Source organism: Nuphar pumila, chromosome 11, assembly GCF_984573655.1.
Source record: "Nuphar pumila chromosome 11, dmNupPumi1.hap1.1, whole genome shotgun sequence".
NCBI classification, from domain to species: Eukaryota; Viridiplantae; Streptophyta; class Magnoliopsida; order Nymphaeales; family Nymphaeaceae; genus Nuphar; species Nuphar pumila.
The window spans coordinates 118,739,152-119,027,509 of NC_143259.1; the positions used below are offsets into that span (position 1 = coordinate 118,739,152).

At 37.4% G+C, this 288,358-nt stretch overlaps 3 protein-coding genes and 1 pseudogene across 3 annotated transcripts; all 4 read right to left on the reverse strand.

Moving 5' to 3' along the window:
• Positions 1-18,478: 18,478 nt before the first annotated feature.
• Positions 18,479-31,676, reverse strand: LOC149823121 (taxadiene 5-alpha-hydroxylase-like; annotated as a pseudogene).
• Positions 31,677-44,660: 12,984 nt separating this feature from the next.
• LOC149823122 (purple acid phosphatase 18-like) lies at positions 44,661-55,551 on the reverse strand. Its single transcript, XM_089980568.1, has 5 exons — positions 55,212-55,551; positions 53,006-53,674; positions 52,455-52,643; positions 52,278-52,366; positions 44,661-45,031 (listed from the first exon to the last, which is right to left on the reverse strand). Exons 1-5 carry the CDS (start codon positions 55,419-55,421, stop codon positions 44,815-44,817), a joined length of 1,374 nt encoding a protein of 457 aa, XP_089836694.1. The 5' UTR covers positions 55,422-55,551; the 3' UTR covers positions 44,661-44,814.
• A 1,329-nt stretch (positions 55,552-56,880) lies between these two features.
• LOC149823123 (protein EXPORTIN 1A-like) lies at positions 56,881-116,573 on the reverse strand. The gene is made up of 32 exons (XM_089980569.1): positions 116,142-116,573; positions 114,050-114,166; positions 102,532-102,624; positions 102,298-102,369; positions 101,961-102,068; positions 101,713-101,795; positions 101,384-101,522; positions 101,209-101,277; positions 100,990-101,067; positions 100,740-100,802; positions 100,569-100,613; positions 100,212-100,316; positions 100,011-100,109; positions 97,457-97,660; positions 96,680-96,739; positions 66,107-66,217; positions 64,772-64,869; positions 64,471-64,579; positions 63,557-63,622; positions 62,852-62,950; positions 62,680-62,760; positions 62,438-62,527; positions 61,801-61,886; positions 61,569-61,649; positions 61,265-61,447; positions 60,961-61,027; positions 60,770-60,880; positions 59,029-59,136; positions 58,803-58,940; positions 58,584-58,721; positions 58,384-58,488; positions 56,881-57,579 (listed from the first exon to the last, which is right to left on the reverse strand). The coding sequence occupies exons 1-32, from the start codon at positions 116,235-116,237 to the stop codon at positions 57,457-57,459; spliced, it is 3,225 nt and encodes a 1,074-aa protein (XP_089836695.1). The 5' UTR covers positions 116,238-116,573; the 3' UTR covers positions 56,881-57,456.
• Positions 116,574-124,396: 7,823 nt separating this feature from the next.
• LOC149823124 (protein EXPORTIN 1A-like) lies at positions 124,397-219,139 on the reverse strand. The gene is made up of 32 exons (XM_089981441.1): positions 218,814-219,139; positions 216,743-216,871; positions 216,179-216,370; positions 215,949-216,020; positions 215,573-215,680; positions 215,325-215,407; positions 215,022-215,160; positions 214,844-214,912; positions 214,645-214,722; positions 214,372-214,434; positions 214,177-214,221; positions 213,797-213,904; positions 213,586-213,684; positions 199,320-199,523; positions 198,987-199,046; positions 191,605-191,715; positions 190,773-190,870; positions 190,468-190,576; positions 157,990-158,055; positions 156,079-156,177; positions 155,903-155,983; positions 155,706-155,795; positions 155,002-155,087; positions 154,728-154,808; positions 154,433-154,615; positions 154,139-154,205; positions 153,940-154,050; positions 152,336-152,443; positions 152,113-152,250; positions 151,891-152,028; positions 151,702-151,806; positions 124,397-125,081 (listed from the first exon to the last, which is right to left on the reverse strand). Exons 1-32 carry the CDS (start codon positions 218,907-218,909, stop codon positions 124,959-124,961), a joined length of 3,339 nt encoding a protein of 1,112 aa, XP_089837567.1. The 5' UTR covers positions 218,910-219,139; the 3' UTR covers positions 124,397-124,958.
• Between the last annotated feature and the right edge of the window lie 69,219 nt (positions 219,140-288,358).

The following is a 288,358-nucleotide window of genomic DNA, read 5'->3' on the forward strand; positions in this document are numbered from 1 at the left end:
TTTCAAAGATGTGACACTTGCCAATGCTCACATAGCAACGGATTGGCGTGACGATGTATATATTCGAATAAAATATATGAGGATAATTGATTTTAATTACATTGACTAAATGATAAAAATATTCAAATGCTTAGGAGAAATCACGAAATTATCGCATCAAATTATGAATTAAATATGCTGGGAATTCGTATTATTCCATGGCAAGATAATTCGAGACAATTTTTTTAATTATTAAAAAACTTAGTGATGTAAATAGGAACACGGATTCTGACGTAAACCAATAGATAAACGTTTGATGAAAACCCTAGTCTCCACAGACAACCAAATGAAAACGAGATGCCATCTAATCTGCCTGCTGCACAAATCCAAAAAAAGGAATTTTTTGTTATCTGACCTCTACTTCTCTTTAAATATTTATCTTCTAAATGTTAATTTGTATACGTGGACATTAGTGTTCGTCCGAAACAACTAAATTGGCAGATAGATGATCAATTGATTTAATAAGAATTTTAATTGTGGTAACCATATGCTCCTTTTCCTTGAGATCCACAAGCTTTTGTGATAGATTTGTCAAGGACAACCTTTTGATATTTACACAAAGCTAGAAATGGCTCCCAATATCAGAGACCTAACCCAGTTGGCTTTACCTGCCATACTTACTGTCATTGTCTTAACAGCGTAAAACTCTGTAGGCTTACCCCTTGCCTAAAGAGAGTCGCCATACTCTGGCTTGCATAAGGGGTGATGCCCATGGGATTTGAACCTAGACCGTCTACCTAGCAGCCTAGGTCATATCCCACTGCCACTACAACAAAGCAGTGGATTAGCGATGACCTAATTCTGTCGCTAATCCATCGCTAACCGGCTTAGCGACGGATTAGCGACAGATATCTTACATCGCGAATTTTTTGACGTTAACTGGCAACAACATAAATTCGGCGCCCGTTCCGTCGCTAATTGTGACAGAATAACGAACGACGGATTCCGTCGCAAATCCGTCGGTACTAAACGGTGACCTCGGCTTGACGATGGATTTACAACCGTCGCTAATCCGTCTCTAAATTATATGTATAGCGACGGATATATCCATCGCTAATCTGTCGCAAACAAGAAAAAAAATAATAAAAAAATATTTGAAAATTAAATATCGAGAATGCTATAATTTATATTTCCTGTACAATTTATATTTTATGTAAATAAAAAACAAAGTACACATAAAATTACATATAAAAAGAAACTAAAACAATTAATCGTTCTACTTTAAAATTCACAAGTTTAATTATTTACAATTCAACAATTACATTTTCAAAACAAAAAAAATAGAACAAATTCAACACATTAATCTAATCATCTCCAATATTTTGTGCGTCTTCTTTTTCATTGCCTTGATCTGTCGCTTCAGCTCCGCTACGCTGATTATCGCCAGCAACCTACACAAGAAAAGAACAATCAATATTGATAAACAAAATATATTGAAATAAATTATACACTATATGTGATTCTATCATGTGCTCATATGTGTTTTAAGGCAGTAAAAAAACTCTATATGTGATTCTATCATGCTCATATGTGCTCTAAGGCAGGCAAAAAACTCTATATGTGATTCTATCATGAATGCTATGTGTTCTAAGGCAGTAAAAAAACTCTAGATGTGATTATATCATGCTCATATGTGTTCTAAGGCAACCAGAAAAACTCTATATGTGATTCTACCATGCTCATATGTGTTCTAAGGCAGGCAAAAAGCTATATATGTGATTCGATCATGCTCATATGTGTTTTAAGGCAGTAAAAAAACTAAATATGTGATTATAGCATGCTCATATGTGTTCTAAGGCAGTCAAAAAAACTTTATATGTGATTTTATCATGCTCATATGTGCTTTAAGGCAGGCAAAACAAAAAACTTTATATGTGATTCTATCATGAATGATATGTGTTCTAAGGCAGTAAAAAAACTCTATATGTGATTCTAGCATGCTCATATGTGTTTTAAGGCAGTCAAAAAACTGAATATGTGATTATAGCATGCTCATATGTGTTCTAATGCAGTCAAAAAACTGAATATGTGATTATAGCATGCTCATATGTATTTTAAGGTAGTCAAAAAAACTTTATATGTGATTCTATCATGCTCATATGTGCTCTAAGCCAGGAAAAAAACTTTATATATGATTATAGCATGCTCATATGTGCTCTAAGGCAGGCAAAAAGCTATATATGTGATTTGATCATGCTCATATGTGTTCTAAGGCAGTCAAAAAACTGAATATGTAATTATAGCATGCTCATATGTGTTCTAAGGCAGTCAAAAAAACTTTATATGTGATTCTACCATGCTCATATGTGATCTAAGGCAGACAAAAAGTTGTATATGTGATTCTAGCATGCTCATATGTGTTCTACGACAGTAAAAAAACTTAATATGTGATTATAGCATGCTCATATGTGTTCTAAGGCAGTAAAAAAAACTGAATATGTTAAGGCAATCAAAGTTACATGAAATCTAACGACATGTAATATATTGCATGAAACTTTCATACCTGAGCGAGACCTGCAATCGAAGTTCCCCTGTTCAGCAAAAAACTGTTGAACTCAGCTCGGAGAACGTCGACGACGATTTAATGGAAGTAGTCACACATTGTGTCCTTCACGATCTGGCGTACATCATCACCGAAAAGAATAGGATGCTGCTTGGAGCTTATGTCGACGAAAGAAGTCTGTGAGCCGTAACTGAAAGAAGCAATAACAGGTGAAGTGTTCATATTACTCCCAAACTCGAACACACGACCCTTTTTGGATTCACCTGCTGCAGTCACCCATGCTCTAGGATCAAATGATGGATGCTGAGTAGCGTCATCGCCATATCGCTCTACCATATGTTGCTCATATGCCTCCTACAAATAATGTTCAGAGTATGCATTAATAATTAATAATAACATTATGATAACTTGCATATTGGAATGATTATTAATAGAATAAATACATACCGTTGTCGTTCTCGCCTTCTCTGATACGAAGTCTTCAGTGGTCTTCCGTTTATGTATTTCAACAAACACATCCTTATATGGTACAATGTCTCCTTTTTCTGCTTACTGCGAAGTTAAATGATAAAAGATTTAGTTAACAAGTTTGCAATAATACTTATAAAATTGATATTATATATTGATGAGTTACCATTTTCTTCAGGTGGCTCCCAAAAGTCTTAGATCTACCTGTGTGTAGATGGGCTTCAGGCATTTTCGCTCAATTTTGTGCAGCCTTCGCAGAGCGATTTCAAAATGCATCCCCCGCCCACTTGTCGCACATTCCCTCCCAATAATCTCTCCTAATAGTAATAGGGCCATGACCCTTCCACTGTAGTGGATCATCTATTATGCCAGATACTTTTTTTACTGCAGTCTTCATATTGTGCAACATGTCTGCAAATTGATTGACAACCACCCTCTGCCACACCTTCCTTGCATCATGTTCCTCCACCGTAGTCGCGAAGCGATTCGAAGCCTATATATATTTTCAAAAAGTTAGTAGACATGATTATAAAAAATAAATAAATATGAAACACATTAACTATGACAAACAACTATATAACATGAATGAGGACCACAATCTGTTTATCACCTCTTTTGGATACTCTTTCCATTGAGCGTCTGGTCTTGATAGACATTGAAGAAGTGAATTCTTACTCTCGCGTACTACTTCTGTGGCTCAAACCTCGTGCTGTATATGAATTGGTACACAGTAAATATCAATATAAAATATTTATAAGATATGCAGTAATTGAAAACGAAATACTTACGGTCGATTACCGATATACACTATTCGAATGAATCTTCTTGTACCAGACTGAGAAGACCCTGCATCCTATGTTGGCTCCTGACTTGTGTGATCAACTGGTGTAGGTGGGTCGTGTACAGGCGAAACATCATTTGTAAAAAAATACATTAGAAATTCTCAGAATGCGCATTTCAACTAATCAAGCATCCAATTAGTTAAATGATATACCTATCACAGGAACCCGTGAAGATGAAGGCTGAGCCTGGTTACTACTGGATGAACGACCACTATAACCTCCACGAACCATATTTTAACAAATAACAAATGTCATACAATACATTAAAATAATTTGCATCAAGTATTATAATACATTCAAATCATTCGCATCAAGTATTGCAATACATTTAAATGATTCACAACAAGTATTACAATATATTCAAATAATTCAAATCATTCACATCAAGTACAATACAACCCATTCATTCGTATCAAGTATTACAATACATTCAAGTCATTCACATCAAGTATTACAATACATTCAAGTCATTCACATCAAGTATTACAATACATTCAAGTCATTCACATCAAGTATTATAATACATTCAAGTCATTCACATCAAGTATTGCAATGCATTCAAATCATTCACATCAAGTATTGCAATGCATTCAAATCATTCGCATCAAGTATTACAATACATTCAAATAATTCGCATCAAGTATTACAATATATTCAAATAATTCAAATCATTCACATCAAGTATTGCAATACAACTCATTCATTCACATCAAGTATTACAATACATTCAAATAATTTAAATCATTCACATTAAGTATTGCAATACAACTCATTCATTCGCATCAAATATGACAATACATTTAAATAATTCAAATCATTCATATCAAGTATTGCAATGCATTCAAATAGATGTTTGTATTACAAGATTTTGCTCACTAGCTTGAAAATTCTTTCTCGTCACTTGTTTGACTTTCATATTCTTCCTTTTCTTCATTGTTTACCCATCCACTTGATATATCATTTGGATCACATTCTTCTATGAATGTTTCATCGGCCAATTGAGATATGACATGCATATCATGCGCAACATCGTGACCATAAGAGAAGTCATAGATATCATCTAATTGATAGTAATCACTGCCTTCAGCTAACTTGTCTTCCTGTAACTGATTATACTCAGGGTATAGTTTGGACTTCACCTTGCAAACTACCCATCATTCATTTCTATCTGACTTTTTTATACTCGGATATGAAGTATAATAAACTTGTTGAGCTTACGAAGCAAATATGAATGGTTCATATGTTCCAAACCTTGATTTATGATTCACTTCCACAATGCCTGAGGCTTTGTCGAGTCTTGTTGCAGTTGGATCAAACCAATGACACTTGAATAAAGTTACCTTATTATTTATGCCTAAGTAAGTCAACTCCATTATTTCCTCTATAACACCGTAGTAATCATGTTCATTTTCACCGTAGTTGCTACCCATGACACACACGCCACTATTCATCGTTGATTTGTTTATATCGTAATCTTTTGTATGAAATCAATAACCATTTACAATGTACCCGTTATAGCATTGCACAACTTTGGTCAGACCATTTTCTAAATCACATATTCCTTTATCTTTAACATCACCACGACGGACCTACGCGCAGACATAAACAATGATTGTGATCACAACCAATTAAGTAACTTAATATTGTTTACAAGTACAAAATTTATGTTAGCATCCTTACCAACTATTTCAACCACTCCACAAACTTAGTTTCACATTTTTTTTTGTACTTCTGCATCAGTGAGATATGAAACTTCTCTTCGCAACTCTAGATCAAATAGTCTGCAAACCACAAATACTTATATTACCGAACCATGTATGCACGTATAGAACATAAAAGAACCATTTTCTAAATCAATATTCATGTGTTTAGCTGTCCTTGAAGACATATACAATCGTTGCAATCTAGGAGTGATAAGAAAGTAGCAGAGCGACTTGTATGAAACTTCTTTTGATCTCGTGCTACCATTGCCTATTGTCTTTGGCTTGAACCGATGATGCCCACATGACGGGAATGATATATTGTTTTTCAGATTCTTGAAATACAACATGCAGTGATTTAGACAAGCATTAATCTTTTTATACCCCATACCTAGAGCGTTGACCATAACTTTTGCACGATAAAAATTTTGTGGCAATTTCTCATCTTTGGGCAACATACTCTTCACAATTATGCACAAACGGTCAAAACATGATTGACTCAAATTATACTCGGACTTCAAATTCATTAGTTGAAGAACTGCAGACAAGATAGTGTGACTCTCGCAACCGTTCCAAAGTGGCTGATCAACATCTTTAAGTAAATCATAAAATCTACTAGCTTCATCGTTTGATGATTCTTCATCTACTGCAGTTCTTACATCACTAGGACTCATAGCAGAACCCAGTTCTGTTCCTGCAACATCAAATATCAAATCCATATATGGATTATCATGCACCATATTCACCCGTGCATCAAAATTATTTCTAAATTCTTCTCCATGAAATGACCAATTCTGATAATCACTCACAAAACCCTTCTTGTATAGGTGATGTCTAATGCCATGATGTTCTACAAATCGATTATTCTTACAAATCTTGCAGGGACACCTAATTCGACCTGTGGGATCCACTGTACTGACACTTGCCATTGCAAATTCAATAAAACTTTCACTACAACAAAGCAATAGATTAGCAACAACCACATTCCGTCGCTAATCCATCGCTAACATGGTTAGCGACGAATTAGCGACAACGAGGCAACAGTATGCTTACGTCGCGAATATTTCGACGCTAACTGGCGACGAAATTATTCCGTCGCCAGGTCCGTCGCTAATTGCGACGGAATAACGAGCGCTATATTCCGTCGCCAATCCGCCGGTACTAAACGGCGACCACGACTTGGCGACGGATTTACTTCCGTCGCTAGATTAATATAAATAGCGACGGATGGTTCCGTCGCTAATCCGTCGCAAACACGAAAAAAAATTAAAAAAAAATTATTTGAAAATTAAATACCGAGCAATTTCTATTTCCTGTACAATTTATATTTCCTGTAAATAAAAAACAAACCACACAAAAAATTTCATATAACAAGAATCTACAACAATTAATCGTTCCACCTTAAAATTAAGAAGTTTAATTATTTACAATTCAACAATTACAATTAGGAAACATAAAAAAAATATAACTTCTTCAACACAGTCCTCTAATCATCGCCAAGATTTTGTGCGTCTTCTTGTTCATTGTTTTTATCTGTCCCTTCAGCTCCACTACGTTGATTATCGCTAGCAGCCTACACAAGAAAAGAACAGTCTGTATTGATAAACAAAATATAATGAAATAAATTACACACTATATGTGATTCTATCATGTGCTCATGTGTGATCTAAGGCAATAAAAAAACTATATGTGATTCTATCATGCTCATATGTGCTCTAAGGCAGACAAAAAGTTATATATATATATATATATATATATATATATATATATATATATATATATATATATATATATATATATATATATATGATTCTATCATGCTCATATGTGTGCTAAGGCAGTCAAAAAATTGAATATGTGATTATAGCATGTTCATATGTGTTCTAAGGCATCTAGAAAAACTCTATATGTGATTCTACCATGCTCAGATGTGCTTTAAGGCAGGCAAAAAACTATATATGTGATTCGATCATGCTCGTATGTGTGCTAAGGCAGTCAAAAAATTGAATATGTGATTATAGCATGTTCATATGTGTTCTAAGGCATCTAGAAAAACTCTATATGTGATTCTACCATGCTCATATGTGCTTTAAGGCAGGCAAAAACCTATATATGTGATTCGATCATGCTCGTATGTGTGCTAAGGCAATAAAAAAATTGAATATGTGATTATAGCATGCTCATATGTGCTCTAAGGCAGGCAAAGCAAAAAAATTTATATGTGATTCTATCATAAATGATATATAGCATGTTCATATGTGTTCTAAGGCAGTAAAAAAACTCTATATGTTATTATAGCATGCTCATATGTGTGCTAAGGCAGTCAAAAAAACTGAAAATGTGATTATAATATTCTCATATGTGTTCTTAGGCAGTCAAAAACTATATATGTGATTCTAGCATGCTCATATGTGTTCTAATGCAGTAAAAAAAACTTTATATGTGATTCTATCATGCTCATATATGTTCTTAGGCAGGCAAAAAAACTTTATATGTGATTATAGCATGCTCATATGTGCTCTAATGCAACAAAAAAACTCTATATGTTATTATAGCATGCTCATATGTGCTCTAAGGCAGTCAAAAAACTGAATATGTGATTATAACATGCTCATATGTGTTTTTAGGCAGGCAAAAAGTTATATATGTGATTCGATTATGCTCATATGTGTTCTAAGGCAGACAAAAAACTGAATATGTGATTATACCTGAGAGGGACCTGGAATCGAAGATCCCCTATCCTGAACAACGGCCTTGATCTCATTTCGGAGAAAGGGGGCGACGGTGTATTGGAAGTAGTTATTCAGTGATTCATTAATGATCTCGCGTACATCATCACTGGAAAGAATAGTCGGCTGCTTGGAGCTTATGTCGGCGCAAGAAGTCGGTGAGCCGTAACTGGAAGAACCAATAACTGGTGAAGTGTTCATATTACTCCCAAACCCGAACACGCGACCTTTTTTGAGTTCACCTGCTGCAGTCACTAATGCTGTAGGATCAAATGATGGATGTTGAGTAGCGTCATCGCCATATCGCTCTACCATTTGTTGTTCATATGCCTCCTACAAAATAATGTTTAAAGTATTCATTAATAATTAATGATAACATTATGATAACTTGCATATATATTGCAATGATTATTAATAGAATTAATACATACCGTTGTCGTTCTCGCCTTCTCTGATACGAAGACTCCCGTGGTCTTCCGTTTATGTGTTTCTACAAACACATCTTTATATGGTACACTGCCTCCTTTTTCTGCTTCCTGCGAAGTTAAATTACAAAAGATTTAGTACACAAGTTTGCAACAATACTTATAAAATTAATATTATATATTGATGAGTTACCATTTTCTTTAAGTGGCGCCCAAATGTCTTAGATCCACCTGTGTGTAGATGGGCTTCGGGCATCTTCGATCGATTTTGTGCAGCCTTCGCAGAGCGATTTCTAAATGCATCTCCCGCCCACTTATCGCACATTTCATCCCAGTAATCTCTCCTGATAGTAATACGACCATGGCCCTTCCACAGTAATGGATCATCTACTACGCCAAATACTTTTTTTGCTGCAGTCTTCATAGTGTGCAGCATGTCTGCAAATCGATTGGCAGCCACCTTCTGCCACACCTTGCATCATTTTCTTCCACCGTAGTTGCGAAGCGATTCGAAGCCTGCAAATATTTTCAGTCATTCTGTAGACATTGCTTAAATAAATTAACTATGAAACACATTAACTATGAGGAACAACTGTATACCATGAATGAGGACCACAATCTGTCTAACACCTCCTTTGGGTACTCTTTCTATTAAGCAACTGGTCCTGGTAGATGTTGAAGAAGTGAATTCCTAATCTCTCGTACTACTTCTTGTGGCTCAAACCTTGTGCTGCACATGAATTGTTACACAGTAAATATCAATATAAAATATTTAAAAGATATGCAATAATTGAAAACAAAATACTTACGGTCGATTATCGATATACACTATTCGAATGAGTCTTCTTGTGCCAGCCTGAGAAGACCCTGTTTCCTGTGTTGGCTCTTGACTTGTGTGATCAACTGGTGTAGGTGGGTCGTGTACACGCGCAACATCATCTGTAAAAAAATACATTAGAAATTCTCAGAATGCGCATTTAAACTAATCAAGCATCCAATTAGTTATATGATATACCTATCACAGGAGCCCGTGAAGATGAAGGCTGAGCCTGGCTACTACTGGATGAGCGACCACTATAACCTCCACAAACCATATTCTAACAAATAACATATGTCATACAATACATTCAAATAATTCACATCAAGTATTACAATGCATTCAAGTCATTCACATCAAGCATTGCAATGCATTCAAATAATTCAAATTATTCACATCAAGTATTGCACTAATTCAAATCATTCGTTGCATAAATTATAATACATTCAGATAATTGAAATCATTCACATCAAGTATTACAATGCATTCGAATCATTCGTATGAAGTATTACAATACATTGAAATAAAATTTTTAATCATTCACACCAAGTATTGCAATACAACTCACATCAAGTATTACAATGCATTTAAATAGAGGTTTGTAGTATAAGATTTTGCTCACTAGTTTGAGAATTCTTCTTTGTCACTAGTTTGACTTTCTTCTTCTTCTTCTTCATTGTTTGCCCATCCACTTGGTACATCATTTGGATCACATTCCTCTATGAATGTTTTATCGGCCAATGGAGATATGACATGCATATCATGCGCAACATCGTGACCATAAGCGAAGTCATAGACATCATCTGATTGATAGTAATCACTGTCTTCAGCTAACTCATCTTCCTGTAACTGATCATACTCGGGGTATAGTTTGGATTTCACCTTGCAAACTGCCCACCATTCATTTCTATCTGACTTTTTTATACTCAGATATGAAGTATAATAAACTTGTTGAGCTTGCGAGGCTAATATGAATGGTTCATATGTTCCAAACCTGGATTTATGATTCACTTCCACAATGCCTGAAGCTTTGTCGAGTCTTGTTGCAGTTGGATCAAACCAATGACACTTGAATATCGTAACCCTGTTATTCATGCCTAAGTAAGTCAACTCCATTATTTCCTCTATAACACCGTAGTAATCATGTTCATTTTCACCGTAGCTGCTACCCTTGACACACACGCCACTATTTATCGTTGATTTGTTTATACCGTAGTCTTTTGTATGGAATCGATAACCATTTACGATATACCCGTTGTAGCATTGCACAACTTTGGTCGAACCATTTTCTAAATCACATATTCCTTAATCTTTAACATCACCATGGCGAACCTACGCACAGACATAAACAATGATTGTGATCACGATCAATTAAGTAACTTAGTGTTGTTTATAAGTACAAAATTTATGTTAGCTTCTTTACCAACTGTTTCAACCACTCCACAAACTTAGTTTCACGTTCTTTTTGTACTTCTGCATCAGTGAGATGTGAAACTTCGCTTTGCAACTGCAGATCAAATCGTCTGCAAACCACAAATACTTATATTACCGAGCCATGTATCCACATATAGAACATAAAAGGATTTATAATTGAGTTGCATATACATATACTTACTCGATGTATGGGTCGATCGCTGAGCAATTAAAAAAAATATAGATGTGTGCTGCATCTTGCTCTCGATCTGTCAATAGCCTTGATCGGCAACTACCAAATGCATGCCCAAGTGGTTGAAATATCGACAGCTTGTCAGCTACAGTTACTTGTTCTCCATCATCGTTACGGGGCGGGCATGTGTAACGTGTTGGAATATGAGGTTCGAAGTACATAGATGAGAAATTTGAAATCTCTTCTAAAGTGTACGCCTCACAAATAGAGTCTTCTACTCTTGCTTTATTACGAACCTTTTTTTTAGGTCGAACATGCATCTGACAAGAATATACATTTCAAATTTTAAATATCTGTCATTAAAGAGACAAATATAAAAAAACATATACCTTTCAAATGGGTACATCCATCGATATTGCACAGGGCCACCAACCCTTAGTTCATATGGCAGATGTATGATCAAATGTTCCATAACATCGAAAAATGCTGGCGGAAATATCTTTTCTAACAGACAAACAGTGGTGATGACAGAGTCTTCGAGATTCTTTACATCTGATACAACGACCTCCGATGCGCACAATGTTCTGAAAAATCTACTCAACTCAGACAATACCCCCATATAGGTTTGTCTAACATATCATGGAATGCTAGGGGTATCAATCGTTGCATAAAGATATGACAATCATGGCTCTTCAACCCATATAACTGTCCATCGTCAATCTTCACAGCCCGAGCAATGTTAGAGACATATCCATCTGGAAATCTCAGTTGTCTCAACCATTGACATACATGTTTTATTTGATCAGGTCCGAGCACGTACTTCGCCTTTGGTTTCAGTACTTTGCCATTATACTCTTTGAGTTCCAATTCTGGTCTTTTACATATTAATTTTAAATCCATACGGGCCTTCGGATTATCCTTCGTTTTTCCTTTAATATTGATTACTGTATTGAACACATTATCAAACACATTTTTCTCTACATGCATCACATCCAAATTATGTCGTATCAATAGGGTCGGCCAATACGGTAGTTCCCAAAAAATAGTTTTTTTGGTCCAATTGTGATCCTTCCCAAATCCATGGAAGAGTGTAGGACTGCGGGCATCTGTTAATACATCTGGAAAGTATCGCAATCTTCTTAGAATCTCTATGCCGGACAATCTTGAGGATGGACCTTCCGTTTCAGTTGTGCCTGCTTTAAATGCATTCTTTTGACGTCGGAACGGATGATCGCTGGGTAGAAATCGACGATGGCAATCAAACCAGCAAGGCTTCCTTCCATGCCTCAATCTAAAAGCTTTGGAATCCTCCATGCAGTACGAACAAGCCAACCTCCCATGTGTGCTCCAACCAGATAACATACCATATGCAGGGAAGTCACTGATTGTCCACAGAATAACGACCTTCATGTTGAAATTTTGTTTTTTGTGGGCATCATACGTGGTAACACCGTCATCCTACAGTACTTTTAATTCATTAATCAATGGCCTTAGATATACATCAAGATTTTGGCCAGGTGAGGTCGGACCAGGGATCAACAGAGACAAGAAAAAATTTGGACGTTTCATACACAAGCTTGGTGGAAGGTTGTATGGAGTTACAAATACTGGCCAGCATGAGTATGGAGTTGATCTACCCCCAAATGGATTAAATCCATCTGTACATAGACCGAGTCTAACATTTCGCACTTCCATTGCGAAGTTCTGATGAGTACGATCAAAGTGCTTCCAAGCTTCAGCGTCAAAAGGATGCGTGATCTTGTTTTCATCGTGTCGAACTTTATTTGCATGCCATCTCATGTGTTTAGCTGTCCTTGAAGACATATACAATCGCTGCAATCTAGGAGTAATAGGAAAGTAGCGGAGCGACTTGTATGAAACTTCCTTTAATCTCGTGCTACCATTGCCTCTTGTCTTTGGCTTGAACCGAGGATGCCCACATGACGGGCATGATATGTCATTTTCCTGCTCCTTGAAATACAACATGCAGTGATTTGGACAAACATCAATCTTTTTGTAACCCATACCTAGAGCGTTGACCATAACTTTCGCACGATAGAAATTTTGTGGCAATTTCTCATCTTTAGGCAACATACTCTTCACAATCATGCACAAACGGTCAAAACATGATTGACTCAAATTATACTCGGACTTCAAATTCATTAGTTGAAGAACTGCAGACAAGATAGTGTGACTCTCACAACCGTTCCAAAGTGGCTCATCAGCATCTCTAAGTAAATCATAAAATCTACTAGCTGCATCGTTTGGTGATTCTTCATCTATGGCAGTTCTTACATCACTAGAACTCATAGCAGAACTCAGTTCTGTTCCTGCGGCATCAAATATCAAATTCGTATATGGATTATCGTGCACCACATTCACCCGTGCATCAAAATCGTTTCTAAATTCTTCTCCATGAAACGTCCAGTTCTGATAATCACTCACAAAACCCTTCCTGTATAGGTGATGTCTAACGCCATGATGTTCTACAAATCGATTATTCTTACAAATTTTGCAGGGACACCTAATCCGACCTGTGGGATCTACTGTACTAACACTTGCCGTTGCAAATTCAATAAAATTGTCAACACCATCCATATATTCATGCGATAACTCATTGTCCACTATCCTACGGTACATCCATTCACGGTTTGCAGTCATTTTGTCGTATGATGTTGCGAATAGTATCCTAACCAGTTAAAAGAGAACCATCAGAATGCTATGATGAAGAAAATATCAAATTTATCATGCAATATATGATGTCATACAATCACAAGAATTATGATGCATGCATTGATAACTTAATATTTTCATGTGCAAACTATTCATGACACGATACATTCATTTGAAGCATGCTTTCAGTATACAATTTCACATGGTAGATATAATCAAATTGAAAGTAACTACATGTAAGCATGGATACAATCACATCAAACATTGCAATACATCGAAATAATTCATATCAAACAAATCTCAAACATTTACCTGCAACAAACACACTTCAATATCCCACTAACTACTACCATGCCTAGCATGAACTCCGTACTCCAAAAATAAGAACACTTCCATATTCATACTTTAAAATCATGCTCAGCATGATCTCCAAACTCCAACAAAGCAGTCCTAGATATCAACAACTAAGTGAGTGTGTGAACAATAAAGTGTTACATTCAATAATTTAAATAACATGTGATGCGCTTGCATCACTTACTCACCACGGGTATTTACCCGATTTGCATTGTTTTTGTGACTTACTTACCACGGGTGGCGGGGCACAAGCGAGTTCCGTTGAGAAATCTGCACAAAAAAAATGATGTTTTAAAATGAAGTCACCATGAAAAAAAACTCACTCTAAACAAATGATTTATAAAGGTAACTATTTAGTTACAGGAGGTGAATCAAATACCATGAAAAAAAAATGGTATTTTTCTTTATGAATTAAAATACATTCATTATGTCGAAATTTTAATCCATTTATATCATAGTATATAGAAGGTTCTGTAAAAAATTTTAAATAAAATTTATAATTTTTATACTAAAATAAGGTAGGTTTTATTAAAAATTTTAAAATAATTTTTGGGTTTTTCATAAAAAATAAGGTAGAGATACTATTCAAATTTTTATAAAAATTTTAAATACTATGATCTAATATAGGGTAAATAATGACGAAACTATAAGATCGATTTTAATTTAAAGTACTCAATTTAATTAAAAATTTTATAATTATTTTTAAGAAATTTAAATTACATATTATTTGTTAAGGATTAAATTTTAGTATTTAATTTGATATACTAGCAAATGTTTTCTAAAGATTTTTTAAAAATAGGATTAGTATATCATTAGTTCTAGCAAAATTCTTTTAAAGTTTTTTTAGAAATAAAACTATTATAGTAGTAATTTTGGCAAAAAAATTATTAATATTTTTGAATTATTATAACCAAAATTCTGGCAAACATTTTACACATATTTCAGAAATTTTGAATTATTTTAATAGAAATTATGTTAAAAAATTTATAGATATTTCATAAAATTTGATTTTTTATAAAGGGGATTCTATAAAAAACTTTTAAATTATACAACTCGGGCCGGACACGGCAGGGGGTCGACCCCCTGCCGGACATCAAAAGGGGTTGACCCCCTGCCGGACAAGGCAGGGGGTTGACCCCTGGCCGGACACGGCAGGGGGTCGACCCCCTGCCGGACATCAAAAGGGGTTGACCCCCTGCCGGACATGGCGGGGGTTCGACCCCCGGCCGGACATGGCGGGGGGTCGACCCCCCCCCCCCCGGCCGGACACGGCAGGGGGTCGACCCCCTACCAGGGTTGACCCCCGGCCGGACACGACAGGGGGTCGACCCCCTACCGGGGTCGACCGCCTGGCGGAGTCGTCCCCCTGCCGGAAAATGCAGGGGGTCGACCCCCAATCCATTTAACGGTGAAATACCTGCGGTTGCTCCGGGCAGCGGCGGCGGCAGCGGAAGGTTGACGGAGATCGAGTTCCGGCGAACGGTGGGGGCCGGCAGAGAGGTCGACGGGATGTATAGGGCGGCCGAAGGAAGAGGGCGGCAGGAGGGAGAGGGCGGCGGGCGGGAGCAGCGAAAGGAAAAAGAGGGCTGGGATTAGGGGTAATGCGACATTTAGCGACAGATTAATTCCGTCGCTAAGCCATCGTAATTCAAAAAATGAAAAGGCGACAGAAAATATTCCGTCGCCTAGGCCGTCGCTATGTTACGACGGAATTTTAAACGTCGCAATTCCGTCGCTAACTACCGTATTTATTGCGACAAAATATTCTCTCGCACAATCCGTCGCTACTTAGCGACGGATTTTGCGAGGGAAAATAATCTGTCGCTAGTTTCGTAAAATTCTACAAATATAGCGACGGATTCATTTCTCTCGTTAATCCGTCGCTAAGTAGCGACGATATAACTCCGTCGCTAAATTCCGTCGCTAATCAACTGTTTTTTTGTAGTGTTTCAACACCATCCATATATTCACGCGATAACTCATTGTCCTCTATCCTACAGTACATCTATTCACGGTTTGCAGTCATTTTTGTATGAAGTTACGAATAATAACCTAACCAGTTAAAAGAGAAACATCAGAATGCTATGATGAAGAAAATATCAAATTTGTCATGCAATATGTGATGTCATACAATAACAAGAATTATGATGCATGCATTGATAACTTAATATTTTCATGTGTAAACTATTAATGACACGATACATTCATTTGAAACATGCTTTCATTATACAATTTCACATGGAAGGCATAATCAAATTGAAAGTAACTACATGCAAGCATGAATACAATTACATCAAACATTGCAATACATCGAAATCATTCATATCAAATAAATGTCAAACATGTACTTGCAACAAACACACTTCAATATTCCACTAACTACTACCATGCCTAGCATGGAATCCGTACTCCAAAAATAAGGATGCTTCTATTCTCATACATTAAAATCATGCTCAGCATGATCTCCAAACTCCAACAAAGCAGCCCTAGATATCAACAACTAAATGAGTGTGTGAACAATAAAGTGTTACATCCAATAAATTAAATAACATGTGATGCGCTTGCATCACTTACTCACCACGGGTATTTACCCGATTTACATTGTTTTTGTCACTTACTTACCACGGGTGACTGAGAACAAGCGAATTTCGTTGAGAAATCTGCAAAAAACACTATTTTAAAATGAAGTCATCAAAAAAAAAAAAACAGAGGCAAATGAAAACATCTTGCATAGGCCTTGAGAAGCCCAACGCCCAATGACCTACCAAAACACATGGGGTCGACCCCCTGCCAAAAAACGCATGGGGTCGACCCTCTGCCTAAAAATGCATGAGGTCGACCCCCTGTCGGAAAATGCATGGGGTCGACTCCCTGCCGGAAATGCATGGGGTCGACCCCCTGCCGGAAACACATGGGGTTGACCCCCTGCAGGAAAACGCAGGGGGTCGACCCCCTACCGAAAACCGCAGGGGGTCGACTCCCTGCCAGAATAGCAGGGGGTCGACCCCCTGCCGGAAACACAGGGGGTCGACCCTCTGCCGGAAAACGTAGGGGGTCGACCCCCTGCCAGAATTTTACAATTTACCTGTCTTCGGGCTATGGCAGAAGGTTGACGGGGATCGACATTCGGCGAACAGTGTAGGCCAAAGAGAGGCCGACGGGACAGATAGGGTGGCGGGCGGGAGCATGAGCAGCGAAAGAAGAAAAGAAAAAGAGGGTTGGGATTAGGGTTATGCGACATTTAGCGATGGCTTAGCGACAGATTAATTCTGTCGCTAAGCCGCCGTAAATCAAAACACGAAAATGGCGACATAATATATTCCATCGCTAAATAGCGACAAAATATTTTCCATCGCAAAAAATGTCGCTAAATGGTGCATCCATTACAACAAAATATTCTCTCGCAAAATCCGTCGCTAATTAGCGACACATTTTGCGATGAGATATATTCCCTGGCTATTTTCGTAAATTTCATTGTTTATAGCGACGAATGTGTTTCTCTCGTTAATCCATCGCTAACTAGCGACATAATTATTCCGTCACTAATAACCTATTTTCTTGTAGTTTGCGCCAAAGCCCCAAACCCCTCTGGGCTTTTAAAATGGATGCAACATGAAGACTTTTCACGAGGTCATCAATCATAGTACTACTCTGACCCAAACGAACACGCTTAACTTCATAGTTCTGATGGAATCAGGCAAGTTAGGGGTGGTATAATCACATCTTAATCCAGGTGACCTTGATTAACAAAAACAAGAAAAAAATGAGGGGCAATGATTTAGAGCCTTCTCATTATTTGTCTGTCAAATATTTATATTTATGCTGTTGCTAATAGATGGGATGATGAGAGAAAGATGAGGGCAATGATGGAGAGCAGGGAGGTTAAAAAAGTTGCATTGAAGTGGATGGTTGTCTTCATAGATTTATTGCTCAAGACAAGACACATCATTAGTCAGCAGAAATACATGTAATACTAGAGGATCTATCAAACCAAATAATGTTGAAGGTAGATCAGTTTGGAGACGATGATATACAGCTCAAAATATAATGGTGTGCATAAGCATTAGATCATGCATGCTTGAGATCAATGGATGAGGATTCATGTCACTCTTGAAACCTGGCATTGAGTGTCCATGATAATGGAATATGTAAATAGCCAAACAAGTGAAAACTTTTAATCTGGATATTTTTTCTAAAATTTCAAGTGCATCCAAACACTTGACATTTAAAAATATGAAGAAAATTCAAAAAGTAGACATTTGAATTTCTGGATTTACAACCAATCAGGCCCTAAAACATCCGACTTTCTTAATGATTTTCCATTACATAACGGAGAAGAAAGCAACCTGAAGATTTCCCACAATCATTATCAGCAGATATAGAGGGCTGTCTATAGTCTATACTGTATACACGACACTGAATCAGGTCAGTTTTGGCTGTATGTAGATCGGTAGGCCTAGTGAAAGAGAGAGAGAGAGAGCGTTGGATCCCTTGTTACAACTTCTTGATCAGGACAAGATAGCCTCCAAGTGAATCTGGTGACCAAGCGGTGAATAGCAACCAAAGTTGCTATCCTTGCAAACTCGATACCGAGGCACATCCTTGATCCGCCCCCAAACGCTACGAAGCTGTAGGGAACCACCGAAGACTGGCCCTCAAAGAGCTTGCGTTAGAACTTTTCTGGGTTGGAGTAGACACTAGGATCCATATGCGTTGCATAGGCTGCCCAAATCACCTATATATGAAAAAAAAAAAGAAAAAGAAAGGAAAAAGTTGAACATATATGAAGGACCACGTTAATGAAGATGAAATTGGAGGTGCTTGTTCTTAACTAGCGGTCTAGAAAAGGGTTTAATCCAGAAATCATGCTCACTTTCCATCCTTGAGGAATGAGGTAGCCGTCATAGTCGATGTCCTTGAGCATTGTCCTGAAGGTACCAAACGCTGGCGGGTTCACCCTCGCAACCCTCCATGTGTATTTCATCCTAATCAGGTCATCCCAGTTGAGCACATCGCCAAGGGATTTGGTTTTCGCTACCTCATTTTGTTCTTTCATCATAATCAACACAAAAATCATGTGGACTTAGCGTGCAATATTGAAAAACATATATGCTTGGTAGCTAGTATCTCTAAATACTCGAGGTGATATAAGAGCTGTGTTGTTCTTACCATTGACAACATTGGCACAGACGTCAGGCTCTGTTGCTAGAGTTGTTATGATGGATGATATAAGGGTGGACGATACATCGTAGCCAACTGACATGACAAACAGTGCATTGTCTATGATCTCCTCCTCGGTCATGCCATCCTCATCATCTTTTATGCTTAGCAAATAAGTGATGAGGTCTTGGTTCGAAGATGCTAGGCCTTGCATTTGAGCTGTCCGCTTGGACCTGATGAGATGGGTGGGGGTTCTCTGGGTCCTGGCAATGGCCCTGAGTGCACGGCTAAAGCTTGTGAAAGGTACGTTGAGTGGCATCGACCATGCATATGCAGTCCATCATGGACTCGAAGTCATTAACAAGCGAATCTCGTATGGCCCCCTTTTCCAGTCCAAAGATGAGCGAGTATATCGTGTTGAAAACGAGTGCCTTCAACAGTGGCATCACCTGTTGTTCACACCATTAATGCCCTTTTAATTATAATTAGACATTCACCAGCAGGGCAAAACCATAATGAGTAGAATAAATATATATCCTGTTTAGGATTGCTTTAGGAAACATTGTTCCTCAACGCGACCTTCAACCATGAATAAACACTCATAAACAAGTCCAACCACGCATGCACATGCGTGAATAGGACAGGCCCATTCCTGTGCTCATACTCAACAACAATCTCTCTCATGGCAGCCCGGATCTCACCACTTGACGTATGATAGGATTCATCCTACACTCAATCCTAGCCATCCAACCTACAGTAACCGTCCGACCAACAGCTAGGATTAATTAGTTCACGTCCTAGCCCCTCAGATGCATTAGTTGAACGTTGAGATAGACGTAAGATCCTCTAAATCATGTGTTCCCCACCAACCCCAGATGGACCAAAAAAAAGACGAGAGAAAAAAGAAACCAATTCAAAATTTCGGTTAGTTCCCTCAATTACTGACGTAGTTTCATTGCGTCATACTCCTCAGAAGAAGATGTGACAACATAATATTCAACAGGAGAATATGAAGGGATGTCGGAACTCGATGTGTACGGATGAAGATATGAGGAGCATAAAGGCATATGATTGTAACATGCCTTCTTCAAGAGAGGATTTCTCACTTCTATTTTTGATAGCCCTGCTTATTAGAGATTCTCTCCTTTAATAAAGGTGAGGTATCACACCTCGTCGGTGGCCGTTACCCAGCCTCAAGAGATCTACTGATTTTCTCTTATTAGAGAGAAAATCGGTAACTACCTCGTGTCATGTTTATCCAAATATAACACTTTCAAATGTGCCTTATTTGGATAAACCCCACTACTTGGCGGTTCATAAGTTGGAGAGAGAGTGGACACACCTCTCTCCTCAATGCATGAAATCATGCGTGAAACATGGTCATTTTAGGTTATGTATAACCAACATCTTCTACTTGGCCTTGTGAAATTAATCATGATGCAGGATTTTGCCTTCCACTATTGACGTATTTCACTTGCATCAATGTTCTTGAAATGAGTCATATTTTGGTTACTCATCCAGCCATATGTCTTATTTGATATATTTTAATCCCATACAAGATACATGTTTTAAGAACATTTTCTCTTATATGCCATTTCTTAAGGGATCAACAATAAGTAACCGACTTTGATTTTATTTCTTTTAATCATGTCATGAATATAATAATATTTTACCATTATGTGTTTACTTTTAGAATTATCCGCTCTACTCTTCATAAGAGAGATTATAACTTGGTTATCACAATGAATTTGAATTGTCCCATTGATTATATCTTCAAATAATTAATGAAGCGACTTATCGAAACGACAAAATGTATCAGCAGCATTGCATGCAATATATTATGTTTACTTAATATGCTGAGCTACATAATCTTGTTTCTTACCTGACTAGAAAACTCCTCCTCTTCTAAGGAGAAAAACATATCCATAAGTGAATTTACTATCATCTCTGCTTCCTGCAAAATCGACATTACAATATCAAATTAATTTTTAAAACATTATCTTAAAAATATAATTTCAAGTTTATAGTTTCTTTTAAATATCAAAATATTCTTTTCACTGCTTGCCAGTTAGACCAACAAAGATTACTTTGGTAGCGACCAATGAGGACAACAACAAAGCTGATATCAGGCCTTGTGCATAGTATAACATACATCAAACTTCTAATAACTTGTACATAAGAGACATTCAGTCTTTCTTATCCATCATCAAAACTATCAGTCTTACTCAATTTGACACATTTTACCACATGCGTTCTAACAGGCTTGTAATCACTCATTTTAAATTTCTTGGGTATATGATTTGTATACATTTTTTTACTCAAACTTAAAAGTTTAGAATTTTTATCTCAAGTGATTTTAATTCCAAGAACATAGGATGCCTCTCCCATGTCTTTCATCTTGAATTGAGAATTTAACCATGACTTGATTTCGACAATCATATCATTGTCGTTTCTAGTCAAAAGAATGTCATCCATATATAGTGAGAGGATAGCAAATTTGCTCTAACTTTTCCAAACATAAACATAATAGTCAAATTTATTTGCCACAAACCCCAATGACATAATTGCCTTTTGAAACTTTAAGTGCCACTGACGTGGTGATTGCTTGAGTTTGTATAGAATTTTTTTAACCTATATACATTATCTTCTTGGCCTTTAATAATATAACCTTCAGGTTATTCCATGAAAATGATTTCTTTAAGCTTACCATTAAGGAATGCAATTTTAACATTCATTTGATATAGATTAGGTTGTAATAAACTACAATAGCGAGAATTATCTTTATCAAGGCAATTTTTGCAACAAGTAAATATGTATTAACATAGTCTAACCCTTCTTTCTGAGAAAATCCTTTAGCTACCAACCTTGCTTTAAATTCATCAATACTACCATTGAACTTGAATTTTTTCTTTAAAATTCATTTACATCCAACGACTTTTCTTTTCTCAGGCAAATCAATCAATTCTCAAACTTGATTTTTCTCAATGAACTCAATTTCCTCGTCCATGGATTTTACCCAGTCTTTTGACTCACATGATTTTATTATCTCATTATATGACATATTATCTTCTATGTTATCAATGTTTAAGGCATAAATCAGTTCCTTCGACAAGTAAACATAATAGTCATCCAAGTATGAAGGGGGGAGCTCTATACCTCTTGTGAGCAACATGAGTCTGATCCGAAGAAGATGGTGAACTAGCAGATGGTTCATCATTTCTTAAATATTATTACGAGTCATCAGAGTCATAATATAAATCAAGATGATCATCTCCATCTATTTCAGAAATAATTTATTCTATGTTTTGATCTTCCAAGAATATATCTCTACTTTCGATCAAACCCTTATATGGATGGTAAAATCAATAATATTTCGATCCTTTGGAATATCCAACAAAGATACACCTTATAGATCTTGAATCAACTTTATCTCTTTATCGCTCTATAACTGTTATATGAGCTATTGAACCCCACATATGAAGGTAACTTAGGTTAGGTTTTCTCTCAGTCCATAATTCATAAGGTGTAGAGTTAATAACCTTATAAGAAACTCTATTTAAAACATATATTGTGGTATGTATTGCTTCTTCAAAAACTACATTGTGTAATGAAGCATTAGATAACATGCATCTAACCATGTCAAGAAGGGTCCTATTGTATCTTTTAGCCACACCATTTTGTTGAGGAGTGTTTGGAGTCATAGTTTGAGATTTGATCCCATTAGCTTTACAATATTCAAAAAATTCATTTGAGGTATATTCTCCTCCTTGATTGGACCGTAAAACTTTAATCTTTCTACTAAGTTGGTTTTCGACTTCTTGACAATATTTTTAAATTTTTTTTAATGCTTCATACTTATGTGTTGTAATATATACACAAGTATATCTTGAAAAGTTATCAATAAAAGATATAAAATATTGTATTCCTTTATAAATTTGAGTCTTAAAGAGACCATAAATGTTAGTATGAATGATTTTTAATAATTCAGATGCTCTAATTACATTATATGAAAATGATTTTCTTGTCATTTTACCATAAATACAAGGTTCACATCTATGAAAAGAAGATTCATCAAAGTCGGGTATTAGATTTAATTCAATAAGTTTATTTGTTTTCTTTAAATTAATATCACCACAATAAAGCAGTGGATTAGCGACGACCTAATTTCGTCGCTAACCGGCTTAGCGACGAAGAGGCGACAGACAACTTACGTCGCAATTTTTTTTACGCTAACTGGAGACAGAATAAATCCGCCGCCCGTTCCATCGCTAATTGCAACGAAATAACGAATGCCGGATTCCGTCGCAAGTTCGCCAGTAGTAAACGACGACCTTGGCTTGGCGACGGATTTACATCCGTCGCTAAGCCGTCGCTAAATTATATGTATAGCGACAAATATATCCATCGCTAATCCATCGCAAACAAGAAAAAAAATAAAAAAATTTATTTGAAAATTAAATATCGAGAACGCTACAATTTATATTTTCTATACAATTTATATTTCCTGTAAATAAAAAACAAAGTACACATAAAATTTCATATAAAAGGAATCTACAACAATTAATCGTTCCACTTTAAAATTAACAAGTTTAATTATTTACAATTCAACAATTACAATTTCGAAACAAAAAAAATAAAACTTCTTCAACACATTAATCTAATCATCGCCAAGATTTTGTGCATCTTCTTGTTCATTGCTTTGATCTGTCCCTTCAGTTTCGCTACGCTGATTATCGCTAGCAACCTACACAAGAAAAGAATAGTGAGTATTGGTAAAAAAAAATATTGAAATAAATTATACACAATATGTGATTCTATCATGTGCTCATATGTGTTCTAAGGCAGTAAAAAAACTCTATATGTGATTCTATCATGATCATATGTGCTCTAAGGCAGACAAAAAACTCTATATGTGATTCTATCATGAATGATAAGTGTTCTAAGGCAGTAAAAAAACTCTATATGTTATTATATCATGCTCATATGTGTTCTAAGGCAGCTAGAAAAACTCTATATGTGATTCTATCATGCCCATATGTGCTCTAAGGTAAGAAAAAAGCTATATATGTGATTCGATCATACTCATATGTGTTCTAAGGTAGTCAAAAAATTGAATATGTGATTACAACATGCTCATATGTGTTCTAAGGCAGTCAGAAAAATTCTATATGTGATTCTATCATGCTTATATGTGCTCTAAGGCAGGCAAAGCAAAAAACTTTATATGTGATTCTATCATGAATGATATGTGTTCTAAGGCAGTAAAAAAACTCTATATGTGATTCTAGCATGCTCATATGTGTTTTAAGGCAGTCAAAAAACTAAATGTGTGATTATAGCATGCTCATATTTGTTCTAAGGCAGTTAAAAAACTAAATACGTGATTATAACATGCTCATATGTGTTCTAAGGCAGTCAAAAAAACTTTATATGTGATTCTATCATGCTCATATGTGTTCTAAGGCAGGCAAAAAACTTTATATGTGATTATAGCATGCTCATATGTGCTCTAAGGCATGCAAAAAACTCTATATGTGATTCTACTATGCTCATATGTGCTCTAAGGCAGGCAAAAAGTTATATATGTGATTCGATTATGCTCATATGTGTTCTAAGGTAGTCAAAAAACTGAATATGTGATTATAGCATGCTCATATGTGTTCTAAGACAATCAGAAAAACTCTATATGTGATTCTACCATGCTCATATGTGCTCTAAGGCAGTTAAAAAGCTGTACATGTGATTCTAGCATGCTCATATGTGTTCTACGACAGTCAAAAAACTGAATATGTGATTATAACATGCTCATATATGTTCTAAAACAATAAAAAAATAGAATATGTTAAGACAATCAAAGTTACATGAAATCTAACGACATGTAATATATTGCATGAAACTTTCATACCTGAGAGGGACCTGCAATCGAAGTTCCCTTATTGAGCAAAAAACTGTTGAACTCAGCTCGGAGAACGTCGGTGACAGTTTCATGGAAGTAGTCATGCAATATGTCCAAATCATTCACATCAAGTATTGCAATACATTCAAATAATTCACATCAAGTATTACAATATATTCAAATCATTCACATCAAGTATTGCAATACATTCAAATGATTTGCAACAAGTATTACAATGCATTCAAATAAGCAAATCATTCACATCAAGTACAATACAACCCATTCATTCGCATCAAGTATTACAATACATTCAAGTCATTAACATTATTCATATTACAATAATTCAAGTTATTCACATCATATGATGAAGAAAATATCAAATTTATCATGCAATATATGATGTCATACAATAACAAGAATTATGATGCATGCATTGATAACTTAATATTTTCATGTGCAAACTATTAATGACACGATAAAATCATTTGAAGCATGCTTTCATTATACAATTTCACATGGAAGCCATAATCAAATTGAAAGAAACTACATGCAAGCATAGGTACAATTACATCAAACATTGCAATACATCGTAATCACTCATATCAAACAAATGACAAACATGTACCTGCAACAAACACACTTCAATATTGCACTAACTACTATCATGCGTAGCATGGACTCCATACTCAAAAAATAAGAACACTTCCATATTCATACATTAAAATTATGCTCAGCATGATCTCCGAACTCTAATAAAGCAACCCTAAATATCAACAACTAAGTGAGTGTGTGAACAATAAAGTGTTACATCTAATAAATTAAATAACATGTGATACACTTGCATCACTTACTCACCACGGGTATTTACCCGATTTGCATTATTTTTGCCACTTACTTACCACGGGTGGTTGAGCACAAGCTAATTCCGTTGAGAAATCTGCACAAAAACACTGTTTTAAAATGAAGTCACAAAAAAAAAAACCCGAGGCTGTTTCGACAGGGGATCGACCCCCTGCCGAAACAGCAGAGGGTCGACCCTTTGCCAGAAACGCAGGGGGTCGACCCCCTGTCGGAACAACAGGGGGTCGACTCCCTGCCGAAAAAAGCAGGGGTTGACCCCCTGCCGGAAAACGCGCGGGGGGGGGGGGGGGGGACCGCCTCGTTTACCTGTCTCCGGGCGGCGGTGAACGGTGGGGCCTGCGGACGGTGGGGCCGGCGAACGACGAGAGTTGGCGAATGGCGAACGACGGGTGCGGGAGCAGCGAAAGAAGAAAAGGAAAAGAGGTCTGAGATTAGGTTTATGAGACAATTCGCGATGACTTAGCGATGGATTAATTTCGTTGCTAAGCCGCGTAAATCAAATTTACCAACATAGCGACAAAATATATTCCGTCACCAATTTCGTCGCTAATTAGCGACGAAAAATCTTTCGTCGCAAACGACATCGCTAAATATTGCGTCCGTTACGACAAAGTACTACGTCATAAAATCTGTCGCTAATTAGCGACGGGATATCTTCCGTCGCTATTTTCGTAAATTTCATTGATTATAGCAACATATGTTTTTCGCTCTTTAATCTGTCACTAACTAGCGACAAAAGTATTCCATCGCTAAAGTCCGTCGCTAACAACCTATTTTCTTGTAGTGTATGTTCGAGTCTTTGGTGCCATATATTCACATCCACATTAAAGACATTGTCAATATAAGCAGAAATAGATGAAATCTTCTTTATCTCAGAATCCAAAATTTTAAATAGACCATGTTGTTTATAAAAAACCCATCAATAGAACCTGATCGTATTTTCCCATAGTAATATTTTCAGGTAAAAACCTAATTTCAAAATCTTTAGCAACTAATGTTGGAACAAACACTAGGTTTCTTCTCATGGACGGTATAAACAGAACATTGTTCCTCAAAGTTTCAACACAATAACTCTCAACACCCATAACATCAGAGTAGGTGTTGTTTCTCATGCACACCCGATGTTCTCCGAGTTTATACTCTATCATGTCAACCATTCCTTCCTTTCTCATTACTATATGATGTGTCATCCCAGAGTTCACTCACCATTCAGAATGTGCTTGGTCCACACATAAAAATTCTCAGAAAAATAGGAGCATGTTTCAGATATTTTCTAGAGTATAAGTCTTTTTTTGGAATTTACCAAAAAAAAGGGCTTGTTTTATAAAGCACATCAATTTTTAAAATTAACAAGGGTAGAGAATTAAATTTATTAAAGCAGGATATAAGCAAAATTAACATAAAAGAATAGGGACATATTAGTTAATGAACTAAAAAAAGGATTTGACTGGAACTATTAGAAAAGACTAAGGGCAAAATGATAATTTTTCCTTTTTAAGAGTATAAAAAGAACCGAATGTTCGAGAAACCTTGAATCTCAATTTTTTTTTAGTTCAATGTTCTTTTGCATTTTTTTTTCTTCCATTCCCCTTATGCGAAATTTATTTATTTTGTTCGATCTTCCACCACAGGTAGAACAACTGGGCCGCCAAAATGTGGGCGACAGGATGGTGGACGATGTGGAGATGATGGAGATAAAAAAGGGTACCCTTCTTCCCCTTTGATTATTTTTTTTTTCTTCAGAGAACAAGGGACGTCGGATATCGGTGACCCATTGTGATTCTCATTTTTTTGTGTTACCTCTTGACAAAAAAAAACTTTCATTTTTATTGAAGATATGTATGAAGGAGTAGTAACCAATGTCCGCACTTGTGGAGGGGTAACAACCAATTTTCCTATAACGGTTGGGTTACATCAAGGATCTGCTTTAAGCCCTTTCCTATTTGCTATAGTGATGGATGAGCTTACGAGATCAATTCAAGAAAATGTGCCGTGGTGTATGTTGTTTGCTGATGATATTGTTTTGATTGATGAGTCTAGAGCTGGGATTAATGCTAAGTTAGAATTATGGAGACAGACATTGGAAGCAAGAGGTTTTAAGTTGAGTAAGAGTAAGACAGAATACATGGAATGTCGGTTTAGTAAGCAACAAAGTAGTGATGGGAGTGTAGTGAAGCTTGGTGAGCAAGAAATACTTGTGGATGATTGTTTCAAATATTTGGGATCTATCATTCAAAAGTATGGAGAAATTGATGGAGATGTAAATCATAGGATAAAGGTTGGGTGGATGAAATGGAAAAGTGCAACTGGAGTGTTGTGCGATCGTAGAATGCCATTGCGGTTGAAGGGAAAGTTTTATAGGACGACTATTAGGCCTGCTTTACTATATGGTACGGAATGTTGGGCTGCCAAGAGACATCATATTCAAAAAATGAGTGTAGCTGAGATGCGTATGCTGAGATGGATGTGTGGAAATACAATAAAAGATAAGATTCGGAATGAGGAGATACGTAAGAAGGTAGGCGTTGCACCCATTGAAAATAAGATGAAAGAGAATCGTTTACGGTGGTTTGAACATATTTGGCGAAGGCCTAATGATGCTCCAGTTAGAAGGATGGAGAAATGGGAAAATATATTAGTTAAAAGAGGTCGGGGTAGGCCTAGGAAGACATGGATGGAGGTGATAGGAAAGGATATGAATGCTTTGAACCTCACCGAGGACATGGCATTGGATAGAAATGATTGGAGGAGAAGGATTCATGTGGAAGACCCAAAATGATTTTCTTTTTTGGTTCATATCGCCGACCCCAATTGTTTTGGGATGAAGGCGTAGTTGTTGTTGTTGTTGGGTGTTCACCACCGACGGCTCAAGCCAACGATGGGTGAAGGGTTCTTTAGCACCTCAGTCATTTTTTTTAAATGAATGTCTGATCTCGATGTCCAAGGTCACCAGAATCCAACAATGGTGGCTTCCTGAAGATAAATGCAGACCCCAATCTGGGTCTGCTTCTTAAAAAAAATTACGGTGAATTGCATTTTTTTTTGCTTCCAACGATAGCAATTTTTTTTTTTAAAGTTTAGAGGTCACTGAAAAATCAGCGACCTCTTTGTGGCTGGACGCAGACCCCGATTCGGGGTCTATTTTATTTTTTATTATAAAATAAATGCATACCCAAAACTAAAGAGGGTTTTTTCTCAAATAAAAAAACCAAGAAAAAAACTTTCCTCCTTTTTATTTTTACGGATAGACTTGATTCAAGGTCCCTTTTTTTTTCTTAGTGGGGGTTTTCGCTCCTCCTTTTCTCTTTTTTTTGTTATTATTTTTTTTTAAGCTTCAGTGAGGTAGGCCGTCAGAACTGCTTTATAAAAAGAAACGACCTCTTTAATAAAAGAGAATATCACCCTTTATATATATATATATATATATATATATATATATATATATATATATATATATATATATATATATATATATATATATATATATTCTTTGGTGGTCGGATTTTTACCGATTGAGGTTGGAAATCTAGTGACAGGGAAAGTGGGGTTCGAACTCGATTAGGCTCCTCCGAATTCAACAACCACTACACAAAAGGAAAAATGGCACTAACCTTAATTGTTATTTCTTGTATATGATTTCGGTGCTCTTCGATCGGTGTTTTGCAGATTTGAGTAGCAATCGACGACTCCGAACAATGATTTGAGGACAAAACTGCGCACACCACAAACCGTAATCTGATACCACTGAAGGGATGTTGGAACTCAATATACATGGATGAAGATATGAGGAGCATAGAGGTATATGATTATAACAAGCCTTCTTTAGGGAGGGATTTCTCACTTCTATTTTTGATAGCCGTCCTTATGTGAAATCATCTCCTTTAATAAAGGGGAGTATGCTGGTGGTATCGCACCCCCTAGGTAGCCATTACCCAGCCTCAAGAGATCTACCGATTTTCTTTTTAATAAGAGAAAATTGGTAACCACCTCACGTCATGTTTATCCATATGTAACATTTTCAAATGTTCCTCATTTGGATAAACCCCACTACTGGGCATTTTATGAGTTGAAGAGAGAATGGGCCCACCTCTCTTCTACACATGAACTCATACGTGAAACTTGACCATTAGGTCATGTATAACCAACAGAATGGTGGTGGTGTTACAGCAGTGCTGCGTTGCCATAACTTACTAGTGCATGAGAAATAACAGCTGGACTGTCCTTTTGGTCTACAAAAGATCTACACACGACAGAAAAAAAAAAGTAAAAGGAAAAGGAAAATTTTCTTTTGATCAGCCACACCAGTGAGAAATAGCACCCAGACCCTCCATTAGGTTCAACTTTTGGCATGACCTACAGTGGAGACAGGTGGCCATCGCAATTGGCCGAAAGCACGCCTACCATATATGTGCATGAAAAAAACCCAACTCAACCATTCATACTTAGGTGGCCGCGAAGGAGGATAGGTGTAAATGTAATGTGATTTGTACACCTTTAGTGTGATGATCACCCTCCATCTTTGGGATACAGCCTGTAAGCTGTAGCGCCAAAGCCAATGATGGAGGGTGATCAGGTGCAGCAGCTTACATTGCACCTGATCTTCCCTCTGGGCGAGGACATATCTCTCCATTGTTTGGGTGTTTTGAAGTCTGAGCATTCAATTCAAATGCTCTCTTTCACGATTTCACTCTAGAAGATTAAACCTTTGCAGATGAGCAGCAGTAAGAATCAAACCCCGTAGAAACTCACAAGCCGACCTTTGGATGCAATATGCTACGCACGAAGAGACAGAATGCTACTATGCTCATGCAACCAAGGTTAATATTGTTTTGCCAATAATATTTATGTTTTGATATGCTCATTTTGCATCCATGCATGTCAATTGATTTGGCTTGATATGCAAGGGTCTTATGCTCATGTCCAAAAAAACCGAAGTATTTATACATGCATGCATGCGCACAAGTAGGCACTTATACATATATGCAGCTAAACAGGCATTAACTTCAATACCATGACTGATGTGTGTTCTTGCCAAAGAGTATCGATATGCTTCTTAACCTCCATGTTGATTTTCGCAATGTACTTCTTCAACATCTCTGGCCGCAAGAAGAAGGCAAGCGCGCTCCTCACACGCTTGTGGTCCTCTCCTCTCAGCTCTAGCAAATTTCGTGCTCCCAATATCCTGATTATCGACTGCGTGTGTTTGTTCGCAAGATCATCGGCACCGGCTGTGAATATGAACTTGTTCGAGTTGGGGCCACAGAGGAACACCGTTGGAGTCCCGAACAGAGTGAGCTTAAAAATCGGTCCATACTTGTTGATCTTGCCGTAGATCCAACATTCGGCTTTGTTCTTCTTCATTGCACGAAGAAAGGACATGCTCTGGACTATGAAGGGCATGCCTCTTTTTCATGCTTCTTCTTCTGTTGAATAGGAAAAAAGAAAGGGCGGCCAGGATCAAAAGACGAAAGATCTCATCGACGTTCATCTTCATTGATGGATCAACTTGCCCAAACGTAATCGAAGGAAGGATATTAGAAGCTGATGCTTGAACAAGGCACCTTCAATTAAGGTAACAATGTATTTGGACTCTCTCTCTCTCTCTCTCTCTCTCTCTCTCTCTCTCTCTCTAAGAATGGCTTTTATAGGACCAAGTCAGTCTGGTGGCAGTCGAATCAAATTTATCATTACATGCAGAAACAAACAAACTGGGTTCGATGGTTGTGGTTGTAGTAGAATGTTTCCTGAGAATCCAAGTATCATGGTTGTGGTTGTAGTAGAATGTTTCCTGAGAATCCAAGTATTTATTCTCTTTTCAACATACAATTGATTCGTTGGTCACCATTCATGCATCAAATAAGAGAGAGAGAGAGCTCTCATGTTGACGCGCGCATGGGCCAACGAGGGAATCAACAGAAAGAAATTGAAAAAAAAAAACAATTGACTTGTACAGGTATACACAGCAGCAAAAAACCTGAATAGTTAATAGGGGGGTCACTAATTGTGCAATCAGCTTCCCATCAACTGGTTACATAGTATCGCAGAAACTTGATGGTGACAAAAGATATAAGGGGTTGTGTGTTTTTTAATAATTGTTATTTATTAATGGTGAAAATTTTGGTGGACTGTTATGGACTGGAGGGTGTTGACTGTTCTCTCCCGAAGACGCACTATTTGCTAAAGTGCACGTTCGAGGGTTCAAATGAGCACCACGTATATAAGCACGTGGGGCTCGTATCCCCGTGTGTGTCGGCATCACTTAGCATCGGGGTCTGGTGCAGTTGCAAAGACTTAAGTACCCTTTTTTACCATTCTCGCTATGAAATGACGGTTCGAGAAAAAAACAAAAATGTCTTCCATTCAAAAAAAGAAAACGACGGTTAGAGAAAAGGACAAAAATATCCTCTATCAAGAAAGTCGAGGATGATGTTAACTCTTCAAAGTCCAAACATTCTGTTTTTGCCATAAGCAGTAAACTTTTGCACCATCTGATGTAACAAGAGCTCCCTTTGACAATGCACCTTTTACCGTCGTCTGCTGCCGTCGGAGCAACATTGCCATCGTCTCGAGTCCAGGTTTCCGCCTTGGTTTTTAGCTTGTGTTACAACACATTGCCGCCTTCTCATTCCTGTCTTGTGTTACAAAACATTTTCGAGTTCGTTCCTACCTCGTGGAGATAACTATAAATCGATCGACTGGTTCGATCATTGGTGGGCGTCATAGGGGCATTTGTCAACCATCTCTTTTTACAATCTTCGCTTCTTTTTCGTTGTCGTTAGGCAGTATGGAAGAAGGCAATGGTGCACAAACATTCCAACAAGTGCCATTAAGGCGTCGTGAGTACCTTTCCATGTCATCATGCTATTGTTGAAGAGCGTATGTCATCGTGAGTGCCATTAAGATGTTGTTTTGTTATTGCAAGTGGATCTTGTCATTTAGACAGTTTGAAAATGAAAGATATTTGTAAGACGCTGGGACCTGTTGATAAGAATGCTTGTTTACAGATGCGAGGAAGGGCCTCTACCCCATCCGGTATCATCCATTCACTCAGTATATGCAATGTATCGCAAATCGCGGTTGTAGTAATATACTACCAGTTTGTGAGATATTGTTTTGTTTGTTAATATCGATTTATAAGCTATTATACTTAATTTTGGTAACAATTTAAAATATATTTTGCAATATGCATATCGATTTGCAAGATATTATGTATTTTGTAATGTCGATTTGTAAGTTATTATGCTGAATTTCTGTATCGATTTATAATATATTTTGCGATATGTATATCGATTTGTAAGATATTATGTGTTTTGTAGTGTCGATTTATAAGCTATTATGCTGAATTGCCGTATCGATTTGTAATATATTATGCGATATATATATATATCGATTTGTAAGATATTATGTGTTTTCTAGTATCGATTTATAAGATATTTGTAGAAAGAATTTACAACATGTGTGCGAAAATACATTGTTGCGCGCTTGCGGTGACGATTTTCGTATTCAAATCGCTGCTCATTTAGCAATTTCTATTGAAATCGCTTCAGGGCATCGTAGATATAATTCACATGAATCACTATCGACAACACACATATACGACAAATCGTTTCTTTTATTGGCATGGTAAATAACAACTCGATGCATAGTATAAGCAAATAACAAATCGTTGTTACCTTTATACTGTGATTCATTCCATCGTTTCTTTGACTTGCTTAACCTTATTGGTATCCGTTGTTATATGCATCTTGAATAAATTATAGTAAACATATGCACTGGCTAACGCAAATTGATATCTTGCTTATGACAGTGGTGAGCTTATCATCTGGTTGCAGTGAAGATAATCTATCTCAATCATTGGAAAGTTATAGAGAAGTGAACATTTGTACTAATGATGCACCTGAAGAAGTGAACATGTGCACTAATAATGCACATGATAAGAAGGGTGCAGGCATTGAATTCACTTTTGACTTGAATGTTCCAGCAGAAGAAATGCAATTTGATAATGAGGTAGACGATCATGACAATACACTTGATAAAGGTGCAGACACTGAGAATATACATGATAGTACACTTGATTCTGTTCCCGTAGAAGGAATGCAGTTTAATAATTAAAAAGTTGCATATAAATTTTACAATGATTATGCCTTAAAACTTGGCTTCAGTGTTAGAAGGTATTCTTGGTCAAAAAATGCATAGGGTGTCGTGGTAAGAAAGACATATGTTTGTTCTAAGGAAGGTTGGAAGAAGTCAAGTAGAAATCCAACAAGGAGCAACCCAGATTCAAGATGTGGATGTCCAGCGAGAATGGTGTTAAGAAGACTTTCAAATGGGAAATATGTAGTCCATACTTTAATCAGTGATCATAACCATGATTTAGCTGTTAAGATCACATTGTAAAGTAACTGAAGCACATGCTGTAATTACTGAAATATCTGATAGCACTGATATTGCACCAAGAAAGACATATAATTTGTGCACGCACATAGATGGTGGTCGCGAGAATGTGCCATTCACACCTATAGATCTAAGAAACTACTTGAGAAGGAAGAGGGCAAATAACATGAAGAATGGAGAAATATGTTCTTTGGTTGATTACTTATAGAAGAAATCAAGCATTGACCCTGGTTTCTTTAGTGCAATGCAACTGGATAAAGATGGATATGCTATGAATATATTTTGGGCAGATTTAAAGTCAAGAGTAGATTATGAACGCTTCAATGCTATACTTGTTTTTTATACGACAATGAAGATTAATACAAAACAATGACCATTTGCGCAGTTTGTCGAAGTGAACCATCACTCACAAAGTTGTATATTAGGCGACACTTTTTTGTATGACCAGACCAAGGAAAACTTTGAGTGGTTGTTTAGAGTATTTACACATGAAATGAATGAAAAACAACCTGAAACTATACTTATAGATGATGATCACGCAATTGCGGCTGCAGTGTCTCATGTATGGCCAGATGCACATCATCGCCTATGTTTGTGGCATATCTTTCAAAATATAGCAAAGAACATAGGATATATATTTAATCAGAAAATAGGGTTTGACAAAAAGTTTACAAGGTGTGTACTTGAGAGCGTAGACGAGGTCACCTTTATGTCTGATTGGGAGGAAATGATTCAGATATATGACCTTGACGACTGTCTGTGGTTACAAAATTTATATGCAGAAAAAAAGAAGTGGGCATTGACATATGAAATACAATACTTTTGTGCAGGTATGATAAGCACATAAAGAGCTGAATCTATGCATGCCACACTGAAGAAAACCTTGTATTCATGTTTAACAATGTTTCGCTTCATGAAACAATATGAATTATTTATAGACGGTCTTAGACAGAATGAGCTTGAACAAGATGTGAAATGCTTCAATACACACCCTGTAACTTTGGGCATGAAAATATTGATGCAACCTGTATACACTAACTGTATTTGAATGAATTAAGAGGGAGGTTATACAAGTCATGAATTGCAACACAGAAGGATGCATGAAAACTGAGAATATACACAAATACCATATTGTATAGGAGGGCGAAGAGCATCCAAAAAGATAAGAAGCGCATGTCACATACAATGTTGACAACGAAATAATTGAATGTATGTGCAAAATACATGAATTCAAAGGTATTTTATGTCGTCATGCATTAAAGATACTTAATCAAGAGAAGATACAAGAAATACCTGAGTTACAAGACAAGCAAAGATTGAACTGTTGGATACAGATAATGTCAGTCAATCTGGTGTTTATGAGAAGTGTCACATAGCCTCCTGTTACCAACAACTGTGTAGGTCACTTATGCATGTTGTAGATTTGGCATCGAAAAGTGAAGAAGCCTATGTATGCATGAGTAAAGCATCAAGCGAGTTACTTGAAAACATGGAGTTAATTCACCATCAGTTCGTTGTAGCTCATGAAGGCCAGTCCAACATGGGAGCGAACAACGGAGGTGAAATTCATGCTTCCCTTGACCCACATGAGAAGTTGCGCTGAAGCGTAAACATCATCTTCAATAAGTCAGGAGTCAACGTTGTAGATTATGATGAAAATATTCACGTAGCGAAGGGTATCAAAAGAAAACCTGCATTTGATCACAGTCGTCGGAGGACAAAGGGTGCACTAGAATTGGTTGGTAAGAAAAAGTCAAAGAAACTACCAACCTCTAAGCAAAAGCAACCAAGCCCTTCTTATGAACATGTATGTAATACATTATATTGCTTCCCATGTAAATTGCATTACATGCAACTTATTATTATCTAACTTGTGTAATTTTCAACATGAAGCAATACCTTACAAACGTGCATTACAACGTTGAAACCTTCAATCCTCCCGACCATTTTTTTCGGAACGATAACTTCAGTTTTACAAGTCTTTTGGTATGCAATCAATGTTGGAAGGATGTTTGCATTTCTTGTGAAACTTAAAATGTAGTGTCTTATATTGTTCTATTTCATAACAGGCTTAGATCAATTCGAAGCGAGCTATGGAACATAAGAATCACGTGTGAATTTTGTTTAAGTTTTACCATAAAGTTAGTTGTTATGCCTCTTTATATAATCCAATTTCCATATTGTCGGATTTGTTAAGAGTTTAACAAAACATAAGGTGAATATGCTTATACACTGGATGGTCTTATTAAGAAAGATATTTTGGATGAAGCCATTTTCATGAATCGTGAACCACAAAAATAGAATTGTTAATATTTTTGTGAATCACTGTTCATGAAAATGACTTCATCCAAAAAGCTATGGAACACAGAATGAAGTGCGAATTTTGTTTAATAATGTATCTTTCACATGTATAAATCTTTGTAATATGTATTATTCACATGTATAAATCATTGTCTCATCTAGTCTATAGAGCTATAATTTTGATATCGTAGGTAAATCGTTGTTGCTTAATGCTTATACAATTAGCGAAAATCGTTGTCTCATCTAGCCTTCACATATACAAATCGTTATACATATATTGTAGTTGAATCATTACGCAAAAAGTTATCCTGTAAATAAACTGTCTTAAAAGCAAAAAGTTGTTACATTTACTACCTGTGCAAGATCGTTGTTAAATCGCTGTAGCATAATTTTTAAACCATTAGTAAATTGCCTCCATGGTGATTTATTTGGTATATAAATCGTTATACCATGTAGTGGCCTATTGTGATTTACATAATGACATCTATGTCGGTCACAACTTGATGAAAATTGCACTGTGCATGAGTACAAATCACAATAAAAGTGCACGATCAATGTTTGTGCAAATTGTTCCAGCCATTTATTAATGTTTGTTCAAATCATTTCAGTCATTTATCAATCATTGTGTAAGTTGCAATAGGAACAGAACTTGTAAAAGCAAATCAGTGGCATTTTTATAGCACACAATGGTAAACGCTTATTCAATTTTTATTTACGAAGGTCGATCATTACAACGATTTGTTTAGTGGCGTTTGTGTGCTACACTTATTAAAATAGATTTATACACTTATAGAATGTCACTTATAGAATGTCACTTTATAGAAAAGTGCTCGTTACCACTGTACATAACGCTAATCGCTTTTACGATTTTCATTTACGAAGGGCGAACATAACAACGATTTGCCTTTGCTACAAATAACAGTCCAACTTATTGACGTGTTTAGTAAAATTGAAATTTTATTTATTTCAACCCAAAGAGATTTACATTAATTTGTATACACAGTCTTACAAAATTTATATACAAAATTTGGTTGTACAGTCTACAAAATCTGTTAGAAGTTGATATACATCATATTACTCTTAGAGGGGTCGCATCGTTCGTTGCCTTCTAGGTATTCTTGCCGGTTAAGCTTTTTTCTCTTCTGCAATTAGAAACTCCGTCAACTTTTTGCATAGTTCTCTGCAGAATCCAGGTATATCATCCTGCAACAAAAAGGTAATGTGACACCAATATATAAATTGAGTCTTCAATAATAGAGGATAATAAAACATGTTTAAGTGTAGAGCATACAACGTCGAAATCAGGTTCTCGTCCATTGTATATTGCTTTAATATACTCATTATAAATATGCCACAATCAACGCTATTATTTTGTAAAGGAGCATCGTGTGCTGAGCGAAACCTCCACTCACCAATGTCGACACCCAAAACGTCTTTAACGAATCCCACCTGTGGTTAATGCAGAAGCAAGTAAATTCTGGGCCACCATACATGATACAACACCCTTATAGATGAAAATTTACCAAATGCAAAATGTCACGTTGTATACCAATGTAAAAATCCAATGAGTTGTAGCACCATATTTGTTTTTTCCGTAAATCCATCACGTATAAGACCCAATGATGAACAGTTTGCCAGAGTGTAGGAATCAATATCTACAAATCGATACAATATCTTACAAATCGATAATACAAATCATGTTAGGACTGTTATGACTAAACCTTGGACAAGAGGTTTTTTCACTTGACCAAAAGTCTCCGCAGTGATCATCGTTACCCTAGTATAATAGTCCATCTTGAAATCCAATGGAGTATAAAAATCGGCAGACGAAACTCTGTTAAAATATAAAGCAACAAGAGTAAATCAAAAAACAAAATAAACATATAAGAGAACCAATATACCATGAAATAAGGGGTGAGGACGCATCTAGTATTGGTTGTTGCATAGCTTTGAATATACATGATGAAATCGGCTATAGTCTGTTTGCAATAAATATGCACGTGTTAACATACATACCCATGTTATACATAAATATATAACTGTTAATGGTTTCATACATACAAAATTATTGATAATATTTTCTTCTGCAAATTCGTTTTGCAACCGATTGATGTTATCTTGGAGCTCTTTGCTGAGTTTTTGGGCATGATTTTTTGTGGATGTTCCACTTACATTAGCAAAATATTCAAGACACGATATTGAAATTCCTTTCTAAGGTTTAGACAATATACGCCTGATTCGCCATCGCTGGTCGTATAACTGTCATCGTCTCCTTCCTCGACATCGATACCCCCTTTACACAAGTTATATGTTCGATTCACAAACACGTCATTTATAAAGAAAATATCGGTTTATCTTGATGCAGAGCATCCAGAGGTTCAGAGTTCAGAAGCAGAGTTGGATCCCAATCCAACCCTCCAGACTCGATTCGGGCATTGCTAACCGAGGTGATCCACCCACTTTCAAGACATCTCTTGTCTTAGTGGATCCACAATTTAGTCGATGCTCGCCTTGATTCTTCACTTGATTCCATTACGCTCTTCATATAATCATATTTTTGGACATTTTGTCGTCAACCTTTATTTTATGTAATTTTATTTTATTTTATTTTATTTTTAAGAGCCAGATTCTACAGATCCAAATAGTTCTAGTGCCCTGTAGAATTGTTTTGCGGCACTAGAGGGTGTATGGGGTACTCAGGGTAGTTTTTTTTTCTGATTTAGAGACTCAATATCGTGAAGGATTTTTTGGAGCAAAAGCATCATTTGGATCTTGGATCTTATCTAAGATCCAATTCAAGCCCAAGCCCTAGATGACACCACCTTGATTGGACCTCTATAACCCTCATTTGAAATCAGTTTGACCATAGAAGGTCAAAAAATGCCATTGGAGAGGCAATGATGCCCATTTTCAAAAGAAGCCCATGTATTGAGCAAGTGAGTGACACCTTGGATAAGCCCACCCCCCTTTTGGTGTGATTGGAGCTGGGGGGTGGCATCATCATTCTACCCTCTAGTAGGCCTTAAGAGACCATGGGAGAGGTCTTTTTGTTTTGAGAAAAAAAAAGAGAAAGAAAGAAGGAAATTACAAGTTCTTTGAGAGAGAAGCTTGGGTTTGGGGTTAAATCCATTTGTGGGTGTGAGATTGCTTCATGGCGGGCTGCGGAGACATTAGTTCGATGATGCTGGAGTCTAGAAAAGCCTGCAACGCCCTGCTGCTCGAGTGAATCAGCTGGAGTTATGCTGCTACACCACAACATCCCAACGTGACCTACACAAAGATAACAAGTTTTATTTGGTGTTTTATTAGCGTAGCAAGCTAGAACTTAGTACTTCTGATATTTATCAAAGCTACAACTTGTGCCTGAGTGATTGCATGAATATTAGAAGCATTTTTATGTTCTGAAAGTGATTTCCAATCCTCTTGTGATTATGAGCATTAGTTTGTGTCCCTTTTCGATTTTCTGTCAAAACATCAATATCCCGGTTCTGAAGTTGTGAGTCAACTCCAAAGAATCAACTGTATCTGCTAAGATACTGGTCCGATTCCCGTGTTCTTAGACTTTTTAAAAATCTAAGATACAGACCTACAACATTGTTGTTGAAGTCATGACCTGATTCGGCTGGCAGAGTCCCGTAAATTCCCTATCAAGCAGTCGGTTGGACAAAATCTACCAGATCTTGTCCCGTCCAGAATACTGTGAACATTGTTTTGTATTTTGAAGATTTCTCACGATCCCCTCCATAAAAATATAATCCGTTTGATTCTGTAGAAAGCTAAAACAAAGATCTATAATTTTTCTGTTTTCCATTTTAACCAATTCAGCCTGAAAGTAGTCCGAAAAAATCCATCTTTCTGCACTTTTCTTAAGTCTGAATATCATATTCACTATTATAGCATTCTGTGTATGGTTTCTTGATTTCTGATTATCTGAATATTTATGGTGTGAAATCAAAATCTAAAAGTTAGTATGATTAGCTAACATCAGGCTGCGCAATAATGAAGTTCAAAGTTTCTTTTGAAACCCTCGTCTGTATGCCCAAATCTGATGTGATTCACGTGACCAACTAGAACCCATTTATCAGGTTAGGCTAGTTAACAACTAGCTCATCAGAGAATTTTAAAATTCAGTAGAAGTGCGTAGGAATGCTCAAAAATTCTGAGCCATAGCTTTCTAGAAAGGTCAGGATCTGACCTTCAGTTCATCTGTTAGGAGTTTTTGCAAATTCTACCATCTGAAGAATCAAAAACCTCTTCGAACAGGGTGCCCACCAAACCCAGAGAGCTTGTCATAAGCTTGATTATCAGTCCCAGTGTTGAGTCTGTGGAATAGACACCTCTGATATGAATCCAGTGATTTAGATTCGTTGGAAAGGCGTGCGAGTCGCACACAACTTTCCTTTAGACCGCCTCTGTCGAAACAAAATGCATAGGTCCCCAAAACCCAGTTATCTAGAGTCCTGTTTGGACTCAAGTTAGTGAAAAAGCTTCTGCGCGTATTGAGATCCGTTCGGATCTTGGATCATGGATCAATGCATACCGAGTCTATATCATTTGGTATTAGAGCGAGGGTTGCCGGATTTCTCAATCTGACACGATTCCTAATATGGGGGAAGTCAATTTTTTTTAGGTACCATTCACCATGGCTGGTCGAATGGGCGGTCGGGGTCAAAATGACCTTAATAGGGGTAGAGATGAACGTGACCAACGGTATAAAGTTTTAGATCTTCAAAAGCAACTTACCGAAGCTAGGTGTCAAATTGAAGAATTAACTCGGCAACTGGCCGAAAGCGCGTGAACACAAGAACAACGAGCAGAGCGAAGTTCACATGGTTCCCGAGGAACACACGAGACCCAATCTTTCGATTCTGATGATGACTTTGAGTCAAATCGTTACAGCCTAGAAAGAAGAGATAGCTTCCAACCGAGGAGATCACATTGGAATTTTGGTCTCCATTTCGAAATCCCAGAATTTAAGAGAACTAGAACTCCCAAAGAGTTCTTAAATTGGATTAGCAAAGTTCGTGAAATCTTAGAGTTCAAAGAAGTTCCAAAAGATCATCATGTAGGATTGATATCCCTTAAATTGAAGGGTCGAGCTGTAGCCTGGTCGTGACAACTCAAGCAAACACGCAGACATCAGGGTCGTGCGCCGATTGAGTGTTGGGAGTACATGGAGCAAAAACTATGTGCTCAATTCCTGCCATCGAACTATCGCCGAGAACTATATAAAAAATACCAAAGTTTGAAACAAGAAACTAGATCGGTGGATCAATACACCAAAGATTTTCATGATCTCGTTGCACGGAACGACATCCGTGAAAGTGAGGAATAGTTAGTCTCGAAGTACATTGGAGGTCTGAACTTCCAATTATAAGATATGTTGAATTTTGTTAAGTGTTGGACGGTGTCCGAGGCACACCAAAAGGCACGTCAATGAGAGAGGTCCACCTAGAGAAAGACCTTAGCTAGGCCTAGTCCTGTGACTAGACCAGCAGCGCAGGCCCCTACGCCCCCCAATGCAAAAGTTGCCCCACCCTACCGTCACCCAAATGCGTCAAACCCACCTAGGGTTACGATCCAGAATGGCCCGGTAAGAAACCAGGTTAGGGCCTCTAGTTCAAGCACCCCTATCAAGAGATAGTCTTATGAGAAACCCGATCATAAGTCCACAGAATGTCGTGGCAAAACCTTATTCATCGAGGGATCTCATGAGGAAGAGGATGCTCAATTTGATCCCATCTATGATCTGGACATTGAATCCTTTGAAGAAGAGCCAGAAGCGGAATGTGTAGTCGAGGAGGTGTTGCTACCTGATAGAGGTGAAGCCCTCGTCTCTAGATGAATTTGTTTAGCCCTACATCATGAAATGAATGATCGTTGGCTTTGGGCACACATCTTTGAATCTGCGTGTACCATCAATGAAAAAGTGTGTCGATTTATTATTGACTCTGGTTGCTGTGAAAATGTGATATCGGTCGAAGCCATGACAAAATTAGGCTTGAGTTGCCAGGCTCACCCCCGTCCATATCAGATGTCATGGCTCCAAAAGAGTAGTGATGTCCGTATCGACCGACAGTGCTTGGTCAAATTTTTCATTGAAAACATTTATTTCGATCAAGTCTGGTGCGATGTGCTCCGGAAGGATGCGAGTCATATCATTCTCGGAAGGCCATGGCAGTATGATCGATCTGTTATCCATAATGGTCGATCTAACTCATACTTGTTTATGTTTGAGGGATGAAAGATTCATTTGAAACCGTCCAAGGACTTATCACCTTTGTCTTCTTCATCTTCATCTACTTTATCATCTTGTACTTCATCTACCACCCAAATCACTCACCCCACGTCATCCAAACCTATTACTTCGAAAGTTAAGCTTTCAAGTGCTTTCATTGCCAGACATGAGCTCCAAGAGGCTCTCAATCAATCGAGCATGTGTTACTTCCTATTCTCTATTGATTCTGATTCATCACCCGATGAGCCTAGTCTTGCTGTTGTGGATTCTAGAGTCAAACCCCTGATAGAAGAATTTTGAAAAAAAAATCTTGATGGATTACCTGATGTATTACCCGCTCTGCGAAAAGTCCAACATCATATGGACTTCTATCCAGAGTTAGTGTTACCACACGCCCCACATTATCGCATGAGTCTTATAGAGTATGAAGAACTTTGTAGACAAATTGAGAAATTATTGACTAAGGGTCACATTCATGAAAGTCTTAGTCCCAACATAGTTCCTGCTCTTCTCGTGCCAAAGAAGAATGGGACATGACGAACGTACATTGATAGCCGTGCTATCAACAAAATAACTGTCAAGTATAAGTTCCCCATTCCAAGATTAGATGATTTGTTAAACCAATTGACTGGTTTAAAAATATTCTTCAAATTAGATCTGCGTAGTGAATATCATCAAATATGAGTTAGACTTAGAGATGAATGAAAAATTGCATTCAAAACTCGTGATGGTCTCTATGAATGACTCGTGATGCCATTTGAATTATCTAATGCTTCATCTACGTTCATGAGAATCATGAATCAAATTTTCTGACCTTACATCGACAAATTTTTGGTCATCTATTTTAATGATATTTTCATTTACAGTTAAACTGAGCCCGAACATATGAAACACTTAAATTTAGTGTTCAACATCCTTAAACAGGAGCAATTTTATGCATCCATAGATAAGTGTGTCTTCTAGGCCAGTGAAGTTTTGTTTCTCGGTTATGTGGTGTCGACTTCGAGTATATTTGCTGACCCTTCGAAGGTCGAGTCGATTCGAGATTGGCCTCTGCCAACTTCTGTCTATGCCTTAGAATATGGTAGAAAGTCAAACTCTTTTTTTATATAACATAAAGTGTGTTTTCATCAATGCTTGATTGAAGCAGCTGGCCAGCGGTAGGATTAGAACTAAGATTAATTAGCCCTGCATTATCTAGCTAATTCAGAATCATTATCAACCACAAGTAGCTCAACTGTTACAGATAAAAGAGAGAAAAAAGAGAGCAGAACATAGAACCGCATTTTATAAGCATAGGGCTGGTACTTTGAGATTTTGATGAACGACAAATATGCTTATTCTGACACATGGCATGATCTTGTGTGGCTCGCATGAGATCGGGGTAGAGGGACAGAGTGCAGGCCCAGTTACTGGTGATTAAATGGTAGGATTGTTGACAGTCCCCTTGAATAGATTGTACCCTGTTTAGAGCACTAGCTTCGTACCAGGACATTCCTAACGTTGGACTGGAAAATTTGCGTAGACAAAAGTGGCATTTTGCGTAGACTGAAATGGCTATGGTAAGTCCAAGGGCGCTTCAAGTAAAAAACCTTAGGACCGATCAGTTGTTGTAAATGGACATGGGTCACGGACACAACCCTGAGAATATGAATAATGCAAAACAAAACATATAAGGGGGTTGCCTTGTCGCATACACGATCATTATATAATAATATGCAATACGAGATACTACATCTACTTACAGAAAGATTTCATTCAACAAGAGCGAGCTGGTGGAAAAACTTGAAGGGAGGGCCAGCCTCAGCCTATGCTACTGAGCGGATCTTTGAGTCAGACTTTTTGGGAGCAACACAATTGGAACTGACGAGCGATGTTATCCAAACTTCATCTGATTTCACCGGCTCATCATCATCATTGCGGTGCCAGCTCCAGAATGCATGACTTGAATTCACAATCTTTAGCTCTCCGTGGCCAAAACTTGCTTCGCGGAAAAGTGACCATTCGGGCTTTGGTTGCAAGTATCTATTAACAACATAACCATGTGATTAAACAAGAAACTAAATGTAAGATGAGCAGATAGTCACCACAAACACGGATACCACGTCCAGCTAAAAATAAAGAACCCTGACACAGGAATGACAATTTAACCAGTGCTTCAAGCTCCACATGAAGCACATGAGGAACTTCAGAGTTTTAGAGCCTAAAAAAGATGAAAATGGAATAAAATTACAGAAGCATGAAAGCCCATTACAAACTACTCTTTTTTAGGATTGTTATTAGTGAGACAACTGTTGCCCAAGCAAGGTTGTTGAACCCCTCTGATAACCAACTGTTGCCCGAGACAAGGTTCAACTCATCTTAGCACAAATGAGACACAATGACATGCTAACGGGTATGATGTTCGACAGTTACAGAGTGTTGAGTTGGAAACCCAGCAAACTTCAAATGATTTCAAAATCCTTTTTTAAAGTAAAGATATTCAGCTCTAGCCGAGACTAGCTCGAGCTCGGCTTGAGCCGAATGCAGACATAGGCGCTTTAAGCTTGGCCCAAGCTCCGCTTGAACCCAGTTGTGGGAGCCCTACTAAGTACACATGGAAATGTTCTGACAACAACCAACCAACAAGAAACCGATTAATTGTGAGATTAATCTATAGACAATATCCACCTTATAAACAGTAAATGCTGGTAGCTGTTAAATAATTCAATATGTAATCTCATAGTTTTAGTTTACTTTTAAGCTTAGTTAGGATTAGGTTAGTTTATTTAACTAGGTTAGGTTTCTTTTTCTTTTTTAGTTTAGTTTTTGGACTTATTTGGCTTTATGCTTTTTTGACCAAAGTCAAAAAGCATAAAGTAGAGAGAGCTGTTGGACTCCCAACAGCTCTATTTAGAGCCGTTGGGAGCCCAACACTCCCTCATTCCCTCTCTCCCTTGTATTATAAATATGGGGTGTTACCCCCTTGTAACTTACACTTTTGTAAAGCCCTCTTTTGGGACCCAACATATTGAAGTTGATATTTTTTTAAGTTTGTGCATTTGTATCCGTGCCTTTGTGCACTTGTGAGAGTTCTCCTTTTATGCCTTTGTGCATTTGTATCCGTGCCTTTGTGCACTTGTGAGAGTTCTCCTTTTATGCCTTTGTGCACACTTTGTGTTTCTAGTATTGTGTTTATACACAAAATCCTTTTTTATAGAGATTTTCACATGGTATCAGAGCAAGGTTGCTTGAGAAGGAAAGTCTTGTGATTCTTCACAATATTGAGTACCTCAAAAAGCGTGCCTTCAATTTTTTCGAGATTGGCGTGAAGACTTCTCTTCATCAAATATTTTGGAAGATTACTACAATAAGTAAGAGTTAAAATCTCTTTGTGGTACGTATTTTTCTCCTTCATCTTATCTCTCTAATGGGTGAAAAAGACTCATTTCTCTCTTGGCTTTAAGCTCAATGGTTCCAATTATCATGTATGGGCCGGAAATATGGAAGCTCATATTAAAGGAAAGGGGCTTTGGGGATATGTTCAAGGTTCCATAACGGAACCCGAACCAAAAATTACGATGGTTGAAAGAGGAGAAATCAAAATTCTTGAAGGAGAAGAAAGACAAAAAGCTCTTGAAGAATATTCAAAGAAACATGAGAAATGGGAAATGAGAAACTTCAAGATCCTATCTTGGATCTTCTCATCCGTTGAAACCAAGATCAATGCCAATATCATCAAATTCAAGAAAGCCTCCGAAGCTTGGCATTATCTTGAAAAGATGTATACTTCACGAGACTTATCTCACAAGTACTATCTTCAAAAGAGGGCCTTGACCCTACAACAAAATGAGATGTCTATTCGTGAGTACTTTGCTGAATTATCCTCTATTTGAGATGAGCTTGCCATGCTTGAGCCCAAGTGGAGTGGCGAAGCTATTGAACTTAGATACAAGCAATTAGAGGAAGATCACTTCTTTAACTTCCTAAATGGTCTTCGACCCGAATTTGAACAAATTCGGTCCTCTCTTCTATCTTCTTTCACATCTCCTTCCATTGAAGATGTTATTACCAAGTTAAGTGGAGAGGAAACTCGTATGGGCATTAGCAAGCAAAATCCAAGTGTTCTTGCAATGCCCACAAATCAAGATGAATGTGATGGAGCTAATGCCGTGTCTAGGCCTGGCAACAACTTGAGGACATATAAACCTCCTCACTTTAAAAACCAAAATCAAGGATACAATGGTGGTCAAGGCGGAAGAAGGGACAATAGCAAAATTGTGTGCCACTTTTGCAAGGAACCCGGTCACATCAAACCGGTTTGTCCTAAATGGAAGAAACTACTTGCAATGGCAACCACATCTCAATCACAAAAAGAGGAATCTACAAGTGGAGCTCTCTCTCTAAATCAAATTATGGAAGCTCTTCAACCTCTTCTTAAGGGAGCTATTTCCGGTGCCGCCGTATCCACTCCTTCTCCTCCAGGTAAAACTTCTTGGCTTTTAGATTCGGGTGCATCTTTTCATATGTCTCCAAACATCTCTTCTGTTTCTGAATATTCTAAAAGTTTATCACCATCTTTTGTTTCAACTGCGGATGGCACTTCTCTTGAAATTAAGGGGATTGGAAACTTTGAAACTCAAAATTTTTTTATTCCCAAAATTAGATTTATACCTAAATTGAATTTGAACTTACTTTCCGTCTCTCAACTCTCGGACCTTGGATGTGACATTCAATTTTCATCTAATAAGTGTTTAATACAGGATCACCGGTCCGGGAAGTTGATTGGGGAAGGCTCTAGGAAGGGAGACTTGTACTATGTGGATTCTCTCCAAATCCCTAAAACCCCTTTTTGTAATGTGGCCCAACATAAAGACATAAATGTGTGGCACAAAAGACTTGGTCATCCCAACATCACCAAGTTATCCTATTTGCATTTTATTAAAAATCTTTGTAAAAATACTTTCTCTTGTAATGATTGTATTCTTGGAAAAATGAGAAGTATGCCTTTTGAACAAAGATCTATGTTTACCACAAAACCTTTTGAAATTGTTCATTCGGATGTTTGGGGACCGGCACCCGTCATATCCAAGGGAGGCTTTGCCTATTATGTGATTTTTGTAGATGATTTTTCTCGATATTGTTGGATATATTTCCTTAAACATAAGCACGAAGTGTTTTCATGTTTTAAATCATATCATATGATAATTAAGAATCAATTTAATAGTAATTTAAAGATTTTTAGGACCGATTCCGGAGGCGAATATCTTTCCAATGAATTTAAGAAATATCTTGAAGACTATGGTATTGTCCATCAAAGATCGTGTCCTAAGACCCCACAACAAAATGGGTTAGCCGAAAGGAAGCATAGGCATATCATTGAAACCACTAGAACCCTTCTTATTTCCCAAAGTATTCCAAAAAATTTTTGGGCCGAAGCGGCTCTTGCTTCAGTTTATCTTATTAATCGTCTTCCATCCAAAAATTTAGATAAAATCTCTCCTTTCGAAACTCTATATGAAAAAGAACCCGATTATAATAGATTGAGAGTTTTTTGTTGTAAGTGCTTTGTCCTTACAGATAAGAATGATAAACTCTCACCTAAAGCCATTCCTTGTGCTTTTCTTGGCTACTCCGAAACCCAAAAAGGGTTTCGATGTTATGATACTAAAAATGATAAGTTATATGTCTCAAGGAATGTAACATTTTTAGAAAATGATAGTGGTTTTGAAAAGAATGAATCTCATTTAGAAATTGCTAACTATTCCTTTCTCTTTGATCTTTTATCTAAAGATGATGATATCTCTAGTGATGATGAATCAACATATAACAGTGACAATGAAGTGGTTGAAATCAACAATAACTCTAACCCTACTACCTCTCAAGAAGAAAATATAACTAGAGACCCTATCACCTATACTCATAGAGATAGACTCCCCTTTAGAAGTGCTATTGAGCAATATAGTGAACCTAGCGAATTTATCCCCTCACATGATTCAAACCCTAGAAGAACCGAGAGAACTAGAAGAACTCCCTCTAGATTCGTATCTTTTGATTCTTTCTCTCCTAAATATCGGGCTTGCTTAAGTGCCATTCACTCATATTTTGAACCAAAAAATTTTGAAGATGCCAAACGATGTATTGAATGGAGAAAAGCCATGGAGAATGAACTCAAAGCGCTTAGGAAAGCCAACACTTGGGAATTTCAAACGCTTCCCAGTGGAAAGAAAACTATAGGATGCCGATGGGTGTTCAAAGTCAAAACAAAGAGTGATGGATCTCTTGAGAGGTATAAAGCTCGTCTTGTAGCTAAAGGGTATAGTCAAGAATACGGGATTGACTATAAAGAGACATTTGCTCCAGTAGCTCGTATGGTTACTGTTAGATGTCTCGTCACCATTGCTTCCATTAGAAAATGGAATATTTACCAAATGGATGTCAAAAATGCCTTTCTAAATGGTGATCTTAATGAAGAAGTCTACATGGATGCTCCACCTAGTATGGAAATTCCTAAAAATAAAGTTTTTCGTCTTCGTAAAGCTCTTTATGGCTTGAAACAAGCTCCCAAGGCTTGACACGATAGGTTTAACAATGTAATGACTGAAAATGGTTTTACTTCATGCTATACTGACACTGCATTGTTTGTTAAGAAATCTGATGCAGGGATTGTTATATTACTGTTATATGTTGATGATATGTTAATAACAGGTGATGATGTCAAAGGAATCAAGAGCATTAAATCTATCCTGACTTCAAGATTTGAAATGTCAGACTTAGGATTTCTGACATATTTTTTGGGAATTGAGATTGCCTATTCTCACAGAGGCTATTTTTTGTCTCAAACTAAACTTGCTTGTGACATTCTTGACAGATCAGGAATCACAGATGACAAGGTCTGTGAAACTCCTGAAATAGTAGGTTCAAAGATGAAGATTGATGATGGGATTCTCCTAAAAGATCCCACACCTTACCGACAACTGGTTGGATCTTTAACGTATCTCAGCATTACGAGGCCTGATATTTCTCATGCTGTACATGTTGCTAGTCAGTTTCAACATGCACCTACTTCAGTTCATATGAGAGACATTCTCCGCATCATCAGATACATAAAGGGTACAGTAAACAATGGGGTATTTCTATCTTCTTCTTCTGAATTGAATTTAATTGCTTATACTGACTCTGATTGGGGAGGTGACCCAAATAACCGTCACTCCACCACTGGTTTTTGTATTTTTTTAGGGGAATCTTTAATTTCTTGGAGATCCAAGAAGCAACATAAGGTCTCACTTTCATCCACAGAAGCCGAATATAGAGCCATGGCATCTACTACCATGGAGATTGTTTGGATTCGCAACTTGCTGGAAGATATGAATATTCAAGTTCAAGGGCCCACAAAACTATGTTGTGATAATAAAAGTGCAATTTATATTGCCAAAAATCACACATTTCATGAGCGCACAAAGCACATTGAGATGGACTGCCACTATGTTCGTGAAGAATACTTAAGAAGAACTATAGACCTTCCATATGTTACATCAGAATACCAACTAGCAGACTTCTTCACCAAAGCGTTGTGCTCTCCAAGATTTAACTTCCTTCTTGGCAAACTTTCGGTTATGTCACCCTAAGTTTGAGGGGGGGTGTTAAATAATGTAACATAATTCAATATGTAATCTCATAGTTTTAGTTTACTTTTAAGCTTAGTTAGGATTAGGTTAGTTTATTTAACTAGGTTAGGTTTCTTTTTCTTTTTTAGTTTAGTTTTTGGACTTATTTGGCTTTATGCTTTTTTGACCAAAGTCAAAAAGCATAAAGTAGAGAGAGCTGTTGGACTCCCAACAGCTCTATTTAGAGCCGTTGGGAGCCCAACACTCCCTCATTCCCTCTCTCCCTTGTATTATAAATATGGGGTGTTACCCCCTTGTAACTTACACTTTTGTAAAGCCCTCTTTTGGGACCCAACATATTGAAGTTGATATTTTTTTACGTTTGTGCATTTGTATCCGTGCCTTTGTGCACTTGTGAGAGTTCTCCTTTTATGCCTTTGTGCACACTTTGTGTTTCTAGTATTGTGTTTATACACAAAATCCTTTTTTATAGAGATTTTCACAGCGTTAACAGTAGAGGTGGACACTGGGACGAGCAGCCCGCAGCCCGGCCCTGGCTCGGCCCTGGCTCGGCCCGAATATATATATATATATATATATATATATATATATATATTCAGCCCAGCCCTGCCCGACCAGACCTGTTTAGGCCCACGGGCTGCGGGCTGTGGGCTGGCCCGAACTGGGCCTTTGGCCCAGTCCATCAATTGACAGGCCAGGCTATGACCGGGCCAGCCCGGACGGCTTGTCCACCCCTAGTTAACAGACAAAGCTCATCTCAAGATATCATTAGTAAAATGAATAATTTTTCAGCTTCTGTCTAGGATTATTGCACCCCATTTGGTTAAGCTGTGCTTTCAAACACACACTTTAGTTCAAGATAGTCTGGCCAAATCAAACCACAGTTGCCAAAGCAGCAATTGAAATTGAAAAACAATACAGAAATCGGAATCCAAAAGTGGTTATTTAAATTTTTAGAGGATTCAAGAATGGAAACCAAGTAGAAAGCAGTATTAAGAATCATTTAGAAAACCATATGTGACATCATGTGAACATACGAATCAAGATTCTCAATCATGAGAAAAAGGATTCCTATATAAAGGAATCAGGAATGTGGACTGCCTTCATTTTCAAAGAATCGTGATTCCTGCTCTAAGTGCTTCCGGAAACTATGAACCAAAAAATCTCACCCAACTGTAGGTTAACAAACTTAATGGTAGCAATCTTGAAATACTAGTAGCTGCAAATGCAAACACAATGGCCTGTCAGCTATGTTAAAAAACATACTCAAATCTAGATTCTTAATAAATCCCCAGGGTATTATTATATTCTCAATGAATATCCAATTGAGCATCACCTTCATATCCTTAGCATGTACGAGGATGGTGTCACATTTTTTTCTCCTTTTTTACCAAATAAAAAATGGAATGATATTGGATTGATTGATCAATATTACATTTTCTGCACTACCTGAGGAATCCTTCGCTCTTAGTTGGAATCTTTTCTTTCAAGAGATCTGGTTAAATTTATTTAAGGAAAACAAAAATCCAAAGCTGATGCTTTTTCAACAACCCAAGCGGCAACTACAAGTTATATTGTCAAACAACCTTTAATATGGTTTCCCTAAATCTGAAATTTTGACCACAAAAAAGAAATCGTTCAGTATTTTAGCAACTTTAGCTTACCTTTGAGCTAGCCCTTCTCTGTTGCCTCCATCGCCAATAGTTATATGAATGGCTCCACAAGAGTCCACCTTTCCCATGTTGGTGCGTGTCTGATCTCAATCATACATTGTGACAATCTTAGAATGATACCTAGAAATACATTTGAAAGCAAGCAAAAGAAAAAATTGCATCACTCACTGAGCGCTCATATGCATGGACATGACCAGCCAGCACAATGTCCATTTTAGCAGAATAAAGCAATGACTCCATCACAGACATCATATTATCACCCTCTCCTTGATGTGCCCAGTTACTATTATACCAAGGAGCATGCATTACTGCCAGTAGCCATGGTGTTCTTTCTCGATCTACCTTTGATAGATCAGCCTGTATACATTATAAATTTCATATGATATAAACAGAGAGAGAAGGCAAGCAGCTACGTTATTTAGCAAATCAATTCAAGGATAACCATAATCAAGATTTTTTCTGCTTCAAACAGAAAAAAATTGAAGATATAAAAGCCTAGAATTATAGAGGCAGAGGACACGCAGGACAAAGATTAAAATCAATTCTCTACTACCGCATGAGAAAGAAGAATAGGATTTCAAGCAATGGTTGAAATAGATTTGGCTACATCTGCAGTTCTTTAATGACCTTAAAGGACCTCAAGATGCTTCACAAAATGAAATGCAAAAAATGTTGATGGAAAAAAAGGGAGATGTGGGCTCCAAGCAACTGATGCTAACCTTCAGCCAATTGTATTGGTCGGAATTTTCATCATAATCAGTATAGGAACCAAGCATCACAACATGAACTCCAGCAACTTCAAAAGAGTAATACAAATTCGAATTTGAGCTGCTCTCCTCAAATGGCATTTTCCACCTTGCATTATAAGCATCAAACCCAGACTTGAAGAATGGAATGCTCTCCTTTTCATGGTTTCCCTCCGTTACCATCCATGGTCTCGCACTGGCAAGAGGTTGCACCAATTCACCAAATGAATCCCATAGGTGCTGCCTGTAATCCGCATAGGACAGGTCTCCTGGTAGCAGATGCACATCATATCTGCATTTGGCAATGTGGTCCAATGTTGATGAAGTCCAGCCGGTCTGGCCCAAATCACCAGCCACAGCAAACGTAATTGGTAATCGAGATGGTGGAGTTTTGAAACTGAATTCAGGATCCTGACCACCACATCGATAGAAATACACCATGTCAGCCTCTAGAGGCCCAACGACAACATGGTGTATCTTGCCAGAGCTGTAAAATAAGTAGGTGTAAGATGTGCTTTCTCCTTGAGAAGAGGCTATATATTCGCCAGGAGAGGTGCCATATTCTACCACCGAAGGAGAAGTTTGATCATCTGTGATCCATGTTACTCGCATGTGCTTATCCCCAGCCAATGAGATGTGAACCTGAAAAGACAACGCACACAGTTGGGCAAGGCAAGCAAGCTGGATGAAACGACTTTTTAGAGATATAGGATCCGAAATGCAGGATGATTCAACAAAATCAAGAAGCAGAGAAGTTGAAGAACCCAGAAAGGAGCAGTGCATACTGAATCACACATGCCCACCATGGCTTCTGCCTATTTGAGCAGACAAATCCTGCTTCTCCGCCAGATTTATTGAGTAACTATTTCTTGATGGCATAGCAGAACCACAAAATCCATGCTTCATAATTCATTGTAAAGTGAGAATTAGAAAAGAAAAGAAATGTTGAGGTTTGTATGCATGCCATTTTTTGTTTTTTTGATAGGCAAGCTGTGGAATAATCCTTGCGGGAATAGAACCCAAGAACCCCTGGTTATTATAGCATGACCTAATCAACCAGCTATCTCATTTGACCAGTGTGCAGAACAATGAGGTATCCATAATTTGGGAAGATGCTCTATTGCAAGAAGTATAAGTTAGTTGAGACAGACTTCCAAAACCAGTAAACGAGACAAACTTAATAAGGCAACAGATCTGACAAAGAAGATTTCTAATGAATTATTGCACAGGAATAAATAATCCAAAATAAACATCAACATATATAAAGATATAAATATAGAAGGTTAACAGTGGACATGACATGCTTACCTAATCTCATATTTACATTTTTTCATCAATACAGATGTGATCTACGTGGTATGTTAATTCTCCATCCAGAACTTGAAAAATTAAAGCTCCACGATGTACCAGTTCTTCGGTCGATGCAGCTTGCGACCATGATTTTCAAAGTTCATGTAATGGCACACACACACACACACACACACACACACACACACACACACACACACACACACACATATATATATATGTATATGGGAAATGGAAACCTGCAAAATGGGCACGGTGCTAAATGACAAATGCTAATGGACTTCGACGTTTTTTTTTTTGGAAATTCTGACCCATAGATGTGTTCAGAATGTTTGATTTGCTAGGAATTGACACTTGTATCATACATTTTGGATGGAAAAAATTGCATTTGGAGCATCCGAAATTAATGAAAACTGTAGGCTGTTGATTTTTGAAACCTTATAAAAACATATTCATGCATCAGAATCAAATGGTCCAAGAAGTGATTCCTATAACAACAAGCATATAAATCACATCTGTACAGTCAGAAATTAAAAAAAACACCAGAAATTCATGAAAATCCAATAGCATGTTTCATTTAGTACCTAACCCAGTATATATAATGCAATACACGTTTTCTATCTAATACCTAACCCAGTATATGTAAGATTTATGATATTACATGGAACTCTACTTCAAGGCCATGCACTTGTGACGAATTGTGGCATAAATTCTGAAGGAGAGAGGGAGGCGACGTCAAGATAGATGCTAATGATGGTGAAGATCAACAAAAAAGAAAAATAATGATTCATCGAAAACCTTACAGAGAAAATCAAAGTGGGGTTTGGGGAGAAAGGGAAAGAGGGATGATAGGTAGGGGGGAAATTCCAACCTGTTGGGGAGAAGGAGAGGAGGCCAAAGGCCTGGACTTCCATCTCCACGGAAAGTCCAGGTTCCGACGGGGAGGTGGCCGCATATATCTCTCGTCCGCCACGGCCGAAGCCAACAAAAAGGACACCATGATTACCAGTAACGTTGCAGAGGAGGATAAGGCCATCATCGTCATCCCTCGACCCGTCCTCTTCCTTCCTCGTCTCATCATCGTGCGCTACCTCCCAGCTAGTTGTGAGAAAAGGGGGCAAGCGCGCAGACGCAGTGCTGCGAATCGACAAACAAAGGGACATAGTCACATAGTGGGGTTTTCCTTTGAAATGTCCAAATCGTCCCTCAACTTTGGCCAAGTCCTGATTCTTTTAAACTACCGGACCAAAATGCCGTCCAGATTAGCTCATGAACTACCGAACCGAGCCATGGGCCTGAGCTACCTAATTAAGTAGCGGGTAGCATAGTAACTTAGATCTAATTATATAAAAATAAAAGATAATTAGCCGAGTGCATTAATCTTTCATTTAATTCATTACTTTTGGTATTATAAAAATTAATTTATAAACTTCATTCGAAAATAGCCTACAAATGGGTTTGCTCTGGGCTGCACCGACCGGTTGATCATTGGCCTATTGAACCAATGAATCGGGTCATGAACTGCTCTTTAAACCCGAGCCCATTAAAAATCAGGTCAAAACCCGGCCCATTAATAAATAGGCCAGGTGGGGCCATCCCAATGCCCACACCTAGTTGGATCCCAGTCAGCAAAATTAGAAACCGATTGATATAAAATATTTTTGGCGACACAAACAAAATCCGTTGTCGTCTATTCCGGTTAGGATATCTGCGACGGAAGTATATTTTTTACTCTGTTTTATGACCCTTCTTTTATTGGCGGTCCGACAGAAAACAACACTACCAACCCACTGGAACGACGCCAAAGCAAACACCACTCCCCTTGGCACAGTTAGCACGACCTTCTCCAGCCTAATCTAACAGTGTTGCGGATCAGGTCCAAGGAAGGCTCCTTCATCACCGTTCATCCGTAAGGCGTACGGCATCCAAAACCCACCCAGAGTCCTCGACAGGGTTGCAAATGGGTTTTGGAAGATATTGCCTGACCCAGATTCGATAAGATCGGAATCCGAAATCCGAATCATTTGCATCCCTGGTCCTCACGTGGACTGGCCCCACAATGTTTCCCAATACCGCCATTGGCTGTCTAGAAGGGCAACAACAAGGGCTGACAAATGGACCCTCATTGTACTGCATCCGCAGCCTGGGCTGAGACTACCTCTCTCTCTCTCTCTCTCTCTCTCTCTCTCTCTCTCTCACACACACACACACACAACGCACACCCGAAAGGAAAGGAAAAAAAGGTTCCAAACAACATTGAATGCCATGCTAATGACAAATCGTGGAAACACAAAGCAAAGTATTCTGCAACAAGGACAGTTGATATAGAGAGGCAAACCCATCCCAAGTTTTGCGGTACGGACACATGATACGGATATGGGTACGAAGCTTATTAGTCCAACCTTAATTCCTTGGTTGATTTGAGACGTCAATGGTTTCGAAATAACGTGAAATGAATCGCTGCCAATCCGCTGGCTCGTTCTAATCATTCGCCATGTTTGGCCTGAATTGAAGCAATAATAAGATCTAAAGCCATCCTCTTGGTACTGAAAAAGTGCAAAATGTAAAACTATTGATTTTGTTCATTCCCTCAAATGTGATCCAGGTCCCACCCACCAATAACTCGCTCAAAAGAACACGCCCGCCAAGCCCAGCAATTACAGAAGTATTAGTTTGTCACCACCACCCACAATCAAATGAAGGAAAGAAAATAAGAAAACCACAAAGCCTCTAAGAATACAAAATAGCTTAGCAGAAACAAACCATTTCTGCAAAAACCGAAGCCACAGGAAACAACCATCCTCTGAAAAAACACCCGCAGCTGTGTTGAGCATCAACACCAATTGGATTCTGGTCAGCCGGAAAAATACTCCTAAATGCTACAATGAAACCAGAGAGCCATCACTACCTCAACTAACACAACCACATCATCCTGAAAGCATCATCAGTAGACAACAGACAGCTCTTGCACCAGGAACACATCAACACCCCCCGTCCATCATAAAGGGAGCAGAAAAGTGTTGCTTGATACTTTTTGGTAATTGTCATTGAATCAAATCAGGCAATTATCAAGACAGCTCCTTGGCGTATTTGGAGAAAGAGCAGGCAGTCAACAGCTATGAATCAACCATCTCGTCTTGTAATTCATTGGGCGCAATGAGACCTGGAATTGAAAGCATCCGTTGCCGGTCCCTTTCTCTCTGAGCTGCTGCTTCCTCAGCGTAGAGATCTTTGTTGTCCTGAAAGTTCAAGAGGGAGTCAATGAAACCCATAATTCCTTTTGTTACTAGTCAGAAAAGGACAGTAACCTGATCATATCTGGACTTGGCCACAAAATTGGCTAGCCTGACAGATTCTGATACTTCTACAAAATACATTCCATCGTGTCCCACTTCTCTAGATATGTGCATCAAAATACAACCTTAAGTATGGCTGAAGATGGACATTTTTTCACAGCTAAACAACCATCACTAACCTAAACTTGATTAGAGAGAGAGGACAATGAAGCAAGAGAAAGAACTAGAAAGACCCCAGAACTACATCCAAACGACCTAGTTAAACACTGAAATAATGACCCCCAAAGCTTAAAGTGAAAAGAAAAGGCAACTAAACCATCAAAATTGTAAAGAACATTATGATTAATGAACAAAAGACAAGCCCACACAATCAAAGCCAAAAGTTCAATGACAATGAGAGCATATAGGTATGACGTGAAACAACCTTTCCATGTGGCATTATAGCATAAAATCAACCAGGGACAGGATACCATGGGAGCATATAGATATGACGTGAACCAACTTTTCCATAGACCACGAAATCAACAAGGACTGGATACCAACAGATGCAAGAAAAATGCACAGGAAAGTTCCATACCAAGTTAAGATAAATCACTTGCTTTGAAGAAAAGTAGAAAATCCAACAATCATGTTCACCATCTTCACACAGAATTCATCATTATGAAACAAAAAAGGAAAAAGGCAAGCAGTTGACATGCCCAATCATTTAACCAACACTAAGAAAATGACACTAACTACAGACTGTACCTGAGCAAAAAATTCTTTGGATTGAACAAGAAAATCACGAATATGGTTTTTAAAGGTGGGAAGGTCATTCCTTGATTCAAAAAGCCCATCAACAAAGTGAGTTACCTGAAGAAGAAAACAACATTTTAAGTTGTGGCATAACATAGTTCACCTGCATAAAAACCAAGTTAAGTCTTCTTTACGTCCAGTTGGTTTCTAACCTCTGTTGTTGTCATGTTAGGGAATGATGTTCCAAGAAGTTTTATAGTGTAGTCACAAACAAAAAATGTATTATTTGGATAGGTATAAGGAACAGCAGCTACATCCCACAACGGCTCTGTCAATGAACCAGAATCAACCTGCAAATGCACAATTGCAAGCACCTCGTATCCTAAGAGGAATCAGGAATAGACTGGGAAAAAGGGGCCAAAATCAAATACCAGCGAAAACAAGTGCTGCAGCACTAAAACATGCAGCTTGAAACCAGGTTTGTGGAATGTATCTGTCAGAACAGCAAATATCTCTTGCACAGTTGTGAGGAAATAAGCCTTGTGAAACTGATTACAGAACTCAGAAGCCTGCAAAAGGGTCAAAAAGACCATCAAAACATAGAAATTGTCATCAAGAATGCACAACTACTAACCAGAAATTCAAAAAATTTCTAACCTGAAAGTTTTTCAGCATTTCTAACAGAAGGTTAAGGCCAGTCTCAGCAATATTTCTTTCAGTATGTCGAAATGCCCAGTTTATAGAATCCATTATAAGCTTCAATTGCTTCAAGAAAAAAAAATCTGTTAGTCATGATAACAAAAAAATCCGCATCCATGAGGGTACAATATAACATGAAAACAAATACCAGAAGAAAATTCACAGAAAGGCAATAGACTTGATGTAATGCAGGATGCTGGGATCCTAAAGATGAATAAGATCATGACAAGATGCAAGGCAAGACACTAGGGCCCTCATGGAGCGTGTCATCACTAACTTCACCCCAGATATATCATAACATTTTTGAAGAAAAACAGAAAACAAGAGATCTTACAAAAGGTTAGAGAAATTATGAGTTATTCATGAGGAAAATAAGCAACACTGCTCAAATGAACACACAAAATTATACTGATTTGCTTTCCTAAGGTTTCCTTTTCTTCCATATCCACACCAAATTTATACATCTTTTTTTTTGGTTTAGCCTGTTTTACATGCCCATATGTGCAATACCATCTAGATTCTAGTCATATCCAAAAGGATCATAAATTTAAAAACCTGATAAAAAGTATAAACAGTTTTCAGGATTTGGGAACAATTTAGAGTTATGTAACAGGAAAACACCCAAGCAATTATCTTAGTTAATGATGTTCCGAAAACAAAATCACAGAGTCAAATACATGATATTCAGGTAAGAAAATTATAAGAAAATTATGCGATGCAAAAAAAGAAAAAAAAGGCCGTACAGACATTGCAGTAATCAAGTCACGAGCTGAAAATCATTTCAAGATAGGGTGAATCTTTAAAAGATAGATACATAAGTTCCACCAATAAGAGAAATCTATTGAAAGCGACAATATTGAATTAGGATGCACAAACAAAAAATTACAGAGGAAAGAGCAAATATGTCATCAAGTATCCAAGATTCCAAATACGAATCAAAATAGCCAGGTGGTTTTCACCTTTCCTTTGCTCAACAGTCAACACTCTTCACTGGCCCAAAACGAATTTCTTAAAGAAAAAGGGGAACAAGGTCAATATAAAAAGCCAAAAGAAGGAAAAAGAGGATGTTGGTCAATGGTACACATCACCAGGGTGAAATGTACAGGCCAACAAAATAAAGCCATGGCTACTTTGAATGAAAGAAACTTGCAGCTCAAGCAGTTTGCTTCCTGCTTGCAGGAGTCAACTTTCATAGAACTACACATGGTTGCCAGTTGAGGAAGCGGGAGCGGGAAGCGAGGCACTTTCAAAATTTTAGGAAGCGGGAAGCGTAGGACGACTTAGAAGCGAATCACGAACCGTCTAGGAAGTGAACCGGAAGCGACCTAGGAAGCGAGGGGGAAGCGAAAAAATAAGAATAAAATAAAATAAATGAAAAAAAGAGGGAAGCGAGGGAGAAGTGTGCTTCCCATACAAGGGAAGTGTGCTTCCCATAAAAGGGAAGCACGCTTCCCAAAAAAGGGACGCTTCCCCGCGCATTTTGGAAGCACGACATTTCGCACTTTCGAAACACGTATCGAGGAAGCGCGCTTCCCCTACTGTATAGGCGCTTCCGGTAACTCTGGAACTACAACAAATTGACATTATAATCTGATCCTACCAGTCCAACAAAAGATAAGGGCATTCAACATATTGGGTAAACAAACATAAAAACCATGTATCTGCATAAAAACAGACAACTAAAATTATGTTAACACACCTGACTTGACAAGTGAATTAGAGCATTGAAACAATGAGTAGCAATGGCACGTAATAATGAGAAAAACTTTAGCCGGTGCTCAGGGTAATCTTCAAAGTTCTTCGTTATCATCTGCAGAATACCACAGTAATGGGGCTGAGAATTTCCAAGTCAGGCAACAAGATGAAAGAAAAAATGGAGATGAAATTTACCTCAAGAGTACACTCAAAAACAGCTTCAAATATACGAGGTACATCCTCTGTCATGATACCTTTGTACCTATTTGTGGCAAGGCTGATAAATGAGATGTGAGGATTGAAATAAATGTTTGTGAGAATATGAGACAGCATACAATTGCCCCTGAAATGAGCACCTCACAACTGTTTTTTGAGGCAACAAAGTGACTGTTGAATATGAGAAGAAACATTGTGGACTGAAACTTGCTCCTAAGAAATAAAGTGCAGCAAATAAAAGCAAAAACACCGAAAATGGGACAAAACAGGAAAACAGAAATACTTGTTTATTATAGTTGCAAATACTGATAAAACTTCAGACTCTCGGGCATCTGGCAAATTCCTAGCATAGTCACCAAGAACAGGGTCCATCATTGGTGGCACAAACTGCTTTCCTATCTGCAACTGATCTTCAGCCTTGTCCACAAAAGTTTCAATCAGCTTCAGTGTTTCTCTCTTGACCGACCTGATTGATAGACAAGGCCATATGTTAAAATACTCCAAATTAGCACCTATCTTCCTCAGAATGACAAAAGTAGAAAACATCCGTAGATGTTCTTGACAACAAATATCCAATTTCATGTTACCTCAAAAGTTTTACATAGGATGTTCTTGATGCATATGGGCCTCCTTCGGCTATGCTGCTTGAAATAAGTTCACTGTACATTCTGTTTCAAAGCATAAAATCAATAACACAAAGCCATCATTTTTTCTTTCATTGCAGAATCAAGAAGAGTTGGCCAAAATATGGTTTTTTGTCTAAACCAGTGCTCTAAAGCACAGATCTACAACGAAACAACATATGAAGGAGAGAAATACCTGTACACATTAAGCATATCCAAAAAGATCAATGATATCTGAGATAAAAAGTACGTTCCCAGCGAATTGGCAACACTGGTGTTTGTCTGCCAAACAAGTTCAAAATAAATATTAAACAAAATGGATATAAAGAAGCCGGACCCATGTTGTACAGCAGAAAAAAAGGTTCTCTTAATGGTCTAAGCATGAAAATAGATCTAGATCAACAATTCACAGCAAGATTTCTCCAAAAAGGAACAGTATGAGGCATTATCCTAAAACTTTTATTGCAGCCAAAACACATCATCTAGTAACATGCATAGCCTGCATTATACAGTTTATAGCAATAATCATGGAAAACATACCAATTTTCAATCAAATCAATAAAATGGAAAGATGACATTCTTAGTTTCCTTTTGTTTTGAAACCTTTCTAGTATGGCTACTATTGCCGGACATTTTATTCCAACATTATTGGAACAGCTCTCCATAGCTTCAACCCCAACAATTTATATCAAACGCTACAGTATAAGTTGTCGTTCTCCACTCATTATTTTGGTCATATATTCTACTAGGAGATCAACAATGCTTCAAAAAAGCATCACAAGCAATGTATACATTAACAGATAGCTGCATGCTTGTGAGGATGAAAAGATCACCTGCAATATATCAAGTACAGTTCTAATAACGGCCTGATCCTTCAAAAAATCAACACTTTCGCGTGCTTGGCCTATGATCTCAGCCCATTGCTGCAAGATAATTAATGGTTTCGGTCATGAAGCACCTAAAAAGAAAGAGGCTTGTCCTGAACCATTAGAACTAGGGTAGAATTGAAATGCAGCACAACTAAAGAGTAAATAATGGCTACATTCAAAGGAAAACTAAAAGCATTTGACAGGACCTGGTTAGGGGACTGCATCAACGTCTGTAGATATTCATCTCTTTTCTGAGGGTCAGATTCTGCTTGAATCATATGACCAACCTGCAAATACTCAGCAAGCAAGCATTATCGACCAACCAATCATTAGACATAATGATCAAAGAATTTGAGGTTTAGATTTCTAACAACACACCGACTCATAGAATGCATGAATTTGATGGGGCTCAAGATCCACAATAGTTGTCGAGAGACCAGTTAAAAGCTCAGATACAAATGGCTCACTTTCTCCGACCTGGAAAATTGGGGTAAAAACTCATTATTCAACCATCAGATTATAGTCGGCCAGGTTGTCCTCAACATGATTAAAACACCATACAACAAAAAATGAATTCCATTTGGTGACACATGCAAACATCTCATCTCTGGCAACCTACTTTATGTAACACTGTACCGTAACATCAATTTCACTAGAATATTAAATGCATTTGCACTAGTAGTGCACAAGATGGCTGCTGTCGGGCACTTGATTGGTTGCAAATAAGATGGATGTACCCTGGATAAACAAGGACACCATAAAAAGAAACACCACCCAGCAGTAGCAGGCATCTAGGTACATTAAATCTACAGTCAATAACTTAAAATGGACCACCTTCAGAACACATGCTTCATTTTATACTATAGAACTGATCATCCCTTGGTGAGACTGTCTTGCCACCTCACATAAATAAAAAGAACTAATTGGGATGAGTTATCACTAGTAAGCATTTCATTTGTTAAATAGTAGTAAAGAATCATGATCAACTGGTCAAATACAGCATCAGTAGAAAAAGGAAACAATTGCACATAAAAGGAACAATGAACAAAACCTTCAAATGAATAAATTAAAGACTGTTCTTACCTGAACAATCACAAACTTCCTCTTGCATTTCTGAACAATCTTCAAGAACGTATCACAGGCCATATCCTGAAAAGAGTACAGAATAAGTTGGCAATTATAAGCAAGCAAAAATATACCACAGAGAACTGCCTACTAATCAGAGATGCACCCCTATCATGCCATGATATACACACTCAAGAAAACTATGCACACAAGCAGATGCAAAAACACAGAGATGGGGGAGATAGATGGGTTAATGTGTGGATGACATGCAACTGGTAACAAAGACAGCAATCAAACCAAAAGCAAGCATGTATCATTGGGGACAACATTAATGACTGGAGAAGCAAAAAAGCAGAAAGCATAAAAGAGTAAAATTCTACCAATCACAAACAATGCACGCAAATATGGCAGATAAATGGAATGGCTAAAAACCGCAGATAGTTTGATCCACCATATCTTATTTGAAGGACAGCAAATGGTCAGAATCTAGATAACATAAACAGAAATAACCAGTACCATTTGATAATAGGTTTATCATTAGCCCAACCCACAGCATTACGTCATGAGAACAAAGTTGTTACTGGATCATGCAATGTGGTGTGTAAGAGAGAGAGAGAGAGAGAGAGAGAGAGAGAGAGAGAGAGAGAGAGAGAGTTACATCAAAAGAAAACAGTGACCTTTATAAGCAGGCAAAAATGCCTAGTCCAGTGACAAAAGGAAGCACTAGATCCATCAGCATCCAATCACACATAATCAAGACAAGCACGTGGATAAAACCTAATTGACTTATGTCCAGTTAAACATATCAATGATAATGCAGACTAGCAGTCCCTTATTCAATACATGGTAATATGCTGGCACAATCAGAATAAAGACAAACAGAAACCCGGATGGCCCAAAGTGGATAACAGAAGATATAAGGAAAAACTGACCTGAACTCCAGGATGAGTTTCATGCATAAACTCAAATAACTTGTTTACAACAGTCTTAAGAAATTTCCAGTGAGCCCTCAAAAATCTTGGGTACTGTCCAACCACATACCTACATAGTTAACAAAAAGAAAAATAAGAATGGGCCATGCATGTGCAAAGTACACGGACAAGCACCATACTTATGTCACTACACACTCCATGGAGACACGATCAGGCATATGCATATGAATGTGCATAAGAAGAAGCACGCACTTAAGGGGTAAAAGAAAAGGTAAAAAATGAAACTACCCATGATACTCACATGATGTTGCTAGCTATCACAGCTTTATTATCTTTCCCTTTTGTGATTTCACACAGGTTTAGTAAATCACGGATAACCATAACCAGAAACCTGTTTTCCTGCATAAGATAAAAATAAAAAGTAACATTGTTAACAAACACGCAGAGAAAAAATATGAACAGTGCTTCCATTGCAGCACTGTACCACAAAAACTTGTCCTGGTACACAATTGATTTTCATAGATCTAAGCTCCAAAAGCAAAATCTAACCATCGGAGCATGATTAGCATGTTCTATTTACTATTTGCATGTATTAAAATTGACTCAGATATGACGTTTTATGAATTGTTAAACCACCTTTATCTTCATGAATTGTGAGCCATTGATTTTTTACCATCTCAAAGATTGAATCTTATGGTGTATTAAACATGATAAAACATACTAACATAGTAAATAAATTATGCTAAATACATCTGTAAGGTTAGATGATAGATCTAACATTTGGTGGCAAGTTCCATACAAACAAAAGTGAGTACCGCCATATGGTATCATGGTACAGAACCACCATATATTTTCCCAAATATGAAAATATAAATATGATCTAGACATATGACCCTTTTTAGCTAAAGGAGGGAGAAAGATGTACCCCTAAAAGATCTTTATACTGTGTCCAATCCAGTAGTTATATACATATGACCAGCAACGAGAAAAAATGATCAAGAAAGCACAAAGTAATAAAGCAGAATGGAGCATTGGCACATGAGAGAGAGAGAGACATGCATGTGATCAGCCAGAATGGAGCATTGGCACATGAGAGAGAGAGAGAGGCATGCATGTGATCAGCCAGAATCATTGGCATCTACGATATTTCACTTGTTTTATTTAATCAAGTAACTCATCATCTGAGTAAATTACCATCATATACTTCTAACTCTTCATCTGTACAATGTTTGCCTCTCAAAAGAGGGGTGACAAACCGGAATCCCACCCCTCTTCCTCTCAAAAGTGGTGATGCTGAAATATATACAGATCACAAAATGCGTTATTCAAATTTTATGCCAAAATTTAATTATATAAAATAAAACATGGTTCATTTTATTTTATTTTCTCTATCTATTCCTTTTATTTTGTAATATTTTTTTATAGGCAAGCTTGGGGATAACACTTGCGGGGTTCGAACACAAGTTCCCTCGGTTGTGACTTGTGATGATGCAATCTAACCATCCAGCCATCTCATTTGTGAACTTATTTACAACTAGCAATTTTTCAGGACAGTAATCATGAACACAAGTTGCCTGCCCCAATACTGTTTGCTATTGCGAAATACATGTGGATGTACAAGATCTTCATAAAATACCTGCTCCTCCATCATAGACCCAGATATTGACCCGATAGCCCAACAAAGAGTGTTCAAGTTATTCCAAGTCCATTCCTCTCCATTTAACTGCTTGTTTAGCTTCTTCAACATCTGCATTTCACGCAGAAGATATAAAGCTCAATACAGTAGATATAGACATTACCACCAACATGTAATAAATTAAACATCACGAAAACAAGGTGGAAGTCAAATTAAGAGACAAAAAAAATATTTCACCCGCTTATCTCCAAGAATGCCTGAATCAGAAAGAAAGTGTCTATTACAGAGCATAGCAATGCTTGGAAGAGTGACATGGTGACAGCAAATAATGCATAAAAGTTCACTCTTGAAACTTAAAACAATCATCATGGTTCTACCATGTGCACAACCTCATGTGGCAGTTGGGGGGTCAGCAGAAAATGGGCCAAGTATAGAAAGAGCCTAAAATAGGTGTGAGCATGAAACAACAGTAAACTTTTTGCAACATGACTTTGTAGTCAGGTGACCATTTTATTAATCAGGAACAGGAATACATTATACTTGAAGTCCATATGAAAACAGAACCCTTTTTAATCAAATGAGAAAAAGTTGGGCAAGAACCAAACATTTGAGCTTTTAAAGCACAATACAATTTTTTTGTTTTATTACACTAGGAAACCATTCCCGGGATCATAGACCTTGTTGCACTGGTCTTAGCCTGTCATATATACATCCACAGTCCCGTTAGCATAGAACTCCATGGGTGCCCCCCTCGGCCCACAGGGACCCTCTTGCTAAAGCACAACAGAAGTCGCATGACGTGTTTGCTACAGTTCCATATAACCAAATACAGTAAGAAATTCCGTATAAAAGAATCAACCAAATGGTACCAACATGATGTTAGAGAGTAATATTAGTTTTTTCGAGGGGTTATCTGTAGGGATATTTTTGTCTTTCGACCACATGTGTATAATGAAATAGCAGAAAATACAAAAAACAATGCCACTAAGGGTTTTACATGATCACAATCACAAAAGTGCATATGCACAAACCAATGTCACTAAGGGCTTACAAGATCACAATGTGCACAAGCACAAGTCCACTATAGGACAAAACAATAGTCATCAAGAGGCAACAACACAAACACTAAGGAATATAACACATTAAGGAACTAAATATAAAAATACAAAATATAAAAAATATTCATCTTTATTGCCCATAAATTCTTAAGAAAAACATTATTTATACAAGAGGGGTTCAACCCCTATTCATACACAAAACAACCACTAAGAGAGGCTATTGGGAGCTCCAAGGAGTCGTTGGGAACTCCCAACGGTCATAAAAATGACCGTTGAGGAGCCCCAACGACTCTTTGTGAGAATACCCAAAGAGCCCTTAGTCTTTTGGGAAAAGGACCAAGAATAAAATAAAATAAATAAAAGACTGTCCTTGGAGGACAGATTCTATTACAAAGAAAAAAGACCAAAATATCACTGACAATAACAGAAAATAAAAATGAATAAAAAATATACTATATATATACACATATTTTAACACGCCTCCTCACACTTACAGTGTGATATACCAAAAGTTTGGAAACACAACAAAGATTCAATGGGAAGGGTCCAAGTCTTCAAGTGTTTTCAACAGAAATCTCCATCTTCATGACATATTAGAGAGTTTTGTAAATACAAGGCTTCAAATGTCTTTTATTGGTGATCATCTCCAATCGCCTTCATCGGCTATCTCCATCTTCATGATGCATCAAAGATATTCCTTTCTCAATCCATCACATCTCTAAGAACTTGTAGAGAAAACAAAACAAAGGTCTCAACTACAAAAAAAAGTAATCTAACCAAATAGTTATCAAGTTTCAAAACAAATATATATATTTTGAACAAGAATAACACTCAAGAAAAAAATTTTAAGCAAAGTAGTGATAACTTTTAGAAATATTAGATAACCAATAAGAAATACAGGAGGAGCATACCTCAAAAGGATTTTTTTTATGAAATCAAATTTAGACAATTATAGACTCAAAATCAACATATTTTTCAAGAAAACACAAGTATTGATCATAAGGGAACTTAATCACTAAAAAACATATCAATTATCAAGAAGAGATAAACAATGATGTATTAATAATATTCCAAATTTTTAGAAAACTCTTCTACTAAACCAATTCATCAATTTATACTAAAACAACATGCATATAAAGTATAACACTAAAAAAAAACCCTCAAGAAAAGAGGAGTTAATTAAATTTATGCATGCAGCAATCTGAACAGGATAATCAATATGAAACACACATACATATCCAACATACAATTACAACATATTTAATGCACATAAGATGACAATAAAAATAACTATTTTTATCAATAAAATGCATGATTTTAATTTAAAGAATCAAATAGCTTTCAATTACAAACAAAAGTGTCCACCAATATCAAGTGAACAACACACAAGTGTTTTTGTAAGAAACACACTTTAAAAATCCACAAAAGGGCACATGCAAGAAGGCTCACAATATAAAGAATACGATTTTTATTAAACATCACAAGTATGCAAAATCCATGAAATCTTTGTCTATAAACATTTTTCCCTATATAAGGAAACACAAATAGAAAACATTTTAAAATTTCATAGAGAGATTATTAAAAACCCTCATAAAAAAGGGAATGATACTTGCAAATTTCAACAATAGTTCGACCACTATAAACAAGCACCTCACTAGACCTCCAAGTCTCAAAATTCAAGTGTATCAACGACTAGAATAAGAGCATAATCACAGTGCCAGCGATGGGTTAAAATCATACACGAAGGTGTGAATAAATCTCTTGTCTACATATAATGACACTAAAAAAAAGTGCATCAACGACTAGATCAAGAGTATAATCATAATGCCAATGATGGGCCAAAATTACACACAAATGTGTGAATAAACATCTCTGGTCTACATATAATGACATTTAAAAATCAAGTGTATTAGTGACTACATCAAGAGTATAATCATAATGCTACTAATAGGCTTAAAAACACACAAAAGTGTGAATAAACATTTCTTGTTTACATAAAATGACACTTAAGTAAGATGCATAACAGGAAACACAAAAGGTAAGAGAGGTTGTAAATAAAAACAAACTAATGCCATCAATTTGTACAATATTTCGAAACACCATTAGGCCCGCGACTGGAGTGTTGTGCGATCGTAGAATGCCATTGCGGTTGAAGGGAAGGTTTTATAGGACGACTATTAGGCCCACTTTACTATATAGTACGGAATGTTGGGCTGCCAAGAGACATCATATTCAAAAAATGAGTGTAGCTGAGATGCGTATGCTGAGATGGATGTGTGGAAATACAATAAAAGATAAGATTCGGAACGAGGAGATACGTAAGAAGGTAGGCGTTGCACCCATTGAAAATAAGATGAGAGAGAATCGTTTACGGTGGTTTGGACATATTCGACGAAGGCCTAATGATGCTCCAGTTAGAAGGATGGAGAAATGGGAAAATATATTAGTTAAAAGAGGTCGGGGTAGGCTTAGGAAGACATGGATGGAGGTGATAAGAAAGGATATGAATGCTTTGAACCTCACCGAGGACATGGCATTGGATAGAAATGAATGAAGGAGAAGGACTCATGTGGAAGACCCATAATGATTTTCTTTGTTGGTTCATATCGCCGACCCCAATTGTTTTGGGAGGAAGGCGTAGTTGTTGTTGTATGGTTTCAAAAATAGATAGTCATCATAGATAAACATAATAATGAGCATCTAACATAATAATCGTCAAATAAATAAATGAGTCATACAACAAGCTCATAAAACTAGAGATCAAACAACCGTCAATTAGAGCCAAACTATAAGTTGACAATCTAAACTGACATAACCGGGGTGCGCACAACTCACCCCTACAAACAAACTCTGGTTCAACAATAACAAGGTCAAGAGAAATGATGCATCATATAACACCACAAATGCCATAAGGCAATAAATACTCACAAAATCATTTTCCACATAAGTGAGTTAAAATAAAAAACCCGATTTGAAAAAACAAAGTTTCAAATCAAATCCAATAACAATAGATGAAAAACTTTAGACTGAATATAGTGCAATTATATGCACAACAAGATGTCAATTAATGCAATCATAAGCAAGTTATATGTCAATTGATGCAATCATAAGCAAGTTATAGAGAGAGATGGCTCAATCTAGATTACAAGTCTATTATGAGACAATCAATGCCATATAACATTAAGAATGACCAAAACATATATAGAGATTCTCAAAGAACCATATAGAAAACAAAGTGCATACACAAGTACAATTAATCATGGATACTCGTAAAGAGATTAAAAGAACTCATGTATATGCAATAATCTAAATATCTTAAAGCCATATATCTTATACAAAAGACATGCATAGGAAGAAATTTAAGCATATGTGCAAGTGATAGATTTAAGGCACTAAAGTCACAATATAGAAATTTAGATTTTATAAATAACAAGCAATGAATCAAGAGTCTTTAATCAACAACACACATGTCCACCAAAGATCTAAGTGGAAAAACACGTCCATAAAAAATGAGCAAGTACTAAAGTGAACCACGAGGGAAACACTTATAACACCCACAAAAGGAAAATACAAAGAAGTATCTCATGATTCTCAACCTAATATTTTATTAAAACTAAGTGTTCAACATAATATTTAAATCCCATGCAAAATATGTAAGATAATGTTCATTAAAGAGCCATGAAACTAAGAAAATAACATAATCATAAGGACAACAAAAAAAGACCAACAAGAGAAACACCCAATATCATAACTATTGCTCTACAAAAGGACCATAAAAAGGCATTTATTAAAGTGAATGAATTTCTATAAAAAATTATGCTCAATACCTTATACATGAATAAACAATCTTATTCATCGTGTAAGGCAATCATAAGTGCATAAGGATCAAATATCAATATAAAAAATATTCTTTTTTTTATAAGCTAGAACATAATTTGTACACTTCATATGCCGTTGTTGATACACCAAGAGTAAAGAGAAAAATTAGAAACAAGTTTAAGCAAAATTTCATAAGATCATACTTATGAAATACACATAACACTATTATTTTAAAATTTCTTAAATTATTTTAAAATATATGACAATTTTCAAGAAAGAACAAAACAAAGTTCAATAATAGAACAAAAGCCAACAAATGCTCAAGCATACAAAATTGTATACATATATATCAAATAAAACAAGTTTTTGAAAAATTAAGATTCAAACATGATTTCAATATCTAATTTCACAAGATTAAACAAACAAAGCTTATAAGAACAAGTCCAACAAAAATAAAAGAAAGGTATATATATATAAAGATTAAAGAAAATAATTGTTTCCACAAGAATAATACATGAAAAAGATAACACAAAAAATACTTAAAGATATAAGATATATACGGGGTCTAATTTTCCCGTGAATCCAAGCCATACAACGATCATGAATCTTTTACGAAGCACAAACTCGAACCAAAGAATCTCAAGACCCAAAAATGGCATAATGCCAAGAAGAACTTCTTGGCTCTGGTACCATGTAATGAAATAGCGAAAAATACAAAAATAATGCCACTAAGGGTTTTACATTATCACGATCACAAAAGTGCATAAGCACAAACCAATGCCACTAAGGGCTTACAAGATCACAATCACAATGTACACAAGCACAAGTCCACAATAGGACAAAATAGCCAACAAGGGGCAACAACACAAGCATTAAGGGAATATAACACATTAAGGAACTAAATAGAAAAACAAAAAATATTCATCTTTATTGAGCATAAATGCTTAAGAGAAGCATTATCTATATAAGAGGGGTCCGACCGTTATTTATACACAAAACAGCCACTAAGAGAGGCTATTCGGAGCTCCCAAGGAGCCCTTGGTCCTTTGGGAAAAGGACCAAGAATAAAATAAAATAAAATAAATAAGACTGTCCCTAGATGACATATTCTATTACAAGGAGAAAAGACCAAAATACCCCTGACAATAACAGAAAATAAAAAGAGTAATATATATATATACACATAATTTAACAATGTGCAGTCATGTCATTTACCCCATTTTATAGGGCATTCTACTTGTATATTGTTAGAGATGCCTTAATGTGGACCATCATCATTTTCTACAATACTCTTCTCCTTCTCAACACTCGACAATAATTGTTTGTGCACACATGCATGCAGAAGCACTTCATGTCCACAGAACACCACTATGCATCATTTCACATGTAAATATAGAGATATTTCAGACAATATCAAATCTCGGATCCGCATCAACAAGGTAGAACGAAAGGCACACTTTATCACCAGACGATATCAGTATGGTGGGCAATGACTGAGTTCTTGGATTATCACCAAAAGAAGCTTCAAATAGCTTCAACCAAAATACCGAAAGGGAATACTCACAAGAACCACAAGGGTTCATACAATAATACCCAAAAAGGGGTATTCGATAAAGAGAGAGAAAAGAATATTTATTGAATGGGTAAAACACCCTTGAGAGAACTACAATATGGGGGGGCTTTGCCCCATATTTATAATACATGAAAAAAAGGAAGGGAGAGGGAGTCGTTGGGCTCCCAACGACTCTAAATAGAGCCATTGAGAGTCCAATGGCTCTCTAGCTTTTTGACTAGTCAAAGGTTGACTTAATAAAAAAGCCTAAAAATAGTCCAAAAAGAAAAAAAGATAAAGAAATAAAAAGCCTAATCTAACTAGACTAAACAATTTCCAGTTTAGCCTAGATTATTACATATAATTTAACACTCCCAATCAAACTTACGGTTGGATAACCGAAAGTTTGTCTAAGAGAAAGTAAAATCGAGGAGCAATGAGAGTTTTGGCAAAGAAATCTGCCAGTTGAAATTCTAAAGAAACATAGGAAAGATCAATGATGTCGTGTAGAAATTTCTATCGTACGTAGTGACAATCCATCTCGATATGCTTGGTTCGTTCATTGAATGTCTGGTTGCTGGCTATACAAATAGAACTTTTGTTGTGATTCTCCTGCACTCTCTACACCCATGTCATGAAGCAGTCGCCTTAACCAGACTACTTTCATAGTGGTTTTCGCTTGCTCTATATTCAGCTTCAGTTGATGAAAAGAAGACCTTTTGTTGCTTTTTGCATCTCCACGAAATCAATGATTCACCTAAAAATACACAGAAACCAGTAATTGAGTGTCGATTATTGAGATCGCATCCTAATCTGCATAAGCAGTTAAGTCTGAGGAAGAAACACAAAAAAGTCCTCGAAAATTAGAAGTTTTAATATATCTAATAATGCGTAAAACAGCTCCCATATGGACAGTGGTAGGACAATGCTGAAATTGGCTTGCTGTGTGAACGGCATGCGCAATATCAGGTCTTGTAATGGAAAGATACGACAGTGTTTCGACAAGTTGTCTGTAAGGTGCTGAATTTTCAAGCGGTTCTCCATTATCAATCTTTATTTTGACATTTACAACTTTGGGAGTGTCAACGTGTCTTCCATCTGAGATACCCGACCTGGCAACAATATCTAGAGCAAATTTAGATTGAGTTAGCAACTAGTCTCTAAGGGAGTACGCAACTTCTATAACAAGAAAGAATTTTAAAAATCCAAAATCACTCATTTAAAAGTGTGTTTTGAGAAACTTTTTAATATTATTAACTTCATGTTTATCAATTCCAGTGATCATGTCGTCAACATAGAGAAGAATGATAATACCTGCATCATAATTATTAACAAACAAAGTTGTGTTAGTAAGACAAGATTGAAAATCGAAATCAAACATAACTTGACTAAACTTATCATATCAGGCTTTTTGGGCTTGCTTAAGTCCATACAAAGCCTTATTTAAACGAACAGTTTTTCCTTTAGGAATATTGATACCAGGTAGTGGGTCCATATATACTTCTTCAACTAGACTTTTATTGAAAAATGCATTTTTGACATCCATTTGATATATATGCCATTTTTTCACAGAAGCAAGAGCTATTAGGATTCTAATTGTGGTCATCCTAACGACCAGGGCAAAAATTTCTTAATAGTCTATTTCATATTCTTTGGAATAACCTTTGGCAACTTATCAGACTTTAAACTTCTCAAGAGTACCATCACTCTTGGTTTTAATTTTGGACACCCATGAATAACCAATAGGTTTTTTGTCTTATAGAATGTCTTGAATAGTACAGGTATTTGCCTTTTCTAAGGCTTCTAATTCTAGTGTCATAGCTTTAATCCATTCGGGTTGTTCTTGAATATATTTTTCAAGAGCACAGTTTTTCTATATTTCCCCACCTAGAATATTGAATGCAATCTTGATTACCACTAACTGATTCTGTAATTATCATATCATTTTGATCATCTTAACTTTCATCAATGTCACCTTTATTAATTTTTGGAACTAAGTCCAACAAGAAGGAATACTCATCTATTTTCGTAGGATTCTCACTTAAAAAAAAATCATTTTCTAAGGATACATTTCTTGATACATATAATTTTTTAGTTTTAAAATCAAAACATTTGTAGCCTTTTTTATGACTCGCATATCCTAAGAAGGCACAGGGAATAGCCCAATTGGGAGTTTATCATTTTTATCTATAAAAACAAAACATTTGCACCAAAAAACCCTCAACCTAGAATAATCTGGAGTTTGCTTAAAAAGCGAGAAATATTGTTTAGTGAAGAAGATGGCATCCTGTTAATAAGATAAACTGCAGTTAAAGTGACTTCGGCCCAAAAAGTTTTTGGTACTTGATGTGTAATGAGTAAAGTTCTTGTTGTTTCTATAATATGCCTATGTTATCTTTCTACTAAACCATTTTGTTGAGTAGTATAGGGGCATGGTTTTTTGTGTAATACCATATAGGTTCAAATAACCTTTTAATTCTTTTGATAAAAACTCTCCCCTCTGAATCAGTGTGAAATATTGAAATATTATCTTTAAATTGATTTTTGACTAGATTGTGAAATATTTGAAAATGTGAGAAAACTTCGGATTTATGTTTAAGAAAATAAATCCAAGTATGTCTTGTAAAGTCATCTACGAAAATCACATAATACATGAAACCTCCTTTTAAGTTTTGAAAAATATTTTCAAAATTTCTTATTCCTTTGATTTCAAGAGATGTTCCATCCGCGGTAAAAACATTTGACCCACTTGAATTATGACATTTGGATAGCATATTTATGTTTGGTGCAGAGTTACCGGAAGCGCCTATGCCTTAGGGGGAGCGCGTTTCCCCGATACGCGCTTCGGAAGCGCGAAACGCGACGCTTCCGAAATGTACGAGGAAGCGCACATTTATACCAGGAAGTGTGTGTTAAAATGTACCTCATATATATATATATATATATATATATATATATATATATATATATATTACATCAATACCCGATAGGGGTATTTTTGTAATTTCACATAGTTGTTTTAGAAAACAACTATTTTCGAGTTTTGTTAAAATGTAATTTTCCTTTTTAATTTTTATATTTCTTTTTTGTATTTTTTGAGGACCAAAAGGGGCTCCAACCATAGAGTCGTTGGAGCCCCCAACAGTCACAAATGTGACAGTTGGGGGCTCCCAATGACTCTATGGGAGCCCCCTTTTGGGCTCTCCTTTTGAGGCCTTCCTTTCTCTCCTCTCCCTCTTGTATAAATAGGGGTGAACCCCTTGTATATTTTTCATTCTTGAGAGCTTTCTCTCTCTTTTCAATAAGAGGTTTTTTATATTGCAGCCTTCTTAAAGGCTTGTGCTTGTATTGTCCCTTAGTGGACTTGTGATATTGTCTCTTTTATTCATTGTTGTAAGTGCTCATAAGCACTCTTTATATTTCCGTAATATCTCATTACATGGTATCAGAGCCACTCGATTCTTGAAGGAAAGGTGTGGTTCGTGTATTTCATATTTTGTGGATCTCTTCTCACTTCTTAGAAACATCATGGAGGCAAAGATTGACCTATCCTTCAAGCTCAATGGAAAGAATTACATGATGTGTGCATCGGCAATGGAAAATAATCTCAAAGAAAAGAAACTTTGGGGTTTTGTCATGGGTACCGTTCCGGAACCTAAGCTTATGCTCACAAAGGATGAAGGGGTTCAAGAAAAGGCTCTTGAAGGAGATGCTCGCCTCAAGGCCATTGAAAATCATCAAAAAGAAGTGGAAGATTAGGAAAGCAATCACGCGAAAATCCTTGTGTGGTTTATGAACAATGTTGAGCTTAAGGTACGTGCTAATATAGCTAAATTTAGTAGAGCCAATGAGGCTTGGTCCTTTATGAAGGGTATGTATACCCAAAAGGATCTTGCAAGAGCATATTTCTTGCAAGAAAAGATTAGAACCACCAAACAAGGTGATTCTAGCATTCAAGACTATTATAGTACCCTAAACCCACTAAGGGATGAATTGGCTCTTTTAGAGCCAAAATGAGTTTTTATGAAAGATATTGATTTAAAACAAAAACAAATGGAACAAGAACGATTGTTTCAATTTCTTTTTGAGCTACGTCCCAAATTTGAGCAAGTGAGATCCTCACTTCTCCATAAATCTATTTTTCCACCTATTGAGGATGCTATTGCCGAAATCACTCAAGAGGAGACAAGGCTTGGCATGAGTAAACATGTTGATGAAGTACTTGCCGTATCAAAACCGGGTAACAATGTAAGAACCTATAAACCTCCTCATTTTGGGAAACAAGGAAACTACAATGGAGGAAGAAAAATGATTGTTTATCATCATTGTTGTGAGCCAAGTCACATTAAACCCGCTTGCCCAAAGCTCAATGGAACTTTCAAGCCTAAGGTGGCATCTCTTGAAGAAACTACCACCAAAGAAGATGAAGGCAAGAACAATGATCTCAAGGAAACTCTTGGGCAAATATCTATGGCTCTCCAACAAATTCTAAAAGTTTCTTCCTCCACATCGGGTGCGACTATTGCGTCTACATCATCACCCGGTACGTATTCTTGGATCCTTGACTCCGGAGCCTCTTTTCATATGACCCCCCATGAAAATGCACTTATTGATGTTTGCACCAATTCAAAGGACTCTTGTGTCTCTACGGTCGATGGAACCTTTTTAAAAATTTCAAGTATTGGCTCTTTTAAAAATTCTCAAAATTTTTGTGTTACAAAAGTAAGAGTTGTTCCCAAACTAAATTTAAACCTTTTTTCGGTCTCCCAAATTGCCGACCATGGATGTGGAATATCTTTCTCATCTAATGGTTGCTTTGTGCAGGATCTCCGGTCCGGGAAGCGGATTGGGCAAGGCCATAGAAAGGGAGACCTCTATTATATGGACCATCTCGATCTCCCTACAAATTATTTTTGTTCTTATGTCCAAGAAAAAAACATGGAAACTTGGCATAAAAGACTTGGTCATCCAAGTTATTCCAAAATGTATCTCTTTCCTTTTGGAAACAAATTTTGTAAGGAAAAAGAAATTAATTGCAAAGATTGCATTTTTTGAAAAATGAAGTCTATTTCATTTCCAACTAGAACTTTTCTTTCATCAAGACCTTTTGAATTGGTGCATTCGAATGTTTGGGGGCCTTCTCCGGTTATGTCTAAAGGGGGCTATTCGTATTATGTTACATTTATTGATGACTTTACTCGGTATGTTTGGATTTACTTTCTTAGTCATAAATCAGAAGTATTTACCTTCTTTAAAGATTTTCATAGAAAAATTCAAAATCAATTCCAAAATAACATATCTATTTTGAGATCCGATTCCGGTGGTGAATATTTATCTCACGAATTTCAAAACTATTTAACCCAAAATGAAATTTGCCATCAAAAGTCATGTCCTAGGACCCCTCAACAAAATGGCCTAGCGGAAAGGAAACATAGGCACATTATAGAAACTGCTAGAACATTACTTGTTTCTAGAAATATTTCAAAGAAGTTTTGGGCCGAAGCCGTTCTAACCGCAACTTATCTAATCAATAGAATGCCCTCTTCTAAATTAAAAAATGCTTCTCCCTATGAAAAACTCTTTAAACTTTCACCCGATTTCAATCATCTTCGTATATTTGGTTGCAAATGCTTTGTCCTATTACATAAAAGGGATAAGTTGTCTCCAAAAGCAATTGAATGTGTTTTTCTAGGATATGGTGAAAATAAAAAAGGGTATAGATGTTATGATTTTAAGAATGATAAACTATATGTTTCAAAAGATGTAACATTTCTAGAAGAAGAGAATGGTTTTGATAAAATAGAAGAAACAAAAGAAATTGATTACATATTTTTATATGATCTTATTGATGACATACAAGAAGATGTCCTTGAAAACATAGAAGATACATGTGAGGCGTCCCATCTTGATATAATACCCTCAAATGATAGTGATATAAATATGAATGTTTACTCAAGAAGAAATCAAGAAAACCCTATTAGTGCCCTCGAAAAATACTCTCAAATTTCTGAATCTACTGAGGAACCACAAGTTAGACATTCTTCTAGAATATCAATACCCCCAAATAGGTTTGTATCCTATGATTCCTTAACACCCAACTATCGGGCATGTTTAATAACCCTACATTCTTATTTTGAACCCGCTCACTATAATCAAGCTAAATCTATACCACATTGGGTTGAAGCAATGCAAGTTGAACTAAATGCATTAAAAAAGGTAATACTTGGGAGATAGTTAATCTACCCCCACACAAAAACCTATTGGGTGTTGCTGGGTCTTCAAAGTTAAAACTAAAAGTGATGGCTCTTTGGAGCGATATAAAGCTAGATTAGTCGCTAAGGGATACTCCCAAGAATATGACATTGATTATGAAGAAACATTCGCTCCCGTAGCTCGAATGACCAGTGTCAGGACCTTAATAGCTGTCGCATCAACCAAAAAATAGCCTATTTATCAACTTGACGTAAAAAATGTCTTTTTAAATGAAAGTTTAAGTGAAGAAGTTTACATGGATCCACCATCTGGAATTAATATTAAGCAAGGTCAAACACTTCGGCTTTTAAAGGCATTGTATGGCCTTAAACAAGCTCCTAAGGCTTGGTATGATCGTTTCAGTGATATCATGATAAAGTTAGGATTTCACTCTTGTTATACTGACACTGCGCTTTTTGTTAAAAATGCAGGTACTAGTATCGTAATATTGTTACTTTATGTTGATGATATGATTATCACTGGGAATGATCAAAATAGTATTATTGATGTCAAGAATATGTTAAAAAATAATTTTGATATGTCTGATTTAGGTTTTCTTAGATATTTTCTTGGAATTGAAGTTGCATACTCTTCTCGAGGATATATTTTGTCACAGATGAAGCTGGCTGCAGATATCTTTTCTAAGTCTGGAATTTCTGATGACAAAAAAGTAGAGTCTCCCGTGGTTATTAATGCCAAATTACGGTTGGAGGATGGGGTTCTTCTGGAAGACCCCACACCCTACAGACAACTCATTGGGTCTCTTACCTATTTAACCATCACCAGACCAGATATCACCCATGCGGTTCATTCAGTTAGCCAATTTCAGCATGCTCCTACAACTGTGCATATGAGTGTTGTTCTCCGGATCATCTGTTACATTCATAATACCATCAATAAAGGGCTATTTGTATCCTCCTTTTCTTCCTTGAATCTTCTTGCTTATACTGATGCAGATTGGGTAGGTAATCCTAATGATCGAGTCTCAACTACTGGTTTTTGTGTCTTTTTACGGGACTCTTTGATTGTCTGACGATGCAAGAAGCAACAGAAAGTTTCACTTTCATCCACTGAAGCTGAGTATCGTGCTAATGCAACCACGACAATGGAACTTGTATGGCTTCGCAGTCTACTTAAAGACATGGGGGTTGATATTACCGAAGCCTCCAAATTATGTTGCGACAACAAGAGTGTCATCTATATTGCAAGCAATCATACCTTTCATGAGCATACAAAACATATCGAAATGGATTGTCACTATGTTCGTGACGAATACTTACGATGAACAATTGCTCTACCGTATATCACTTCAGAATATCAGTTGGTGGACTTCTTTACTAAAGCTCTTCCGGCTCCTCGCTTCATGTTTCTTCTTGGCAAACTTTTCGTCATTTCCCCGTAAAGTTTGAGGGGGGTGTTAAAATGTACCTTATATATATATATATATATATATATATATATATATATATATATATATATATATATATTACATCAATACCCGATAGGGGTATTTTTGTAATTTCACATAGTTGTTTTAGAAAACAAGTACGCTTGATTATTGTGTGAATTGGTACATGTACACTCACACACTTAAAAGAAACCATGAATTTGGTTAAATATGTGATGTAGGTAACACACACATATTGAAAATGCATATGAATGAATTATGACATGCATATGTTTGGGTTTATATTTGCATGAATATGTATGTTATTTGGCATTTTGGCTTAGTGTTATAAAGGAAACACTGTTATGGTTTTATTATGTGATGCACCGATGGCTAAATTGGACCATCATCGGCCTGGAGTGTCGTGGGTTGGTTTTCTTTTATTTATGTTTTTAACAGCATCACTTAAACCACATAAGATGGTTTGACACTTTACTACACTGTTCTATGTGTTTACACGGGCTGGAGTCCCGAATGGGTCCCTGCAAGGGAGGATGCAGGGTTTTCACTTTACTTTTGCATATAGTGTTGCAAACTTAAAGAATGAATTTTAAATAAAAATAAAGAATAAGAACAGTGTAATATACATTCTGGGATATCTCATCTGGAGTATGAGAATCTTAGATATCCGGTCTTGGGGAGACTGTGAGGATACAAAAACTCCGTGTGCGTTGTTGCCCCTGAACCCGATATTGAGGTTCTTCTCCTGGCCACGGTTTTAGGGAGAGCCCGCCACTTTACCCGGGAGTGGTGTATTAGTTACAACTGTGAGTTTATGGTACCAAGGAAGTGACACTTGTGGGCGTGGGGTGTCCCTTGTGTCCCCGACATTAGATGTGGAGGTCTAATGTTCCGATGGATGGTGTTGTTTCCTGATATCGGTCGAGGGCTAAGTTGGAACCCAGTAATAAAATACAAATTGTGTGTTAAGCTACCCTGAGAACCTACTTGACCTCGGGGTTTGTACCCGTTTGGTGTATCCGCGGGCCACGGTAATTAAAAAGAGGAACTTAAAGATGTGTGCATCTAATAGGGCATGCATATGGAAAGATGAAACTTAAATGAAAGATAACAGAAGAAATCATGCATTGCACATAATCATGCATTTTTCTGTTATGCATTAGATCATGCATGTTTGACTCATTCTTGATATCATGACATCATTTGTTGGTAGCATATGACTTACTTTGTGAAATCATGCTGAAAGGTTTGATCATTTAGTTATTGATATATGACACTGTTTATTGTTATTGACAGGTGAGTAAATGTAATCATTGGTAGTTATGGAAATTTAAACGTTGCAAATTTTATATCTGCACTCACTCAAATCACTGCATGAAATCTTATCCATGTTCTTTCTCTCACCTGGTTTCTTTAGAAGTAGTTGTGCTCAGAATTTCGGTTCTGACACCCTACTTTGTTGGTTTTTCACAGGAAATGGTGAACAGTGAAGTTGGACATGCATCTGGGGATGAATGAGTTATACTTGGACTTGTCAGCTTCAGTAGAGGATATTGTGGCTCTTTCTTTTGTCTTTCAGTTCTTTTAAATTCTGCAATTGTTACTTTACTTTCAGTTGAAGAAAACCTTGTCTTTGAAATTTTATTACTCGTTAATAAAAGAGTTTTAGTTGGTTTATATGGATGATAATTGCAACTTCGTTTGTGGTGGATGGGCTATCCAATGGAAAGTGGAACTGTGAGGACCCCAGATCTCTGGGAAGGTTTCCGCAACTCTTTAGAAAAAAAAAATCCGCATTTTTAAAAGGGTCTGGATTGGGGTCGTTACACTTCTCAAGCCCATCTAGAGCTCTATAAATAGATCAGAAAAAAAAGAGAGAGAGAAAAGAGAAAGAGAAAGGAAAAAAGAAAGAGGAGAGAGGAGAGGAAAAGAAAGGAAGGAGGAAGAAGAAGAGTTTGGACCTCTCCAACCATCTACCCACGTTTTTCAACTTCCACCATCGTTTTTCTTCAAGTTTTTATTCATGGTATGAGTTTTCTCTCTTGAATCAAATGAGAAATCGATATAGATTGGATTTCCATGCAATAATTTAACGAAAATCCATGCAAAAAAGGGTTTAAATCTATGTTTTCGTAAAATACATGAAGGATGCATGGATCTTCCTCTATGGTTGAATCCTTATGTATTTTCATGCTTTCATGTAATAAAAATTCTTTATATGCCAAAACAGAATTTTTATTGGTAGTAAACATGCTTATTTAGATGTTTCTTTCGGTGGATATCGATTTCCTTGAAAGTATTTTGTGATTCTTTCAAGCCTTTCAAAATATAAATTTCTGTACATATTGTTTTATGATAAAACAGATTTTTATCATGACAAAAAGAGAACAGGGAGTGCTTGTTTAAGATTGTTCAATATTCATGTAAAAATCGTGGATGCATGAAGTTTATTTCTGTTTTCAGCATGCTTTTTTTTGTTAAATAGTGCTTGCATAATCATGGTGTGGATTTGAGCATGCTTGGATGGATAACCTGTTCATGCATGCATACCGTTTCGTTTTGGGATATGCCTCCAGTTGGTACACCACTTATATTTGATGGCTTGTGGAACTGAGTCTTGACGTCTCGGCTCCTGCTGGGCCCTACCAAGCTGGCAGAACAGAGTCCAGCTGGTCGGTTCTGCCAGACCTGTTGGTAACCCTACTTCCAGCCGTATATTTCGAAGTGATGGCAAGGGTGGATTTGAGATGATCCAAACCTTTTGCCTTTTGCATGTAGTGTTTGCTCTTATGATTTAAAATATATCTGGCTAGCTAATATGATTCAGATTTGGTATTTACCTTTTCCCATTGACTCTGAATCTAATTAGGCTCGATCTGTTAAGGTCGGATTTAGTAAATGCCAAGATCTGACCCAGTCTAACCTGTCTACATCCTTACTCGGAATCTAGTTGGACCTGAGATGAGAGTCTGAACCCGATCCATGTACAGCTGAAACACATTAGCCTTTCACCATCTCACAAGATCCGATCCATGAAGGCCCTACTTGTAAAGACTTTGCCCCACTGGGAAAATATGAATGTTTTCTATAAGCACCAAATCCTAGATAGGGCAAAGCTTATGCTGAGTGGGGGTGCATATGTGCATACAAGAATGCAAGCAAAACTTTAAGGTAAAAGAGACAAAACTGAACAAGGTAAGGCTGTCAATGGGTTGCTTTTCAAACGTGTCATTCCCAGTTTGAATTCAACTAAGATCAGAAAAGCTGATCAAGTCTATTAGGAGGTCCCATTATACAGTTGGACCACATTAACTTTATGGTACTGACACAGGGCTGGTAATGAAGTTGAATGAACCGAAAAGTGTTTAAGCTCATCTCATTCTTGTGGGGAGAAGAGATGAACTCGAGCTCATGGCAAACCCCGGTTAAATGGAATCAAGCTTGAGCTGGCTCATTCAAATAATGCATTTTTTCCATTGGATGTAATTGAAGCTAGGCTCTAAACCTATTGAGCCAAGCTAAAATAGGCTTATTTACAAAATAAATACATTGTTTCAAAGTTGTAAGCAATGGATGCTATGAATGAGGAATTACCTTGTGTTTGAATTTATGTGATATGCTTAAGTATTCAAATACATATATAAACGTGAATCATGTGATAGAGAGGTTTTGCATGTACATAATTGCATCCATACTTACATATTCAATGAGAATGATTCATGGAGGAAAGAATGCGTGTGACATAAATATGTGTATCGAATAGAAGTGTACACTTAACATGAATGTATGAACTCATGCACATGCATATGACTAATATTGTTTTATGCACATTGTTAGATTAACATGTATGCATGTGCATTGGAAAACATGATGACATCATTGCATATTTGGCATGTTGTTACGATTTTTGCATATGATGTGTCAATGGATCATCGTGGACCTGGTGAGCCCAGAGTTGGATTGTTCATTTACCTGTTTTTATGCATCGCAAAAATCACATTTGACATTTTTCTCTATATTGCACTATTCTGCATTTTTATACGAGCTGGAGTCCCGTGATGAGCCTCGCATTAGGAAATGCGAATCCGTGGTATTAATTTGGCATACAAGGTTGTGTATAGAAAAGCACGTGATATATAATGAATGCATTGACATGTTTCTAATGCTTTTTGCATATGAATGCATGGATGATCAAGATGGACCATCATAAGTTGCGGAAGCCTTGAGCCAGTGTGCTCCTTACTTTACTTGTTTATGCATTGCAAAGGTCATATTTGATATTGTGGTTTTAATTGCATTGTTATATTGTTACCACGGGTGGTAGACCGTGACGAGCTACGTATGTTGACTTGCGAGCTTATGTTTGCATGTTAATTTGCAAATTTATGTAATTGATTTTAATAACAAGATAAGAAAGAGAACAGTGTAATTAACGACCGTATTGATGTTCCTTCTATAAAAAGGTAATCTTGGGCTTAGCGGTTTGGGGACCGTGAGGATACAAAAACTCTGTGTGCGTTGTTGTTGCCCCTAAACCCGATATAGAGGTTCTTCTCCTGGCCACGGTTTTAGAGAGAATCTGCCACTTTGCCTGGGGGTGGTGTGTAAACACAGCTGTTGTTTTGGTATAATAAGAAAAGTAACACTTGTGTTTGGTTGGTCCCTGGTGTCCCCGACATTAGATGGGTGGTCTATTATTCCGAAGGTTGTTTCGGTCGAGGGCTAAGTTTGAAACCCAGTAATAAAATACATGTACGCTAAGCTATCCTAGGAACCTAACTTGACATCCGGGATTTTACCCGTTTGGTGCATCTGTGGGCAACGGTAATTAAAAAGAGAAACTTAAACTGTGTGCATTTAACAAGGACATGCATATAGAAAAAAAAACTTGACTAAAGATAATAATGTGTTCATACGTGTGCATTGAAATCATGCATATTCCTGTTATGCATTATATCATGCGTATTTACTTGTTCCCTTAATTGTGATATATTGATAAATGCATGATGTTTTTTCTCTACTGCATGCTAAATGTCTATGTTGCTTAACTTGTGGTCCTTGTTGATTGTTAAATTGTACCTCATGCTTAACAACTATTCTCTATTGCATAAATGATTAATTGAATTATGAATTTGTCATAAATGCATCCCTCTGAATTATTGCATGAATCTTATCTGTATTATTTATGCTTATTTGTTTTATTAGAGAGATTCATAAGCAGGATTCTTTGGATTTTGATACCCTACTTTTTGTGTTTTTCGTAGACTCAGATGCCTAGTGAGGAGGACTTGCTTTTGAAAAGAATCACGAAATGACTACACAACTGCATAGTAGATTCTTGGGACAGTGTGGCTCTTCATTTTTGCTTTCTTTACTTTTTATTTACTTATGTCTCAAACTATATGCATTTTAATAAATAAAGTTTGGGTTGGTTTGGTCTAAAAGATGAGTATAAGATCTCTTGTGGTGGTAGTTGTGTTTAACTGTAAGGCCCTAGGTCTCTAGGATTGTTTCTGCACTTGTTTAAAAAAAAAAATTATGCACTTTTTAAGGGGTATGAGTTGAGGTCGTTAAAGGTTATTTATTAGCATCCATATTTTATATTCTTGTTATAAAAAGGTGCAACAATCGCTACAAAGAAGGACCTAGTCGAAAATAAAATATCAATCCAGAACTTCCTATTGTAAAAGAAAATACGTTGAGATTAAAAGACATGCGTTGAAGAGATTTAAATGATAGTGCACAACAATCAAGCACTATTTCTAAATCAAAACCCAAAGATGCACAACCAAGAGTTACATTGCCTCCAATAATCATACATACAAATGAGGTTGAAGAGAATACAAATCAATCCAACAGAGCTAGTACAACTAGTGCAGATATACAAGAGCGACCATCTGTTACTTAAGGCCGGATTGATCGTTTCTTTAGCAAGAAACCTAGGCAAGGTATGTTGATCTTGTGCTTTTTATTTTTACTTTGTTCTATATCTGTAAGTTTTATATTTTAAATTAAGGTTTTTGAACATTTTAAAATTTTAACATATTCATTATGAGAAATGAAGGAAGAAGCAAAAGACATGGTCGTGGAGGATGTTGATGTTACCCGATTAGTGAACCTAACGTGAACAGAAGAAGAAAAGAAAAGAGAGGGAGGGAGAGAGAGAGAGAGAGAGCCTGTGTTTCATTAACCCTAATCACCTATTTAAATAGGTGATTAGTAATATTACACATAAGTGTACGTAATTGTTCTAAATTACGTATGACCACCTCAAGTATGTGAATACTGCTTTTAACACTCCCCCTCAAGCAGGAGCATATATATCTATCATGCTCAGCTTGCTGCAACATCTTGAAAAACCTGCACTTGCAATAGGCTTGGTGAAGACATCTGCAACTTGGTCCTCAAAAGTCACATGACTACTAGAAATATGCCCCGATTGCACTAAGTCACGTATATAGTGGCAATCAACCTCAATGTGTTTTGTTCTCTCATGAAAAACGGGATTGTTGGCTATATGGGTAGATGCTTTATTATCACAAATCATCAACATTGGTGATGAAATCATCACTTGTAGATCTTTTAGAATGGACCTAAACCACATCATTTCAGCAGTTGTTTGAGCCATAGCTCTATATTCTGATTCAGCACTCGAACGAGCTACCACAGTTTGTTTTTTACTTCTCCAAGTAATTAAGTTTCCTCCTACGAACACGCAGAACCTTGTGGTGGACTTTCTATCATCAATGGCCCCTGCATAATCTGCATCTGAGTACGCAAGTATATCAAGGTTGAAGCTTTGTTTATATAGCAATCCCTTTCCAGGAGAGGATTTCAAATACCTGAGAATCATCATAGCTGTCTGCCAGTGCACTCGGGTTGGTCTGTCCATGAATTGACTTATTTTGCTCACAGCCAAGGAGATATCTAGCCTTGTTACAGTAACATATAAAAGTTTACCAACCAGGGATCTAAAACTACTACTGTCAATTGGTTCTGCTTGTTCATCATACATATGAAGTTTAGGATCCATTGGTATATTGGTTGGTTTGGCACCTAACATCCCTATTTCCTGTAGTAGGTCAAGTACATACTTTCTCTGTGATAAAACTAACCCCTCACAGTTTCTAGCCACCTCTATGCCCAAGAAGTATCTAAGAAGACCGAGATCTTTTGTGACAAAGTGCTTCTGAAGATGAATTTTAGTGTCTGAAATGTCCTTTTCACTACTCCCTGTAAGAATAATATCATCCACATACACAACCATAACCACAATACCAGCGGAGGTTTTCTTGATAAACAAGGAATGATCTGATGCTGACCTGTTAAAGCCAAATGCAGACATAATTTCAAATAACTTCTGAAACCATGCACGGGGGCTTTGTTTTAGGCCATATATGTCCTTCTTTAGTTTGCACACCTTGCTACACTCCCCCTAACCTCAAACCCGGGAGGTTGCTGCATGTACACAGTTTCAGACAGATCCCCATACAAGACTGTGTTTTTCACATCTAACTGGCATAAACTCCACCTACAATGAACAACGACAGATATGACCAAACGAATAGTCCCAAGACGGTCGACTGGGGAAAAAGTCTCAAAAAAGTCAACTCCATATGTTTGAGTATACCCTTTTGCCACCAATCGGGCTTTGTATCTTTCAATGAAGTCATCCGAGTTATACTTAATAGTGTAGACCCACTTACATCCGACGATATCTGCATCAGTAGGTGGAACAACCAAGTCCCATGTGTCGCATGAGAGCAAGGCATCCATCTCAACCTGCATTGCTTGCTTCCACTTAGGGTCTAACAATGTCTGATGATGATTAAGTGGAACAGATGTGGCAGATAAAGTAGAGATAAAATTCTTCATGTAGACCCCGAGCTTTGCTTCAGTAACAAACTTGGAAATAGGATGTAATGTGCATTGTCTTGTACCTTTCCTGAGGGCTATAGGTTTGTCATCCTCAACATTAGACATCTCAATATTTTCAGGCGAACTTACTTATGAAGAAGGCAATGATGTAGGATCTGATTTAGGTGGTGATCTGCGAGTATACACCAACGGAGGATTATGATACCGAGCAGATATGGGAGTCTGAGAATGGGTGAGAACTCCACCATTCTCTGTCGGTGAAAACGACTCCAAGGGAACGGGAGGAACTGGAAGAGGCATGACATCACCTTGTTCAACATGTAGTCTGGATGCAGTAGTAGAAAAGTAAGGAATAGATTCAAAGAAGGATATATCAGCACTAACATACTCTCGACGGGAGATGGGATCATAACACTGATATCCTTTTTTATTCTTTGGATATCCAATGAAGACACACTTGATGGCTTGGGCAGATAATTTATCACGGTTAGGTCCAAGTTTATGAACAAAGGAGACGCATCCAAACACCTTGGGAGAAATCGGGAAAAGTAGAGCATTAGGATAGAGAATTTGAAAAGGAATTTGCTCTTCCAATGATGAGGAAGGCATACGATTAATAAGATAGCAAGAAGTGAGAATGGCATCCCCCCAGTATGAAGGTGGCATATTTGATTGCAACATAAGGGTGCGAGCAACATCTAGACGATGTCTATGTTTCCTCTCAGCAACTCCATTTTGCTGGGATGTATGATCACAAGTGGTTTGGGGGCGGATGCCACAATTTCGATAAAATTGTAACAATTCATTTGACTTGAACTCAAGAGCATTATCAATACGAATAATCTTGGCAAGAGAATGAAACTGAGTCTTTATTTCAATGACAAAAGACATAAGAATGGAGGCAACCTCTGACCTTTCTTTTATTAAGAAAACCCATGACAATCTAGAAAAATCATCAACAATAACTAAGTAATAACGACACTAAGATATACTAGGAACTCTACTAGGCCCCCCCATACATCAGCATGCAAAATCTCAAACAATCATTGACTCGATGGACTCTAACTAGATGGAAAGGAGCTTTTGTGATGTTTGCCCAATTGACATGTGTCACACTGGAATGAGTCAAACGGAGAAATCTGAAGAATAAGTCTACGAAGCTTTGGCAAAAGAACATGACCAAGACGGAGATGCCACTGATAGGAACTGGAAGATGACTCAGACACAAAATTCATAGATCCAACTGGCTGATGTAAATAATAGACACCTCCTCATGGCCTCCACCAATCATCTTCCCCGTCAGCAAGTCCTGAAAATACAACACACAGGATCAAATATCACCCTACAGTTACGCTCCTTAGTCATACGACTGACAGACAGTAAATTCTGAGGAAATGAAGGAGCATGAAGGACATTAGTCAATTGAAGTGTGGGGGATATAGAGATGTTTCCTTGGCCTATAACAGGAGAATATCTCCCATCCGCAAGTATAACATTGCGAGGTTCAGCAATAGGATGTAACTTCGAAAAATTATAGGGAGTCCCACATAGGTGTCTAGAGGCACCTGAATCTATAATCCATCTACTACCTTGATAACTCGGGCTATCACCTGTAGAGCATGCAACTTCAGCAACAGGCATAGGAGCACTCGAACTAGGAAGCCGGTGAGACAACAATTCATCGTACTCTGCACGACTGAGGATAACTGGATCGCTGGAGGATATAGTGGTAGTCTCTGCCTCGAGTTTAGCAACCTGAGCCTTGGACACATTTGGTTTGGGCGATGGAATAGGAGGTCGACCAGTCTTATCCCAGCACCTATCTTTAAGATGTCTGAGTTTACCACAATATGTACATTGAAGCCTTCCTCTTCCTCCTATACTGCGAATGCGACCTCTACCTCGAAAATTCAAGTACCTCTTCCACGACCTGAGGGGATAGCTAGAGCTGATGCCTGTGATTTTGATTGGGTCTGAGGAAGAGTGATGGCAAGCCTACTCAGACGATTGTAGGCTTATGCAAGAGTAGGAACATCAGACCCGGTTAGCATTTGAACTTTGGCAACAGAAAAATCAGATGATAACCCAGTAAGGAACCGGGCAACCATAGTCTGCTCCTGATGGGTCTTCTGTTTGGTGTAACATAAGGGTCTGTGTGCATTTAGCCTCTCAAAGGCAGATTTAACAGAGGCATAGTATTGGGTTAAAGTTTGTTCTCCTTGCTGCAACTTGTAAATTTCCTGCTCAACTTGTAGAATACGACTCACATTGGTTTCATGAGAATACGTATCACGAAGATTATCCCACATTTGTCTAGCTGAGGTATAATAAATCAGTCCATCAACTATATGAGGTTGTACACTATTCATTATCCATGACATCACAATGTCATTGTCTTCATCCCAGGTGACATATTTTCCGATTCTTTCAGTAGGCTCCAATTCCAACATAACATGTTTTTTACGATGACCAGAAACCGACATCATGAAGGTGCGAGACCACCGTACATAATTAGTATCATCTAGCTTAATTGAAGATCCATACGAAAATGGATTCGCAAAGGCTTTATATTCAACGACTACCTCTGCTTTTTGGTCATTATCTTGAGCATGTGACTGAGCTATGATAATAAAAAAACTTGCTCACTAAGAACAACTAGACAAAAAAAACACAATCAAGATATTGCTGCTCAACAAAGAGACTCCTGCGCAGTTTGCTTCTAGATCTGAATAGCGATCAAATCATCTCCATAACCACAGAATAAATAAAAAAAAATTATGGAGAGACTATCAACTTCACGACTGGAATGTTCAGCAAGACTACCAACTTCAAGGTTGAGATCCTTACCATTTAATTTCAACGGTAATGATTTAATCGCAGACATTCAACAACGATAAAAACAATATCAAGACAACACCATTCAGATCCAATCGCAGTCTTCAGATCTGTGTGCTTCTCATTATGCGTCACAATGATCAGACGCAATCTGAAAAAAAAAATACCTCTTTTTTTTTAATCCACGAGCAAATCACGATGATCAGCGACACCCACTTCTACTTCACCCTTCACGACTGGCAGCAGCCTGATCACGTTAAGCAGCCAAGGCCCTTGAAAAGAAATACCTTTTTTTCAATCCACAAGCCGATCACGATGATCAGCGACACCCACTTCTACTTCACCCTTCACGACTGACAACAACTTGATCACGCTAAGCAGCCACTAAGCAACAACCTGATCACGATCCACGATCTCCCACTTCTTCTTCACCTTTCACGACCAGCAACCTGATCATGATCCACAATCAGAATTTTTTTTTCACGAGCCGATCACCCACTTCTTCTTCACCCTTCACGACCAGCAGCATCCACGAGCAACGGCAGCAGCAGAGTCATCCCAGAAGGGAGACCCGCTCTGATACCATGTTGATGTTACCCGATTGGTGAACCTAACGTGAACAGAAGAAGAAAAGAGAGAAAGAAAAAAGGGAGAGAGAGAGAGAGAGCACGTGTTTCATTAACCCTAATCACCTATTTAAATAGGTGATTAGTAATATTACACGTAGGCATACGTAATTGTTCTAAATTACGTATGACCACCTCAAGTATGTGAATATTGCTTTTAACAGAGGACAAGGAGGACGTGATGATGCAGAAAGTTTTCTATCTATTGCTGACCTGAAGGAGAAGAAAAATATGACATATCATTGATTATTGACAATGAAATGAACTCTTAAATTCTTAATTATTCTTTTGATGATGAAGTTAAAATAGTCCAACTTAGAAAATTTTATATTATTATTTTTGTTATGGTCTTGTAATATTTTGTTGGTTTGATATGTATTTTTTATTTTGAAGCTTGCATGATGAAGTGAAGTAGTGGATTATGTTAATTTTAAGTTTACACTTTACAGTTTTGAATTTTATAGCTTATAGTTTACAGTGTATGACTTTATAGTGTAAAAATTTAACCATATATCTATGTAATCTTTGAGTTTATTGATTTCTCGTTTTCTATGTTGTAGAGATCACAAGATTTACAACAATCAAGTCATTTGATTCTTTAGTTGAAAAAGGTACGTTTTTTAATCAAATTTATTAGTTTTTTTAATGCATTATTTAGTGCTTTCATGCATTTGTTAAATGGTTGCAACAAGAATGTGAATTATGATATTCTCTTGATGTATTATTTTTTAAATGCTTGAAAGTTGCAATATGATACATTTGTTAGATAATTACAACTTATATTATTTATTGTCTTAGATACATGTTTTATTTTATCAACGATGCCATAAATCTTATTTTTTTGATAAAATAAAAATATATAATTACATTTTCGTCGCTTTCTTCTTTGCATCCTAAGTCGCTTTCAAGACGCTTCCTGATTCGCTTCTAAGTCATCCCAGGCTTCTCGCTTCCTAAAATTTTAGAAGTGTCTCGCTTTCCGCTTTCGCTTCTCGTATCGCTTCCCGCTCCCGCTTTCTCGACTGGCAACTCTGGTTTGGTGTCATATGAAAAGAAGCAGTGGAATAAAAAGGCCAAAGAGATTTACCGAAATCAAAAGAGCCAACGGAAGAAACGACAGCTCTGGTGGATGAGGATGCTCCTTTAAGTAGTAGTTGAAGTGCCTCCACCAATTGTACTAAAGACATGCTTCCAATAGACGACTCACTTGACTCTTGCGGGGATTCGACCGTAGCGACCTTCATAGAATTTCTTTAATTTTGGACAATAAGTCTTTACATGTCTTGGTTATCGGCAATAGTAACAAATGACTTTTCTTTTTTCCAATTCATTTTCTTGTTTTTCATCATTTGTCCTTCCATAGTGTGAAGGTTTGTATGTACGAACATGATTTTTCGGTCTAGATACGACTAGGACCGAGTCATCATCACTTTTAGAGATTTTTTTCTTAAGTCTATTATCTTCCATACTTAACACTTCTATTGTATCTTTTATGGAAGGAACATTTTCTCGATGAATAACGGATTTGGTTGATTCAAACTCCGATCTTAACCCATTAACAAATTGAAAGAAATGCTCTGCATTCATTTGATTTTGGCAGAGTTCTATGTCTTGTGGACAATGCCACTTTGGTTCAAGGAGAGCCAATTAGGACAAGCTATTATAGTATTCTCTAATACTTTTGTCCCCTTGAACCATATTACACACTTTGTCTTAAAGGTTAAACACATGTGCAATGTCTTTAAGAGAATACATTCTGTTAAGATAATCCCAAGCATCATTAGCATGTTCAAATTTTGCAAGGCTTGAACATTTTTTTATGTCAACACTACTTATGAGACAAGACATAATCTTGGCATATCCCATCCTCCATTCTTTCCGCTATTTATCGTAAGTGGTAATGGCTTTGTTTTTCCCAACCTCCATAAGAGGAACTTCTTTCTCTCCTTCCACTTTTGTAAGAATTAGTTTAGGTTCCAAATCGGTTCCATCAATTAATCCCCACAACCCCTTTCCCCATATGAAGTGTTTCATTATTAAAGCCATGTAACATAGTTGGAATCATTAAACTTGATGGGTTTAATGGTAACATTATCATTGTCATCTATTTTACAAGATTTTTTAGGAAAGAAAGAAGCAAAGAGAGAATAGAGATAAAAAAGAAGAAAAGAGAGGATAATAAGTACTCCACCACCGATAGTGAGTACGAGTGCTCCTCCAAGTTATTTACACAATCACGATTTTGAAAGGAACATCACTCCTTTTCTGAAAATTTGAATGGTGTGTTTCTCAATGCACCGAAAAACAAACTTAGCTTGATAAACTAGCTCTGATAGCATGTAAGAAAGTGAGTTCTTGGATTATCACCAAAAGAAGCTTCAAATGGCTTCAACCAAAATACCAAAAGGGAATACTCACAAGAACCGCAAGGGTTCATACAATAATACCCAAAAAAAGGTATTCAATAAAGAGAGAAACAAGAATATTTATTGAATGGGTAAAACACCCTTGAGAGAACTACAATATGAAGGGGCTTTGCCCCATATTTATAATACATGGAAAAAAGGAAGGGAGAGGGAGTCCAACGGCTCTCTAGCCTTTTTGACTAGTCAAAGGTTGACTTAGTCAAAAAGCCTAAAAACAATCCAAAAAGATAAAGAAATAAAAAACCTAATCTAACTAGACTAAACAATTTCCAGTTTAGCCTAGATTATTACATATAATTTAACCGTCAACAAGGGATTTTAGAAGCTGTTTTCTCTAGATTTTGTGTAATATTGAAGGCCCCATGGAATTTTTAAGGTATTATCTGTCACCAATCTCAAACCCTGTTTTCTGAAGAAATAAAGGTTATGTGACCTCTCAGCCAGCTTTTGATGGGTAATAGTGAGTTAGGCAGTGAGGTTAGAGGCACCCACAAGTTTGCCCCAAAAGTTAGGGGAGTTTGAGCATGTTTCCAAGGGTTTTTGGTGAGTGTGAGGCTAGAGGCAACCCTAAGCGGGAACCAGTTGGTGAGTAGATCATAAAGGGCCTGTGATAGACCCTAAGAAAGCAAGTTTGTAAGGTAGAGTTAATGTGTTTGTGGAGTAGAAGAGTAATGAATACTCATAGAAGTGTAAAATGGGCGATCCATGTGATACAGAAATGAAGAAAATGAAGGTCCCAGGGTCAAAAACACCTTAAATTCTAGTGGAGTGGAAGGATTCCAAATCACAAATGTAAGGTTGGACGATAGGAACTACAAAGAATGGACACAGACATTGGAATTGTCAATTCCTAAAAAGGGTAAACGGGAGTACATCAATGGAAAAGTTAGCAGAATGGACGAAGAGTCCCAAATACACAAAGCGAATAAAGGAGAATGCATTGGACATCTCTTGGATTCTACAAATAGATGTTACCAAACATTGCTAGGATATTTCTGTATCGACATACGACAGAGGAAGTGTAAGAAGCAATAGCAGAGGCATATTTCAAGATAGGAAATGTAGTAAAAAAGTATGAGACACTTGATAAAATAAGAAAGTGTCATAAAGGAAATAAGACCATAAGTTAGTACTATGTGGAAGTGGAACAGTAGAGATCATTGGATTAACTGTACTACTATTCTCAAATTGACTGTCCAACATGTGCAACCAAAAAAAAAAAGAGAGACAAGTAAAAGGAGGAAGGTGTTTGATTTCCTGTGGGGGTAGCAGTAGAATATGAGGCCTTCGGGGTATTACAATTTACCTCTGAATGCATTTCAAATGCCGGCTTGAGGCATAAAATGACATTTTGGTCTTTTTGTTATAAAACAACTATTTCTATGTCATCTTGTGCTCTTTTGTTAAACAAATCAACAATGAGTGCATTTTAGTCACTTTGACTAAACAAAGTTCAACTGAATGATTTTGACTAAACGTGTCTTTAAAATACAAGTTATAAAAGCAGTAAACTAAGACGTAATAACCAAAATGTTCAGTGGCTTTCTCCAAGTAGCTGGTAAGTTTGCAGCATTTTGTAAATTACTTTAGGGTGAGGTTAAAGATTGAGGCTGCTGAAAACATTGATTTTTCTTCACCTTTGACACACCCAACTATCAGAAAAAGCTGAAATTTTAACTGGGACTTTCACCAAAGTTTAGAATTAAACCCTCTATCTCATGTGCTAAATTTTATCTTTTTGTTTCATCTTACTAGTGTGGCTAAGTGAGAACTCTACTATTTACTTGATTAAGATAAAATGTATAACAAAGTTCACAGAAGAAATTTGCTAAAATAATGAGCTCTTGCTAGAAAAATATGCATATGAAATTATCAGGATTTTATGGAACTCAAAGCAAAAGGAGACTGTTAAAACAAAACATATAGATAGTCCTCAGCCTCTGGCAGACAACCTATAACACAGCTAAAGAACATGAAGACACTGTTTTGTGTGTAGTTTCGTAACACAACAGGGAGTAAAATGGAATATCCTGTGATACAACAGGGAGTAAAATGGAGTATCCCCGTGAGTTTGTGACAACAACTTCTACAGTTCTACTACAGATATGATTCCAGGTGGTATAGTTGGAGCATTAACCAATTACCAGGAGCCACAAAAGAATTTGCTGAATAGCAAAAGACAAAGGTGCAATGCCATAGGACATTTTCAGCATTCAAATAAGACGCAAAAAATTTGGCCATAATCTGTTCATCAGGACTACAAATATTTTCGGGAAACGCCAGCCATAAAAACTTCAAACTTCAGGTAAGCTAATTAAATCAACAGACGTAATATTGATTTTGCAACCATCAGGTGGTAGAGCAACTGATGCAGAAGTTTAATTGCTGATGTAGAAGTGAACTTACAATGCCTCTACAGGAATATTGATTTATAATGTAAATAAAACACAAGAACTGGCAGAAATATCCCCAGGATCTTCATGGTTCCAATACAGTCTTTAAGAAATTTTAAAACAAAAAGTGTTTGTCATATGGATAGACAAACAGTAGAAGAATCATATAATCACAGAGAAAAACTATGAACAGCAGATAATGTGATCAAAGAAGCACATGTTTATTGTAAGTTATAACAGAAACCTAACCATAACAACAATCATAAAATCCAAAGCGCTACCGAATTGCCTCATACAAAACAATTTGAACGCAAAGAAGCACATACCTGCTGCTCAGTATCTTCATGATCTAGATGTGACAAGTATACAAGTGTTTCTCTCATAATCTGCAAAGTACAAAAATTATATGCGAAGTCCATCAGAAAGATGTCTACAATATATATATATATATATATATATATATGTCACATGGGTGCGGGTACGGGTGCGGAGCAATTTCAAAAATTTTGGACACGGAGACACGGCTATATATATGTATATATATTTTTAAAAAATATATATAACAATAATAAGACTCGGTCAAAGTTGTGCCCATTAGGGGACACGGCTATATATATATAACAATAATAAGGCTTGGCTATATTTTTTTTAAATATATATAAAAAGATCGATTTTTTTAGTTTTTATACGTCTTTTGCCCTAAAAATGGACAAAAATATACTCGGTCAAAGTTGACCGAGTCCAAAATGTGGACGGACTCAGCCCTGGTGCGTTGACAGAGTCCGACAGTTGGTTGACCATGTCCGCCCCGTGTCCGAAGCCGCACCCGTGTCGGGGCGTGTTGCGTCGACCTTATAGCCGAGTCCGTGTGACTTATATATATAAGAACTCCGGAACAGTTAAAGTAGAAACAATAGCATGATAAATAATCTGAGTAATCTGGAACATGGTTCACCCCTAATGCCTAAACTTAGCAATAGAAGAAGCAAATAAATCAGATCCTCGTTTTATTAAACAGAATACTTGAGACTCCACCATAAAAGAATAAAGGGCAATGATAATCAAAATTGAATAACAAGTTTCCAAGATCTTGTTAGCCCAACCTTATACTGAACAAGAACATCGTTGTCTTTCATAGTTTCCCGGACAATGTTCCCATTTTCATCCTCTACAATGAGAACTTCTTCAGGTTTTGCCATACGGCAGATCATAAGCATTCTTAGCTTAGACATTGGACCAGAATATAACTGGCGCCTCTGTAAAAGTCGTGAACCAAGGCCATCAACCACACCAGAAAGTAAAGGCACCTGCAATTAAATGGCAAAGTTGGCAAATTAATGACACATTGTTATTTAACAAGATTCAAGATGAAATTTTGCACATATACTAACATGAAAATAAATGCTCTTTTCTGAAGTTCTTTGGATGGAAGCTGATCCATGGAACATTAAAAAAAGGTTGTTCATGAGCAACCGTAGATAGTGGAAGATACATAATAATAAAGGACCATGCAGAACAAAAATACAGTTGTGTATGGGGCAAGCACAGAATGTGCAAGATACATTTGAGGGTCGATAATTGTCAGCACCATAGAAGTAAATATTAACAGTATAAGATGGTTTACTGAAAGAATACAAACTAAAGAAGGAATGCCTCAAAATCCATAAAGGCATTCACAGAATGACTTGTTCCCAACAACTTCCTTGTCAAGCCAATGAAAACAAGGTTGTCTGTATCGTACCATATCATACTATAAGGTATGATATGTATTGTTACTATGGGATTTTCTAATACGATATGCCCCTGTATCTTACAATGCACTACGATAAGGTGGATATCTTAAGATACACTACAAATGCAGTTTAAAAGCACTTATCTCAATTTTTTTTCGAAAACATATCATCCCTAAAGAGCTTAAGAGTGATTTTTTCCAAAAAAAAGAAGATGATGATGATGATACTCAATGATTGACGTTATCTAATTCATTTTTGTTTGAAATTTATTTTTAAGCATTACAAAAATAATGTTTTGTGTTTATGTAAACACACATTATTATGAATCTTGTAACTTATTAGCTTAGATTCGTTATTTAATATGCATATTATTTCATAGTTTGCATTTTTCTTGTGAGATTGCCATTTATTATTATCTTGATTATTTAAGGTTCAATGTCATATGCATGCCATTCATACCAAGACATAAATGCTTCATATGTGATTTTTTGTATCTTGTGAAATTCATTATTGTTTCATGTGTTATTATGATTTGTTTAGAATTTTTGCTATTTTTCTGATTTTTATTGATTTTTCTGGATTTTTTGAAATTTTTTTATTAAAATTTACGATACATTTACGATACGATACGATACAATATGATATGGTGTAACTATGGGCCCGACCGATACGGGTTACAATACAATACATACAACCTGGCGTGAAACTGAAAGACATGGTGATAAATGAAAATTGCTTATATTTGGAAACTCAAAAGTTTTAAATTGTTGGTGTGTATGTCAGAAGATCTAAGGATCAAGAAGGAAAATTCATGACATTAGAAGGCAGAGAAAAGCAATGAAACCAAACACAAAAGAATTGAAAAGGTGAAGCAAAGAAAGGCATTACATTGAAAAATTGGTCTCTTATGAGACCTGCACTCTATGTTTTTCAAATTTATTTTCATGAAATCAACAAAGGGAACCAGTTGCCTATCAAGAATGGTAAAAGAAAACAAGTGGATAGATGCTATGAGTGAAGAGAATGCAGCTATGCATCTCAATCACACGTTGACATGGTCAATTTTTTCAAGGTCGCAAAACAATGATGTTACTGGAAGGAAGTGGTTTTGCAAAGAAAGAAACAGAAGTCTGTTGGTAAATCTCAAACAGAAGCAGAGTAATGAGCTTTGACAGGGAGCCTCTCAGAGATTGTATGGATCAAGAGTTGTTTGCATGATTTAGGAACCCGAGCAGGACAATCCACCACATATTATAATAATAGGCATGCATTGGCTCTCATTGCCAATCCAATGATTACCGACAGATCTAAACATATTCATATTGATTATTATTTTGTGTGCAAGAAAGTTAAAAATGAGGAAGTCAAAATAAAGTTTGTGAAATCAGAAGTACAAGTGGCAGATATGCTCACAAAAGGACCAAGCAAAAATATATTTTGATTCTTACAAGGCGTACTGTAGGCGTTGGAAGCCCTTGCATAACTTGAGGTGGAATATTAGTTGAAGTGTAGTCAAGGCACATTTTTGTCATTTTACCTGGTTATTACTTCAATGTTCATGCCCTAGATCTTCAACTTGATGCTATGCATCATTCTTTTACTGTTTGTCTTGCAATTGGTATGATTTTTGTTGTTCTTATGTTAGCCTCTTGTATGAGCTCCTTATTGAGGGCTTCTCTTATTAATGACAAGACTGTGTGCAGCCCCCCCACAAGAAATCAGTTTGGGGCCTGGACACTGAAGGAAATCCTTCCTCCCTCTTCCTACCTCTAAAGTATTACTTCTTCGAAATTGCAAGTATGAACAAATTCAATCTTAATGAACCTGGACCCTTAAGAAAAGAATAAAGAAAAAGAAAAAAATCAAGTTCAGACACAGCAAAGGGATTCCATTACAGAAACATGATATAATACTGTCAGATTACCTGAAGCCCCATCATGCTTGCAGAACTTGAAGGATTATCTATACTATGGTGTGCTTCGAAAAGCCCCAAGACCAATGAATTCCAATAGTCTAGGCAAACCTTCACATATATATTAAGAAAAGATGAGCATTTGCATTCGACCACAACAAGTAGCAATGAAGAAAACAGCAATTATAGGTCAGAATATAGCATCATCCATACCTTGAAAACCTCTGTGTCATCAACATAAGAGATTCCAATTAAATATTCAAGACCCATAAGAGCAGATTGATTCTCAATAGTAGTTTCAAGAATTCGAATACGAGACTGCACAGAAATTTTTCTTCTCAGGTGGTGCAAAACTCATTCAAATACATGTAATCTTTTCCACATTGAGAATATAAAAAATGATAGCCACTAATGGATGTTACACAAACAGTTCTCAAGTATAATCAAGATATAAATAGCAATAAAAAACCACAGAAACCAACGGCCAGATAAACACATCATCCTAATCAAAGAAACTTCTGTAAAGAAATCATTTTCACACGAGTGTTGCCACCAAGCAAAAGACCTTGCCTTGAAAAATGAAGTGAAGAAAAGAGCCAGATTTTGAATAAATGCCTGCATAGAAATAAAAATATGCAGATACATAAGAAGCAGTGACCTCAGGAAACAAACAGATCCTAGGGAGATCTACTGGCATGTTTGCAGATGAACAATATTTTAGAAGCATCATGTCACAGTTACCTGCTCCTCACTGGAACCATTAACATATGCTTCCGGTATATTTGTTCCTAGAGGGAGAATGATCTGCAGATCATAACACAAACTTAAAAATAAAAAAAAATTAGAGTATAGAAATATTTCAGCATGGCCATGGAGATTTGTGTCAACTAAGGTATAAGCAACACAGTAGATAACATAAAAATGGAGTACAAAAATAACAGAAATAGGGCCCTTCAAGAATTAGCACATGAAATACAAACAGCTCTAATACCTGCAACTGTACCATAAAAACAGTATACATGGTGATATACTGACTGTCATAGAAATCTCCAAATTGAAGGGCAGCCACCTAGGGAAAAAAGATACAAAAAAATGAATCACTCAAAAATGAGCTTAAATTATCTTTTATAGATAAAAGCAAAACCTGCAAGTAAAATACAGACTTAAAATCAGCACCGCTGTTTTAAATCAAGGAAATTAAAACCAGTACCTCTGTTAAACATTGTAGTGTTAAGTTTCTGTATGATGCAATTGGAAAGAATTTCAAAAGCGTCTCCAGCTATTCTCCCATAGAAACAACCAAAAAAAGGAAGTAAGCTTTAGCAATACAAGTTCTGCAAACTATGAAATACTGAAAATGGGCTCGGAGCTGCTCAAGAACCAACCAATGGAGACTCAAAAATATAGCCCAGAGGGATCCATGACAGAAATGCATGAAGTGTTGCTAGCGTTTCCCTTATAAGTTCCATTCTTTGGGATATGGACAGTATATATAAGCATAGCTCATGTATAAGTTGAAACTCACTGCAACAAGGCCAACAAAAATACAAAAAGGTTCAGATTGTCCACCTGGAAACCCAAAAAAAATTACACATTTCATAATTATATATGAAAAGGGACAAAGGTTTTTGGCTTAAAACACAAAGAGGAAGGTGACCATAACAAAATAAAATAAAAAACAAAACTTGTCATAAAGGACTTCACTTGATGTTACCTGTTCAATGATTGTTTTAATTCTTTGATCTTTTGCTGTGTCATCTCTCCTCTTGAAAAATCAAAAACTTCCTCACTCAGAAGCTGACAGCAAAAGGGATATGTTAGCCCAAAAATCATATCCAGACCACGTCAAGCCGACAATAGCTGATGCCGTTTAATTCCAGTTGATCTTTTCATTTTTGTGGTAGTAGTGGTGGACTACAAAAGCTAGTGAGTCAAAAACAGTTTCAGAATGTCAGATGTTACCTTTAAAATAGCCATGCAATTCTCACATATTGTTTCACTACTCTTCGCAGCTGAAACAAGATCAGAAATAAATGATGGCCATCTAACAGGCCATTCATGTTTCAAGACCTGCAATACAGAAAAACAATTTTGGAATTGAAATCACTGCACTCCCAACTGAAGAAGTGTTTGCAAAATTCAAATTTCAGAAACACATAATACTGAAGGGTTAGCATCAGTTGAAACACTTTGCTTTTTCTGATACATTCATGTGTCCTAATGAGCAAAATTTGCAGAAAACTGCTGTAAAGGAAAATAAAAACAAAAGCAGAAACGACAGAAGATTCTTTAATGTTACCTGAACAAGTATAATATTAAGTTTATTGACATAAAGCCTTTCCCTCCTAAACGAGATCTCATTACTTGAGAGCTATGTTAAGACAAAAAGCATCAAAAAATATTAGCGTAAGCCACAAAAGCAAGAAATACAAAATGAGAAAATCACCAAATAATGCAAATAACTGTTACACAAATTAGGAGCTTGAATAAAAAATATTCTCAAGTGTGACAAGAAATGAATTTCATGACTTACCTGCACAATAAGATCTGAAATGTAATTTTTTATCCCATCTCGTTGTTCAACAGGCAATGCATTCCACCGATATTTGATGACACCTTCCAGGACCTGCATATCAAGGAAAAGTAGGTTGTTATTCAAATTTAGACATCTGACAACCCAAGGAAAAGCAGGTTGTTATTCAAATTTAGACATTTGACAACCCACATGATAATGAGGGTACAAACAACAAGAAAGTTAATCTTCATTCTGTGCTCTTTCTAATAATCAAAGTAAGATAGCAGGCAACATCAATCAAGTACAGACAATATTAAATAGAAAGGCACCAACAAAGGATGCAGAAGACAAGTTTCTTTGGTAAAGAAACTTTTCACATTGTAAAGATACAAAAAAAGGAAAGTTCAAAAAAGTCATGATTGCCATATATTCCATTATCTCTGTTCCTTTCTGAACTAGTAATATTATGATTGCATTCATGGCATAACATCCCTTACCTTCATTATGCTAATAATACTTGGATGCTATTGGAAAAACAAGCTAGACAACCAAGCTTACTAGTAAACAGAGTCTTGAGCTCAAGATGAACATGTAAAAATGCATTTAAAGTGCTGTTCTAGATGGAAAGTAGACAGAAAAACAGGAAAATACAAATCATATTACAAGGTAATCCTGATCAGGCATGTGATACTGTTCAAGAATCACACAGACCTCACATTAGATGTGATGAAAACTTCTAATTAGTAAATAAATCATGCTAAATACATCTGTATGATTAGATTTAACATTTGGTGGGTAGACGCAAATAAACAAGAGAGTACCAACTTATGGTATCATGGTACAAAACCATTATATATTTCCTTGTATAAATGTGTGTGTGGGACATCAATAACACAAGTTTGGCTCCTCTTTCTAAGATTCTATGGAATCAAGTAGTCAATTAGGATATATTTAACACCTTCTATCTTCAATGATTAGTCAAGCCAATTACAACAAAGATTAGTTCATGGCAACTTTCAAGATGGAGCAGAAGATTGGCTTTCGGCATGCAACAATATATATTCAGTGGATTAGCCGCAGTTACTACATCTTCTAAAGAGGGAAGTTACTCAGTAGGTCTCCCTTCCCCAGTAGGGTCAGTAAGGGAATGAGGTGAAACTTGCAAGCATTTGCAACCAGTAATGGTTCATTAGAACATATGGAAGAGAAAGAGTTGAGCCCCCTTATATCAGTGTTATCAATATTCAATTATATTGTACATTATTGGCTTTCAATATGAAACAACATAAAAATTTGCTAGGTAACAATTATGGAGTCCTATCAGCTCATATTGAACAATATGGATGTGTATTTACTGTACAAGTGGATTCTTTTTTTTCTTTTTTTAACTTGTTCGACAACTAGAAAAGTGGAAATTAGAAAAGTTTATTAAAGGTATTCTGTGCAAGATCTATGTGATTGAAGCTAAAGGAGGGCTTCAAACTGCTAAAAAAGTATTTCGTGAGATCGTGCAAGCCCTAGAGAGGTCTTCGCGTAAGGATCTTAAATTTTGAAACCAATTGGTGACATAAGAACTCTGATCTTCACTATTTTAAAGGGTTTTTCATTGTTTTAAAAATTTTGTATTAGATTCATTAAGACCCTGTTTGGAATCTCGGCGTCCATGGTAGCTAGGGAAAGAAGTATGGAATCCACAAATGTAAAACCCGCAATTTTTAAGGATTATTAATAAATAAAGAACTCATTTTTTTATCTCCAAATTAGAAATGTGTTTCTAGCTTTTGAATTTTATTTATTTATTTATTACATATTCATTTGTTCATTCAAGCCAATCAGGGTATAATTTGCATTTATAGAACTATTTTGGGTTATAAATCACTATTTATATATATATATATATTATATTTAAATATATTTTTGATGGAGTTTGTAAATTATTGGGGTGTATTTGTGTATTATTTGGCTCTTGGTAATGATTTATAGGGTAATTCGCTATTTTTGGCTAATCTAGTTATAATTGTCATTTTTTGCATTTGCAATCGTACACGAAGGGTTCGTTGTATTGCTTGGGTAGCAGTCTTTACGAACGTCGAAACTCCTTGGTCTTTTGAGTTTTGATTCATTGTTCTTCACACTATTAAGGTAAGATACCTTAACTGAAATTGTAGAGAGCATGTTTAGGCATTAATTGTATAAGCATGATGTCGTTGCACTGAATATTTAAATGAATTGCAAATATAAGTTATGCTCATACACTTCACTTAGCTATGGAAGATGATTTTTTCCCTCATGTGTGTGTTGCACTCTTTAGGCAACCCCTTTATTTTCAGAGGCAAAGTGAAAAAGGCAATAAAACAAATATATAACCTAATTATCCGAAGCATAGTTTGAAAGCACGCAACCTAAAGCAAGATGTGAGATACGATTTGTTAAAGAGAAGATTTAGTAAAATATTTAAACCATGGAGGAAGATTTTTCAACGTGCAAGGATGAACATCTAAGAGTAAAAATAAAAAATTGTCTTCCACATAAATGATTTAGTATAAATAGAACTTGCTGAGTCGGAATATCTTGTCAAATAATGCAAAAGAAATTCCCATCCCTCCATTCAAAATCAAAAGCTAACTTGTTGGGTGCAACATGCACTAAGTGTTAAAAATAAAATTGTATTCAAATACCCGATAAAGGTATTTTTGTCTTTTACTATATATAGTAAAGTCCACTAGAGACTGAAATGTAATTTAGCATTGTAATAAATAATCTGTCTAACAACCATATTATGACTGTTGGGCACAACAGTCAAAATATGACGGTTGGGAGGCAGTCCAAAGAGTCGGACTGCCTCCCATGTGCTGGAGTAAGGCTCTATAAATAGAGCCTCACTCCATTGTTATTCCTCAATGCTCTTAGAAGCATTTGAGGGTTTTCTCTAGAGTTTTTTTTTCATCTTGTAGGCTTGTATGCCTTTTGTGCTGTTTGATATTTTCATCTCTTTTTATATTGTATTTGGTCCATTAGTGACCAACCTTAAGTGAGTTTATTAAAGCCCTTTGTTGGCATTATGTTTGTTTCACTATTGTTTCATTGTACCTTGTTTCATTACATGGTACCAGAGCTAGGCTTTTGAAAGAAGGAGAATCTCATGAAGGAAGTGTTCTTCGATCATTGATCATTCCCTATCTCCTCTATTCTAAACTCAAGTATTCATTATGGGAGAAAGAGAGTTTGCCACCGTCATCACCTACAAACTTAATGAAAACAACTACTTGATGTGGGCGACGGCTATAGAGAATCATATCAAAGAAAAAAAATTGTGGGTTTTGTTAATGGTTATACTAGTGAACCACAACTCAAATTGACTAGAAGAGAAGGAGATCAAGTCAAAGCCTTGTCTGAAAAAGAAAAAGAAAAAGCCTTAAAGAATACAAAAATAAATTGGAAGATTGGGAGGCAAACAATGCACAAATACTCTCATGGTTTATGAATACCATGGAGTTCAAGATCGCCACGAATATCATCAAATTCAAGAAGGCACGTGACGCATGGAGCTTTCTAAGTACCTTTATCCAAAAGGATATGGCTAGACTTTATTATCTCCAAGACAAGGTACGTAATTCAAAACAAGAAGATAAAAGTGTAAGATTTTTACGGTATTTTATCTCATATTTGGAATGAATTAGCCATGTTGGAACCAAAATGGGAAGGTTCGGCTATTGACATGAGAAGGACCCAAATCGAAAGAGAAAATCTTTTCTCCTTTTTTTACGATCTTCGACCGAAATTTGAGCAAGTAAGATCTTCCTTACTTCATAGGACCACTTCTCCTTCTATAAGTGAAGTTCTTTCTCAAATTTGTCAAGAAGAGACAAGACTAGGAATGCACTAAGTCTAATGATGAAGTCCTTGCCATGGCAAAACCCAGAAATTTCGTGAAAACATATAAACCACCTCACTTTGAGAAAAAGTTTAATGGGGAAGGACACAATGGAAGAGGATACAAAGGAAAAATTATTTGTCATCATTGTAAGGAACTCGGACATATAAGACTGGAATGTCCCAAATTTAAAAAGGTGGTTGTCTTAAGTGAAGAACCTCAAGAATCAAGAAAAGGGGGCAACTTTAATGAATTAAATATTGCTCAAATAGCAGAAGTTGTCTCACAACTTCTCAAGGCTACACCTTCTACATCCGGGGCTGCCATCTCTTCCTCGTCTCCTCCAGGTAAGACTTCTTGGATTCTAGACTCAGGTGCTTCTTTCCACATGACTCATAATGAGTCTCTATTATCCAATTGCACTAAATCATATTTCTCATGTGTGTCAACTGCTGATGGTACCTCTTTAAAAGTCAAAAGCTCAAGAAACCTTGATGATATTTCAAAAAAAAAAAAATTGTTTCAAAAGTGAGAGTCATTCTGGTCTCTCAAATTGCTGACTATGGTTGTAAAATATTCTTCTCATCTAAGGCGTGTTGGGTGCAGGATCATCAGTCAGGGAAGCAGATTGGGCAAGGCCATAGACGATGAGACCTTTACTACATGGATTTCCTGTGTTTACCAAAATACTCGTTTTGTAATCATGTCAAAGACATTAATATAGATCTTTGGCATAAAATATTAGGACACCCAAGTATATCCAAATTATTTTTTTTTTCATTTTTTAAAAAAAATTGTAAAGATAAAAATTTTGTATGTGAAGATTGTATACTTGAAAAAATGCAAATGATACATTTTTGGTCTAGAACCTCTCTGACACATAAAATTTTTGAATTAGTGCATTCGGATGTGTGGGGTCCCACTCATGTTATGTCAAAAGGTGGTTATTCGTATTATGTTACATTTATAGATGATTTTAGTAGACATACTTGGATTTACTTTCTCAAACACAAATCCGAAGTTTTTTCATGTTTTAAAAACTTTCGTAATCTAGTTAAAAATCAATTTAAAACAAATATTAAAGTCTTCTACTCCGACTCTGGGGGAGAGTTTCTTTCAAATGAATTTCAATTATATCTAAAAAATCATGGAATTGTGCATCAAAAATCATGCCCTAGGACACCTCAACAAAATGGGATTTCTGAAAGAAAACATCGTCGTATCATTAAAACTTTTAGAACCCTACTTATTTCAAAAGAAATTCCAAAGCAATTTTGTGTTGAAGCTGCCCTAACCGCAGTCTGTCTAATAAATAGAATGCCTTCTCAAACTTTGAAAAACAAGTCTCCTATTGAAAAAATCTTTAAAATTTCTCCTAATTTAAAAAAGCTAAAGGTATTTGGCTGTAAATGCTTCGTGTTTCTTAAAAAATACAGCAAACTCTCTCCAAAAGCCATAAAATGTGTCTTTCTTGGTTATCCTGATAATAAAAAAGGATATCGAGGTTATGATAAAACAAATGATAAACTCTATGTTTCTAGAAATGTTACCTTTCTAGAAAATGACAATGGATTTGATTTTGAAGTTCCTAAGGAAGAATACGAGTATGCTTTCTTATTTGATTTGTTACCCAATAAAGGTATTACTAATGATATTGAAACCTTCGAGTCTATTAATGATTCGAGTAGCGAACCATCTCAAGATCTTATTCAATACTCTAAAAGAAATACTGGAGAGCATCCATGTGCCCTTGACAGATATAATCAACTAACAAATACTGAAGAAACTATTGTTAGAAGGTCAGAACGAACACATAGGCCTCTAAGTAGGTTTGTCTCATACGAATCCTTCTTACCAAACTACAGGGCATGTCTTCTAGCCATTCATTCCTATCATGAACCATCCAACTATAACGAAGCCAAAAATATAAACGAATGGGTTGAAGTCATGAAAATTGAATTAGATGCATTACACAAAGCTCACACTTGGGTAATTCAACATCTTCCTATCGGAAAGAAGACAATAGGGTATAGATGGGTGTTTAAAATTAAAACAAAAAGTGACGGGTCTCTTGAGAGATATAAAACAAGACTTGTTGCAAAAAAATATTCTCAAGAATATGGTATAAATTATGAAAAGACATTTGCCCCAGTAGCTCGTATGACTACAGTTAGAACTCTAGTTGTTATAGCATCCATTATAAAATGGCCGATGTATCAGTTAGATGTTAAAAATGCATTCTTGGATGGAAACTTAAATGAAAAAGGCATGGTCCTTCATCTTCAAAAAGCCCTATACGGGCTTAAACAAGCCCCTAAAGCATGGTATGATCGGTTTAGTGGTACGATATTAAAACTTAGATTTAAATCTTGTTACACTGACACTGCTTTTTTTTGTGAGATCTACAGGTACATCATTGATCATTCTTCTTTTGTATGTTGATTATATGATCATCACAGAGAATAATTAAAAGAAAATTGAAGATATTAAAATTTTGCTTAAAAAATTATTTGATATGACTGATCTTGTTTTTTTGAGATACGTTTTAGGAATTGAAGTAGTCTACCCACCAAGAGGATACATTTTATCTCAAATCAAGTTTGCAGCTGATATTATTGAGCGTTCAGAAATCATTGATACAAAATATGTTGATAGTCCTGAAGTAATAAATGCGAAAATGCGAGTTGAAGATGGAGTATTATTAGATGATCCAACCCCTTATCGACAACTTATTGGATCGTTGATGTACCTATCCATTACAAGGCCAGATATTCCGCATGTCGTACATTCTGCAAGTCAATTTCAACATGCGCTCACAACCGTCCACATGAGTGCAGTATTAAGAATAGTTCGATACATCAAGAAAACTATATCTAAAGGACTATTCTTATCATTTTCCTCATCCTTAAGTCTTATTTCTTACATTGATTCTAACTGGAGAGGAGATCCCAATAACCGTCACTCAATTACTGGCTTTTGTGTGTTTTAAGGTGATTCTCTCATTTCTTGGCGATGCAAAAAACAACAGAAAGTGTCTTTATCCTCTACGAAAAATGAGTACAGGGCAATGGCTACCACAACAACTGAAGTTGTGTGGATGAGAGCACTACTTTCTGATATAGGTGTTGCTGTCTCAGAACCTTCAAAGCTATGTTGTGATAATAAAAGTGTCAGCTATATAGCCAGCAATCACACATTTCACGAGCCAACAAAACGCATTAAGATGGATTGTCACTATGTTCGCGAAGAATATTTGAAGGAGACTATTACATTGCCATATGTCTAGTCCAAATTTCAGATTACAGACTTCTTCACCAAAGCTCTTCCACTGCCTCAATATTTGTATCTTCTTAGCAAACTTTTGGTGATTTCCCCAAAAGTTTGAGGAGTGTTAAAAATAAAATTGTATTCAAATACCCGATAAGGGTATTTTTGTCTTTTATCATATAGTACAATATAGTACAGTCCACTAGAGACTGAAATGTAATTTAGCATTATAATAAACAAACTGCCCAACAGCCATATTATGACTGTTGGGCACAACAGTCATAATAATGACTGTTGGAAGGCAGTCCAAAGAGCTGAACTGCCTCCCATGTGTTGGAGTGAGGCTCAATAAATAGAGCCTCACTCCCTTGTTATTCCACAATGCCTAAGTCACAGGGACTCGGCAAAACAGGTGTCGCACCTGTGTTGACGTGACGCGGGTGCGGTCAACACGACCCTGGATGCGGTCAACGCACCCAAGGTCATTTTTGTCCATTGTTTTGGCATTAAAAAAAATCCCCGATGAAATGGAGAATTAGGGCAAAAAAATTTTTTGCCCTAATCTCTCCTCTCCTCTCCCCCTGAGCTCGAGCTCACTCCTATCGACGCCCCAGCTCTACCTCCCAGGCTCCTCCTCTCCTTTCGCAGGTAAGTACCCTCTCTCACTTTCTTCTTGGGTCGGTAGGGGAGGGGCCAACCCCCCCCCCCCCTCTGGCTCTCTTTTTCGGTCGGCAAGGGAGGGGTCAAGCCCCTCCCCCCTCTGGCTCTCTTTTTGTGTCGGCAGGGGAGGGGCCGAGCCCCTCAGCCCTCTGGCTCTCTTTTTGGGTCGGCAGGCCGAGCCCCTCCCCCTCTGGCTCTCCTTTTGGGTCGACAGAGGAGGGGTCGAGCCCCTCCCCCCTCTAGCTCTCTTTTTGGGTCGTCAGAGGAGAGGTCAAGCCTCTCCCCCCTCTGGCTCTCTCTTTGGGTCGACAGGGGAGGGGTCGAGCCCCTCCCCCCTCTGGCTCTCTTTTTGGGTCGTCAGGAGAGAGGTCGAGCTCCTCCCCCCTCTGGCTCTCTTTTTGGGTCAACAGGGGAGGGGCTGAGCCCCTCCCCACTCTGGCTCTTTTTTGGGGTCGGCAGGGGAGGGGCTGAGCCCCCCCCCCCCCCCTGCTCCCTCTGTTTTCGGCAGGGGAGGGGTCGAGCCCCCCCTCTCGCTCTCTTGTTGGGTCGACAGAGGAGGGGCTGAGCACCCCCTGCTCCCTCTGTTTTTGGTAGGGAAGGGGCTAAGCCCCTCCCTGTTTTTGGCAGTGGAGGGGTCGAGCCCCCTTCGCTCTCGCTCTCTTGTTGGGTTGGCAGGGGAGGGGCTAAGCCCCACCTTCTCCCTGTGTTTTCGACACAGGGAGGGGGTCGAGTATAATTGATTTGAAAATTTTAATATATTTTTTTTTGTGTTTTCAGGATAAAAATAACGGATAAAGGGAAATGACTTATGTCATCCTCATCCCAACATGTGAGTTCTTCTGCTAGTTTTGTTGATAGTTGCAGTGAGATTGATGATGTGGGGCCACTATGGGTACATGTAGATAAACTTGCAAAAACTATAGAAGGAGCTGGTGGAAACAAGAGATTTCGATGCAAGCTCTGCGAAAGAGATTTTGTTGGGTCTTACACAAGAATGAAGGCTCATTTGTTGAAGATACCAGAACATGACATTTCAACTTGCAGAAAAGTTGATGAGGCAATGCAAAGACAATACAAGAAAATACAAGAAGAATATGAGAAGAGAAAGGCAATGATTGATTCTTCTACAGTCAGTGTGAAATTTGCAAGCCACCAAAAAGATGCTGAAAAAAAAAGTCAATGTAGGAGATAGAGGAACGATACAAGCAACATTCAATACATATGGAAGAGAAGAATTAGATAGAAAAGTTGGGAGGTATTTTTATTCGGGTTCACTCCCATTTAATGCGGCTAGAAATCCTTATAGGAAGGATTTAGTAACATCCTTGGTAAATTGTAATTTGAGTGGTTATGTGCCTCCAAATACAGAAAAATACGAACCACACTTCTTGCAGAAGAGAGGGCAAATGTGGAGAGGTTGCTAGAGATTAAAAAATATTTATGGGAGCAAAATGAAGTTTCTATTTTGTCTAATGGATGAACAGATATTCAAAGTCGTTCATTAATCAATTTCATTGCTTGTTCGCTTAGAGGCCCAATATTCTTGAAAGCAGTTGATGCATCTGAGGAATATAAAAATGCAAAGTATTTGAAGGGATTGTTTATAGAAGTGATAAAAGAAGTGGGTGATCAGAAAGTGGTACAAATCATTACAGACAACGCTCCAGTTTGTAAAAGTGCAGCGTTGAGTTTGAAGAGTCAGTACCCTCATATTTTTTGGACTCCCTGTGTAGCACACAGCTTAAATCTAGCCCTAAAGAGCATCTGCAGCCCCAAAGAAGAAGAAAATTCACAAGCATTGCTTTATGTTCATGGATTGAAAATTTAGAAAGAAATGTCAAAAGCATTAGGAATTTTGTTGTTAACCACCATCGTGCTAATGCTATATTTAATAGGCATTCTGATTTGAAATTGTTGAAGGTCGCTGAAACACATTTTGCGTCCATCATTGTGATGATGAAAAGGATTTAAAGAGTGAAGAATGCTTTGATTAACATGGTGACTGATGAAAATTGGACATTCTATCGTATTGATGATGATATCAAGGCTCAAGAAATTAAAAAATTCATTCTTGATGATGAGTTTTGGGATAGAGTGGTATACTTCCTTCAATTTACGCAACCTATTTGGGAAATGTTAAGAGAAGTTGATAAGGATGAGCCCATGCTTCACAGAGTTTATGAAATGTGGGATAATATGATTGAAAAAATACAAGTTATAGTTTTCGAGCATGAAGAAAAAAATCTTGCATTAGATGATTCAGATTTTTTTAATCATATTCATTCAATTTTAGTCAGAAGATGGGATAAGAGCAACACCCCTTTGCATTGCATGGCACATTCTCTTAATCCAAAATATTATGCAAATAAGTGGCGGGCTGGTGGTATTGGTCGTGTCCCTCCAAATTTAGACCCAGAGCTATCAAGACATAGAAATATGTGTATGACAAGACTTTCCAGAAGCATATCTTCTATATCAACTCACACAAGAGTTTGAAAAATTTTCATCTTTGAGATTATATGCATCGGCATTATTCGCGAGAGAAGAAGATAATATAGATCCTATCACATGGTGGTCAACATTTGGATCAGAAACACCTCTTCTCCAACGTCTTGCATTAAGATTGCTATCGCAGCCTGCTAGTTCATCTTGTTGTGAAAGAAATTGGAGCACATATTCTCAAATCCACAACATGAATAAAAACAAACTCACCAACAAGCGTGCAAAGGATTTAGTATATGTTCATTCAAATCTTCGATTACTTTCGCGAAGCAATGATGAATACAGGTACTAATTTGTTCTCTTAGTTATTTGATTATTTCTTAGTTTTCATTTAAATATACTTGTATTGTATTTATCATTTTCAAATTGGGTTTGTAACGCAGACAGGGAACATCCAAATTTTGGGATGTAAACCCAAAAGAGTGTGACTTCGAGGGAGAACATGATTTCAACATAACAAACATGCATTTAGCTGAGCCAGTATTCCTTCTAATGATGCATTTGATGATGAAGAAGAAAATTATTAACATCCATTACTTCATCAGGATATACTTTGGTATGTAATTTAGTTCTTTTATACTTTACTTATTTGATTGATATTTAGGTCGATTTATGTAATTGCTTTACTTATTTGATTGATAATTTTATATTTAGGTTGATATACTGCATGCATGATGAATCATATTATGACAATGTTAAATGTTAAATGTTAAACTGTTAAAACTTCAAAGCTATATATATATATATATAATTTTTTTTTACATTTTTTCCCCTGCCGCACCCCCGCACCCGGGTTTTTTGGAAGTGATGCATCCCCGCACCCGCACCCATGTGACATAGCACAATGCTCTTAAAAGCATTTGAGGGTTTTCTCTAGAGTTTTTTTCCCATCTTATAGGCTTGTATGCCTCTTGTGATGTGTGATATTTTTATCTTTTTTGAGATTGTATTTGGTCCATTAGTGACCAAACTTAAGTGAGTTTATTAAATCCCTTTGTTGGCATTGTGTTTGTTTCACTATTGTTTCATTATACCTTGTTCATTACACTAAGAAATATAACATAAGCTCCCCTAATACATATGGATAATGACCTCATTCAAATCACAGATATGGAGTTACAAAAGTATGAGATGAGACATTTCATGAAGTGATATCAGTAAATGTTTCTGTAGATACTTCTAACTACTAGTATGTCATCTGCAAAGCCATCATCCATGAACAGGATAACTTGCCTGAAGAGCAAAAAACTTGGTATTGAGGTTCTGTGAGTTTTGCAGAATGTGAACCACTTGTAGCCACGTATCAGGGTTATTATGTAACTCACGCAATATCTGATCTGCAGCAGCTCTCTGCCACAAAAAAACAGAGCACCACTGTCAGTAATAGAACTCCATCACCTGGATTTGTTCAGAATTCAAATGATTAATGCCAAAAAAAAACTTGTCAAAAAATACAATACCACATTCTTCCTAATATCCTAGCACTGAAAGGATTTAAAAATAAATAAAGTGCTTATCAAAATAACTTTGAATTTCAAAATCATCAAAAAGTTTTGCTGACAAATGGGAGGGGTAAGGTTATCAGATCTTTGCAAACAAGCAAAAATTTTCAGTGTGAATTTTCAAATGTCTCACTTTGCATTGCCACAAATGCAGCAAAATAGCAGCAAATACAAGAATGCAAGCTGGGTTTTTCACTGATTTTTTCACATATGCTGAAATGCAGCAACATTCCACGAATGGCAAAAGCTTTGATGAAGTTTCAATATCATAGCTTAAAATAGAATAGACTAGAGAATTAACGTTTTGCAAAACAAGCATGAGACAGGATGTGTGTGTGTGTAAACAGAATTCATAATTTAAAAGGATCCATGAACTCTAACGCAATCCCCAACCAATTTGCAACCAAGCCCAAGAAAATGGGCTTGATTTAGTTTAAGAAAGACAAATTAATAAAGAAAAATATATATGATACAATCATTGAATGAATAGTTAAGCATCATAAACATGAGAGAACGTCACATATAGCCTTTTAAGAGAGAGATGTTTTGGCCATTCAAATAAATTAATATCAACTAATCAAAATCAAGAACTAGCATAATCATGTTCTCTAGATCAGCTTCGTAGTGCATACAGTTGTGAAAATGTTGCATACGCTACAAGCACCACATTATCACAAACAACCAAATTTTTTCACACATATCTTCTTTCTTCCCTTTTCCAATTTGATAAGAAACATAACCACGTTGATGCTCAAAACTGTGACCAGCAATAGTCCCACTTGAATTAGAGTTTACAAAACAAAATCATGCACGTGGGATACTTCAGCCGTTTTTCTTTCTCCAATTTCGAAAAAATTATAAGAGGATCATTCAGTATCTTCATGCAGTCTCGTGATAGACCAATTATTTTTTTGCTGATGCACTGAAAATATTTTAACGAATTTGAGATTAATTTTACGTGACATCATCAAATCTATTGATGACCTTTTTAACAAACGCTCTCTTTTTTCTCTGCATAAGGGAACAGAAATATGCAGGCTTACTAATCATACATTTTGTAGTCATGTTAGGTTGGTATACTTCTCGGAATCTCTTTCCCTTTTTCCTCGTTTCCTCTCCTTCATAACTCACGAACTTCCACAAGTGTTGTGTTCTCTCCGTATATAAATGTATGTTTTTCTACTTCAATGATTTTATGGAAACTTTCGTTATCATTTGTTTCAGTTGATATGGGATCTTCATTTTCTTTTCCCTTGGGGGTTGCTTTTTTCTTGACACATTCATGCGCATGTTTCTAGTCATGTTAACAAACTAAGCTACCGATTTTCCATAAGGGCGTCTTGAGCATGCTCCTAGAAGCCAAAAATCTCTCAACCATTAGTGACCAAGGATGGACTGAAGTAACCGTAGTAAAACGGTAGGCGGGATGGGAGGGCGGAGGGGGAAGCAGTGCAGAAGGGAGCGGAACTGCTAGACCATATCATGACGATCACGTAATGACAGTGGAACCCCAGCCTTCCGAAACAAAATGAGCACCAAACAACACAAGCTCAATCCCAATCCCAACGAATTAGGTCTCACAAACCTATAAACATCAATACGGAACCACGCGAAGATTCACATAAAATAAAACATGGGAATGAAAGATGTACAACAAAAAAAAAACGAAAAAGAGGATCCACCCAAGTGGTGCGCAAAGTCCAAACCGGGATATAGCTGAAGGAAAGAGAAAAACCCTAAATTTTCCACGTAAAGAAGAAAAAAATAAAAGAGAACAGGGAGCATCCATCATCGAGGAATGGATGGAAAAAAAAGAGGCGTACCTCCTCCTTAGATCCCGTGCCATAGAAAGCAGCGACGGTTGCGTCCAGGAGTGGGACATCGATAGGTTGACTGAGGTCTCTGAGCTTTTCCGCCATGGTTGGGGGAGGATCTTCTTCCCACGGGGAAGAAGCCCAAAACCCTAGAGGCACTGCAGAGAGAGAGAGAGAGAGCAAGCAGGAGGGAGGGCGGGACACACCACCTCCAGGAAACAAAATCCTAATCTCCGCCGAAGGAAAAACTACGCGATGCGCGACTGAGACAGGGGGAGTCAGAAGGGAGCCCGCTTCTTCAAATATAATCTCTCTCTCTCTTTGTTTTCTTTTGCTACTGGTAGTCTAGCAATGAGTCCATCGCCTCTTGTTATTTCCCCAACCGGCTACTGCTAGATAGTAGAGTCTCTCTCTCTCTCTCTCTCTGCGTACATACGCGTGTTTTTCCCGCACACGCAGACCCATGTATTTTAATTTTATTTTTATATGCGAAAACAAGGGTGGTCAAGAAAAATGAGATAAAAGCACTACCGCTTCCGTTCCGACTTTGCCCAAATTTCCGTTCGCTTTACCGCCTTACGTGAAGGCCCTCCATTCTATCCTATGTGGCACGTTTGAAAGTGCAGGAAAAAAAAATGGAATCTTCTCGTGATATTCCAAACGGAATAAAGGTTTTTTATATGAATTTTTTCAGAAAAAGCCGCTTTTCATATGAAATATGGTTTTTTTTTCAACTTTCACACGTGTATTTACTATGGCTGTCGATGGGCTGGATTCACTTCGTATACCCGATCCAACTCAAACCCGAATATCCGGGTGTGGGGACGAAAAATTTTGGCCTGAATATCTGACCCAACACGACTAAACCAAGTATTTTGTATGTATTTTTTAGTGCAAATATCCATTTTAAACACCCTTCGAATCATACGGGTAGAGTTTGGGATTCAGTTTCATGACCCAATATAACCTGAGTCGGGTAACAGAACTCGACTGGTTGTTATGTGGGTAGGTTCAGCAAACCATGATCCAACACAAACCCAACCCATTAGCCTTTTCAGCTCCGAGCCAACTCCCTCTGTAGGGTGCGTTTGTGTGTCACGAAAATGGTAGGGTTTTCGTGAAAAGGCACAAAGCATTTTCTTAAGCTCCACCGTGGCAACGCAAACAGAGGGCTCTCTTTATCTCCAAAATCAACGTGACCAACCCCTTAGAGCAAATCCTCCATACAGTCTGCATTGTTCTACCTATCTCGTTGTAAAAAACGCATAATCAAATGGCTTTGGAAAGAAGGAAACATGTGAACTGGATAGTGGCATAATCCAAAGCGTGATGGATGAAGAACAGTTCTTCCTTACATTACACTGCTTTGATTTATAAAACACCCTTTGAAACCACAAGCAAAAGAAGACGATCGTTTGAATCGACAAGAAAATAGTGAGCAAAATAACTCAAAAGAACTTTGTATATATTAAAGGGTAATTTTCAAATGCACACCAAACTTTTGGGTCTAATTCATAAGCACACCAAACTATTGGGGGTTTTTAATTATGCACAAAAGGTTTTGTCACTATTAATCAAATGTCCCCTGTTCATGACCTACTGTTAGTTTTTTTTTTAATTAACTATAATCCTTGTTTGAAAGTTACTATTTTACCCTTCAGCATTTGAACTGCATGTTCGGGCTTCTCCTCATGCTTGATTAAAAATACGGTTTTATCTTTACGTTTGAATTATAATCAACTTTACCTTATTTAAAGTTAGTTTGACCTCTCATAATTCAAAAATATCTTACCCTTATAGCAAATTCATGCAAAACTTTAAGACTTTAGGTAAGGAATAAAAAGGGATTGAATATGGGCTTATATCCCATATGAATCCATGACTTCTTTGTGATGTTTGAGTTGGATCTGGATTCAATTTTAGACATGTTTTCAAAAATTATGTTTTATTGAAAGAAAATAAAAATTTTAACTATATCCTCATAATTTAAAGAGTTTACTTTTAGCAACAATACAAATAAAACACTAAGGTCAAGCCATGTCAGATTGGATAGTCAATAAAAATCATAACCCAAACTCAAACATGCATTACTTGGGTCAGGTTAACGTAATGTTTCAGCCCCGTACATGAGAAATTGGGTTCGGGTCAGGTCAGGTCAGGTCAGGTCGCAAATACAACCCAAGGTCATTGATAGCCCTACCCTTGACATCAGGAATAAAAAGTGTTGAATACGGGCTAAGTCAGACCTTGACCCAAAACTACATTCATATTTTTTAAAACATGTCTATATTTGAATCTAAATCTAGCTCAAACATTGGAAGAAAGCCATGTATTTTTTATAGGATCTAAGCATCAGTTGTTCAAGATCCACTAAAATTTTATGACTTCCTTTCATGCCCAAATAAAGTATGTTTCCGCATCTAATAATATGGGTTGCATCCAAGTTAGACCTAAATCTTTATGTATTCATGCTTTATATTACAGTAAAGTTATAGTTTTATCATATATAATTTACTATATTAGCTTCTTTAATTAATTATTTTACCATTTGCTGAAAAATATTTTGTCTTAAAATGTTAATGTCAGTTTCACTTTCAGAAAATTGTTAAAACCCCAATTAGCACTCTCATTTAGCACCTAACATGTGAGAAGCTACCAATCACTCATATATATATATATATATATAGAGAGAGAGAGAGAGAGAGATTAGTAGCTGCTAACAAACTTTTTTCTAGTTTTTTTTAATGAAACACAACTCGTTAACATTAATTCGGGGACTCACTTCTAATTTTATTTATAAGAAACTGCATTGCAAATTGCATGCTAAGAAATTGCATGGCAAATTGTTTTCTAAGAAATTGCATGCTAACTGTTCACATCAATTTGCCAAATAGTTCAAGCAGGCATAGAAGAGACTGGCAAATCCAATATGACAATGCAACCATCTTAATATGCAGCCAATAAAACATTAAACTTTAGGACATTTCAAGTCAAGAAAGGGAATTCTCACATCTCCAAATTTCCACTGTTTGGATAGCCAAGCTGTGCTCAATGATTCATTTTAAAAATTCTCAAGTTATCATGTTTATCAAAAAAATATTTTATTTCTTATTTTTTATTTTTTTTCCTCCCTATTTTCTTTTTCCCCTACCCTCTTTCCTACTCGACAGAGAGTGGGGGGGGGGGGGGGGGGGGGGGGGCGCAAAGGTTGTAGTGTGGCGGGAGATACCACCTGCCACCATGCAGGCGCCAAATTCCGGCACAGAATGGTCGGCAGGGAGGTGCACCAGCTGCTTGCTGCGGTTGGTTTGACAGGTGTGCGGCCATCAGGTGGCGGTGAGAGAGAGAGAGAGGGCATGACGAAGGGTTGGGAAGAGCTTAGACGTCCTGATGTCTCAGAGTTCCGACCCCGTCAAAGGGGAAGTTTAATTAGGGATTTTAAGTCTCTGTTTGAAAACTGCCTCTTCTGGTTGAAAAAGTGGATTCTATAATGGTTACAGATTTAGCAAATCTTAAGGTTCTTTGGGAGCACTCTCCAAGACCATACAGGGAATCCCCACTTTCATAGTTATGTTATTAGGATGCAACTTGGTCACCTGTGTGACCATGGGGAGTGTAACCGGTGTAGCATTTGATAATTAGCACCTCACCCTGGTGGTAGCTGAAACGAGGAATTGGAACTGGCAAAGGTCATGTTATTCTTACTTTTTCCCTTTTTCATGGCTTTCAAGAAATTTTGAAAGTGAGGATTGTTAACTGCACGAGAGGAGATACAGCCCATTTATAATACAAGTAGAGGGAGAAGAAAATAAGAAAAATTAAAAAAATTAAAATAAAGCTACACAAGGATCGCTTTCTATTTTGAATTGATTCACCTTCCAAGAGACTTCTCTCGTCACTTCTGATAAAGGGTGTAGATATAACTTTGCTTTGAACTTTTTCTCTTACTAAGTGACAATCCACTTCGATATGCTTTGCTCCAATATTAATAGTTATTTGGTTATCACACCTTATTTCTATTGGCCCTATAACTTTGATTCACATATCCTGAAGCATATTATGCCTCGGCACTTGAATGGGTTACCACACTTTTTTTTTAGTTCTCTATGTAACAAGGTTTTTTTCAACCATAGTATAATCACCTGTGGTAGATCTTTTATCATTTATATCTCTAGCCCAATTTGCATCACTATACCCAACAATACTGATATCATTATTTTGACCCATGAGGATTCCTTTACCAGGAGTAGCCTTAAGATACTTCAGAATTCTGTAAGCAACTTTCAAGTGTGATGTTCTAGAAGAATGCATATATTGGCTAATGACATTGATGGCATACGTTATGTTTGGTCGAATAACAGTTAAATAAATGAGTTTACCTATCAACCTTTGGAAATTTGAAATATTATTAATGAGCTCCCCATCGTCCTGTTTTAATTTGTGATTGAACTCAATAGGAGTTTCGGATGGCTTACATCCCAACATACCAGTTTCTTTTAAGAGATCTAAAGTATATTTTCATTGACATATGAAAATCCCTTGAACTGACACAAGAGCATCATTAGCAATGCAAACATGATTTTTGAAACCAAAACAAATGTCACTAATCAGTGTATCTTAACCAGTCATATGGTCGGTGGCTCCTGAATCAAGAATCCATTTGTTTGAACAAAAAATAGCATTATAAGCCAAAAAAATACATAAAATTTCTTCTTTGCTAACTTGTTGATCGTTTGCAGATGATATAGTCAGATTTGAATGGATGAGTTGTTGGAGAAGTTTGGCAGGGTCATCCATATTGGTAGCTGGTTGTCCTTCCTTTTTCATTGGTTTTACTTTTAACGAGTTTTCCATGAATTTCCCACCATCGGTCCCTGGTGTGGCCATTTTTTTTGCAGTGGTTGCATTTAAACTTAGGCTGGTTTCGATTTTGATAGTTGTTGTTGTCGAACTTAGAACCGGGCAGATTAGTAATCGTGTAAGCAACTCCATCATGGGTCTCTTCCTTAGTCTTTTGTTGGGATCCCATCACAGTTTTACGAGATTATTTCCTTTGAATTATAGAACAAATGGTATTTAATGAAAGGAGAGTGCTAGTCATCAAGATTTAACCACGAATGATCTCATATTCTTGACTCAATCCAGCAAGAATTTTAAAAACTTTATCTTCTTTTTCTCTTTGTTTCAACGTATTGACGTCATTGGTAATGGGACGATAATGACTAAGTTCATCCCACATACCTCTTAGGTTATTCAAATAGTTATGGAATGATTTATCTCATTTTTTAAGTTGGGCAATTTGTTTTTAAAGTTGATAAATTCTAGCAACATTATGTTGTTGCCCATAAAGGTCTTTCAAGACATTCCATAAATTCATAGTTGTTTCAATAAATAAATAACCTCTGCTATATTTGCTTTCATAGAATTAAGAAGCCAAGCCATCACTAGATGGTTAGAAGATTGCCAATCATCATATGTGGCATCAGACACGTCAGGTTTGGGAGTTTTATCTATGATATGCCCCAACTTTTCTTTACCGCTCAGAAATAGCGTAGCCGCCTTGGATCATGACAGGTAGTTGCTTTTGTTGAGTAGGGTTGTAGTAATCTCTAGACTGAGATTTTGCTCTTGAATCATTGTTTTTGCTGAGTCGGTTTTGTCACTGGCCATTGCTACGAGAAGAAGAAGCATGAATAACTATTGTCGAACCACTCGCTTTGATATCATGTTAAATATAAAACGTTGAAAGAACTAAAATTACACTACACTCGATTTACGTGGTTTGGCCAATAGATGCCTACATACTTCCATAAAGAGCTTGCTCCTGATATGTTTTTCATATATCATTGAGAGGAGATACAACCTATTTATAATACAAGCAGAGAGAGAAGAAAATAAAAAAACTTCAAAAAAGGCAAGGATAGAGCTACATGAATTGAATTGATTCACCTTCCAAGAGACGTCGCTCTTTACAGGGATTCTACACTTACCACTCTTGTGACCACCGACAATCACTTCTCAAATAGAGCTTAAAAGATTATGAATTCTAACAGCCAGAGAAAGAAATGGATCCAAACAAATGAATCTAAGCTGATAGGTCATTAGAATTCTATTTCAATCAATTTCCCTTCCAAAAGCACACTAAAGGGAAAAACTAAACAACTTCAATGTGTTGAGCAACAATGGAAGAAGCTGGCGCTGCAAGACACAAACAGAGGCCACTACCACTGATTAGCATGCCGGAGTAAAGCTCAACCTCAAGCTCATATTACACGTCAATGGCTTCTAGATACAGTTAAGGCTCTGTTTGGGAACCCGAGTTTGAGAGGGTTGCAAGGAGTTAGGAGAAGTACCACTACAGGATTTAAAGGGAAATGGATTTGAGAGGAATTGTGGACTCCCGCTTTTTGTTTGGAACTCTTTTAAAGATTCAGGCATGCAACTACAGCTGTTTTCTCATCATTTTTGGGAACCCATGGTATTTGAGTAGCAAAGAATACAGAGAAAAGTTATATCATATTTAATTGTATAATTGATTTTTTTTTGACAAACAACGACAATTTCTTGCAAGATTTTCAAAATATCACAATTTTTTTGTCAAACCATAAATATCGATTTAAAAGTGACATTTATGTTTTTAACAGCAATTTATTGTAAAAAATCGTGTAGTTTTTTAAATATTATTTATTAATATTTTATTGTAAAATTATTTTATTATATTTTAAATTTATTTTTTATTGCTGAGATTTTGTCCAAAAAATGCAAGATTTAAAAAAAAAATCAAATTCTCTCGAGTTTTTTACTGCAGATATTTTGCCGTTCTTAAATTTTTGTCACTATGTTTGTGAATATATACGGTTCATTTATGGGTAATGCTTTGAAAACAAGAGACTGACTTTTTTGTTTTTTAACGTGATGCAATTCTGTTGGATTCTTTTTACCTCTTTTGTCAGGAGAATTGAGCTTCTTTGGGATGTCATTTCAAGGGTAGTCTTGGGAGAATTTGGACGCTCTGTTTGTGGACGGCGTTTTGCAATTTCTCTTCTATGGAAATGAAAATGGTAATTTTGTTAATTTTTGAGGCTTTATTATTACCTTGTGACAACATGTTTTTTCTCAGGCCTGCACGAGTGAGTGGTCATGTCCAAGGTGTACGCATGGACCTCTCTGTCTTTTGCTGGAAAGTGCATCCTGTCCTAAGTTTATTGTGGAAACTTGAGCTTATGCTCTCTCAATCTACATGGTGTCTACTTAAGCTCCTCTCATTGTCATTGAATGATATGAGGCGACTAGAAGGGGAGGACTGAAGACGATGGCAGGCCTGACGAGCATATACGCAAGTGGGCTAAGGCGGTGGGGAGCAAACGGAGAGAGCGCTGTGATTGGGGAAGGAGGGAGAGGGGTGGGCTGCAGAACAAGACTTTAGAGTTTTAGAAGGAGAAGTATGAAAGGAATGAGAGAAGGGAGTATAACTGAGACAGAGTTCATCTTGCACCTCTTTTTTTATCAGTGTGTAGGAAACCCGTAGCTTGTCATTACTTTGCTGGTTATTGAGGAATATGTTGCTTCTAGGACACTAAAGGGGAGGCATTGTCTTTGTTACTATATATTTCTGTTGATCCTGAGCAACTTTGTCATTTGTCTGACATTCTCCTATTATTTTTATTCTTATCTGCTTGCTACTTTTGGCACTTTAGTTTGTTTGGTAATTTCCAATTTATATGTCTGTTGATCCTTTGTTCCTTCATGTATTGGAGGCTGTGTACCATGCAGAACTTGTCATCTCTCTTCCCCCTCTCTCCCTCTCCCTCTTTCTCCATTGCAAGAGTGGAGAGGACACAGCACTCGAGCACCAGCGGGAAGAGATGGTGCCCCGACAGATCCAACGGAACTTGTCTCGCTCTCTCCTGTGCTGCTAATATCGGGTGAATCTAGCAATCACAAATACCTCCTATTTTCAAGAGAAGTTCAAATGTGTATTTTGGAGGAGTTGAAGTGGGCTGATTCCCAGCAGAAAACCCCACCTCATTCCAACTCCTCCCAAATGACAATCAAATTCTTGTCTTGAATGCCACACTAGATAACCATCTCCGATTACATCCCAAATCCTCCGATGCCGTGCTCCCAAGCAGAGCCTAATGGAATTGCCCAGGATCAATATAAACGCGTAGATGAAAGGACCTTGTTTCATGTATACCATCCCTCGCTTGTTCTAACAATTCGTGATGGCGTGTTCAAATTAAAGCAATAACACTGTAATGTAACCTCTTGGTATGCTGTCTAATATTACACGAAATCAATTGCCAAAAAGTGAAAACATTCATTTTGTTCATCCCTCGAATGGTAATCAGGACCCATCCACCCACTCTCGCCCAAAAAACCAGACCCCGTAGCTCAGAAATTATAGCAAGTAGCAGTTTAACACCACCACCCCGCAACCAAATGAAAAAAAATTAGAAAACCATAAAGCCTCAAAGTATACAAAAATTTAGCTTAGCAGAAACAAACCATTTCTGCAGAAACTACACGAGAAACACCAGCGACTTGGTTGAGCATAAACACCGATGGAATTTTGGTCAGCTGAAAAAATACCCCTAAATGCTACCGGTGAAACCAGAAAGCCATTCCTACCTCAACTAACACCACCACCATCCGGCAAGCATCTATCAGATAATCCAGAGAGCTCTTGCACCACCAAAACATCAACTCCCCAGTCCGTCTGAAAAAGCATTGCTTGATACTTTTTGGGACTCCTACGCCAACTATCATGATGGTTCCTTGGCGCACTTGGAGAAAGAATAGTAATTTATGATTTGCAGTCAACAACTATGAATCAACCATCTCATCTTGTAATTCGCTGGGTGCAATGAGCCCTGGAATTGAAAGCATCCGTTGCCTGTCCCTTTCCCTTTGAGCTGCAGCTTCCTCTGCATAGAGATCTTTGTTGTCCTGGCAGATCAACAGGGCAGTGAATAAAACCCACAGCTAACAAGAAAAAGGACGGTAAACTGGGTCTGTCACAGTTACGAAGCCATCACCAGAAGTTTACCATCAGGATTAAAAGCATACTCACAAATATCACCGATACTTTGAAAATACCACAACTTTATCACGATAATTTAAAGATAGATAGTATATTGAAAAAAATGCAATCTTTTAAAATTATTGCCTTGACAAAAAAAAAGTTTGTTACTTTCAATTTAGTGTGATAAAAAACAAACTTTGTTTTAAATTGATTTGATGCAAAAATGTGAATTTTTTATCATCAAATTTTAGTACAATATCAACCATTGATTTTACCTCTTTAAAATAAACACGTGAGCATAAAGATGTTTAATTAAAAACATGTTTTTATTGAATAAGTAATGATAAACACATCTCTAACAGTTATAATCTCGTATAAAACATCTAAAAGTATGATTTTTGGAGGATCCTAAAGGTGACTTAACGAAAAAGGTGGCAGCATAATCCCCATTCTCATATATATATATATATATATATATATATATATATAGAGAGAGAGAGAGAGAGAGAGAGAGAGAGAGAGAGAGAGAGAGAGAGAGAACTGAACATATTAGGCCCCATTTATCGTTCTGCCCTACAGGTTTTAAGTGTTTTATGATAGATCTGAACCGTTAGATGTGTTTAGCATGATCGATCTAGTGTGAATCCACTCTTGGATCATGTTTTTTCAATGAAAAAACATGTTTTAAGAGCCGGGAAAAACTGGTACCTCCATAGCCATTGATTTTGGATCACTGGAAAAAACTGTATACAGGTCAGATTCCAGCAATCCAAAAACTGGTTCCCACTAAACAAAACCTATAGATCACAACTACGGTCTGTTAGACGGGAAAAAATACTTAAAACTATGATTTATGAAGGGGCCTAACGAGACCTAAAGAAAAAGGGGGCCCTAAGGTTGCATTATATATATATAGGCAGTTTTGTACCATGATACCATACAGTGGTGCTAACTCTTGTTTGCATAGATCTAGCCACCAAATGGTAAATTTAACCATACAGATGTGTTTAGCATGATTTATTTTTATTTAGTATAAAGGAAGGTTTTATCATGTTTAACAGGCCATGAGATTCCATTTTTGAGACAGTGAAAATCAATGGCTCACAATTCATTAAAATAAGGATGGTTTAAAAATGGTATAAAACATCATATTTGAATAAACTTTAACACATGAAAATAATAAATAGAATATACTAAACATGATCCAATGGTTACATTTTGCTTTTGGAGCTTAGATGTATGTAAATTGAGTGTGTACCACCATAGAAGTGGTTTCATATATATATATATATATATATATATATATATATGAATACATACAAAATGAAATATGCACAATGAAACATGCTAAATGGACTTCTCAGGGGGTTTTTGTTTCTCCTTTAAATCTCGATGATCTACATACTTGATTTAATATGGATCATCCAATTCCTTTTTTCCTTTGTCAGTGAGGCATACAGTATCGCAGGGTGTCATGTCGTTAAAGAGGACTTTTCTGCTCGGTTGGAGCAGCACCCACATTAGTGTGGTGGTGGTGGCTCAAGCTTTTCTTGTTGGTGGAAGACACTACTGAGATGATTAAGGAAAGCATTCCTCTCTTGTTGTTGATTGGTTCCATGTGCATGTGTGTTAGAATCCTCTGGAACCTGTATTGAGAGAAAGAGAATAGAAGAAGAAGGGGCTGCGGCTGTCACTATTTTCATTACTGAAATCGTGACCTAAACAATGTATTAATATGTTTGTGTGTACAATATGGGTCTGGGGTTTGGGTCTGGTATAATATCCAGACCCGGAATGAAATAAAAACTATACATTAAAAAGATTCAAGTCTAATATGACTCGGGTCTGATATGATATCCAGACTCTAAACACACTTTCACACTTTTTCATCCCCCCCCTCAAGTTGATCATGGTTTTGAACCATGAACAACTTGCTTTTAAGCATCCAAAAGCTATCTTTTGTCAAGCCCTTTGTAAAAATGTCTGCAACTTGTCTTTCAGTATTGGCAAACTCAGTCACGATCTCTTTTTCTTCAACTTTTTGTCTCACAAAATGTTGGTCGATCTCAATATGCTTAGCGCGACTGTGATGTACCGGATTGAATGACATATTGAGAGCACTTTGATTATCACACAGCAAGATAGGCAGAGAGATCGTTTCTCCTACTTCAGTTAGTAAATGTCTAACCCATGTGGCTTCAGCAGTAACGACATCCATGGATCTATACATAACATCAGTGCTTGATCTAGCAACAACCTTTTGTTTTCTACTACTCCAAGAGACTAAATTTCTTTCAAGAAAGACACAATATCATGAAGTAGACCATCGCTCATCAGGATCTCCTGCCCAGTCTGCATCAGACGATTGTGGAGAATATATCAACCCATCTCCATTGGTCCCTTTTGTAGAATGAGATGGGGGTGTACAACCACCTGTGAGTGTAGAGAGAGAGGGAGAGAGAGAGACGGCTGCACAATAGAACTCGTTAATTAAGATTAGGGCTTCTCTCTATATTAAATAGAGAGAGGCAACAACAACAACAACTACGCCTTCATCCCAAAACAATTGGGGTCGGCGATATGAACCAACAAAGAAAATCATTCTGGGTCTTCCACATGAATCCTTTTCCTCCAATCATTTCTATCCAATGCCATGTCCTCGGTGAGGTTCAAAGCATTCATATCCTTTCCTATCATCTCCATCCAAGTCTTCCTAGGCCTACCCCGACCTCTTTTAAGTTTTAACTAATATATTTTCCCATTCCTCCAACCTTCTAACTGGAGCATCATTAGGCCTTCGCCGAATATGTCCAAACCACCGTAAACGATTCTCTCGCATCTTATTTTCAATGGGTGCAACACCTACCTTCTTACGTATCTCCTCGTTCCGAATCTTATCTTTTATTGTATTTCCACACATCCATCTAAGCATCCGCATCTCAGCTACACTCATTTTTTGAATATGATGTCTCTTGGCAGCCCAACAATTTGTACCATATAGTAAAGCGGGTCTAATAGTTGTCCTATAAAACTTTTCCTTCAACCGCAATGGCATTCTACGATCGCACAGCACTCCAGTTGCACTTTTCCATTTCATCCACCCAACCTTTATCCTATGATTTACATCTCCATCAATTTCTCCATACTTTTGAATGATGGATCCCAAATATTTGAAATAATCATTCACCGGTATTTCTTGCTCACCAAGCTTCACTACACTCTCATCACTACTTCGTTGCTTACTAAACCAACATTCCAAATATTCAGTCTTACTCTTACTCAACTTAAAACCTCTAGCTTCCAATGTCTGTCTCCATAATTCTAACTTAGCATTAACCCCAACTCTAGACTCATCAATCAAAACAATATCATCAGCAAACAACATACACCACGGTACATTTTCTTGAATTGATCTCGTAAGCTCATCCATCACTATCGCAAATAGGAAAGGGCTTAAAGCAGATCCTTGATGTAACCCAACCGTTATCGGAAAATTGGTTGTCACCCCTCCACAAGTGCGGACATTGGTTACTACCCCTAAGTCCTTATGAAAATAATATTTCAGAAAACCTCTAATATAGGAGAACTTAACCTAAAAACCACCTATTTTCAACACTCCCCCTCAAGCTGGAGCATAGATATCTATCATGCTCAGCTTGTCACAACATCTGGAGAAATTTGGCCTAGCAAGAGGCTTTGTAAACATATCTGCAACTTGGTCTTCAGACTTTAGGTATTTTGTAGTGATATGACCAGCTTGAATCATATCTCTTACATAGTGGCAATCAACCTCAATGTGCTTTGTTCTCTCATGAAAGACAGGATTGTTTGCTATATATGTTGCCGCTTTGTTATCGCACATCATGGTCATTGGAGAAGAAACCTTCACCTGGAGATCATTAAGAACAGTGTGAACCCATATCAATTCAGCAGCTGTTTGGGCCATAGCCCGATATTCTGATTCTGCACTCGACCTGGAAACCACATTTTGTTTCTTACTTCTCCATGAAATCAAGTTGTCTCCCAAAAACACACAGAATCCTGTGGTAAACTTTCTATCTACTACAGATCCAGCATAGTCAGCATCAGAATAGGCTACTATCTCCAGAGTTCCACCTTTCCTGAACAGTAACCCCTTTCCAGGAGAGGATTTTAGATATCTGAGAATCATTATGGCTGCATTCCAGTGTACCTCAGTTGGTTTGTCCATGAACTGGCTAACTTTGCTTACTGCTAAAGCAATATCTGGTCTGGTCACAGTTACATATAATAACTTCCCTACTAGGGAGGGATAGCTTTTGCTATCAACAGGTTTTGACCCTTCTTCAAACAACTGAACTTTATGGTCCATGGGAATATTTGTTGGTTTAGCTCCCAACATGCCTGTTTCCTTTAATAAGTCAAGAACATACTTCCGTTGAGACAAAACCATCTCTTCACGGCTTCTAGCAACTTCTATACCCAGAAAATACCTAAGTGAACCAAGGTCTTTTGTAACAAAGTGTTTTTGAAGATGAGCCTTTGTGGCTTCAATAGCTTTCACATCATCTCCTGTAAGAATGATGTCATCCACATATACCACCATAACAACTATGCCAGAGCTAGTTTTCTTTATAAAAAGTGTATGATATGTTGCCGATCTATTAAAGTCAAAGCTTGACATCACTTCAAACAACTTTTGAAACCATGCACGAGGACTTTGTTTCAAGCCATAAATCGCCTTTCTCAATCTGCACACCTTCTGACACTCCCCCTCAACCTCAAAACCTGGAGGTTGTTGCATGTAAACGGTCTCAGATAGATCCCCATAAAGAAATGCATTTTTCACATCTAATTGACACAAGCTCCAAACATGCTGAACAGCTACTGAGAGAACAAGACGGATGGTACCCATCCGTGCCACAGAAGAAAAAGTTTCAAAGAAGTCAATTACATATGTCTGAGTATACCCTTTCGCGACTAATCTGGCCTTGTACCTGTCAATAGAACCATCAGATTTGTACTTTATTGTATATATCCATTTACATCCAACAATGTCAGCATCTGCTGGGGAATCAACTAGATCCCAAGTATGCTGAGAGACCAAAGCTGTCATTTCTTCTTGCATAGCCAGCTTCCAGCGATTATCAAGTGCTGCCTGGTGATAGTTCAGAGGAATGGTTTCAGCAGACAAGGCTGAAATAAACGACTTCATTTGATGTTCAATTCTGGCATGGGAGACATAATGAGATATGGGATATAAGGTGCATTGTCTTGTCCCCTTTCGTAGAGCAATAGGCCTGCTATCATCATCCTGAAGATCACTATTGTCAGTAGAACTTACCTCAGGAGAAGAAGAAGATGAAGGCTCTTGCGGAAGTGGAGCTCTACGCACATATACCAATGGAGGATTATTAAATCTGAAAGAGGATAAAGTTTGGTTCGGTAAGGAGGGCACAAATTCCAAAGGAAAAGGAGGGATAGGTAATGGAAAAGATTCAGCTGGATCAACCTGCAGCGGGGAACCAGAACTAGAGTAATATGGAGAGGATTCCAAGAAAGATACATCCGCACTGACATACTCTCGGCGAGAAATAAGATCATAACATCGATAGCCCTTTTGATTTTTTGGATAGCCGATAAATATGCATTTTGTAGCTTAAGCGGCTAATTTATCACGGTCAGGGCCAAGTTTGTGTACAAAACAAACACATCCAAATATTTTTGGTGAGAAAGAAAAAAGTGGGGTATCAGGTTTTAGGATATGTAATGGAATTTGATCACCCACAGAAGACGAAGGCATGCGGTTGATCAGATAGCAAGCAGTGGTAATCGCATCACCCCAGTATAAGGCAGGAACATTTGATTGAATCATAATGGTCCTGGAAACATCAAGGAGGTGCCGATGTTTTCGCTCAGCCACCCCATTTTGTTGAGATGAATAGGCAGTAAAGTCCATTTTCTTCATAGCCTCCACCAATCTTCTTCCCCGTCAGCAAATCCTGAAAATGACAACCCATTGAATCAAATATTACTCTACAGTTTTGTTCTTTTATAAGGCAACTAACAGAAAGTAAACTTTGAGGAAAGTTTGGAGCATGAAGAGCATTTTTCAACTGTAATGAGGAGGATATAGAAATATTTCCCTGACCAACAACCGAGGAGGAGCTCCCATCGGCTAATGAGACTCCAAGTTGAGCCTTAATGACCTTTAGATCTGAAAAAACACGTAAATTTCCACACAAATGTCTGGATGCACCAGAGTCAATAACCCACTTACTATCATTCGGATGGAGATGATTTCCGGTTGAATAGGCAACCCCAGCTATAGGAGTGGGGGACTCAAAGGTCGAAGAGCAATCAACTCATCATATTCCGCACGACTAAGGGTGATACTACTTTCATTTGCAGTGATATTCTCTTGTGCATTTGTTGCCTCAATAATAGTAACATTTGCTTTAGGGGTATATGACTTTGATGAAGAAGAGATTGGCCGACCATGCTTATCCCAGCAACGATCTTCTAAATGTCCAGATTTTCCACAGAATGTGCATTGAAGCTTTCCTCTGCCTCCCATACCACGTCCTCGTCCTCGTCCTCTGATATTCTGAATATTTCCACGCCCATAACTAGATGGGACAACAAGAGCAGATGACTGAGTCTCAGGCTTAGATTGTGGCAGAGAGATCGCAAGTCTACTCAGACGATTGTAAGCATCAGCAAGAGTGGGAACATCTGAACCAGTCAACATTTGAACTTTTGCAACAGAGAAATCTGAAGAAAGACCTGTAAGAAAACGAGCAACCATGGTTTGTTCTTGATGATCCTTTTGCTTCGAGCAACAAAGAGGCCTGTGAGCATTAAGTCTTTCAAACGCAGCTTTGACAGAGGCATAGTACTGGGCTAAGGTCTGATCTCCCTGTTGCAAGTTATATATTTCCTGTTCAACTTGCAGGATACGACTCACATTCGTTTCTTGTGAGTATGTATCACGAAGATTGTCCCACATTAGTTTGGCTGTATTATAGTAGATCAATCCATCGGCAATATGGGGTTCGACACTATTCATGATCCATGACATAACTATGTCATTATCTTCATCCCAAGTGACATATTTTCCCAATTTCTCAGTGGGTTCGTCTTCCAACAAAATATGTTTTCGACGATGTCCAGATACCGACATCATAAAAGTTCTGGACCACCTGGCATAGTTGGTTTCATTCAACCTTACGGAAGAGCCATATGAGAAGGGGTTGGCAAAAGCCTTATACTCCCCAATATGTTCCAGTTTGGAATCACATTTCGAAGTTTCAGCCATACTGAAAAAAAACAGAATACCTCACTTGAACAACAAGTGTTCAAGAGGAATTTTTTTTTCAACTCAGCAGGAAACCACACCTGCTGTTTCCACAGCAAACAGCAGCCCACACACGAAATAAAATTCAGCCCAGCAGGAAATCACACCTGCTATTTTCCACGACACAGTAACTTAAGCTACCATGTTTCCTTAAAAAAAATTCGACACAGCAGTCACATTCTGAAATAAACCAACCCACTAAAACAACTAAATTTCAGTTGTTGTTGATACCACAGAAATCACGAACATTGATGGCCCAAACACATCACGATAAATGATAGACTGCAGTTGCAAACCAAAGTATTCACTACACCTGCTGTTCTCCAACATATAAGGCACGACATCCAGTAAGTATCACAAGTAATCAGCACAAAAAAGAAAGTTGCATTCACGGCAGAATTCTGATAACACGCAATTAGCATAGGCGAGAACTCAGCAATCACGGCAACACAGAAAAAAAAAATTTTGCTGTTCACAAACAGCAGGAACACACCTCGACAAGAACTCAGCAATCACGGCAACACAGAAAAAAAAAATTCTGTAACAGCAGGAACACAGCTCGACAAGAACTCAGGAACAAAAAAAAATAATCACGTCATAGTAGAAACAAGTCTCGGCAACACTAGGTCGCAGTAGATCTTCTCCTTAGATCTGACGACAGATCTGGGTAACATCCCAGATCTGTGATCAGATCTTCCCCAGTCAACCACCACCGAACCTGATTTTAAGAAGTCGTAGGGTTGTTGCTCCTCGTTGATGAAAATCAGTCCCTGTTGATGAAAATCACGCTCCCACGATCGAGGGCTTTGATACCATGTAGAATGAGATGGGGGTGTACAACCACCTGTGAGTGTAGAGAGAGAGAGAGAGAGAGAAAGAGAGAGAGACGGCTGCACAATAGAACTCGTTAATTAAGATTAGGGCTTCTCTCTATATTAAATAGAGAGAGGCAAAACAGAAAAATTACATCTAAGTCCTTATGAAAATAATATTTCAGAAAACCTCTAATATAGGAGAACTTAACCTAAAAAACACCTATTCTCAACACCTTTTAGATATCTGAGTATCCTCTTAACTGCATCCATATGTCCAGTACGTGGTGCATGCATAAATTGAGACACTTGATTTACTGAATAAACAATATCAGGTCAAGTAAATGTGAGATACTGCAACATCCCTATTAGACTGCGGTACCTAGTGGGGTCCTCACACAGGTCTCCATCATGAGTACTTAATTTTTGGTGGAGCACACTTGGAGTTGCTAAAGGTTTGTAGTCTTTCATGCCTCCCTTGCTGAGAACATCTATCGTATACTTGTGTTGAGTGAGAGTCAAGCCATTAGCCGGACTATCGATTTCTATGCCAAGAAAATAGCGCAAGGCCCCAAGATCTTTCATTTTGAACCTTTGACCTAATAGTTTTTTCACTTCTTTGATATGATCTTCAGAGTTTCCTGTGATAACTATATCATCAACATAAATTAATAATAGAGTCATCACATTCTGACTTCTAAAAATGAATAATGAGTGTAAAACCCACGTTAAAAAAAAATTACATTTAGTACTGGACCCATCCACATTAGGGTTTTAAAACCCGACTCAGGAAGAGGATTTTAAGAAATCCTCTTCCCGAGCACCGCACCCCACCCGCGCTTCGACTGGATTAGGGAAACCCATCAGGGTTTCCCCATTTACCCCCCCCCCCCCCCCGAGCTCTTTAAGAGCACCACAGGAGGGCAAGGGGAGGCACGCCCCCCTCTCGAGCCTCCTCCTCCTCGTGCCGACCATCCCCCTCGTTCCTGGAGCGCAACAGCACTGTCGATCGACGACGCCAGCGATCCTTTCCCCAGGTAAGCCCTTTTTCCCCTTATTCTCCCCTCACCTCCCTCTTTGTCATCTCGCCGAAAGGCACGACAGGAGGCCGATGGCCCCTGCCGTGCCCTCCCTCTTCACCTTCTTCTTGAGGGTTTGTCGGGAGACCGACAGGCGGCGCACGACCCCTGCCGCGCCCTCCCACTCCCTCTGTGCCCCTCGGAGGCCCGATAGGTGGCCTACGGGGCCCCTGTCGTCTCCCTCTCTCTCTTGAGGTTGCGTGTGAGCCAGTGGCCCCTGCAACACCCCCCTCTCTTCCCTGTGGGCTATCGAACGAACGACGAGAGGTTGGTCGTCCCCCTGCACCCTCCCGCTCCCCCTGTGCCATGCTTTTTCCCATTTTTTTTGTCACCGTGACTCTGTCAGGCAGGGGCCGAGGCCCCTGCCATACATTGTTTCGACAGGCAGGGGTTGAGACCCCTGCCATTCCCTATTTGGACGAGCAGGGGCCAAGGCCCCTGCCGTTTATAATTGTGCCAGGCAGGGACCGAGGCCCCTGCCATTTCCTGTTCCGTCAGGCAGGGGCCCCTACTATTATTCGTTCGTCAGGCAGGGGCCTCGCCCCTGCCATTTCCTTGTTTGGTCAGGCAGGGACTGAGGCCCCTGCCATTCATTGGGTTGCAGGGGCCGAGGCCCCTGTCATCCAGTTTTGTCAGGCAGGGACCGAAGTCCCTGCCATTTGTTACTCTCGTGAAGCAGGGGCCGAGGCCCCTGCCGTTGGCTGTTGTGTCTGGCAGGGGCCGAGGACCCTCCCATTTATTGCTTTCATCAGGCAGGGGCTGAGGCCCCTGCCGTTTGTTGTTTTGGCAGGCAAAGGCTGAGACCCCTGCCATCCATTGTCTTGCCATTCGTTGTTTGGTCAGGCAAGGGCCGATGCCCCTGTTCGTCGTTTGGTCAGGCAGAGGTCTTGGGCGACTACCGTTCTGTTTTTCCCTGTTAAGCAGGAGCCTTGACCCTGCCACTCATCAGATTCCGCCGACAGGGCAGATCTTACAATTGCCCTTCTGTTCTTTTTGACAACTATGTCATAATAACTCTCACACTTTTGCAGACTTCGCATCGAACCCCGCTCTGGCTCTGCGGCCTGAGCCTCGTATCATCTAAACTCGTAGACGCACACAGCTGCACGACATCCCGAGGTAAGGGAAAGTCGCACGAAGAGTTTGTATGAATGAAATAAAATATAAGGATTCTGTGATAGAATAGTTTATTTGGCATACATGCTTACCTGTGAGATTACTTAACTTGTGATTGTCTGTTTTGTGTTTCCTTATCCTTATTCTTTTGAAATTGCATGCTTAATGTAAACTCTATGGGTAGACTCATTTCTAGAAAGAAACCCACGACAATTGCTATTGTAACCAAACCTTAAGACAAGTAAACAAACAAACAACAACTACGCCTTCATCCCAAAACAATTGGGTTCGGCGATATGAACCAACAAAGAAAATCATTCTGGGTCTTCCACATGAATCCTTTTCCTCCATTCATTTCTATCCAATGCCATGTCCTCGGTGAGGTTCAAAGCATTCATATCCTTTCCTATCACCTCCATCCATGTCTTCCTAGGCCTACCCCGACCTCTTTTAACTAATATATTTTTCCATTTCTCCATCCTTCTAACTGGAGCATCATTAGGCCTTCGTCGAATATGTCCAAACCACCGTAAACAATTCTCTCTCATCTTATTTTCAATGGGTGCAACGTCTACCTTCTTACGTATCTCCTCGTTCTGAATCTTATCTTTTATTGTATTTTCACACATCCATCTCAGCATACGCATCTCAACTACACTCACTTTTTGAATATGATGTCTCTTGGCAGCCCAACATTCTGTACCATATAGTAAAGCGGGCCTACTAGTCGTCCTATAAAACTTTCCCTTCAACCGCAATGGCATTCTACGATCGCACAACACTCCAGTTGCACTCTTCCATTTCATCCACCCAACCTTTATCCTATGATTTACATCTCCATCAATTTCTCGATACTTTTGAATGATAGATCCCAAATATTTGAAAGAATCATCCACCGGTATTTCTTGCTCACCAAGCTTCACTAAACTCCCATCACTACTTTGTTGCTTACTAAATCGACATTCCATGTATTCTGTCTTACTCTTACTCAACTTAAAACCTCTTGCTTCCAATGTCTGTCTTCATAATTCTAACTTAGCATTAACCTCAGCTCTAGACTCATCAATCAAAACAATATCATCAGCAAACAACATACACTACAACACATTTTCTTGAATTGAAAGGGCTTAAAGCAGATCCTTGATGTAACCCAACCGTTATAGGAAAATTGGTTGTCACCCCTCCACAAGTGCGGACATTGGTTACTACTCCTTCGTACATATCTTTAATTATACTAATGTACTTGACATAAACACCTTTCTTCATCATTGTCCACCAGAGAACGTCCCTAGGTACTCTATCGTAAGCCTTCTCCAAATCAATAAAAACCATATGCAAATCTTTGTTCCTCTCTCTATTTCTCTCAATAAGTTGTCTAAGAAGATGTATAGCTTCCATAGTTGATCTTCCAAGCATAAAACCAAATTGATTCTCCGATATCATGACAACCTTCCTCAACCTAGACTCAATCACCCTCTCCCAAAGTTTGATAGTATGACTCATGAGTTTTATACCACGATAGTTTGTGCAATCTTGTATATCACCCTTATTCTTATATAGAGGCACCAAAGTACTCTTCCTCCACTCATTAGGCATCTTATTTGTCCGCCAAATCTTGTTAAAAAGATTTGTCAACCATTCTATAGCTTTCTCTCCCAAGCATTTCCAAGCCTCGATAGGTATACCATCTGGGCCAACTGCCCTTCTTGATTTCATTTTCTTCAAAGCCTCTGCAATTTCTTTCTTTTGAATCATGCGCATGAACTCACGATTCATCTCATGAAAAGGAATGAAAAAGTCTCCAAGATCCTGAGCATGACGTAGAAACAGCTGAGACCGATCCGAATCAAGTACAATATAAATTTTATGAGAGGTCATAAAGTACCTTGAAGTGGGCAATCAACACTTTATTGATATAAATGAGATAATGTTGGCCTCCACAGGCCAATTGCTCAAAGAGCAATACATGTCATATATGAACCAAAAGAATCACAAGACATTATTTGTTTCCCTCTTATCGTAGCCGTACCTCTAGGAAGGTACAATCGTACTTTTAGACAAATACGTCTCATGTGTGTTACGATGTCTGGGTAATGAGGTTGTAGCAACCTCGAAGCGTGCATTTAGCACAATGCTGAGATCACATAAATGGTGACAACTCGCCCTCACAGGCAAGATGCTCGAGTGGGTCTAACATACCACAGCATATAGAATAGGGCGACGGTTAAGAAACCCCCCGTCGTATACATTCGACCTTCACAGTTCATCAAGGGAGAGGATGGATGGTACAAAAACTCCGATGAACAGGTTGTTAACAACCACCCCACGGGCAAAAGACTTGACTTCTCCAGTCATCGGAGTTAGGGGAATTGGGATTACCATAAATTATCCTAGGTGGTAACTCTCAGGTACTTATGCAGAAGTTTGATGCATCCATGGGGCACGAATGCCTTTGGCGATTTACTCTCTTGGTCACTGACTGTCTCCTTAAGAGTGGACTGAGTCAGTCATCCGGGTTAATGAAAACACTTGACATAATAAACCTCGGATCGGTCTCGGCTGTTTCTACGTTTCGCGTTTGTACGTACCCACAGGCCAGTTAATATCAGAACTTAAAGAATATCTTTTTAAATAGTTGTAGATGATTGAGACTTACACTGCTTGAAATGTTTCAAACAATAGCTCCTTGCATATGTTACACTTGCTAGAATAGATTATAATTGTATTTGTTTTTAATATAATAAACTGTTTACCTCATGATTGTCCTGTTTTATTTTTATTCTACTTTATCTATTAGTGCACCTACTGGTTTGTTATGAAACTGACCCATTTCATGGGCAAGTGAAGAGTAGAACTTCACAGGCGGCCGATGGCGTGATGTAATATGGCTCAAGATTTCGCTTTTTTTTTTGGCGTCTTGGCTCTGAGTTTTGGAGTTTTTCCTTTAGAATTATTGGATATTGGGAAAATACTTATTTTGTAATAAACTATAGATTTTATTAATGATCTATTATTTCCTTAATTCTTTTAAGTAGTTGTTCATGTGAAATGATGGTTTTTCAGCTTACGTACCCAAGATTTATTAACTTGTGTTTTTTTCTAAATGTCTTCCGTTGTCGCTTTTGAAAAATAAAAACTTTAAATCTTTAAAAGGTTTTTCGATAATGTTTTCGAAATCATAAGTTGAAATTTTGGGACGTTACAACTTGGTATCAGAGCCAGGTTAGAAAGAGGTGAATCCTGACCATTGAGCATCTCATCGCGCTGTAAGTTTTTGATATTTTATAGCATGTTCAGACTAAATTATATTCTTGTTTCTAGTCGTAGTTCCGTCCGAAAGATGGATTTGTTTGTTGGTTCTAGTGGTAGTCACAGTAGGGGGGCGCGTAGGTTGCGTGGCCGTTCTGTAAGAGGGAGGGGCAGAAAAGGGATGTTCGGGGCTGGTTATTGGGCTAACTGTCATCCTCTACCCACCTTTACGGATGAGCAAGGTTTTCCACTATCGATCGCCTACCAAATACCCTTGGTAGCAACGTGGGCTGAGGTGTATGCTCGAGAAGGTGGTTTTGCGCCTTCGCACGTTTTGGTGCGCTAGCAGGCACCACAAGAGTCATCAGGAGATTATGTTCCCCCTGAGTTAGCAAAGGGGTGCGTATTCTGTGGAGAATAAGGGCACACTATGAATGCCTGCCTCCACAAGGCCGAGTACGATGGCAAGATTGCAATTTCGACTGCAGGCGATCAACCACCACCTCTAGCAGACCCAGTGGGCGGTGTATCACCCACATACACGCCTGCAACTGATTCCTCAAGTTATAGTCTTGGCTCACCAGAATATACTCCGACGACGCCCCTCTACGGGCAGGAGACCTCCTATGAGGAGCCACCTCCCTTCACCCCTAAGCGCAAATTCAAGCGCACAGGCAATAAAAGGGAATATCTTAGACAGTACTCTAGTCGTCCCTAAGGGGAGGTAGCACCTACCAAGTTTTGTTGGAGTCTGTGAACTCATTTATCATTATAGAATAAAACTTTTGCTTGTGTACCAGCACGATTGGATTCGAAATAAATGATTTTCGTAATAAAAACCTATATTTTTGCCTTTGCTCCTATACTTATGTCTTATTTTGCTTCTTCGGTATATTGACTCTTAACCTTGATTATTTTTTAAGGATGACGGGGAACTCAAGCAACAACATGGCTAATGAGTTGCGCGAGCAGAGAGGATTCATGATTGATACCCTCAACTCCTTGGCAGAGGCGATTCGTAGTCAGGGTCGCCTACAGCAGGATCTGAGCCCCTTTATTGGGAATACGCCAACCGCCACTTATGAAAAAATTCTGAAGCTTGACCTTCTTACCTTCTCTGGCAAGGTTGACCCTGACTTGGCGGAGAGTTGGGTCAAAGAGGTGGAATGGGTGTTCCAAGTTTTGTTTGTTCCTGACGATAAGAAGACGATGTTCGGGTCCTTTCGATTGAAGGACGACGCTCGCGAATGGTGGGACACTACCCGAGAAGTGCAGTTCCCGGGTGCTGAGGTGATTCCTTGGGAGGCTTTCCAGAGAGTTTTCCTCGGAAACTACTTCCCTCCTCATGCGAGGGAAAAGAAGAAGGTGGAATTTCTGGAGTTGTGCCAAGGCAGCTTAAGTTTAAACAAGTATATTGCCAAATTTCAACGGTTGGAGCGCTACTGTCCCCACCTGTTCGAGGATGATCATGAGCGGGCTGAAAAGTTCATTCGTGGATTGAAGGAAGGACTCAGGCATAGGGTTCTCACCAGCATGCCCGCGACTTTTTTTGCGGCTGTAGCAGCAACCACCCTACTGAACGAGGATTGAGAGCGTTCAAAGAGTGTGTAGGCCAAAAAAGTCATCTGTGACAGGTGGTGATCAAAAGAGGACCTATTCCGGCGGCCCAAGGCAGCGGCCACCATTACCTGTGAAGACCAAGGGAGGGAAAAAACAGTTCCCTCCGGCAAAGCGCCAACGACAGCAGGGCCATTCATTGCCCAGGCAGTCGTCTGGAGATAGCTGCCCCAAGTGCAAGAGGTCTCACGTAGGAAAATCTTGTCTGCGGGACACTGGCGGATGCTTGTACTGTGGTAAGATGGGTCACTTTATATGTGACTGCCGAAAGAAAGCAGCAGATGACCTCAAGCGAACCGGCAACGTATCTCAGCCTCCTCGACCACCTCACCACCAGCATCAGCGAGCACAACCAAGCAGTGTCAAGGAGTCGCGTCGAGTTTATGCAGTCACGGTCGAACAAATTACAAAGGGGGATCTCGTTCAAGGTACCATTCTTGTTGTTGGTCAAGCAGCTTTTGCACTCTTTGATTGTGGTGCCACACACTCGTTTGTTTCAGAAAAATTCGTAAAACCACTTGATAATGCTTTAGACGTGTATAACCCCGTTGGGAAGAACACGGTTTGTGCCACTTACATACCTGAATTAGACGTAGTTGTGGCAGAGCGGCACTTGCCTGCTTGTGCCATCCTGCTTGAGATGACAGAATTTGACGTCATCCTAGGCATGGATTGGTTGCACAAGTATCATGCCAAGATATTTTGATGTGATGGCAAGATCGTTTTATCACCTCCAGGCTCTCCGAGAGTAAAATTCAAAATTCCCAGACCTATGCGAGCAAGTCGGATGATCTCGGCGCTAAAGGCACAAAATTTCTTGCTGAAAGGATGCACTGCCTTTTTGGTTAGTGTTATCCAATCGGATCCAATGCCTTCTCTCATCAGTGAGCTAGATGTTGTTCGCGATTATCCCGACGTTTTTCCTAAAGAACTATCGGGACTTCCGTCGTCTCGTGAGGTAGAATTTTATATTGAATTGCTAATAGGTATGATGTCAATCTCTAAAGCACCTTACAAGATGGCGCCAGCTGAGCTTGAGGAGCTCAAGAAGCAGTTACAGGAGTTGTTGGATCAGGGATTCATTCGCTCCAGCGTATCTCCTTGGGGAGCTCCTGTGCTTTTCATGAAGAAGAAGGATGAGACCTTACGTTTATACATGGACTATCGAATGCTCAACCAGGCCACGATAAAAAATAAGTACCCATTGCCACGTATCGAAGACTTGTTCGATCAGTTACAGAAGGCTAAAGTTTTCTCGAAAATCGACCTTAGGTCTAGATACCATCAACTCAGAATTAAGAATGATGATATTCCTAAGACGGCCTTTCGGACGAGATACGAACATTATGAGTTCACGGTCATGCCGTTCGGACTGACCAATGCCCCTGCAGCTTTCATGGACTTAATGAATAGGGTGTTCAAGTCATTTTTGGACACCTTCGTGATCGTGTTCATCGACGACATCTTGGTGTACTCAGAAAGTCGACAACAACATCGAGAATACCTAATCATCGTATTGGAGACCCTGCGAAAGGAACGTTTATATGCCAAGTTCTCTAAATGTGAATTCTGGCTCGAAGAAGTTATGTTTTGGGGACACGTTATTTCTAAGGAAGGAGTGTCTGTGGACCCTGCAAAGGTTGAGGTTGTACTCAGTTGGCAGCAACCGAAGAACGCATGTGATATCAGGAGTTTTCTTGGACTAACAGGTTACTACAGAAGATTCATTCAGGATTTTTCTAAAATTGCGTTACCCTGACGAAGTTGCTGAAGAAAGATGCTAGATTCTTATGGGACGAGAAGTGCGATGCAAGTTTTCAATTATTGAAGAAGTGACTTACCAGTGCTCCTATTTTGACCTTACCTTCTGGTAAAGGCGGATTCGTGATTTATATCGATGCCTTTGGGTTAGGCCTAGGGCCATGCTGATACAGAATGGGAAAGTGATCGCTTACGCCTCTCGGCAACTTAAAATTCACGAGAAGAACTACCCAACTCATGATTTAGAGTTAGTCGCGGTTGTGTTCGCACTGAAGATATGGCGACACTACTTGTATGGGGAGCAGTTTGAAGCATTCACCAATCATAAGAGCCTTAAGTATCTATTTTCACATAAAGAATTGAACATGAGGCAACGACGTTGGCTAGAATTTCTCAAAGATTACGACATCACCCTCTCCTACCACCCAAAGAAGGCGAATGTCGTGTCTGACGCCCTCAGCCACAAAGCACCAGAAGTTTCGATTAATGCCTTATTTGCTGGTTGGAGGTTAGTTGAAGACCTAGCCTCTTGGGAACCTTTCACAATCACTCAAGATTCAATCAGTTTATCCCATCTTGTTGCTCAACCTGAGCTACTAGCTAGGATCATCAATGGGCAGAAGACGGATGCACGCTACGAGAAGTTGAAGGCTCAAGCGATACTGACAGATACACCTTTTCGTCGGAAGGAGGATGGAAGTATATGGCTGAAGGAGCGCCTTTGGGTTCCTGCTGACCCGGTCTTACGAGATTAAATTCTTGCGGAAGCCCACAAGTCTAGATACACCATTCACCCTGGCGGCACGAAGATGTTCAAGGACCTACAACAGAGTTATTGGTGGAACGGAATGAAACAAGATATGGCTGAGTATGTCTCGAAGTGTTTGACGTGCCAGCAGATCAAGATTGAGCACCAAAGACCCGGTGGGGTCATGCAGCAGATAGAGATCCCTCTATGGAAGTGGGAGGATATCACCATGGACTTCATAGTCGGTCTACTGAGGACGTGGAGGAAGCATGGCACAATTTGGGTGATTGTCGATAGACTCACCAAGCCTGCTCACTTCCTACATGTCCGTCTCAACCAGCCATTAGATAGTCTCGCTGATCTCTATGTAAGAGAGATTGTGAGACGGCATGGTGTTCCGGTCTCGATTATCTCTGATCGTGATCCTAGATTCACTTCGAGGTTTTGGGGGCAACTTCAGCTGACTTTAGGCACAAAGTTGAAGTTCAGTACTGTGTTTCACCCCCAGATTGATGGGCAGTCAGAACGTACGATTCAGACCTTGGAAGACATGCTTCGAGCTTGTATAATGAACTAGAAGGGAGAGTGGGATTCTCACATTAGTCTAGCGGAATTTGCGTATAACAACAGCTATCATGCGAGCATCGGGATGGCCCAATACAAAGCTTTGTATGGGAGGCCTTGTCGATCACCTGTCTACTGGGGTGAAGTCGGTGAACGAAGGCTGGAGGCACCCATAGTTCTACAACACTATACTCAACAAGTGCAAATGATTCGGGAACGACTCCGTACCGCTCAGAGTCGGCAGAAAAGCTATGCAGATAGACGTCGACGAGAGCTTACCTTCGAAGTTGGCGAGATTGTTTTTGTTAAGGTATCTCCGACGAAGAGCGTATTTCGGTTCGAGAAAAAGGGAAAGCTAAGTCCTAGATACGTCGGACTGTTCGAAATCCTGGAACGGATTGGAGAAGCAGCTTATCGCGTGGCGTTACCTCCTCAGTACGCTCAGATCCATAATGTTTTTCATGTATCCATGTTGAGGAAGTATGTTCACGATCCATCGCACATCATTCATTATGATGATGTGGACATTAGAGGGGACTTGACATTCGAACAAAGACCAGTAGAGATCGTCGATCGTCGTGACCAAGTGCTAAGATCAAAGACCATTTCCTTTGTAAATGTTCGGTGGCAACACCATGGAATTGACGAATGTACTTGGGAACCTGAGAACGATATTATAGAAAAATATCCTGACGTGTATTTTGATTCATGAAGGCAATAAATATTTCGCGCACGAAATTCTTTTAAGAGGGTAGGATGTAAAACCCACGTTTAAAAAAAATAGTATCGGACCCGACCCGGGACCGTCCTCATTAGGGTTTCAAAACCCGACTCAAGAAGCGGATTTTAAGAAATCCTCTTCCCGAGCGTCGCACCCCACCCACGCTTCGACTGGATTAGGGAAACCCATCGGGGTTTCCCCATTTACCCCCCCCCCCCCCCGAGCTCTTTAAGAGCACCGCAGGAGGGCAAGGGGAGGTACGCCTCCCTCTCAAGCCACCTCCTCCTCGTGCCGACCATCCCCCTCGTTCCCGAAGCGCGACAACACTGCCGACCGACGACCCTTTCCCTAGGTACGCTCTTTTTCCCCTTATTCTCCCCTCACCTCCCTCTCTGTCATCTCGCCGGAAGGCACGACAGGAGGTCAATGGCCCCAACCGTGTCCTCCCTCTTCACCCTCTTCTTGAGGGTTTACCGGGAGGCCGACACGCGGTGCACGGCCCCTGTCACGCCCTCCCACTCCCTTTGTGTCCCTCGGAGGCCCGACAAGTGGCCTACGGGGCCCCTGTCATCTCCCTCTCTCTCTTGAGGTTGTCGGTGAGCCAGTGGCCCCTGCGGCACCCCCCTCTCTTCCCTGTGGGCTATCGGACGACCGACGAGAGGTCGGTCGTCCCCCTGCATCCTCCCGCTCCCCCTTTGCCATGCTTTTTCCTTCTTTTTTGTTGTCGTCGTGACTCTGTCAGGCAGGGGCCGAGGCCCTTGCCATCCCCTGTTTCGACAGGCAGGGGTTGAGGCCCCTGCCATTCCCTATTTGGACGAGCAGGGGCCAAGGGCCCTGTCGTTTATAATTGTGCCAGGCAAGGGCTGAGGCCCCTGCCATTTCCTGTTCCGCCAGGCAGGGGCAGGGGCCCCTACCATTATTCGTTCGTCAGGCAGGGGCCTCGCCCTTGCCATTTCCTTGTTTGGTCAGGCAGGGGCCACAGCCCCTGCCGATTGCCGTTTTGTCTGGCAGGGACTGAGGCCCTTGCCATTCATTGGGTAGCAGGGGCCGAGGCCCCTGTCATCCAGTTTTGTCAGGCAGGGACCGAAGTCCCTGCCATTTGTTACTCTCGTGAAGCAGGGGCCGAGGCCCCTGCCGTTGGCTGTTGTGTCTGGCAGGGGCCGAGGCCCCTCCCATTTATTGCTTTCATCAGGCAGGGGCTGAGGCCCCTGCCGTTTGTTGTTTTGGCAGGCAGAGGCTCAGACCCCTGCCATTCGTTGTTTGGTCAGGCAAGGGTCGATGCCCCTGCTGTTCGCCGTTTGGTCAAGCAGAGGTCTTGGGCCACTACCGTTCTGTTTTTCCCTGTTAAGCAGGAGCCTTGACCCTGCCACTCATCAGATTCCGCCGACAGGGCAGGTCTTACCATTGCCCTTCTGTTCTTTTTGATAACTATGTCATAATAACTCTCACACTTTTGCAGACTTCGCATCGAACCCCGCTCTGGCTCTGCGGCCTGAGCCTCGTATCATCTACACTCGTAGACGCACACAGTTGCACGACATCCCGAGGTAGGGGAAAGTCGCACGAAGAGTTTGTATGAATGAAATAAAATATAAGGATTCTGTGATAGAATAATTTATTTGGCATACATGCTTACCTGTAGGATTACTTAACTTGTGATTGTCTGTTTTGTGTTTCCTCATCCTTATTCTTTTGAAATTGCATGCTTAATGTAAACTCTATGGGTAGACTCATTTCTAGAAAGAAACCCACGACAATTGCTATTGTAACCGGACCTTAAGACAAGTACAGTATATATTTTACGAGAGGTCATAAAGTACCTTGAAGTGGGCAATCAACACTTTATTGATATAAATGAGATAATGTTGGCCTTCATAGGCCAATTGCTTAAAGAGCAATATATGTCATATATGAACCAAAAGAATCACAAGACATTATTTGTTGCCCTCTCATCGTACCTCTAGGAAGGTATGACCGTACTTTTAGACAAATATGTCCCATGTGTGTTACAATGTTTGGGTAATGAGGTCGTAGTAACCTCGAAGCGTGCATTTAGCACAATGCTGAGATCATATAAATGGTGACAACTCGCCCTCACAGGCAAGATGCTCGAGTGGGTCTAACATACCAGAGCATATGGAATAGGGCGGCGGTTAAGAAACCCCCTGTCGTACCCATTCGACCTTCACGATTTATCAAGGAAGAGGATGGATGGTACAAAAACTCCAATGAACAGGTTGTTAACAACCACCCTACGGGCAAAAGACTTGACTTCTCCAGTCATCGGAGTTAGGGGAATTGGGATTACCATAAATTATCCTAGGTGGTAACTCCCAGGTACTTATGCAGAAGTTTGATGCATCCATGGGGCACGAATGCCTTTGGCGATTTACTCTCTTGGTCACTGACTGTCTCCTTAGGAGCGGACTCAGTCAGTCATCCGGGTTAATGAAAACACTTGATATAATAAACCCTCGGATCGGTCTCGGTTGTTTCTACGTTTCGTGTTTGTGTGTACCCACAGGCCAGTTAATATCAGAACTTAAAGAATATCTTTTTAAATAGTTGTAGATGATTGAGACTTACACTGCTTGAAATGTTTCAAACAATAGCTCCTTGCATATGTTACACTTGCTAGAATAGATTATAATTGTACTTTTTTTTAATATAATAAACTGTTTACCTCATGAATGTCCTGTTTTATTTTTATTCTACTTTATGTATTTTTGCACCTACTGGTTTGTTATGAAACTGACCCATTTCATGGGCAGGTGAGGAGTAGGACTTCACATGCGGCCGATGGCGTGGTGCAATATGGCTCAAGATTTCTCTTCTTTCTGCTGGCATCTTGGCTCTGAGTTTTGGAGTTTTTCCTTTAGAATTATTGGATATTGGGAAAATACTCATTTTGTAATAAACTACAGATTTTATTAATGATCTATTATTTCCTCAATTCCTTTAAGTAGTTGTTCATGTGAAATGACGGTTTTTCAGCTAACGTACCCATGATTTGTTAACTTGTGCTTCTTTCTAAATGTCTTCCACTGTCGCTTTTGAAAAATAAAAACTTTAAATCTTTAAAAGGTTTTTCGATAGTGTTTTCGAAATCACAAGTTGAAATTTTGGGGCGTTACAATGAGTGATCCAGTAGAGAGCGTGAAAATCCATGCTTTTGTATCTCAAGGTAAAAGCTGTCAAACCAAGAATGAGAGACTTGTTTTAGGCCATAGATAGCTCTCTTTAGTCTGCACACATGTGTTTTACAATTTTGCTCTTGATATCCAAGGGGTTGTTCCATGTAGACTTTCTCCTTCAAATCCCCATGCAAGAATGCATTTTTTACATCAAGCTGACTCAGTTTCTATCCATATTCAACGGCCAAGGAAAGAATAATTCGAATTGTTTCCATTCTCACCATTGGGCTTAAGGTCTCATCATAGTCTTGCCCTGCTTCTTGAGTAAACCCTTTTGCCACCAGTCTTGCCTTGTATCGTTCAATGATTTCATCTGGTTTATACTTTATTTTGTAGACCCATTTGCATCCAACAACATTTTTGTCAGGTGGTATGGGAACGATTTCCCAGGTTCTACATTCATGTAAGGCTTAAATTTCATCATTCATGGCTTCTACCCATTTGGTAGAAGTGGATGCCTGATAGTACATAATAGGTTTATCTTCTTTATTCAGGGCAGTTAAGAAGAGCTGAAAATCCAAGGAGAATTTGTTATAACTAACCCACCTATCAATAGGGTGTCGAATGCAATTGGATCTTCTGACCTCAAGAGTATGAGAGGAAGTAGGTGCAGCTGCTGAGGTGTGATTTGAAAGGTCTGGCACTGTCGTTCTCTGTCTAGTATAGCAAATGCCCTTGTATCTGCCCGGTACGAATGATATTTCTTCCCCATTCTGTCATCCCGATGTGCTAATAGTCAGACGTTTCTTCTTCCTACCGCCCACAACCTGGAGAACAAACTTCATTGGAACTAGCAAAAAGCTCAGAATTCAACCAAGAGTAATAAACTGCGGTGATGGTAGGGGACATATCCGTTGTGCCAGCTTTGTGATCAAAATTGTGTTCATCAAAGATAATATTTCTTGAGATTCTGATATGTCTGTTGGCGGGATCATAACACCTATATCCTTTGTAGTCGTCTGCATATCCCACAAATCTACACTTCTGAGCCTTGTCCTAAAACTTGTTTATCAGGGACCGATCAATGTGCACATAACAAACATATTTGAAGGCTCGCAAATCATAATAACTAGGATGAGCTCCAAAAAGACAGTAACAAGGAGACTTATTTTCCAGAACAACCATAGGCAATCTATCTATCACATGTACGGCAAAATGAAAAGCTTTTGTCCACAGATTGATCGGAAGATTACTGTCATGGAGCATACTCATGGCACTTTCAACGATATGCATGTGTTTTCGCTCAGCAATCCCATTTTGTTGAGGGTGTGTGGACAGGACACCCTTCTACCTATCCCATTATTTTGAAGAAAGGAAATAAAGTTACTAGATGAGAACTCCCCACCTCCATCACATTGGAAGAATTGGATGGACTCACTGAATTGATTTTTTACTAAGTAAAGAAAATTTTGAAACAAAAGAAAAACTTCCGACTTATTTTTTATGAAGTATATTCAGGTGTATCAAGAGTAGCTATCAACAAAAATTAGGTAGTATCTGCTCCCAGTTCCACAGACAACTGGGGCAGGTCCCCATACATCAGAACATATTACCTCAAAAGGCTTTGAAGCTCTCTTATTAATAGAGTGAAAAGGCAATACATGACTTTTGCATATAAGACAACTGGAACACTTCTGACTTTTCTCGTCCACATTGAGACTTTCTTTTGGAATGAGATTATTAGAAACAAGTTTCTCAATAAAATGACTCCCACAATGTCCTAATCGACTATGCCAAAAGAAAGGCTTATTACATTCAGAAATACTAAAAACATTTGCTGAAGAGAAGGAACATGACTCTAATGAACATTTTGAATCCAGATGAGGGGGCAGACAGGATGACATGGAGCTTCTTCAAAGACATACATATTGTCTCATCTCTTTCCTTCAGCGAATGTTTCCCTCGTGTGAAGGTCCTTGACCTGCACAGAGAAGGGAGTGAATTCGACTGAAGCATGATTATCATCAACAAGTTTAGAAACAGAGACAATATTTTTCTTGATATTAGGAGCATGAAGAACATCAGAAAGTTTAAGAGTAGAATGTAACATGGGAATGACAAATTTTCCAACATGAGAAACAGTATGGTAAGATCAATCTCCAGTGACAATTTTACTTTTGCCAAAATAAGGAATAGGTTTAGAAAGTTTACCTGCATCACCAATCACGTGAGTTGTTGCCCCTGAGTCAATGAACCAAGTGCCTTGATCATTCTGCTTTAATTTTAATTCTGACAAGGCGGATATCAACAGATCTCTAATCTCTCCACTGTCTCTGATATTGGTGGACTTTCTTTTTTGTTCTGTCTGTGGAGTCTTTCCTTTATTTTCAGGATTGTGCCAACAATTCGCCTTGATATGCCCCTTTTTGTTACAAAGGAAGCAAGTAGGGATAGATCTTTGTCCCTGAGCATGAGTCAACATATTTAGAGTGGGAAGCAATCCACGTCCTTCATGTCCATTTCGCCCTTGTCCCCCTCGCCCCCGTCCTCGACCATAAGCCACTCCTGTGGCAAAAACTTCTTGAAAAATTGTATGAGCATGAGTTTCGTCAGAAAATTCCTTCAGAATCATTTCATACTGAATTAATTTAGCTCGCAACTCATCAAAAGTAGGAAGGGCAGGCAGACACAATAGTGAAGTGACAATCATATTATAGTCGGATCCCAATCCACTTAGAGTTTGTTGCACATCACTGTCACTCACCGTACATCCGATAACTGCAAGTTGGTCTGCGATAGTCTTCATTTTGTTTAGATATTCCATGATGGTCATGGAATCTTTTCTCAACAGCTGAAATTCTCTCTTGAGAAAAACCATCCTCGCCTGTGAAACTTGTGAATATGTCTGAACCAATCTCTCCCAAAGTTGCAGGGTTGTACGATTGTCGGGGATTGCAACAAGAACCTCTTGAGACAAGGTAGAAGTGATGTATGCAACTATTGATTGATCTTTCCTTTCCCAGTTGAGGTATTCTGCATTTTTGACATACACAATTGAACCTGCCCCTTTATCATCTTTCTCTTCTCTCGTAACAAATTCTAGCGGGACTGGAGTGGTTTCATCCAGGTGACCTAAGAGACTTTTTCTTTTGTTGCGGTTGTGCAACCTTCGAGAGGCTAACGATCGGAGACTGTCAGATTCAAAAGGGAATTAGGTCTGGATTTTCCCTTCCTCCCCCTTTTGTTTTTTGTGATTGATGCAATAAGAAAAATTTTGTTGGACAGAAATTTTTTTTAACTGATTGTGTTTTCAGACAAGACACAGATGAATATGGTGTGGGCAGACAACTGGTATGTGAATATCAGTTGTGACAGCAAGAAGAAACAGATTGAAGATGGAATCGCTGGAAAGAATAAGAATCAGATTGAATATTTACTGACAGCAAATATGGACAGCAAAAGGGGAATACGCAGTGAGTACAGATCTGGTGCATCAGATCTGAAAAAAAAAACAGACGCAGAGAGGGTGGGTCGTGGGGAATACACAGCGATTCACGTGAAACAGATCCCCCCCCTTTTTTCATATGACACACAGGATTCACGTGAACAAGGATTCACGTGAACTCCTCACACGTGAATTTAGGGATTCACGTGAGACGTGAATCCACCAGAAGGGGTTAGAGAAGAAATGATAGGAAGAAAGAAAAAAAACTGAAGAAGAGAAGAAGACAAGAGACGAAGAAATCCTCAAACCTCTGGTCGGTCACACCCTTTGGAAGCCTCTTCAACCCCTAGATGGATCTCGACTCTGATACCATGTTAGAATCCTCTGGAACCTGTATTGAGAGAAAGAGAAAGAGAATAGAAGAAGAAGGGGCTGCGGCTGTCACGATTTCCATTACTGAAATCGTGACCTAAACAATGTATTAATATGTTTGTGTGTACAGTATGGGTCCGGGTCTGGTTTAATATCCAGACCCGGAATGAAATAAAAACTATACATTAAAAGGACTCAAGTCTGATATGACTCGGGTCTGATATGATATCCAGACCCTAAACACACTTTCACACTTTTTCAATGTGTGCTTATGTTTCCCCAAAAAAAACTAGTTTTTTTTTAAATGTCACAAGATTTTCCAATGCCAATATTTACCCAAGAAAGAGATTTGTGACTACGATTAAGAGAAACATGTAAAGATTACAGTACAGTGAAATGGAAAGTGTGCATGAGATAGCTGTGCTTGTGTGCGTGTTGGGTTGGGTGGGAGAGAAAGAGGAAGTGAGAAAATTCTACAATCATATCCTCGTACAAAGTAACTTCTCATTGTGAATAAAAAAGAAGAGGCTGATGAGATGCCCAATCATTCAAGCAAACACACACTGAAAATAATATACTCCAGACTTTACCTGAGAAGAAAATTCTTTGGATTGAACGAGGAAATCACGAATATGGTTTTTGAAGGTGGGAAGGTCATTTCTTGACTCAAAGAGCCCATCAACAAAGTGAGTTACCTGGGAAGGAAAGCAACATTTGTAAGATTGTGGCATAACATACAAAATTCAGTTCACTTGCAAAGACAATTGCAGGTTTCTAACCTCTGTCGTTGTCATGTTAGGGAATGATGTCCCAAGCAGTTTTACAGTGTAGTCACGAACAAAAAATGTATTATTTGGATAGGGCAAAGGAACTGCAGCTGCATCCCACAATGGCTCTGTCAATGAACCAGAGTCCACCTGCAAATGCACAATTGCAAATACCTTGTATCTTAAGAGGAGTTAGGAAACAGAGACAGATAAAAGGAGGGCAAACTCAAATACCAGCGAAAACAAGTGCTGCAACACTAAGACATGTAGCTTGAAACCAGGTTTGTGGAATGTGTCTGTCAGAACAGCAAATATCTCTTGAACAATTGTAAGGAAATAAGCCTTGTGAAACTGATTGCAGAACTCAGAAGCCTGTAGGAGGGTGAAAGAACATCAAAGCCACACAAAAGCTGATCAAGAACGTAGTAGGGCTCTAAACTTGACTGAAAATTTGAACCTGAAAATTCTTCAGCATTTCCAATAAAAGGTTAAGGCCAGTCTCAGCAATATTTCTTTCAGTATGTCGAAATGCCCAGTTTATAGAATCCATTACAAGCTTCAATTGCTGCAAGAATAAAAAAAAAATACTAGTTACATAAACAGTCATATGCATCACATACCATATAACATGGAACAAGTACCAGGGAGAAAAAACCCACAATCGGCACACATGAGGTAATGCAGGATGCTGGGGTCGTGAAGACTCATAAGACCATGACCATGCAAGGCAAGACACTACGGACCCATGAAGTGTGGCACAACTAACTTTGCCAAGTAATCATAATTTTTTCAATTTTAAAGAAAAATAGACGATTGAGATCTTGTAAAAGGCTAGAGCAACTATAAGTATTTTATGAGAAAATTATGCAAGTAACAATGTCTGACTAAATTTTCAAAAGAATGCAAACTCAAATAAATAAACAAGATTATTCTGATTTGCATTGTTAAATTTTTTTTCTTTACATCTATATATATATATATATATTCCTTTTCAGGTCAATTTAATCACCATTAATGTGTGCTACCATCTGGCCATGTCCAAAATAATTATAACCTAAAGATCTAAAATGAAAATGCCATCAAGGGTAAGGGGCAATTTTAGGGACACAACAAGAAAGCATGCAAGAAACATTCTAGCTAACAATATTCAGTAAGCAAAAGAAAATAAGGTCAAATACATAGGAAACACTGACTAATAGAAGACCAATAAAAACAAAAGCCACACCGACACTGCAGCTTTCAAGTCTTGAGCTGCAAATAATTTCATTGTTGCCTTTTAAAAGTATATGCACAAGTTCCAGTAACAAACAAAAACCCTTGGAAATGACATGAATTGGGAAGAAAAAAATAGAGAAAACCATGGAAAAAAGAACAAATATGTTCAAAAGTCCAAATATTCAACCATAACAGTAAGCATTTTTTCCCTTCTGTTTAAAACTCTTCAGTATCTCAAAATGAACTTCAAATAAAGAACAAGGTCAAAATGGTGTGCAGAAAAAACACATCGGATGTGCGCTTGGTCAAAGTAGAACATCACCAGGGAATGATGTGCAATCCACCAAAGCAAAGACTAGTTAAAATGACATATGCTTGCACCCCAACACAAGGTATGTGCCTCCTGCTTACAGGAATCAACATCAATAAAACTACAACCAATTGACATTATAATCTGATTCTACTAGAACAGATAAAAGGACATAGGCATTTAACAGAAAAGTTGGGGTACGGAAACATAGGAAGCCACATGCGTGCATGCAAACAAAGCTATGTCACATAGGTGCAGGTGCAGATGCAGATACTGGTGCTGAAAGTGCAGCACAGCAATAGCTGTGTGTGTGTGTGTGCATGTATATATTTATATATGTAGTATAAATAAAACTGAACTTGGTTATAGGTAACCCAGTCCACTTTCAGATAGAAATGGACCTCAGTGTGGTTCACCTGCAGAAGTCGTGTCCAAGTGTCGCATCCGCACAGATGTGGGTGCAATATGGTTGCATTGCCCTTTAGAAGTATCCATGTTACATAGAAACAAAAAAAAGTACCACTGTGATAACGCACCTGACTTGACAAACGAATTAGAGCATTAAAACAATGAGTAGCAATGGCACGTAATAATGAGAAAAACTTCAGGCGATGCTCAGGATAATCTTCAAAGTTCTTGGTAATCATCTGCAGAATACCATGGTAATGTGGTTGAGAAAATTGCAAGTCAGGCAACAAGCAACAAGATAAAATAATAGATGGAGGTGAAATTTACCTCAAGGGTGCACTCAAAAACAGCTTCAAATATACGAGGCACATCCTCTGTCATGACACCTTTGTACCTACATGTAGCAAAGGTGATGAATGAGATGGTGATGTCGGTGCTTGAAATACATGTTTATGAGAATATGAGAGTAATTATTCCTCCCAAAATGAGCACTTCATAACTACTTTATGAGAATAAACATTGTAGACAGTAACTTATTCCTAGTTTATTCACTTGAAGTAAAAGTGCAGCAGATGAAAGCTAAAACACTCTAAATAGAACAAAACAGGAAAATAGAAATACTTGTTTATTATTGTTGCAAAAACTGATAAAACTTCTGCCTCTCGGGCATCTGGCAAATTCCTAGCATAGTCACCAAGAACAGGATCCATCATTGGTGGCACAAACTGCTTTCCTATCTGTGACTGATCTTCAGCCTTATCCACAAAAGTTTCAATCAGTTTCAGTGTCTCTCTCTTCACCGACCTGTTTGATAGCAAATATCATGGGTTAAACCATCAAAAACTAAACTTTATTGAAAGAAGAAAATAAAAAACATGCACGTGTACTTGACTATAAATATCCAAATTCACATTACCTAAGAAGTTTTACATAGGATGTTCTTGATGCATATGGACCTCCTTCAGCTATGTTGCTTGAAATAAGTTCACTATACATTCTGTTTTAAAGTACAAAGGCATTCATTGTCAAGAAACCATAAGTTTTTTTTATCTCATCACATAGGCCCTAACATGAATCAAGAACATTTGGCCAACTATGATGTTTGTCTAAGACTCTAAACTGCAGCTCCAATGGCTATCAATTTTTCACATCTACAACTAAACAATCAGAGTGAAGAATCAGATGAATACCTGTACACATTAAGCATATCCAAAAAGATCAATGATATCTGAGACAAAAAGTATGTCCTTAATGAACTGGCAACACTGGTGTTGGTCTGCCAAACAAGTTCAAATGAAATATCAAATAAAATTGCTAAAAACAATTCACAACGATCTCGTACAGCAAAAAAAAGGACTTTAATGGGATAAGCATATGATAACAAACTTAGATCAAGACCACAGCATCCCTGACGCAGATGATTTATTTAACAATGACAGTGCGGGGCAATAATCTAAAGTTTTTATTGCAGATGAAACTCAATCATCTAGTTACTTGAATAACATGCATCATATAGATTAATCTTAACCAAGCCAAACATGTCAATCATAAAAATCATATCATTCAAATCACAACTATATAAATGACCTGATTTAGTCAATCAAGGGCAGCTTCATGACGAAACCAAGTTTTTCATCATCCAAAGGATCTCATTGGACCAGCATTTGTAATACAAAGTTGACTGTCAAAAGAATAGAGAGAATTTAAATCCCTTGTAATGAAATAGGAGACCAACAATGTTTCAGCAAACCATCACAAGCAACTTATACATTAACAGATGGCTGCAATGCTTGAAACTAGCCAATATGAGATATTGAAACATTCCAAAACAAGATTAGTTTTGACAAATCTTCTAAAAACATATGAATAATTTTTGGTGCCACAGAATGATCACCTGCAATATGTCAAGTACAGTTCTTATCACAGTATGATCCTTCAAAAAATCAACGCTTTCACATGCTTGACCAATAATCTCAGCCCATCGCTGCAGGATAAATAATGGTTAAGTCATGTAGCGTCTAGCAAGAAAAAGGATCGTCATGAATCATTACAAGCTGCATTCAAATGCACACTTAAAATATTTGAGAGAACCTGATTAGGAAACTGCATCAATCTCGGAAGATATTCATCTCTTTTCTGTGGGTCAGATTCTGCTTGAATCATATGACCAACCTGCAAATATTCAGCAAGAAAATTACCAAGCATTATCATCCTACCCAATGTTGGAATTGAAGATCAAAGACTTGAAGTTAAAATTTGTAACAGACCGATTCATAAAATATATGAATTTGATGGGGCGCAAGATGCAATACAGTTGTTGAGAGACCAGTTAAAAGCTCAGATACAAATGGCTCACTCTCTCCAACCTGGAAAATCAGGATGAAAACCAATTATTCAACCATCCATGATAAGGCTGAATGAGTATTACTCAATCAGGTTGCCTTCAAGATGATTAAAACACCAGGAACTAGAATATAGAGAAGAAAACATAACCTAATTTGGCAACTATGTGCAGGAGAGCTCATGCACATGCAAATGTCTCATGTCTGCCAATTTATTTTAAAAAATACCTGGTGTAATATAGTGCTTCAGCACCAATTTCACATGTAGTTTTATCGCATTTTGCACTCGTAATAGACAGGAGGACTACCGCCAGACACCTGATTGCCTTCAAATATGGACTTACTATGTAGGAAACAAAGACTATATAAAGGTATGAAAACATCATGTAGCAGTTGTAGGCAGCTAGTTTCAATATAATGTTAGAATTTAACCATCTGATGGGGTGCCTTGCCACTATGTCCTCATTATCCACCTTGAATCTAAATAACTTTACATTTACAACCTTCAGATAATCTTCATTTACTACTATTGAACAATAGATCATCTTCAGGTGAGATTGTAAAAAGACTATCAATTTGACTGATCTATCATTGGCAAGCATCTATGTCACAGGGACTCGGCAAACCGGGTGCCGCATCCGCGTTGCGACACGGGTGCGTGTGCGGCATCCGGTGTGGTCAACCAGACCCTGGGTGTGGTCAACGCACTCAGGGTCATTTGTGTCCAATTTTTAGACTTTAAAAAAAAATATGCCCGATGAAATATGCTGCGGAGGGGAGGATTAGGGCAATTGTTTTTTGCCCTAATCCTCCCGACCTCTCCTCGCCGGACCCCTCCGCCGATCAACCTCCTCACCGGACCCCGCCGCCAATCGACCTCCTCACCGAACCCCGCCTCCTCAGGTACTTTCTCTCTTCTCCGACTCCCTCTGCTCTCCTCCTCTCTGACTCCCTCTGCTCTCCTCTTCGATCCCTCCCCTGCACAAAGAGGGTGCAGGGAGGGGGCCTGCCAACAAAAAGTGCAGGGAGGGGGCTCGACCCCTCCCCTGCACAAAGAGGGAGGACAGGGAGGGGGCTCAACCCCTCCCCTGCACACAGAGAAAGCAAGGAGGGGCTCGGTCCATCCCTTGCCAACAGGGAGCGCAGGGAGGGGGCTTGGCCCCTCCCCTGCACAAAGAGGGCGCAGGGAGGGGGGCTCGGCCCCTCCCCTCCCAACAGAGAGTGCAGGGAGGGGGCTCGGCCCATCCCCTGCACACAGAGAGCGCAGGGAGGGGCTCGACCCCTCCCCTGTCAACAAGGAGCACAGGGAGGGGGCTCGACCCCTCCCCTGCACAAAGAGGGCACAAGGAGGGGGCTCGGCCCCTCCCCTGCCAGCAGAGAGTGCAGGGAGGGGGTTCAGCCCCTCCCCTGCACACAAAGAGCGCAGGGAGGGGCTCGGACCCTCCCCTGCCAACAGGGAGCGTAGGGAGGGGGCTCAACCCCTCCCCTGCACAAAGAGGGTTAATGTTAATGTTGTTAATTGTTAAAACTTAAAAATTATATATATATATATATATATATATATATATATATATATATATATATATATATATATATATATATATATATTTACTGCACCCCCGCACCCAAGTTTTTTGAAAGTGCCGCACCCCCGCACCCGCACCCATGTGACATAGGCAAGCATTTAATTTGTTGAACAGCAGTGAATGCTTTCTGAATCATGACCAAGCAGTTCTGAATCATGATCAAGTAAAGCATTGGCAGAAAAACAGTATAATTGAAAAATAAAAACAACAGTGAATGCTTCAAATGAATAAACTGATATATTGTTTTTACCTGAACAATTACAAACTTCCTCTTGCATTTCTGAACAATCTTCAAGAATGTATCACAAGCCATATCCTGACAGTTGCACAGAATAAAATGCCTATTATAAGCATTCAAAATATATAGCATAGCGTTCTCTTAACCACAGATCATCTCTATTGTGCTATTATATAAAGTTATAAACAAAAAAAACATGCATGCAAGCAGACTCACACAAACACAGATGAGGACGGCTGTAGGTTTAATGTGTATAAGCCATCTAACCAATAACAAAGACAGCAATCAAACCAAAAGCAAGCAAATATCAATGTGAAAACAGTAAGAATAAGTAAAGCAGAAATATCAAAAGAATAAATTACTATCACTTACATACAATGGATGCAAGTTTGGCCAGTTAATAGAATCGCATAAAACAATGAACCATTTGATCAACCAAATCCTATTAGCTAGGCAACAAATGGTCAAAATCTAGACAACATACATCAGAATACCATCTATTTCTATTCGCACAACCATATAGATAATAGGTTTATCAGTCGCCACAATTCAAGAAACAAGCAGGTAATTATTACTGAATCATACAACGTGTGTGTGTGTGTGTGTGTGAGAGAGAGAGAGAGGGAGAGAGAGCAACATACATATCAGTAAAAGGAAATGCTGGTCCTTATAGATAGGCAAAAAGGCCTAGTTGATCCAAGAATGGAAGAACTGTAATGAAGTATGCGGAAATATAAAAGCGGTGCACATGCACTATTACAAACCCAATATGGGATAATACACAAAGCACTAAGGCACTACACAAGCACAAAGTGCATACAAGACTTCAAACAGTCAAAAAAGATCAACACAACATAAAAAATATATCACTTGTTGCTCATAAAATGCTTAAGGGAAGCATTAACTAATGGGGATTTGTAGTCCCATATTTATAGGTAAACCCATGAAGTGGGAGCTCTCAAAGGAGTCATTGGGAGCCCCCAATGGTCATATTTATGACCGTTGGGAACTTCCAATGACTCTATGGTCTCAATGACCATAGTGCCCTTACATAATGACGCATACAAAAAAAGCAAAAAACAAAAAACAAAGAATATACAAAAATGTCCCTAGTGGACAACACCTATTACAATGAGTAAAAAGACAAAAATAACTCTAGTGGTATTAATTATTATGTAAGAATAATAAATATATATGTATATATATATATATTAACAACCGCTATCAAACTTACGGTGAAATTACCGAAAGTTTGTTAAAAAGAAAAATAAACCGAGGTGTAGCAAGAGCTTTAGTGAAGAAATCTGCAAGTTGGTATTCTAATGTAACATATGACAACTCAATAGTTCCTCTCAGATATTCATCGCGTACATAATGAAATCCATCTCAATGTGTTTGGTTCGCTCATGGAAGGTGTTGTTGCATGCAATGTAGATTACACTCTTATTATTGCAATACATATTCAAAAGATTTGAGATTATCACTCCCATGTCATTGACAGCAATCAGACCTTCCACGAACGAACCAAATACATTAAGATGGACTTTAAATTAAACTTAAATCTTTTGTCTGTTTCTCAATTATGTGATCATGTATAAAATATTTTCTTCTCCTCTCGTGGTTGTCAAGTACAGGATCGTCAGTTAGGGAAGTTGATTGGGAAAGGCCATAGAGAAGGAGGTTTGTACTACATAGAATTTTTGAAAAAACTCAAGAATACATTTTGTTGCGATGTTTATAAATTAGATTTGGATTTATGGCATAAGAGACTTGGCCATCCTAATATATCGAAGATTCATTATTTTCCAAAAATGACAAATTTTTGTAATTCTGAATATTTTACATGTGAAAATTGTATTCTTGACAAAATGAGGAGACTACCATTTCAATAAATAACTTTTGTTTCTTCCCGACCACTTGAGTTAATACATGCGGATGTGTGGGGTCCAGCACCTGTTACATCAAAGGGTAGTTTTATATATTATGTAAATTTTTTTATGATTTTATGAGACACATTTGGATTTACTTCCTTAAACACAAGTCTAAAGATTTTTTATATTTTCAAATATTTTACAATTTGGTCAAAAACGAATTCAAGAACAATATTTTCATTTTCACACAGATTCAAGGTACGTTTTTAACAACATAATTTAAAGACTATCTAAACTGACACAACTTTGTTTGTTAAGATTTATGATGCATGTATTATTACAGTACTCCTCGACGTGGACGATATGATCATCACTGGAAGTGATAAACAAACAGAGAGTTGAATACATTAAAAAGCTTCTCAAAACACATTTTGAAATGAATGATTTGGGAGTTCTAAAAAAAAAATGGTATAGAAGTTGCATATTCTTCTAAAAGTTAAATGCTCACTCAATCTAAATTTGCTTTATATATTGTTGTCAGATCTGGTATCCCAGATGATAAGAAGGTTGATACTCCCAAAGTTGTCAATGTCAAAATGAAGATTGATGATGTAGAACCACTTGAAAATCCAACACCACATAGACAACTTATCAGGGTATTGTCATATCTCTCAATTACGAGAATTGACATTGCACATGCAGTTTACATAGCAAGCCAGTTTCAACATGCTCCCACCACTGTTCATATGGGAGCAATTTTGTGTATTATTAGATATATCAAAACTTATATTTTTCGAGGACTTTTCTTGTTTGCTTCGTCATCCTTAGGTTTAATTGCTTATATTGATGCTAACTGGGAAGGTGATTCAAATAACTGACATTCAACTATTGGTTTTGTGTGTTTTAAGGTGACTCGTTGATTTCTTGGAGATGCAAGAAGCAACAAGTTTCTCTCTTCAACTAAAGCAAAATATCGAGTCATGGCTACAACCACTATGAAGGTGGTCTGACTAAGGACATTGCTGGCTGAAATGAGCGTTCTGAGCAGTGTTATTAAAAACGCGCCTCAAGGCGCAAAAAGCGCGCCTCGCCTCAAGGCGAGGGCCTTTGTGCCTTGAGGCGCAGCATAAAAGCGTAAATACCCTAAGGCGTACGCCTCATACGCCTTGAGGCGTACGCCTCAGGGCGAGGCGCGCCTTAAAGTGAGGCGTAGATGCCTCAATTTTTTGGTCAAATGGGGGTCAAAGCACCCATTTGACTGAAAATTAGGGTTAATATATCGAGGGCCCTCATTCTCTGCTCGTTTCTCTGTGAGGCAAACGGTCTGCGTAAGCTCACCCAACAGGGGGGGGCATTTAGCCAATCCCTTCTGCCTGGCTTGTGGCAGCAGCAATAGGGTTGCTGCAGTTGTCGCCAGCGGCAAAAAAAAGAAAAGTAGAAGAAGAAGAAGAAGAAGGGGAGGGCACTCACATGCGCAGTGGGCGGCGACGACGACTTTCTTGGTGGTGGTAGTGGAGTAGGCAGAGCAGAGAGAATGTGGAATATGGATTGGATATGGATCCGATATCGGATCCATATCCATCCACGAGTTTTGCTTTAGTTTATAATGTAACATGTGTTACTTATAAGGGGCAATTTTATCCCTGTAAAAGATAATTGTAACCCTATACTAATGAAGCACTAGCGCAGCAATCAAGACACTTTGGGCTGTTGATTTCTCAAGAAAGGTTCTCTCTCTCTCACGTGTTTTCACATGGTATCAGAGCACGCTGTATTCCTGGGTGAAAAAGGATCTTCCTCACGGACGTGAACAACCAAATCCTATTCCTCGACATCAGTTCACGTGCACTAGCCAAGATCTGCTGCAGCAAAAGCCGAGTTCTCCTCGTTCCTTTCAGAACTCGTGAATCTGGTCTTCCTCAGCAACGTGAATTAGTTCACGTGAATCAGCAACTAGTTTGTCTCCTTCACTCAAAAAGGGGGCCGAGTTCTTCTTATTCCTCGTGATTTCACCTTCTCTTCTTTTCTTAATTCTCATACAGCAACTGTTGTTTTTTTTATTATTCCTCTTAATCCACACACAGCAACTGTTGTAGTTTTCCTTATTCCTCTTAATTCACACACAACAACTGCACTTCATCTTCTTTTCTTAATTCACATACAACAACTGTTGTATTTTTTATTATTCCTCTTAATCCACACACAGCAACTGTTGTAGTTTTCCTTATTCCTCTTAATCCACACACAGCAACTGTTGTAGTTTTCCTTATTCCTCTTAATTCACACACAGCAACTGCAGGTCACTTCTTCCAGCAACTGCGGGTCACTTCTTCTTCCTCATTCATTCACAGTTTACACAAAAAGGCTGAATTTGTTTCTTCTGGTACCAATTTCTGTCATAAGCTGCGTCACTCTATTCTTTGTTTTCAGCCACATTTCTGTCATAAGCCTACAAATGGATTCTTCAGGCAATTCTAGTCTTTCCTCCAACTTCCTGGGGCAGCTGGTTTCGGAAAAACTGAATACAAATAACTATTTGACTTGGAAAAAGCAGATTACCCCTTTTATTCGCAGTCAAGATCTTTCAGGTCACTTGGATGGCTCCACTCAAATACCTCCGGAATTTGTTACCACCGAAGAAAAAGGGGATGGAGCAATGTCAAGCACCATTCGCAATCCTGTATTTACTGCTTGGATGAAACGTGATCAGGCTCTCGTCGCATATATCACTTCCACACTGTCGCAAGAAGTTTTGGTTTCTATCCCGGATGATTGCACATCCAAAGTATTGTGGGAAACTTTAGCTCAAACCTACTCTCAGATATCAGAGGCTAAGATGTTGTTTCTCAAGCGTGAATTTCAGCTTTTAAAGAAGAGAGCAACGACCATTATTGAATTTTTAAATCAAGTCAAAAGCATCACAGATCAATTAGCCCTTGTTGGATATCCAGTGTTCGACAAAGAAAAGGTGCAACAAACACTGAATGCCCTGGGATCAGAGTATCAGGTACTTGTCACTTCTTTATTATGCTTGCCTTAGTTGCCCAGTTTTGAGGAATTACGTGCTAAACTCTTCCAATACGAGATGTCTTTGAAAAGCATATCTGATGCTTCAGCAGGGCAATCATCTACGCATGAGATTCTTGTCACAGGGACGTTTGTTGATCGTACACGGGGAGGGCGTGGCAGAGGCAAGGGAAATCCAATCCAGGGTGGATGTGGGATACTACCTACACCAAATTCTAATGCCAATTTTTCAAAGAATGTTCCCACATGCTATCAGTGCAACAAGCGAGGTCATATCAAGGCCAACTGTTGGTTCAACCCACAAAATCGGAATAGAATGCAAAACACCAGAAATGTTGGAACATCAGGAACTGCAGGTACGTTCCGAGTCAGTGAAGATGCTAAGGATCTCCTTCTGTCTGCTATGGCCAACTTGAATCTGAAGCAAAATGATGATGGAATATGGTATGTTGACTCTGGGGCAGCAACCCATGTCACTGGTAATGCAGGTAAGTTCTCTACTCTGACTCACTATTTTGGAGAATCTAATATTGTAACCTGAGATGGGACTCACCACCCTATTTCGAACATAGGCAATGTCGTTATTCCTTTGTCTAAGTCATCTATTCCTTTATCTGATGTTGTTCATGCACCAAATATAAAGAAAAATATTGTATCTGTTTCCAAGCTTGTTGATTCTACCAATTCTTCTGTGGAATTTACTCCTACTTCTGTCTTTGTCAAGGATCTTCAAACGAAGGAGATGTTCGCTAAAGGAGAGCGACGTGGAGACATGTATGTCTTTAATGAAGATCCAGCCTCCAGTGTCCTGAAGCCCCAGTCTGATCTCGTCTCCAAAAGTGTCCTAAGTACATCCAAATGTAATAAGTCAGATCTCTGGCATTCTCGTCTTGGTCATTGTAGTCAAGTCTTTATTGAAAAGTTAGTGTCCAATGGTCTTCTTTCGAAGTCTGTTTCACCTTTATTGAGGAATAAAATATGTCCCAGTTGTCAGGTCTGCAAAAGTCATGTACTTCCCTTTCATCAAATAAATAAAAGAGCTTCTATACCCTTTGAGATAATATGTTCAGATGTTTGGGACCCAGCTCCTAATCCTTCCTCTTCTGGAAGCAAATATTATGTATCCTTTATTGACAGTTTCTCTCATTTTACCTGAATATTCTTTATGAAACACAAATCAGAGGTCTTTTCCATTTTCCGTCACTTTCATGCTTATGTTAAAAATCAATTCTCTCAAAATATCCAAATTCTCCAATGTGATGGAGGTGGTGAGTATTCCTCTAAAGAATTTTTAGATTTTCTCCAAGATAATGGGATGCATCGTAGAGTTTCTTGCCCGTACACTCCACAACAAAATGGAATTGCTGAACGTAAACACAGACATATTGTGGAAAGTGCAATGAGTATGATGCATGGGAGTAACTTACCCATTAGTCTTTGGTCTGAAGCCTTTCACATTGCCACTCATGTGATAAACCGCCTTCCTATGCCTATTCTTGAAAATCAATCTCCCTATTATGTTCTCTTTGGTGCACATCCCGATTATAATGAGTTACGAGTTTTTGGATGCACATGTTATGTTCATATTGACAAATCCATGAGGACTAAATTCCAAGACAAAGCCTCTATATGCCAATTTGTAGGTTATGCAGATGAACACAAGGGTTACAGATGTTCAGATGCTAATTGGTATGATCCATGGCTTAGTGCTGAACTTATTTCACATGTTGCCGAGCATACTATTCTGTCTCCTGAAAGCATACATGGTGAGACAGTTTCAGATGATGCATCACAAGCAGAGTGTCTAAGATACAAAGGAAATGTGTATACCAGGAGATCTAGAGAGCAAACGACTGTACCTGCTGAAGAACACACTGTATTGTCTAATGACAGAGAAGCACCAAGAAGATCAAGCAGGATAAGGCATCCTATTGAAAAGTGGGTTAGTTATGACAACTTTTCTATGAACTTTAAGATCTTTCTATCCCAGATTGAAAAACACGATGAACCACTTGGTTTTCATCAAGTTATTCAATCCAACAAATGGATTGAAGCGATGAATGAGGAGATCGAGGCACTTCATGAATGTCGAACATGGGAGATAGTTGGCCGTCCTCCAGACAAAAATGTTGTTGGTTCGAAATGGGTTTATAAAATTAAATATAAACCGGATGGTAGCATTGAACGGTACAAGGCGCGTCTTGTGGCCAAGGGTTTCACTCAAGAATATGGTCAGGATTATGATGAGACATTCAGCCCAGTGGTGAGATCGGGAACTATTCGCATTATACTTGGCCTGGCAATTGAACATGGGTGGATCCTCAATCAGCTTGATGTTAAGAATGCATTCCTTTATGGGGACTTAAAGGAAGAGGTCTATATGGAGCAACCTCAAGGTTATGCAGAGGGAAGCCCAAAAGAATATGTATGCAAGTTAACCAGAGCTTTGTATGGATCGAAGCAAGCTTCTAGGTCATGGTTTGAAAGTTTTTCCTTAGAAATCCATAAACATGGTTTCTTTCGTTCCCAACTTGACCATTCTCTGTTCATATATAGGAACGGTACCACTGTGGTTTTCTTACTCATATATGTTGATGATATTGTTATCACTGGTAATGCTCCAGACCACATTCAGCGAATTAAAGTTCTATTGACTATGCGGTTCAAAATGAAAGGCCTTGGGGAGCTGAGATATTTTTTTGGAGTAGAGGTAGATAGACAGGGTGATAAAATGTCATTAACTCAACATAAATACACTCTTGATCTTCTAGCTAAAGCAGGAATGACAGATTGTAAACCTCTATTCACACCCAGTGTTGTTAACCAAAGGCTCAGTATTTGTGATGGTGAGTTATATCCTGATGATGTTAAGTATCGGAGTTTAGTAGGTATGTTACAATACCTTACCTTCACTAGACCAGACATTGTGTATTCTGTCAATCAAGTATCTCAATTCATGCATGAACCAAAGACTGGTCACATGGATGTTGTCAAACACATCCTTCGCTATCTAAAATGAACGGTGGGTGATGGACTCACATATATTCAATCTTCATGGAAATCACCAAAACATGACATACTAGCCTGTACAGATGCAGACTGGGCAGGGGATCCAGATGAGAGAAGGTCTGTTTCAGGATACTGTGTTTTCATTGTGAGAAATCTTGTCTCATGGAGTAGCAGAAAACAGAAGGCTGTGACAAGATCCAGCACAGAGGCAGAGTATAGATCTATGGCAGCTACCACAGCAGAAGTGACCTGGATTAGGCATCTTCTTACAGAGATGGGAGAGGATATCTCAAATTCGACACTTATGTGTGATAATAGAAGTGCTATACAAATTGCATTCAATCCTGTTCATCACAGTCGGACTAAACATATTGAAATCGATCAACATTTCATCAGACAAAAGATAGCCGACAAAGAGATTGAACCAGTTTATGTGCCTTCAGAAGACCAAGTTGTCGATATGTTTACAAAAAGTCTTACTAGTCATCGTTTCTGGTATCTGAAGAACAAGTTGCACATGGTTCAACCCCATGCACAACTTGAGGGAGGGTATTAGAATGTGGAATATGGATTGGATATGGATCCGATATCGGATCCATATCCATCCACGAGTTTTGCTTTAGTTGTATTATAATGTAACATGTGTTACTTATAAGGGGCAATTTTGTCCCTGTAAAAGATAATTGTAACCCTATACTAATGAAGCACTAGCGCAGCAATCAAGACACTTTGGGCTGCCGATTTCTCAAGAAAGGTTCTCTCTCTCTCTCACGTGTTTTCACAGATCTGAGAGGGAGCGTGGGGGAAACATAGAGAGGAGTGAACGAGAGAGAGACTGTCATGAAGAGTCGGGGGTGGAGGTCGGCTAGTGTCTGGATCAGGGTTGGATCCAACCTCGATCTAAACCCTTTATTTTAAGAGGGTCGGTTAGAGTGTTTGGATCTAGGTTGAATCTAAGTGGGTCGAACCTTGATCCAAACCATCTTAAGAGAGGGGAAATCGGTTAATGAGGTTCGATTGGGTTGGGCCCATTTGGACCCAACTCAATCTAATTACATATTTATTTAATATATATATATATATATATATCATTTGGGTGTTGTTATTTCAGATTGGATTGGTCATGTTGGATCCAAGATCCGAACAAAACCAAAAATGAGTCTCACATTGAATAGCTTTGGGTTTGGGTCCAAACGGACCCAGCCAAATTCTAAATACAACACAATTGCATTGAATTGGAATTGGATCCAATCCAATCTCAATCTAATGCAATATAACGTAGAGATAGATTTTTAAAATAGATTTGGATTTGTATCCAAATCCAAAACCACACCTACACTATATATATATATCATCTATAGTTAGGTCTTTGCATGTATTGACAATGAGTCCATATCCAATTCTAGACCCATAGTTCTTATCAATATGGACCTAGCTTGGATCCAACCTGTTTTAGAGATTGGATCTATCAAATGGATATGGTTTTATGACATTAAAGGTTTTTTGAGCGGTTCGGGTATCTTAAGACATCTGGCTATATATATATTCTTCTAAACCCGGATAGGGTTCATTGACAGGATCCAAGTCATTGTTATGATGTTTCACAATTTTGGACCTATTACTGGATCCCAACACATTTACATTTTTTTATTCATAATTTTAGATATTTTTTAGTCTTTTTTAAGTTCAAAAAAAAAATTTAGGCTTACGCTTTACGCCTCGCCTCAGATTTTGGTGGAGCGCCTCGCTACGCCTCAACGCTTTTCACAACACGGGTTCAGAGTAAAGAAGCATCATGATTGTGTTGTGACAACAAAAGTTTCATCTACATTGCTAGCAATCAAACCTTTCACAAACGAACCAAACACATTGAGATGGACTATCACTATGTACGAGAGGAATTCCTACATGGCACTATCAATTTTGAAACTCAATTGACATGTATTCCCCACCCGAGTCAGGTCTTAGGATAGAAATATTACTTTGAAATTGATTTTTGACCATCATACGAAATTCATCAAAGGAAAAAACATTTGATTTTATATCAAAGAAATAGACCCATACATATCTTGTGAAGTCATCAATGAAAACAACATAATAAGAATACCCCCCCCCCCTTGATATGACCAGAGAAGATCCTCATACATCCGAATACACCAACTTAAAAGGTCTTTAAAAATAAAAGTTCTTTGTGGAAAGGGGATATATTTTATTTCAAAGATACAATATTTACAACATTGTTTTCATTCCAATAAGTCTCCGCAAACGGGAATAGATACATCTTGGAAAAGCTAGGATGTCCAAGTCTTTTATGTCATATTTCAATATCCTTTTCTTAGAAATAATTACAAAATGACTTAGAGGGAATAAACAAAAAATCCATGTAATAAAGATCTCCTCTTCCAGTTCCTTGCCCAACCCGTTTCCTGGATCGAAGATCTTGCACGGTGCAACCTTTTGAAGAGAAAGAGATTTCACATCCACAATCAGATATTTGAGAAATGAAAAAAATATTTAAATTAAGTTTAGGAACAACTCTTATTTTTAGAACAGAGAATTTGTGAGAGAAATTTGAATTTAAAGTGCCAAAGCTTCCAATTTTTAAAGATGTCCCATCGACGATTGAAACAAACGATAAATTCGGACTGGTGCATATATCGGAAATAAAATCCTTATAAGGGATCATATGAAAAGAGGCTCTTGAATCAAGAATCCAAGAATACATACCTAGAGGAGAAGAGGAGGCAATAGCGACACCGAATGTAGATGATGATTTGAGTATTTGTTGAAGTGCCTCCGATAGTTGAGAAAGAGAAAATGTGCCTTTAGAGTCTCCTCTCTTTTGCTTGTCTCCTCCCTCTTGGGAATGGATTTCTCTTGGGTGTAGAATCTTCAATGGAAGCCACCTTGTTCTTGAAATTACCATTGAGCTTAGGACAATTAGTTTTTGTGTCTCGGCTCATTACAATAGTGGCAAATAGCTTATCTACCACCATAGTTACCACCACTGTAATTATTATTACTATAGTTATTTTGCCTCTCAAAGTGAGGAGGCTTGTAAGACTTCGCATGGTTGTCGGAATTAGATACCGTCAACACTTCATTTTCTCCTCTTTTAGACATGCTAAGACGAGTTTCTGAAAAGAAGTAGTCTTTCATATTTTGGGTCTGGATCTGGGATCCAAATCCAATCCGTGTTCATTATTCACAAGAATACCGCATATTCATTAATGGCTAGATTGTAATTTAGATATGTTGTAAAAGGGTTTTTTGGTACCCTAATCCTTGTACTAAGCAAATATATAATGTGAAGTCTAGTGTGCCGATTCCTGTGTGAGGAATCTTGTCTCTCTACAGCAGCATATTTTCTCCCTCTAGTTCTCTCTCTCTCTGTGTGATTGAATATCAGATTCTATGAATTCTAACATGGTATCAGAGCAACAATAGATCCAATCTTGAAGATCGTGACTTCTTTATGATCATCAAAATCAAGATTCTTGTCTCTTCCTAAGGTAATTCATTTTCATTCATTTCCATCCCCACTTCTTCCTCTTATAGTCTTTGTCAAATCTTTCTTTCATTCTTCTTTTGATTTCAAACCAAATCTCGGTAAGGCTATTTCTAAATCTCAGATTTGTTCACATTATTTTCTTGAAATCATGATTTTACCTTCTTATTTTTCGTTATTTCTTTGGGTTACTTTATATCATTTAACCCTAATCTTGTTTGCCATTTTTGTTCTTCTCAAATAGTTTCTCTTTCCTCTTCTTCTTTCTTGCCAAAATCCTTTCTCAACATCCTTCTTTCTTTCTTTTGTCTTTAAGTGATCCATACGTGATTTCATAATAAAAAAATCATGTCAAATCAGATCTTGATCCCGGCATGATTCCAAAACAAAAAAAAGGGTCACGTCAAACCTGTTTTTTTCTTAAATTTCTTTTTCTTTATCTTCCTAATCAGCTTCTTTGTTGATTGCTTTGTTGGATTTTTTTTCATCCTATCTAAGTGACATGCTCAATATTGGTCGAACACTGTTCAGATCAGATTTTACAGCAAGGTCTGGTTTACTGCCTCTGGTTTGCAGATCGTCAGCAAAAAAAAAGAAAAGAAAAAGGGCGGCAGATTTTATTTAAAATTAAATTTCTGTTATGAATCCAACAAATTTATTTGTGACTAAAATTCTGTTATGAATTCATTCCTTTTTTTGTTTTCATTCATTCTTGAATTTCGATTTTCTCCCTCTTTGGAATATGGATTTGTTTCCTTCCCAATCTGGCCTTTCCTAAGTTTTCTTAGTCAACTCGTACCGAGAAGCTAAAGAACTCTAATTTCTTAACCTGGAAGAGGCAGATCATCCCATTCATAAGAAGTCAGGATCTTTTTGGACATCTGGATGGCTCTATTCCAGTTCTTCCAGAGTTCATATCACAAGAAGACAAGAACGGTATGGGAGAATCTTCTCTTAAATATGTCAGAAATCCAGAGTATGTAACCTAGATGAAACGAGATCAGGCGTTGGTTGCCTATATTACTTCTACATTGTCACAAAAGGTGATTGTGGCAATTCTAGATGATTGTTCAGTTATGCAGTTATGGGATAGACTGGTTCAGACATATTCGCAAGTTTCTCAGGTAGGGTAAATTTTTAAAGAAGGAATTTCAAATGTTGAAAAAGGACTCCATGACTATCATGGAATACTTGAATAAAATGAATATTATTACAGATCAACTAGCCATTGTGGGTTGTGCAGTAAGTCACAAAAATATGGTGCAGCAAATTTTGAGCGGGCTGGGGCCCGATTATTACATGAATGTTACTTCCTTATTGTGTCTACCAGATTTACCTACCTTTGAGGATCTGCGTGCCAAGCTTTTTCAATATGAAATGTGTAATGAAACAAGGTACAATAGAACAGTAGGGAAACAAACACAATGCCAACAAAGGGCTTTAATAAACTCACTTAAAGTTGGTCACTAATGGACCAAATACAATCTCAAAAGAGATAAAAATACCAAACAGCACAAGAGGCATACAAGCCTATAAGATGGGAAAAAACTCTAGAGAAAACCCTCAAATGCTTCTAAAAGCATTGAGGAATAACAAGGGAGTGAGGCTCTATTTATAGAGCCGCACTCCAACACATGGGAGGTGTTAAAATGTAAAACTGTACATATATGTATATATAATAATATTATATTATTATATATATAAATACATTTTTCATTTCTTTCTTTTTTGTAATTTTTTTCCTTTATTTTTATTTTTTGTCTTTATGTCATCTAGTTCAGTTTGAACTAGAATGACGGTTGCTAGTCAAGTCCTGTCCAGACTTGACTAGCAATAGAGTTGTTGGACTGACACATTCCAACAGCTCTTAATAGAGTTGTTGGACTGTGCCCAACAGCTCTATTGAGTCCTCTTTCAGCTGTGTATATAAAGGGGTGCAGCCCCTCTTATATTTTACTCCAATGCTTCTTAAGCAATTGGTTTTTCATATCAATAAATAATACATTTTTTTTTATTTTGTTTCCAGTTATACCCTTTTTAAGGGTTATGCTTTAGTGTCATTCTTGACACTTGCCCTTGTTAATCTAAGCTCGTGTTTCGAAGATCCCCATTTCATTTCATGGTATCAGAGCCGCAGAAGTACTAAATCTTGAGGAAAAGCTGCCTCGGTTTCCGTGCCCGTTTGCAAAAGTGTTCGCCACTTGAAGAGAAGTGTTTTATCACTTCATTGGAGAAGATTTCACATCTTGTTGTATTGTTTTTTTCTTTCTTTCTTTTTCATTTTCCTTCTTGTTTCTCTTCTATCCCTATTCTTTCTCTCCTTGTAATCGATGGATGACAATGATAAAGTCACCATCATGCCTATGAAACTAAGCGATACGAACTATGTAACATGGGCTTCAATCATGAAGCACCATATATGGAGAAAAGGCTTATGAGGGATTGTGGATGGTTCCGATTCGGAACCTAAGCTATCTCTTACTAAAAAGGAGGGAGATAAAGAGGTCCCTCTATCGGAAGAAGAGAAAATCAAGGTTATTGCCTCATACGAGAAGAAATGGAAAGAATGGAGAATATCTCATGCGAAGATAATGTCATGGCTTATCAATAGCGTTGACATTAAAAAATGCTCAAGTCTTGCCAAATTTGATCATGCCGATAAGGCAAGGGAATACCTTAAGAATATGTATTCCCTTAAAGATATTGCACACGTGTGCAACCTCCAAGAAAAAGTTCGAATGATGACACAAGGAGACAAAACTATTCGTGAATATTACAATGGGTTGTCCGAACTTTGGGAAGAACTTTCCCTTTTAGAACCAAAGTGGCATTGTGCCGAAGACATCGAGCTTCGTCAGAAACAACTCGATGCTGAACATTTTTATCAGTTTATCACTGGATTAATGACGGAATTTGAAACCACTAAATCGGCCCTACTTCACCGGGGAAAAATTCCTTCTATTGTTGAAACTATTGAAGAGTTAACAATGGAAGAAAATCGTCTCCGGAAAGGTTCTTTAAAAATTGAAGATGATTCCGTTTTAGCCGTGTCTAGACTAGGGAATCATGTTCGATCATATAGGCCTCCTCACTTTAACCGACAAAATGGTGACTATGATAAGAAGAAAGTTATTTGTCATCACTGTCATGAACCGGGACACTTCAGGCCACAATGTCCCAAACTTAAGAAGCTGAGGGAAAAAAGAGCTGCAATTGCTGGATCGAAGCCTAAAGATCAGGATGCACCAGTTTCCCTGGCCCAACTAATGGAGATTCTTCAGCCTCTCATCAAAGGTGCCTCTTCATCATCTGAAGCTTCAACCGGCGCAGCAGCCTCATCTTTTTCTGATCTAGGTAAAATTTCTTGGTTTCTTGACTCTGGTGCATCTTTTCATATGACCCCAAATAATCAAAGTCCATCCAAATGTGTTAAAAATAAAACAAGTGTGTCAAAGGTCTTTACTGCTGATGGGATTTCTCTTGAAATAGAAGGAATAGGAAATTTTGAAAAAAAATTATAAAACAAAAAAATTTTTTATTTCAGAAATTAGACATATTCCCAAATTAAATTTAAATCTTTTATCTGTATCTCAAATTTCTGATTATGGGTGTAATATTTCTTTTCCTTCTCATGGTTGTTGGGTACATGATCGCCAGTCAGGCAAGCTGATTGGGGAAGGCCATAGAGAAGGACTCTATTACATGGATTTTTTGAAAATGCCGAAGAAAGCTTTTTGTTATAATATTCAAAAAATAGAGTTGGAACTGTGGCATAAGAGACTTTGTCACCCACATATAGCCAAAATCCAACATTTTCCAAATCTAGGGAAATTTTGTAACTCTGAATCATTTGATTGTAAAGATTGTATTCTCGGCAAAATGAAAAGATTACCATTTCAGAACATAACCTTTTTCTCTTCAAGACCACTTGAATTAATACACTCGGATGTTTGGGGTCCTGCACCAGTAATTTCTAAAGGAGGATTTGTTTACTATGTTATTTTTGTCGATGATTTCTCCCGACATACGTGGATGTACTTTCTCAAACATAAGTCTGAAGTATTTTCATACTTTCAAACTTTTCATAATATGGTTAAAAACAAGTTTCAAAATGATATTACTATTTTTCGCAAAGATTCAGGGGGAGTTTTTATCCACAGATTTTCAAAATTATCTTAAATTGCATGGCATCACACATCAAAGATCTTGTCCTTATACACCTCAACAAAATGGACTGGCAGAACGAAAACATCGCCATATTGTAGAAACCACTAGGACTTTATTAATAGCAAATCAAGTCCTGAAAGACTTTTGGGTAGAAGCTGCCTTAACTGCCACCTATCTCATTAATAGGATGCCATCTTCTTCGTTACAAAATATCACTCCCATTGAAAAACTTATGAACATTTCTCCAGACTACTCTAGACTAAGAATATTTGGGTGCAAATGTTTCATATTTACTGACAAAAATGATAAACTTTCCCCTCGTGCGATTTCCTGTGCCTTTTTAGGATATGCTGAAAACCAGAAAGGTTATAGATGTTTTGACTTCAAAAATAATAAACTATATGTGTCTAGAAATGTTTTCTTTCTTGAAAAGGAGAGCTTCTTTGATTTTAGAAAATTAAAAGACGTCACTGAGTACTCCTTTTTGCTAGATCTAACATCAACATCTGATGAATATGACCTTGATTGTAACTTTGATGATGATCAAAGAATTATTGATCTTAATGTTGAAAATGAAGAAGTTCATAGAGATACTAGTATTCAATATTCCAGGCGACAAGAGTCTAATCCTCCATGTGCACTTGAGAAATATTCTAACATTCCAACTAGACAATCATCCCGAATCTCGAGGCCTCTAGGAAAGTTTGTATCATACGAGTCTTTCTCACCCACATATAGGGCAGTTATTGCATTAATTCACTCATATGAAGAACCATCCACATATTTTCAAGCAAAAAATGATATCAAATGGATAGAAGCCATGAAAGCTGAATTAGATGCACTTGAAAAGGCTTCTACATGGAATATTCAAGATCTTCCTCCAGGGAAGAAAACTATAGGATGTCGATGGGTTTATAAAATTAAAACCAAGAGTGATGGTACTCTTGAAAGATATAAAGCCCGTTTAGTAGCCAAAGGTTATGCCCAAGAATATGGGATTGATTATGAAGAAACCTTTGCTCCGGTGGCTCGTATGACTACTGTCCGAACCTTAATTGTCTTAGCTTCTATCAAAAAATGGTCTATTTTTCAAATGGATGTCAAAAATGCTTTTTTAAATGGAAAGCTAGTTGAAGAAGTATATATGGAACCCCCTCCTGGTCTAAGTATTCCTAAGGGTAAAGTCCTTCGCTTAGAAAAAGCTCTTTATGGACTTAAACAAGCACCAAAAGCTTGGTATGATAGGTTTAGTCGTGTTATGATTGATATTGGTTTTCAATTCTGTTTAACTGACACTGCTTTGTTTATTAAGAATTCTGATGCAGGGATCATTGTTCTTCTTCTCTATGTGGATGATATGATCATCACCGGAAGCGATAAACAGGGAGTTGAAACAATCAAAACACTTCTTAAATCTCATTTTGAAATGACTGATTTGGGCTTGTTGAGATATTTTTTAGGCATTGAAGTTGCTTATTCTCCTAGAGGATATTTATTATCTCAGACTAAATTTGCTTTTGATATTGTTTTCAGGTCTGATATTACTGATGATAAGAAAGTTGACACTCCAGAAGTTGTTAATGTTAAAATGAAGATTGATGATGGAGAACTTCTTGCAGACCCTACTCCTTACAGACAGCTTGTCAGGCACTTTCCTATCTATCCATTACCAGACCAGATATAGCACATGTTGTTCATATAGCAAGTCAATTTCAACATGCTCCTACTTCTGTTCATATGGGAACAGTCATGCGTATTATCAGATACATCAAGTCCTCTCTTTCACGAGAACTTTTCTTATCTTCCTCCTCTTCTCTTGATTTAATTGCATATACTGATGCTGATTGGGGAGGTGATCCCAATAACAGACACTCAACCACTGGCTTTTGTGTCTTTTTAAGGGAATCATTAATGTCGTGGAGGTGTAAAAAGCAGCAGAAGGTATCTCTCTCATCCACCGAAGCTGAATACAGAGCCATGGCAACCACGACCATGGAAGTAGTTTGGCTCCGACGACTGCTTGCTGACATGGGAGCTGAAGCAACAAAAGCTTCACAAATGTGTTGTGACAACAAAAGTGTGATCTACATTGCCAGTAACAGAACATTCCACGAACGCACCAAACACATCGAAATGGATTGTCACTACGTCAGAGAGGAATATCTACACGGGATAATTGATCTGCCATATGTCACTTCAGAATATCAGTTAGCAGACTTCTTTACAAAGCCTCTCGCTGCTCCCCGATTTCACTTTCTCTTAGACAAACTTTCGCTCATTGTACCGTAAGTTTGAGGGGGAGTGTTAAAATGTAAAACTGTACATATATTTATATATAATAATATTATATTATTATATATATATAAATACATTTTTCATTTCTTTCTTTTCTGTAATTTTTTCCTTTATTTTTATTTTTTGTCTTTATGTCATCTAGTTCAGTTTGAACTAGAATGACTGTTGCTAGTCAAGTCCTGTCCAGACTTGACTAGCAATAGAGTTGTTGGACTGACACATTCCAACAGCTCTAAATAGAGTTGTTGGATTATGCCCAACAGCTCTATTAAGTCCTCTTTCAGCTGTGTATATAAAGGGGTGCAGCCCCTCTTGTATTTTACTCCAATGCTTCTTAAGCAATTGGTTTTTCATATCAATAAAGAATACATTTTTATTTTTATTTTGTTTCCAGTTATACCCTTTTTAAGGGTTATGCTTTAGTGTCATTCTTGACACTTGCCCTTGTTAATCTAAGCTCGTGTTTCGAAGATCCCCATTTCATTTCAGGAGGCAGTCCAGCTCTTTGGACTGCCTTCCCACAGTCATATTTTGACTGTTGTGCACAACAGTCATATTTTTGACTGTTGTGCCTAAGCTGTATGACAGTTTATTTATTATAATGTTAAATTACATTTCAGTCCCTAGTGGACTGTACTATATGATAAAAGACAGAAATACCCTTATTGGGTATTTGGATACAATTTTATTTTTAACACTCCTCCTCAAACTTATGGGGAAATCACCGAAAGTTTGTTAAGAAGATACAAAAATTGAGGTAGTGGAAGAGCTTTGGTGACGAAGTCTGCAATCTGAAATTCGGACTGGACATATGGCAATGTAATGGTCCCTTTCAAATATTCTTCGCGAACATAGTGACAATCCATCTCAATGTGTTTTGTTCGCTCGTGAAATGTGTGATTGCTGGCTATATAGATGACACTTTTATTATCACAGCATAGCTTTGAAGGTTCTGAGACATCAACACTCATATCGGAAAGTAGTGCTCTCATCCACACAACTTCAGTGGTTGTAGTAGCCATTGCCCTGTACTTAGCTTCCGTAGAGGATAAAGACACTTTCTGTTGTTTTTTGCATCGCCAAGAAATGAGAGAATCACCTAAAAATACACAAAAGCCAGTAGTTGAGTGACTGTTATTGGGATCTCCTCCCCAGTCAGAATCAGTGTAAGAAATAAGACTTAAAGATGAGGAAGAGGATAAGAATAGTCCTTTAGATATAGTTTTCTTGATATATCGAACTATTCTTAATACTGCACTCATGTGGACGGTTGTGGGCGCATGTTGAAATTGACTTGCAGAATGTACGGCATGCGCAATATCTGGCCTTGTAATGGACAGGTACATCAACGATCCAATAAGTTGTCGATAAGAGGTAGGATCATCTAATAATACTGCATCTTCAGCTCGCATTTTCGCATTTATTACTTCAGGAGTATCAACATATTTTGTGTCCGTGATTCCTAAACGCTCAACAATATCAGCTGCAAACTTGATTTGAGATAAAATATATCCTTTTGGTGAGTAGGCTACTTCAATTCCTAAAAAGTATCTCAAAAAACCAAGATCAATCATATCAAAAGATTTTTTAAGCAAAATTTTAATATCTTCAATTTTCTTTTGATCATTCTCTGTGATGATCATATCATCAACATACAAAAGAAGAATGATCAATGAGGTACCTGTAGATCTCACAAAAAGAGCAGTGTCAGTGTAACAAGATTTAAATCCAAGTTTTAATATCGTACCACTGAACCGATCATACCATGCTTTAGGGGCTTGTTTAAGCCCGTATAGGGCTTTTTGAAGACGAAGGACCATGCCTTTTTCAATAGACAGACCAGAGGGAGGATCCATATATACTTCTTCATTTAAGTTTCCGTTCAAAAATGCATTTTTAACATCTAACTGATATATCGGCCATTTTCGAATGGATGCTATAGCAACTAGAGTTCTAACTGTAGTCATACGAGCTACTGGGGCAAAGGTTTCTTCATAATCTATACCATATTCTTGAGAATATCCTTTTGCAACAAGTCTTGCTTTATATCTCTCAAGAGACCTGTCACTTTTTGTTTTAATTTTAAACACCCATCTACACCCTATTCTCTTCTTTCCGATAGGAAGAGGTTGAATTGCCCAAGTGTGAGCCTTGTGTAATGCATCTAATTCAATTTTCATGGCTTCAACCCATTCGTTTATATTTTTGGCCTCGTTATAGTTGGATGGTTCATGATAGGAATGAATGGCTAGAAGACATGCCCTGTAGTTTGGTAAGAAGGATTCATATGAGACAAACCTACTTGGAGGCCTATGTGTTCGTTCTGATCTTCTAACACTAGTTTCTTCAGTATTTATTAATTGATTATATCTGTCAAGGGCACATGGATGCTCCCCAATATTTCGTCTAGAGTATTGAAGAAGATCTTGAGATGGTTTACTACTTGAGTCATTAATAGACTCGAAGGTTTCAATATCATTACTAATACCTTTATTGGGTAACAAATCAAATAAGAAAGCATACTCGTATTCTTTTTTAGGAACTTCAAAATCAAATCCATTGTCATTTTCTAGAAAGGTAACATTTCTAGAAACATAGAGTTTATCATTTGTTTTATCATAACCTCGATATCCTTTTTTATTATCAGGATAACCAAGAAAGACACATTTTATGGCTTTTGGAGAGAGTTTGCTGTATTTTTCAAGAAACACGAAGCATTTACAGCCAAATACCTTTAGCTTTTTTAAATTAGGAGAAATTTTAAAGAGTTTTTCAATAGGAGACTTGTTTTTCAAAGTTTGAGAAGGCATTCTATTTATTAGACAGACTGCGGTTAGGGCAGCTTCAACACAAAATTGCTTTGGAATTTCTTTTGAAATAAGTAGGGTTCTAAAAGTTTTAATGATACGACGATGTTTTCTTTCAGAAATCCCATTTTGTTGAGGTGTCCTAGGGCATGATTTTTGATGCACAATTCCATGATTTTTTAGATATAATTGAAATTCATTTGAAAGAAACTCTCCCCCAGAGTCGGAGTAGAAGACTTTAATATTTGTTTTAAATTGATTTTTAACTAGATTACGAAAGTTTTTAAAACATGAAAAAACTTCGGATTTGTGTTTGAGAAAGTAAATCCAAGTATGTCTACTAAAATCATCTATAAATGTAACATAATACGAATAACCACCTTTTGACATAACATGAGTGGGACCCCACACATCCGAATGCACTAATTCAAAAAATTTATGTGTCAGAGAGGTTCTAGACCAAAAATGTATCATTTGCATTTTTTCAAGTATACAATCTTCACATACAAAATTTTTATCTTTACAATTTTTTTTAAAAAATGAAAAAAAAAATAATTTGGATATACTTGGGTGTCCTAATATTTTATGCCAAAGATCTATATTAATGTCTTTGACATGATTACAAAACGAGTATTTTGGTAAACACAGGAAATCCATGTAGTAAAGGTCTCCTCGTCTATGGCCTTGCCCAATCAGCTTCCCTGACTGGAGATCCTGCACCCAACACGCCTTAGATGAGAAGAATACTTTACAACCATAGTCAACAATTTGAGAGACCGAAAAAAGATTCAAGTCCAGTTTGGGAATGACTCTCACTTTTGAAACAAAGAATTTTTTTGAAATATCATCAAGGTTTCCTAAGCTTTTGACTTTTAAAGAGGTACCATCGGCAGTTGACACACATGAAAAATATGATTTAGTGCAATCAGATAATAGAGACTCATTATGAGTCATGTGGAAAGAAGCACCTGAGTCTAGAATCCAAGAGGTCTTACCTGGAGGAGACGAGGAAGAGATGGCAGCTCCGGATGTAGAAGGTGCAGCCTTAAGAAGTTGTGAGACGGCTTCTGCTATTTGAGCAAGATTTAATTCATTGAAGCTGCCCCCTTTTCTTGATTCTTGAGGTTCTTCACTTAAGGCGGCCACCTTTTTAAATTTGGGACATTCCGGCCTTATATGTCCGGGTTCCTTACAATGATGACAAATAATTTTTCCTTTGTATCCTTCCCTGTATCCTCCTCCATTGTGTCCTTCTCCATTGAACTTTTTCTCAAAGTGAGGTGGTTTATATGTTTTCACAAAATTTCCGGGCCTTGCCATGGCAAGGACCTCATCATTAGACTTGTGCATTCCAAGTCTTATCTCTTCTTGACAAATTTGAGCAAGGGCCTCACTTATAGAAGGAGAAGTGGTCCTATGAAGTAAGAAAGATCTTACTTGCTCAAATTTCGGTCGAAGGTCATAAAGAAAGGAGAAAAGATTTTCTCTTTCGATTTGGGTCCTTCTCATATCAATAGCCGAACCTTCCCATTTTGGTTCCAACATGGCTAATTCATCCCAAATAGGAGATAAAATACCGTAAAAATCTCTTACACTTTTATCTCCTTGTTTTGAATTACGTACCTTATCTTGGAGATAATAAAGTCTAGCCATATCCTTTTGGATAAAAGTACTTCTTAGAAAGCTCCATGCGTCACATGCCTTCTTGAATTTGATGATATTGGTGGCGATCTTGAACTCCATGGTATTCATAAACCATGAGAGTATTTGTGCATTGCTTGCCTCCCATTCTTCCATATTATTTTGGAATTCTTCTAAGGCTTTTTCTTTTTCTTCTTCGGACAAGGCTTTGACTTGATCTCCTTCTCTTCTAGTCAATTTGAGTTGTGGTTCACTAGTAGAACCACTAACAAAACCCCACAATTTTTTTCCTTTGATATGATTCTCCATAGCCGTCGCCCACATCAAGTAGTTGTTTTCATTGAGTTTGTAGGTGATGACGGTGGCGAACTCTCTTTCTCCCATAATGAATACTTGAGTTTAGACTAGAGAAGATAGGGAATGATCAATGGTCGAATAACACTTCCTTCACGAGATTCTCCTTCAAGAACCTCGCTCTGATACCATGTAATGAAACAAGGTACAATAGAACAATAGGGAAACAAACACAATGCCAACAAAGGGCTTTAATAAACTCACTTAAAGTTGGTCACTAATGGACCAAATACAATCTCAAAAGAGATAAAAATATCAAACAGCACAAGAGGCATACAAGCCTATAAGATGGGAAAAAACTCTAGAGAAAACCCTCAAATGCTTCTAAAAGCATTGAGGAATAACAAGGGAGTGAGGCTCTATTTATAGAGCCTCACTCCAACACATGGGAGGCAGTCCAGCTCTTTGGACTGCCTTCCAACAGTCATTATTATGACTGTTGGGTGGCAGTCCAACGTCTAGTTGGACTGCTGCCCAACAGTCATATTTTGACTGTTGTGCACAACAGTCATATTTTTGAATGTTGTGTCCAACAGTCATATTTTGACTGTTGTGCCTAAGCTGTATGACAGTTTATTTATTATAATGTTAAATTACATTTCAGTCCCTAGTGGACTGTACTATATGATAAAAGACAAAAATACCCTTATTGGGTATTTGGATACAATTTTATTTTTAACAAAATGACCATAAAGGGATTTTCTGAAGAGATTCATGTCCACGTTGGAGCACAAGATGTGCTTGCCACGGGGGTTGCTTATGGGCGAGGATGTGAAAGTTATGATTTTCGAGGAAAGGGAGGTCAAGTAAGAAATGGATAAGGAGGTCATGGAATATTACCTACACCCAGCGTACCTCCTAATTTTTCACTAATGATCAGAGTATTTGGTATGTTAGCGACTTATGTTACTGGTGATGCTGGTAAGCTCCTAACTCTTGTTCCTTATGTTGGTAGAAATATGTCACTGGGGATGAATCTCACCACTCTATTTTTCATATTGGAAACATTGTTATTCCTATGTCACAATTTTTTCTCAGTCTCTCAAATGTCATTCACGCTCCTAATATCAAGAAAAACATTGCTTTTGTTTCTAAGTTTGTTGATGATATTAGTGCTTCAATTGAGTTTACTACTTTTTATGTTCGTGTCAAGTACTTTCGCACGAGGGAAACGTTCGCTGAAAGAAAACGGAAGGGCAATATGTACGTCTTCCAAAAAGATCCTTCTACTTGTGTTCGTCCTGTTGATCCCACCTTGAAGCTCACCTCATCGTCCTCTTCAGTGCTTCCTAAGAGTGTCTTTAGTGTTTCTGAATTATTAAGCTAAATCTTTCGCATGATCGTCTAGGTCATTGCAATAGTCATTTTATTGAAAAGCTTGTCTCAAACAGTCTCGTTCCCAAGTCAAGTTTAGGATTAAGTGTCGATGATAAAAAATGTTCTAGTTGTCTTTTATGTAAGAGTTATGTTCTACCGTTTCATTATATTAATGAAAGAGATTCAAGACCTTTTGAAATTATATGTTCTGATGTATGGGGTCCTACTCCAGTTTCCTATATTTCTGGAATTAGATATTATCTTATATTTGTTGATAGTTATTCTCGTTACACATGGATCTTATTTATGAAATGCAAATATGAGACTTTTAAATTGTTTCAGAATTTTCATTCCCTTATTAAGAATCATTTTTCTGAAAATATTTTTTGTTTTCAATGTGATGGAGGGGGTGAGTTCTCTTCTAATGACTTAATTTCCTCTAAACTAATGGAATAAGTAGGCAGGTGTCTTGCCCTCATACACCTCAATATAATGGGATTATTAAAAGAAAGCATCGTCATATTGTCGAGAGTGCAATGAGCATGATGCAAGATAGTAATCTTTCGGTTACTTTCTGGGCAGAAGCTTTCCATTTGGCATTTTATGTGATAAACCGATTACCCATGACTTTTGAAAAACAAATCACCCTACTTTTCCATGTATGGAGTTCATCCAAATTATCATGACTTGTGTTTGTTCAATTGTGTATGTTATGTTCATGTTGACAGTTCAATGCAACATAAGTTTCAGGACAAGGCCTTGAAATATAGATTTATGGGATATGTAGATGATTATAAAGGATATAGATGCTATGATCCTGAGAGTAAGCGCATCAAAATATCCAAAAATGTTGTTTTTAATGAACTAAACTTTGATCATCATGCTAACACTTATTCTGGAGTTGAGGTTTATTACCCCTGGTTGAATTTTGAACTCTTTTCTAGTAATGATGATGTTTGTCCTTCAGAATATATTCAAAAAAATGGGAAAACCATGTCTGATGCCGACCAGGCTACTTAGGAAAGTATGACATCTGAACCACTCTTGGCACCCGAAAGGTATAAAGGCATTATTTATTCTCAGCGAGAAAAGGAGGTCCCCCCCCCACTTCTAACCAGGACATGAATTATCCTTCTATCCCTACTCCAACCCTTGATGTCAGAAGATCTACTCGCTCTCGACATCCGATTGAAAGATGGGTCAATTATGAAAATTTCTCGATGGACTTCCAACTCTTTTTAACTTCTCTGGGTAAGAAATATCAACCCACAACATTTTATCAAGTCGCAAATTCCTAAAGATGGATAGAAGCTATGAATGAAGAAATGGAGGCCCTTCATGAATGTGGTGCTTAGGATATTGTTTTCAGACCGCATGATAGAAATGTAGTTGGGTTTAAGTGGGTGTATAAAATAAAGTACAAACCGAATGGCACTATTGAACGATACAAAGCAAGACTTGTTGCAAAGGGTTTCACACAGGAGCAAGGACAAAACTATGATGAGACCTTCGGTCCGGTTGTAAAAATGGGCACCATTAGAATTATATTATCATTAGCTATTGAGCATCAGTGGACGCTTAGTCAACTTGATGTCAAAAACGCATTTCTACATAGGGATCTGAAAGAGGAAGTGGACATGGAGCAGCCCACTGGATATGCAGAAGGAGACTCTAAGAAATACGTGTGCAGGTTAAAGAGAGCTATATATGGTTTGAAGCAGGTGTCTCGCTCTTGGTTTGACAGTTTCTCTCTTGAAGTGCAAAAATATGGTTTTAGTCGATCTCTTCTTGACCACTCTTTGTTTGTATTCCAATGCCAAGATGTAGTTACTATGTTATTGATATATGTAGATGACATTATCATTACAGGTAACTCTAATGATCATATTGGGCAGGTCAAAGAGCTCCTAAATCACAGATTTAAGATGAAGGATCTTGATAAATTGTGATATTTTCTTAAAGTTGAAGTTGACAAGACTACTGAAGGAATGATTCTCACCTAACATAAGTATACCATTGATGTTCTCAGCAGAAAGATTGCAAACCTTTAGGCACACCAAGTATTTTTCATCAGAAACTCAGTTTCCAAGATGGAGAGGTGTACGAGGATCCTACTGGATATCGCACCATAGTAGAGATGCTGCAATATCTCACTTTCACTCGGCCTGATATTGTTAATTCAGTTAATCAGGTGTCTTATTTTATGCATGAGCCGCGTGTTGGAAATATGAAAGTTGTTAAACGTATTCTTCGGTATTTAAAGGAAACTATTGAAGATGGTCTTCTCTTCGGTATTTGAAGGGAACTATCGGAGATGGTCTTCTATATAGAAAGATGATGAATAGACATGCACATGAACTTGTTGTTTACATGGATGCAGACTGGGCAGGAGATCCAGATGAACGCAGGGCAGTCTCAAGCTATTGTGTTTTCATTGGTATCAACCTAGTTTCTTGTAGTAGGAAACAAAAGGTCATTGCCAGGTCGAGCACAGAAGCCGAATATAGATCAATAGCAGCTGCCACAGCAAAGGCAATATGGATTACGCACTTGTTAACAGAAGTAGGAGAATCAGTTTCCTGATCTCTTCTCTTATGTGACAATCAAAGCGCCGTCAACATATCCTTTAATCCCATTTATCACAACAGTGCCAACCATATTGAAATAGATCAACATTTTGCAAAACAAAAGGTTGAAGAGAAGGAGATTGAACCTGAGTTTGTCCGGACTACTGAACAAGTTGCTCACTTCTTTACAAAGGGACTCACCAAGGACCTATGTCACATGGGTGCGGGTGCGGGGGTGCGACACTTTCAAAAACCTAGGGTGCGGAGGTGCGGCAGGGGCAAAAATGTAACATATATATAATTTTGAAGTTTTAACAGTTAACATTTAATATTGTCATAATATCATTCATCAATCATCATTCATGCAATATATCAATCAAATAAGTAAAGCAATTACATAAATCAACCTAAATATCAATCAAATAAGTAAAGCAGAAAAGAACTAAATTACATACAAAAGTATATCCTAATGAAATAATTGATCTTAATAATTTTCTTCTTCATCATCAAATGCATCATTAGAAGGAATATTGGGCTCAGCTAAATCCATGTTTGTTATGTTGAAATCATGCTCTCCCACAAAGTCACACTCTTCTGGGTTTACATCCCAAAATTTGGATGTTCCTTGTCTGCGTTACAAACCCAATTTGAAAATGTTAAATACAATACAAGTATATTTAAATGAAAAACTAAGAAATAATCAAATAACTAAGAGAGCAAATTAGTACATGTATTCATCATTGGTTCGCGAAAGTAATCGAAGATTTGAATAAACATATACTAAATCCTCTACATGCTTGTTGGTGAGTTTGTTTTTATTCATGTTGTGGATTTAAGAATATGTACTTCAATTTCTTTCACAACAAGATGAACTAGCAGGCTGCGATAACAACCTTAAGGCAAGACATTAGAGAAGAAGTGTTTCTGATCCAAATGTTGACCACCATGTGATAGGATCTATATTATCCTCTTCTCTCGCGAATAATGTCGGTCCATATAATCTCGAATATGAAAATTTTCCAAACTCTTGTGTGAATTGATGTAGAAGATATGCTTTTGGAAAAAGTCTTATCATACACATATTTCTATGTCTTGATAGCTCTGAGTCTAAATTTGGAGGGACACGACCAATATCACCAGCCCGCCACTTATTTGCATAATATTTTGGATTAAGAGAATGTGTCATGCAATGCAAATGAGTGTTGCTCTTATCCCATCTTCTGACTAAAATTGAATGAATATGATTAAAAAATTCTAAATCATCCAATGCAGGATTTTTTTTCTTCATGCTTGAAAACTATAGATTGTATTTTTTCAATCATATTATCCCACGTTTCATAAACTCATGAAGCATGGGCTCATCCTTATCAACTTCTCTTAATATTTCCCAAATAGGTTGCGTAAATTGAAGGAAGTATACCGCTTTGTCCCAAAACTCATCATCAAGAATGAATTTTTTAATTTCTTGAGCCTTGATATCATCATCAGCACGATAGAATGTCCAATTTTCATCAGTCACCATGTTAATCAAAGCATTCTTCACTATTTTAATCCTCTTCACCATCACAATGATGGACGCAAAACGTGTTTCAGCGACCTTCAACAATTTCAAATCAGAATGCCTATTAAATATAGCATTAACACGATGGTGGTTAACAACAAAATTCTTAATGCTTTTGACATTTCTTTCTAAATCTTCAATTCATGAACATAAAGCATATGCTTGTGATATTTCTTCTTCTTTGGGGTTGCAGATGCTCTTTAGGGTCAGATTTAAGCTATGTGCTACACAGGGAGTCCAAAAAATACGAGGGTACTCACTCTCCAAACTCAACGCTGCACTTTTACAAACTGGTGCATTGTCTGTAATGATTTGTACAATGTTCTGATCACCCACTTCTTTTATGACTTTTATAAACAATCTCTTCAAATACTCTGCATTTTTATATTCCTCAGATGCATCAACTGCTTTCAAGAATATTGGGTCACTAAGTGAATAAGCAATAAAATTGATCAGTGGACGCCTTTAAATATCTGTCCATTCATCAGACACAATAGAAACATTTGCCCTCTCTTCTACAAGAAGTGTGGTTCGTATTTTTTCTGAACTTGGAGGGACATAGCCACTCAAATTACAATTTGCCAAGGATGTTACTAAATCCTTCCAATAAAGATTTCTAGCGGCATTAAATGGGAGTAAACTAGAATAAAAATACCTCTCAACTTTTCTATCCAATTCTTCTCTCCCATATGTATTGAATGTTGCTTGTATCGTTCTTCTACCTCCTACATTGACATTTCTTTTTTTTCAGCATCTTCTTGGTAGCTTTCAAATGGCACACTAACTGCAGAAGAATCGGCCATTGTCTTTCTCTTCTCATATTCTTCTTGTATTGTCTTCGCATTGCCTCATCAACTTTTCTGCATCCTGAAATGTCATGTCCTGGTATCTTCAACAAATGAGCCTTCACTCTTGTGTAAGACCCAACAAAATCTCTTTCGCAGAGCTTGCATCGAAATCTCTTGTTTCCACCACCTCCTTCTCCGGTTTTTGCAAGTTTATCTACATGTACCCATAGTGGCCCCACATCATCAATCCCACTATAACTATTAGCAAAACTAGCAGCAGAACTCACATGTTGGGATGAAGATGACGCAAGTCCTTTTCCTTTATCCGTCATTTTTATCCTAAAACATTAAAAAAAATACATTCAAAATTTCAAATCAATTATGCAGACATTATCTTGATATAAATATATATATAAAATCAGGAGCAAGGAGGGGGAATCTGCCCCTCCCCTACCAAAAACAGGGAGGGACTCAGCCCCTCCCTTGAAATAAGAGGGAGCAAGGACGAGGGCACGACCCCCTCCCCTGCCGAAAACAGAGGGAGTAGGGGGGCTCAGCCCCTCCCCTACCGACCCAACAAGAGAGCGAGAGGGGGGAGGGGCTCCCCAGCCGACCCAACAAGACAGCGAGAGGGGAGGCTCGGCCCTTCCCCTGCCAAAAACAGAGGGAGCAGGGGGGGCTCGGCCCCTCTCCTGCCGACCCAACAAGAGAGCGAGAGGGGGGAGGGGCTCCCCTGCCGACCCAACAAGACAGCGAGAGGGGGGCTTGGCCCCTCCCCTGCCAAAAGTATGGAGGGGCTCGACCACCTCCCCTGCCGAAAAGAGAGGGAGCAGGGGGGGCTCAGCCCCTCCCCTGCCGACCCAACAAGAAAACGAGAGGGGGGGCTCGGGCCCTCCCCTGTCGAAAACAGAAGGAGCAGGGGGCTCAGCCCCTCCCCTTCTGACCCAACAAGAGAGCGAGAGGGGGGGCTCGGCCCCTCCCCTGCCAAAAACAGGGAGGGGCTCAGCCCCTCCCTTGCCGAAAATAGAGGGAGCAGGGGGGGCTCAGCCCCTCCTCTGCCGACCCAACAAGAGAGCGAGAGGGTGGGCTCGGCCCCTCCCCTGCCAAAAACAGAGGGAGCAGGGGGGGCTTAGCCCCTACCCTGCCGACCCAACAAGAGAGCGAGGGGGGGGGGGGGGGGGAGGGGGGTTGTCGACCCAACAAGAGAGAGAGGGGAGGGCTTGACCCCTCCCCTGCCGAAATCAGAGGGAGCAGGGGGCTCGACCCCTCCCCTGCCAACCTAACAAGAGAGTGAGAGGGGGGGGGGGGGGGGGGCTCCCCTGCCGAAATCAGTGGAAGCAGGCGGGGGCTCGGCCCCTCCCCTGCCGACCCAACAAGAGGGCGCAGGGGGGGCTCAACCCCTCCCCTGCCGACACAAGAGAGCGAGAGAGGGTACGTACCTGCGAAAGGAGAGGAGCCTAGGAGGTGGCGTCAGTAGGAAAGAGCTCGAGCTGAGTGGGAGAGGAGAGATTTAGGCAAAAAAAAATTTGCCCTAATCCTCCTTTTCATCGTGGATTTTTTTTTAATGTCGAAAAGTGGACGAAAATGGCCCTAGGTGCGTTGACTGCACCCAGGGTCGTGTTGGCCGCACCCGCGTCGCGTCGACGCGGATGCGACACCTGTTTTGCCGAGTCCTTGTGACTTAGCCAAGGACAGATTTTGGATGTTAAAAGGCAAATTTGTTCATGGTTCAAAACTATGTACAACTTGAGAGAGGGTGAAAAAAAAGTCGTCTTTCATATTTTGGGTCTAGATCTAGGATCCAGATCCAATCCGTGTTCATTATTTACAGGAATGACGCATATTCATTAATGGCTATATTGTAATTTAGATCTATTGTAAAAGGGTATTTCGGTACCCTAATCCTTGTATTAAGCAAATATATAATGTGAAGTCTGGTAGGCTGATTCCTGTGTAAGGAATCTTGGCACTCTACAACAACATACTTTCTCCCTCTCGTTCTCTCTCTCTTCGTGTGATTGAATATCAGATTCTATGAATTCTAGCTGTTTCCTCTTGGCATATTTCAGCAACAACATCATCTAGGGAAAGAGAAGTAGATCTATGAAAAAGAGAAGACTTCACTTGATCATAATCGGGGCGAAGACCATACAAGAATTGAAAGAATTGTTCTCTTTCCATTTAATGGCGCCAAAGTTTCACATCTTCAATGGCAACCCATTTTGGCTCCAAAAGTGCCAACTCATCCCATAGAGGAGATAGGGCGCTAAAAAAGTCACGGACATTCATGTCACGTTTGCTTGGTAGTTCTTATCTTTTATTGCAAAAAATATTGCTTTGCAAGATCCTTTTAAATATATGTACCCTTCATGAATGACCATGCTTCATTGGCCTTTCTAATCTTAGCAATGTTGACACGTATTTTTATGTCAGCATTTATAAACCATGCAAGAATTTTTGAATGGTTGCTTTCCCAATCCTCTACTTTGGATTGATGAACAGTAATGGCTTTGACACGATCATCTCCTTCAAGAATTTTAACTTGTTCTCCTTCTTTCTTGGTGAGCAAAAGTTGAGGTTCAAGAATAGTGCTCATTGTGTATCCCCAAAGCTTTTTTCCTTTGATACTATTATCCATGGCAGAAGCCCACATCATATAGTTTGTGCCATTTAGTTTGAATGAGATATCTATCTTGGAATCATGCTTCATTTTGAATGTGAGAAGGAGATAAAGAAGTAAATATGGAAGAATACCTATCCTTGAATTACCTCAATCACCCCGAGCACACGAACACATGATGGCCACTCTCCACAAGTCCAAGAGCATTATGGCTCTAATACCATGTAATGAAGTATGCAGAAATCCAGAAGCAAAGTACGCATGCACTATTACAAACCCAATATGGGATAATACACAAAGCACTAAGGCACTACACAAGCGCACAAAGTGTATACAAGACATCAAGAGTCAAAAAGATCAACACAACAACATAAAAAATAGCACTTATTGCTCATAAAATGCTTAAGGGAGGCATTAACAAATGGGAACTTGAAGTCCCATATTTATAGACAAACCCATGAAGTGGGAGCTCCCATAAGTCATATTTATAACGGTTGGAAGCTTCCCACAACTCTATGGTCTCAATGACCGTATAGCCCCTACATAATGACACAAATACAAAAAAAAGAAGAAAAAAAATACAAAAATGTCCCTAGTGGACAACAACTATTACAATGAGTGAAAAGACAAAAATACCCTTAGTGGGTATTACTTATTACATAAGAATAATAAATATATATGTATATATACACATATATATTTTAACAACTAGATAATATCTAAAAAACCATGTGTCCCAGAAGACATAATTAAGACAAGCATGTAGATAAATCTTGATTGACCAATTGTAGTTAAACACATCATTGATGAAAAAAAAAGGCTGATCCAACATTTATCAAGCAGGCCCATACCCGTCTAACACATTTTAATACACTAGCTTACTACAGAACAAAGACACAGAGAGAAATCCTGAAATAGATAATGGGTGATATAAAAAAAACTGATCTGAAGAGCTGACCTGAACTCCAGGATGAGTTTCATGCATGAACTCAAACAACTTATTCACAACAGTCTTAAGAAATTTCCAGTGAGCCCTCAAAAACCTGGGGTACTGTCCAACCACATACCTGCAAAGTTAACATTATGGAAAATAAGGACAACCAGGTGCATGCATCTATGGGTACACAGAGCAGAGCACATACCATACTTGTCACCACACCCCAGGCAGCCATAAGCAGGTATATAAATATACATGTGCATAAGAAGCAGTATGGGTGTTGTGGAAAGAAAAAGGTAAACATTGAAACTACCCATGATACTCACATAATGTTACTAGCAATCACAGCTTTATTATCTTTCCCTTTTGTGATTTCACAAAGGTTCAGCAAATCACGAATAACCATAACCAGAAACCTATTTTCCTGAAAAAGATAAAAAAGAAAACAATAAAAGTAGCATTACAACAAAAGAACCAACGACAAACAAGGACAAACGTAAAAAATACAAGTACTTAGTCAAGTGAAAGAGTGGGAGCAAGAACAAAAGCATCATGAAAGCTCAAATAAAGGCATGACAGAACATTGGCAAATGAGGTAAAGAGATGCATTTTAGTGGTAAGAGAACCACAATCAGCAAGTCCCAATCATATATACTTATCTCATTATCTGTATATTTTAAGATCCAATATCATATTCATCAACGAACTGAAAAAATAGTGAAAATCCCAAAAGCTGGATTAGGCCAGTTTTGCAATTGATCATTCTCTTCATGGAACTTCGTGTCCTACTTAAGCATACTTGGTTAAAGGCATGTTTTCCAAAGCTTGTGGAGAGGTGTATCGTCCAGAAAGCAAGTTTATGGGAAAAAAATCAAGTTTTGACATTAAAATATATATAGCTTGCACAATAAGTTCATCTTTATGTCAAAATTTATTTATTTTTTATTTTTTATTTTTTATTTTTATTTTTTATTTTTTATTTTTTATTTTTTATTTTTTATTTTTTATTTTTTATTTTTTATTTTTTATTAGCAAACTCATTTACAATAGAATAGTTTTTCAGTAGAATAAAAGTGTAAGCATAAGTTGTTTGTCACAATATAGTTTGCTGTTCATGAAAATGGTAACACCCACTTGTACAAGATTCAGATAAAGTACCTGCTCCTCCATCATAGATCCAGATATTGATCCAATAGCCCAACAAAGAGTGTTCAAGTTATTCCAAGTCCATTCCTCTCCGTTTAATTGTTTGGTTAGCTTCTTCAACATCTGCATTGAACAAGGGAAAGATAGAGCTAAATAAAGCAAATATATTCAATTCCACAGACCATTAACAAATTCAACATCACAATATAATGGAGGAAACAAAATTAAGAGATAGAATTTACAAGAACTTTCTTAATCCCCAAGAATGTGTGAATCGGGAAAAAAACACCCATTACAGAGCACAGCAATGCCTGGAAGAGTGACATGGTGACCACGATAATGCATAAAAGTCAAGAAACCATCACAGTTCTACCATGTGTACAATCTCAGGCCACAGTTGGGGTCAGATTGAAAACTTGGCAAAATTAAAAACTACTTAACCAACAAAGACAAACAACCATGTGTCTGAAATGAAACAAGATGTGCACAATCACATACACAAGTGCATGAATCACAATATGGTCTCTAATGGACCAATTACAATCTCAACAAGGGAGATATACAAAATACAAACTTCACAACATCACAATGTAAAAATAATGATTTTATAATCTCAACAAGTATGCTTCAAAAAAGCATACATTAACACTTACAAAAGGCTCTATTTATAGAGCAATACAGGCTATACAGCAGTCAAAAAGGGAGTGAAGGGAGGCAGTCCAACAGTCCTTGGACTGCTTCCCAACAGTCACAAACAGTTTTATACTATGTCACATGGGTGCGGGTGCGGGTGCGGGTGCGGGTGCGGGTGCGGGTGCGGGTGCGGGTGCGGGTGCGGGTGCGGGCGCGGGTGCGGGTGCGGGTGCGGGTGCGGGTGCGGGTGCGGGTGCGGGTGCGGGCGCGGGTGCGGGTGCGGGTGCGGGTGCGGGTGCGGGGATTCGGCACTTCCAAAAAACCCGGGTGCGGGGGTGCGGCAGGGGCAAAAATGTAATATATATATATATATATATATATATAAAAGGGGGTCGGGGAATAGGGTTTTTTTTTTATTTTGCAGCTGTCAGCTGCTGTCAGCAGCTGACAGACAGCTGCTGACAGCAGCTGTCAGCACAGCAGCTGACTCAGCATAATTTTTTTTTTAAAAAAAATCGAGAAGCCCACTTTGGGCAATTTTTTTTTTTTTTAAAATGGACCTTAATGATCCTGGGTGCGGTCAACGCACCCAGGATCGGGTTGACCGCACCCGGTGCGGCACCCGCGTCGAGTCGCGTCGACGCGGGTGCGGCACCCTCCTAGCCGAATCCCTGTGACATAGGTTTTATATTAAAAATGAAAAGAAAAGAAAAAATCTAAAAAGACTATACAGTCCCTATTGGACTGTATTTATTACAACATATGAAATGACTAAAATACCCATCATATACATATATTGCATGAATATATGTATATCAGGTATATGTATACAATGTATTTTAACAGTGTCCTCATGGGAACTCAGTCACGATTAAGATTTTTTTTTAACAGAAGAATGTTACCATGGACCAGGTTGAAGGCTGATAATGCTGAAAATATCTGTTGAATTTTTCACATTTGTTGTGACCATTTTTCACAAGCACTGCTAAAATTTAATTAGGACTTTGCATAAAAACGATTGGAAATTAATCTTTACTGAATGTGTTTGATTTCTCTTTGATGGCTTTTTGCTAGACAAGGTTTAAGTGAGAACTCAACTATTTACTTGATTATGATAAAATCAATGTTACCCATGGACCAGGTTGAAGGCTGATAATGCTGAAAATGTCTGTTGAATTTTTCACATTTGTTGTGACCATTTTTCACAAGCACTGCTAAAATTTAATTAGGACTTTGCATAAAAACGATTGGAAATTAATCTTTACTGAATGTGTTTGATTTCTCTTTGATGGCTTTTTGCTAGACAAGGTTTAAGTGAGAACTCAACTATTTACTTGATTATGATAAAATGAATGATACAGATCAAAGTTGTTAGGTACCAAAATAATTGAATATTGAACAAAAACAGACCAATCACTAAAAAAAGGGTCATCAACATCTGGGGCTCTGTTATCATCGCAAAATTTTTAACTTTTGCAAATCAAACTGACCTTTGAAAAAGTTTTTGAAAATAACTCGCCTCCGTTTTTAAAATGCGGGAAAATTCCGTAGAATGGGACTCGCCTGTCGGTACGAGGTTCAACCGTTCCTGCCACCTTTAACAGGGGTAATTGAACCAAGGATCAATCTTATGCTCTACTCTATTCAACTTGTCTAAATCATATTCTAATTTCTAAATGCACATAGAATCAGGCATGTGCTATGAATTTTCAGAAAATGCACATTTTGAAAACATGATGTTTGCTTTGAATGATTGAAATATTTAGAATAGGTATCACATGGAAAATCGTGAATTGGGATTTGAAATGTACTTCTGAGAAAAATAAAATCGATTTTGAGGAATCCTTGACATTTGGTGAAAATCGATTCTGAGAGACTTGGTTTCTCTGAATTCAAACTTTGAACTTGAAAATATAACTTGAAATTTCGAATTTTGAACTTGAGAAATACTTGAAACATACTTTGAGATTTTCATATTCTGAGAAAATCGATTTCTCCATATGACTTAGAAAATTTTGAGAAAATGAAATTCTTTGAAATTCAATGCTTTTGGGAAAATCGATTTTGCTATAAGACTTAGGAGATTTTGAGGAATTCAATTTCCTTGACTTAGAATTTGAATTGGAATTGGCAAATGCATGAAATGAATGAATATGGATTTTGAGGAATTGAGAAATACTTTTGTATTTTTGAGAAATGCAGTGCATTTTGAAGTTAGCCTAAGAGTGTAGGCTGAATGTGGCTAATGTGAAGATCATAAATCTAAGCATCATTCGTATTCTGACTATGGCCATAAATACGAATTCCACCAAGTTTATAAACTTCATAGAAGCTGGTGCATGTGTCATTCGTGTAGACCATGGTGAATTTGTAAAATTATGCATGAATCATCATACATCCCACATTAAAATTATAAAAATAAGCTATATGCAATGCAACCTATGCTAAGCAGGAAATGTAAATTCTTATTCCAAAGTTTAATTTAGTTTACATCACTATTGAAATTTAAATACATGAAAAAATAAAGTCTTCAATGTACCTGCAAAACTAGAAAACTTGGTTAATGAAAATATGTTGGCTTTTCTAGATTTATCCAACAATATCAGGAAATTGCTGGATTTTGCTAGATATAAGCTTTTTTGCCATGATTCCCTTAAATCAAAATGATAAAATATGAAATAAAATTGAATAAATATGAATATAAGATATGGAATTTCGAAATTGGGGTCCAAATGACCAAAATACCCCTAATAACAAGACTATGGCCTTGAAATTAGGGTTTTTTAAAAAGATATTTTGATAAAATGCAAGTTTTGAAACTTGAATGGAATAAACTAAAACCAAATATGCTATGACATGATTAAAAATATGAAATTAGGGTTAGGGATTTCGAAATTTAGGTCAAATGACCAAATTGCCCCCGATAGCAAGACTATGGCCTTGAAATCAGGGTTTTTAGAAAGAGATTTTGGTAAAAACTTAGGTTTTATGCACTAAATGAAATCAAATGAGCACAAAATTAAACCTAAAGCATCCTAATATGATTATGAACATGATTAAACCCTAAAAATATATGCTTATGCACGAAAATCCAATAATATCACAAAAACTGTGATTTTTGCAGTGTTTTTGGATCTTTCAGGAACCCGGTTTTCCAATTTGCTTAATTCAGCCATCAAATGGATTCCAAAATCCATAAAAATTGGTACCTGCACTTGTTATAACCCTAATGTCGAATTGGAATTATAAAAATAATTTTTTGACATTAAATTAATCCGAAAATTGCATTAAACCCTAAAAATATGCTATTTTTGACCTAATTCACCAACCAGTCTCAGTCCAAGACCTGAACCAGGGGTCAAATCTCCATGGAAATTTATGAAATTTTACAGAGACTAACTAGGGAGGAAAACAGAGATTTCCCAATTTACAGATCGGAAAAATCATCTCCGGTTAGTGAGAAACCCTTCCGGCAATCTGAGCTAAAATATATCACTCTTAACAGGGATTAAAACGGTTATTCCAGATTGAAAATACAGACATAAATAGCAATTCTAAACAAAAATCTCTGAAATTTTAGTGGTGAACAGTAGACAGAAAAATAACAATACTCACTTTTTACAGATCTAAAATCGGATCTGTGGTTTGGGATTTATGACTAACACAAGTCCGATTAGGGTTTTGGTAAACCCTAACGAGCTTTAAATTTAAAAACAGATTCTCTAAAAGGGGAAAAATACTAAACACTGATCAAAAAATCCGAAAATTTCACAGAAGACAGATCTACTCAATGTGAATCCATAGCACTTTACAGATCTAAAATCGGATATAAGATGAGAGAAATATCATCACAGCAAGTTACCTTCTTGATTTTAACCACGATTTTAAAGCTTTAAAAACCCGATTTGATGTCTGATTTTTTTGACAGGGTTCCCGAGATCCAAAACCTCTGATTTTTCTACAGTAACTCAATAACTCATGCATGCACCACATATAAAAAAATCAGAACTAAACAATGAGAACTTCAATCCGAAATAACATTATCTTTACTGTTCTAAACCTAAAACACACAAAAATTTAAGAAACTTGACAAACCATGCATTAACTAATGTAAATAAATAAAATAAACCATAAAACAGTAAATAAAAATTATTTTTATGCTGTAGAACGTAAAACAAACATGAATAAACCATTAAAATAAAATAAAAACAGGGAATCAATGGCTGGAATTTGATATCACCTTTAAAACATAGATTTAACCCAATAAAAAGGGTAAATCATATATTTTATTGGTTAATAATGCAAAGAATCATATTAAAATTAATTCTAATGGATTAAAATCTTTGTAAATCATCCAAAACAGGGTTAGATCACCTTCTTGGATCGTTCTTGCTGATTCTTGATGGTTCTTGAGGTTGAATCCATGAAGGGGATGATACCAATGGCTAAAATTGATTTAAAACATGAAAAAGTATTAAATAAAACTAAAAAATATTAAAAATATTACCTTGGTGCTTGCAGCTGCAATGGAGGAAGGTGAAGGTGCTGGAGAGGAGAGAGAGGCCACGAAAATTTGAGAGAAAAGAGCCCTCTTTTTTGCCCCCTTAGGTCCCTTTTTATAGTTTTTCAAAAGTCACTTAATTAGGGTTAATTAAGAGGTTTTTCATTTTTTTAGGACTCTTTCTAATAAATCCACCAAAGGCAACGATTTTTTGTGGTTTTCTAACCTAGGTGGGACTCTAATTAATCCCTAATTAGCCCCTAACTAAACCTAGAAAACCCCCAAATGTGATGCCACTTGGCATCTTTCACATTTGGGTTTTTAAAACACCTTTAAAAACATTTAAAAACACTAGTTTTAAAAACTAATTTTCAAAATGAGTTTTCAAAATGGTTTTGACTCTTCTAAACCTCTAACACTAACCAAGACATCAACTAACCCTAGTCTAGCCCTGACTTACTCGAATATGGCGCCACCCCGAGTGGGCCCTACTTGAGTTTTTCAAAAAGTGATTTTAAATTTTGAAATTGAAGGAGTTTTCAAAAGATTTTCAAAAGTAAACTTAAAATTAGGATTTTTGAAATGGCATAAGGTCCTAACTGAGTTAGAATTCCTCTGGATATGGTGCCAACTGAGTGGACCCACATCGAATTTTGAACATTTTTGAAATAAACACTGAAAATGGCTTTGAAAAGGGGTTAAAATTGACATTTGAAATTCAAGATCTTTGAAAATAGGGTCTCAAGCGAACTGGAACTCCGGGTTAGAGTCCTGAACCCTTAGGACTCTGAGTTTTTAGATTTTAAAAGCTAAATGAAAGAATTTTCAAAAGATTTTATCAAGAAATGATGAAATAAGTCAGAAAACACAGTCAGGGTTAGACTCCTAACTCGACCGAACTCTAAAATAGAGTCCTGAACTAACTGACTCTGTAAAATGACCTAAATTTTGAAAGCAAACGGAAAAGATTGAAAATGGAAGTAAAACAGACTTAAAAACAGACTCCTGACTGGATTAGGACTCTGAGACAGAGTCCTAATCGGACTGAAACTTTCAAAAATTTGAGAAATTTGATGAATAGAGGAATTCAGAAGCGACACCACCTCAATGGGTCTCATCTGTGAATTAAAATCGATTAAAATTTGAATTTGAAATGAATCCAGATTGTTTCCTTTAGAAAATATTTCGAAATATAAAGTCCTGGGGTTGGAAAATGACAGAGTATTGAATAAAAACCCAGATTTTGAAATTGATTTTGAAATAAAGCTTTAAAATTCAAATCTGGATTGAATGTTTTGAAAACAGGAGTGTTGGATCTCGAAAATGCTATGCAATGACATGCAATGCTATGCAATGACATGCAATGCTATGCAGAATACATGCAATGACATGCAATGATCTGTAGTGACTTATGAAATGGACAAACACTGGATGAGGGTGAAAATTTGGGGTGTTTACAGGCTCCCATAAAACCTATTTGCACTTGCATGGCTTATTTGTGTAATTTTCCATTAAGAACAGTATATATAGGGAGATAAAATGAGATTGAAATAGAGTATCCTTGACATGCATCCAGGTGGTATAGTTGGAGAATTAACCAACAACTATTCGGTAACCACAGAAAAACAGCAAACAACTGTGTAATGCCATAGAACTTTTCAGCATCTCACAGAAACATAATACAAGTGTAATTTAGCTTATAATCATCAGAAGGATTACAAATATTTACAGAAAAGGCCACTGTTACGACCACTGTGCAATGCCATAGAACTTTTCATAACAGCAAGAATGCAAGATAATACAAGTACAAATTTAGTTATTATATGTTCATCATCAGGATTACAAGTAATTTCAGAAAATAACATTTGAGAACTTCAAACTTCAAGCAAGCTGATTAGATCAACAGCATGAAAATAACAAGTTCAGATGCATGTAAATGCTATATCTTGATTTTGTTACCATCAGAAGGAGGAGGCATGTTGAATGCAGAAGTTTTAACTGATGACGTGTATGTGAATTTAGAATGCAACTACGGATTTATTTGAGTTACAATTTCAAAAGAACAGGGAGAAATATCCACAGCATCCTCGCAGTTAAGTCTTCAAGATGTAAGGGCTGGAATTTTGATAGCATAAAGAGTAGATAAATCCGATACAATACATAAAAAGCTATACAAGGCAAGCATTTCTACCAAAGCACATGGCATTACAGCAAGACCTAAGCATAACAGTCACCTCTTTGCATGTGAAGAAGCACATACCTGTTGCTCAGTATCTTCACGATCTAGATGTGACAAGTATACAAGTGTTTCTCTCATAATCTGCAAATTACAAAATTATAAACAGAGACCAGCAGAAACATGCATCAAAATGAATTCAACAATTATAAAACAGTTAAAGTAGAAACATAAGCAAAATAAACATTGAGTAATCATGAGTGCAGAGCACCACCAAGGAATAACATTAGCACTAGAAACTAAAAAGAAAAAACACACTTAGGATATTAAACTGAAGATCTGAAACCTAAATAGAATAGAATAAGTGCTACAGATGATCACAATTAAATAACAAGCCAAGAACCCGATTAGCCCAACCTTGTACTGAACAAGGACATCATTGTCTTTCATAGTTTCCCGGACAATATTTCCATTTTCGTCCTCTACAATCAGAACTTCCTCAGGTTTTGCCATACGGCAAATCATAAGCATTCTCAGCTTAGATAATGGACCAGAATATAAATGACGCCTCTGTAGAAGTTGTGAACCAAGTCCATCAGCCATACCAGAGAGCAAAGGCACCTGAAATTACAGATTGTTTGCAGTTGACAAGATCAACGCCATGATTTATAAGATGCAACAAAGACAGATTTATATATAACTTCATGGAAAATAGATGTTCTGTTCTGCAGCTTTCTGAATAGTTGCAAGTTGAATGAAAAAAAGAAGAAAAAAAACAAGAGCAGACCATGGTGAACACACAATTGATAATACAAGCTTATGTCGTGGGAGATACACATCATAAAGAAAAACACAGAACACAAATACATTGTGTATGGGAAAGCACAGAGTTGTGCAAGATACATACAATAAGGGACTGAAATTGCAAAATTATGTTTCATTCTATGTCACATGGGCACGAGGTGTGGGTTCTGGTACAGGTACAGATACGAGGGTACGACACAGCAATTTCTAAAATTATGGGTATGGGCACGTGTGTGTGTGTGTGTCTATATATAATATATATAAGTAATGATAGGATGCTCTCGGAGCACCTAGTCCCTCCCACCTAATAGAAGCTTAAAATTTTCAAAATTTGAGTGTTTTTTTCCTTGATCAAACCTTATACATATGATCTACAATCATTATTTAGTGGAAAACAAGTTTTGGATCATGTGATTATGGCATACATGTAAGTTTTTTAAATTTTAAAAAATCAACAGCAAACAATGTACCAAAATTTCATGACTTAAAAAAACCAATTTTGATGTCCAAAAAACATGATTCTTATCAAAGAAACTGTGTTAAGTATATCTATAAGGTCTGATTGAAAAGATGCAACCTACAACTATGATTTCTAGTAGGTGGGAATAGGTTCTCCCAGAGCACCGTAGCATGCATATAGATATATGAGTTTGGAACTTTGGATTGCATGAAGATTCAAACCCATATGTTATATAAAATATAGCATATGGATTTGGGTTTAGATTACAACATAATTCAAATCCATACGCCATATTTTTATGACATGTGGATTCAGGTTGGCTTATAAACTAAACCCAACCCATATTGTTTTTATATTAAAAAAAGGTTTCTTTTCTTAACCAATAAGAAAAGAGGGTGAGAAGGGGACAGGTATGAACCTCTCTCCCTCTCTCTGTCTTCTTCTCCTTCGTCCTCCACCTCTTTCCCCTCCCCTTTTTCTTCTCCAATTCTTCTTCTTCCTCCTCCTGCTCTTTCAAGGAAGAAGGTTTGGGTCAGCAGGTCCTGAGCAGGACCCAACCCGGCCCAGGACACACCAGTTGCACTGGCAGTACCCAAACCAATACCCGCCGCACCCGATGCAGGTGTATCGGCCTCCACGACACACCTGTGCTACATAGGTTTCACTTTTTGACTAAAATAGCACCATAAGTAAAAATTCACATTACAAGATGGTTTGTCAAAAGAGCACTGTCTGTAAATATAAATAGAAATATTCTGTTTACAGATAATCTCATCTTCCATGTAGGATAATTCAACAGCAAGACATGAATCATCAACCTGAATATTGTTGCCCTTCAATCTATGCAATATTCCATCACTGTCCATCCCTATTGAAATGCTAGAAATGTTTGAATTCAAATCATACAAATAAAGGATGATTAAGGTTCAGCTGGTTTGTCCAAGTCCCATGAGTCTTTCCAAAAAGTAATTTGTTTCAACTTCTCATCAACAGTCCCTGCCTCTAGTGCAGTCTGCTACCAACATATTTTATAGGCAATTGTCTTAATCTCTGATCATGTGTCATCAAAGTTCATTATCACACAAAAAGGAAACAGAAGGGGTTGCACTTGCTATATTGATTAAAACCTGAAAAAAGGAAATCGATGATTGTTCACACCTGATATAGCTAATCAGAACATGTTTTAAATGCCTTAAGAGCTAGCCAAATTCGCCATGTGTTAAAGAGGCATGATACTCAAAGATCAATATAGCATTCGTGCATTTTTGCACATGCGATTGGATGAATGCAAGGTATAAAATATCATTTACAAAATCATGATCTTTTCAACTTCAGAAAATTCGGGTGTGGTTGGACACATCCTAAACATATTTTTGCAATTTCAAACCACATTGAAACAATTAATCATTCAGCCACATCTATTGGCATGTTGGACACCAAAAGTGATAGGATAAGATATGTAAATAGTGATAGACTTGTGAAAGAGAGAAATGTTTATCTGATACCTAAGTAATCTTATATTACAAGATTTTATCTTGTAGGATCACTCTCTCCATTGTCCCTTAAAATGAGAACACTACCTGCCCTCTCAAAGGTATGAACCACCCTCTCATAGTCTCCTAAAACTAAGGTGACCATGATCACAACCTCAATCCCCCTCTTATAACATCTTTCCAACTGTGCACTAAGCATCCTGATAAAAAAGATTAATACAATATAGTGATTAGTCTCCCAAAACTAAGGTGAACATCCTCACAACCCCGATCCCTCTCTTGTTACATCTTTTCAACTGCACACTATATAACCTGATATATATATATATAGAGAGAGAGAGAGATAGACAGAGAGAGATAATACAATATGGTCATTTCAGAACCAACAATACTGCAATATTAGAATATGTCAATATTCAAGCATAAATCATCCAAATGCACCTTCATGTTTGTGAGAGACAGCATTGCTGAGCATTTAGGAAAATTCCAGGAGTCAGATAGCGTCTGGCTGATAGGAGTGTTTTTGTAATTTTTGGCTTTACCAGGTGCATCTTGGTAATTTTGCCCCAAACATTCCAACACACGTGTCATTATCTTCTCAGCCTTAATATCTTGCACTTTATGTGATATTAATGTGGAATATTGCATTTGTATTGTATATTAAGTGAAGAGAATTTATGTCAAAAAAGTAGCACGCATATAATAGATGAGACACCTGATCTTACCAGATAAACCCTGGTTGCTTTGGCTACAAGTCACATTTCTCCCTCTCTAACTAGGTACATATTAGAATTTGGGATCAAAACAGAGCCTTATTCAAGTAAAGAACCTCATCCTTTCTCCATGATTTTTCTCATCTCCTTTCTAACTTCCTTTCTTATTTTTCTCATTTTTTTTATCAACCCCTTCATCCTTTCTCTATTTTTATTTCTTGCTTTCTTATTTTCAAGGTTCTATCATTTCCTTTGACAAACATGATGTGTTGGTTACCACCAGTTGCTCTGAAGCTCATGGTAGAGGAAGAATTTCCAAAGGTAGAGGTAGAGGCCCTTATCAGGGAGTTGCTTATGGACATGACATTCTTCTTTCACCATAATTAACGACTAGCGACTACTTATCCTCTTCATGGTGGTTCTCCAACATGCTAGATGTCTGAAAACACGGCCATGTTGCAGCCAATTGTTTTCAAAGATTCAACACCTCCTTTAAACCACCAATCAGGTTTCATAGAGGTTCTACTACTATACAGCTGTGTTTTTCATATTTTCAGCTTCATGCATCAAACCCATCAATTGTATCTCGGCCATAGGGTCAGAATCAGCACGATTTTACTGTTGCATCCAATCACATGCATTTGCAGTCATCTCAAATGACACCTTCATATCTAAATGCTTGGGTACCATAGCAACAGCCTTATGTCTTTAAATCAGCCTACATCTTCTACTCAGTGGTTTTTGGACTCATGAGCAACACACCATGTCATGGGATATGCAGGTAAGCTTCTTAATGCCATACCTTGTCAAAGGAAAGTTACCATTGTTACTGGGCATGGATCACATCACTCCATCACTCACGTGGGCAAGGCCCTCATTCATACTCCCGTGAGTTAAATTCTTTTGCCATGCTGTTATAGTTCCTTCTATTTGTCATAATCTTCTTCTTGCTTCTCTACTTGTAGACCAAACCAATTCTTGTATCTCCCTTTTTGCCTTTGTCTACTTCTATGAAGGATCTTCACATGAAGGAAACATTCAATGAGAGAACAAGATGTGGCACAAATCTATATATTTTAGAAGAAACTCGTCCTAGGTAACATATCATTCTGAAGTAATGTTGCTAGTCATCATAAATCATCATCCTCTTCCAGTTCTGTTTTTTAGTCCAGGGTGCAAGCTTCTCAACAGAATGACATTGATCTATAGCATAAGCGCTTCAGACATTGTAATCTCTCCCTTTTGAATTGGTACATACTAAAGTATGGGGGCTTGCACCAATGAGTTCTTTGTTCAAGCCTTCATATTATGTCACCTATACTGATGATTATAGCAAATTTACTTGAACATTCATTTTGGAGAGTAAAAGATCAAGTCATTTCCACCTTTGTCCATTCCAAAAACTTTGTTCAGAATCTTTTTTCTAGGCACGTAGCAATGGAGGTGAAAAATATACTTCCCAAGCATTTAAACAATTCCTTTTTTATAATGGTATTGCACAGATGTTTTGCCCCGGCACTCCAACACAGAATGGAAGAGCTGAGAGGAAACGTGGTCACATTGTTAATACAGTTGTAACCATGATGAATTTGGCTTGATTGCATATGTATTTGTGGACAGAAGTAGTTCACATAGCTATTTCTCTGATTAATTTGGCTACCATCTAAGGCACCGGATGGTAAAATTCCATTTCATCTGCTTTATGACAAACATGTTCGTTACACTTGGCAAGAAAATATTTGGTTGCTAGTGGCTTGTGCACGTAGATAAACTCTTGAGAAATAAGCTTCAACCAAAGGCACTGGCTTGCTTTTTTGTTGCCTATTCACACTAATATAAAAGATGTCAATGTTTGATCCCATAACCAAGAAAATTCACATCTCTCAAGATATGTCATTTTTTTATAATATTCTTGATGATAGGATTTACAGTTCCTCCCCTTGACTTGGTTCAATGGGATCCTTTTGGCCCGACTGTATCCACCAGTGCTTGCCATCTTTGTCAGCATCAAATGTTGACAGCAATCAACCCAATCAACCTGAAATGAACGGCAGAAATTTTTTCTGTGAAGAGTCCCAAATCAATTAGGTTCTACTGTCTCTTCCGCACCATCACATCCTTTTCCTTCCTTTCCTCAAACATTATATTAAAAGGAAAGCTTTGAGTGGTTCAAGTCATAAAGAAATTAGTGAAATACATGGAGCAAATATGCAATCTAATCCTTTGATTCAGCATCAATATGTTGTCCAAGAGAATAATTCAAAGGCAACTACCAATGCAGATTTGGTTTCTATACCTTAACAGGTCTTAAGAAATCTGCAAGCTCTGGGTTTTCACTGCAACCTCGCAAGTAGAGGAGCCAAAGAATTTTCAGCCAGCATGTAACCCTTCATAACAGGCTGAGGTGATGAATAAGGAGATGAGTGTCTTCCATAAGTGTGACATATGAGATTATGTGGACCACGCATTTAAGAAGAATGCAGACAAGTGTAGATGGGTATATAAAGTAACATAGAAGACTGATGAAAGCATGGAACAGTTCAAGGCTCGTCTAGTGACCAAAGGACATATTCAGGAGCACGGACAAATAGCTGGTATGACTAACCACAAGAATTATTTTGGCACTTGCAGTAAGGCTTTGTTGGAACATTTAAGGTTGTTCGTATCGTGCCATATCGTATGATAAGTATTGTTACTTTTGACACTTACGATATGATACAGGATGTATCGTACGATACACCTTCAATGCACTTTAAAAAGGCCGAAAATTAATTTTTTTCGTTTTGGGTTTTATATATACCTTTTGAGGGCCAACTTCTTCATTTGTCTAGAGGCCATTAGAAGTGCATTTCCACTGTTTTTTTCACCTATACAAGTGAGTTAAGGTAAAAAAATGCATTTCCACCATTTTTTCCATTCAAAAAAATGGGTTAACATAAAAAAATATATATTATGAATAAAATTACAAAGCTACTCAAGGTAGAAATCAGGCTCCACACTCTAACAAAGATGGCATTAGATGATCCGGCATGGCAATGGAGCACTCAAGTAATGAGTGGAAACCGATTGAAAATCAAGTGCAACTATTGCCATAATATTTTTGTTTATGTAGTATGAAAGTATGAGTCTTGTGGCATGTTCTTAATTGCAAGATATTTAATATTTTGCATTGTTATTGTGAGATAGTTGATGTTTGATGATGCCTTATCTAGCCCATAGAGACAGAAATGTTTCATATGTGATTTTATGGTCGTATTTTGTGCAATTCATCATTATTTCATGTGATATGATTCTTTTAGAATTTTATTTCTCAGCCTTTCACCAGAAACAAGCCCGCAATTATGTGCTCAATTTGTACTAAAGCTAACAAGTGAAGACCAATTTCCACACTATTCACTAACTTTTAGTGTCAAACGAAGTCATTTACTATAACAGCAACCCAAAAAATAATAATTTGTTGGTATTACAGTACACCATACAAGAACTTCTGATCAACTTGCACTGATGCCAAAACATATTCATGAAAGGTATGTCTCAAGTTTTTGAATTTTTTTATTAAAAATTTAAGATACATTTATGATATGATATGGTGTTACTATTGGCCCGACCGGGGTAACGATGTGCTACTTACAACCTTGCATTTATCAACTATAAAAAAACACCTTCTTGCACATCGACCTTTAACAACCACCAAGTTATTTCCAAGGTGATTCAGCAACAAAAGGTCTACCTCAGTAAGGCAACTTATGGTCTAAAGCAGGACTTATGATCATGGTTTGACACTTTCAGCTGGGCAATTAAAGAATTTGTGTTCGAGTTATATCACTAGGAGCAATAACTGCAGAAATTTTAACTGACAAATTTTTTCATGATCTTTTCCATATGATCGATCTTGGAATGCTTTGGTACCTTCTTGGGCTTGAAGTAGACAAGAGAAAAAGCTTTTTGTCATTAGCTCAGCATAAGTATGTGCCTGAATTGCTTGAACATTCAGGTATGCTTGAGTACAAGCCTATTCTTAAACTTTTTGTGTTATACATATATTTATGTGGCAAATGTAAACATGATAATTTTATTGTAACTTCATGAAAAATATACAAGTATTGTCAGTGGTCTGTGACTCTGTGCCATTTAACCTTCACTGAGCCAGAATACCAGATATTGTATTTACAATTAACCAAGTGATGCAGTTTATGCATACTCCAAGATATAGTCACAGGGACACGCTATTTTGGTGGCATGTCCCTGGTGACACGAGTGGACATAGACACTGACATGTGCAGAAAATAATATAATAATATCTTAATGTTTTTTAATATTTTTAAGTATTATTTCAATAAAAATGTATTTTATAATATTAAAAATAAAAATATTTTTTATTGTTTAAAAAATAAAAAAACTCTGTGTCCTCATGTCCTCTTTTCTAAAAAAAAGAGCTTCTGAGTTGAACCAGTGTCATGGTCCCCGTGTCCACATGTCTTTGTGACATAAGTCACATGGAAGTGGTGAAGGAAATTATGCATTAAATAAAGCAGACCGCTATGGACAGTCTAATGTATAGGAATGTTCCTAATGATAGATATGGTCCACTCGCAGTTGCAGCATACTCCGAAAAAAATTGGGCAGGTGATCCTACTACAAGAAGGTCAATAACGGGATCTACGTAGTAAAAAGCCCTGACTAGGCACCGACTAGTCTGCCTAGTCGGTCTAAGCATAAGTAAAATGCCTAGGCTTTGCAATTCCTAGCTGGGTACCTTACCGCCTAGGCACAAGGGCAGTTTAGTTATTTAGTATTCATATTATATATATTGTCATTTTTTTGTATATATATTGTTGAAGAATATATGAGATGCACCGAACCCTAGGTAGAGAGAGAGAGAGACGGCTGTTTAGAAAAGGAGAACTCGTTCATCTAATATTAGGGCTACTCTCTATGTTAAATAGAGAGATGCCAAAAAGGAGAAATTACATATAAGTCCCTCATTAACTTAAAATTTCAAATAACCTCTAATCTAAGAAAACTTAAACTTGAAACCTCTTACTCTCAACACTCCCCCTCAAGCTGGAGCATAGATATCAATCATGCTCAGCTTGTCACAACATTTTGAGAAATTTGGTCTAGTAAGAGGCTTTGTAAACATATCTGCAACTTGGTCCTCCGACTTTAGATATTTGGTAGAGATATGACCAGCTTGAACCATATCTCTTACATAGTGACAATCAACCTCAAAGTGCTTTGTTCTCTCATGAAAGACAGGATTGTTCGCTATATATGTGTTAACCTTGTTATCACACATCATGGTCATAAGAGAGGAAACCTTCACCTGAAGATCATGAAGAACAGTACGAACCCACATCAATTCAGCAGTTGTTTGGGCCATAGCCCTATATTCTGATTCTGCACTCGATCTAGAAACCACATTTTGCTTCTTACTTCTCCATGAAATCATGGTTGTCTCCCAGAAACACAGAATCCTGTGGTAGATTTTCTATCCACTATAGATCCTGCATAGTCAGCATCAAAATAGGCCACAATCTCCAAATTACCACTTTTCCTGAACAATAACCCTTTTCCAGGAGAAGATTTTAAATACGTGAGAATCATTATAGTTGCATTCCAGTGTACCTCAGTTGGTTTGTCCATAAACTGGCTAACTTTGCTTACTGCTAAAGCAATATCCGGCCTGGTAACAGTTACATACAGTAGCTTCCCTGCTAGTGAGCGATAGCTTTTGCTATCAACCGGTTTTGACCCTTCTTCAAACAACTGAACTTTATGGTCCATGGGAATATTTGTTGGTTTAGCTCCCAACATTTCCGTTTTCTTTAATAAGTCAAGAACATACTTCCGTTGAGACAAAACCATCCATTCACGGTTCCTGGCAACTTCTATACCCAGAAAGTATTTGAGTGAACCAAGGTCTTTTGTAACAAAGTGTTTTTGAAGATGAGCCTTAGTGGCTTCAATATTTTCCACATCGTCTCCTGTAAGAATGATGTCATCCACATATACCACCATAACAACTATGTCTGAGTTAGTTTTCTTGATAAATAGTGTATGATCTGCCGCTGACCTGTTGAAGTCAAAGCGTGACATCACTTCAAACAGCTTTTGAAACCATGCACGAGGGCTTTGTTTCAAGCCATAAATTGCTTTTTTCAATCTACACACCTTCTGACACTTCCCCCTCAACCTCGAAACCTGGAGGTTGTTGCATGAAAACAGTCTCAGATAGATTCTCATATAGAAACGCATTCTTCACATCTAATTGACATAAGCTCCAACCATGATGAACAGCTATTGAGAGAACAAGACGAATGGTGCTCATTCGTGCAACAAGAGAAAAGGCTTCAAAGAAATCAATACCATATGTCTGAGTATATCCTTTTGCTACTAATCTGGCCTTGTACCTTTCGATAGATCCATCTGATTTGTACTTTATTATATATACCCATTTGCATCCAACAATGTCAGCATCTATTGGGGGATCAACTAAATCCCATGTATGTTGAGACACTAAAGCATCCATTTCTTCTTGCATAGCCAGCTTCCAGCGGTTATCTAGCTCTGCCTGGTGATAGTTCAGAGGAATCGTTTCAGCAGATAGGGCTGAAATAAAAAAATTCATCTAATTTCCAATTCTGACATCGGAGACAAAATGAGATATGGGATATAAGGTACATTGTCGTGTCCCCTTGCGTAGAGCAATTGGACTGTTATCATCATCATGAAGATCACTGTTGTCAGTAGTACTTACCTCATGAGAAGAAGATGGTGGAGGCACAGGCAGATGTGGAGCTCTACGTATATATACCAATGGAGGATTATTAAATCGTGAAGAGGATGAAGTTTGGTTAGGTACCAAGGGCACAGATTCCAAAGGAAAAGGAGGTATAGGTAAGGGAAAAGGGTCAGCTGGACCAACCTGCAGCGGGAAACCGGAACTAGAGAAATATGGAGTGGATTCCAAGAAAGATACATCCGCACTGACATACTCGCGGCGAGAAATAGGATCATAACATCGATATCCCTTTTGATTTTTTGGATAACCTATAAATATGCATTTTGTAGCTTGAGCAGATAATTTATCACGGTCAAGACCAAGTTTGTGTACAAAACAAACACATCCAAATATTTTTGGTGAGAAAGAGAAGAGTGGGGCATTAGGTTTTAGGATATGTAATGGAATTTGATCACCCACAGAAGATGAAGGCATGCGGTTGATCAGATAACAAGCAGTGGTAATCGCATCACCCCAATATAACGCAGGAACATTGGATTGAATCATAATGGTCCTGCCACCATCAAGCAGGTGCCGATGTCTTCGCTCAGCCACCCCATTTTGTTGCGATGAATAGGCACAGGAAGTTTGGGTGAATGTCATGATCTTGGTAAAATTGTAACAGAAGTTTTGATTTAAACTCAAGAGCATTATCAGTGCGAACAATCTTGACAATAGATTCAAACTGAGTTTTTATTTCAAGAATTAAGGATTTGATAATACTTGGAACTTCAAATCGTTCCTTTATTAAAAACACCCATGACAACTTAGATAAGTCATCAACAATAACAAGATAATATCGACACTGAGTCCTAGTAGGAATCTTACTAGGACCTCATACATTTGCATGAAGAAGTTCAAAGACTTTATGACTAGACTGACTCTAACTTGAAGGGAACGAACTTCGATGATGCTTGCCCAACTGACATGCTTCACACTGAAATGATATAGTGGAAGGAATTTGAGGAAAGACAGAACGAAGCTTTGACAATGAAGGAGACCAAGACGCCGATGCCACTGAACAGGACTGAATGAGTGTTCCACTGCCGCATGAACAATCCTCACTGGATGATGTAGGTAGTAGACTCCATTTTCTTCATAGCCTCCACTAATCTTCTTCCCCGTCAGCAAATCCTGAAAATGACAACCCATTGGATCAAATATTACTCTACAGTTTTGTTCTTTTATAAGACAGCTAACAAAGAGTAAACTTTGAGGAAAGTTGGGAGCATGAAGAACATTTTTCAACTGTAAGGAGGAGGATATAGAAATGTTTCCCTGACCAACAACCGGTGAGGAACTCCCATCGGCTAATGAGACTCCTCGATGAACAGTAGTGTCCTTTAGATCTGAAAAAACAAGCGAATTTCCACACAAGTGTCTGGATGCACCAGAGTCAATAATCCACTTAGTGTCATTTGGAGGAAGATGATTCCCTGTTGAGTAGGCAACACCGGTTGCAGGAGGGGCGGAGCTCAAGGGGCGAAGAGCTATCAGCTCATCATATTCAGCTCAACTGAGGGTGATACTGTCACTTGCAGAGATATTATCATGTACATTTGTTGCCTCTAGTGTAGTTACATTTGCTTTAGGAGCATATGGCTTTGATGAAGAAGTGGTTGGCCGACCATGCTTATCCCAGCAACGATCTTCTAGATGTCCAGATTTTCCACAGAATGTACATTGAAGCTTTTCTCTGCCTCTCATACCTCGTCCACGACCTCATCCACGACCTCGTCCACGACCTCGTCCTCTGATATTCTGAAGATTTCCACGCCCATAACCAGAGGAGACAACTAGAGCAAATGACTGAGTCACAGGCTGAGATTGTGGAAGAGATATCGCAAGTCTACTCAGACGATTATATGCATCGGCAAGAGTAGGTACATCTGATCTAGTCAACATTTGGACTTTTGCAACAGAGAATTCTGAGGATAGACTTGTAAGAAACCGAGCAACCATAGTCTGTTCTTGATGATCCTTTTGCTTCGAGCAACAAAGAGGCCTGTGAGCATTGAGTCTTTCAAACGCAGCCTTGACGGAGGCATAATACTGGGTCAAGGTCTGATCTCCCTGCTGTAAATTATATATCTCATGTTCAACTTGCAGGATACGACTCACATTAGTCTCTTGTGAGTACGTATCTCGAAGATTGTCCCACATCTGTTTGGCTGTATTATAGTAAATTAAACCATCTGTAATATGGGGTTCAACACTGTTCATGATCCATGACATAACTATGTCATTATCTTCATCCCAAGTAACATATTTTCCCACTTTTTCAGTGGGTTTGTCTTCCAACAAAATATGTTTTCTACGATGTCCAGATACCGACATCATAAAAGTTTTGGACCACCTGGCATAGTTAGTTTCATTCAACTTTACAGAAGAGCCGTACGAGAAGGGATTGGCAAAAGCCTTATACTCCCCAATATATTCAATTTTGGAATCACATTTCAAAGTTTCAGCCATACTGAAGATTTAATACTATTTCAGCTGCAAAAAAAAATTCACCCACTTGAACAACAAATTTTAGAATCACGCATCAACCAATATGACAACCAGCAGTTGTACCCAACACAGAATGCCACGACAGTCATGAACAGTAGCCCATAAACAGGGATATTTTCCAACACAGCAGGGAATCACGCCTGTTGGCCAACACAGAAACCCACCACAGCAGAAAAACTTTCACATAAACAGGGATATTTTCCAACACAGCAGGGAATCACGCCTGCTGCCCAACACAGAATCCCACGACAGCAGAAAAACTTTCACATAAACAGGGATATTTTCCAACACAACAGGGAATCACGCCTGCTGCCCAACACAGAATCCCACGACAACAGAATAACTTTCACATAAACAGGATATTTTTCAACACAGCAGAGACTCACGCCTGCTGCTTCCACGACATGAACACAATTGATACTAACATGCTTCTTTCACAGCATAAAAAAATCACGACACAACAGGGAATCACGACTGCTGAAATCATATTGACAGGTGATGTAAATCACGACAGTTGCTGCTCCCAGACAAATAAAGCATGACAGCCAAAAAGAGGAATCTCATTTCTTCAGGGGACACGAAAAAAAAATCACGACAGCAGCACATCTCGAGCTCGATCACAAATAGCAGCATATAAAAAGAGATTTTCGCTGCTCCCAAACCCAAAAATCACGGCAGCTGGTTCCAATATTTTTCTCGTTGGTGTAGATCGATTGCAGATTGATCACAATCGATCACGCTCCCGAGATCAGTGCTCTGATACCATGTTGAAGAATATATGAGATGCATCGAACCCTAGGTAGAGAGAGAGAGAGAGACGGTTGTTTAGAAAAGGAGAACTCGTTCATCTAATATTAGGGCTACTATCTATGTTAAATAGAGAGATGCCAAAAAGGAGAAATTACATATAAGTCCCTCATTAACTTAAAATTTCAAATAACCTCTAATCTAAGAAAACTTAAACTTGAAACCTCTTACTCTCAACATATATAATTATATATATATATATATATGTGTGTGTGTTTGTGTGATTTGTTCTGTGAAATCATGGAAACATGCTTAGTTATTATATTTATATATGTGTGTGCGTGTGCGCGTGCTACTTTGCTTTTGGGATTTTTTCTGTGAGACATTGAAAGCATGCACAATTAATTTTAATTGATTATTTTATATATAAATATATATATGTGTGTGTGTGTTACTTTGTTTCTAATGAATTTTTCTATAAAAGCCTGAAAAAATGTTTAGCATTATAAATTATGTAATATGTTATTTATATATGTATGTATTGTTGTGCTTCTGTGAAAGGTTGAAAGCATATTTTGTTGATTATAGTTATGAATAAATGAATATATATATATATATATATTATATGTGTACAATTATATATGTATATTCTGGTTATGTATATTAATATATTTTATGAAAGCATGTGTAATTTTGTACTTGTGTAATGAAATCATCTTATTAGTAAAAGAATTAAATATATTTTTATGTATATTTTATGTACTTTTTTATATTTAATTGGGATACCGACTAGTCCCGCCTAGTCCTCGACTAGTCTTTTTAGGGGTCTACCGACTAGGCACTGCCTAGCGCTTTTGACTACATAGAACGGGATATTCTGTATCGTTGGGCTCTACTTTCATTAGGTAGTCAAAATCATAGAACTGTCTCAAGATCTAGGGTCCATGCCACATGAGCAACAACAGGCCCTGGGTGCCCACCCATAACTCCAGGGAACAAACAAGGACCAATCTTTCATGTTGTAACAATGGTCTTAATGGGGAAAAAGTCTAGTCACACTGCAATGGTCAAAGGACTTTGGAATCTGAACCAAAAAAAAGAAAGAAAATTTGCATGTTCACAAACACCAAAGGGCATTAACAGAAACATGATAAAAATACTTCAAGAGTACCTGAAGCCCCATCATGCTTGCAGAAATTGATGGATTGTCTACACTGTGATGTGCTTCAAAAAGCTCAAAGACCAATGAATTCCAATAATCTAGGCAAACCTATATGTCCATATTAAGAAATGGAAGAGAACTTCCATCAACCAAAACATCAAGTACAAATAATAAACATCCAAAACACCAATTACAGGTTAGAACATAACATCAGCCATACCTTGAACACCTCAGTGTCATCAACGTAAGAGACTCCAATTAAATATTCGAGACCCATAAGAAGAGCAGATCGATTCTCAGGAGTAGTTTCAAGAATTCGAATACGAAACTGCACCAGAAAATTTTATTTTCAGGTGGTGGAAAACCCACTCAAATCCATGATATAACTTTATTCCACATTGAGAATATAAAACAATAGCCTACAACCGATGTAGGTATGCAGTTCTCAGGCACAAACAAGACCATGATAAGTGATTAAAAAACCACAAAATACCAATAACCATCACACTCGATCTTATTCAAAGTGAATTTCTGTATGTAGGAATATCTGTGAAGAATCATCTCAACCAAGAGTGCCACCACCAAGCAAAAAGACCTTGCCTTGAAAAAAGAAGTAAAGAAAAGAGCCAGATTTTGAATAAATGCCTGCATAGGAACAAAAACACATATATGCATCAGCAGCTGTTGCTTCAAGAAACAACCAGATCCTACGGACATCCTAATGGCATGCTTGCTAAGTGAACAATCTTTTGGAAGCATCCCCATAACAAAGGGAAAAGATGAAATCAAGGTTACCTGCTCCTCACTGGAACCACTAACATATGTTTGTGGTATATTTGTTCCTGGTGGGAGAATTATCTACAGATTATAACATAATTAAACTTCAAACCATATGAAAAACCTTTCACAACGTAAAAAACTTTTTAGCACAGCTATGGGGATTTGTGTCAACCAAGGCATAAGCAACACAGCAGACAATACAAATATGGAATACAAAAATAACCAAAAACATAGCCCAATAGCAATTCTTTTCAGTATTAGAACACCACATATAAACAGCTCCAGTACCTGCAATTGTACCATAAAAACAGTATACATGGTGATGTACTGACAGTAATAGAAATCTCCAAATTGAAGGGCAGCCACCTAGAAGAAAGGAGCATACAGCTAAATGAAGGCCACCTCAAAAGATTTCTGAGCTTAAATATCTTACAAACAGCCAAAAACAAAACCTGCATATAGGATCATGAGGACTTAAAATCTGTACCTCTATTAAACATTGCAGAGTTAAGTTTCTGTATGATACAACTGGAAAAAATTTCAAGAGTGTCTCCAGCTATTCTCCCATGGAAACAACCAAAAATCAGGTAAGTGTAGCCTTACAGGTAAGCCCTCACCAAACCATAAAATACTGGAAATGCTCACCAAGCTGCTAAAAAACTAACCAGTGGAGACTCAAAAATATAACCCAGAGGTATCCAAGATAGGAACGCATGAAGTGTTGCTAGTGTTGCCCTTATGAGTTCCGTTCTTTGGGACATGGACAATACATATAAGCATAGCTCGTGTATAAGTTGAAACTCACTGTGACAAGACCAACAGAAATTATCACATTGGATGTTGTTTCAACCAAACAAAATGAATGCAACGATATATGAAAAGGTATAAAGGTTTTTGGCTTTAAAAATTTTGAAATAATAAAGAAAATAATAAGCAAAACTTGTCATAAAGGACTTTGTTTATGGCACCTGTTCAACGATTGTTTTAATTCTTTGATCTTTTGCTGTGTCATCTCCCCTCTGGAAAAATCAAAAACCTCCTCACTCAAAAGCTGATAGCAAAAGGCACGTGTCAGGCCAAACATCATAGCCAGACCATATCAAGCAAACAACAAATGTCACTGTTTAGTTCTAGACTATCTTTTCCTGTTTGGAGTTGCAGTGGAAGACTAAAGAAGCTGGTGAATAAAAAATAATTTCATAATATCAGATGTTACCTTTAAAATAGCCATGCAATTCTCACATATTGTTTCACTGCTCTTCGCAGCTGAAACAAGATCAGAAATAAATGATGGCCATCTAACAGGCCATTCATGTTTCAAGACCTGCAATACACAATAACAATTTTGGAATTCAAATCACTGTACTGTCAACTGGAGGAGATATTTGTGAAATTCATGAAGACATAATACTGAGAGGCTAGCATTATTTGACAGACTACATGCTAAGTTTCACATTATTTTCTTTGTCTGCCGAGTGTATGTGTGTGTGCATCAGTACAAAAAATTGCAAACAGGCTAATGAGCGAAATTCCAGCAGAAAGCCACTGTAAAGGAAAATGAATACAAAACACTAAAAAGATCAAAATCTTACCTGAACAAGTATAATGTTCAATTTATTGACATATAGCCTTTCCCGCCTAAAAGAGATCTCATTACTTGAGAGCTATTTTAAGATACACAACATTGAAAAGAGAAAACATAAGCCTAGGAAGCAAGGAATACATAAGGAAATTACCAAACTAACGCAATTAACTATTATGCAATACAGGAGGTGCACTAAAAATATTTTCAACAGCAAAAAGAAAGAATTTCATGACTTACTTGAACAATAAGATCCGAAATATAATTTTTTATCCCATCTCGTTGTTCAACAGGCAATGCATTCCACCGATATTTAATGACACCTTCCAAGACCTGTATATTAAGGAAAAGCAAATTCTTCTCCAAATTCAAAAACTTGACAACCTTTATGACAAATGAGGATACGAGCAATAAGCAAGTTAAGCTTTTTTCCTTGCTCTCTCCTTAATAAGCAAACTAAGAAAGCAGGTGACATGAATCAAGTGCATACAATCTTCTAGATGACAAGTTTCCGAAACTTCATAAAAGATTTTATAGAAATAGAACTCACTGAGTCAGAATTTCTTGAGAAAAGAATGAAAAAGGCATGTCTGCCCACACCATTCAAAACACAAAGTTGCCTTGGGCTGCAAGATGCATGATGAAATAAGATACAAGCCCTTCCAATTCACATGGACAATGACCTCAACCAAATAAATGTTCATAAAAGGCAGCAGTTGAGATTTTTCATGAAGCAAATCATAAAATCCTGACTTAGATGATCCTAAGCACTAGTTTATGATATGAAATACACCAGCCATGAACAAGATAACTTGCCTGAAGTGCAAAGAATTTGGTATTTAAATTTTGAGAGATTTGCAGAATGTGAACTACTTGCAGCCATGTATCAGGGTTATTCTGCAACTCGCGCAATATCTGATCTGCAGCAGCTCTCTGCCACAGAAACCAGTAGCAAAAATGTCAGTAGCAGGTATCCATGAATAGAAGCATTTTAGAATTAAGATAATCAATAACAAAAACCATTTTCGAGAAGTACCAATGCACATTCTCCCTGATCTCCTTGCAAATGAAAGGAATTTTAAAAAATGCTCATGAAAATAACTATAAATTTTAAAATCATCAGAAAGTAGACATCAGAATCTTGCTTAAATGACAAAAGGGGTAGAGTAGGGTTGTCAGATCTTTGCAAACAAGAAACCATTTGAGTATTTGAGTTTCAATCATCTCACTTTGCATTGCAACAAATGCAGCAAAATACCCACAAATATAACTACGAGAGTTCGGTATTTTATTCTTTTTTTTTTAATGCTGAGATGCGGCAACATTCCATAAAATGACAATGAAGATTTGATGAAGTTTCAACCAACAATGCTTAAAGATAAAACAGACTAGACAATTAACATTCGGCAGAACAAGCATTAGATGAAGAAAAATATAAGCATAGAATTTGTAATTTAAAAGGACCTAGGCACTCTAAGAAGTTGTGAACAAATTTGTGGCCAAGTCCAAAGCAAATGGGTTTGATTTAGTTTAAAAAAAAGTAAATAAAGAAAAATGAATAGGTACGATTATTGCATGATAGCTAAGCATTGACACTGTAGAAGTGGGAGCACAATAACACAGTGAAGGTCACGTATATAATCTTCAGAGAGAGAGAGTACACATATTTGGTCATTTAGATCAAACTAATGTCCACTAATCAAAATCAAGAAGTAGCATAATCATGTTTTCTAGATCAGCTATGCGGAGCATATAGTTGTGAAATATATTATTTACACTACAGCACAACACATTAACACAAATGACCACACTTTTCCATGTATATCTTTTAACCTCCTTGATGTTCAAAAGTTACCAGCAATAGTGTCAACATTAGAGTTTATAAACCAGAATTATGCACATTGGCCACTTCAGCATAACTGAATAACAAGGAATCCTAGATGTTTGCATTAAAATACCCATCAAATTGAAATTTGTGCTTTCAATTTGATAGGATGGAAATAAAGAGTATAGTATTCTACGAAATTTCGTTCCCAAAAAGTTTTCTGCTTCACTAGAAAACCTTTCAGTATCATCATCTTTATTTGTTCTCCAATTGAAATAATTTCATGAGAAAATCATTCAGTATAACCATGTAATCTCATGATAATGTCAGATTACGTTTTGGTAATGTTCTGAAAATATTCTAATGTCTTTCAGATGCAATTTTACAATACTTAGAAAAATAAATGATGACCTCTTCCACAAACATTGGTGATATCTGTGACATACTGAAGGTTCTATGAAACTTCAAGCTCTCTTTTTTCAGCAAAATCAAACATTTACCACTGCAAAATGCAGGTTTCCCTATGATGAGGTTTGTAGACAAATGCATTAAGCTGGTATACTTCTGTGCATTTCTCTCTCTTTTTCCCGGTCTCCTCTCGTTCATGACGCATGACCTTCCACAAGGTTTCTCTTCTCAATGAAAACTCTGAACACTACGAACAAAAAGTATATGGTTTTCTTCTTCAATTACTTTATGGTAATTTTGCTTATTTCTTTCAATTGATATAGGATGTTCTTTTTTTTCCCGTGTGGTTGTTTTTTCTTCACGCATTCATGCTTATGTTTGTTTGTTTTTATATCTACACGGAGGAACCACCCCCAGGAACAGAGACCAAGCCGCGCTGGCTTTGCCTGCCGTACTTACCGTCGCTGTCCTGGCAGCTTAAAACTCTGTGGGCTTACCCCATGCCCCCATGGAGAATACGCCCATACATGGACACCACAACAACACATCGCCTAGGGTTATAGAAAAGCCCTAAATTTTCCACGAAAAAAGAAAAAGGAGGCATCTATCATCGAGGAATGAGTGAAAAAAAAACAGGCGTACCTCCTCCTTAGATCCCGTGCCGTAGAAAGCAGCGACGGTGGCGTCCAGGAGCGAGACGTCGATAGGTTGACTGAGGTCTCTGAGCTTTTCCGCCATGGTGAAGGAAGCTCCAAACCCTGGAGGCACTGCAGGGAGAGAGGCCAGGAGGGACACAACACCCTCCGCCAACAAAGGAAGCAGGTTATATGTTCCCCCGAAAAACACACTGTAGCAAACGTTCCGTGTTCACGGAATTCGAAAGAGCGCCACTATATAAGCTATCCCAATCTACACTTTGGAAGCCTTTGGCTGGAATTTATTACTAAGAAAATTAACATGAACATAACAAATGCATTCAAAACACGAAGAGCATTATATTAGGGTTGAATGACAAAAAGAGAAAAGAATGGTGAACTATTTTGCACTAACTGTCGTAGGCACACGATTTATGATATAGACGGTTGGGTGGAATGTTTGTCTACAAACTAATAGGAAGATTACTATCATGCATCATGTTTATAGCCGTTTCAACAATATGTCTATGTTTTCTCTCAGCAACCCCATTTTGTTGTGGTGTATGTGGATAAGACACTCTATACTTTATTCCATTACTTTTAGAGAAAATCAGTAAAATCCTTTGATGTATACTCACCACCTCCATCACAATAAAAATGCATAATATTGATAGAGAAATGGTTTCGAATAAAGGTATGAAAGTTGCAAAATATGGAAAAAGTTTTAGACTTATGCTTCATAAAGAATATTCAAGTATAACGAGAGTAGCTGTCAATAAAGATGAGATAATATCTGCTGCCAGAAGAAGAGCATACGGGTGCAGGACCCCAAACATTTGAATAAACAATTTCAAAGGATCTTGAAGCTCTTTTATTTAGAAAATCAAAAGGAAGTGCATGACTATTACGCATCAGACAACTGGGACACTTTTTATTACTAATCTCAAGAGTTAAACTTGATTTAGGAATTAATTTGCTTGATACAAGTTTCTCAATAAAAGAATAACTGTAATGACTAAGACGATCATGCCAAAGACTTGGCTTATTACATTTGGAAAGAATAAAAATAGACTTAGGACCTGACTTAGATGACTCAAACTGAAAAAACTTAGACTTCAATAAGGGCTTCAAGACTGAACTGGTACGCGCAAATGGATCTTCTTTGAAGATGTACATATTTCCTTTTCGCTCCCCTTCAGCGAATGTTTCTCTCGTTTGAAGATCCTTGACATACACAGAAGATGGAGTAAATTCAACATAAGAATGTGTATCATCAATAAGTTTAGACACAGAGATGATGTTCTTTTTTATATTAGGAGCATGAACAACATTTGACAAATTGAGAGACGATTTTGACAGAGGAATGATTGCATTACCAATGTGAGAAATGTGATGGTGACATCCATCTCCAGTAACAATATTATTTTTACCAAAGTAAGGAACCGAGTTTGAAAGTTTACCAACATTGCTTGTAACATGGGTCGCAGATCCTGAATCAACATACCATGATCTTTGATCATTTTGTTTCAAGTGTAACACAGACAATGCTGCCAACAAATGTTTTTTCACCTCCCCATCAGACTTGGTAACATTATTTTCCTTCTTGCCGGAAGCATATCAAGTCATGCTGAACATGAGCGTTTTTGCTCATGCTGACATCGTGGTCGTCTGTTTTCATTTTGGATGAATGCCGCGTGATTTTGTTGACTTTTGAGCTTTTTAAAATGCAAATCAGATGGCCATGATGTCAGCATGAGCAAAAAATGCTCATGTTCAACATGACCCGATCTGCTTTCAAGCATGGAGGCATCACTTAGCGTAGGGGTATGGTGCGATTGCAAAGACTTAAGTATTCTTTCCCATTATTTCTACGATGAAATAATGAATTAAGAAAAGAACACAAATGTCTTTCATCTAAAAAAATAAAACAACTATTCAATTCGAGATCCTCCATCTAGAAAAGTGAAACACTGATTCTAGAAAAGGACAAAAATATCTTTCATAAAAAAAATGAAGGATGATGTTAACTCTTCAAAGTCCAAACATTTCATTTTTGCCCTATGCAGTAAACGTTTGCATCATCTGCTGTAACAGGAACTTCCTCTAACAATGTACCATTTGTCATCGTCTGTTGTCGTCGAAGCACATTTTATCATCGTCTGCTATCGTCAGAGCATTCTTTGTCGTCATCTGCGCAATGGGAGCATCGTTGTCACCATCGACTACATCTACCTTTTGGGTATTTCTCTTTCACTATCAGATTACCAAAACTCATGGCATTTCAGTGAGTTTTGTTTAAAGTTTTGTTATGTATACAAATCGATTTGTAAATCGAAATGTTAAATCTTATAAGTAGTTGCATTATTCATGCTAAATAACACCTATTTTCATACTGAAACAAATCAATTTATACTTATCCACCTTCTGAGTGTTGAAAAAGTTAGCATGATTTGGTCTTATGAAGGTCAAACATTACGACGATATGTACTTGTGAAGGCTAAATTTCTACAATGATTTATACATTTGAATGCAACAATGATTTATACATTTAATGTAGTAGTGATTTGTACGATCGATGCAACAACAATCTATATGTTTGAAGCAGTAGTGATGTGTATTTATGATTTATGAAGTTACCACGATTTGTTCTTAAGTTTGCTAAATCATACAATAATGTTTACTTATGAAGCTCAAGCGTTACAACGATATGTACTTATGAAGGTTGTGATTTCTACAACCATTTGTAAGTTTGAAGCAACAACGATTTATATATTTAAAGCAGTAGCGATGTATATTTATGAAGTTACCTCAATTTGTACTTAAGTTTGCTAAATCTTACAATGATGTTTACTTATGAAGTCAAATATTGTGACGATTTATAATGTTGGTGATTGTTTAATGAATGAGATAATTTGTAATATTATATACTTGGGAAGGCGGTTGTAACATATAATAATGTGGTTAAATTTATGTGTTGTGCAGGTTAGCAATGACTAAAGCTCGTAAGACAAGAAAGCCCCCACCGTTCGATGGGATGACTATTGGAGAAATTATCTGTCAGTCCCATATATATAAGCGTTATGAAAGGTACCAAAATATAATAAAGATTAAGAATGATAAAGACATGGACAAAGCATTAGGATTGTATAATGGGAAGCATTATCCATCAGATATTGAGGCTGGAGAGCAAAGAAAGAAGGATGAGAAAGAACTAAAGATGATGAAGAAGAAGGATGACGAAGAGAAGAAAAAACAAAGGAAAAAGAAGGAGAATGAAAAGCAAAAGAAGAAAAGGCAAATGAAGAAAGAGGAGGAAGAGAGGGAAAGACAAAGGAAGAAGGAGGAGGAGAATGAAGAGTAAGGAGGAGGATAGGGAAATACAAAGAAAGAACAAGGAAAAGGAGAAAGAGAAGGAAAAGCAATTGAAGAAGAAGAAGGAGGAGGAGAAGAGGGAAAGACAAAGAAAGAATAAAAAAGAGAAAGAGAAGGAAAGGCAATTAAAAAAGAATAAGGAGAAGGAGGAAGAAAAGAAAAGGCAAATGATGAAGATGAAAAAAAAAGAAAGAAAAGGTGAATGAAGAGTAAGGAGGAGGATAGGGAAATGCAAAGAAATAATAAGGAAAATGAGAAAGAGAAGGAAAAGCAATTGAAGAAGAAGGAGGAGGAGGAGAAGAGGGAAAGACAAAGAAAGAATAAGAAAGAGAAAGAGAAGGAAAGGCAATTAAAAAAGAATAAGGAGAAGGAGGAAGAAAAGAAAAAGGCAAATGATGAAGATGAAAGAGGACAAGCAAAGGAAGAAGCATCAGGATAAGAAACAAAAGGAAAGACAAAGGAAAGAGAAGGAGAATGAGGACGAGGAAGAGAAGAAAAGGCAAATGAAGGAGAAGGAGGATGAGAAAGAAAATGAAAGGCAAAGGAAGAAGAAGGAGAAGGAGGAGAAGGAAGTTAAGAAAACAAAATTAAAGAAGCAGGAGGAGGAAGAGAAGAAAAGGAAAATAAAAAAGCAAGAGGAGGAAGAGAAGGAAAGGGAAAGGAAAAAAGAAGTAGAAAAGCATAGGAAGGAGGCGGCGGAGTGAAGAAGCAACAAGAAAGGCAGATGAGGATAAAATAATGAATGAGAAACAAGAAAGGCAGAGGAGGGAGGAGGAGCAGTGAATGATGAAGCAACAAGAAAGACATATGATAAAGAGAGGGGATAAAGAAGAGAAAAGTATGACCAAGGTACATAAATGACTCCTGTCTGTCACAATTTATTGTTATAGGTATTATTATGTATAACGATTACTATATATAACGATTACTGTGAATGATTTACTATGATAAGTATTGTTTTTCTAAAGTGATTACTGTAATAATGATTACTATATATAGCGATTATTGTAAACGATTTACTGTGATAGGTATTATTATGTATAGCGATTACTGTGATAGCAATTACTACATATAACGATTACTGTGATAGTGAGTGTGCAATAATAATTATATATAGTGATTATTGTGTATAACGACGTGTAAAAGTACAAATGAGACTAGTTTTGATTTTATATCAATAATATGCTATTTTATGTTACAGAGAGGTCAGAAGAGAAGTAGAGCATCATGTGAAAAGCTCAGAGGGCGGTGTTAGTGGCCTATAGTTTTGTTATGGTATTGACAACTGAGTGAATATCAGAATGATCGATTACGAAATATGCACTTTGGCGGCCTTCTAGATCAACATTATTTTGAAACGTACTAGAACACCATGACCCACCTGGTAAATAAGTGGAATCATAAGATAAATGCATTCCAGTTTGGTTCTTTTGAAATCACCATGACCTTAGAAGATATGGCACAAATTACGGGTCTTAAGTGCCATGAAAGTGTTGTTCTGTTACAGGATTCAAACTATAACACAAGGGACAAGTGCACGGGCCTTGTTGGAATATCGATAGAGGACTGGGGTCAATGTATTTCTGGTGAAAGCAATTCCACATCGATGAAAGTTTCTTCTTTCCGTAATAAATGGGAAGGTCGGTCCGCTATATGTGCATATGAAAGAGCTGACCAAGAGTTGCACAACTTCCTTCTTTATTTTTTTGGACTTACTATATTTTTGGATTTGTCTGGTCTGAGGTTAAGTTACTTGTGGCTGCAGTTCTTGGAAGACTTAAATGAAGTCAACAACTATGCATGGGGTGTTGCTATGCCTGCACACTTGTACAGTCAACTTTTCCGTGCGAATAAGGGTACAAAAATCATTGCAGAGTTTCGGCCATTTGTCCAGGTAATTATTTATTACATATTTGGTAGTTGTAGACTAAGATCACTGAAGGTTATAGTCTTACTAATATATTGATTTTGTAGGCTTGGGTGTGAGAGCATATTGTCGCCTTGCGTCCTCAGTGTGGCCCTGTGATTTGTGGTTTTCCAAAGATCGGTCGGTAGGCTAAAATAAATGTCACGGAGGATAATGCCAAGTTCATTTTAGATGATCTACAATTAAATAAGGTAAATGGTTTAAAATTATTTACAATAGTTTTAGCATTTATCATTCATTAGTATAAATCGTTGAAATGTTTAACATTCTTAAGTAATGATTATTGTAGAATTTTGCATTCCTTAGTACAAATCGTTATTGCATTAACATTCAGTAGTATAAATCGTTCTGATGTTTAGCATTCTTAAGTAATGAGCGTTGCAGGATTTTGTATTTCTTAATACAAATCGTTATCGCTTTAGCATTTAACTTTCATTAGTGTAAATCAATGTAATCTTTAGCATTCTTAAGTAATGATCGTTGCAGGATTTTGTCTTTGTTAGTACAAAGTGTTATCATTTTAGTATTTAGCATTTGTTAATGTAAATCATTGCAATATACAACATTCATTAGTGTAAATCATTTTAATACAAATCACTCATTAATAACAGTCATTGTAATATATGTAGCACTCGTTATTATAAATTATTTTAATATTTAGTATTCATTAGCATGAATAATTATGTCTATACCTAAACCATAATCTCCAATATACTAGTTGTGTGGAGACTGTATATTGATGAGAAGGACGAAGACCAAGAGGTTGTTGTTGAGGCTGTGAGACTGTCTCGCTGCAATATTTGGTTGTTTAGCAAATCTGAAGTTGAGTTGCAGCATGGTAGTCGAGTTCTCCTACAAGCTGGCTTGCGACAGACTACCCTAAAGTAGTCAATGGAAGTGAGAAGAATGATAAATAGTGGTGGGGGTCAGGAACGTGAATTGGCACGAACGCTTCAGGAAACAATTGGATAGTTGGTACAAAGGAGGTGTTCATGCCATAGCATATGATTAGAAAGAACAACAATATGACCCCAACTATTTCAAAAATATTGAGAACCCACACGTCAAAATCTGGAGATTGAGAAGAAGCAACGTAAAAATATTGGGAACCCATGCATCCCTTCTATTCTCCATTATGTCGTCTCTCAGCATAGAAAAAGCATTCATTGTTTCCCTATGGCTACAATAACGATTCCCTCAGTTGCAGTACATGATGAGGAGCGAACATAACTCACAAAAAAGAAAGTAGTCGCTGCCACAAGGTTAGAGATGTTGGAGAGGGAGAATAAGGAGGTACGAAAGCAAGTGAGTAATTTGGAGAGACAAATGCGATCATATTATGGTACACTGGTAGAGATGATTACCAGTGGTTTTAATAAGATTGACGAAACCAAGAGGCCACCAAGGAAAAGAAAGAGATGATTTGTATGTCATAGTCCATCTAAGTCATCAAGTACCACTGAATAAACATTATGTGATTTTTTTTATCTCGATAATTATTTATTGTAATTCTATAATTCTTTGTTATAATCCTATAATTCTATTTTGTAACGTGGTATTCTATAAATGTATAATTCTTTTTTTTAAAAGTGTAACACATAAGTGCCACTGAACAAATCGTTGTAATGTTCGCTCTTTATAAAAAAAATAAAGAAATATTTAGCGTTGTGTACTGCAAAAATTATGATTTGCTTTTACGAGTTGTCTTCCTATCACGATTTACACAATGATTAATAAAAGGTTGAAACGATTTGTATGTATGAAAGCTATGTGCTATCGCGATTTGCTTGATACCGATTGACTTGCAACCAGTTATATTTCTTTGTTGTAACATAACATTTAATAATTATATAGTTCTTTCTATAAGAGATCGCGATTTTTTTTATAGAAGTATTTTATCACAGTCTATAGAGCCGCAAACATAAAGCAGAAATGATTTGTCCTATCTCGATTTGCGTTTATGAGCTTTATTTATATGGACGATATGTTCTATCACGTTAGGTTTAGACTTACTAAGTCTAAAAATCGACACGATATTTAGACTTAGTAAACTATAAATTGACACGATGTTTAGACTTAGTAAACTATAAATCGCGGTAACTTCATAAATACAAATCGACGTGACTTCATAAATACAAATCAACATCATTTACAAAGACAAACAAAGATATATCTTGTCGTAGTAACTTTATAACTACAAATCGGCGTGATTTACAACCACATTCATTTATAAAATATATAAGTATTTAGTTACAATACATCATGATCAATAGTTTGGCTTAGATACAATACATGACCATCATCATCAAAGAAAACAAACATCATCATCAACATCACCCCCACGTCCAAATAGTGATGTGCTTCGAGTGAATCCATGTGTGCATGAAATCCAGCTTGCTAGTGCAGAAAGCTTTGAGGCAGAACTTAATAAAGCTGCACAAGGTATGAATCGCAACTGGCAGAGAAGATGCAACCCACACGACTAGTATATTTGTCATGAAGTATATCGAAGATTAGGCAGATATTTTTTCAACTGTGAAGAATGGTTTGCGAACGATGGAGGGTACGACAGTAGGAATAGATCAAATAAATGATCATCAACATCACTCCCCGTCCATCATGCAGAATATTTGTGTTTGCTTCGGTATACAAGGAAGAAGAAGAAGGAAGATGAAGGCGAAGGAGAAAAAAGAAGAACTTGCGTTGCCGCATAAAAGAGGAAGAGTTGTTAAATAGATTACGATTTTAGACATGAACCACAGGTAGGGTCAGGTCGGGTAGGGTTTTACATAGAATAGGGTTTTACACAGATCTATATTAGGGTTAGGGTCTTACATATAGTAGGGTTTTATGCACGTGTACACAAATCAACATAATGTTTAGACTTAGTAAAGTACAAATCGAGGTAACTTCATAAATACAAATCGATTTACAACTTGAGACCGATTTAAGTAAGAGTTGCAAATCGATTTCGTTGTTTCGTTCATAATATTTTAGTAATAGTTGCAAACTAATATGAGTAAATCACAATATTACATATCGATATCGTTCACAAATACAAACAAAGATATATCATTGTCACAGTAATAATTGCAAATCAATATAAGTAAATCTCTATATTACATATCAATATCGTTCACAAAGACAAACAAAGACATATCGTTTAGGGTTTAGGATTTCAGGTTCATGGTATAGGGTTTAGGGTTTATAGTTTAGGGTTTAGGGTTCAAGATTTGGGGTTTGTGGTTTCGGGTTTTAGGGGTTTAGGGTTTAGGGTTTATGTTTTAGGGTTTAGGATTTAGGGTTTAGGCTTTAGGTTTCAGGGTTTGGGGTTTAGGGTTTAGATTTTAGGGTTTAGGGTTTAGGTTTTTGGGTTTAGTGTTTAGGGTTTAGAGTTTAGGCGTTAGGCTTTAGAGTTCACAGTTTAGGGTTTGGGGTTTAGGTCTTAAGTTTTGGATCTATCTAAATTCTAAATGGATCCTACTTAATATATTAAGTAGGATCCATTTAGAATTTAGATAGATCCAAAACTTAAGACCTAAACCCCAAACCCTAAACTGTGAACTCTAAAGCCTAACGCCTAAACTCTAAACGGATCCTACTTAATATATATATATATATATATATATATATATATATATATATATGTAAATGTGTATCTCTCTCTCTATATATACATAATAGTTTAGATTGTGTTTGGATTTGATGAGAGCTAAATGGGTCTCACAATCAACCCAATCTAATCACTCCTCTCACTCAGTAAAATCAATTTAATCGAATGCATCCCATCTCACCAAATCTGTTTGAATATCCTATTGCGATTTGCCTATTCTAGCTTTGTCTATGTGAACGATATGTTGTATCACGATTACATAATGACTGTTTCATAAAAGGCAGAAAAGAAAAACAATAAACAAATCGACATGATGTTTAGACTTAGTAAACTATAAATCGACACGAGTTATAATTCTTTTTTGTAAATGACAAATGAATCGACACCAGTTGTGTACAATAGAAATTATGATTTGCTTTTACGGTCTTCATATCGTGATTTATATAATGATTGATAAAAGGTAAAAATTGAGATAACTTCATAAATATAAATCGATCTACAACTTAATATCGATTTAAGTAACAATTATAAATTGATTTCACTGTAACGATACGTGATATCATGATTTGTTTGATACCGATTGACTTGCAACCAATTATAATTCTTTGTTGTGACATAACATTCTATAATTATATAATTCTTTCTATAACAGATCACGATTTGTTTCTTATAGAGGAAGTGACATATCACGATTTATACAGCCACAGATGTAAAGCACAAAAAGATTTGCCCTATCGTGATTTGTGTAGATAAGCTTTGTCTATATGAACGATATGTCCTATTGTGATTTACACAATGACTGATTCATAAAAAATGAAAAGAAAAAACAATAAACAAATCGATACGATGTTTAGATTTAGTAAAGTACAAATTGAGGTAACTTCAACGATACAAATCGAGGTAACTTCAAAAATATAAATTGATTTCGTTCACAAAGACAAGCAAAGACATATCTTTGCTTGATACCGATTGGCTTGCAACCAGTTATAATTTTTCTTTGTAAAAGGCAGATAAAACAATATTTTTTAATTTAATCAATGCGTAATACAATTTATTTTCACGTGATTTTTTAATATGAGCGGTATGTGAAATGACATTTCCTTTATAAATGAATGACACATCGCACAAGTTCAGGAGGGTGTCACTTCACTTTGCTTCATAAGCAAGAAATATACGAACTGATGTTTTCTTTATAAACAATGTGTTTGTGGGTCAAATATATAACCTTCTTCATCGCAAATGGGGTATCGATGGCGAGGAAGGAGACGATGATAGCTACACGGCTAGGGATGGTGAGCAAGGAGACAATGATAGCTACATGGCCATCGATGGCGAATCAGGCATATATTTTCTAAACCTCATGATGAGTTTTTTTAAATTTTGCCTCTTTTATGGCATATATTCAATTTGTGTTGTGTACTCAATAAGGAATTGCAATATCGTTTATTAAATATTCTGATAATATCAATGAAACATCCACAAAAAAGGTGCCTAAAAACTCAGCAAAGGGCTCCAAGATAACATCAACCGGCTGCAAGATGAATTTCCAAAAGGAAACACTATTAATAATTTTGTACATACGAAACCACTATTAGTTATACATTTATGTATGCTATGGGTATATATGTTAACACGTGCATATTTATTGCAAACAGACTATATATGATTTCGTCATGTATATTCAAAGCAACACAACCAATACTAGATGCGTCATCACCCTTATTTCATGGTATATTGGTTCTCTTATATGTTTATTTTTTATTTTTGATTTACTCTTGTTGCTTCGTGTTTTAATCTTACTATTATCACTGTTTTGTTCAACAGAGTTTTGTCCACTGACTGCCATACGCCATTGGATTTCAAGATGAACTACAATGCTAGGGTAACGATGATCACTGCGAAGACTTTTGGTCAAGTGAAAAAGTGAAGAAGCATGTTGTCCAAGATATTATATTAATTTAAGACATTATTTTGATTCTTAATATCGATTTGTATGCTGATTCTAAGCTATCAATATGAATTTCTATATCGATTTGTAAGATATTTTATTATCGATTTGCAGATATTGATTCCTACATTGTGACAATCTTGTGAGCATTGAGTCTTATACGTGATGAATTTACGAAAAAAAACAAATATGATGTTACAACTCATTGTACTTTCACATTGGTATACAACGTGACATTATTTATTTGGTAAGTTTCTAACTATAAGTGTATCATATCTTGTATGGTGGTTCAAAATTTACTTGCTTCTCCATTAACCACAGAAGGGATTCATCAAAGAAGTCTTGGGTGTCGACATTAGCAAGTGGAGGTTTCACTGTGCACATGATTCTCCTTTACAAAATAATGACATCAATTGTGGCATATTTATAATGAAGTATATTGAAGCAATATACAATGGACAACAACCTGATTTCGACGTTGTATGCTCTACACTTAAACATGTTTTATTATCTTATATTATTAGGGACTTAATTTATATATTGGTCTCACGTTACCTTTTTGTTGCAGGATAATATACCAGGATTCCACACAGCACTATGTGAAAAATTGGTGGAGTTTCTAATTGCGGAAGAGAAAAAATCGAAAACAAAAAGAATACCTAAAAGGCAATGAACAACGCGACCCTCCAGGAATAATATGATATACAAAGATTTATAACGAATTTTGTAGACTGTGTATACAAATTTTGTAAACTGTATACAAATTTTGTAAAACTGTGTATACAAATTATATAAATCTCTCTGGGTTGAAATAAAAATTGAACAATTACCCCAATTTGACCAAACACGTCAATAAGTTAGACTGTTATTTGTAGCAAACCAAAATTGTTGTCACGTGACATAGACGTCATTGTGTAAATCGCTATAGGACACTATTTGGCAAAAAAGAGAAAGAAAAAATAAATCGACATGATGTTTATTGGTAAATTACAAATATAAGTAACTTAATAAATACAAATCAACTTACAATCATAATTCTTTAAGTTTTATAGAATAACAATATTTGTCCTATCACTATTTTACAAAATATCTACAATAAATCAAATTTGTTTTATTATACAGAATATATGTGCTTGCTCCGGTATGGCGGCAACGATTGAAGAAGAAAAAGAAAAATACAAGGAAGAAGAAGATGAAGGCGGAGAAGAAAAAAGAAGAAGAAGAAGAAAAAGAAGTTGTGCAACCACAAAAAAGAGGAAGAGCGGTTAAATAGATTAGGGTTTTAGATGTGGACAACGAGTCGGGTCAGTGATGATGATGGTCATGTATTGTATCAAAGTCAAACCATTGGTCACGATGTATCTATGAAATATTTGTGGTTGTAAATCATGATAGGACATTCTATAATTAGTAAAGTACAAATCGATTTAAGTAAGAGTTGATATTCTATATTTTGTTCACAATATTTTATGAAATTTTATAAATGTATAATTCTTTTTTTAATAAGTGTAAAACACTAGTGCCATTGAACAAATCATTATAATGTTTGGCCTTTGTAAATAAAAATCGTAAAAGCGATTAGCATTGTGTACAGTGGAAATTATGATTTGCTTTTACGGTCTTCCTATCGTGATTTACACAATGATTGATAAAAGGTTGAAACGATTTGTACGTATCAAGGCTACGTGCTATCACGGTTTGCTTTTATGGGCTATGTTTATGTGAATGATATTTTCTATCATGATTTATAAAATGACTGCTTTAACGGTACAAATAGACATCCCGTTTAGAATTAGTAAAGTACAAATCGAAGTAACTTCAACGATACAAATCGAGTTAACTTCTTAAATACAAATCAATTTCGTTCACAAAGACATATCGCTATCGCAATAACTTAATAACTATAAATCGACATGATTTACAACCATATTCATTTATAAAAAATTATGAGTATTTAGTTACATTACATCATGACCAATGGTTTGGCTTAGATACAATACATGACCATCATCATCAAAGAAAACAGATATCATCACCAGTATCAAACCCATATCCAAATAGTGATGTGCTTCAAATGTAATCCAAGTGCGCATGAAATACAGATTGCTAGTGCAGAAAGCTTCAAAGTTGCAGATTGTATGGGATACCAACATGTGGAGAAGATGACGCTTGCACAACTGCAACATATTTGTCTTGAAGTATATCGAAGTTTAGTCAAATATTTTTTCAACTGCAAAGTATGGTTTACGAACGATGGAGGGTCTGACAGTAGGAATAGATCAAATAGATGGTCATCAGTATCACCCCCCGTCTATCATGCATAATATCTGTGCTTGCTCTGGTATGACAACAATGATTGAGGATGATTATGGTTGTTATATTTTGCATAAACTTTGATATACTTTACGATAAATACACCACAGTTGTATGCGTCATGAATATATCGATGTATATACAGAAGATAACCATCATAATCATCATTGAAGATTATACAGATCTTTCTACACGGTGTGAAACAACTACGTTATCAGCATCAAACCCCATCTATCAAGCACAGGTAGAAGGAATATAGAAGAACAAATAAGAAAGAAAAATACAAGAAATAAGACGAAGAAGAAGAAGGTGGAGGAGAAAAAAGAAGAAGAAGTTACATTGCTGCAGAAAAGAGGAAGAGAGGTTAAATAAATTCAGGTTTTAGACATCGACAACGGGTCGGGTCGGGTCGGGTCGGGTCGGGTAGGGTTTTATATAAAATAGGGTTTTACATGGATCTATATTAGGGTTTTACATATACTAGGGTTTTACGCACGTGTACACAAATTGATACGATGTTTAGACTTAGTAAAGTAAAAATCAATTTATATAACAATTGCAAATCGATATCACTATTTCGTTCATAATATTTTAGTAACAGTTACAAACCGATATGAGTAAATCATGATAGTGCATATCGATATCGTTCACAAAGACATATTGTTGCCGCAGATGATGATGGCCATTTATTTATCTAAGACAAACCATTGGTCATGATGTATTATAACTAAATAATATTTTTTGTAAATGAATATGATTGTAAATTAGGTCGATTTGTACTTAAATAGCTTTGTCTATGTGAACGATATGTTGTATCATGATTTACACGATAACTGATTCATAAAAGGCGGAAAGGAAAAACAATAAACAAATCAACACGATGTTTAGACGTAGTACACTACAAATTGAGGTAACTTTATAAATACAAATCTATATCACTTCACAAAGACATATTGTTGTCACGATAACTTCATAACTACAAATCGATGTGATTTACAACCACATTTATTTACAAAAAATATGAGTATTTGGTTATAATACATCATAACCAATGGTTTGGCTTAGGTACAATATACAACCATCATGGATATTGAAAGAGTTTAGACTCAGATCAAGGATTGGACTGGACCTATAAGAGATTTGGATCCATTTAAGACCCAAATAAATCTAATCTAATGTAAAAAGTTTTTTAGATCCATTTAAAGACCAAATTGGATCCTACTAAGAAAATAAGATATTTAATCTACTTGAAGACTCAATTAGATTCCATTTTATAAATTAACATTTGGACCCATTTGGAGATCCAATTGAATTCCAATAAGTAAATAAGGCTTTTGGATCTACTTGAGACTTAAATGGATCTCATGAAGGTAAAATGAATTTGTTTGGATCTGAATTCAATTTAAGACTCAAATAGATCCTACTTAAGAAAAAAAGATTTGGATTCACTTATAATCTAAATGAATCTTTTTAGTGTACTGTGAATTGAATTCAAATTGAGACCCAAATAGATCCTACTATAACATAATAAGTTTTGGCTATATCTAAATTCCAAATGAATCCTACTTAAATATAATAACTTTTGGGTTCATTTGAGACTCAAATAAATTTAAATAAAATATATATGTAAATGCGTATCTATATATATAATAGTTTAGATTGGGTTTGGATTTAATGAGAGCTAAATGGGTCTCACAACCAACCCAATCCAATCACTCCCTCACCTAAACCCATCAATTCAATCGAATGCATCCCATCACAGAAAATTCGTTTGAATATCCTATTGTGATTTGCCTTTATGAGCTTTGTCTATGTGAACGAGATGTCGTATCACGATTTACACAAGTGCCACTAAATAAATCATTGTAATGTTCAACCTTTATAAATAAAAATCAAAGAAGCGTTTAGCGTTGTGTACTATAGAAATTATGGCTTGCAACCAATTATAATTCTTTGTTGTAATGTAACATTCTATAATTATATAGGAAGTGTCCTATCACGACAACGATTGAAGAAGAAGAAGAAAAATACAAGGAAGAAGCAAAAGATGAAGGCAGAGGAGAAAAAAGAAGAAGAAGTTGCGTTGTCGCAAAAAAGAGGAAGAGAGGTTAAATAAATTAGGGTTTTAGACCTCAACAATGGGTCGGGTCGGTAATGATGATGGTCATGTATTGTATCTAAGTCAAACCATTGGTCACGATGTATCTATGAAACGTTTGTGGTTGTAAATTGGGATAGGACATCTATAAATGTATAATTCTTTTTTTAATAAGTATAAAACACTAGTGCCACTAAACAAATCATTGTAATGTTCGACCATCATAAATAAAAATCGTAAAAGCGATTAGCGTTGTGTACAGTGGAAATTATGATTTGCTTTTACGGTCTTTCTATTGTGATTTACATAATGATTGATAAAAGGTTGAAACAATTTGTATGTATGAAGGCTACGTGCTATCGCGATTTGCTTTTATGGGTTATGTCTATGTCAACGATATTTCCTATCGTGATTTACACAATGACTGCTTCAACGTTACAAATCAATGTCCCGTTTAGAATTAGTAAAGTATAAATCGAGGTAACTTCAACGATACAAATCGTGTTAACTTCTTAAATACAATTCAATTTCATTCACAAAGACAAACAAATACATATCGTTGTTGCAGTGACTTCTTAACTACAAATCCACATGATTTACAACTACATTCATTTACAAAAAATATTAGCTTATGTAAATCACGATAGGACACTACATGGTATAATGATTTATATACCAAAATATATCACCATAGAGGCATTTACTAATGGTATAAAAATTAAGCTACATCGATCATGCACATGTAGTAAATACAACAACTTTTTACTTTTAAGACAATTTATTTACAAAACTTTTTACGCAACGATTTAACTACAGTATATGTATAACGATTTGTATATGTGAAGGCTAGATGAGACAATGATTTTTACTAATGGTATAAGTACTGAACAACAGCGATTTACCTACAGTATAAAAATTGTAGCTCTATAGGCTAGATGAGACAATGATTTATACATGTGAAGGATACATATTACAATGATTTATATATGTGAATGATACATTATTAAACAGAATTTACACGTGATTTCTGTGTTTCATAGCTCACTTCAGAATTGAACTGAGCCTGCCATGAAACAAAACAATATAAGACACTACATTAAGTTTTACAAGAAATGTAAACATCCTCCCAACATTGATTACATACTAAAAGACTTGTAAAACTGATGCTATCGTTCCACTCAAACTAGTTGGGAGGATTGAAGATTTCACCGTTATAGTGCACGTCTGTAGGGTATGCCTGCATGTTAGAAATTACACAAGTTAGATATTGATAAGCTGCACATAATGCAATTTACATGAAAAGCAATATAATGTATTACATACCTTCTAACACTGAAGCCAAGTTTTAAGGCATAATCATTATAAAATTTATATACAGCTTCCTCATTATTAAATTGCATTTCTTCTACGAGAATAGAGTCAAGTGTACTATCATGTATATTCCTAGTGCTTGCACCTTTATCAAGTGTACCGTCATGATCGTCTACCTCAATATCGAATTACATTTCTTTTTTTGGAACATTCAAGTCAAGAGTGAATCCAATGCCTGCACCCTTCTTATCATGTGCATCATTAGTGCACATGTTCACTTCTTCACGTGCGTCATTAATACAAATGTTCACTTCTCCATAACATTTCAATGATTGAGATACATATTCTTCACTGCAACCAGATGATAAACTCACCACTGTCATAAGCAAGCTATCAATTTGCGTTAGCTAACACATATGTTTACTATGATTTATTCAAGATGCATATAACAACAAATACCAATAAAGTTAAACAAGTCAAAAAATGATTGAATGAATAGCAATATAAAAGCAACAATGATTTGTTATTTGCTTATACTATGCATCCAATCGTTATTTACCATGCCAATAAAATAAATGATTTATCGTTTATATATGTTGATGATAGCGATTCACGTGACAATGATTTAATTATATCTACAATGTTGTGAAGCAATTTCAATAAAAATCGCTAAATGAGTAGCAATTTGAATACGCAAATCACCACCGCAAGCACACAACAATGTATTTCTGTATGCACATATTTTAAAATTATACTACAAATATCTTACAAATCAGTACTAGAAAACACATAATATCTTACAAATTGATATACATATCACATAATATATTACAAATCAATACAACAATTCAGCATAATAGCTTACAAATCGATACTACAAAATACATAATATCTTACAAATCGATATACATATCACATAATATATTACAAATCGATATGAAAATTCAGCATAATAGCTTACAAATCGATATTAACAAACAAAACAACATCTCACAAATCGGTAGTATGTTACTACATTCGTGATTTGTGCTATATTGCATATACTGAGTGAATGAACGATACCAGATGGGGTAGATGCCCTTCTTCGCATCTGTAAACAAGCATTCTTGTTAACATGTCCCAATGCCTTATAATATCTTTAATTTTCCAATCATCGAAAAGACAACATCCACTTGTAATAACAGAAGAACGCCTTAATGGCACTCACAATGACATACATTCTTCAACAATAGCATGATGACATGAAAAGGTACTCATAACGCCTTAATGACACTTGTTGAAATGTTTATGTATCATTGCTTTTTTCCATACTGCCTAACAAAAATGAAGAAAAGAAGATTGTAAAAAGAGATGGCCGACAAATGCCCCTATGTCACCCACCAATGATAGAACTAGTCGATCGATTTATAGTTATCTCCATGAGGTAGGAACGAACCCAGGAATGTTTTGTAACACAAGGCAGGAACAAGAAAGTGGCAATGTGTTGTAACACAAGCTAAAAGCCAAGGCAGAAACTGGGACTCGAGATGACGATAAAGGGTGCTCCAACGACAACAAACGACGGTAAAGGGTGCATCGTCAAAGGGAGATTCTATTACAACAGATGGTGCGTGGTCAAAGAGTGATTCGCTGACAGCATAGGACTTTATTGCTTAAGGCGAAAACAGAACGTTTGGACTTTTTGAAGAGTTAAGATCATCCTCCCTTTTCTAGATGGAGGACATTTTTGTCCTTTTCTTGAACCGTCGTTTTATGGCGAGAATGGCGAGAAAGGATACTTAAGTCTTTGCAATCACACCAAACTCTGATGCTAAGTGATGCTGACACACATGAAGATACAAGCCCCACGTGCTTATATACGTGACGCTTATTCAGACCCCCAAACATGCACTGTAGCAAACCCCTCATCTTCGGGGAGAACACACAACACCCTCTTGCCAACAAAACCCTAATCTTCCAAATGGACAAAACTACGTGATGCGACTGATACCGGAGTTGGAAGGCAGCGCACTTCAAGTGGACTTTTGAAACGAGTATTTCTCTCTCTCTGTTCTTTTTTTCTCTTTCCCATCCTCCTTAGTGTCCTCACTGCCTAGTGGTTTTTTTCCGTCTTATTTCCCCAACCAGATCTTTTTCTACTCATACACGCATGCTTTTAGGCTGCATACGCCGATCATATTTGGTGACGGGGACGGAATGACGGCCGAGGAAAATAATTAGGGGTGGACATCGGGTCGGATTCCCAATAGGCTGTCGGGTACCCAGTTTTCTATGGGGTCGATCTTGCAACCTCCTGAATAAAGTCGCGTTGTGCCTGGACTGATTAGATAATCAGGCCAGGCCCTAACATTTTTTCAGTTAATAAAAAACACACCTAAACTTTTTCAATTGTTAAAAACACACCTAACATTTTTTCAGTTAATAAAAAAAAATGGCTTGTCAGATAACTTTGGGTTTGTACTAATCTAACCAAGGTTAAACACTTGAATTTATAATTTTACCCTTTAACACATTCAAAATCTCTCCTCTCGCTATATATATATATATATATATATATATACCCAACGCCCTTGTTGGGTTGTGCAATGGCAGCCACCAAGTGTTTCTCCCCACTATACCAGTCAGCAAAATCAAGTTTATATAAAAAAGAAAAAATAAATAAAGGCAAGTGCAAAGGTGGGTGTGGTAGAAGGTAAAAAGGATGGTGATGATGCCGGCGGAAGAAGAAAACATGGAGATCCATGGATAGCTGAGAGATGTAAATAAGTACAAATAATAACAAATTTTTTTTTTGTGGTGGTGGCTGTGATAGAGAAATAAAAAGTGATGATTGGTGGTGGTGCTAAGTTGGTATATATTGAGGGAATGAAAAGGAGATGGTGGCGGTTGAAGAAGAATGGGAAGAAATTGCAAATTGAAAGAGAGAGCATGGACAATGAAAAAGTAAATAATCATGGGTGGTGGTTATATTAGTATATGTTAAGGGAATGGAGAAGGAGACTGTGGTGAATGAGCAAGAAAGAAGAATTGTAGATTGAAAAAAAAGTGCCGTATGGTACTAAGTTGGTATGAGTGTTGGAAAACTCGGTAAGTCAGTATTTAAAATATAACCTATGAACCTTATGAAATTCAAATTCTACAGTGAACACTATCAGTTGAGACATAACCATATAGATTTTTATTATATTGTTTTATAAGAAATAATCACATCTTATTTTTAATCAATTAAAATATTTAAAAAATATTAATTATAATCAACAATCATAAATATGATTTTAGTTAAGATTGAAAATAAGGTCAACTTATTTAAATATGCAACTGAATCTATTAAAACAGAAATTGCCTAATGTCATAAAATTTTGAATATGAAAAAGATGATTTTTGCTTTTGACTTTAAAACATACAATTCAGAAAATTGAATAAGCTTCCAGCACATCAAAAATCACTGAATTCTTATATACGGTTGCAAAGTCATGGCTTCCTCAAACTGAAAAAATAAAATAAAATACAAAGCCAAATAAACTTACTTTAACTTGTACTACCATCAAAATAAAATTGGGCTAAAGCTTTTGTGTCCATATTAAATTTAGGAGCACATTGAATGGGGCGGACTTGGGCTTGCCTCTTGTCTACATGGCACAAGGCTACCTAGGGGCAAAGTCATGTTATAAAGAGGGTGAGCATGTGTCCACTTTGACCCACAAAACCCCGCAAGGGGTATGGGTCAAGGTAGACACTCGTGCTCGATGACCCTGGTCCAAAGGGGCACAACTCTATGACCCCACAATACCCTAACATCTCTCTCTCTCTCTTTGAATCTCATGTGACCCATCTGCGATTCAGTGCCACTGGCGGTCTGCGGTGGACCTCCAACACCTTCTTCTTCCTCTTTTACATGCACCCTTGATGGTTGGTCCTTCCTCTTCCTTTTCTTTTTTTTTTTTAATTATAAATGAGTGCTTGATAGGGTTTTGATTTTAAGGATTATATTTGTTTGTGTTTAATTAACACAATGCACGATGTTTCTTAGGATTTAGTGTAATGCTCTAAAAATTGGGCCATTTTTTTAATATTATTTAAAAAAAATAACTTAAAAGGGAGTAACACAATAGAAGAACCATGGATTAAACAGTTTCTTTTAAAAACACAACGGACAACAAATTATTTGAAACTCCCTTGTTAAAACTTGAGTGATGAAAAGGAAATACTTTAAAAAGTTAGAATCTCAATTGCATAGCAAAACAAAACCATTTTATATACATATTTCCAAATCTTCATACAAAATTTAATGAATTATTCAACACTATTTACAAAACAATCCACAGAGGATGACAACAATACATTTCAAAATATAAGGGTCTTAAAACAGAATAGACCCAAAACAAGTAACAACAGTCCCAATAATAAAAGAGTCTAAGTTCCTCTCCAACACATCTGAGGCCCTCCACATCCATCGCCACTGACATTGCCTACCCGTGGGTACCTGAAAAAGGTAAATTATAATGGGGGGAGACCAACTACTGTTTCACCAAAAACTCGACCACACATCTCGCAATAGCGAATGGATAGGTCACGACTCAATTGGACTCAAACAAAGTTTGTGGCTCAATATGAGTACCAACACCCAACTCTCTACGAGATCTGACTCAGCTTCACCTTTATCCAAGAGGGAGAACAATACATATGCATAAACTAAATTTATGAACATCGTTTATTAATGTTTCATTAATCTTTCTCTTTTGCTTTACATTACACAATTACACTTGTTCTGATATTAAGTACAATACTTTCATGGGGGCACCACTACCTATGTTACTCTAGGCTCACCTGTCTACATGGGGGAGGTGTATTTTCAAACACATATAATTTACATATTTTATTAACCACATAAGCACATGGTTACACCAGCACCTGGAGTCCAAAACCCTTCGTGAAGGTGTTTCTTTCCTTGAAAAGTCATAGTGCACTATCGCTATCATACGTAGATGGACTCCCTCCATAAAAAGTCTTTGTCCCCTAAGCCACTATGGTTGGGGACTGGTCCACCTTCAGTGACTAAGACGGAGCCCAAAAATCATTATCACTGGGAAGAAACTAGTCAACAACTCAGCATCTCACGGGGTTGGTGCTAACTCACTTAACGATTTGAGTTCATTTATAGGCCACCCAATCTTTTAGGGTGTAACCTTCAATCGATGTGAAACTTGTTTCATCTTAACTTAATTTTCAATGTACCCCCCAAGTACTTAGGGATTTGCCCAAAGTTCTCAATTTATGTGATCATCAATTTCTTGTGTGGACTCTTAGTTTTACAATTGGGGTCACCTTTGTGGCCCAAACATCATCATGTTCAACTAGACCATATTGCCAATCATAGTAGGCTCAACCTCACTGCCATCCACAGAAGGTTCATACTTGGGGCAATCCATTTCCCAGGGTCTAATACAACTATTGAGAGTAAATTTGTAAAACAAGCATTTTTATGAAACACATAGCATGATGTGTAGTCCACTCAGACCTACCCACATGCAAACATCTATCATGATCATAATTACTATATCTAAGGTTATATGCAAAACCTAATGATGATGTTAATAAACCAATCATATGTTTATACATGTATATTTAACTCTGTCTGTGTATAACTGTTTAGTTATACATTGTTGGTCCCAAGCCTGGATAAAGGAGGAGGGTTGCGGTAGGCCAGTGACAACCAACATAAAAACTTAGTCATACCCTATGAATATGAACCAATTTGAGAATTTCGTTGGGGCGTTCCCTACTGAGCGATGTGTTGTACTCTATAGGCCCGGTGGCAGTGATAAATGGTCAAGGGTTGCTAGGTCGTCGCTCAGAAGCGACGCGTCACACTGGTGCCCGGGTGTGGTGTCAAATAGGCAAGGGTTCCCTCACTTTTTTGGACGGGTGAGGGTAAAAAAGTTAGTCCAAGACCATAAAATTAGGTTAGCCACTTGGAACATAGGGTCTTTAACTGGTAAGTTGGTAGAGTTAGTAGATGTTATGTGTAGGAGAAAGATTGATACTTTATGTCTACAAGAGACCAAATGGGTAGGTGAGAAAGAAAAAGTGGTAGAACCTTGGCGATATAAGATTTGGTATATAGGAATAAATAGGAATAGGAATGGAGTAGTGATTGTTACGAGTCGTGAGTTTATAGATAATGTAGTTGAGGTATGTAGGAAAGGTGATAGGATTTTACTTATTAAATTAGTATTAGATACGAATATTATTAATATTAATAGTGTTTATGCACCTCAAGTAGGTTTAGATGATTCCATTAAGCGTCAATTTTGGGAAGATTTAGATGGAGTAGTACAAGGAATATCTTATGGAGAAAAGCTTTTCATCAGCGGTGACCTTAATGAACATGTAAGCATTAGTAGGGATGAATTTGAGTGTATCCATGAAGGCTATGGTATAGGAGAAAGAAACGAAAGTGGAGAAAGGATTTTAGATTTTGGTTTGTCCTATGATATGATATTAGCAAACACTTGGTTTAGGAAGAGGGAGTCGCACCTAGTAACATTTAAAAATGGGGTTAATACGAGCCAGATAGATTTTTTCCTACTTAGAAAGAGAGATAGGGGTTGTTGCATCGATTATAAGGTTATACCGGGAGAAAGTGTAGCTACACAACATAGAGTCTTAATTTTAGATCTTAGAATTAAACAATGCCACAAAAGGAATAGACATAGGATATATCCAAGAATTAAGTGGTGGGCACTGAAAGGAGCTAAACAAGGAATGTTTGTAGAGCAGGTAGTTAAGAAAGCTGGTTGGTGTTTTGAGGAGGATTCATAATCAATGTGGAATAAGATAGTGGGTGGCATGAGAAAGGTGGCTAAGGAGGTATTGGGTGAGTCTAAAGGCGGTGCACCGCTAGGTAAGGATACATCATGGTAGAACGAGGATGTCAAATTAGCTATTAAGGTTAAAAGAGAGTGTTATAGAAATCTAAGTAAGAGTCGTGATAATGAGAATTTGGAGAAGTATATGATAGCAAAGAAGGAAGCTAAAAAAGTAGTTCGAAATGTGAGGGATAAGGTATATAAGGAGGTTTACGACAAGTTGTATACCAAAGAGAGCGAGAAGGATATTTATAGGCTTGTAAAGATAAGAGATAGGAAATCGAAGGATCTGGGTATGGTTAGATGTATCAAAGATGAAACATAAATGGTTTTAGTCAAAGATGAGGAGATTAAGGAGAGATGAAAAGATTATTTTGATAAGCTATTTAATGAAAGTCATGCTCTGGATCTTGGAGACTTCTCCATTCCTTTTTATGAGATGAATCGTGACTTCATGCGCAAGATTCAAAAGAAAGAAACAAATTGCAGAGGCTTTGAAGAAAATAAAATCAAGAAGGGTAGTTGGCCCAGATGGTATACCTATCGAGGCTTGAAAATGCTTGGGAGAGAAATATTTTGAATGGTTGACAAATATTTTTAACAAGATTTGACGGACAAATAAGATTCCTTATGAGTGAAGGAAGAGTCCTTTGGTGCCTCTATATAAGAATAAAGGTAATATACAAGATTGCACAAACTATTGTGGTATAAAACTCATGAGTCATACTATGAAACTTTGGGAGTGGGTGATTGAGTCTAGGTTAAGGAAGATTGTCATGATATCAGAGAATCAATTTGGTTTTATGCCTGGAAGATCAACTATGGAAGCTATACATCTTCTTAGACAACTTATTGAGAGATATAGAGAGAGGAACAAAGATTTGCATATGGTTTTTATTGATTTAGAGAAGGCATACGATAGAGTACCTAGGGATGTTCTCTGGTGGACAATGATGAAGAAAGGTGTTTCTCTCAAGTACATTAGTGTAATTAAGGATATGTATGAAGGAGTAGTAACCAATGTCCACACTTGTGGAGGGGTGACAACCAATTTTCCTATAACAGTTGGGTTATATTAAGGATCTGCTTTAAGACCTTTCCTATTTGCTATAGTGATGGATGAGCTTACAAGATCAATTCAATAAAATGTGCCATGGTGTATGTTGTTTGCTGATGATATTGTTTTGATTGATGAGTCTAGAGCTGGGGTTAATGCTAAGTTAGAATTATGGAGACAGACATTGGAAGCAAGAGGTTTTAAGTTGAGTAAGAGTAAGACATAATATATGGAATGTCGGTTTAATAAGCAACGAAGTAGTGATGGGAGTGTAGTGAAGCTTGGTGAGCAAGAAATACCAGTGGATGATTGTTTCAAATATTTGGGATCTATCATTCAAAAGTATGGAGAAATTGATGGAGATGTAAATCATAGGATAAAGGTTGGGTGGATGAAATGAAAAAGTGCAACTGGAGTGTTGTGCGATCGTAGAATGCCATTGCGGTTGAAGGGAAAGTTTTATAGGATGACTATTAGGCCCACTTTACTATATGGTACTGAATGTTGGGCTGCCAAGAGACATCATATTCAAAAAATGAGTGTAGCTAAGATGCATATGCTTAGATGGATGTGTGAAAATACAATAAAAGATAAGATTCGAAACGAGGAGATACGTAAGAAGGTAGGCATTGCACCCATTGAAAATAAGATGAGAGAGAATCATTTACAGTGGTTTGGACTTATTCGGCGAAGGCCTAATGATGCTCCAGTTAGAAGGATAGAGAAATGGAAAAATATATTAGTTAAAAGAGGTCGGGGTAGGCCAAGAAAGACATGGATGGAGATGATAGGAAAGGATATGAATGCTTTGAACCTCACCGAGGACATGGCATTGGATAGAAATGATTGGAGGAGAAGGATTCATGTGGAAGACCCAGAATGATTTTCTTTTTTGGTTCATATCGCCGACCCCAATTGTTTTGGGATGAAGGCGTAGTTGTTGTTGTTGTTGTATATATACATGTATATTTCACAGAATCATGCTCACTGCCTAAGTTGCTTATTAATATGAGATCAAAATCTGTAATTGAGATCGTAATGTCATTCACATGCATCATATTGAGATCATAATTTTATTCACATGCATCATACCGTGCATCTCAACATGATTTGGGTCCTTCTTTGGACAACCGAACTCAACCGATGCATTTAACCCAAAATAATATCAAACACTGATTCCTTAGCCTATGTCGGAGTTAATCGATACAATATCTGGCTAACCAACCTTTACAAATTTCAAACTAGAACAAAAGCATATTTTGGTTCTCACAACACCACAAGTATCGATTTCTCGGAAGCAGAAGTTGTCCCTTGAGTCTGCTCAATTACTCATGAAGCATTCAGGGATCGACTGCCGACTCCTGTTCTTCACAACTTCGAGTACCACCTCGAAAATACAATTACACTTTTTTAAAACAAAAAGTTTTAAATCCTTCCAAGAATCTATCACCCCTCAAAATTTAAGAAACAAACCTACGTAGCCTCCAACTCTGTAAATAACCTAGTTTTTAGAAAATATTTATAAATCTACCAATATTCAGATTTGTGAAAAACTTTATTAAAGAATACACCGAGCCTGAAAACATTCAATACTTTATAAAAGTATGCACTTTTAAAATTACAGAAAATCCTTTTCCAAAGTATAACAAGTTTTTTAAATTTTAGAAAACCTTTTAAAAAATATTTTAAATTAGCAACTCTTTCGTAATTATAGGAAAGCGTTTCCAAATTCATAGTTTCTCAAAACTTTAAATGAAACAACGAATTTTCAAAAGAAATGATAAGCCATACTGAAATATGTTATTAATTTTAATAATAACCATTTTAAACAATTGTCGAGTTAAAACAGAAAGCTTTTCTTAAAAATTCAGTCTAACTATTTAAGAACATACCATTTTTCAACAGACAAAATATATAATTTCATTTCCCTTATGTATACACAAAACCATTTTCCATAAAATCATTTCATCATGCTTAATTTATATGAAACTTATTTATGGCATGCATACATGCATTCCATCATGCAAATAGTAATGCAACAACGAACAATTTTGTAAGAATCCCCGGCAATTCATTTATGATTCCATGTATTTTACGAAAACAACTAGCATGATACAAATTCAGACATTTTTAAAATATTATTCTAAATCACGCATCGTGCCTACGCATGTTGCCACCATGAGAAGAGAGATTGAGTTCCCTATCTTGGAAAGCGCAAGAGAAACAAAAAATCTCAGAACCGCCATTAGGGACTTTCCTCCAAATTATATGTGGTTTTCTTATGGTATTCACGTATATAACGAGGGATTGTGCCTCGGTTCTCATGCCACAAGAAAAGAAATGTGCAAAGTAAAGATGACCCTGCTGACGATTCAAACGTGGCAATGACTACAACATCTCGGTCTTATGCGGCTCGCGAACTAAGGAGGTGCGAACTGTGGTACTAGAGCAGGTGAGTTGGGCTGAGGTTTGGCCAGACTGAACTAAGATGATGGCGGCATAGCTCGGGTGGAGCTCGATTGGTGTTCAACAAGCTGAACCGAGCTGGGGATATTCAAAATGAGGTGTGGGTGGAGTCGGGACAGTAGAACCGAGTGGAGAGGGAGCTCGGGTGACGCTCAGGTCGGGTGCAGTGGTAAGGTAGGAGCAGAAGTGCAAGACCCCACTTGTGGTGGTGGCTGGGGTGTTCGGGTGCGGGTATGCTCGAGTGTTCAGGTGCAAGGGCTTGGGAGCTCAGGTGTGGCTCATCCCAAACCGGACTGAGTTTGGTTGGGGCTGAGGGCATGGGGATGAGAGGAGGGGTGACTGGGGTTAGCACCACTACTTGTGGTGGTGGTTGACCAAAGAGGTTGATTGTGTTAGGTGTAAGAAGGAAGGGAAGAGAGAATTCAAATATGAAACGTGGGCTGTTTGGAAAAAGTGGTTTTGATGACGTGGAATAGTCCCATATTGATTGTGTTTGAGTTTGTTGTGGGCTTTATAACCCACATGTAAACTCTTACATTTGTTCCTGAGAACAAGAGGTTGGGATGACTACCCCACACACATGCGTGCGCGTGCGTTCGCCCGCCGTGCCGAGCCGGGCTGAGGCTTGGGTAATTGGCCCTTTAGGGCCATATCCAATCAAGACCAAAGTACCTTTTTGCTCAAAGTTTCTGTTGATATTTGGATTCTTTAATGGGTTATGAGAAATGATAATGGGTCACGACTCCTCGTAGTTCATGCCCGTTATGGCTCTTCGGATTCCTTTAACGGATCTCGACTCATCGATTTTTGTTAACGGGTCACGTCTCCTCAGATTCCGTAACGGGTTCCTTCCACGCTTTGTAACCGTTTCTAGGTTATAAAAGCATAGTTAGGGCTGAGGTTACAATAGATCTGAGACAGACTAATCTCTGAAGAAGAGCTCTGCGATTTTCAATTTCCATGTTGCTCTCTCTCTCTTCTGAGTTATCCCAAAAGGGGTTTTTCTGCAACTTCGGTTCGTAGAGGTTGTTTTCGAAGGATGATCCGTCGAAGTGCACCGGTCTGATGGTCGAGGCTATTGTATCCTGGGGGAAGGACGCCAGACCCTGTTTTGCACTGTATATGGGGGTGAATCTTCTCTAAGGGTAGTACTTTCGTACGCCTTAGCCTTTTACACAATATTAAATGCTTTTGTTGTTTTTATTATGTTTTGTGCATCTGCTTCTTCATATGCTGCTATCTGGATTTTGGTGTTATGCGAAACCCGACATGCCTGCTCCCTGTTTCTGTTTTGATCTGTTGAAAATCGTGATTTGTATTCTGCTGCATATTATGATTTATATCATGTTTTATATCATGATGACGATTATGAAATTGTGTGATCTGAAAAATGATCCAAAAGTCTTAGAGAAGATTCTAAGCATGTCGATCTCTTTCGCTTTTGTACCAAAAGTGGACATGTCCGGTATGCCAGAAAAGTTTGCCGGCCAGAATTTCAAGCGTTGGCAACAACGCATGAAAATTTGGTTCACTACGATAGGGCTGTTGTCTGTTCTGGAACTGGATTGCCCTTCGATTTTTTATACTGACCTTGACCTTGCTGCGGTCACTGCGGCTGTAGAATGGAAAGAAAAGGACAGTATATGCCGTTAATGCATACTGTTGGCTCTGTCCAACACGTTGTTCAATGTATATTGTTGCTCGTCTATCACTGCTAAGGGCCTATGGGAACAACTTCACAAAAAGTATAATACCAAAGACTAAGGTCTTGAAAAATACTCGGTTGCCAAGTTCCTGAAATATCAGATGGTTGAGGGCAAGTCAGTCACTGAGCAAGCACACGAGTTTCTGTTGTTGCTCCATAGTTTGGCTGAGGCTGAGATGAAACTTCCTGAGAAGTTTTAAGTTATGACCATCGTGGAGAAATTTCCTAAGTCTTGGGTAGACTTTGGTATGTCTCTCAAGCACCGTAGAGGGAAGATTTCTCTAGATAATCTTATGGTAGCCATAGCCATTGAAGAAGAGCATAGAAGCCAAAAACAGATCGTGATGCCAACTGAACAGCCTAAAGTGAACATAATGACCAGATCTTTTAAGGGCAAGGGACAAAAACCGAAATCCGCAATGAAAAACTAGTTTAAACCTAAGGCCAAAATCCAGAAAAAGGTAAAGAACAAACTGTGCTGGAACTGTGGGCAGGTTGGGCACTGGGCTAAGGAATGTCCTTCCAAGAAGGCTAAAGCTCATGAGACCACAGATGGAACGCCTCAAGTCAACATGATGACTGAGGTCGTTGGGACCAGTACTGGGTATGTTTATGTTAACCCACAAATCTATCACGTTTATGAGCCAACTGAGTGGTTGGTTGACACTCGGGCTAATGTGCACGTTTGTGCTGATAAGTCTGTCTTTGTCTCATACCAGGCTGCTGCAGGCAGATCCGTGACTATGGACAATTCAACGACTGCAAAGGTGTTAGGGATTGGACGCGTGGATCTAAAGTTTTCTTCAAAACGAGTTCTATCTTTACACAGAGTGCATCATGTACTTGTAGTTAGAAGGAACATTCTAAGTGGTTCATGTCTTGTTAGAGAGGGTTATGAATTTAACTTTAAATGTAATAAAATTGTTATTTTACATTCTGAAACATTTATTGGCAAGGGGTATTTAGATGATGGTTTGTTTAAACTTCGTGTTGAACATGTTTGCAGTGATATATTAGAAAATGATGTTTCTCTTGATTCATTGTCTAATGTTGCATATAACATAGAATCATCTGATTTGTGGCATAATAGATTAGGTCACGTGAATTTCAATTCTGTGAAATGCATGATGAACTTGAAAATGATTTTTGAGCATTCCATTGATAAAACTAAGAAATGTGAAATTTGTGTGCAAGCAAAATAATGTAGGAAACCATTCCATACGATTGTTAGAGATTCTGAAATATTGGATCTGGTGCATACAGATATCTGTGAGTTTAATATAATGTTAACCAGAAATCATAAAAAATATTTTATCACTTTTATAGATGATGACACTAAATACTGTTATGTGTATCTGCTAAAATCAAAAGATGAAGCTTTTGATAAGTTTCTTATTTTTAAGAATGAAACAGAAACACAAACTGATAGAAAACTTAAAAGATTGAGGTCTGATAGAGGGGGAGAATATATATCTAATAAACTTGATGAATATTGCAAATCTGTTGGCATAGTTTATGAGTTTGCTGCTTCATATTCTCCTCAATCTAATGGGATTGCAGAAAGGAAGAATAGAACCCTAATTGACATGATAAATACTCTAATTGGGAGTTTTGGATTACCTATCTATATATGGGGGGATGCTCTGAATACGGCTTGCCATATTCTGAATAGAATTCCTCAAAAGCATAAGGATAGTAGTCCTTTTGAACTCTGAAGAAATAAGAAATCTAGCTTGAAATACCTTAAAGTGTGGGGGTGCCTTGCAAATGTACTTGTCCCAGAGCACAATAGGAAGAAGCTGAGTCCTAAAATAATAGATGTTGTCTTTTTGGATTATGTAGAGAACAATTATGCCTACAAGTTCTTAGTAATTAAGTATGAGATATCTGGCATAGATGTAAACTCTATTGTTGAGCTTCGAGAAGCTACATTCGTTGAGGATGTATTTCCCATGAAAGTCGGTGTACCTTAGAATCTTCCTTCTTTAGATATACCTTCAACTTTTGGTTCCATTCCCGAACATGTGGAAATGATGACAGATGTGGGGGTAGAACCATCTTGTTCTCATCCTAGACCCATTGAGTCTAAGGAAGTGATTGAACCTAGAAGGAGCAAGAGACCACGGATTACCAAGGATTTGGGAAGTGATTTTATCACTTACCTTATCGAGGATGATGCTCCCACTTTCCGAGATGCAATGGCTCCACTTGAAGCAAGGCATTGGAAAGAAGCTATAAAGAGTGAAATGGACTCCATTGTCTCTAATGACACTTGGGAATTGGTTGACCTCCCTCGTGGTAGTTCCACTATTGAGTGCAAATGGATCTTTAATAAGAAGTTAAAACCAGATGGATCCATTGACAAGTACAAGGCGAGACTGGTTGCAAAGGGATTCAAACAAGAGGAGGAAATAGACTATTTTGATACCTATTCTCCGGTTACCCGGATGACCACAATTAGAGTGCTTATTGCACTGACTTCCATTTATGACCTCTCTGTCCATCAAATGGACATGAAGACCGCTTTCTTGCATGACGATCTTAAAGAAGAGATCTATATGGATCAACCTGAGGGTTATGTGGCTCCTGGAAATGAAAATAAAGTTTGTAGACTTGTTAAGTCATTATATGGATTAAAACAAGCCCCTAAACAATGGCATGAGAAGTTTGATAATATTATTTTATCATTTTGCTTTGTTGTCAATGAATCTAATAAATGTGTTTATTGCAAAGTTAAAAGTGATGGTTGTATTATTTTATGCATGTATGTAGATGATATTTTATTGTTTGGTTCCAATATGGGAATTATGAATGAGACAAAGTCGTTTCTTAGTAGTAAGTTTGATATAAAGGATATGGGTGTTGCAAATGTGATCTTAGGCTTAAAGCTGACTCGTTCGGCTGAAGAGATAGTCATTTCTCAATTTCACTTTGTTGAGAAAGTACTTGAGAAATTTAACTATAACCAAGGGAGATCGGTAGCAACTCCATATGACCCTTCTATTCCTCTTCATAAGAATACGACATGTGTTCCTGTGTCTCAATTAAGGTATTCTCGGATTATTAGAAGTTTGATGTATCTTGCAAATTGCACGAGACCGGATATTTCGTTCTCTGTGACAAAATTAAGTAGATACACAAGTTGTCCAAATCACACTCATTGAAAGGCATTTGACAGGGTACTTAGATACCTGAAAGAAACTATTTCCTTGAGTTTGCATTACAAGAGATTCCCTGCAATTCTTGAGGAATATAGTGATGCGAGCTGGATAGCCATGAACTCTGGGAGTTATGGCGTGACAGGGTATGTATTTACCTTGGGTGGTGGCGCAGTCGCCTGGAGATCAGTAAAGCAGACCATCTTGTCTCGATCTACTTTTGAGGTTGAACTCTATGCTTTAGATGTCACAGGATTTGAAGCTGAATGGTTAAATGGACTTCTTGAGGAACTTTCTTTAATGTGCAAACCAATTCCTGCAATATCTGTGCATTGTGACAATATGGCTACTATTGCAAAGATTAAAAGCACAAAATATAATCAAAAGCAGAAGAGACACATCCAAGTCAGAATAAAGTCTGTAAGGGAACTGGTGTCTCAGTTAGTGATTGTTGTGAACTATGTTGGATCCAAAGAGAACACAACTGATCTATTAACGAAAGGACTAGATAAGTCTTTAGTCCTAAAATCCAGAGAGGAGATGTGACTGAAACCCATCAGTAGTTCATCTGTAGTAGCAGCCCAACCTATCTGAGTGGAGATCCCACAAAGTAGGTTCAATGTGGTAATAACAAGCTATAGGGTGAACTGGATAGCACCTTATTTATGAGATATTTTGTATATGTGTCTATTTCGCTGATTACTTTGGAAAGGTGCTGTAGCTGCTAGTTAAGGAAGAGTTAAAACTCTGAATGGGTTCAAAGCCTTCTAGGCGAGATGTTAGCAGTGCATCTCTTGAGAAGCCCACCTATGTGAGTGTGACTGTGTGGCCGCAGTATAAGGAATTGGGTTATTCCTGAAGTCACTCATGAAACAGGATTCGGGCGCATGGCCATTAACGCGCCGCTCCTAAAGATTACAACCAGAACCTTTATCGTGTTGTTGCTAATGGACACTCCTACACCTAAGGTTCAAGTTCAAGACTTCAGTTCACTTTGTTCCTGTGGGGGTAAAGTTAGTCAACTAAGGTAGTGGTTCAAACCGGAAGGTACCATTGCTGAAAGCATGATATGTCCTGTTGCAGATTGTCTTATCTTACATCTTGGTTTTCTCCCGTTTCATTCTTTGAATTTGTGGGGGAATGTTAGGTGTAAGAAGGAAAGGAAGAAAGAATTCAAATATGAAACATGGGCTGTTTGGAAAAAGTGGTTTTGATGACATGGAATAGTCCCATATTGATTGTGTTTCAGTTTGTTGTGGGCTTTATAACTGTAAACACCCCAAATTTTCCTCATCCATTCTCAAACAACCTTCCTCGTGCAGTGCCAACCCTGTTAGGTCAGTGTAGGAGTCAAACCCCGAGTTAGTTTCAGAAAATCACCATTTTACCAACTTTCATTAGGAAAATTACCATTTTACCCCTAGGTCATCCCGGACCTCAGTCAGTCGGAGTCAACAAAGCTCACTGGTCAATTCAGAACATTTAGAATATCAGTCATTCCAAGCACATCTGAGCTTACAGTGAGAAGACCATTTCCATTTCTGACCATTCCTGCCAAAATGGGATCATTTCTTCAGAAATGGGCTTGTTTCTCACTCAAATCCATGCCAATTGTCTCCGAGTCAGTCATTCCCAGTCAGTCATGTTCCCCAGAGTCTAACTTGAGCTCACCAGGAGTTCAAGCGCTCCAGTTTCAGATCAAAACTATTTCCAAGTGTCTAGGAGCCCATTTTAGTCTATTTTAGCTCTTTCAGCTGAAATTGAGTTGAGTTCAGTCAATTGAGCTAGTGTTCGAGCTTCGATTTTAGTTCACGTCAGTATTATTGACCTTTTTCTTAGCTCAAAGTCAGATCAAGTTCGTAATTCACTTCACTCCAGCGACCATTCTGTACCATTTCTCAAAAAATGGCAGCTTTTTTTTGAAAATTCAGTCGGAAAGGTCAGTTGAGTCAGTGCCTTGTCAGCTCATTGGAGTTCTGAAACTCTAAAACCCAGCTCAATCTGGCTCATTTCAGTTCAATCCAGCTCGAACCCCAATTTTCAGTGTCACTCTGACTCAATAGAGTCTCGAAAACCATTTCTTGAGCTATTTTGCAAATTTTATCAATTTTAATGCTTTTTAAACTGGTACAAGTGTCAATCGGGGTTTGACATCCAAAATTCTTTATTAAGGGTCTGCATTTCGCATGTCATTTCATGTCATTTCTCATCATTTCATATCATTTCTCAGCATTTCATAACATTTCATCACATTTCATTTCATTTTTTGAAGTCCAGAACTCCAGTTTTATAAATTTCAATCCAGATCGAGTTTTAAAAGCTTTCATAAATTAACTTCAGAACCTCGGGTTTCCAAAATTAACATTTTTACCACCGAGAGTCTAAATTTGGAAGTATTTTCTCGAGAAAAACAATATGGATTTCTCCCAAAATCAAAATTTCAAATTCTATACTGGATTTGCTTCGCAACGAGCAATTAAACTTCAAAATCGGAGCTCATTTCAAAAACTGACAAAAATAGCTCGTTTTGTTTTAAAAATATTTTCTCAAGAAAAACAATCTGGATTTGTTTCAAAATCAAAATTTTAAATTCTACACTAGATTTGCTTCGCGATGGGGTATTGAACTTTAAAATCCAAGCTCGTTTCAAAAATTGCTAAAAATAGCTCGTTTCGTTTGGAAATATTTTCTTGAGAAAAACAATCTGGATTTCTTTCAAAATTACATTTTCAAATTCTACACTGGATTTGCTTCGCAATGGGGTATTGAACTTCAAAATCCGAGCTCGTTTAAAAATCTGCCAAAAATAGCTCGTTTCGTCTGGAAACTTTCTGAAAAGACTATTTTACCCCTCTAATCTTCAAAATGAATTTCAAAATTGAAATTTGGACCCGCTCTGAGATGGCCCATTCATTTGCATTTCTATTTTATTAAAAAAAAAAAAAGATGCTTCTTTTTTATTTGTTTATTTTTGTTTTTATTTATTTTTTATTTTTATTTATTTTTAGAGAGGTGGGACCCACAAGGTGGTCGCCCAAACCTCCAGCCCCTCTATTTCTCCCATTTCCTTTCTTTCTTCCTCCATTTTCTTTTTTTTATATATATATATATATATTTTTTTTTTCTTTTCTTCTTTATTTCTTTTCTTTCTTTTTTTTTCTTCCTTTTTCTTTCTTTTTCTTTCTTTCTTTCTTCCACTTTTTTTTTTCTCTCCAGCACACTCACGTAAACTCGTTTTCTTCCTTTCCCTCTTCTTTCTTCCCTCTTTCTTTCCTCTTCTTTCCTTTTCCCTTCCTTTTCTTTCCTTTCTTTTCTTCCCTTTCTTTCCTTCTTCCTTTCCTTCCTCCCTTCCTTTCCCTAGCCTTCCAGCCCATCCACGTCTGCTGAGGGATTCACGCACTTCCCTTTCCTCATTAAACTCATCCCCTCTTAGAAAACTTAGGTCTTGATGATTTCTACCTAAGTTAGTAAAAGAAAAAAAAGGAGAAAAAAGCTCTCACACGGCAGCCCATCCTCTCCAAAAAAAAAACGTCTCTCTCTCTCTCTCTTTCTTTCCCCTTTGAAGTCCCACAGCACCCTCTCTCCTTGAGGACAACCTCCTTTGGTGCAGCAAGAGCCCAGCCACGTCTTCAAGCTTCAGCTCCAGCCATCTTCATCCTTGCATCCAGCTCTCCATTCCAGCCACCATCCTTGCTGCAGCCCACCTCCAAGCTCACTGCTACCACAGCCTCCAGCGGACCAGCTCCTTGCTGCATCTTCATCCAGCCAACAGCCACAACACTTCCAGCCATTACCAACCTCCTTGGCAGCTTCATCTGCCATCTCTCTCAGCCACTGCCAACAGCCTTCATCACCACCAATAGAAGCTGAACTTCCAGCCATTCAAGCTCCAGCCGGACCTCCTTCCTCCAGCCCTCTCCAGCCATTCTTTGGTAACAGCTGATCCTCCACTTTGCTTCAGTCCCTCTAGACGTTGCAGCAAGCCCCTTTGAGTAACCTCCATCTCCAGCAACCCCCTTCGTTGCAGCTGCTCCATTTTGTTGCAAGGAAGAGCTTGAGGTAAGGCCCCCACCTTGTTACATTTGGTTTGAATGTGTAATAACCCTTTTCCATGCCATATGATGATAGAATGCTGTCATAAATTGCTTCATCAACACAACGTGAATCAGTTTAAAACTGAACTCATGTTGGTGAAAGGTTTTAGTTGTAGATAAAAATAAAAACAAAAAAAAAGAAAAGAAAGGGAAAATACGAAAAATACATATCTCATGTATAGGGGCTAATCAAACGATAAGGTCCATCCACTCAATGGATTGGATCTCCCGTTTCGCAAGCCAACAACAAAGAATATGTTGTATCCCCATTGATTTGTGTATTAGTTTTATATTTCATGATACTTTATGATAGAAAATGCATTTATGTTAGGATTGTTAATTTATTCCATTCATTTCAATGTACATTTTATTATTATCTAAGTTAGAATCCATAGAGTTCATTTCGGTACAAAGTCCATAGGTTATTTCATGTAAATTTTTGCATCTTTAAATTCTGTGAATTTTATTAATGTTAGATCTGTATGACTTTTAGTTACTGTAAAAATTTTGATCTAATTTTAAATCATTATTATAAAAAAAAAGGTGACAATGGGTTTTGGACCTGCCTGGAATTTCCAATATTTGTTTTAGCAGACAAGATCAGTCAAGATCACCCTTGAGGGGGATTCAAATTGTCTTACAAAAATCACAGTAGATTCATAATTGAATCTACTAATGATATGAAAATTTTGAGTTTTTTTCAGTTAGTTTTTCTTTCTGTAAAAAATCGGATTTCTCAGACCCCTGGGAAAATCTCGATTTTCTTTCGTCAGGGTATAGACAAACCCTAATGCACCGAGTCCGCCCAATCTGTAGCTCATCTGCAAAAACTTTCAACATGAAAGTTGTTCCTTATATATTTTTCTGTCATTTCTCAAAATTTGGGAATTTTTGGAACTGTTTCAGTATTTTACCTGAAATTTGTATTTCTGTCTGACAGATTTCAATATCCCGAAATTCCAGAGATTCGGGTCTCTGATAACAGCATGCCCTTTTCCAAACCGTAACCCGGATCCCAGTTCTTTAAAAATACAAAATTTCCATCTGTTTGTCAGGGACATTTTCCCACAATTTCAGCCTTTTTCCCATCTGTTTACTATTTTTTACATATTTTCTACCGAAACCTGTCTGTTTTCTTCATTTCCTAGAGTCGTCGGATTCCGATCCGACTTGCCGGAGTGGCACAGCTCCGACCATAGGTCAAAAACAGAAAGTGTAAAAGGCAAAAATCCTTGCCTTACTGTCCTCTGTCATCCCATAAAATTTGGGAAATTTTTATGGAAATTTGATATCCTAAATATCCTTTAAAATCAACATTTTAGGCAAAAATCACAAAATTTAGGGTTTTTATTTGAATTTCTATATTTAAAAATACAAAAAAATTATATTTTAGAGATCCATTATGTTTCTAGGGTTATTGTAGTTGTCCATGCCAAATTTGGTTTAATTCCAAGTTCATTTGCTCCATGTGTTAGTTTATCTTTAAATTCAGAAGCGAAAATCAAGTTAAATTCGATATTTTATGATATTTTCGCCATGTTAGGGTTTGTATCATGTACATAAGCATGTATAATCATATTAGGGTTAATTTTAATCTCATTTGCATTTCATATTTTTCAATTTTGCAAAATTTATTTCAGAAAACCCTGGTTTCAAGGCCATAGTCTTGTTATTAGGGGTATTTTGGTCATTTTGACCTAAATTTCGAAATTTCAATTTATAATTCTCCAAAATTTCATGCATATCATCATATTTTATCATATAATGTTTGATTTATTTCATTTGATTTTCAAAATTCCAAAATTTACAAAAATTCTTTCATAAAACCCTGATTTCAAGGTCATCAGGGGTATTTTGGTTATTTTGACCCTAATTTCGAATTTTCAAGTTTATTTTCAAAATTTATTCATTATTTCTCATGTTTATATCAAAGGGGGTATGATTCTGGGTTTATATCTGAATAATATCTGATAATTTTCTATATTTTCGGATAAATTCAGAAAAACCTACATTTTTGTGCTAACTTTATTTTCCAGTTTTGCAGGAATATTCAAGAAGAAGACTTAGCCATTTTATTTCTTTTATTTCAATTCAATGTAAAAATCAATGTAATATTTGGAATAAGAGTTACATTTCTGCTTAGAATAGGGCTGCATTGCATATAGTTTAATTTATGCAAATTTTAATATGTGATGTATGATTCATGCACATTATTTCAAATTCACTATGGTTTACACGAATGGCACGTGCACAAGCTTTTATGGAGTTTATAAACTCGGTGAGATTCGTATTTATGGCCATAGTCAGAATACGAAGAAAACCAAGATTTATGATCTTTATATCAGCCACATTCAGCCTACACTCTTAGGCTAACTTCAAAAATGCACTGCATTTCTCAAAGTTTCAAAAGGATTTCCCAATTCCTCAATGAAATTCCCTTTTCAAATTCATATTCATTTATTCATATCATTCAAATTGCATTATTTTCAAACTCATTTTCCAATTTCAATTTTAGAAAATTCAATTTTCTCAAGAATTTCCAAGTCTTTCTCAGGATCTGATTTTCTCAAAATCCTAAGTTTTTAAATGACATTTCAAAGCATTTCCCAAGTTCAAATCAAGATTTTCCTATGTTTTCAAATTCTCAAGTTTCAAAATCCCAAGTTTTCAGAAATCGATTTTCTCATATTTTCCAGTTTTCCTGAGAATTCATTTTCCATTTCAAAAGTCATTTTCCAATAAATTTCTTAGATTTTCTCAAGATTCTCAAATCCATTTTCTCATAAAAGCAATTCCAAGTTTCCAATCTCAAAACCAATTTTCTCAGTTTTTCAAGCTTTCCTGAGAAATCACTTTTCAATGCAAATTTCTGATTTCCAATGAAATTCAATGATTTTCCCAAAAACTCCAACTTCAAGCACTTTTTCAATCATTTTTCCAAATGCATTTCAATTTTCCAAAGCAAACATCATAGTTTCTCAAACTTGCATTTTTTAAAAATTTCATAGCACAAGCCTGATTCTTTGTGCATTCTAGGAAAAATAGAGCATAATTTAGCTATTTGAGTCAAATTAAAGCACGTAATTGATCCTTGGTTCAATTACCCCTGGTAAAGGCGCCAGGAACGGTTGAACCTCGTACCGACATGCGGATCTCATTCCACGGAATTTTCCCGCAAATTTTAAAAACGGAGGCGAGTAAATTTTCAAAATCATTTTCAAAACTTTGGTCGAGTTTGACTCGCAAAATTCGTTTCTCTCTCGCAAGGGAGGGGAAAAATTTTGCGATGATAACAGGTTTGGCGACCGTGATGGGACCTGTCTTCGTTTGATCAATTATATGCTTTAACTGAGTTCAATTATCAAAATTATGTTCTATGGAATGTCAGCTTTAATTTCTGATATCATGTGAACCTAAGAGCCTAGACTTGAACCCAGCTGACATGGATTGCATGTAGACTAGGCATGGTTGGGTAGGACCATATTGAAGAGAATTATGCATGCTCACTTAGACTTAGGTCTGAAATACAACACTCCTCAATCTAGGACTTGTATGAAAACAATGTTTGCTTCTTCAAAAGTTTTCAAAATTCTATCTCTTTAGGACTTAGAGCCCTTTGTTTGCCTGCATGTGATCATATTTCAAAAACCACCCCACCTATGTCTACCCGGTCTTCACGTTGCTGGGCTCTCTTCCAGAACCATAGTTCGGGACAGAGCCTCACAACTGGGCTACTTATTTGGGCTAACGCCCCCCTGCCACGTACCAAGGGCCATAGTCCAACGTATATCGGCAGGCGCTCAAGGATGTTGGGAAAACACAAGCCTAGACCCGGAGATGAGTTTTATGCCACGTACATCGAGCCTCGGCTCGAGTATATCGGCATAGCATGATTGGACACAGTTGATCTGAGCCTAGAGTCAGGATTAGGGTCGTAAAGCTCTTTCAAAATCAATGCATTTAGAGTTGGCTTCTTAGGGATTGCTGTATGTGCATAATTGTTTGTAATTGAATGTATGATATTCATTTTCGCCTTATTTTTTCAGTTTTTCCAAAATACCGAACAAATTTCCAAAATACCTCATTTTTCATATTTTATGAAATATCTCTTTTTTCTCAAAAACCCTGGGCAATTTTTCCAAATCATCCACATTTTCTTCAAAACTCCAGGAGATTTTCCATTCTTTCGTTCCTCTGGACTTCGAATTTCCAGCTTTCATTTTATCCTGCCTGCAATTTTCAAATTTCTTGTATTTTTCCAAAGTCTAATTTCAGTCTTCTTGTCTTTCAGTCCAATGGCATCCAGTCAGCTCAATTCTGTTTTTCCTGAGGGTCACATCTCCTATGAGGTGCGACAAAGTCTTCCTGAGCATCGATCTCTTAGCACCGGACCCTTCTTTCCCTGGTGGTACTATGTCTGGTTCAAAAATTTCTCTCATATGTTTCCGGACCACTTGAGCGATTGTGGGTTGGAATTGGCATCTGCAGTGGGAAAGTTGACAGTCAACGACAATCTGATTCATGCACTGGCAGAGCGGTAGAATCCGCGCACTTGCACGTTCTGGTTCCCGTGGGGCGAGATGACACTACTGATGGATGAATTTTCAGAGATTATGGGACTGCCTGAGCCAGCCGGTCAGCCTGGAGATCCGTTAGAGCAGCAGTTTCTGATCAATGTCAAGGGTCTGGACCCCAAAGATGCCGTAGTTCGCATGACAGGGCGCAAGTCTTGGCCACTGATTGAAGAAAATGGGAATGAGTACGTGAGCCTGATCGAGATCTACCGACAGTATGGAGAATTTGCAGAAGTCAGCTCGCTGTCCAAAACAACTCGAGAGAGAATTCAGCATGTGATGGTTTTGTGTACTGTGGGACTTGCTTTCTTTCCAGATGGACAGAATTATGTGGATGTCAGAATAGTTCAACTTTTGAGAAGATGGGGAAGTCGACAGACCAGCCGTCTCTCGATAGCCATGGCCGCGCTTGCTTTTCTATACAGAGGACTGACCCGCTTCACACTTGGAGAGTCCATCTTAGTCGAGGGATGTACTTATGCTCTTCAATCTTGGTTCCTTCAGCATGTACCAACCAGAGCTAGTTCATTCAGATACAACGGCAAGGAGCTCCTTCCAGTTGCGCGGTACCGATTCCTGATCGACTATCTGCAGAAAGAAGAAGTGGTGTGAGACTATTTTGATCGAGAATTATCGCCTCCCAGATACACCTATGCATATGGCACGAGATTCAAGTTGCTTGGTCCATTCTTCTGTGCTTACTATCATCCGGAGCGGTGTGTTCGACAGTTTTCTCAGAGGCAGAAGCACATAGAGATGCGGCTGCTATCAGGAGTCGTGCCAGAGTTCGACCTTACATCAGCACAGTGGTCCAGAGCATACCATTCTGCCAAATATGGCTGGGACTCTTTTGTTACTCTTCCGCTTTTTCCCGGTCCTCGTGTCTCTGCTAGTTATAAAGAGTGGTGGCAAATTGTTTGTCCGCCCCCTCTTTCTCAAGTTTATTATTGATGCAATCATGTTTTCTTTCAATAAATAAAAATCTTGCAAATTCTTCAATTCTTGGTTTGACGACCTCGCCTAGGTAACAAGGCTTAATTTTCAGTTGTTTATTTTCTTTGCAAAGGAATGACAACGCAATTGTCGTAATTCCAGCGATGACTCAATCCCTAGTAATGGGATATACTTTCAATTGTCTACCAAAATTCTCAGCAAATATCTTTCTTCCAGTCAAAAGCTCTTTCGAAAGCTTAACCCTCAATTTTGCCCTGCAGAGAGCATTCGTGGCATTCAATGGTTTAGACAAGGTCAGGGAAGAAAACTGCATCAGTTGAAGGCATCACATATTCAACAGCTTCGGACGAAGAAATGGATTCCCCGCGCTCAGGCAAAAATCAGAGGCAACAGGTTGAGGATGACATTGATCCTCAAATGTATGCCATGTTTAAGAAGATGATGACAAAGATGCTGGCAGAACAAGTTGAAGCCAGTACAGAGAAAGCACAGGTGAAGCAAAAGACAAAAGGTTGGGCAGTCAAGAAAGCCTTGAAGATATCCAAGAAGCCCGCTCAGCATGTTGATGCAACTGATGAAGAGGAATCAGCAGAAGATTCAGATGAAGAGTTTGAGACCCATCAGGCATTCCACAAGTCTACCCAGGGGCAGGGGTCAACCCACAAATTCAAAGAGCAGTCTGTCAATGACTCTGACCAGCCGCAGTTCAAAGATGTGGTCAGAATGCTTCGAGACCTGCAGGCCCGCGACAAGGGCAAGAAAGTCTTCACCAGCGAAGACTTCTATGATGGTTTGGATGGGGACGACAATCTCGAGAATCTCCCCAGAAAGTTTATCAAATTCGATGGTTCTGGCGATCCTAAAGCTCATCTCGCCATGTTTTTTGCTGAATGCTCCAGATTCAAGCGAGACAACCGTGCACTTTTCCTATGTTTCCCTCGCAGTCTGGAGGGAACCGCAGCTAAATGGTACTCGGAGCATGTAAATCCAATTGAATTGAAAGAATTTGATAAAGTGGTGAACATGTTCATCGAGCGATTCCTCTTCAATGCTGAGGCACTTCCCACCCTCAGTCATATCTGTGGCCTCAAACAGAGAGAAAATGAGAAGGCCAGAGATTTTATCCACCGATGGAGGTCAGCTTGCAACAAGATGAGGGACCCCATATCAGAGGGACATGCTTTGTCCCTAATTCTGAGTAACTTCTCACAGCCTCTAAGAGGCCTCATCTCTACTGCACCATCAAGGACATTCATTGAACTGACAAAGTGAGCCGAATGACTCGAGTTGAGCATGGAAAATGGTTTCTACAAAGGCTTCACTTTCACCAAGAACAACGGCCAGAATGAGCAGAAGAAGAAGACTCACTTCACTCATTCTGTCAGAAATAATAATTGGAACCACTGTAAGGGGCAGAATAAAGATTTCTGTTATGGGGCAGGAAGTTCCAACAAGAACGATCAGAAAGGCAAGTCAGTGCCTCAATACAATAAGCCACTTCAATTAGAACAGGGACTGAAGCCCCGAGAAAAAGTAAAGCATGAAGGGTGGAGTTATGACAGGAAATTCACTCCACTAGACCAATCCCTCGAGACTGTGCTCGAGTATATGTTGACCAAGGAGATGGTCAAACTGCCTAGGCTGGCCGATCCCCCTGTTCCCATGGGAAAATTCAAAGATCAGTTCTGTAAATTTCACAGAACAGTGGGACATAATACTGAGAACTGCTTCGTTCTCAAGAATATTGTTCAGGATCTCATCGATAAGAATCTTCTGGTAGAGGGTGTCGAAGATGAAAATATGGATATTCTGAAGAAACCCTTTCCCCATCATTCTACAGCGGTCATTTCTGAACATCCTTTTCAGCCACAAGAGCATATCAGGCCATGCTCTAAAAAGGATATACAAGTCCAACATCAGGTCCTTGTGCTGCAACAGGCTCAGTCCAAAGCTCAGAAGATGGACCTCATTGCAGCCTTTGGAAAAATGAAAGTATCTGACAAATCCGCTGGGGTATCTCCTGAGGTGGCTAAAAGAATGCCATGGTTCCCCAAACACTTTATTAAGCCCGCCCCGGAGAAAAGTGAGACATCCACACCACAGCCGATAACTGCATTATCCAATGTCTCAATTTTGGACTTAGCTCAAGCCTCCACCAAACACCAGCAGGTGTTGAATGATCTATTGCGGAAAATCAAAGTGAAACCGAGCATAACTCCTGAAGACATAGCCCAGATAGTCAATCAGGCCATGACAAATGCTCCAATCACTTTCTTAGATGAAGATCTTTCTAAGCCGCATGTGTTTCACAACAACGCTTTGTATGTTGTGATTCGAGCCAGAGGAATGACTGTTCCTCATGTGCTGATAGATGGAGGCAGCAACCTCAATATATGCCCAGAAATGATAGCCAAAGCTTTGGGCATTAGAGAAGAGGAATATATCCCGGACCCGATCACCATCTACGGGTTTGATAATCATGGCCAGACAGCTAAAGGGAAAATTTTCTTGGAAATTTTCATTGACTACTCGATCCACTCTGTCCTCTTTCATGTGGTCAATGTACCCCCAACGTATAATCTGTTGTTGGGACGACCGTGGATTCACAACACGAACGCGGTGCCGTCTACTTTGCATCAGTGTGTCAAGTGGTCAAAAGGTGGAATGATCACAACAGTCTTGGGCGAGGATCCGGAGAAGAAGCTTGCACAACCTATGGTTCCTAGGCCCACTTTCACTACTGATATCCCTAGCATTAGGGGCATTGATGAGGTCAGCTTTGAAGAAAATTCAGGAATACTGCAGACGGCTGAACAACCAGCACATACAGTGGCCATGACTCGATGGAGAGGCCCACAGTTTTTCAAGATTGGAGGACGAATTGACTATAGTACATTCAAAGATCATCCACTGTTCTCCCAATTTATGAAGGCCAAAAAGGGATTTGATCTGTTAGTAAAGCATGGTTATCAGCCTTTTCAAGGCCTGGGAAAAAATGGGAATGGTCGTCTCGAGCCAGTAATTCCTCAACACTATGCTCAGAGGGCCGGATTGGGCTTTAGTGGTAGAAGATCTCAGAAGGGCACTATCTTTATCAAAGGGACGCACTAAGGGCATCTGCTTGTCTTTCATTTCTATTCTTTTGTTTTCACATTTAGGATGATATCCCGTTTCATTTCAATCATTGTCCTCAATTCAATCTTTCAATAAAGTTGCAAATTTCCTTTGTCTATCTGGATGCCATTTGTCTCTTTACTTCTCGTTATCAAATCTTTGAAAATTTGCCATTATTCTTCTCTTTTATCTTTCAAATTATTTTCTTAACAAAAGTAATTTGTTTTATGATAGGAGATTTTTCTGAATCGATTTATTCTCCAATTTTCAGAATGTCTTCCCAATCTATCAAGAAGCTCGTTCTTAATCCAGAGGCCTTTTCAAAGCCAACAGTGATTCATCAGGTTAAAATAAGAGCAGAATGTAGTCAGATTACAAAGCAGTCAGAAGAACCTGCAGAATTTGATTCAGCTCTTCAAGAATTACCAGAATTTGCAGCAATTCAGAAACAAGATGAGCCATCATCCTTAGTTCAGGATCCGACTGAGGATATCAATATTGGATCAGAAGACGATCCTAAAATTCTCAAGATTGGCAGCAGTTTGAGCCCGGAAGAGAAAGAAAGGCTCACCCGTTTTCTCAAGCAACATGAAGAAGTGTTCGCGTGGACGTATGAGGACATGCCAGGTCTAGATACCAAATTGGTTGAGCATCGTCTCATCCTAAAACCAAATGTCAAGCCGGTTAAGCAGAAACTGAGAAAGATGGATCCTCGAGTGGAACAACAAGTTAAGGAAGGTCTAGAAGACCTACTCAAAGCAGGGTTCATTCGAACCATTGACTATCCAGATTGGCTAGCAAATATTGTTGCTGTTCCCAAGAAAAATGGTAAAGTTCGAATTCACATCGACTTTAGAGATCTCAATAAAGCGACTCCTAAGGATGATTATCCACTTCCTAATATTGATCTTTTGATTGATAGCACAGCAGGTCACGCTATGTTCTCTTTTATGGATGGATATTCCGGATATAATCAGATCAAGTTGGCCGATCGTGATCAGTCCAAGACATCTTTCACTACTCCTTGGGGCACTTTTTGTTATACAGTCATGCCATTTGGGCTTAAGAATGCTGGAGCCACTTATCAGCGTGCTATGGCCGTCATTTTCCATGATCAGATGCACAAAATCATGGATGCCTATGTCGATGATATTTTGGTAAAATTCAAAAAAGAGGAAGATCACATCGAAACTCTCAATCAAGTTTTCAAGCGGCTCATTCTTTACAAGCTAAGACTCAATCCACAAAAATGTGTTTTTAGAGTCGAATCTGGCAAATTGTTAGGCTTTCTAGTCAGCAAAAAGGGGATAGAAGTTGATCCCACTAAGGCCAAAGCTATCATTGACATGTCTCCTTCGACTAATTTGAAAGAATTGCGTAGCCTTCAGGGACGTATGCAATCAATTCGGCGATTCATATCCAATTTGGCCATGAGATGTGAGCCTTTCAATCATTTTCTCAGAAAAGGAGTGAAATTCGAATGGGGACCAGAGTGTCAGCAATCGTTCGAACGCATCAAGAAATATTTGCTCAATCCTCCTGTGTTAAAGCCGCCAGAATTAGGGAAACCCCTACTGCTATACATTTCAGTTAATCAAGTGGCTTGTGTCGGATTCTTGGCGCAATACGAAGAAGGCAGTCTGATAGAGCATGCCATTTACTATGTGAGCAAAACCTTCATTGATTATGAGAAGAAATACTCTCAGATAGAGAAGACATGTCTAGCTCTGGTTTGGATGTGTCAAAAATTGAGACACTATCTATTGACATCTGAAGTCAAGATCCTATCCAAATTAAATCCTCTCAAGTATATTCTAGAGCAACCCTTCCTCAGTGGACAGATTGCCAAATGACAGGTTTTATTGATGCAATACGATTTGAAATATGTCTCTCAGCAATCAATCAAGGGCCAAGCAATTGCAGATCAATTAGCAGATTTTCCTTTAGCAGAGGATGTTAAAGTCGATGATGATTTCCCCGATGAGCGGATCTGCAATATTCAACAATCCCCAATTTGGAATTTATTCTTTGACGGTTCCAAGAATATGGCAGGCATAGGAATTGGGATTCTGTTGATCACACCTGAGAAGGAGATGATCCCCTTTTCTCTCAAATTAGATTTTCAGTGCACTCATAATATGGCCGAGTATGAAGCTTTGATACAAGGTCTGAAAATTCTACAAGACTTCAATGTCAAATGAATGCATGCTTATGGCGACTCTTTGCTCGTCGTCAATCAAGTCTTAGCTGAATGGCAAGTGAAGGATCAGAAGTTACTTCCTTATCAGAAGATCGTCTCAGCTCTTGTTAGCAATTTCGAAGAATTCCAACTTTTCCATGTCAAGAGAGACTTCAATCAAATTGCAGACAGTTTAGCCAATCTGGGATCCATCATGTCTTTCAGAAATGAAGAATCTTGTCGCTCCTTTGAAATTGGCAGACTTGATCAACCTGCTTTCGTCCCAGTAGAGCAGGTAAACCAGGCTGAGCAAAAGAAGAAGCCCTGGTATCATGACATCAAGAATTTCATTGAAACTGGCGAATTTCCTCCAGAACTCTCAAAGAAAGAGCGACGAGCAATTCAGCGCATGTCTGCTCGATATTTTATTCTTGCTGACGTCCTTTATCGTCGTGGATTCAGCTCTGAATATTCCAGATGTTTGGACGAAGAAGAAGCCAAAGAAGTTGTGCAAGAAGCACATGAAGGTATCTGCGGTGGTCATGTTGGCTACCAAACTCTTGTCAAACAAATCATCCGAGCAGGCTATTACTGGAGAACTATGCAACAAGATTGTTATCGTTTTGTGAAGAAGTGCGTTCAATGCCAGATGCATGCACCTTCCATTCATGCGCCAGCGACATATTTGCAATCTGTCGTCTCGCCATGGCTATTTTCTATGTGGGCTTTTGATGTTGTTGGCCGCATTACTCCTTCTGCTTCAAATGGCCATAAATATTTTCTTGCTGCAACAGAATATTTTACTAAATGGGTAGAAGCAGTCACTCTACGCACAGTAGAAGGTCGACATATGGTCTCATTCATCCATAAGAATATTCTATGTCGTTTCGGCATACCACATGATATTGTGTCAGATAATGGCAGTCATTTCAAGAATGAGAGAATGAGGACTTTTTGTTTAAAGTTCAAAATTCATCATCATTTCTCTGCTCCTTATTATCCTCAAGGAAATGGCCAAGCAGAGGCCACCAATAAGATTTTGATTCGAATCCTGGAGCGAACTTTGGAAACAGGCCGTGACTGGCATGAGAAGATTCATGATGCATTGTGGGCGTATCAAACCACCATTCGAACTCCAACTAATGCTACTCCGTCAGAACTTGTCTACGGAACCAAAGTAGTATTGCCTCTACATGTTCAGAAACCTGCTATGAAATTTGCATCACTTCTCGAATTACCTCTTGATCAGTATCAGCAACAACGGCTAGTACAGCTTGATTTGCTAGATGAAAGAAGACTCAGAGCAGCATATCACGCTCAATCATATCGTCAGAGGATAGCCAGACAATATGCAAAATCAGTCATTGAAAGAAAATTTCGAGTCAATGATCTAGTGCTCAGATCAACGGCTTATCTCAAGCACCGCCCAGGTGGCAAGTGGTCACCAAATTGGGAAGGTCCCTATGTTGTCAAAGAGGCATTACCTCGTAATTCATATCGCCTCATAAATGCCGACGGAGTGGAATTATCAGATCCCATCAATGCTCGGCATTTGAAAAAATTCTATACTTAAACCATGTCTTATTCTTTGTAATTCCTCCAAATTTTGTTCAATAATGGTTAAATTCTCCTTTCCCAGTTATACTGGGGCATTTTTTTAAAATTTTGTTTTTATCTACAAATATCCTGTATGCAGGCAGGATAAACAAATCTCTCATTTTGCATGCATGTGCATTCATTTATATCATTTTCATATTTGCATACATCTGCATTCATTGGCATGCATTTGCATCAAGTTCGCTACCCATTCAGGTTAAGGGATAAACCTGAACTACCCATTCAGGATAAGGGATAATCCTGAGACCCCGACAATCATTCTCGTTACAATTCCCAAATACTTTAAGAGCATAGGTCTCTTTTAAAAATTCAAATTTCAAATTAAAAACAAGGTATATTTTCAAAACCCAGTGCTTGAACTGGTACAATTTTGAAATCCAGTGCTCAAACTGGTACACTTCCAAAATCCAGTGCTCGAACTGATATATTTTTTAAAATCCAATGTCTATGTTGACATATTTTCAAAACTCGGTATTCATGCTGGTGTTCTTTCAAGATTGAGCACTTGTGTTAGTGTCTCACTGGTGGGTCGTATCAGTCAACCTCTCGGGTTCAGTCTTTGTGCTGATCATTCATCAAAGTTCAAATTCCAATTACCAATTCGGCCCTCGAGCCACCCAATTTCCAAATTTCCAATTTCGACCTCCGGGTCAACCAATTTTCAAATTCGATCTTCGGGTCACTCAATTTCCAATTTCGACCTTCGGGCCAATCAATTTCCAAAATTTCCAATTTCGACCTTCGAGTCAATCAATTTCCCAATTTCCAATTTCCAATTTTTAAATTCCAAATTTCCAATTTCAACTTTTGGGTCAACCAATTTTGACCTTCGAGTCAATCAATTTCCAGTTTCCAAATATCAATTTCCAAATTTCCAATTTCAAATTCCAAATTTCAAAATTTCAAATTTTCCAAATTCCAATTTCATACCAATTCCAATCATTCCCTCTTGCGAGAGACCCTTTGTACAGGGAGAGTTCAAGGGAGCTCGTTCTTTTCACATGCTATCCTTTGTTCACCTAGCCCCTTTTCAGGGAGAGTTTGAAGGGACTCGTGTCTATGTGAACTGTTTGCAAAACAAATTTCCAATTTCATACAAGGAACTCTTAATTCAGGGAGAGCTTCGACGGAAGCTCGCTTTCCTTGTGACCGCAATTTCAAACTAGGCCATTTCATCATGAAGGACCCTCTTTTCAGGGAGAGTGTGATGGACTCGTTCCTTCATGACCAATTCACCGACCTCATCATTACCGGCCCCCTTTCCATAAGAGAAGCCTAATGTTAGGAAGTTTTGACGAAAGCTTAATTTCTCTTCGAAAGTCTATTTTGCAAACACCTCCTCTTCAGGGAAGAGAGGAGTAATTCCTATTTCCAATTTCTGAATCTTCTCCTTTGGGGAAAGGAGAAGAAAATTTTTGTCATGGGTGCGTTGCGTTGTGTTTCAGATGCTTGCTCTCACCAAGGATTTCAAGAACATTTTGCCAATTTGTCATTAAATATTTGTTGATTTCAAAATTTTTATTGTACAAAAACATTACTTCAGAATACCTTCAGTATTACTTTCGAAAGGACAAAGCTTTTGCGAAGAAGGATTCAAAATTCAAAATTTTTCTATTGGCCAACCAAAAGGATGAAGAATAAATCCCTGATATGGCCAGCAAAGGAAATTCAATATTGTTGCAAAGCCATAAGTGATCGGTATTGATCGCAGTCAATGGCACATTTTTAAAGATCATTCTTGGAAAATAAAGCAGTCGAAATATCCTGGGTGATACAGAAAAATCCATTCAATCCCTATATCTCCTCAATCACCTAAAGCTGCAATTAAATATCTGCAAAAGGGATCTCTCAACTGTCGTCAAGATGAAGGCGAATTAGGCGAGTAGACCCCCGGGGCCAAAGAAGATTTGAATCATCTCCAAGATGACGGAGTTTGTGACGGATCATTCCAGGGAAAGTTCAGAGCACCGTCAAGATGAAGGCGACTGCGATGAGCCTCCCGAAAAACCCTAAAAGATATTTAATTTTCGCTATCATCAAGAGATTTCCAACCAATGAGCCAATAATCGTCGATATAATCCCTGAGAGAAAAAGAAGGATCGAAACATCTCCAAGATGAAGGAGTTTGTGACGTACCCTTCCAAAAAAAAAAGAGAGAGAGAGAAAAGTCAGGACATCTCCAAAATGAAGGATGATGTAATAAAATCCCCAAAAGCCTAAGAGAGCTCTAATTCTGCCAAAAAAAAAAGAAAAAAAAAAGTGTGGGCAGAAAGATCATCATGAGAAAAGAATCCCAGGATATCAGACTGCCGAATCTGTCAAGAATCTTCTTTAAAATTTGTGAAATTCTATTATCAATATTCCTTCACCAATTGCTTTCACAATATTAAGAATACTCTCTTTTTTATTCATATCAAGGAAATTGATAGCCTCCTTGAAAGAAAGTCGATTGCAAGAAATTTGAATTCAAATCTGGATTCTACGAAGTTACGCCCAGTCAGAGGTAATACTTCAGGTAGAAAAGAGGGAACATTTTCAAAACAATGTGCATCATTTTAAATTATTTTGAATCAACAATAATTTTTAATATTTTGACAATATTTTCTAGCTATCCTGACGTGAAGCGAGAGCTTGAGGTTCATCTTTGACGCATCCTGACATCAGTTGTTATCCCTTTTAAGGACTTGATAACGGGAGTTTTCAAGATTCCTTCCCTTCTATTGGTATAATCTGAGCGCATGGGCTCTCAGATTCGCACACTTCCCTGTGTCCCCACTGTCCCACCATAGACAGTCCAATTTCGGCTTGAGGTTAAGCCACAAATCATTTTCTCGCAAAAGGTCATCAATTTCAAAAGTTATTTAGTCTCAGCAATGAGGCACCCAAAATCAAACCCCTTTTCAAACTTTAGGGACACCAATTTCATCCTTTTGCAAAACCCCTATCGGATTCATTGTGTGGAAATCCGAAGGTTCCATCATGGTTTCTTTCTTCGAGGAATCCATTTCATTTTCCGCCCAATCAGGATAAGGGTATAAACCTGAGCCTCCTTTGATGAGGTATTTCATTTTCTGCCCAATCAGGATAAGGGTACAAACGTGAGCCTCCTTTGATGAGGTATTTCATTTTCTGCCCAATCAGGATAAGGGTACAAACCTGAGCCTCCTTTGATGAGGTATTTCATTTTCTGCCCAATCAGGATAAGGGTACAAACCTGAGCCTCCTTTGATGAGGTATTTCATTTTCTGCCCAATCAGGATAAGGGTACAAACCTGAGCCTCCTTTTGATGAGGTATTTCATTTCCCGGTCAGGTTAAGGGTACAAACCTGAGTCTCATTTCGATGAGATATTTCATTTCCCGGTCAGGTTAAGCGTCAAACCTGAGCTTCGTTTCTACACGAGGTATTTCATGTCCCATCCAGGTTAAGGGCAAAACCTGAATCTCACTTCTTTTCAGGCAAAATTTTTCTTCTTTATTCTCCATTTCATATCTACCATTTTCATCAGGGCTAAATCTCTTCATATTCAGTCAGATCCTTCTAACTGGGGCATTTTTATAGCCCAAATTTGGTGTGTTTTTCTTTGCCACTAAGCTCGTCTTCAAGCCGGCTTAGTAGCAAAGAGGGGCATCTGTAAACACCCCAAATTTTCCTCATCCATTCTCAAACAACCTTCCTCGTGCAGTGCCAACCCTGTTATCAGTGTAGGAGTCAAACCCCGAGTTAGTTTCAGAAAATCACCATTTTACCAACTTTCATTAGGAAAATTACCATTTTACCCCTAGGTCATCCCGGACCTCAGTCAATCGGAGTCAACAAAGCTCACTGGTCAATTCAGAACATTTAGAATATCAGTCATTCCAAGCACATCTGAGCTTACAGTGAGAAGACCATTTCCATTTCTGACCATTCTTGCCAAAATGGGATCATTTCTTCAGAAATGAGCTTGTTTCTCACTCAAATCCATGCCAATTGTCTCCAAGTCAGTCATTCCCAGTCAGTCATGTTCCCCAGAGTCTAACTTGAGCTCACCAGGAGTTCAAGCGCTCCAGTTTCAGTTCAAAACCATTTCCAAGTGTCTAGGAGCCCATTTTAGTCCATTTTAGCTCTTTCAGCTGAAATTGAGTTGAGTTCAGTCAATTGAGCTAGTGTTCGAGCTTCAATTTTAGTTCACGTCAGTATTATTGACCTTTTTCTTAGCTCAAAGTCAGATCAAGTTCATAATTCACTTCACTCCAGCGACCATTCTGTACCATTTCTCTAAAAATGGCAGTTTTTTTTTGAAAATTCAGTCGGAAAGGTTAGTTGAGTCAGTGCCTTGTCAGCTCATTGGAGTTCTGAAACTCTAAAATCCAGCTCAATCTGGCTCATTTCAGTTCAATCCAGCTCGAACCCCAATTTTCAGTGTCACTCTGACTCAATAGAGTCTCGAAAACCATTTCTTGAGCTATTTTGCAAATTTTATCAATTTTAATGCTTTTTAAACTGGTACAAGTGTCAATCGGGGTCTGACATCCAAAATTCTTTATTAAGGGTCTGCATTTCGCATGTCATTTCATGTCATTTCTCATCATTTCATATCATTTCTCAGCATTTCATAACATTTCATTTCATTTTTTGAAGTCCAGAACTCCAGTTTTATAAATTTCAATCCAGATCGAGTTTTAAAAGCTTTCATAAATTAACTTCAGAACCTCGGGTTTCCAAAATTAACATTTTTACCACCGAGAGTCTAAATTTGGAAGTATTTTCTCGAGAAAAACAATATGGATTTCTCCCAAAATCAAATTTTCAAATTCTATACTGGATTTGCTTCGCAACGAGCTATTAAACTTCAAAATCGGAGCTCATTTCAAAAACTGCCAAAAATAGCTCGTTTTGTTTTGAAATATTTTCTCAAGAAAAACAATCTGGATTTGTTTCAAAATCAAAATTTTAAATTCTACACTGGATTTGCTTCGCGATGGGGTATTGAACTTTAAAATCCGAGCTCGTTTCAAAAATTGCTAAAAAGAGCTCGTTTCGTTTGGAAATATTTTCTTGAGAAAAACAATCTGGATTTCTTTCAAAATTACATTTTCAAATTCTACACTGGATTTGCTTCGCAACGGGGTATTGAACTTCAAAATCCGAGCTCGTTTAAAAATCTGCCAAAAATAGCTCGTTTCGTCTGGAAACTTTCTGAAAAGACTATTTTACCCCTCTAATCTTCAAAATGAATTTCAAAATTGAAATTTGGACCCGCTCTGAGATGGCCCATTCATTTGCATTTCTATTTTATTAAAAAAAAAAGATGCTCCTTTTTTATTTGTTTATTTTTGTTTTTATTTATTTTTTATTTTTATTTTTTTTTAGAGAGGTGGGACCCACAAGGTGGTCGCCCAAACCTCCAGCCCCTCTATTTCTCCCATTTCCTTTCTTTCTTCCTCCATTTTCTTATATATATATATATATATATATATATATATATATATATATTTTCTTTTCTTTTCTTTTCTTTTCTTCTTTATTTCTTTTCTTTCTTTTTTTTTTCTTCCTTTTTCTTTCTTTTTCTTTCTTTCTTTCTTCCACTTTTTTTTTTCTCTCCAGCACACTCACGTAAACTCCTTTTCTTCCTTTCCCTCTTCTTTCTTCCCTCTTTCCTTCCTTTTCTTTCCTTTTCCCTTCCTTTTCTTTCCTTTCTTTCCTTCTTCCTTTCCTTCCTCCCTTCCTTTCCCTAGCCTTCCAGCCCATCCACGTCTGCTGAGGGATTCACGCACTTCCCTTTCCTCATTAAACTCATTCTCTCTTAGAAAACTTAGGTCTTGATGATTTCTACCTAAGTTAGTAAAAGAAAAAAATGAGAAAAAAGCTCTCACACGGCAGCCCATCCTCTCCAAAAAAAAACGTCTCTCTCTCTCTCTCTTTCTCTCCCCTTTGAAGTCCCACAGCACCCTCTCTCCTTGAGGACAACCTCCTTTGGTGCAGCAAGAGCCCAGCCACGTCTTCAAGCTTCAGCTCCAGCCATCTTCATCCTTGCATCCAGCTCTCCATTCCAGCCACCATCCTTGCTGCAGCCCACCTCCAAGCTCACTGCTACCACAGCCTCCAGCGGACCAGCTCCTTGCTGCATCTTCATCCAGCCAACAACCACAACACTTCCAGCCATTACCAACCTCCTTGGCAGCTTCATCTGCCATCTCTCTCAGCCACTGCCAACAGCCTTCATCACCACCAATAGAAGCTGAACTTCCAGCCATTCAAGCTCCAGCCAGACCTCCTTCCTCCAGCCCTCTCCAGCCATTCTTTGGTAACAGCTGATCCTCCACTTTGCTTCAGTCCCTCTAGACGTTGCAGCAAGCCCCTTTGGGTAACCTCCATCTCCAGCAACCCCCTTCGTTGCAGCTGCTCCATTTTGTTGCAAGGAAGAGCTTGAGGTAAGGCCCCCACCTTGTTACATTTGGTTTGAATGTGTAATAACCCTTTTCCATGCCATATGATGATAGAATGCTGTCATAAATTGCTTCATCAACACAACGTGAATCAGTTTAAAACTGAACTCATGTTGGTGAAAGGTTTTAGTTGTAGATAAAAATAAAAACAAAAAAAAAGAAAAGAAAGGGAAAATACGAAAAATACATATCTCATGTATAGGGGCTAATCAAACGATAAGGTCCATCCACTCAATGGATTGGATCTCCCGTTTCGCAAGCCAACAACAAAGAATATGTTGTATCCCCATTGATTTGTGTATTAGTTTTATATTTCATGATACTTTATGATAGAAAATGCATTTATGTTAGGATTGTTAATTTATTCCATTCATTTCAATGTACATTTCATTATGATTTAAGTTAGAATCCATAGAGTTCATTTCGGTACAAAGTCCATAGGTTATTTCATGTAAATTTTTGCATCTTTAAATTCTGTGAATTTTATTAATGTTAGATCTGTATGACTTTTAGTTACTGTAAAAATTTTGATCTAATTTTAAATCATTATTATAAAAAAAAAGGTGATAATGGGTTTTGGACCTGCCTGGAATTTCCAATATTTGTTTTAGCAGACAAGATCAGTCAAGATCACCCTTGAGGGGGATTCGAATTGTCTTACAAAAATCACAGTAGATTCATAATTGAATCTACTAATGATCTGAAAATTTTGAGTTTTTTTCAGTTAGTTTTTCTTTCTGTAAAAAATCGGATTTCTCAGACCCTTGGGAAAATCTCGATTTTCTTTTGTCAGGGTATAGACAGACCCTAATGCACCGAGTCCGCCCAATCTGTAGCTCATCTGCAAAAACTTTCAACATGAAAGTTGTTCCTCACATATTTTTCTGTCATTGCTCAAAATTTGGGAATTTTTGGAACTGTTTCAGTATTTTTTCCCGAAATTTGTATTTCTGTCTGACAGATTTCAATATCCCGAAATTCCAGAGATTCGGGTCTCTGATAACAGCATGCCCTTTTCCAAACCGTAACCCGGATCCCAGTTCTTTAAAAAGACAAAATTTCCATCTGTTTGTCAGGGACATTTTCCCATAATTTCAGCCTTTTTTCCATCTGTTTACTATTTTTTACATATTTTATACCGAAACCTGTCTGTTTTCTTCATTTCCTAGAGTCGTCGGATTCCGATCCGACTTGCCGGAGTGGCACAGCTCCGACCATAGGTCAAAAACAGAAAGTGTAAAAAGAAAAAATCCTTGCATTACTGTCCTCTGTCATCCCATAAAATTTAGAAAATTTTTATGGAAATTTGATATCCTAAATCCCCTTTAGAATCAACATTTTAGGCAAAAAACACAAAATTTAGGGTTTTTATTTGAATTTCCATATTTAAAAATACAAAAAAATTATATTTTAGAGATCCATTATGTTTCTAGGGTTATTGTAGTTGTCCATGCCAAATTTGGTTTAATTCCAAGTTCATTTGCTCCATGTGTTAGTTTATCTTTAAATTCAGAAGCGAAAATCAAGTTAAATTCGATATTTTATGATATTTTTGCCATGTTAGGGTTTGTATCATGTACATAAGCATGTATAATCATATTAGGGTTAATTTTAATCTCATTTGCATTTCATATTTTTCAATTTTGCAAAATTTATTTCAGAAAACCCTGGTTTCAAGGCTATAGTCTTGTTATCAGGGGTATTTTGGTCATTTTGACCTAAATTTCGAAATTTCAATTTATAATTCTCCAAAATTTCATGCATATCATCATATTTTATCATATTATGTTTGATTTTTTTCATTTGATTTTCAAAATTCCAAAATTTACAAAAATTCTTTCATAAAACCCTGATTTCAAGGTCATCAGGGGTATTTTGGTCATTTTGACCCCAATTTCGAATTTTCAAGTTTATTTTCAAAATTTATTCATTATTTCTCATGTTTATATCAAAGGGGGTATGATTCTGGGTTTATATCTGAATAATATCCGATAATTTTCTATATTTTTGGATAAATTCAGAAAAACCTACATTTTTGTGCTAACTTTATTTTCCAGTTTTGCAGGAATATTCAAGAAGAAGACTTAGCCATTTTATTTCTTTTATTTCAATTCAATGTAAAAATCAATGTAATATTTGGAATAAGAGTTACATTTCTGCTTAGAATAGGGCTGCATTGCATATAGTTTAATTTATGCAAATTTTAATATGTGATGTATGATTCATACACATTATTTCAAATTCACTATGGTTTACACGAATGGCACGTGCACAAGCTTTTATGGTGTTTATAAACTCGGTGAGATTCGTATTTATGGCCATAGTCAGAATACGAAGAAAACCAAGATTTATGATCTTTATATCAGCCACATTCAGCCTACACTCTTAGGCTAACTTCAAAAATGCACTGCATTTCTCAAATTTTCAAAAGGATTTCCCAATTCCTCAATGAAATTCCCTTTTCAAATTCATATTCATTCATTCATATCATTCAAATTGCATTATTTTCAAACTCATTTTCCAATTTCAATATCAGAAAATTCAATTTTCTCAAGAATTTCCAAGTCTTTCTAAGGATCTGATTTTCTCAAAATCCTAAGTTTTCAAATGACATTTCAAAGCATTTCCCAAGTTCAAATCAAGATTTTCCTATGTTTTCAAATTCTCATGTTTCAAAATCCCAAGTTTTCAGAAATCGATTTTCTCATATTTTCCAGTTTTCCTGAGAATTCATTTTCCATTTCAAAAGTCATTTTCCAATAAATTTCTTAGATTTTATCAAGATTCTCAAATCCATTTTCTCATAAAAGCAATTCCAAGTTTCCAATCTCAAAACCAATTTTCTCAGTTTTTCAAGCTTTCCTGAGAAATCACTTTTCAATGAAAATTTCTGATTTCCAATGAAATTCAATGATTTTCCCAAAAACTCCAACTTCAAGCACTTTTCCAATCATTTTTCCAAATGCATTTCAATTTTCCAAAGCAAACATCATAGTTTCTCAAACTTGCATTTTTTAAAAATTTCATAGCACAAGCCTGATTCTTTGTGCATTCTAGGAAAAATAGAGCATAATTTAGCTATTTGAGTCAAATTAAAGCACGTAATTGATCCTTGGTTCAATTACCCCTGGTAAAGGCGCCAGGAACGGTTGAACCTCGTACCGACAGGCGGATCCCATTCCACGGAATTTTCCCGCAAATTTTAAAAACGGAGGCAAGTAAATTTTCAAAATCATTTTCAAAACTTTGGTCGAGTTTGACTCGCAAAATTCGTTTCTCTCTCGCAAGGGAGGGAAAAAATTTTGCGATGATAACAATAACCCACATGTAAACTCTTACATTTGTTCCTAAGAACAAGAGGTTGGGATGACTATCACACACACACGCATGCGCACGTGCGCCCGCCCGCCCGCCGTGCTGAGCCGAGCCGCGTCGGGCCGGGCCGGGCTCGGGTTCGGGTAATTGGCTCTTTATGGCCATATCCAATCAAGACCAAAGTACCTTTTTGCCCAAAGTTTCTGTTGATATTTGGATTCTTTAATGGGTTATGAGAAATTATAATGGGTCACGACTCCTCGTAGTCCGTGCCCGTTATGACTCTTTGAATTCCTTTAACGGATCTCGACTCTTCGATTTCCGTTAACGGGTCACGTCTCCTCGGATTCCGTAATGGGTTCCTTCCACGCTTTGTAACCGTTCATGGGTTATAAAAGCGTGGTTAGGGCTGAGGTTACAATAGATCTGAGACAGACTAATCTTTGAAGAAGAGCTCTGCGATTTTCAATTTCCCTGTTGCTCTCTCTCTCTATTTCTCTTGAGTTATCCCGAAAGGGGTTTTTCTGCAACTTCGGTTCGTAGAGGTTGTTTTCGAAGGACGATCCGTCAGAGTGCACCAATCTGATCGTCGAGGCTATTGTATCCTGGGGGAAGGATGTCTGACCCTGTTTTGCACTGTATGTGGGGGAAAATCTTCTCTAAGGGGAGTACTTTCGTATGCCTTAGCCTTTTACACAGTACTAACATGCTTTCATTGTTTTTATTGTGTTCTATGCATCTGCTTGTTCATATGCTGCTATCTGGATTTTGGTGTTATGCGGAACCCAACATGCCTGCTCCCTGTTTCTGTTTCGATATGTTGAAAATCGTGATTTGTATTCTGCTGCATATTATGATTTATATCATGTTTTATATCATGATGACGATTGTGAAACTGTGTGATCTGAAAAATGATCCAACAGATTGGTGGTTGCTGGTACCAACAATGGTGAGAAAGGCTAAGATGGGAGAGAGGGAGGAAGAGAGTGAAGGAGAGGATGGGAGGTTCGAATGAGTGAGGGCCAAAGGGGGGAGCGGGGGGTGGGTTGTAATAACCGTGATTTTTCACCATTTTATTCAATAAAATAAATATGATTTTTTGGTGCAATTATCTGGTCTGGGTTTAATTTGGATATACTAAAAAAAAAAATTTAATAAACCAATTTAATTTAAAAACACTGGGTAAAATTTACAAGTGAAAGCTAAGATCAATTTAAATACCAAGGGGGTAAAACTATTTCAAGTTTTAAATTCAAGGTTAATTTTCGTTTCAAATAAACATAAATTTAATTATAAATTCAATTGAATATCCATTTAGATCCATTTGAGGCAAATTAGACCTAATGAGTGGGCGCCACTATGTGGTTCCTACTGTAACAATTGGATTTTCATGTGGATTTGGACCTACCTTCAAACACAGAAAGGTCCAATTAGTGTGGGACGTCCCCACCTAATTGCCTTATTCTTTTGCAACAAAATGATAAAATAAAAAGTAATGAAAATATAAAGAAAGATAATCATGAAATAAAAAGGAAATCCTAGAATTTTTAAGGCAAGGAAGTCAACGGACTCACGATTTTAGGAAGAGGCTTTAAGGAGGAAATTTCAAATCAAGGAATATGGAAGGATGCGTTTTGGTAAGTGAGAATAACCCACACGGGATTTTGAGAGAGGACTTATATTAGTACCTATTTGAGAGGGAATTAAAAAAAAAAAGATGAAACAAGGCAAGATGGATTTGTTTACCATCTTGCACGATTTTGGTAAAACCCCCATTGGGAAACTTACCAAATACCATGTGCTTGGGGGTGAGGCTCTCCACAGGAAGCAGATCAGGTCATGCTGAAGATAAGCGTTTTTGCTCATGCTAACATCGTGGCTGTTTGTTTGCATTTTGGATGAATGCTACGTACTTTTGCTGATTTTTTAGCTTTTCAAAATACATATCGAACGGCCTCGATGTTGGCATGAGCAAAAACGCTCATGTTCAGCATGACCTGATCTGCTTCCCTCTCCACATGCCGCCCAGAAGTTCCCTCTTTCTTTTTTGCTGTCTTTTTCTTCTCTCGCACCTTTTCCATTATTTTTTCTTTCTTTCTTTTTGTTCTTTTTTCTTCTTACCTACTTCTTCTCCCTCACGTCGAGAGGCCCAATAACAGCAGTACAGCTGGTTGGGAAAACATTGAGGCATTTTGGATCAACCGTCGGATCTGAAGTAAGCCGAACAAGGGAGACAGCCATGGACCAGTTATACCCATGGTTTTCTTCAGATTCGACGTAGGTACTCGGAGGCTTTTGTATGTGCATCGTGCCTAGTGGCACATAGCACTATCCTTGTTCAAGTAAGCGTTAGACTACACACATGATCCAGATTGGATGTAGATCATAGCTGGAACGGAATCCATAAACGATTCTTGGAATAGTGTACCGTACCACAAGGAGCCAGCTCGGTGATATTCATCATCGAGCAGAAATAAAAACATGATTAGTTTTCTGTAATAAGTTTCCTGGTTTTGAAAACTAGTTAGTGGCCGCATATTTGGTATTTATGAGGATTACATGTAAGTCAAGTAACCTCTCATTTCAGTTCACCATTTTGATGGAAGATCGGAAATGGGCTATCAAGAGATGTTCCTTGGCAACTAGGTGATCATGGGCTGCGACGTTTTTTTTCGTGAACTTGGAGTCAATCTTGTTACGTCTAGGCCAAATCTTATTGAGTTCGAATTTTCTAACTCCCTCATGGATTATATACAAAAAAACGTTAGAGCCCTTGCATGATTACTTTTCAAAATAAAATAAAATGGAATTATTCCTGTTAACACCTGAATGTAGTACCATAGATTATTATCATATGTTGGTTGCATGAACTGAAGCTTGTTCAATGATGAAGTATTATTGTAAAGATTATTTTAGATTTCATTGTTGCCTATTGTAAACGGGTGGGGATACGTCTGTTCTAATGCAACGATGAGCTGAAACAAAAAAGAAAAGAAAAAAGAAAAAGAAATAAGATATAGAATAGGTATCTGCCTGATCACTATTAAAAAAAATATAGGACACTTTCTACTATGAAACGACGATTCAAGAAAAGGAAAAAACTATCCTCCATCTAGAAAAGTAAAACGACGGTTCGAGAAAAGGATAAAAATGTCTTCCATCTAGAAAATGGAGGACGATGTTAACTCTTCAAAGTCCAAACGTTCCATTTTTGCCCTAAGCAGTAAACGTTTGTACTGTCTGCTGTAACAGGAGCTCCCTTTGATGACACACTCTTTGCTGTCGTCTGCTGCCGTCAGAACACCCTTTGTCATCGTTTGCTGCCGTTAGAGCAACCTTTTCCATTGTCTGCATAGTGGGAGCATCGTTGCCACCATCAGACAAAAAATATAGGACACTTTCCCACCATTTCTACCATAAAACGACGATTCAAGAAAAGGTAAAAAAATATCCTCCGTCTAGAAAAGTAAAACGACGGTTCGAGAAAAGGATAAAAATGTCTTCTATCCAGAAAAGGGAGGATGATGTTAACTCTTCAAAGTCCAAACGTTCCATTTTCGCCCTAAGCAGTAAATGTTTGCACCGTCTGCTGTAACAGGAGCTCCCTTTGATGACGCACTTTTTGCCGTCATTTGCTGCCGCCAGAACACTCTTTGTCGTCGTCTGCTGCCGTCAGAGCAACCTTTGCCATCGTCTGCGCAATGGGAGCACCATTGCCATCATCGAATGCATCTACTTTATGAGTGTTTCTCCTCTACTGTCGGATTACCAAAACTCATATCGTTTTGGTGAGTTTTGTCCAAGGTTTCATTATGTAAACAAATCGATTTGTAAATCTGAATGCTAAATCTTATAACTGGTTGTACTATTCATGCTGAATAACACCTATTTTCATACTGAAATAAATCGATTTGTACCTATCCACCTTCTGGGCATCGAAAAATAGTTAGCACAATTTGTTCTTATGAAGGCCAAACATTACAACGATATGTACTTATGAAGGCTAAATTTGTACAACAATTTATATGTTGGAATGCAACAATGATTTATATATTTAATGCAATAGTGATTTGTACGTTCGATGCAACAACGATTTATACATTTGAAGTAGTAGCGATGTGTATTTATGATTTATGAAGTTACCACAATTTATACTTAAGTTTGTTAAATCGTACAACAATGTTTACTTATGAAGCCCAAATGTTACAACGATATGTACTTATGAAATATGCGATTTCTACAATGATTTGTAAGTTTGAAGTATAAATGATTTATACATTTAAATCAGTAGCGATTTGTACGTTTGAAGCAACAACGATTTATACATTTGATATAGTAGCGATATGTATTTACGAAGTTACCTTAATTTATACTTAAGTTTACTAAATCTTACAATGATGTTTACTTATGAAGCCAAATATTATGACGATTTGTAATGTTAGTGATTGTGTAACGAATGTGATAATTTGTAATAATATATACTTGGAAAGGCGGTTGTAACATATAATGATGCAGTTGAATTTGTGTTGTGCAAGTTAGCAATGACTAAAATTCGTAAGACAAGAAAGCCCCCATTGTTCGATGGGATGACTATTAGAGAAATTATTTGCCAGTTTGATATATATGAGCGTTATGAAACATACCAAAATATAATGAAGATTGAGAATGATAAAAACATGGACGAAGCATTGGAATTGTATAATGCAGAGCATTATCCATCAGATATTGAAGATAAAGAGCAAAGGAAGAAGGATACAGAAGAACTAAAGAAGAAGAAGAAGAAGAAGAAGAAAAATGATGACAAAGAGAAAGAAAAGCTAAGGAAGAAGGAGGAGGAGAATGAAAAGTAAAGGAAGAAAAGACAAATGAAGAAGGAAGAAGAGGAGAAGAGGGAAAGGAAAAGGAAGAAGGAGGCGAACGAAAAGCAAAGGAAGAAAAGGCAAATAAAGGAGGAAGAGGAGAAGAAAAGGAAAATGAAGAATAAGGAGAAGGAAAGACAATTGAAGAAGAAGAAGGAGAGGGAAAGGCAAAAGAAGATTAAGGAGGAGGAAGAGAATGAAAGACAATTGAAGAAGAAGAAGGAGAAGGAGGAAGAAAAGGAAAGGCAAATGATGAAGATGAAAGAGGAAAAGCAAATGAAGAAGCATCGAGATGAGAAAAAGAAGAAAAGGCAAAGGAAGGAGAAGGAAGACGAGGAAGTGAATGAAAGGCAAAGGAAAGAGAAAGAGGTCGAGAAAGAGAAGGAAAGACAAAGAAATGAGAAGGAGGACGAGGAAGATAAGGAAAGAGAAAGGAAGAAGCAGAAAGAGGAAGAGAAGGAAAGAGAAAGTTACTTTGTGTTGGGACATTTCTGTCAAGAACTTAGTTAAAAATTAAAAAAAAGATGATTTAGATTGGGGTCTGGTCAACCCCAGCTAGAGAAAAAAACAAAACAAAATAAAATAAAATAGTACCAATGGGGGCTCCGCTTGTTTGATAGAAGCCGTTAGTGCATGTCACCAAGTGTTGGGACGTTTCCAGTCAAAAAAAAAAAACAATGTTGTGTTGTATAACAGGTGGTGGTCGGATGAACCCCAACCTGTCCGTTTACTTTTAGAAATATATATATATATATATATATATATATATATATATATATATATATATATATATATATTTACTTATTTGTACATAGTGAGTGCAAGGCTTAGTTTGTTGGGCCTAGAAAATTTTAAATGGCCAAGATACTTTTTCTTCTCGATCATTCAATTTGATCTATCGGTAACCCCAGTTGACAGTAAAGTATTTGAAAGTTATGAAACAACAATTTTGATTGAGGTTATAACGAGATCATGTTCTTCTAATTACAGCAGCATGCTTTTACCATAAATAAATAAGTAATGCAAACTAAAATGATTAAGCATGAGATTACAATTGCACATGATAATGCTTGTCGAGTTATGCCTGTTGTTGTTACATGTATGCATGCATAGGTGATTGGCTCGTCTAAGAGCCGGTAAGCCAACGGTTTTGAGAAACCGTGGTAGTGTTGTAAGATCACAAAGTATGTGTGTGACATAGGACATGAATGCACAATAAGACATGCATTAATGCATGTACTCGAAATGCCCTAAGATGGGTGTGTGGTTAAGAGTAACAAATGCTGCACATAACCTAAGTTTTTGGATTTTGTGTATACCTGAAAGACGATATATGTTACCAGATTCCTTGAGTTTTGGGTAAACCTAAAAAAATGTATATATTACCAGACCCATGGTATATCTTTGAGAAGGTAGATGGTATAAATTTCATGGGACAATTATGGTTTTGTGAGAGTTAGGCATCTCATCTGATTCTCAGACCTCAGAGTTAGGGGACCAGGACTACCAACGTGTTTTAGGTGGTAGATCCATGTCTTCTACAGAAGTTTCGGGATGCATCCTATTATAGTTTGTGCCTTTGAAGAATACTCTCTCAATCACAGATCGTCTCTTCAGGGTATCCATATAGCCAGTCAAATAGGTTATAAAAAATTATATTGTTACATAATGAACCTCTGTGTGGTCTCGATCAACTATGATGTCTCATCTTATGCATACCCATAGGAAAGGTTAATCAAATAAAACTAAATGATTTCATTTGTGCACTTAGATGCGGTTTAGATAATGTGAATGTTGTAATTTATTTATGCAATATATCATTTTTAAATTCAAAATTTGTCTGCTTAGTGAATTAATGGTCTTTATTTTATGACCTGTGTATGAATTGCATGTATCAATATTTGAAAATAATTAATACATACTAGAAAGATGTATGTGTGTTGTGTACCCTTGACATGATGAATATACTTATTGCTTATGTGTTACTCAAACAGGGTTGTAGTCTGACCCTTATATTTAACATTTTTTAGATAAGAAATGATCAGTATAGAGTGGATGCAGGCATCACTACGGGTGGCACCATGAGACCATATAATTTTTACTTATGTCCTTCCAAACACTATTTTAGATCATTTTCTTATTGTTTAAGTTTTAGCTTGTCATGTAATTGATAAAAATGATGTTTAAAACATTTCGTTGTGGAATGAAAGTCTCTATTAATTACCCGTAACTCGCATGAAATATTTAACCAAATTTTTATTAAGTTAATGCCACTGTGTTTAAAAAAATATATATTTCAAGTTAAATATTTTGGGGCATTACAGAGAGGACCCCTTTAAATAGGTGGGGAAGGGGGTCTTGGTGTTGCCAAATGGCGCACACCAAGCCCCTACGTGAGGTGCCTCTTAAAAAAAAGTTTTAAAGCAATTTAACACTTGTTAAAACTTACAAAATCATGGAAAACTCCCATGAGCTGTTTAGTGAAAGATATGGGTTTGGATCCTAAGGTGAGATCCAAATCCAGCTCAAAACATACCCCAAACAGATCTGGTCGGGTTTAGATGTGGGTTTCAATTTCATTAACTATATCCTAGTTAGTGGAACTATTACCCAAAAACCCCCCAAAACCCCCAAAACACCAAAATAACCTCAATCAATTTTAAAAAATTCACATAAATCCCAATACAAGGACTTTACCAAAATTCCAAATTCTTTTATATCAAACATATAACTCATATATATATTCTTCCTACTAAATTTCTAATCCTAAATCCTAAATCCTAAATCCTAAAATGACCCTTTTAGCTTCTTCAGTTCTCTTTGCTCTCCTTCTTCCAGTCTCTATGGTCGACTCTTTCGACCTCCTCTCAAGGCACCCCATGTCGCTCCATGTGATAACTTAACCTTATCAGTGGCTTGGCCTCTCCTTCTCCTCTTAACAAACGCAGTTGTAGGAGACAATGACAATAAATTTGGTGAGATGTTGTAATATCTTTTAAAATTTTGAATTTTTAAAATTTGATAAATACTATTTTTACTTAACAAATCATATTTTACATTATTTTTCAACTATATCCCTGATCCCAAAAATATCCTTGATTATGTTTCAAATCCAATTATGCCCTTTCGGTTAATAAATTACCACTATACCCTCAAAGTTGTGGGACATGGTTTGAGCTCGTAAGAACTTCAGTTTTAACAAAATCACCATCGTTCTCTTCAAATTTTTGATGCGAACACAATTGTATACTCGAAAATCATAAAATATTTATCTAAAATTCTCATTATCTATATATTATCCAATTCGGTAAGAATACCGAAAAGATGTTGAATATTACATTTAGGTTATTGATTTAGTTTATTTTTTAAACAACTATAATGTTTAATTAAGTTTTTTGGGTTTTTTGTGTTTTTGTAATTAACATTGTGCATGTAACAAGTGCTTGATTTTCATTATAATATCAAGGGATTTTTAATTAGCATAAATCTATGATTTTTTTTAAGAGTTAAGGTATTGATTTGGATTTTTGCAAATAACATGAATGTTTAATTATGGTTTTAGAGTTTTTTTGTATTTTTTTCTTTATATTATCACTAAGCATGATTTTATTAATGAATGTTTAATTTTAGTTATCAGATTAAACCCCTAAATTTTTATTTTTTTATTTTTATTTTTATTTTTATTTTTATTTTTCAAATAACATGAATATTTAAATAGATACTTTTTTTTTTCAATAAGCATTAAACATGATTCTATGAATTCATGCTTGATTTTAGTTAAAATTTTAAGGGCTTTATTTATTTTTTTATTAGTATATCTATGAGTGATGTTTGTTACGATTTAGGGATTTGGTTTATTTTTTTTAATGAAATAAATGTTGATCTATGGTTTTATGGTTTTTTGTGTTATTTTCTAAATACCATTGGACATAAATTCATAAATAACGAATGCTTGATTTTAGTTAGAATATTAGGGTCCTTTTAATCAATTAGCATAAATACATAATTTATGATGTTTCTAAGAAATAGATTTTTTATTTGCTTTTCTTATATTGCATAAATGTTTATTTATGGTTTTAAGGTTTTTATGTGTTTTTCGTTTTCAATTGACATTAAGCATGAATCCATGAACAATGAATGATTGGTTTTGGTTAAAATATTAATGTCTTTTTTTTTTTAATCAATTGGTATACATGATCTCTCTGTTTGGGTTATGCCTCAACCCGATGGATTCTTTTTAATGTGTGTTTGTGTACACCCTAATTTACATTTTCGTTTCCATCCCTAAGGCTACCCAAAAAGTTTTCTCCATTGTTTCTTCGTAAGGGGAGACCTATTTATAGAGTATAGATACTCTAGTCTCCCATCAAGAAAGTGATTTCCAATTGATGTCAGACTCCAACCACACTTTCTTAATTGAAAATGTCATCTTCTATTAGGTAATACTTTTAATTAAAATAAGACTCTAAAAGTTGTAGAGATTTTAGGGATACCAAAAAATAAAATTTAACAAACACAGTAATTATAAACATATCCCCAAAACAAGATTTATAAAAAACTTGTTTGACAAACCATGACTTTGTTTCAATATATGCATATTTACTAGCATACTAACTGAGACCACATTGAAAGATGTACTTGAGGCATGGCCTTAATATAATGTGCTCTAGCAAGTTATCATTAATGATATTGATGTTTAGTTACACGAGTTTGCATTTATTGTGTATAAATAAATATACCATGCATTTTAATTGAATACTAATATTATATAACATTATGTTTTATTGGATTTAGACAAAAAAGTTTGAGTGTTATTTGAAATTTTTTACTTCAAAACATTCTTATTATATGCTGGATTTGATTAATGTTGTTGCCAAGTTTTTACTGTCACTAATGTGTTTACTAAAATAATGTGATTTATACCAATTTTTTTATGCTTTGTAATGTTTATTCTTGTTTTTTGGTTATATCTACAAGCTTATCAAAAAAATGTTATATTGTTTTCATTATGATAACAACCTCTGCAAAAAAATTTAACTCAAAAAGGAAAATGTTGGATGCCTAAGTCTTTAACTTAAAGAAAAATATTATAATGTTATTTTTTTATGTATGTGATTGTGTTTCTTTATGTTTTTTTAATTATACGTACAAGCTTATCAAGAAAAATGAGACATTATTTTTTTTATAAAACAACCTCCAATATATTATTCAGCACAAGAAGGAATAAGTTTGATAGATGAGTCTTTCTACTCATGCATACTTAAAAAGAAACTAAGTAGATTTATGAAAAATAATGATGAGAATCACCAATAAGGTGCAAGCATCTTAAAATAATCACTTGCAAATAATACCAATACACTAAATTCATTACGATAATTTATAATCGTTTCACTTAATAACTTAGTCATTATAAAAGATCTATTTCATTTAGTATTAAAGCATTCTATTTTTTTGAATAATCCACTCAAACTTTATTTACTCATATAAAAATAAATAGATTTACTGAGTATTTATTTTTTAGAATGTAATTTCTAAAAACATAAGCCATTATTCATTCAAGACTTAATAAAACTCATTTATAATATTTTATTACATAATCAAATTTTTAAATTTTAATATTTCCAAAAAGTTTAAAATTATCTTTTATCATTGTTTGCACACGTTTAAATATTGCGTTCTCTATGTTTTTGTATATATATATATATATATATATCATATAATATTCAACATATAGCAACACGTGTCACCCAAATTTTTTGCTTGTCAGTATGAGCTCTGTGTGAACCGTGGCAGAGCCTCTGACAGTATGATTTTTACTATTTACTTTTTCTAAGTAATGAATTGTGAACCTATGTGATTCAATGTGTATCATGCTTACATGTACATTGTTGTTTATTTGTAAATCAATGTACAGTCTAAGAATTTTATAAATTTGATATATGACAACATGGTGAATGTTTATACATGATGGTTATGATGAATGTCTTGCTTGCTTGATGTGATGTATCATATGAGTTGAACCTTATGAGATGGCAATTTTCATGAGTGATGCATTTATGGTTTATGTCAAAGGCATGTGCATCGCATTGAATGGTTTGTGTGTAGTATGTTGGATATGGTGTGGGTTGTGAGAAACCTTATATGCACATAGCTCATGAGTGAGTCGGGTTTCGTGGAACCATTGCAGTGGTTGTGTACACCATAACATGAATGACAGTTATACCTGCTCATATATACTTAAACCTCAAGGGATGAATGACTCAAGGGTACTCTCAAAGGGAGTATGTTACCGAGAGAGAGAGAGTTAGGGCTCAAGGGCATCCCAGAGTGAGGATAGGTTCCTAAGAACCTGGTTTTGAATGGGTTAAGGTTTATCTTAAGTTGGTCATGAGAGCGTTCTGAGTGGAAGCTCAAACTGGAGAGTCTTTGATGTTGAGGCACTTGCACTGACTGGTGAGTCTAATTAAGCAACATTAAGTAACTCATTCAAACCAATTGTCTACCTTAGAGAGGGTAGGTGGTACACATTACCGAAGAAAGAAATGATTATTTTAGAGAGTGAGTCATCTCCCTAGTTC

Coding starts and splice junctions, on each gene's coding strand:
- LOC149823122 (XM_089980568.1), bottom strand. CDS start 55,421: ATGATGAGACGAGGAAGGAAGAGGACGGGTCGAGGGATGACGATGATG. Junction 53,675..55,211: donor CCTCTCCTTCTCCCCAACAG/GTTGGAATTTCC, acceptor TTGTCTTTTCAG/GTTCACATCTCATTGGCTGG. Junction 52,367..52,454: donor TCCATGCATATGAGCGCTCA/GTGAGTGATGCA, acceptor GATTGAGATCAG/ACACGCACCAACATGGGAAA.
- LOC149823123 (XM_089980569.1), bottom strand. CDS start 116,237: ATGGCGGAAAAGCTCAGAGACCTCAGTCAACCTATCGATGTCCCACTC. Junction 100,110..100,211: donor ATGACACAGAGGTTTTCAAG/GTATGGATGATG, acceptor ATATATGTGAAG/GTTTGCCTAGACTATTGGAA. Junction 61,887..62,437: donor CTGTACTTGATATATTGCAG/GTGATCTTTTCA, acceptor CTTGTTTGGCAG/ACAAACACCAGTGTTGCCAA.
- LOC149823124 (XM_089981441.1), bottom strand. CDS start 218,909: ATGGCGGAAAAGCTCAGAGACCTCAGTCAACCTATCGACGTCTCGCTC. Junction 216,021..216,178: donor TTTCGGATCTTATTGTTCAA/GTAAGTCATGAA, acceptor ATCTTAAAATAG/CTCTCAAGTAATGAGATCTC. Junction 215,681..215,948: donor TGAACATTATACTTGTTCAG/GTAAGATTTTGA, acceptor TGTGTATTGCAG/GTCTTGAAACATGAATGGCC.